This window comes from Macaca mulatta, chromosome 5 (assembly GCF_049350105.2).
Source record: "Macaca mulatta isolate MMU2019108-1 chromosome 5, T2T-MMU8v2.0, whole genome shotgun sequence".
NCBI lineage: Eukaryota > Metazoa > Chordata > Mammalia > Primates > Cercopithecidae > Macaca > Macaca mulatta.
Genome location: NC_133410.1, coordinates 42150971 through 42439328, shown reverse-complemented (window position 1 = coordinate 42439328; position 288358 = coordinate 42150971). Strand labels below are relative to the sequence as shown.

Sequence of the window (288358 nt, the reverse complement as noted above, 5' to 3'; positions counted from 1 at the left end):
TCTACTTCTATTGAGATAATCATGTGGTTTTTGTCATTATTTCTTTTTATGTGATTGATTACATTTATTAATTTGTGTGTGTTGAACCAGCCTTGCATCCCAGGGATGAAGCCCACTTGATCATGGTGGATAAGCTTTTTGATGTGCTGCTGGACTCGGTTGGGCAGTATTTTATTGAGGATTTTTGCATCAATATTAATCAGGGATATTGGTCTAAAATTTTCTTTTTTTGTTGAGTCTCTGCCAGGTTTTGGTATCAGGATGATGCTGGCCTCATAAAATGATTTAGGGAGTATTCCCTCTTTTTCTATTGATTGTAATAGTTTCAGAAGAAATGGTATCAGCTCCTACAAAAAGACTTAGACTCCCACGCAATAATAATGGAAGACTTTAACACCTCACTATCAATATTAGACAGATCAATGAGACAGAAGGTTAATAAGGATATCCAGGAGTTGAACTCATCTCTGGACCAAGTGGACCTAATGGACATCTGCAGAACTCTCCACCCCAAATCAACAAAATATCTTCTCAGCACCACATTGCACTTATTCTAAAATTGACCACAAAATTGGAAGTAAAACACTCCTCAGCAAATGTAAAAGAACATAAATCACAATAAACTGTCTCTCAGACCACAGTGCAATCAAATTAGAACTCAGGATTAAGAAACTCAATCAAAACTGCACAACTACATGGAAACTGTACAACCTGCTCCTGAATGACTACTGGGTAAATAATGAAATGAAGGCAGAAATAAAGATGTTATTTGATACCAATGAGAACAAAGACACATTATACCAGAATCTCTGGAACACTTTTAAAGCAATGTGTAGAGGGAAATTTATAGCACTAAATGCACACAAGAGAAAGCAGGAGAGATCTAAAATCTATACCCTAATATCACAATTAAAAGAACTAGAAAAGCAAGAGCAAACACATTCAAAAGCTAGCAGAAGGCAAGACATAACTAAGATCAGAGCAGAGCTGAAGGACATAGAGACATAAAAAACCCTTCAAAAAAAATCAATGAATCCAGGAGCTGGTTTTTTGAAAAGATCAACAAAAGAGACCACTAGCAAGACTAATAAAGAAGAAAAGAGAGAAGAATCTAACAGACGCAATAAAAAATGATAAAGGGGATATCACCACCGATCCCACAGAAATACAAATTACCATCATAGAATACTATAAACACCTCTACACAAATAAACTAGAAAATCTAGAAGAAATTGATAAATTCCTGGACATACACACACCCTCCCAAGACTAAACCAGGAAGATGTTGTATCTCTGAATAGACCAATAATAGGTTCTGAAATTGAGGCAATAATTAATAGCCTACTAATCAAAGAGAGTCCAGGACCAGACATACTCACAGCCAAATTCTACCAGAGGTATCAGTTCCTTACTATACTAACAAAAAGACATGGATCACCAGGGAGATCTTTTCTGGCTGGCTTCACAAACATTTTGTACCAGTAGCTTGCCCTCACTGCAAAAATACTAGACAGGATGGCAACAGTGTGATTGTCTACATGTGTGGCTTACATAATGAAACTTTTGCCTTCTGACGAATTGATGTATATAAACTTGGTTTCGTGCACTATATTATTTAAAACATTGTACAAAATTACTTTCAGGCTATGTATATGATATGGTTTGGATGTGTGTTCCCTCCAAATCTCATGTTGAATTGTAACCCCTAATATTGGAAGTGGGGCCTGGTGGGAGGTGATTGGATCATGGGAGAAGTTTCCCCCCTTTGGTGCTGTTCTCATAATAGAGTTCTCAGGAGATCTGGTTGTTTAAAGGTGTGTGGCACCTCCCCCGCCCACTTTCTTCCTCCTGCTCTGGCCATGTTAGATGTGCCTGCTTTTCTGTCACCTCCTGCCATGACTGAAATTTTTCTGAGGGCTCCTCAGAAGCACCATGCTTCCTGTACAGCCTGCAAAACCATGAGCCAACTAAATCTATTTTCTTTATAAATTACCCAGTCTCAGGTATTTTTATAGTAATGAGAGAACAAATTAATACAGTGTATAAGATGCATATAAATAATGAATAAATAAATTTTGTGTTTAGACTTGGGTATCCTCCCCAAGATACCTCATTACATATATGTAAATATTCCAAAATCCAAAGAAACCCAAAATCTGAAATACTTTTGGCCTCAAACATTTTGGAAAAGGATTACAGCCTGTATTTTAATCATAATGGCATCTCAAAGGAAAAAATTACAATGCTTTCATAATTTTTCTTTTAGATTATCAGACTTGAAAAATATGAATAACATCAGTAAAATCTGATATAATTTTTAAAATGGATATTATGGGGTGTCTGCCTGAGCCTGGACCTGAAATTTCAGAACTGTGAATTGTTTACTGCAGACTCAGAGGATTATTTCTTTTTCCTGGAAATATTTTTTGATTAATCCCTTTAGTTAAACACCACGCAAAGGTTCTTTTCTGAAATGGAAATACCTGAGACAATTTCATTCTAACCATGTGGGTTGGATCTGTAATGGGTTGCCAGACCTGACTATTGGTTGATCATCTCCCGTAACGAAATGTTTCTTTACTACACGTTTTCACTTCTCTATCTCTGCCTATTATCGCATGTTTCTGCAGAATTAAATGCTGTCTGTTTAAATAGTTGCTCAAGGGAGATGGAGTATAGAGATGGGTAAGGTGGCAGCAGACATATATAGGTCTTCCCTTGGTTTTGTACTGCAAGAGAGACTGCGCCAACGAGGGGGAGTAAGGTTGGTACAGCATGACTTTGGATTTCAATGGCCTTCACATGCTATAATGAGAGAAAATGCATAACCCAGACTTTAAGAATCATACTATGTTTAATCTAGACTTGATAAGGTGCCAAATAACAAAAGAAGATATTAGTAGACTAGTAAGGTTTCCCAAATAAAAATGAATATTCTGATAGTCTCTCAGCACATCCACATACAGTAATATGTATTATAAATTTTACATCGCTTCTGTTATTCTGAACATTCAGTGGAGTCAAGTTGCAAGTTAGAGCTTGGGCTTTGTGTTTTTGTGTGAAATTACAAATCAATCTCTCCTGAGTTTCTGATTAGTAGCAAAAAAAAAAAAAAAAAACAGAGCTGGGTCCCCTTGGGTCCCCTTCCTTAAAGCTACAGTGGTACTGACAAGAGCAGTCATTAGTGAAGGACAGCTGCACCCATCGGGGTGGTGACACCACCACAGCCAACCTCAGCAGAGCCAGTACAGTGGCAGCATGTCTGGGGGCTGCAGCAGAATCATGTAGGAGGCTTATTTCTGGGCACTCATGTGACAACTATCTGTGAAGCTCTTAGAAATAGCTAGAGGACATGTTGAGAGATGCTAATTTCTGTCATTCAAGTACATAGTGAGGATGCCTTTGTAATTTGGATATTTTGAGTTACTTATGTTGTGTGGTACTCAAGCTGGTCAGGCTAGAGAACATTTGTGTTACATAAGCCTTATTTGTTATGCAACACAAGCCATACAAACTTCTTTTCCATTTTTGTAACCCTTGTGCAGAGAGATGAAAACACTATTTTTGTGATTTCTTTTTCCCTAAAGGGGTCTCTCTGTTCTAGAAGAGGTTGCAGAAACTGCTACTTCACAAAAACATCTTTTCCCAAAGAAGTTACTTTGTACCCTAAATAAATTAGTATAAGATATGTATAGTCAATTTCTGTTTTATAAATGGAATCTCAGCTCATGGGTGGGTCAGTCAACAAAATGAAACATCAGTGCAAGAAATAAAATAAGAGAGGAAATTACCAGTCAATCCACTCAGAAAGTAGATTGGTTTCTTCTTGAAAACCACAGAGAATAAGATAGCTGGATTACACCAACCAGAGTACAATGTTCTTGCAAACAAAGAGATAAGTTGTTTTGATTCTATATATTGTATTATTCCACATTATCATGTAGTCAACTAAAGATCACAAAACTCTTTGTGGCATGGAGAACTGGGATAGTAGAGAGCCAGAATGAAAAAGAAAATTTAATGAATTAATAATACAGTAATTAGAAAGTCTTTAGATGAAAGAGGGAAAGTTAAATGAACTCATGGGAAATGCTATAGCTTTAACCAAGTCGCCAACACGTCCTGAATGCTACTGTCATGTATGTGTGTGTTCCTCTTAGTATTCTTTCAGTTACAGTGTTTTCCAATACTCAATAGAGAGATTAAGGTAGATGTGAAATGTGAATCCAAGCTCAAATATACTCCATCTCTTATTTTAGACCCTGCTCAGAGATGTGGCCTGAGTCAAATTAATAATTTTTAAAAAATCAAAGCAGCATGAGATTGAAAGTCACCTTCTCCTTTATCTTAGATAAAATATGTTTAACGAAGAATAGAGCAATAGATGAAGGTTTTTAATGATGTTAAACACCTCAAAAATGTTCATTAATACACTGAGAAAGAAATGACTGAGGAATAATGGGAAGGAAGAAAGAGCAGGAAAAAGAGAGGAAGGATGAGTATGAGATAAGGAAAAAAGAAGGAAAGAAGGTAAAAAAAAAAAAAAAGAAAGAAAGAAAAAATGGAAAGAAGGAACTAGAAGATGGAAGTTAGAAAATCAAGCCCAATCCCTGGCGATAATTCCCTTCTGAAGGCTGCAGTTACCCCATCTGTACTGAGAAAGCCTGGGGCCAGATGTTCCCTAGATCTATAGCAACTCAATTAAAGGTGAAATTACAATGGTTATTTCTGCACACTGATTTACCTCAGCTTTATACAGTGCAGAATTGCACAGGCATCATAATTGCCTTAAAAATCCTTCCTCCTCAAGCTGTTAGCTGTGGGATCCCAGTTCTATTAAAATCCGTGGTCCCACAGCCTTAGGTCTTCACAGACCCTCCAACTACTTCCTTGCCCTAAAACAAACATCCCACCCTCAAGGCCTCACTTCCTTAGACTCTTCCACAAAACAGATCACTCTTCACAGAATTGAGAGATATGTCAGAATGTGTTTTGATTCCTAATTCCATTTCCAATCCACTACTTTTCCACCCTCTGGTGAAATTCTGTCTTCTAATTTTACATCAGCCTCCTCTCACAGCCAATCTCTGCAATCCTTCACCGTCTCACTTTCCTTCAGCCTGACTTCTTCAACTATCTTCAACAACTGCTTTTGGTCTCTTAGACCATACACACAAGTTCAATGCTGTCAGCAATTAGAAATCTCTTCCTTGGCCTTATAACCCCATTGTCACTTCTCATTCTCTCTTTTTTCTCAACCAAAATTCTTAAAACACGTTCAGCACACTGTCTTTACTTACTTTCACTCCGTAATATACTACAGTCCCATATCTGCCCCTACGATGTTGGTGGGAGTCCCCACTCACCTGCCAATTGTCAAGTGAAAATAGCACTTATATTACTTAGCCTTTCTGCAGTATTTGATGTTATTACATCATGGACAGTCTCTCCCCCACCCCCTTGCTTACCCAACACCTGATCTCGCGGTTTTTCTTCTCTCTCATCACTGCATCTCAGTCTCTTTTGCTTGACCCTAAGTCTTTCAGTGGTTTCTTTACCTTTTTTCTCCGGGTTTCTTTATCTTTTTTCCTTTACAATGCTCTCTCTTTTTAGTCAAGCACATACATTCTTAAGTATTTAAATTTCACCTGTAGCTGCATGATAGAAGAAGTTTTCTTAAACATGAAATTCCTACTACACAGACCTCCCTGAAGATGGGACATGAATAGGCACACAAAATGTTTAACACCATGCCTGGCACATAGGATAGACTCAAAAGCTTGCATTCATTATTTCTAAATATAAAGAAAATTTTTCATACATTAGTGATTGCCTATATAACTCCATAACAGATCTCTGTAGTGAACTTTAGCTTAAATACATTACTATACATTGCACCTATATATCTGACAAAGATCTCCAAAACATGTCTAAAACTAAAGTCTTATTCTCTTTACCTCCCCTTCATCCCCCTTCCCAAAAAATTGTAAGCCTACTGTTCTTCCTTATTTATTCCCAATTTTTGGTTGAGGAAAACTTGTCTCTCAAATCTGCAATGTAAGTAATTCTAAACCCCTTCTTCCAGATTGTATCGACAATGCGTTTTCCTGACTTTCCCCATTCCCAATCCAGTGCATTCTACCTCGCTAACATCTGGGATCTATTTTCTCCTCTTCATCTGACCCTATGCTACTTCAAGTGCCTGTAATCTTATTCCTGAACTGCCTTTTCATTAGCCTTCTAGTCTTCGCCTCACTAGTCTGGAGTCTAGACGGGCAAAGAAAGACAGTACTTAGGCAAAATAGAGCATACATTTGCCACTGATGGAAATAAATCCTTTTTCACAAATCCCTCATTTCAAGATGATAAGAACAGGATATACAGCTCTTCAATTTCCTAATTCTACCTATATCCATGGTCTCACCTTTTGTCAGTCTCTTTTCTGAACTTAAATCCAGCAATATGAACCCCTTAATATTTTGGATACACCTTGCTGTCTCATGTTCTCATAAACATCCTATTTCTTCTGCTGGACTGTGCTGACACTTCTCATTGACCTGAAAATTAGCTATCTTTCAAATCCAAAATTATTAGTCTTTTCTCCTACAGTGCTTTAATTCTCATCATCCCAGAAAAAAATTCATCACTGTTGGATTCAAACATGAAAGGGTCAAATTCAAATCTGTGCTTAGGCTTTTTGTAACTATATGAACTTGGATAAGTCACTTAGCTTTTCCTTGTCTCATTTTCCCAAACTGCAAAATAGGCACAGCACTTGTGAGGCTTAGGAGTTATGAATAGCCAACAAAGAGCAAATGCTAAATGAACTGTAGTTATTATGTGCATATAGAGAATTATACAGATGCTATTAGGCAGTATATTATCATCAGTTGTGTTGCAATCATTTGTCTTCCCCATTGAATTGTGGAGATCTTTGAGGAAAGAGACTGTGCTATCTGAATATCTGTATCTCCAGAACCTAATGCTGAACCTAGCATTTAGTAGCTCTTCAATGAACATTTGTTGAATAAATGCATACAATAATGAATATTCACTATTGTTTTAGAGAAATTAGTGTTGGAAAATAATGAGGACTTTGTAGGCTTCCACGCCACAGAGGGTCCTTTATTAAAGGCCTTTAGCTGATTTCCAGTCGCAATAACAGTGCATTTTATAAATCAATATTCTTGGATTCTATAAAATAACTCTGTCATGGTTAGGGAGTGAGAATTAATGGAGACAAGAATATTTTTAAATCTGTAATCAAATATACAAAGTGAAGAAATTCCAGTTTTGTACCTCTTGAATCTTCTCACTTAGGAACATCTATCTCCATCTACACATATCAGTCTTGCTTCCAGGACAAATTATACTATCTCCCATTTATAGCCCTACTGCTTTACAATTAGACCCCTTAGCCAGGAATTTTCTCTTTCTGGACACTATGAACTCTGGTTTACCTGCTTCTCCGGTCAGTCTCTGATGAGCTACCTCTGAGTACATTCTAGCTTCAAGCTCCTACTGATTATTATTCCTAGTGGCTTCTTAAATACGCATGCATTAAAGTAGTGCTTCCAGGTTACTGTTCTATTGACTATTAATTACATTCAGCAAACAAGAAAAACACAATGGGTAATAACACTAATCAGGCCCCCATTTGGCCCCAGTCACTGTGCTAGGTAAGTAACGCATGCTGCCTCGTTTAATTCTTACAACACAGAATTATAAGAGACATACAAAGATTAGGTAACTTGTCACAGGAGGAGTAATTAATAAAGTTAATTCATTAATTAATAAAGCTGATCACTTTGCCTCTTAAGATAAAGCCACACTGCTTTTCTTCACCTTAAAAATTAAACATGTACCCAAGAAAGTGTCAAATAATTATTCATGATTATGATATACTGCCTTCAAACTAGAGTACAGTTAGATGAAAAGCTAGGTGCTTGGTAAGATTGAGCTAATCACTAGACATAAATGTAGTAAGAATATTTCCCAGTCTCACTGGAGAGCCTGCTAGAGAACCCAACAGAGCTATAGTTAGTGATTGCATAAAGTTCTTGTTCTTTTGTATTTTTATGGAAATAGTTAGAGAACACATAAAGATGAAAATATAACCAAGTACAGTTTAACCAAGAACGTACATTTGTGCCCTTGGGTCTTTTTTGCTAAGTGCTTTGCCTTACGATCCACCTAGTGACCCCCACAAAGTGAAAACTAAAAGAAGTCATTCACACTATCTTGAATTTAAAGAAGAAATCTTTGTTCTTAAGCCCAATTACTATTCAATTCAGATTTGATTCCTTATAGAATTAGAAAGCTCTGTTATTTACATTGTCTAGGTGCCTTTAAAGTTGAGTGGAATCAAGCAAATTGAAGGGGAAACTGAAAATAATATATATATTTTAAGTGGACTAACAGGAGTTGACCAGAATAATATAATTTTACCCTATAAAAATGAAGAAACATGCTTTAGCTCTTGGATTATTGCCTATAATATGAGTCATGTATCAGACACTAAAGAACATTGAATGGACAGAAATGAAGCTGGCCACTGAGCTGAGGATTATGAAAATTGTCTCTTTACAGAGCATGCTGAATAGATATTAGAATGTAAATGACTTATGATTACTTACATATAATTTCATCTCTCATATTTTCAAGGAAGAAGAATACAAGTCTTGCAATAATATCCTTTATGGAAACATCTTTGGGAATCAACCCGCTGTTTTCCTCTGAAAACAAATGCAGTATAAGTAATTCTTACTATTCTAGGAAATAAAATGTATGATCTGATTCTAGAGAAACTGCAAATAGACAATATTTCTCCACTGATTCTAAAGGCTACACAGTAATGCATTCATTATTGCACAGACCTCAAGCTTGGGTTGATTTTATTACCCATGCCTAAGTCAGGAACTAAATTTTTCTGTACGTTTAGCAATGTTTTTCCATGCCATTTCTATAAATAAAGTTATAGAAAAACCAAACATTTTTGCAAAATGCTACAACCTTTAAGTTACCCAGAAGAGTAGTAAATCTGCTGGTTATTCTCCATTTACCTCAAAGTCTCTGACCCCATTCATTCGTGACCATTTTCCTCCTGTGTGTACCCTAGGAGGATGCTCTATATGAACTGAATTGATGGATTTCCTTGACAGTTGGTTTCCATCAGAGTGGTCATCTTCAAGAGATTGGAGGTCTGGAGGAGAGACGGTCAGGATTCTATTTTTTTACATTTATTTTATTTTATTTTAAGTTCCAGGGCATACGTGCAGGGCATGCAGGTTTGTTAGATAGGTAAACACGCGCCACAGTGGTTCCCTGCACCTATCAACCCATCACCTAGGTATTAAGCCTAGCATGCATTAGCTATTTTTCCTGATGCCCTCCCTCCACTGCCCTCCCGTAACAGGCCCCAGTGTGTGTTGTTTCCCTCCCTACGTCCATGTGCTCTCACTGATCGGCTCCCACTTATAAATGAGAACATATGGTATTTGGTTTTCTGTTTCTGTGTTAGTTTGCTGAGGATAATAGCTTCCAGCTTCATCCATGTCCCTGCAAATGACATGATCTCATTCCTTTTTATGACTACATAGTATTTCATGGTGTATATGTAGCACATTTTCTTTATCCAGTCTATCATTGATGGGCATTCAGATTGATATCATGTCTGTGTTATTGTGGATAGTGCTGCAATGAACATACATGTGCATGTATGTTTATAATAGAATGATTTATATTCCTCTGGGCATGTCCCCAGTAATGGGATTGCTGGGTAAAATTGTATTTCTGTTCTAAATCTTTGAGGAATCTCCACACTGTCTTCCAAAATGATTGACACCCAAATTGTAAAAGTGTTCCCACCCACAGTGTAACAGTGTTCCTCTTTCTCTGAAACCTCATCAGCATCTGTTGTTTCTTGACTTTTTAATAATCGCCATTCTGACTGGTGTGAGATAGTATCTCATTGTGGTTTTTATTTGCATCTCTCTAATGATCAGTGATGTTGAGCTTTTTTTTATATGTTTGTTGGCCACATATATGTCTCTTTTTTGAGAAGTGCCTGCTCATGTCATCTGCCCACTTTTTAATGGGATTGTTTGCTTTCTTTCCTGTAAATTTGCTTAACCTCCTTGTAGATTCTGGATATTAGACTTTGGTCAGCTCAATAGATTGGAATAATTTTCTCCCATTCTGTAAGTTGTCTGCTGGCTCTGATGGTAGTTTCTTTTGCTGTGCAGAAGCTCTAATTTTTGCTTTTGTTGCAATTGCTTTTGGTGATTTCATCATAAAATCTTTGCCCATGGCTATGTCCTCAATGGTATTGCTAGATTTTCTTCTAGCACATGTATGTTCATTGAAGCACTATCCACAATAACACAGACATGAAATCAACCCGAATGCCCATCAATGATAGACTGGATAAAGAAAATGTGCTACATATACACCATGAAGATTTTATGGTTTTGTGTTTTACATTTAAGTCTTTAATCTATCTTGAGTTAATTTTTGTACATAGGGTAAGGAAGGGGTCCAGTTTCAATCGGCTAGCCAGTTTTCCCAGCACTATTTATTAAACAGGAAATCCTTTCCCCATTGCTTGTTTTTGTCAAGTTTGCTGACGATCAGATGGTTGTAGATGTGCAAGTTTTATTTCTGAGTTCTCTATTCTGTTCCATTGGTCTATGCGCCTGTTTTTCTACCAGTACCATGCTGTTTCGGATTACTGTAGCCTTGTAGTATAGTATGACGTTGGGTAATATGATGCCTCCAACTTTTTTCTTTTTGCTTAGAATTGTTCTGGCTACACAAGCTCTTTTTTGGTTCCATATAGCTTTTAAAAAATTTTTTTCTAATTCTGTGGAGAATGTCAATGGTAGTTTAATGAGAATAGGATTCTTCCTATCATGAGCATGGAATATTTTTCCATCTGTTTGTGTCCTCTGTGATTTCCTTGAGCAGTGGTTTGTAGCTCCCCTTGAAGAGGTCCTTCACTTCCTTTATTAGCTCTATTCCTAGGTATTTTATTCTCTTTGTAGCAAGTGTGAAAAGGAGTTCATTCATGAGTTGGCTCTTTACTTGTCTGTTGTTGCTGTATAGGAATGCTTGTGATTTCTACACATTGATTTTGTATCCTGAGAGTGCTGAAGTTGACTATCAGCTTAAGAAGCTTTTGAACTGAGTCAGTGTGGTTGGATAATGTGATCTGCAAGCAGAGACAGTTGACTTCCTCTCTTCCTATTTGAATATGCTTTATTTTTTTCTTTTGTATAATTGCCCTGGCCAGAACTTCTATATTGAATAAGAGTGGTGAGAGAGGGCATCCTTGTCTTGTGCCAGTTTTCAAGGGGAGTCCTTCCAGCTTTTGCCCATTCAGTATGATATTTGCTGTGGTTTTTCATAAATGGCTCTTATTATTTTTAAGTATGTTCCATCAATACCTATTTATTGAGATTTTTTTAACATGAAATGATTTTGGATTTTATTGAAGGCCTTTTCTGCACCTATGGAGATAATCATATGATTTTTGTCTTTAGTTCTCTTTATGTGATGAATTACATTTATTGATTTGCATATGTAGAACCAGCCTTGTATCCCAGAGATGAAGCCAGAAAATGCCCACATCAAAAACCGAAAAAGATCTCAAGTCAACTCCCTAACATCACAAGTAAAAGAACTAGAGAACCAAGAGCAAACAAACTTCAGAGCTAGCAGAAGACAAGACCAAGCTCAGAGTGTTAGTGAAGGACATAGAGACACAAAAACCCTTCAAAAAATCAGTGAATCCAGGAGTTGTTTAAAAAAAAAAAAATCAATAAAATAGACTTCTAGTAGACTAATAAGGAAGAAGAGAGAGAAGAATCAAGTAAACACAATCAGAAATGATAAGGGGGATACCACCACTCACCCCACAGAAATGCAAACAACCATCAGAGAATACTATAAATACCTCTATACAAATAAACTAGAAAATCTAGGCAAAATGGATAAATTCCTGGACACATACACCCTCCTAAGACTGAACCAGGAAGAAGTTGAATCTCTGAGTAGGCCAATAACAAATTCTAAAATTAAGATAGTAATAAATAGCCTACCAACCAAAAAAGAAAGCCCAGGACCAGATTGATTTACAGCTGAATCCTACCAGAGGTACAAAGAGGAGCTAATACCATTTCTCTGAAACTCTCCTAAACAATTGAAAAAGAGAGACTCCTCCCTAACTCATTCTATGAGGCCAGCTGTAACCTGACACCAAAACCTGGCAGAGATACACCAAAAAAAGAAAACTTCAGGCCACTCTCACTGATGAACATCAATGCAAAAATCCTCAAGAAAATATTGGCAAACTGAATCCAGTGCACATCAAAAAGGATTCCTTTCTTTACTTGTGTCTTGCTTTAGTACTGCATTTCTTTCAGCTCAGGACCCTTTTAGGATTAAATCTCCTGCAAAAAGTCCTTCTCTATGGCTTCAAATGTTACAGGGCTCCCAGAAATTATTTCTCCCTTTGGTATCTGCATTCCTAGGAGTTATAATGGCTTCCTACTCTTGTTAGTCTCTGGGTCCCTCATCATCCCTTGCTGGTTCCACTAACCATGCCTACACCTGTATAAATTATCCCCTTGTTAAGATGTCTTTTCCTGAAAAAAAAATCAAAGTTGGAGACATTGTAATACCTGACTTCAAAATATACTACAAAGCTATAGTAATCAAAACAGCATGGTATTGTTATAAAAGTAGACACATAGACCAGAGAAACAGAATAGAGGACCCAGAAATAAATTTACACATTTAGAGCCAACTGGTCTTCAACAGAGACCAAGAACAAACATTGGGGAAAAAACACCTTCTTCACCAAATCATGCTAGGTAAACTGGATATCCATATGCAGAAGAATGAAACTAGACCTCTATCTCTCACCATATATGAAGATCAACTCAAACTAGATTAAAAACTTAAACATAAGACCCAAAACTCTAAAACTATTAAAAGAAAACATAGGGAAATGTTTAGGACATTGGCTGAGGCAAAAATTTTATAGCTGAGACTTTAAAAGTACAGGCAACAAAAACAAAAATAGACAAATGTGACATATGAAACTGCAAAGCTTTTTAATGCTAAAGAAAACAATCAACAGGGTGAAGAAATAACCTGTAGAATCATTTGCAAACTATTCATCTGACAAGAGGCTGATATCCAACATATACAAAGAAACTCAACAGATAAAAACCAACCAAACAAATAAATAATCTAATAAAAATTGGGCACAGGATCAGAATAGACATTTCTCAAAAGAAGACATACAAAGAAACAAGTATATTAAAAATGTTCAACATCACCAATCAGGGAAATGCAAACAAAAGCCACAATAAGATATCATCTCATATCAGTTAGAAGAGCTTTTATCAAGAAGATAAAAAATAATAAATACTAGTAAGAATGCAGAGAAAAGGGAATTTTTAGACCCTGTTGGTGAAAATGTAAATTAGACAACCATTATGGAAAACAGTATAGAGATATCTCAAAAAGCTAAAAAATAGAACTACCATATGATCCAACAATCCCGTTACTGGGTATTTATCCAAAGGGAAAGAGAGAAGTGTGTTGAAGAGATACATGCACCCTCATGCTTATTGTAGCAGTATTCACAATAGTCCTGACATAGAATCATTCTAAATGTCCCTCAACAGGTAAATGGTGATATAGTCTGGGTATGTGTCCCTGCCTATATTTCATGTTGAATTTTAATCCCCAGTGTTGGATGAGGAGCCTGGTGGGAGGTGACTGGATCATGAAGGTGGAAGTCCCTCCTGCTGTTCTTATGATAGTGAGTTCTTAGGAGATCTGCTTGTTTAAAAGTGCATAGCACCTCCGCATATTCTCTCTTCCTCCTGCTCCAGCTATGTGGGATGTGCCTGCTTCCCCTTCCCCTTCCATCATGACTATAAGTTTCCTGAGGCCTCCCCAATCACGCCTCCTGTGCAGCCTGAGGAACCATGAACCAATTAAACTTCTTTATCTTATAAAACTTTATAAAGAAAGTTTATAAGTTTCTTTTACTTAGAGTCAGTCTCCGGTAGTTCTTTATAGCAATCTGAGAATAGACTAATACAAATGGATAAAGGAAATGTGGCATAACTACACAATGGATTACTACTCAGTCGTAAGAAAGAATAAAATTCTGTCATTCTTGGCAACATGGATGAGCCTGGAGAACACTATGTTAAGTGAAATAGGTTAAGCATAGAAATATAAATATTGCATGTTCTCACTCATACGGGGGCTAAAAAATTAAGCTCAAAGAAGTACACAGTATAATTTTGGTTATTAGAAGCTGGTAAGGGTAGGGGACAGTGGAGGATTGGGAGAGGCTAGTTGGCAGAAACAAAGTTACAACTAGATGGGAGGAATAAGTTCTAGTGTTCTGTATCACTGAAGGGTAAATATAGTTAATAATCTAGTGTATATTTTCAAAAAGCTAGAAAAGAGGATTGCAAATGTTTATAACACAAAGAAATAATAAATGTTTGAGGTGATATGCTGATTATTCTGATTTATTACATATTGTGTGTGTGTGTATATATATATATCAAAATATCACTTTGTATCCCACAAAGATGTACAATTATTATAAGTCAACTAAAAATAAAAGAATTACCTGACCAATCTGAGGGGAATCCTGCTTTCTATCCATACCCTGACTTCTACAGTGAGGTTATATGTAACATATGTATTAAGCAAATAAAAATATATGAAATACATCCATATTCACTTTCCAGGGTTAGAAGGGGAAGGGGAAGGGGAGGGGGAAGGGGAAGGGGAAGGGGAAGGGAAAGGGAAGGGAAGGGAAGGGAAGGGAAGGGAAGGGAAGGGAAGGGAAGGGAAGGGAAGGGAAGGGAAGGGAAGGGAAGGGAAGGGAAGGGAAACAGAGGAAAGAAAAGAAAAAGTGAGTTAGACAAACCCACAAAACTTAACCCAGTGATTTCTAGACAGAGAGGTCCCTATTATCAATGAAGGGCTGAATTCAACATTTCAAATAAGCCAAAGCTAGTCTTAGGTAAAACCCCACAGGTTAAGCAAAACAATGAATTTTACTGTCTTTTGTCTTGCTTTGGCTAAAATGCTGACAGCTCAGTGTGATGTCACTAGTTATCTTAGAATAATCAGAAGTTCTTAATTGTGATTTTATATACCTGAATAATAACCATGTGACAGTTAATTATTTGCACATGATAAGAGCAATGTGGCAAATAGTCTAATCTTAATGTTTATAGGAAAAAATCAATAAAAAGGAGTTATTGGGGTTGAAAGTTAGGTAATGACTGGCTTCATACTGTAACATTGGAAAAGGAGGCTCTGCTTAAATCTGGGGCCTCTTGCTGCAAACTCTGCCACATGCCTCAAGGACACTTCACAATGTAGGGCAGCCACCTCCCCATGGACACTTAATCCTCAAAGACCCAAGGAATCAGTCACAATTGCCTTCCATTTGAATGCACACCATTGCTTGCTTCAGTCCCATGAATAAGAGGTCTATGATAAGGAAGACTGAAATAGTGAGACCAAAACTCTATACTTATCAAGCATAAATTTGAGAATCTAGTTCATAGACCAACCCTGCTGTGTGACTCAATGTGTTGAATTTTCCCTTCTGGGCTCCCCACATCAACATTTCACCACCTATAACTGAACGTGACTAAATTCTCCATGAAGGTGCTACCTTGTGTACCTTGGTTGTGAAATTAGCTTCACTCTCTTAATAATTCTCGTTTTATTTGAGTAACATTTGATACAGGACTGCTGTGCATCACCAGTTGATAATGTCTGCAAGTGTCAGAGGTAAGATTTCACTCGCAGTCCCACTGGGGGCTAATACATGCCATTATTGTTGGTATCAATAAAAGACACAGGTTCTGAAAACCTCTAATACTGACCACTGTTTCCCAGGGCTGTTTTCCATGAAGGTCACAATATAGGTGTCTTAGGTATAGCCTATGATTTCTAATTTGAGTACATCCCTGATGCCAGGCAGAACTTTAGTAACAGGCCCTGGCTAAATAGGTTAAATTCTACATAGTTTATATATATTAATTGATCTATCATTGATCTATCTAACTAGATGTAGATAGATGGATAGATTATAGATAATAGATAGAAAAAGCTATATCATATATACATGACTATGGTACAAAGATACACTTTATCATGGCATTCTTAAGTATTTCACTTACTTTTAATGCCTTTTCCTCAGGGAAAAGGTTTCTTTTACTTTTTTTAATATACACATGTTTATAGTGCTACATATATCTGAGAAAAATAGTTGCTGAGTTTTAAAACCAGTTAGACTATCTGAAAATACTAATTTCCAAAAAATCAGGTAAAAATCCTGTGTGTCAGAGTGAAGGGACATAGGTTCTGGTGTTGGCCCATCTTTATTTACCTAAGTGATCTTCACCAGCAATTAAGGTGTCAAGATTTCAGTTTTCTAATTGGCAAAGCAAGGAGACTGAGAGCCCTTCTCAGACCACCCTGCTTCCTTTCCACCTCCAATTCATAGTCTGTATCAACAACCCACTCCCTCCACTGACCTTTCATATTTATGATTATCACAACTTGTAATTACTTATTTACTCACTAGATTTTATAACTTATGCATGAATTTGTATAGCAGGAGCTCAGGAAATACGTGTTGGCTGAATGGGAGAATTAAGTTGATTCCAGTTTTAATATCTTATGCATCTAGTAGGTAAGGTCAGGATCCAAGTGAGGCTCTCACTGAGCCAATAATCCCACTGAGCATTGAGTTGGAGCTTGTGGTGACAACCACAGTAATGACTGCATTCCAAAGCCATAGGCAGTTTTAGCAGGAAAGGGGAGTGTTTCCTGATGGAAGTGCTGTCAAATGAAGCCTTTGAGTGAGAATGGCAGATATTTCCTTTAGGACATCTTGGGAACCACATAATCTCGAATCCTACTTAGGGATTTAAACTTGACATCCTCCTGAAGCTGACTCCCAGACTTTATGGTCAAAGTCTCTTTTGTGGCTTTAAAAACAGTACTGGATTTGGAACAATGAGGCCTGGGCTTGGAATCTCTCTCTGCTGCTTTTAAGTTGTATAGCTGTGAAAAATACCGGAACTAACATTTCCAATCTAATTCTTCATTTGTGAAAGTCAGACAGCAGCTGCCTAACTATGTACCCTATGACTCAAAATTGCTTTGGGGCATAAGGAAGTTAGCGTTACCAAATAATATAGCATGTATGAAACACACTAAATGCCGTTGAATTTGAATATTTAGATTCACCTTTAGGAGAATTCATCTTTAGAAAACTTCAGCAAGTCATAGTTTTTTTAAGGTTAACATAAAAATGCAAGAGATGATTACTGCTTTTGTAAGAAAAACTGCAGAAATTATTAGTAATGACAATTATCCAAAATATTAAAACTATTTACAGAATCACCTAAAGAGTTACGGTAATTAGTCAGTTAATATGACTTCATTTTAAAAGAGGAATAAATCTTTGTCAAAGGCTAAAATGACTATAGGAAAAATGTGATTTTAAAACAAGGCTGAAACAGTTAAACTGCACTAATAGTTCATAATTAAGAGTTGATTTCGAGTATCAATACGATCCCAAAGTAACAACAATCAAAAAGTTCAGAAAATAAACCAGAGTCCATTTCTGCAATGCAGCAATAACTGCTGATAATAATAATGGCAAGTGCAATACTAGCAGCCAACATGTGTTCATAAGTTACCAAATGCCAAAACCGTGTTCCCATGTATTATATCTCGTTTAAAATTTCCTCAACAACCCTAGAAAGTTAAGCTCTGATAATACTTGGATTTTGTAGATGAAGAAACTGAGTTTCAGAAAAGCTGAGTAACTTGTCCAAGCCACAGTTATTAAACCTCAGAGCTGGAATAAGACCTTAGGCAGTGGGATTCCAAAGCGCTAAGAAAGGAGATATAAATTACTCAAATAACTGAACATTGCAGCACTTCCTAGAAGCCTAAGCATCCTGCTTCAATTTACCTGCATGTCTGAGATGCCATTTATTGAAACTACTCACTTGCTCAACATTCAAGCGTTAATTACAAAGATGATAAATACCCAATCCAATAAAACTGCTGTTAGTCAGTGTTCTACTGCTGAGACACATATGGACAAACGGTATGTGGTGGAAACTTTTACTCAGGTCAAACAGGAAACCAGGTATCAACTATAAGGAAGATGTGATTTAAGGAAAAGGGTCTTCGTTAGCCCAGGATAGCTTCACCTCACTGATGCTCGTAGACAGTCAGCAAGCCACTTTTAGCTGATCACTACATTCCCATTGGGATATTAATTTATTATTAGAGTCACACAATTAAAAATGACTTACAATTATTTTCTCATTTCTTTCTGGGGTGTTATTTTAAAATCATAATTACAAAATTAAGTAATTTGCATTTTTTCTCATTCTTTCAATGAAGTATTTCTACCCAATTTTTAGGCTTGCTATCAATTCTCTCATTTACATACCTTGCATTCCTATTCACTTATGTTTTAAGGATCTCTTTAAGGTTAAAAGTCAATACAGAAACTAAAATCTGAAATAAGTAAACTTTTCACATTTAGCCAATAATTTTTGTGTGTCAATCATTTTCTAATATGTTCAAGTCAATATGCTCAATTGGTTTTCTGAATATTTACAAAATATAACTGAATGTTTCCTTTGGAAGATAATTCAGCATCTTATAAGACCCTAAAATTATTGCTATAAATAAAAAGAAGAGATACTACTTTATTTTTTCTATTTCATTATTAGAGATAAACTGACTTCACCAAGGTCACATACTTGTTAAGGAAAATTACCAGGGATGGAAGGTAGATCTGATATAAATGTCCCCACAGCCTTGCTTCTCAGCGTAATATGAAAACTTACAGCATTGCTATCATCAGGGAGCTTGTTAGGAATGCAGAATCTCAGGTCCCACTCAGGTGTACTCAATTAAAACCCACCTTTTACAACATCCTTAAGTGACTTGCATATTGTCGAAGTTCAAGAAGAACTGCCACTGCTCTATAGTATACTGCCAATTATCTTAATTATCCACCTACAAAATAATGTGGCCCTTGGCAGATGTACTCATATAGAATTTAAGAGAAATTCAGGAAAAACTGAGGACTAGCTTTATTTTATTTTTTTATTTTTTTTTATTTTTTTTTTTGAGACGGTGTCTCGCTCTGTTGCCCAAGCTAGAGTGCAGTGGCATAATCTTCACCTCCTGGGTTCAAGTAATTATCCTTCCTCAGCCTCCTGAGTAGCTGGGATTACAGACGCACACCACCAGGCCTGGCTAATTTTTGTATTTTTAGTAGAGACGGGGTTTCACCAACTTGGTCAGGCTGGTCTCAAACTCCTGACCTTGTGATCGGCCCACCTCCACCTCCCAAAGTGCTGGGATTACAGGCTTGAGCCACCACACCCGGCCAGGACTAGACATTTTTTAAAACTTACGTTGAATAATTTCAAATAAATCTTTTCATTATCAGGCATTTTTCTTTAGAAATAAGCCATGAATATGTTTGTAATTGCTAATATAAATTGATAGCTACATAGGCATCTGTTTAATACATATATACTAAAAGAATGACATATTTCAGATCTTTATTGAACTGCACGTTTTTTCATCCCTAGAGCCCTGGAGAGGAGAGCAGTACATCAGCATAACCCATCAAACTCAACTTTTACCATGCACGTTATTACCTATTAGAAGCTCACCAGCGCCACCTGCTGAAGCTGCCATAGAAAAAGCTAGCAAAGTGTTTTGCACTTCTGTTTTCTTATCAAGGTAGTTTCATTATAATTTTGCTGTTTAGCATTGACATTTTTCCCCAATCCTTGAATTTTCTTCATTCCATCCAATATTTCTCCTTTGTTTATGAGTCCCTAATAGAGTATCTATACTTTAGCCTACACAACCACACTCAAAATATTTTAAAAGCAGCTTCAGAATACATGAAGTAGTTTATATTACTGTATTCTATGCATAGATTTATAATTGCCAGAACAAATGTTCTAATTTATGACTTAAAAAGTAATATCAATGTATTGGGCTCAGCCTAGTGATCCATGCAGAAGGCCTTATACTTGTGTTCAAAGAACAAATATTCAAGACCCATTAGTTATGGGAAATTCCTCTATTCTCCTTCATTGGTTGCCTGTGTATGTTTGTATGAAATGGCTCCTCTCTCTTTTGCCTTTAATAAAAGTAAACATCACCATACATGAGTATCTATCCATCTCACAAAGCAAATTTTCTTTAACCCCTATTTTCTTTCCTCACCCTGATTAATTTACTCCCAGAAAAATCTCTGTTCCCTTTCTCATATTATGAAAAATAAAACCAATCAGCTCTCTGTAAAATGGACCAATCAGCAAGATGTGGGTGGGGCCAGATAAGGGAATAAAGTCAGGCTGCCCCAGCCAGCCAGCAGCAACTTGATGCGGTCCATTTCCACCCTGTGGGAGCTTTGTTCTTTCATTCTTTATAATAAATCTTGTTGCTGCTAGCACTTTGGGTCCAGGCTGCCTTTAAGAGCTGTAATACTCACTGCGAAGATCTGCAGCTTCACTCCTGAAGTCAGCAAGACCACGAACCCACCAGAAGAAAGAAACTGGGCACAGCTGAACATCTGAAGGAACAAACTCGGGACACACCATCTTTACGAACTATAATACTCGACGAGGCACGGTGACTCAAGCCTGTAATCCCTGCACTTTGGAAGGCTGAGACGGGCAGATCATGAGGTCAGGAGATCAAGACCATCCTGGCTAACACAGTGAAACCCCGTCTCTATTAAAAAACACAAAAAACTAGCCAGGGGAGGTGGTGGGCGCCTGTAGTCCCAGCTACTTGGGAGGCTGAGGCAGGAGAATGGCGTAAACTCGGGAGGCGGAGTTTGTAGTGATCTGAGATCCGGCCACTGCACTCCAGCCTGGGCGACAGAGCAAGACTCCGTCTCCAAAAAAAAAAAAAAAAAAAACTGTAATACTCACCACGAGGGTCCACGGCTTCATTCTTGAAGTCAGAGAGACCAAGAAACCACCAATTCTGGACACACTGGGATTACAGGCATCTGCTGTTATGCCCAGCTAATTTTTGTATTTTTGTGGGGACAGGTTTCACCATGTTGGCCAGGCTGGTTTCGAACTTCTGACCCGAGGTAATCCACCCACCTCTTTTCCCCGGCAGGAAATTGGCTTTTAAGAGATTCCTATATACGAATTTACATGAAATCACTTCCACTGTGCTTATGTTGAATTTAGTTACAATAATAATAATAATAATAAAAAGGCATGCCACCTGGATTTGATCTATTTTGAAAAAAGTGCTTTACATTATTTCACATTTTCAAAGAATAATTACACCAGAGTTCGACAGGCAAGGAAGACATAAGACTATTGCAAAAGGGGAGAGAGATTAAATTCTACTCCACTGAAACAAAAGATGGGTGGATTTTTAATCATGGGGGGTTGCCGGCCGGTGGCAAAGTGCTGGAGGACATTAGCGGAGAGGTTGCTTAAAGTCATTAGGCTCAAAGTGTTTGTTTATGAAGCTCTTACCCACCTACAGAGACTGGAAGATAGGGAAGCTGTTCCTCTCAGTGACTACATCTCAATGGGATAGATTCCAGATCTTTGAGAAAGGTTAATTTCTGGGTTGTAAAACAGGCAATAGGCTAGAAGACAATTCACGTACATTTCAAAGGGACAAAGAAAGAATTTACAATTGCAAGTTTTCTAAAATAAATGCTTTAAGCAAAAGGAGGTCAGGTGCCCACAGTCAGGAAGAAACCTGTGCAAAGTCTAGTCAAGGTAAGAGGATTAAGGCTGCCTTGGTTAGCATCCAATTATATCAGAAGGGTGTTATTTTCTGAATTCACTGGATGTGAAAATGAACTCAAAAATCTAGATTTTCTTTACTGATTTATAAACTATATCTAAAACTAATCTGCAAAGAGAAATTCTTAACCTATAACTACTTTATTAAAATAATTGAATAACCTCACAATAAGAGGACTTTGAAAGGCAACACTCATTTGAATACGTTTCTGTTGGTTAGTCAAAGTCTATTCACCTAGTGTTATAGGAGATTCTATCCTTTGCCATTGCGTAACTCATTTTTTTTCTTAAATTTCAGAGATTCCATTTTATTTCTTTACTTTTAAGAAATTCATTTTGAAATTGTGTGAGGTATTGCCATAAAATAATTGCGCTACAACCATTGCCATACTATTTTCCGTAAAGTGTGGCTGAGCCATTTTACGTTTCCACCAACGGTGTACAGAGGTTCACTTTCCTCCACATTCTCACCAATATTTATCTCTGTGACCCTCCTAGCAGGTGCAAGGTGACATCTCATTGCAGTTTTGATTTGCATTCCCTTATGATTAGTGATGTCAAGCACCTTTCATAAACCTGTTGGCCATTTGTATGTCTCTTTTAGAGACTTACTTGTTCATGTATTTGGCCCATTTTTAATCAAGTTATTTGTTGGGTTGTGGGGTTTTCTTGTTTTTTGTTTGTTTTTTGTTTTTGCTATTGAGTTCCTTACATTTTTTGAATATTAACTTTTCATCAGATACTTTGTTTGGAAATATTTTCTCTCCATGTATACCTATGTAACAAACCTGTACGTTCTGCACATGTATCCCAAAATTAAAAGTATAATTTTTTTAAAAAAAGACAATATAAACATATCTATTAAGTTTGTAACACTTTTCTTATCCCATGTTTTAAAAGGCAACTGTATAAGGCAATAATTAAAAGCCGTGTTTATTCACAATAGCAAAGGATGTGGAATCAACCCGAATGCCCATCAATGACAGATTGAATGAAGAAAATGTGGTACATATACACTATGGAATATTATTCAGTCATAAAAAATAATGAGACCATGTCTTTTGTAAGAACATGGGCAGAGCTGAAGGCTAACTGATACAGGAACAGAAAACCAAATACCACATGTTCTCACATATAAGTGGGTGCTAAGTAATAACTTATGAACACAAAAAAGAAAACAACAGACACTGGGGTCTATTTGAGAGAAGAGAGTGGGAAGGGGGAGAGGAGCAGAAAATATAACTATTGGGTACTGGGCTTAATAAGTGGGTAATGAAGTAATATGTATAACAAACCATCATAACACATGTTTACCTGCTTAACAAACCTTCACATGTACCTTCAAACCTAAAATAAAAGTTAAAAGAAATTTAAAAACAGAAATATTTTCTCTCATTCCATAGGTTGTCTCTTCATTCTGTTTATTGTTCCCTTTGCTGTATAGTTGTTTAGGTTAATGTTGTATCACATTTATTTTTGCTTCTGTTGCCTGTGTGTTGATGTCATATCCAAGAAAACGTTGCCAATATCAATGTCAAGAAGGGTTTCCCCTATATTTTCAGAAAGCAGTATAGAGGCCGCTCAAAAAATTGTAAACAGAATTCCCATGTGATCCAGCAGTCCCACTTGTGGGTGTACATCCAAAATAACTGAAAGCAAAATCTCAAAGAGACATCTGCACTTTCATGTTCTTTGCAGAATTATTAACAATAACCAAGATACAGAAACAACTTAGAATGTCTATTGACAGATAAATGGATAAAGAAAACACACAATGGCATATTATTCAGCCTTATAAAAAAAAAATCCTACCATATGTGACAGAAAATATTAATGACCCTAGAAGACATTATGATATTATGTGAAATAAGCTAGTCACAGGACAATACTGTATAATTTCACTTATATAAAGTATCTAAAATAGCCAAGCTCATAGGAGCTGAGAGTAAATGGTGGTTGTGAGGGACTGAAGAGGGAGGAAAATATGCAGTTATTGTTCAATGATATAAAACTTCACTTATTAAAGACGAATAAGTTGTAGAAATCTCCTGTACAACATAGTATTTATCATTAACAATGTTGTATTTTACACTTCAAAATTTGTTAAGAGAGTAAATCTTAACACAAACAAATAAACAGGAAAACAAAGGAACACATGGCAACTTTCAGAGGTGATGGATATGTTTATTATCTTGATTGTGGTGATGGTTTCATGGGTATGTGCGTATGTCTAAATTCATCAAATTGTATGCATGAAATGTGTACAGTTTTTTGTATAACAATTATACCTCAATAAACAGTTTTTTTTAAAAAGGAACTGAAAACAGATTTTTTAAGCAGTATTAAGGAGGAGATGATAATCTCCTTATTAAAGAATGTTATTTAATTAGTCCTGTTTTTATATTGGAGATTATGTATCAAATATCTTTTAGATGAACTTATTTACATTCAAAAATAAAATAAAATAATTGCCATAAAATCATTGCAAACAATCATCATACTTCCATGGCATACAATAGTAAGTGTTTATTTCTCATGCTTTGCAGGTTCAGTTGATCTATGCTGAGTCCCCTGGCATGACTCAAAGTTTATCATCCTTTTCCTAAGATTGGCAGGCAACCCCAGGCATGTCCTTCTTCAGAGGATGACAGAAGAAAGAAGCAATCAGAAATAGACAAGACCTCTTAAGCACTACACATACCATTGCTTCTTCCTAACATTGACTAAAGAAAATCACATGGAAGAGCACAGTGTCAGAGAGGGCACTACAAGTTACATGACAGGGATACAAGGAGGAGTGAAGAATTGGGGATATTAATGCAATCTACCGTAGATTTAATTATTAATTATTCATTGAAAACTTGCTGTATTCACTGAGTAATGTTGAAGAATACTTCCTTTTTCTCTTAAGGAATGCATAGTCTAAGAGAAAGCTTTTGAGCAAGTTCAAAGAATTTCAAGGGAAGTATTTTCAATGAGTATTAAAAAAGACACTCTTCATTGAATAGAAATGTACAAAAAGCATTCCTGGGAGCATCATGAACAGAAGCATGTAAGTTAGAAAATATGGGCATATTTACAAAGGTCCAATTTGAGTGGAATAATGAATACATCAAAAGCAAGAATTTGAAATGCTGTTGGAAGAAAAAACATTGACTCAGTATCCCTTACTAAATCATCACCTTCATCTCACTCCTTAAATGTTAAAGGACCCTCATACCAGTTAGAATGGCAATCATTAAAAAATCAGGAAACAACAGGTGCTGGAGAGGATGTGGAGAAATAGGAACACGTTTACACTGTTGGTGGGACTATAAACTAGTTCAACCATTGTGGAAAACAGTGTGGCGATTCCTCAAGGATCTAGAACTAAAAATACATTTGACCTAGCCATCCCATTACTGGGGATATACCCAAAGGATTTTAAGTCATGCTGCTATAAAGACACATGCACACGTATGTTTATTGCAGCACTATTCACAATAGCAAAGACTTGGAATCAACCCAAATGTCCATCAGTGACAGACTGGATTAAGTAAATGTGGCACATATACACCATAGAATACTATGCAGCCATAAAAAAGGATGAGTTCGTGTCCTTTGTAGGGACATGGATGCAGTTGGAAACCATCATTCTCAGCAAACTATCGCAAGAACAGAAAACCAAATACCGCATGTTCTCACTCATAGGTGGGAACTGAACAATGAGATCACTTGGACTCGGGAAGGGGAGCATCACACACCAGGTCCTATTGTGGGGAGGCGGTAGGGGGAAGGGATAGCATTAGGAGATATACCTAATGTAAATGATAAGGTAATGAGTCCAGCACGCCAACTCGGCACATGTATACATATGTAACAAACCTGCATGTTGTGCACATGTACCCTAGAACTTAAAGTATAATAATAAAAAAAAAAGTTAAAGGACCCTAGGACTTGGTATTTGCTTTCTCTCTACGCTACTAGATTGATCTGATTTTCACACCCATATTTAAGTAAATGACTCATAAAACTGAATCTCCAGTCATAACCATTCTCCTTTTACATACAGAACCTCTTGTTCCAACTGACTTCTAAATATCTCTAACTGAATGCTTTAGAAATATTTCGAAGAGGATGTTTCTAAATGAGTTTCTCTAGTGTTGAAGTGAAGGAAACTCATTTAGAAACATCCTCTTTAAAATATTTTAGAACAACCAAGTCTCCTTAGCTAAAAAATCCTAACTCATTTCCTAACTTCCATCTGCTCACAACTCAGCTACATCTAATCATTCATTGACTCACATGAATTCTGCTTCATAAGCATTCCATGTATCTACCCACTCCTTTCCATTTCCGCCTTATTACCTTAACTAAGACCATCTACATTTCTTGACTGCAAAATTACAATATTCTCCAAACGTAATTCCCATTTCTAATCCTTTCATTATCAGAATAACCTATCAAAACTGAATTCTTTGATCATATTATCTCTTTGTGCAAAAAAATTTAAAGGCTTCCTCTTATTGCCATAATTATCTTATTTGGTCATTTATCCATTCCAAAAATATAGCTTTTTAAAACATGTATTATGGACACATAATACTTGTACATATTTATGGGGTGCACGTGATATTTTGATACAAGCTTATAATGTGTAATGATCAAATCGGGGTAATTGAGGTATCCATCACCTCAAACAATTGTCATTTATTTGTGTTAGGAACATTCCAATTCCAGTCTTTTAGTGATTTTGAATATACAATAAATTACTGTAACCACAGTAGCCCTACTGTGTCATTGGACACTAGATCTTATTCCTTTTATCTAACTGCATTTTTCCACTCATTATCCCCTTTTAATCCCCCCTACCCTTCCCAGCCTCTGGTAACCATCATTCTACTCTCTATCTCCATGAGTTCAATTTTTTCAGCTCCCACTTGTACATCTTGATTTCCTACGATGTGTCAGCCCTGTTTTTGTTAACAAGAGTACAGCCCTGAAAAGCACAGAAAGGCCTCTGCTCTCATAGATCTAACATTCTAATGGGACAAGAATAATACAACAAGTAGAGAAGAAAAACACATAACATGACATACTCTAAGAGAATAAAAAGCGGCACTATAAAGGATGTAGCAAAATTTATAAGGTAATGGGATAAAGAGGAACCTGGTATGAAGTGTCTGTTTTAGAGTCTAATTAGGAAAAAAATACTGCTAAGAGTTGATGGTGACAGATTTTGGCTGGTAGCAGGGAGGAGGTGACTAAAGATATACTGAGATCCAAGGTACATTTTGACATAGAAATGACAGGCTTAAATCATGGATTGGGTGTGAGTGATGAAGAAGAGGGGAATCAAAGATTGGTTTCTTGTATTGGAACAGGAAACTCAGTGAATGGCAGCACCATAAGCTTAGGTGGGTAATATATCTGGAAAGCAGTGGTTAAGAATAGAGGAGTCAAGATTTCTAGTTTTGCCATGTCTAGTCCGAGATGCCAAAAGTAGGCATGGAATAACTGCTTCAAATTACAGAAATTAAATCAATTAATTAACAATTAATGACTTCTGAAAATTCAAAGTACTATAAATAATTTTTAACACATAAATTATAATGGGAACTTTAAAAAATATGTTAACATGCTTGCCTCTTGCATTTTCACACACATCCTTTTCATCAGTCAGTAGGATGGGGATTACTTTTGACCTGTTATTATTTAAATGTCCTTCACATTTTGACTAAAAAATTTATGGTTATTTAATTAAATCAATAGTACTTAAAACCATTACAATAGCATGTCTATAATATATAATGAGGAATAATATTCTACAGGTTATGTTAATGTAGAGATTAGATTATCTTTTCATGGATTCAAGCAATCATTCAACAAATATTTCATAAGGAGTTCCAATGCCCCAGGTTCTGTTTAGTTCTATGAAAGCTAGCCTATGAGCCTTACTGCTCAAAGCTAGAATAATGGCGGAGGTAAGCAGAGGAATGGGAAAACACTAAGTCCACTTTTTCCATCCCAGAAATTGTGGAAGAGGGATAATAGAAATGATCAGACCTCAAGTGTTCTTACCACTTCACTCCGCATTTCAGGCTCTCCTTTAACTGTTTTTTTAACCTCTGGATATGTATAGGAATAAGCTGAAAGACAGAGCAGGAGTCCTGTTCTCCTGGCATAATAAAAGTAAGGAATGTGAAGGCCATTAGAAGGCCTAATCTGGGCTCAAGATCACATCCAATGTGGTGTGAGGGTGGCTTGTGGAAGAAGCAACAAGGATCAGATAGGTAAGTGAGTCTGTGCTGGGGCCCTTGGCATTTCTTATCCTGTACTTGGAGTGCTTCGTGAAAAACCCTAGAGAACTAAGTTGACCCACAGACCAGGAAAGTCATGGCTCAGAACAGAAGCTAATTCAACAGTGACTTCAGGCTTGGAAACAAATGTCAAGAACCACAGAGTCCAGCAATGGGGCCAATACATCAGTGGTGCTCAAACTAAGACACATGTAACTTTCTAACAGATTCAGATGTTTTTAAGGAAATCAGTTTCCAGATTCTCAACTTTCATAATTTGTCTTTATAAAAACGTACTAACTGGGAGCATTCCTGCATTCACAATACCTGTTTTTCACTTTTACAGAAAAGATATAGCCCTCACCCATACAAATAAACATATAGTTGAAAATATGTATTTTATATATCTCTTTTTTAGTTGTTAATTAATCAAAATGTAATAGATGCACAAGGTTTCTTTTTTCTTATTTTTATATGTTTTTGTTAAGGTGGACACATAATACTATAATGGAACACTCTGTCATGAGTTGGAATCTTCTGAGTTCAAATGTGTTATAGAGTGGGTGATGACAATTTTTGTTTGACAACTTTTTCTCTTTCATTTCAGGCTATTGTCAAAGAAGGTGTAAAGTCTGAGGCAAAATCTCATAAAAATAAAGCAGAGCATTGGAAATAGATACTGAATCCTAAAAATGTTTTTCTTTGATAATTTGCTTTGTATATTCTAAATACTCATCTCCAGAATTTGTCATTAACTATTTTTTTAAAAAGCAACTTAAAATCAGATGTAGTAGCAAAGGCTTATGATATTGGTTCTCCAAATATAGCAAATGTTTTGAAAGACTACCGTGGCTTTCCTGACACACTGAATACAATTCACAGGTAAAATTTTCATATAATTACGATCACAATGGTTATTTAGAATTCAATATGATAACTAAAACCAATACTCTCAAATGACATCATGAAACATCTACTGCTTTTATTTTAAATTATCTTTTTTTTTTTTTTTTTTTTTTTTGAGACGGAGTCTCGCTCTGTCGCCCAGGCTGGAGTACAGTGGCCGGATCTCAGCTCACTGCAAGCTCCGCCTCCCGGGTTCATGCCATTCTCCTGCCTCAGCCTCCAGAATAGCTGGGACTACAGGCGCCCGCCACCTCGCCCGGCTAGTTTTTTGTATTTTTTAGTAGAGACGGGGTTTCACCGTGTTAGCCAGGATGGTCTCGATCTCCTGACCTCATGATCCACCCGTCTCGGCCTCCCAAAGTGCTGGGATTACAGGCTTGAGCCACCGCGCCCGGCCTAAATTATCTTACAATATACTTACCTGTTTCTTATTATTAAGAAAAAATAGGGGGGGCGGAGCAAGATGGCCAAATAGGAACAGATCCAGTCTCCAGCTCCCCGCACGAGTGACATAGAACACAGGTGATTTCTGCATTTTCAACTAAGGTACTGGGTTCATCTCACTAGGGAGTGCCGGACAATCGGTGCTGGTCAGCTGCTGCAGCCCGACAAGCGAGAGCTGAAGCAGGGCGAGGCATCGCCTCACCTGGGAAGCGCAACGGGGAAGGGAATCCCTTTTCCTAGCCAGGGGAACTGAGACAAACAACACCTGGAAAATCGGATAACTCCCACCCCAATACTGCGCTTTACCAAGGGTCTTAGCAAACGGCACACCAGGAAATTATATCCCACACCTGGCCGGGAGGGTCCCATGCCCACGGAGCCTCCCTCATTGTTAGCACAGCAGTCTGCAATCTAAAGGCAAGGCAAAGCGGCAGTGAGGCTGGGGGAGGGGTGCCCGCCATTGCTGAGGCTTAAGTAGGTAAACAAAGCTGCTGGGAAGCTCGAACTGGGTGGACCTCACAGCAGCTCAAGGAGACCTGCCTGTCTCTGTAGACTCCACCTCTGGGGACAGGGCACAGCTAAACAAAAACAACAACAACAAACAACAAAAGCAGCTAAAACCTCTGCAGACGCAAATGACTCTGTCTGACAGCTTTGAAGAGACCAGTGGATCTCCCAACACGGAGGTTGAGATCTGAGAATGGACAGACTGCCTGCTCAAGTGGGTCCCTGACCCCTGAGTAGCCTAACTGAGAGACATCCCCCACTAGGGGCAGACCGACACCCCACACCTCACACGGTGGAGTATACCCCTGAGGGGAAGCTTCCAAAGCAAGAATCAGACAGGTACACTCTCTGTTCAGCAATATTCTATCTTCTTCAGCCTCTACTGCTGATACTCAGGCAAACACGGTACGGAGTGGACCTCAAGCAATCTCCAACAGACCTACAGCTGAGGGTCCTGACAGTTAGAAGGAAAACTAACAAACAGGAAGGACACTCACACCAAAACTCCATCAGTATGTCCCCATCATCAAAGACCAGAGGCAGATAAAACCACAAAGACAGGGAAAAAGCAGGGCAGAAAAGCTGGAAATTCAAAAAATAAGAGCGCATCTCCCCCTGCAAAGGAGCGCAGCTCATCGCCAGCAACGGATCAAAGCTGGACGGAGAATGACTTTGACGAGATGAGAAAAGAAGACTTCAGTACATCAAAATTCTCAGAGCTAAAGGAGGAATTACGTACCCAGTGCAAAGAAACTAAAAATCTTGAAAAAAGAGTAGAAGAATTGATAACTAGAATAATTAATGCAGAGAAAGCCATAAACGAACTGACAGAGATGAAAAACACGACACGAGAAATACGTGACAAATGCACAAGCTTCAGTAACCTACTCAATCAACTGGAAGAAAGAGTATCAGCGATTGAGGATCAAATGAATGAAATGAAGCGAGAAGAGAAATCTAAAGAAAAAAGAAGAAAAAGAAATCAGCAAAGCCTGCAAGAAGTATGGGATTATGTAAAAAGACCAAAGCTACATCTGATTGGGGTGCCTGAAAGTGAGGGGAAAATAGAACCAAGTTGGAAAACACTCTTCAGGAAATCATCCAGGAGAACTTCCCCAACCTAGTAGGGCAGGCCAACATTCAAATCCAGGAAATACAGAGAACGCCACAAAGATACTCCTCGAGAAGAGCAACTCCAAGACACATAATTGCCAGATTCACCAAAGTTGAAATGAAGGAAAACATCTTAAGGGCAGCCAGAGAGAAAGGTCGGGTTACCCACAAAGGGAAGTCCATCACACTAACAGCAGATCTCTTGACAGAAACTCTACAAGCCAGAAGAGAGTGGGGGTCAATATTCAACATTCTTAAAAGAATTTTAAACCCAGAATTTCATTTCCAGCCACACTAAGTTTCATAAGTGAAAGAGAAATAAAATCCTTTACAGATAAGCAAATGCTTAGAGATTTTGTCACCACCAGGCCTGCCTTACAAGAGACCCTGAAGGAAGCACTACACATGGAAAGGAACAACCGGTACCAGACATTGCAAAAACATGACAAAATGTAAAGACCATCGAGGCTAGGAAGAAACTGCTGCATCAACTAATGAGCAAAATAATCAGTAATATCATAATGGCAGGATCATGTTCACACATAACAATATTAACCTTATGTAAATGGACTAAATGCTCCAATTAAAAGACACAAACTGGCAAACTGGATAAAGAGTCAAGACCATCAGTTTGCTGTATTCAGGAGACCCATCTCACATGCAGAGACATACATAGGCTCAAAATAAAGGAATGGAGGAAGATCTACCAAGCAAATGGAGAACAAAATAGGAGGGGTTGCAATCCTAGTCTCTGATAAAACAGACTTTAAACCATCAAAGATCAAAAGAGACAAAGAAGGCCATTACATAATGGTAAAGGGATCAATTCAACAGGAAGAGCTAACTATCCTAAATATATATGCAGCCAATACATTAGATGAGGTAGCTCTATGGTTCCAAGAGTTTGGTGAATTTATTCAAAATGTATTGTAAGATAGAAGTATTTTGTCAAAATATACTGTAATTCCACTGTATTGGGAATATATAATAAATAAATATATAATAATATAATATATAATAAAAATAACTGTGTATTAATATTCTCAACTCTTTGTGACTAAAATAACCTTTTAATATAACTTATTTTTGTAATTTTACATAATTCATCTTTTTAATATAGGTGTGTTTGCTGGCTCAGATACTTCCTAAAATTAAAACAATTTTTTTCTCACAAGCTAGTATGAACTGGCTTCAGCACACCACTGGGTGAGACCTAAGTACCAATTAAGAAGAACTTATATATTTTCCCAATTCTAACAAGATCCTACATATGTGGAGTGGCTCACCAGAAGACGCACACACAAGTGAGTTAACGTTTCTGGAAAGTTGAGCCAAGAAATGCTTATCAATTGCATTTCTCCAACTCACCCTTGTTAATTTTCTGGATCTTTGGTCCAGTAAATCAATAACTTCTATCAGGTGCATGTAAGTGTGATCTCTTTTCACCAACAGGTTACTCATTAAAATGCTACAGAGTGGGTGAAACAAGAGTAAAAGTGTGCAAACTCCAACACAAAATAATTAACCCTAGATATAATTTAAAGTATCCTAATAACATTACTCAAAATAAGACCAGGTTAAACTGTGAAAAGTGGTCCAAAAGAGACAAATATTGCTAATTTATCTTTATATTTTCAGTTCCTGACTCAGTACATGACATATACTAGGTTCTCAAAGAATAATCTCTTTATCAATGACCAAAATACATTAAATGCTTTTTTCCTATTATTGTATCAATTTATTTTTTTATGTTATTTTATTTTTTTTGAGACAGAGTCTTGCTCTGTCACCCAGGCTGGAGTGCAGTGGTATAATCTCGGCTTACTGCAAGTTCCACCACTCAGGTTCATACCATTGTCCTGCCTCAGCCTCCCAAGTAGCTGGGACTACAGGTGCCTGCCACCATGCGCAGCTAATTTTTTGTATTTTTAGTAGAGACTGGGTTTCACCGTGTTAGCCAGGATGGTCTTGATCTCCTGACCTCATGATCCGCCCACCTCAGCCTCCCAAAGTGCTGGGATTACAGGTGTGAGGCACCACGCCTGGCTATTGCACCAATTTTTTAAGAAAAAGTAAAGGATATAAAGTGGAAATGAAGGAGTTCCTCCCAAGTTCTAAACCTGCTGTCCTTGTGTCCTCTTGAGTTAGGTATACTTCGTGGGCCTAATATATGCCTCAAGGATAAAATAAAATGGTTGCCATAGTAATCTTTAACTCTATAACTCAAAATGTATAATATATAAAACCATTAGAAAAAAATATAATACTTAATAAAGTATAGATAATTGGAGCAATAGAATATGTTTAAAATAATCTATCAGGTGTTCCTAAAATTCTATAAAGTCTACCTAAAGTGCTTAAATAAAGTGTTTAAATTATTGTATCATGGTCAATTCTACCTGTGAATTTAAGCATAAAGTGCTTAAATTATTGTACCGTGGTCAATTCTACCAAACCTTTTGATAATCTATCTCCATTGCTATTTGAAAGAAAAAAATAGAGCTTTCAAATGATATAGACCCTATGTATTGATTCTTAGTAGTGTGTTTTAATCAACATGTGTTTTATTTTATATTGTTTTCATACACAGAAATGTCACTTGTGAAAAAAAATCTACCTACTGTTGTATACACAAGGAAGCATCAATCTTCAAAACAGTATGTTAGCCTGCGAGACTGCCTTAACAAAATACCACAAATTGGGTGGCTTAAACAACAGAGGTTTATTTTCTCACAGATCTGGAGTTTAGAAGTCCATGATCAAGGTGGAAGCAAATCGGTTTCTGTAAGGGACTGTCTTCTTGGCTTGTAGACAGCTATATTCTCACTGTGTCCTCACACGGACTTTCCTCTGTGCATGTGCAGAGAGAGGCATCTCTGATGTCTCCTCCTCTTCTTATGAGGACACTAATCTGATGGAATTAGGACTCCACCCTAATGACCTCATTTAACCTTCCTTACCTTACTAAAGGCCCTATCTTGGAATACAATCACATTGGGAGTTAAGGCTTCAACATAAGAATTTGGGGGAGGGCAAGGGACATAGTTCAGTCCATAACAAACGATGTTTTAAGAATAAATGAAAACAATAATTAAAACAACAACTACAAACACTTATAAAAGACTGTACGTCAAATATTTTATACAAGACTATATGTCAAATACTGTTCTGAAAGCTTAATATTTATCTATATATTTAATCCTTCTAACAAGTCTTCAGGTTAGATAATATTATCCCCAATATTTTACAAATGAGATAACTTAGGCACAGAAATGGAAACTTGCCCAAGTTTTCACAGCTAATAAGATAGGATCATGGTAATAGAGCAAGGGTACAAAATCATACAGGCCCCAGAGGGTACACTCAGTGAAACTACTAAAACCATCAAGTCAATTTAGGGATGGATCACTGAGTCCCAACTTGTTTCTCAGCTTTATGAAGAGAACAGTCAATATAAACTACTATTTCATACTTGGGCTCATTAGCTTTTATGTAGGGGCATTCTCATTCATCTGTTTGAATTTTAAGATGAACATTAAGTCTTTCCGGAGAAAACTGTCAATTCAAGGTGTTTCCTCTGACTGCCATCGGTTCTGCTAATATGCATATACTGCAGATATATTTGCCATTTGAACAATTTAGTTATTCTTACAAGAGAGGCTTATGTCAGCATTCTGTGTGCAAGAATGTGTAAATGGAATAAGAGAATCTGCAATTATAAAGTGCATCACTTTATTGAGTGGGCTTGGATATTTGGTGTCTAAACAGCCTGTTAAGGAACTCATCTGAATAATTCACTAAATATATTATGAATATTATACAGAGGCACTTGAAAGATGGTGTAAATGGTCTGTAGTAATATTTTCCAAATCAGATAATAGCAATTTATGAAGAAGGAAAAAGTTGCCATTACTGTCATTTATTTTCCAAAACTTGATCTATTCAGAAACTAAACAGACAGAAGAGTTGTATCAGATGATTTAATCAAACAAAATTTGTTTTGAAAGGTCATTTGCATCATTTTCTTTGAAAATTAATTCTCAATATTAAATCCTAACTAATAAGACAGTTAAATAGTTTCAGTTCTTTCCAACTATCTGTGCCATTGAGCTGGAATTACCATTAAAGCTAAAACACAGAATCAATTTTTTCACCTTGAAAACTTGCCTTCATCTCAACTGAACCAATCTAAATATTTCTTTATTTCTTTAACTGAGCATAAACAGCCCCATTCACCTCACCAATCAGTGTTTTCAGGATAAAAGTTGGCAAAATTTTTAAGAACTAATATTACTTATATTTTATAGTTATTCTCATTTTAATTTGAAAATCATGTTTAATATATATTTTAACAATTGTATTCTACTTTTAACAATTATACTGTTTTCCTCAACAGTAGTATAATAGTTTCCTTTTTAATAAAATTTGAGTTAAAAAAGGTTGATTTTAAAAATTGATATTTAGTAAATAACAGTGGATTGCATGCATATAGCAGAAATCGTGACAATGGTTTATAAATGACTGAGAATTAGACATCATTACATTATTCTAGTATATTCTTTTAAAATTAAATATTTTAATTACTCATCTGCATGGAAAAGTTAAAAAATAATAACCACATACAATAAATCTGACAATTATATAAACAAGATTAAAATTTAAGAAAGTACAGGCCAGGCTCTGCGGCTCACGCCTGTAATCCCAGCACTTTGGAAGGGCAAGGCGGGTGGATCACCTGCAGTCAGGAGTTCAAGACCAGTCTGGCCAGCATGGTGAAACTCCGTCTCTACTAAAAATACAAAAACTAGCTGGGTGTGGTGGTGCACACCCGTAATCCCAGCTACTCAGAGGACTGAGGCCTGAGAATCACTTGACCCTGGAAGGTGGAGGTTGCAGTGAGCCTAGATAGGACCACTGCACTCCAGCCTGGGCAACAAGAGCGAAACTCTGTCTCAAAAAAAAAAAAAAAAAGTTAAGAGGGTATAACATGTTTATCAGTTATTGCTGTTTACAGGAAAGGAGATCCAAATTCACCATGATCTTGTCTAGCCTGTACAGAGTCAGATTCTTGTCTTTCCTTTTTTAAAACATTTTCTTTTCTCCCTTTTTTTCCTTCTTTTCTTTCTTTCTTTTTTTTTTTTTTTTTTGTGGATTGAAATGCTATGAAAAATATCAATTTTCTATTTAAGCAGTTCATTACATCTTGAAATTTCACAATCACCTAGACCAACACTATAAGTAAAACCAATCTATACCTTCCAATCTCTTCCAACTCCTACTTATTATATGTGTGAAAGAAAGAAAGAGGTCAGTTAGATCAGTGATGGTAACAATAGTGACTATTTTGTTACGACATTCTTCTATCTCATGCCTTCAGTTATTCCTCGGGAGCTCTGCAACATAACCTCAATCTATTTATGTGACTTTTCTCCCACTCTTCTACAATTGAGAGATACCTATCTCCGTATTGTCCCCCAAACACACCTGGTTCAGGTTTATCCCTAATCCTGTTCTGTTCTGTTTTCTCTACTTAAATGCATTTTTCTTTTTTCCCTATCTAACCAAATGATTTCTATCCTTCCACCATGGAGGGTTTCATTTTCCAGAAAATCTTAGATTTAATGTATCTGGCCCTCTTGTAATCATCTGTATAATTTATTGCCTACGCATTAATTGCCGTATTGCCATAGTTGCTTATCTATGGGTTAGTTACTGAACTGGTTTATATCTATTTTCCCCCACTAGGATTTTAAGGTATTGGAATCAGGAATTATCTGTTGCAGTCATTTTTCCCCTGGAACTGAGCTATGCATATAGAGTTATTTAGTAAATACCAAATAAATTAGCACTAGGTTATTTTATTTATGCCTCACCTTAATCAATAAATTTTACATGGCTCCATGAATTACATGCAGTAAAACAGCAAAATGTGTGTGTGTGTGTGTGTGTGTGTGTATATATATATATGAACATCAATATTTTATATATAAAGATTATATTTATATATCCAGAAAAAATATATAAAATAGCTACTAATTATTATTTTATTATATAAATTACATATTATATTTGTATTTTATACATATAAAAATTAAGAAAAAGCAAAATACAAATTAAATAAGAAAGTAAAACAAACACATATATGTATATAAATGTATGTCTCACAAGAATTCACCCAGATTCAAAATAAGGGCTAAAATTTTGTTCTAAGATTTCTGACCACTAAAGGAAAATAAGTCCAGACACATTGCACATAGTTTTCATGTTTTATAAGAAAATACTCCCAATTTCTTAGAGAAAACAAAGCTATTTCTAGAATAAATTTCTTTTAAAAAGTTTCATAATGTCCAAGTGAAGAATAAAACCCTGAAAGGTGATAGATAAAATGGTCAACAGTCCTCTAGAATATGGCCTTTTATCACAGATCCTCAATTAAAACTAATGCCATAAATGTAAACTCCATCTTAGTGAACTTCAGGTTTTAAACATAACCGCTTGCCAAACTGAATAGATTGAAGAATATCATTATAAATTATAAACTCTATTTGTCTGATCTGTGGAGCTACCAGGACACATATCAAATTAATGAAAATAATTTAATAGCATATATAATGCCATTCTAATTCATTAAAACAAACCTATATCATAAGCATTTTTCTGTGTTTTCTCTATATCAGAAGAAACGTATCCAAATTGTACCAAGATGGCTATAATTTTATGCTATTTAGTATTGTGATATAATCTGTCTTCTCTGCCCCTTGCAGTCCTGCTATACTGCATACCTTGGTAATGGACTTTTAGCTCATGCAGATTAACCTCCATTATTCCTGTCCATAGTTTGAAGACTGAAAAAATTCAACAACATTTACAAACAATTATATTACTCTTTTTTAAAAAAACCTTTATTTTAGGTTCAAGGGTGCATATGCAGGTTTGTTATATGGGTAAGCATGTGTCACAGGGGCTTGTTGTACAGATTATTTTGTCACCCAGGTACTAAGCCTGGTACCTAGTAGTTATTTTTTCTTATCCTCTCACTTCTCCCATCCTCCACCCTCAAGCAAGCCGCAGTGTGTATTTCCTCTTTGTGTCCATGTGTTCTAATCATTTAGATCCCACTTATAAGTAAGAACATGTGGTATTTGGTTTTCTGTTCCTCCATTAGTCTGAATTACTAAGTATATTATATTACTTTTAATAGGTATCTCAACACATTGGTAAAGTGGTTGGTAGTAGAACAGCCATGTATAAAACCCACTGTATCCTTGTTTAATAGAAAACCTCAGACCTGGAGATGTTTAAGGAGGAAACAGTCATGAGGTCTAGTCGGACTGTGTAACAGACTGACTGACCTCAAATTTGAAAGGAGAAAAGCATCTCTCCTCAGCAAAAAGAGCACATAATTTGGGGCTTATCCAGGTAGGAATCTACCCGTGGAGTTGGTTAAAGCAATCAATTGGTGGAAACGGAGCCCACCAGTCAGACCAGAACTGATTCAAGTTCTGGACACAAAATGTCCTTGCTTATAACTTGACCATGGGTGGGGATACAAGTGAAGTCTCCAACAGATACTTCATTTACCTATCTGTTAATAATACCAGATTTTGGTCTTAATGCATTTGGAGAGATCTTATTCTTATTAAATTGGCACAGTTCTCTCCACATAAAAGAAAAAAGAGCACATCGTCGTTCCAAGATGGCATTTAAATCTCAAAAGATGCTTGTCTGTATGTTAGGGAAGGTACTTGCAGAACCCCACACCCACCCTTTAGGCAGGTGACAACTGATAAGGCCTTATCTCAATGAGCATGAATTGCTGTATATTCATAAACAAAAAGTAGTTTTAAAATAAGTGAAGATATAAAACACAAGGGAGCCACATTATGCGTACAAATGCCTAAACTCCCGCCCACTTCTCAGAGTTTATTGTATTTCAAATATAAAATGTTTTGAAATATAATATCTATGAGAAACATTAACATATTAGAGCCAACATATGGGTACATCATATAAGGACAATCTTAGTGAAGAATAGTATTTAAAAAGACAATGTGACAGATATTAATTAAGTCATTATCCTTATTAAGATTAAAGTAAAACACAATTTTGTGATTGTCCTGACCCCTAGCTAGTTCAGGGATTTTTAAGTTTCTCTGATTCCAACATTCTTCTCAGGGAAGTCTTCTCAGGAAAGCATTTTACACATGGCCCAATATGCCACATATGTACATGTGCATTTGTGTTTTTTAGAGCTGTCATAACAAAATACCACAGACTGAGTGGCTTAAGTCACAGAAATTTATTTTCTCACAGTTCACGAGGTTAGATGTCCCAGATAAAGGCGTCAGCAGGTTTGTTTTCTCCTGAGGCCTCTCCCCTTGGCTTGCAGATGGCTGGCTTTTTACTGTGTCCTTGCATGGCCTTTACTTTGTGTGCATACATCTCTAGTGTCTCTTCCTCTAATTACAAGAACATCAGTCCTATTTGATTAGTGCCCTATCCTTATGACATCATTTAATGTTAATTACCTCTTTAAAAGCCCTGTCTCCAAATACAGTAACATTCTAAGGTATTGAGTGTTAGGGCCTGTATTAGCCCGTTTTCACGCTGCTGATAAAGACATACCCAAGACAGAGTAATTGATAAAGAAAAGGAGATTTAATGGACTCACAGTTCCATGTGGCAGGGACACCTTACAATCATAGTGGAAGGCGAAAGGTAACGTCTTACATGGCAGCAGACGAGAGAGTGAGAGAGGCAAGCAAAGAGGGAAACCCCCTATAAAATCATCAGATCTCCGTGAGACTTATTCACTGCCATGAGAACAGTACGGCGGAAACCGCACCCATGATTCAGTTATCTCCCACCAGCTCCCTCCCACAACATGTGGTAATCAGGGGAGCTACATTTCAACACGAGATTTGGGTGGGGACACAGCCAATCCATATTAAGGCCACAACATATGGATTTTGGGAAGGTGGAGGGGGCAAAATTCAGCCCATAACAATGTGTGTGTGTTTATTATGTGATTGCAATATAGATTCACAAGGCAGTGCTTACTCATGTTCTATACTATGTGACCTGATATTGTCTTTCTATTCTAATACATTGTATTCTTCAAACAAAGAAATCTTGGTTGTGACCCACTAGTTTGATTTTGTGACGCACTAATGAGTTGCAAACTGAAATTTGACAACGTTGACCAAGTATATCTGGACAAGTATATGGTCCACTTAGTTCTTGGAGTAGGAGAAACTGTGGGGATATTGGATGAGATCGTATACATGGAGTAGTAATCACTAGAGAGTCAGCCAATTGAAAAATAATAGTAACAGTATGTTAAACGTTATTTCAAAGTAGACTATGATACTGATAAAAAAAAAATCTAGACTTCTGAATCACTGAGTCAAGAATAGAAAGGTAATTGCATTTGGGGAATTTCTAAGCTTTCTTGCTGCTGACTTAAAGAGGGATCACCAGTGTGACTTCGCAAATGCTCTTCGAAGATACAGGAGACTCTGCCAACCCAGTGAAAGGAGGCTGCTCAGCATGAGTACTAGATGTAGAGGAAGAGACCATGGGAGAAAAATGTATTCAAGAGACGTTTCACCATAATCTAACCATAAAGTCTTATTAAATCTTCCTTCAGAGAAACTAGCCTTTCCATCTGTGGAAATATTATATTCTTCTAGGCACAGTGAGGACTACAGAGGCAACACTCCATATGAAAGTATCCTGTCTGGGTTTCCTCGTGGTCTCTAGATTGTAGTACAATTTAGTAGTGGCAGCTTCTGATGTCCTAAATATGTCATTTCTCCTTTACCCTTCATAAGTTCATTGTTATTTCATAAACCATTGACAAGCGAGCATTCTCTCTCCTTAACATCTGCTCCTCAACTATTCTCTTTCATATAGTGCTTCAAATACTCTTATAGATCTCTAGTGCAGGCATTGGGCTCTCTCTGAGAATAACACTTTAGAGAAAAGAAAAAAAAAATTTTTTAATGGCAGAAAGAATCATAATGTGTCACACTCTAAGACATCTACATTTGGGTAGGAGAGTCATGGCACATATTTCCAAACTTCAGCTTGGTCTGTATTCCCTCCCACAAGGGTCCTGGTACAAGTAACTAAAAACTTGTCATAAACCCTAGACTCGTCATATTCCCAAAGGCAATCTGGTGCCTGGCTTTTTCCTTTAGATAAACACACAAATGTGTGTATGTGTGTCTGTATATTTGTATGCATTTGTGTATTTTTGGTGTATATACCAACACACACACCCACACACACACTCACACACACGTATAGGTATATATACATACACATGTGCATATACATATATACATACACATATACACATATATATACATACACATGTGCATACACATACATACTTATGTTTATTCTGTAAAGATTTTAACATAAATATCAAAGAGCCATTCCAATGTTAATTTTCTTAAACCGACTCTCCAGTGAAGAAGGAGGAGATATTTCTTTCATTTTTATAAATAGACAACATATAGAACATAACTTTGATATCTCCCTCTTTATTTTAAAAGGTTAAAAATAGATCAGAACGGGCGGGACGCAGTGGTTCACGCCTGTAATCCCAGCACTTTGGGAGGCCGAGGCGGGCGTATCACAAGGTCGAGACCATCCTGGCTAACACGGTGAAACCCCATCTCTACTAAAAATAACAAAAATTTGCCGGGCGTGGTGGCGGATGCCTGTAGTCCCAGCTACTCGGGAGGCTGAGGCAGGAGAATGGCATGAACCTGGGAGGTGGAGTTTGCAGTGAGCCAATATCCCGCCACTGCACTCCAGCCTGGGCAACAGGGCAAGACTCTGTCTAAAAAAAAAAAAAAAAAAAAAAAAAAAATAGATCAGAACAAATCTCATCCCTTTTATTCTTTTCCTATAACAATAATTTCATTATTTTGTTAACTCTGAATATCTACCAGACATTTTTACTAAATTCAATTTTTAATACTACGAAAGCAACCCAAGAAAAACACTTTAGCGGAATTATCACAGTTTCTGGGATTAAAATCACTCAGTTTTTGCTGTCTAGTTCATCCCTGAAGTTTCTTAAGAAGCTACAATGTATATTGTGACACAAAAGCCAAGTTCTATTATGTCTTCCTTCACAGCAGAGTTGACTAAATGCTTTCGTTTTCCCATATGGAGGTTTCAAGGCAATAACTTTGCATAGTAAGGAAAGTTGCCATCACGTCATTTTCAGGAAAGTCAAACACACATAGTAATGAAGCTGTTGACAGAAATATAAGTGAATTATGGCTTGGCAAAGCATGAAGCCATTAAAGGAAATATGTCCTCCAAGTCATCCCTAAGGATCAGCAGATTTTATACATGACAGCTTTTCTTTGCTTAATGGAGTTTCAATGGGAATTATAGTAGCACAGTTTGCATTACACTATTCGTTATTTAACATGTTGAAATATGGCTCCTAGTCAGAGTAAGTTCTAGAGAGAGTCGGGAAATAAGGACCCTAGAGACTTGCCTAGAAATGGGGATTGAAATTCCATTTAAAATCCCACGTTCACACTTAGTGTAAGTGATATTTTAGGGAGAAATACTTCCCTAAATGAGTGATAGACTGGATGTTTCGATGGATTTTTTTTTCAACCTAAGTTTTCTGAGTTTTTTATAATTTTACATTAGACATTGTTAGATCTTTAAACTGAAGTTTACGGATCCTCAAAATTTAATACCGACTTGACTCAATCGACTTAACTCATAATTAGGACTAGTTGTTGTCTGCTTCATATCCAAAACATTTATTTGCAGAATCCAGCTAATAGTACTGGGTTCCAAAGAATGAGGATTCAAAATACTAAATTATAAAAGGTAACAAAATTTATTTATTTATTTATTGTGCACCTTGTTTTGGCCATATGCTGTGTGAAAGGTTTATTTCACAATTTAGCTTTTCAATTGCCCTGAGGCAGCTGATCTTCTTTTTTCCCCTGGTACCAGAAACAAACCATTTTTAAAAATTATGTGAAGACTATGAAAGCTGTTATTTTGTGTCTTAGAGTTAATAGGGTGAGTGTTTATCATAGTGTTCTAATTTTATTTGAACTTTTCTTACTCAGTTTATTCCAAACACCTTTCCTTTCTGTAAAGTAGTTCAGAAAATCTCCATGTCCTGGTTGAATTTACTCAATCAAACCAAGAGGAGAAAATGCTGTTTAAATGCTGTTTAATACGTGTGTGTGTGAGAGAGAGTGTGTGTTTGTGTGTGTACAATGAGTAACATATATATGTTTTATATATAAATAAAAGTTTATATATAAATATTTTATATAATATATATCAAATATATGCTTGTATTTTATATATACAATTTTTTTTTTTCTTTTTGAGACAGAGTCTCACTCTGTTGCTCAGGCTGGAGTGCAGTGGCACAATCTCGGCTCAAGGCAACCTCCACCTCTTGGATTCAAGCGATTGTCATGCCTCAGCCTCCCAAGTAGCTGGGATTACAGGCACCTGCCACCACACCCAGCTAATTTTTGTATTTTTAGTAGAGACGGAGTTTCACCATGTTAGCCAGGCTGGTCTCGAACTCCTGACCTCAAGTGATCCATTCACCTTGGCTTCCCAAAGTGCTGAGATTACAGGCATGAGCCACCATGCCTGGCCAAATTGTTTTATATATATATATAATTTTATTTATATATAAAAAGTTGTATATATATATGTTACTTATTAGACATTATACTCGTTAAACATTATGTTCATTCAACATTGTACATTATACTATGCTTGACCAACTATGTCACACCTAAAAGCTACTCATTTTTATATATATATAAATGTGTATATATATATAATTCAAGCATAGTTTCTATTAAGAATGTGTCAGTGTGTTTGTGTTTATTTTAGAGTGTAAATACCTTTCTAAGGTCACCTGGATGATGCTTCTGCCATGAGCTCTAAGTTCTTTGTGATATCTTAGGTGTCCAGCATCATGTACAATCATGCACAGATCCGGTTGAATAGAGCATCACTGTATTTCTATGACTAAAAGCAATCAAGGGGTAATCATAGATTCCTCGGTAGAAGATAGCAAACCAGTTTGACTGAATGGACATGGGTAAAACTCTTACTTGAAATACGGGAATAAGTAGTAGTATTTATCTGGAAAACTAAAAGTTAACATTCAGGAGAGTCTAGAAAGATTCGGTATTGGCATAGAAAGTAAATTGAAATGAGAATGAGAGGATTTGGTTGTTAGGGGACTAGGCTCCCAATCCTGGCTCTCTCTACCTGGCTTTGTGTCATTGGGCACATACTGGGTCTTTGTTTTACCTATAAAATGGGTTGTTGGATTAGATTTTTTTTACATCTTCAATTGCCCTTTTTTTCTTCCATTTTAAATCTTTTTGGAAGCTCCAAAAATGTACTAAATTGAATACCTGACTACATGGACAGTTCTACTGTTCATTTATTTTACCCAATTCTTCAATTAAAGCTGATTATGTTACAATTGATTTCATTGCAGAGATCATTGGGCAGGTAAAAACACAAATTGAGTCAATTTAGCTTATTAGCATAAGTTAATATATGGGAGATCTTGGCCATTTGTGAATTGTCTTATTCTTTCTTCTATGCACCTACCACATTATATATAAAATATATATATATATGTGTGTGTGTGTGTATATATACATATATATACCAATTACATGGATTTTAGCAACTGATATGTTGTATTGTCCTGTTTTATACCCAGGAAGCCTGTAATTCTCACTGCCTGGATAATGTGGATAAATTTTTTAGTGTCTTGGATTGACATTTGGCTGTATTTCTTTATTCATAACTTTGTAGACTACAGTTAATGAAATGAAAGTTTGCTACTGATTTATGAGTAATTGGTGCTAAAATAAAGTATTACTTCATATTTTATTCATGAATATGTTTAAATATACCTATTAGGTTAAGTAAATCTGTACCATGGAAACTAAATATCTGTAAAATAAAGTTGAAATTGATAAGATCAGCAAATATAACTATAGCTCTTTCTACACACCAGACATTATTTTAAGTGCTTTAGAGATATAATCTCATAATTTCCACAACAACCCTTTAAGGTCAGCACCATCCTGAACCTCATTTCTTGGAGAGATTAAGTAACTTTCCACAGCTGACAAATGGCAGAGTTGGGGGTTGAACTAAAGTAGTCTGAAACCAGAGTCCACATCAGCCTGAACATGAGAAATATTTTCCTGTCTTTGAGTTAACCAGGAAAAATGAAAATAGATAATTTTTTAATAAGATTAATTTTTCTAGAGCAGTATCAGCAAACTAGTACATGAGCGAATTCTAGCCTTCTGTTTTCGAAATAAAGTTTTGTTGGAACACAACCATATGCATCCATTACATCTTGTCTATGACTGATTTCACATTACAATGTCAAAGCTGAGTAGTTACCACAGAGACTATATGGCCCACAAAACTTAAAATATTTACTATGCTACCTATTATAGAAAACGTTTGCAGACTTGTGATCTAGAGGAATCCTACTCAAGTTTCTTCTCTTTGAATAATCAGTCTTCTTCCAACCTTCCTCTTGTAAATCCATAATGAGAAGTTGTCACCGATAACATGAATTCACATTCATTCTGCCCATGCCAGGATTCAAAACATGGCATTCTTTTTACCTTTTTTTTTAACCATTCAAGCGAACTTTCTTATCTATTTCATTTTCTTTCAATCATTTTACAAAATTTTAAATCTTTGTTAGCATTTATTTTATTTTCATATCTATAATATTAAAGTCTAGATTTGACTCTGATTAAAATATCTTTCATCTCATATTTATTAACGTATGTAGTAGGTAAATGACTTTCTTTTTTTCTTCTTGTGCTGATCTCGAATCAGTCTGCTCTCAGATCCATTCTTTCCCCTTCTTGTGCTTTGCTCTCTATCGCAGGGGACCTGATCCCTGCAACCTATATTTAAGAGATTCCTCAAACAGATGGCATCCAGCTGAGTTCAACAACAGGAAGCCTCTGGAAGATGGGGAGGTAGGGAAAAGTCAAAGTATTTCTTGCCCTCCTTGCACCTACTCCATGGTTTATTGTGGTTCCAGATTACTAGATGATGGAGTAGTAGACAGGGCTACAGCTCACAGATTCTAATAACATCCTCTCCCCGCTCTGGTCCAAGCCTCTTGATATGGCTAATTTCTGGACTGTCTCATCACTCCATTTGGCTTTGTTGACTTTCCATCTCTTATATAACCATTCCCCTGCATTTAATTACTTTGGGTTCTTGAAATGTGTTCTTTACTTTGGTTTGACATTAACCATTATAATCCTATTTTGTATAATATTTAGAGATAGACTATCCTCTTAACATTTGGTTGTCAAGCATGACTTTACAAAAAAAAAATAGGCCTGTGAGAGTTAATTACCCAAGTCTTTTACATGAAGTATATGTTTCCAAAAATATACTACTAGTGGAACAATCTTATAAATTGAATTTGTAAGGCACACACACACACACACACACACACACACACGACTTTCCACTTACTTTGAACCCTGTTCAAGCACAACAGATTGCCAAATTCCATAGAAAAAATAATAAACCCAACCTTCCTTTTAAAGCATTATACATTTCATCTTAACCAAACATATTTCAAAATTTTAGCCTTTAGATGCAAAGAATTACTGGAAAATTCAAAATTAAATATGATACATGAAAATTAAAGAAAAAAGCCTCTTTCTGCCATTTCCTCATTCTGAAGCTAAACACTCAGTAAGAACTCAGCATGAAGACAATATGAATGCCTCCCTTAGGATTCTTGCCTTTCCCAAAGATAGAAACCAAATGTGACTTGTAATGTGATGCTGAAGTGAAAAAGAATAATAGTCAATAGGAATTTTCAGATTTAGAATCTAACATGCCTTATTCTGTAAAAAAGGGTTTCATGTATATATATCACATTTTATACATGACACAGTTTTATATGTTATCTACAAAATATGTTTTTCATTTTAAAAAACTGCAGAAATTTGAGATAAAATGCATCATAGGTCATGTATATAAACTTTAGGAATATTTATACAAATACACAGTGCCTTTTTTATTTTCAAAAACAGCAATCAATGTTAGGAAATACATTTTAGTATCTCTTCATGCTGAAAGCAGGATGGCATTAAGGATGTTTTTTATTGGCTGAAAATTTCCTGAATTTCTTCTTATTCTTTCCTTCCTCCTCTCTCATTTTTTCCAACTTCTCTTTACTCTCATTTTAAGTATGCTTTGTAATGTTATGGCAAGAGTAGGGATTTTGGAGTCAGGGACATTCAGATGCAAATCTCAGATTCTCCACTTCTTATCTGGGACAATTACATACCTCTTTGAAAGTTTATTTCCTCCCTTGCAAAATATGTGTAATGCTATCTCTTCCACAGAATTTTTTAGAAAAAATATATAAATTCCTTTCAATATGTGCACTCTGTATATCTTAGTACCCTCGACTTCGTACCCTTTTCTCCCTGCTACCTTCAATATTTAACATAAAAGCCAACAAGTTCCATACACACCATTATCTGTGTTAATTTTCCCTCTTGTAAGCTTGGATTGCCTTTTTATAAATATATCCATTTGATGAATTAGAGGAAAATACGAAGTAATATGCAAATTTGCAATTCTAATTTATTTCCGTTTATTCTGTTAACTGTATCTCTATCTCCACCTAATTTTAATGCAAACAACTATTTAGAAGGTCTATAGAATTCTCCCTCTTTGTGTGTGTGTGTGTGTGTGTGTGTGTGTGTGTGTGTGTATGTGTGGGACGGAGTCTCGCTCTGTTGCCCAGGCTGCAGTGCAGTGGCCAGATCTGGGCTCACGGCAAGCTCCGCCTCCTGGGTTCACGCCATTCTCCTGCCTCAGCCTCCTAAGTAGCTGGGACTATAGGCGCCTGCCACCACACTCGGTTAATTTTTTGTGTTTTTAGTATAGACGAGGTTTTACCGTGTTAGCCAGGATGGTCTGGATCTCCTGACCTCGTGATCTGCCTGCCTTGGCCTCTCAAAGTGCTGGGATTACAGGCGTGAGCCACTGCGCCTGGCCTCCCTCTTTTACTTACTCCTCCAGTCCATGCATAGTAAGCCTCTCTTGCCCTCATCACCATCCACACAACTTAGGAGGAAATGCACAGCCAGACATGGGAAGGTAAAAAAGAGAGATAGATAAGGGAATTTGTAAGCCTGACAGGACAGTCAAGGCTTTTGTTCCAAAAGACCTGTAGGATGAGCCACTAATTAGAAAGGCCATTTACTTGTAGCAAGTAACAAGTTGTCATAGGTGAAATTCTGGTAATTCTATTAGAATAAGATGCATGTTGGTAATTATAGACAGCAAACTTCCTGGAGATGCTGAATCCTGAAAACAAGAGGCAAATTATAAATGTTCGGCCGTGACTATTGCTCAGGAGATGAAAGCCGATATTTGAAGGACATGTTCTCCTTTTACTGACTTTTGTTCCACTGTGATAGAAAAATCCTACTCTAGACTGATTATTTATGTAAGTCCCTAAACTTCAATGAAACGTAAGCAGGATATATTTCCACATGCCTATACCATCCAAAGCTCTAAGTTCCTAAGTTATCTCAAAAGGGATGGTTTAACCAATTGCCAATTGCCATACATTACTTATTTTTGTTGCACAGGTATAACTTAGAATCCTACTTTTTATACCACTTCGATATTGTGGGGTGCTTTCTAATAAACATTTTAACTGGGCAGAATTGGATTAGCTGGCGTTGGGACAGCTAGACTAGAAGATACCAAGTGCAGTGGAGAACTGAGGAATTCCAGGGCTTTTTCCTGCAGGAAAGGGAAGTCACATGGATCTCCCTTTTGGATTGTATAAGCCCCTTGAGATCTTCATCATTACAGAATGGGGAGCCAGGAGAGGGCGATACTTCTTGCCAAACAGATAAGGACACAGAGTTGATTCTAGCTTAATGTGAAAATAAAAAGGATCATTGAAACATTACCAGTACCCTGATTGTCATGGAATATTGTATATCTGTTTTTAATTAACCTCAGTGGCCATTGGTTAATTTTTTCAGCTTTCACCAGAGTAGTAAATAAAAAATCTCTTTTGATCTATAATATCACTGGTGCTGTCAAACTGCATAGTGATGGGGAAGGTACAGTAAATTTGAATTATCACTCAAGCGGCTGTTTCTAAATTACCCAACTTTCTTCACTATATTATATATCTCAGCTCTATTTCCACTCCATTTGCAAAACTACGTAATTGTTTGAGGTTTGTGAATGAATTACTACATAATACCACAGAAAAATCATGTGTTGTCCTCATGGCTGTACTAATTGCAATTATGCTTTAATCTATCTTGATTCCTTGCTATCTGATCAAAGTGTGACCTTCTGATCAAAGTGTGACCTTGCCATCCAAATGGCTGGATAGTTCTTGGCAGAACCATGAGAGGTAAAATACAGAAGTGTAGATATAAAGCATATTTTATATATATATATATATATACACACACAAACACATATATATACACATACATGTGCACACACATATCTATATACTATACAAACATATACATCTATATGTTTCTACCTTTCTGCTGAGTCTTATGTAGGTTTTCAGTTTTAAAACTAATATAACTAATACAATGAATTAGCAAGTTATCTGGAAAACATTCAGAAAACAATACTATTCTTTATATTAAATTGTCCATTCAAGCTTGGCAGTTTCTTTCTCTGAGTCTGGGAGAAATTTTAGTCAGATTTCCTATAATCTCTAACAGCTTTGAAAAATGATGGGCCTACAGTAGACTGCATATATTTAAAGCACATAATGTGATAAGTTGTGACATCAAATATATAAGTATGTACTTTCAAACCCATTATTTCAATGAAGGTGGTAAATCTCCACCAAACGTTTTTTCATGACCCATTTTAATTTTTCTCACCCACCCTTTTCATTCTCCATCCCTAAGCAATCACTGATCTGCTTCTCTCACTATGTTAAGTTTTCTAGAACAGTATGTAAATGAAATCATACAACATGTAATTTTGTTTGTCGTACATCTTTCATTCCACACAATGATTCTGCAATTCATCCATATTGTAGTGTGTATTCGTATTTCATTCCTTTTTATTGTTGAGTAGTATTTCATTTTAAGAATATACTATAATTTTGTAAAACCAGTTACCTGTTGACGGGCATTTGTGCTGTTTCCAGATTTTCACTAAAATTACTATGAATATTCAAGTACAATATTTTATATGCACATATATTTTATAGCTTTGGGTAAGACAAAGTTTTTCACTTATAAAACTAAAAACACAATCTACAAAAGAATGAATTAAAAATGTTTGCTTTTAAAAAGAAACACTGTAAAGAACATGTAAAAGCAAGACAAAGACTGGGAGAAACATCTGCAAATCATATACATGATAAATGGCTTATTTGCAGAATATATTTTTTAAATCTCAAAACTCAATAATAAGAAAACAAAATTAAAATTGGGAAAAGATTTGAACAGACACATTTTCAAAGAGGGCTTAAGGGTGGCAAATAAGCATATGAAAATTTGGTAAACACTATTAGTTATTAGGGAAATTCAAAGCAAAACCTCAGAGAGATACCACTGCATACTTACTAGCATGACTAAAATTAAAGACGGATCATACCAAGTATTGGAGAGATTGTAGAATGAGAACTCTCATATACTGCTGGAGGGAATTTAACATTGTTATAATCACTTTGGAAAACAATTAGATCGTTTCTTAAAATGTATCATTCCTACAATTTCACTCCTGATATTTACTCAAGAGAAATGAAATAATAAGTCTGTAACATTTTTTATCACTCTCAGGTAGTAAAAGTTCATCTAGCCATATTTAGTCATCAAAAGTTTTTATCACTCTCAGGTAATAAAAGTTCCTCTAGCCATATTTAGTCATCAAAATAGTCTTTATGCTGTGTAAAATTTCCATTTTCACAGAGTAATGGAAACTCTAAACTCAGTCAAAGTCCAAGCTTCTTCTCTCCCCAAGCTCAGCCTTGCTTAAAGTTGGTGGCCTGAAGAGGAAAAGGGTTGCGTGACTGACTTCTTCTTAGTCCCTCTTCAGCCATCAAATCCTTAATCCCTACATCACTAGCTGAGAGTTCTGTTCCTTCTAAGAGACTGGCCCAGGAGAAAAACATACCAGGATCTCATGTGACAGTATCAGAATAATCTGGTTTCCTCTGATATAGGTCAAACTGACTTTTTCTTTTTTTAAGAGATTATTTGTGGGCTTCAGGGAGGTATTCCTTCCATACCATTTCCAGTTGCTGAAATGTCTTGTTGCAGACCGCTGACATCTCTGGCAGGATACTTGTGACTCCTCATCAGCTTTGGGAACCCAGATACTATGCGCCTATACATAGACCTCATGGACTAGCTCTCTCGTCTATGGGGCTCATATCTTGTCCTCAGAAAGTGCTAATGAATGGTTCAGCTTAAGTAACTCTGGGAGCCCAGATTATTGCCAAAATGACAACCTCTTCTCAGAACTAGACACAGTGTCTCAAGAGGATGGCTCACAGAAAAGTTTTCTGTAACCCCTGACCTCCAGGGACATAGTTCAAGCTCTCCAAGGCCTGGTGAATGGAATATACCACTAATTTTTCTTCCATGGGAATTGGCATCAGGGCTCTCAGTGCCCTTTTTATATGTGTTGATGCTAGAGTGTGAAGAAATACTTCTATTTTCCAAACAACAATAACTTCAGCAACTTGAACTCTTTTGACCTTAAAAGGACATGCAGAACTATTTATCACAAAATTAATTTTTGAACATGTCTTTATAAACTTATTTCATTACACCCACTCCTTTAGAATGCAAAAGTGTTTGCTATATATACATATGCATATATTCATACCCGTATTCATATATACACATATATGAAAAATTATATATATACACACATACATATATACATGTATACACACATACCTATATCTATGTATGTATATATATACATATATATATATGAAAATAAATTCTCTTGGGACCAGAAATGGAGATGCAGTCCTAAAAGAAAGAAGCCAACCAGAGGTACAGCTATAAACAAAAGTAATCTCCATGGATCTGAAGCTAACTCTGCACTAAAGCAGTGAGGAGATCTTTTCTTTAAAAAGAAGGATAATGAAGACATAAAGCACTTGAGAATCCCAAAATATGTGAGAAAATTCAACACCAGCACATTCCCAGCTGAGGTGGAACAAGGTGACACACTCTGACTTCTTGTTTCAGTTCTCATACCATGAACAAGTGTCATGGTCTATACAGTACCATGTTTTTCACACTTTTGTACTTTTTGTTGGTGATTCCCTTGCTTAAAATGGCCCCTAAGCATAATGCTGAAGTGTTGGCTAGTGTTCCTAAGAACAAGAGGACTGTGATGTGCCTTTCAGAGAAAATAAGTGTGCTACATACAATTCTTTCAGGCATAAATTATAATACTGTTGGCTCTGAGTTCAATGTGAATTAATTAATAAGACATCTTAAGTAATGTTTGCTTGAACAGAAATATACATAAAACAAGTTTGAGTATTGATCAGTTGATGAAAATGCTGTGACTAGAGGCTTACAGGCATGTAACTTTGTATTTCTCCTAAAAGCAATGGTTCAATAACTGTTAATTCAGTGTGCATGGTACCATTATAGAATACAATTGCTGTGAATAACAAGATTCAGCTGTAAATAAGTAAATAAATAGCAACCATATTAGAAAGAAAAACATGAAACTCCTTATTCACAGACACATCAGCTCCACCTAGAAAATCCTACAAAAATGGTACTAGAATGTATTAGTATGTTTAGAGTTCACAAGATAGTTAATACACAAAAATTAATTGCATTTTCACATAAAAAATCTAGCAATCAGAAATTGAAATTTTTGGAAAAAAAAACGCAAAAATTTGTACAATGCTTACGGTTGATCTAACAGAAGAAGTGAAACACTTGTACACAAATACAAAATATTACTGAGAGAAATTAAAGGCCTAAATAACTACAGAGACATATGTGTTTATGGAATAGAAAATACAATATAGTAAAGAAATCAGTTATCTCCAGACTTATCTAAAGTATCAGTGTAATCTCAACCAAAATCCTCTCAGAGACTTTTGTAGAACTGACCAGATGGCTCAAAGTCACAAGGGAATCTGTTAGAACTTAAAATAGCCAAAACTATCTTTAAATATCTGCGACAAAAACTTTGGTTCTCAGAACCTCATTTTTCTTATCTGTAGAATGGTAATACAATACATTCCCCACGGGAGATGTTAGTTGAAGATTCAATGAGAGAGGTACACAGAAACAATTTTCTACAAGAAAACCAGTTTTGATCTATAATCATGAGTACAACAATAACAAGCTGTGAGAGTTCATCCTTTAAACGTAAAAAAGAGTACTCCTGAGATGCACATGTGCTCATATCATTTTCATTTCTAACCAAATTACAGAATGTTTAAAAAAGAATAAAAGGTGACTTTTACCTGAGAGAGATCTGTAACAAAGCAAATTGTGATATGTAAACTTCAGAGTCATTTTAAGTATAATGAGCAGAATAGACAAAAAGAAGATACGTTGTTGGTTGTTACACTATGGGGGAAAAATGTTCTTGAGCAAAATGTCACAGAGATACAGAATCTCACTAATTAGAATGAATTAGTATTGGTAAGGCTCCCATGAAATAGATTGAAGACTGGCTGACATGTAATCAACAAAGAGTAATGATAAATGATGGTGTGCTGAGCTGGGGTGATGTGATTAATAGAATCTACAGAAGTCCAGGCTGCCTTTTATTTGGCTTAATATTTTCCTGAGTGAATTCAAGAAGGAGTTTTTCAATCACATCAATTTAAATGAAGAAGAAATAGTGGAGATGATGGAGGTTTTAAACCCAAGGGAAGTCAAGCAAAAGATAATATTACTTCCTCAAGCTCTTACAGGGCTATTTACAAAGGGCTCCCACATTCTATTATTTAACCCTCTTACTGACATAATGAGTTAGGCAAAACAGGTATTAACACCCATTATATAGTTGAAGAACCTAAATCCAGAAAGCCTGGGCTGCCTGTCCAAGTTCATATCACTAGTAAATTTCAGAACTGGGACTATAGTGAGCATCTGCAATATTTTCATCTGCTCAGAATTTACTATTTATTCTGAAAATATTACTCTTATTTTTGGGGGTAGCTACCATCCCTCTCTCTTCCATCCTCTTTTCTTTACTCAACAGTCATGTAATTTTATTTTAGCAAATTAAAATAGAAGATTAATAAAAAGAGGCAATGTGTTTATAGCTAAAAAATTTACCTCCATAACAAAACTACACTTATACCCCCTCAATCCATCGTGTGGTTTCAATGTTACAAATACCATTCACAGGTCTCAGCGCATGTGTTAGAACTCCTACTAGATTTATTAGGGGAAACAAACATATATTTTTTTAATATATCTAGAAATATGTCTAACCAAGGAGGTGAAAGATATCAACAAAGAGAACTACAAAATAATGCCGAAAGGAATCATAGATGACACAAACGATAAAACATTCTGTGGTCATGTTGGAAGAATCAATATCAATAAAATGGCCACACTTCCCAAAGCAATCTGTAGATTCAATGCTATTTCTATCAAACTACCAATGTCATTTTATACAGGATTAGAAAAGAACTATTCCAAATTTCATCTGAAACCAAAAAGAGCCTGAAAGGCCAAGGAAATCCTAAGCAAAAAGAATACAGCTGGAGGCATCACATTACCTGATTTCAAACTATACTATAAGGCTAGAGTAAAACCAAAATGGCATGGCACTGGTACAAAAACAGACACATAGACAAATAGAACAGAATAGAAACCTCAGAAATAAAGTCACACACTTATGGCCATTTGATCTTCAACAAAAATTAGGAATGAGGGAAAGACTCCCTTGTCAATAAATGGTGCTGAGATAACTGGCTAGCCACATGCAGATGATTGAAACTGGACCCCTACTTTTCACAATACACAGAAATTAACTCAAGTGGATTAACAATTTAGATCTAAGACCTAAATCTATAAGAATCCTGGAAGAAAACTCAGGAAACACCATTCTGGATATTAGCCTTGGCAAATAATTTATGGCTGAGTCCTCAAAAGCAATTGCAACAAAAAAATTGATAAAGGGTTCCTGATTAGACTAAAAAGCTTCTGCACAGCAAAGTAAACTATCAACAAATAGACAACCTACAGAAAGGGAGAAATATTTGCAAATTATGCATCTGTAAAGGTCTAATATCCAAAATCTATAAGAAACTTAACAATTCAACAAGCATAAAACAAATAATTCCATTAAAAAGTTGGCAAAAGACCAGACACTTCTCAAAAGAAGACATACCAGCAGCCAACAAACATATGAAGAAAAAGCTCAGTATCACTAATCATCAGAGAAATGCGAATCAAAATCATGATGAGACACTATCTCACACCAGTCAGAATGGCTATTATTAAAAAGTCAAAAAACAACAAATATTGGTAAGGCTACAGAGAAAAGGGAATGCTTATACACTGTTGTTGGGAATATAAACTGATTTCCTCACTATAGAAAACAGCTTGGAGGTTTCTCAAAGAACTTAAAACAGAGCTACCATTAGACCCAACAATCTCATTACTGAGTATATATCCTGCCTTTACTTCAAGTTGTCCTGCCTTTCCAGACCGAGCCAATGTACTTCTTGCATATATTAATTGATGTCTCATGTCTCCCTAAATGTATAAAACCAACCGGTGCCCTGACCACCTTGGGCAAGTATTGTCAGGACCTCCTGTGGCTGTGTCATGTGTGCGTCCTCAACCTTGGCAAACTTTCTTTATTAACTGAAACCTGTCTCAGATTTCCTGGGTTCACATTTTGGTAACCAGGGGGGATTCTGAGTGGAGATGCCCTTGACCTTTGACAGATCTCCTGTTTGTTTCACGAGTCCGTGTGAAGAGATCACCAAACAGGCTTTGTGTGAGCAACATGGCTATTTATTTCACTTGGGTGCAGGCGGGCTGAGTCTGAAAAAGGAGTCAGCAAAGGGTGATGGGATTATCATTGGTTCTTATAGGTTTTGGGATAGGCGATGGAGTTAAGAGCAATGCTTTGGGGGCAGGGGGTGAAGTTCACCAAGTACATTCTCAAGGGTGGGGAGAATTACAAAGAAACTTCTTAAGGGTTGGGGAGATTATGAGGAAACTTCTTAAGGGTGGGGGAGATTACAAAGTACATCTATCAGTCAGGGTTGGGCAGAAACAAATCACAATGGTGGGATGTCCTCAGTTAAGCTATTTTCACTTCTGTGGATCTTCAGTTGCTTCAGGCCATCTGGATGTATAGGTGCAGGTCGCTGGGGATATGATGGCTTAGCTTGGGCCCAGAGGCCTGACACTGTTGGTGCTTGATACCAGCATGAGCTAACTTTATGACTCAAACCAATAGGACAATTTACTGAGGTCTGAGAGTACCCCCTCCAAAGAATCCCTCATCTCCCAAAATTTGGTAGAGATCTAAAGTTTATTTTACTGTACAACTCCTCTTTTTTTTTTTTTTTTTTGGAGTTTTACTTGAAGTCTTCCATTGTCATGGAAGGCAGGTAACTCCTTCAGGGAGTTTGAGCTCGTTTCGAACAGAGAAAATGAGTTTCCTTTTTCTTTTATCTGTTTCTAGTGTCGTACCTGAGCGAGTTAGAGAGAAACACCACATTTTGAGACAAATTCAGGAGTCCTTTATTAGCCGGCGATGGAGAGACAGCTAACAATCGAAATTCCCTCGGCCCTGAAGCAGCAGCTTGATTTTCTTTTATACTTTGGTTTAGAGAGGGGAGAGGGGGTGCTTAATTGTAGCAATTCTACAGAAGTAAAAACATGCAAAAAAGTTAAAAAGGCAAATGGTTACAGAAAAGCGAACAGTTCCAGGTGCAGGGGCTTTAAATTTATCACAAGGCTACAGGTATGGGAGTTCTGCTGGACAGCAACAAGGGGGCTTTTTGGTGCTACCTCTTGAGCAAATTCCTGGGAACTACGGACATTGCTTGCCACAGTACTTTATCAGTTAATTGGACCCTTTGACATGCTGAGAGTCAGTTTAGATGGGCTAACTCCTTGAGGAGGGGTTGGGTAAGGAGTCCTTGATGTCTTTTAAATGAAGGAGCCAAATGGAGTTCGTCCAGTTTTCTCAACTAAGGGAGAGCCTATTCATATTGAAACAAGGTTAGTAAGCTAAGGGAGTCTAGAAACAAGGTTAGGTATTACACTAGGATGGTAGAAATCTGTCTACAGCTTGAGACCCATCACTAGGTGACAAACTGGTTTGGGATTCTGTCTTGCAAATTCCTTTTAAATGGCTGGTTAACATTTAACAACCAGTTGGTATTAATTCCAGGTTACACAAAGCGCTCAGAAATCATATAATTTGTGTGATCATTGTTACCTTAGCATTTTGTCCTAGCTGAAATATGATAATAAGATTAAAAAAATGTTTTTTAAGGAGTTCAGTGGTTAAAAGTCAGCTTAATTAAAAGGCTGACATCCAAGATATGTGTGTGTGTGTGTTTGTATGTGTGTGTGTGTGCATACGTGCATGTTTGTATTTAAAAGGCCTTCATGTTTTGGGGTTTTGTTTCTTTGTTTGTTTTTCTCCCCTAAGAGCCTTTTTTTTAAGCAAAACATTTTTTTTTCTTTTTCTTCTCAGTTGACTGAATTCTGTTTTCACTTTTTTTTTTTTTTACTAAGTTACTGCAACAGAGGCTGCTCTTAGGTTTTTAAGGAAGAGGTAGTTTAATTTTACGATTAACTTGGCTCAAAGAAAAATCAAATTGTCTCCCTCTAGCACCACCAGACTTTATCCTCTCTTCTCTGTACTTTATGATGTAAATTTTGCTATTTGATTTTCACTTGAGTTGTTTCCTTTAATGTGCAAATTTAAGGCTATTTAGCTGATAACTGCCTAGGGTTGTGAAACAAGTTATCAAGAATCTAAGATAGGAAAAAAAAAGTGGGGGGAGGTCTTTATAAATCTATAAAATGTACTTCCATTGGCATGCCTAACATGCTTTTATATGTATTTATGTGTTGTGTACAGAATGTTTCACTACTAAAAAAATCTATAAAAGAGCTATAATTAATTGGCTAAAAAAAGTGCTTAAATTGACACAAAAAAAGAAAAGACTAGTAAAATGCTTTTTCAAGTTTATGTAACTTAAGTTAAATCTTTAAAAAATAAGATAGCTTTACAATTATTGGTAAAATAGTATTAGAAATGTCTTAAGAATTGCCCAGCATACATTTTTGTTTGTGTTTATTAATCGAGCAATTTCATACTTATCCCTGCCAAATACTGTAAGGTGTCAAAATTTGGCATAGGGGTTATGAAACTATAAACCAAGCCCAAAACACAATAATCTTTGCTTGTGTAATTTTTAGCAAATAAGACACTGATATGAGCTTAATGAAAATAGCTATATCTTGAATTTAGTAAGATTACCATAACTTGGAATCCTGTGGCTCTAAGCAGCCTGCTCCACAAACAATAAGGAGGTTTCTTTTGGAAAAGGACAGTTATCGTCTTTGTTTCAAAGCCAAACTGTAAACTAGTTTCTCCCAAAGTTAGTTCGGCCTATGCCTAGGAATGAACAAGGACAGCTTGGAGGTTAACAGCAATATGGAGTCAGTTAGGTCAAATCTTGTCCAGTTATAATTTTGCAATGGCAGTTTTATAACTTTAAATCATGACTATCATGGTTTTCATAAATAGGTAAACAATTAAAACATTTAGGAAAATGTAATGGAATAAATACTTGTAGACAAACTGGTCATAATTTTGAATATAAAGTAATATTAAATCAAATAATAGATATTTCATTATTTGAGTATTTTCCAATAAACATACACTGCAGGAAAGCATTTTTGCTAAAGAAAAATCCAAGTGTGTCCTTTCTTAAAAATAAATTTGAAAAGGTAAACAAGTTTTGTCTAATTCAAAGCTTTTTTAAAAGTTATGTATAAAATAAGGTGAAAACCCCAGGAATTTAAAAAAAGATGTAAAGAAAGTTATAAAAAGAAACAGGGTTTTTTGAGGTAAAAAAGCTTAAAGAGAAATAATTTTATATAAGAAAGAATCTTGTATAGTAAATTTAGTCCTAAAATAAAATAACTCGTGGTTTAAAAAGGAGGGATGTTCAGAACAAATCAGAAAGTCTGACCATCTCATGGTCAGTGTAAGTCACAATAAGAGGATTTATATGTATATATTTAGAATTTTTATATAATCAAGTTGTCATATTATTATTGAGTTTTATTTTGCTTAGAAAAAACCTGAGATAAAATTTTAAAAAATTAAGGTTATTACATCCACATATCTTTCTATATGTTAAAGTCCTTGTAACATTGAGTTACAGGGTTTTAACTCCTGGGTCTGAAAAGGACACCAAGTCCTGCTAAATCTTAGACACTGACAGCAATTAAAGTCTTATCTTCAGGCCCCATAGAAGATGCCAATCAAAACAAACTGCATTCCTTGAGACACAGCAAGGAATTAAAGCTATTCAACTCCTCAAGATCCAGAGATGATCACAGAGGAGGTGGGTGTGTAAGATTGTAAGATAAAATAAGTTCAGTTTCTCTATAAATTATTAATGTCAAAGGCATACTGATGCAAAACCAGTATATGGACCCCTGTGTCAGATTAACAAGGTTCTCCAGAAGCACATTAACCAACCTTTTTTTTTTTTTTTAAGATGGAGTCTCACTCTGTCACCCAGGCTGAAGTGCAGTTGCATATCAGCTCACTGCCACCTCCACCTCCTGAGTTCAAGCGATTTTCCTGCCTCAGCCTCCTGAGTAGTTGGGATTACAGGCATGCACCACCATAGCCTGCTAATTTTTGTATTTTTAATAGAGACAGAGTTTCACCATGTTGGTCAGGCTGGTCTTGAACTTCTTACCTCGTGATCTGCCTGCCTTGGCCTCCCAAAATGCTGGGATTACAGGCATGAGCCACTGCATCCACCCACATTAACCAACTTCTTAATGAAAGTTATAAAGCTTATACAAGGCTTATGGAGGTTATATTTTATAATCAAGATTAAATTTTATAGATGGCTTACAAAATTTTGAAAAACAAATGTAATTGGCTTTATGCTGCTTTTATTAGGGTTTCTTGTTTAGAAAGTTAAGTCTCCTTTCTCAAAGAATGAAGGTTTTTGCATTTTTTTGAAGTGCTTGAATTATCACTTTGATTAAATAAATGACTTTACAATGATCTGTAATCCTATTCTGTAATCTCAAGTGTTTTGAACCTTTCATATTTGGCAAACTTCCCAAAATCCAATTATAAATTATGTCTTTTTCTAACCTAATTAATCCTCTAAGACATTAGGTTCCCTAAAGTCCAAAAGTGACATAATTTGGCTTATTTTATATAAAAGTTATACACAAAGTATTGTCAAATATGTAATTGTGTTTGGTTTTCTTTGGACTGTATTAGTTTAAATATGCTATTGGTATGTGTTCCAAAATTATTAGAAACTCCTGCAATTCTGATATAACCTAGTGTACATTGTCAGTAATAATCATAATTTTTATGTTAAAATTATTGTGTGCCACAGAGGTAACAAACTTCTTTGTCAATTGTGTCTTTTAACTATGGCTGTTTTAAAACTTTTTTTATCCACAGACAATTGTCTTGTTTTAGACCCTCTTTAAAAGGTGGGTTTATAATCAGCCTTAGGATTCTAACAGGTGCAGTTAAATGCAGGTTTTCTGATAACTTCAGAACTTGTGACATTGGAATAAAGGAAAAAACTTTCAGAACTCTCATGGAGAGCTGAAATGTTCATGACTATCAAACAAAACAGGAGTTAACTGAATTAACTGAACCAATATAAAACTAAAGTAATCTTTTTTACTTTTTGCTTAAAATGTTTGCTGATCTTTTGCTTTGTTTTTCAGAGTCTCAAAACATTTCTTTTGAGCTATCGACAACCTTTAATAATTTAGTAATCTCCTATGAACACAATTCAAAGCATATTTGTTTCTCTCTACCTGATTTCTCAAGAATTTGAAAACTATTTGTGAGTATTCTTAACTTATGGCAATACAGCTATTTGCTTCAGTTCAATAAGAATCTGTTTTCACTTGTAACAGGACACAACTGGAGAAATTGGTTACCTTACCAAGGCTTTGATTGGAATGGTGTGCTTTCCTTTAAGGAATCAAACTTAACTTATGGAGGCAAAACAGCCCTTTGGAAAAACTGGCCTCATATATTTGTGTACATAGTCCCTGTACAGGGTTTCTCACCTGTGATAAGTAAAGAATGTCACTTTCTGACAGACACAGAAGCCCCAAGTTTATCTTGGAACCTCAAGAGGAGAGGAAATTCACCCAACTCATTTGATGGCACAAATCCATGACTGGACTCAGCTGTAAAAAAGTCTTATCTGAGATTCCTTCTATGGAACAAAGTTCCATAAAAGTCAATGTAAAAGCCTATATAAAAAGTAATTATTTTTGCTGTACTGTATATAAATAATGAGGCCAAGTATAATAAAGCAAACTAGTCCTACCATAATTTGTCTTCAGTAAAAATGGGAAACTGGAGAGAGAAAAATTATGTTTCAAAACTACAGTAGACCTGTTACTAGATTCTAGTCTTGCCTAATGTTTTTTTTTTTTTTTTCTTTTTCAATTTTCATTATTTTCTACAGTTTGGACCAAATTCTAATTTTTCCTGGATCTTCAAAATAATGTTTTCAATTTTTTTCCTGCTTTTTTGCATTTTTCCTAATTTGGAGTCACTGAAAACTAAGCTGTGCTTTCTTGAAACCGTGCAAACTGAAGCCAGACAAATTAAACTTCAGAAGAAAATAACAGCAACCTATTTACATACATAAGCCACTTTCATACCTGCCTACTGATGTATGGAACTCAGAATAATGTGGCCTATATCAAATCTTCCAGGATTATTCTTTTGTTTGTTGTTGTTTCTCCCTCCCCCTCTGCTATTTTCTCCTCAGAGGACATGAGACTTCACAACCTTCTAAAAATGAGCTTTTTGGACCTATCCATCTAGAAATAAACTACCCTAGCCATGAGAGATCAGACAAAACCTGGAACCAGAGACTCATTTTCTTGTAAAATGCTTTCTCCAAAAGATTTTTTAAAAGAAAAGGGAGGAAATGTGAAAGGAAAATATCTTGGGCCCCTAGAATCACTATGGAAAACTCAAACTGGGAACTGCTTAGGGCAAACCTGCCTCCCATTCTATTCAAAGGCACTCCTCTGCTCACTGAGATGATGTATATCTAATTTGCCTCCTTTGGAAAGTTTAATCAGAAATTCAAAAGAATGCAACCATTTGTGTATCACTTATCTATCTGTGACCTGGAAGCTCCCTCCTGGCTTCGAGTCTTCCTGCCTTTGCTTCAAATTGTCCCACCTCTCTGGACCAAACCAAGGTACTTCCTGCATATATTGATTGATGTCTCATGTCTCCCTAAATGTATAAAATCAAGCTGTGCCCTGACCACCATGGGCACGTCAGGACCTCCAAAGGCTGTGTCATGGGTGCAACCTCAACCTTGCCAAAATAAACTTTCTAAATTAACTGAGACGTGTCTCAGATATTCTGTGTTCACAATGTAAACACAGATCTACCAAAAGTCACCACATGTCATCTGGGAAACACCAAAACTCATATCTTGAAGCCTAATCCCCATGTGATGATATTGGAGGTGGGGGCTTTGGGAAGTGTTTAGGCCAAGAGGTCATGAGCCCTCCTGAGTAGGATTAGTTCTGTATAAAGGAAACCCCAGAGAGCCCCCCCTACACTTCTATTATGTAAAGACTCATCAAGAGGACAGCTCTACACAAACCAGGAAGCTGGCCCTCAATAGACACTGAATGTACTAGCAACTTAATCTTAGACATTCCACCTTCCAAAATTGTAAGAAATAAATTTCTGTTGGTTATAAACCACCCAGTTCATAATATTTTGTTATAGCAGCCCAAATGGACTAAAACAGATATATTTATATGTTCTTGTACATCCCGCTATATCTTCATTCATTTAAGTAGTAGACAACTTGTTCTGTATGACTTTGCTTAAGGGATATGGTGTAGCAGCACTGAAAGCAAAAGTTTTATCTGAAAGATATCTCCCTTCTTAGCTCTTGTTTCCCAAAACCAAATCCACTTGCTAGGAATAATGCTAAAAATCCTAAAGAAATTGAGCACTCAAACAAACGGTTCTTAGCAAAGCAATTTTACTTCTGCACAGAGGGTTGCCTCCTCGGCCAGTCTCCATGAGAGCACACCTGAAAAAAAGACACAAGAGCCTTTATTCCTGATGTGAGTCCTGCCCCTGTACCCTTTCCCCATTGACCGGGTTTGGGTAGTACAATCTAAACTAATCCCAGTTGATTAACCATTTGAATTTTTTTCGATAAGGTGGGCACGTAAAAGAAAGTGAAGAAGAAGTGGAAGGAGTATCTGTAATGAGCTAGAAAGTTAGTCTTCTTTCCAAATAAGGAAAGGAATGTGAGCTGGTACTGATAACGCCTGGTACTGTGGAGTACCTGGGCATGTAACAAAGGCAGAAAGGAAAAAAAAAGGAAGGGGGGGAAGGAAAAAAGGGAGGGGGTAGTATCAATTAAAGAATAAAAGATTGATCAGATTATTTGAAGAGAAACCTCATCATATCCCACAGTTTCCCTCTTTTCCTTTTGTTATAACTGTTTCTCTTCAAATCTTTTTAGCATAATTTGGCTCCGTTGTTCTACTTGGTTTTCAAGGAGGAAAATCTTATTTGAATCCTGGGGAAGAGGATCCTAAGACGTTTTAGTGAGAGCTCTTTCAATAATTCTTTGTATTAATCCCAAGGCACAAGGTATGATGCAGCATCCTATGAGAATAAGCAACCCTATTCCAATGGCCAGAGAGATGAGGATTAAGGACATAAGTCCCTTCTATCTACCGAACCAATTTCCCATTAAATTTGTGAAGGGATCATTTAGTCCAGAATTTTGGACTAGCTCATTTGATAGGGCGGTAACACCCTGTAATGCTTTAGTTAAGGTCCCACTGGGAGCAGTGTTATTACGGATATAAGTACAGCATTGGGTCCTGATCATGACACAAACTCCACCTTCTTTTGCTAGTATCATGTCTAATGCAATCCTGTTTTCCCAGGCCATTTGACTGGCAGGTCCTAATTATTCAGATATTCCTTTAATAACATCTCTAGTATAATTAATAAATCATTGCCGATTGTAATAAATGTCATTTATCAAATTCACATTTTTATTTACAGTTAACCACCAGAAGAACATAGATTCAAATCTGGCGGTTATTTGGTTTCAGGCCTTAAATTCATTTGTCACTCCTCTTGGGACCCCAATGGCATCTACACAAATATGAGAATTGAAAGACCCATGGGGGGCCTCTCTTCTTTGATGATGTTTGGTTCCTACCCTCTCTGGCTGATGAAATGCCAAGGTGAAAGGGATGGCCAATTGAATTACAGCACAAATTCCACTCCAGTTACTTGGCTGAGTGTCCAGTATTGGTCCACCACAATACCACCACACATCCACTCAAGGATGGCTAAGGGCAGACTGATGGGTAAGCTCTTGGAAGGGCATAAGCTCACTGCATCCCATTAAGGCTCCAAGGAAGGCCAAGTTCTCTCCTTGTCACGAGAGACATGAAGTAAAATTGGCATTGGGAGATGGACACTGAATGGCCCTTGGGGGCTGACCCACAGGGTGTTTAACTTCAAGGGACAGCAGAGAAAGAGCTTGGCATGATTTTTTGCCCCAGGCTGAGGGGATTTGGAAGAAAGCTACCATACAGCTCATGCCTGGTGGCCTGGAAGACCATCCAAGTGGAAAGGGGACAATCTGGGCCTATGGTCTACTGTGTGCACAAGCGTAACATTCACTTTTGTTTAAAGTGTGGACGGAATATTTAATCCATTCCAGACAAGCATTTGCACCTTGATACCCTGTCTCTAGAGCTATAGTTTGCCTTAAGTTTTCTACCTTCACAACCGTTACCTTGGTTGGGTCATTTTGGAGATGGGAGGAGGATGTTGGACTTGCTATACTTGGGGAGGGTGTTGGGTTCCACGTTTCTCCCGAACTTTGGATCTGAACTCCTTTATTATTGTTAACCAGTGGTTTAATTAACCTTAGGGAGAAGATTCCTATAGGGTCCTGTCCTTCAACATCTGCACCTAATCAATACTATTCAAATATAGAGGGCTCTTGGGCCATTGTCCAGGGGTTATTTATAATCACCAACAAGGGGTTACAGTGTTATGGCTTACATTTTGGTGAGGTGGGACCACAGACTAGTCAGAGTTTTTGTTTCAGTCCCTGTAACTTATTTGAAACAGGGGTCTTGGCTGTCCTTCCTTTGTACTTAGTAGTCCACCAAACATCTGCCCAGCCACCACAGGGCCTTTTTAAGGCTCCATACTTATACTTGCTTGATTCTTTGCAGTATGGGCACAGAAACTTATCAGCACAGGATAGTTTCCTTTGAGCTTGCTTGTCTCCACAAGGGATGACTAAACAGGCATTGAACTGAAGGGTTAAAGGATGACTAGCCTCAGTTACGTTGATGACAAGATGACCTTCTGTTGAAAAGAAAAAAGAGAATAAACAAGTGATTATTAAGCTCTTTTTAGAGTTAGTTTGGTGGGGGTGGGCCCTGGAGTAACACTCCATGATTCTGGAGGTGGTGGCGCCTTCTTGACTCAGGTGTGATGAGTCCATCCTCTTTCTGCTGTCCGGACTGCAGTCTCAGTAGTTAGGAGCACTAGGTAGGGTCCTTCCCAGGTTAGTTCGAGCTTCCCTTCCTTCAACCCTTTGATGAGAACATGGTCTCCAGGCTGATGCTGATGTGCTGGAAACTCCAGGGGCAGTGCCTGTGCTAGGAGGCCTTTAGTCTTAAGGGAAGAGAAGGTAGAGGATAGACCAAGTATATAATTTTTGAGGAACTGATCCTTTGTTTCAAACATAGGCATATTAGCAGTGGAGTGTGTCAGTGACACAGGACCTGGACGCCAGTCATGTAAAATACACAGTGTGTTGTGTTTCCCTGGAGAGAGGGTGCTGCAGCAATGATGCATTGGATTTCTTGCCCACCCAATAACAGGGAAAGGGAAGCTCAAAGGTGAATTGACTTTAAAAAGCCAATGAGTGTGCTATTTATATTAGTTTTCAAACAAAGATTCTTACCTGGTTCTAACTCTCTTCTACCCTTTTTCTAGAACATGTTTTGTTAACAACATATTGAATAAATTGCCTGAAAACACTACTTCCTGATCATTGTTATATTGTATGTACAGCACCTAACTCCCTACCCACCCCCAGAGAAGGAATCAAACTCAGTTGCTACTTTGTTATCTGTTATCTAGCAGTAACACTTTCTTGAATCTACTCCTTCTATAAGGTCACCAAAGAACTTCCTGGCTTGTGGATTCAACCACAACCTCTACAAGATGATAACGCTGAGCTTTCAACTGTGGTAATTTTGTTATATTAAATATACAGCTCCTACTCTATCCACCCCCGGCAAAGAAATCATGTCATATATGGTACAGAGAACCCAGATTGCAGGAAGGAAAGATAAAATGAATGACTGAGAAAATGTACTTCTGTCTACAGGCATGGTGATGAGGAGTACCTTTTACACCAGAGCGGGAAACTTGTCTATATATTATTCTATTGTAACCATACAGTTTTGCCTGAAAAATACATTTTAAATCTTAATTTTCTTTCTTCTCTTTTTTGACTAGTCTCAAGATGTAACCTTGAAGCTTACTGCAAAAACCTTTTTTTTTCCTCTCCTTAGTGTTAAATTATAGCCTTGAAATGTACTTTCTTTGAAATATCATGTCCCTCTTTTCTCACCATATACTCCCTTACATCATGCACATTTATCGAACTGTATGCTAATCATTTGCTTACTTAGAAGTTCCAGGTGCTAATCTTAAAACAGACCAAGCATAGAGACCCAGTCGTGAAATTCCAGAGATTATCTCAAGGCAGTTATTCCGCCACCGCTGCTCAAACCCCTTACAGGAGGGGGAGCACACAGATGAACAGGTGCAGGAGCCCAGGTGGCCATGTGTTACAGTGCACTCTTTTAGCCTTGCTGTCCATGGATGGCTTAAGTGTTAGCCAGCTCAGTGGACTGTGAGTCTTTTTGCAAGGGTCTTGTCCAGTGTCCCAGAAGAATCGGGTCACACACAGACTTGAAGAGTGACTGTGGGGGTTTTATTGAGTGGTGGAGGTGGCGCTTAGTGAGATGGATGGAGAGCTGGACAGGGGATAGAGTGAGAAGATGATCTTCCCCTGAAGTTTCGCCGTCCAGTGGCTGATTCTCTGACCGCACCCAGCTGAACTGCTCCTGACGTTCAGATGCTCCTTCTCTTCTCTAGTACTCTGCCGTGCTGTTCTGCTATTCGTCTGCCCCTCTGTTCCTTTGTGGAGCCTGGGGTTCAGGGTTTATATGAGTAAATGATAGGGGGCATCATGGGCCAAAAGGCAACTTTTTGGGCATGAAAACAGGAATGCCTGTTCTCACTTAGGGTTCCAGGTATCCAGGCTTGGTGGCGGAGGGGGCCTTTGCTGGGGAACCACCCTCTTCTACCAGTATTTCCCCGCCTCCTGTCTGTATCACTTGCTCCTGGTGGACCATGGCTTCAGATAGCCACCAGAACAAAACATGGACATCCTTTACTCAGCACCCCTCCCTCATGTCTCCCATTTCTAGCTCCCCTTTTTAGCCCTATTCCCCAGCCTAAAGTTTGAAGTGATTCCTAGAGGCATAAGCCAGCTGCCTCCCCCGGTGCTAGCTTTGGAAAATAAACTAACTTTCCTTTCACTGCACTTTGTCCTTGTCACTGATTTTGCAACTGGTGGGCAGCCAGGCCTGCACTCATACTACCCCTAAAGTTGGCTTAGTGATAGAAATTGCTTATTTTATAAATAATATCAAGAAAGAAAAAGAAGTATCTTGAGTATCTTTGAAATTGAATGATTCAAAAATAAGGGGTCCAGTGATTTCTATTTTGTCATAGTTGATCCTGAGCTCTCTTACTAAGAAGGGAGGCTTCAGGGACATTATATTTTATGGTCAATCCTAGTTTGTGATTTACAACAAAAAGCTTGTTATTTGCATATTGGAGCCTACTAAATGTTCTTGTGTCTTGATGCGTGTGAAGCAGACTGGAAAAAACTGTAGGAAAGATGTGCAGCAAAGTGGCAATGACAAAAAAAATCAATGCTTTCTATGCGCTAAGTACTTTTTTAAGACTTTATATGTATTATCTGATTTAATTTAACTGATCAAAAGTTTTAGCAAGAACTTACGTTAGAAACAAGGAGACTTGTTTCTAACATAAGAAACAGGTAAGCTCAACTTTTTTATTTATGAGTAACATAAAACTATTGCTATTATAGCAACCTTATTTCTTTGTACATATTTACCTTATAAATTGGTAATATTTTAATAATACCTCACATCAATGAAACATGAATTTTATTGCACATATAGCTATTAAACTTTAATTTCTTTAGATTTTTACTTAAATAATTAGAAACATTAAATACTATGAACAGACACACATTTATAGATAGTGCTCAAAGTCCAAAAGAACAAGACCTATATTTTTCCTTTTATTCTGGTACATAATATTTAAATACAATACCTCTTTCTTTTCAGGTTAATTCTCAGTGACATTTTGAGATCTGAATCTGCACATAATTATTCTTTTTTTAAAACCCCTGAAATGAAAGCTGAGCTCACAAAAGAATATTTAAATCTAAGAACTTTTGAAGAATTTTCTCTAAGTCAGCTAGAACAAACTTTATTTTATTAATATTTTAATTGTTTTTAATTGTTGACTTCTCAAGGTGAATAGAAGGTCTCTGATATAGAGGAAACAGCTGTAGGATGGTACTGAGAAAATCTGTGGTTTAAACAATCAAACTAAGGTTTTCTAGAATGTTTGGAACTAAAGAATATTACAATCCAGATCCTTTCCAGTTCCTTAAAAGCACACAGAGATTTTTGCCACCTAAGAGTTTTCCCATAAGCTGCCTCCTCTCCTTAGAGTGCCTGCCCCACCGGCAGCCACACCCAATTATTTAACTGCCTGATTTCCATTTACTCTTTTTTTTTTTTGAGATGGAGTCTTGCCCTGTCACCAGGCTGGAGTACAGTTGCGCTATCTCAGCTCACTGCAACCTCTGCCTCCCAGGTTCAAGAAATTCTCCTGCCTTCACCTCCCGAATAGCTGGGACTACAGGCGCACACCATCACGCCCAGCTAATTTTTTGTATTTTAGTAAATGTGGGGTTTCACCGTGTTAGCCAGGATGGTCACAAGCTCCTGACCTCTGCCTGCATCAGCCTCCCAAAGTGCTGGGATTACAGGCGTGAGCCACCACGCCCAGTCAATTTCCACTTATTCTTTAAGTCAGCTCAAAAGGCACTTCCTCAGGCAAATCTTCCAGATCTCTTCCTGGTAGATGCTCTAATATAACCATACACTTTCACGGTTTATAATTATACCTTTAGCTATGTACGTTTTGTTTATCTCTCTTAACAAAATTGTAAGCTCTACTCCATGAAGTCAAAAGCTGGGTTTTTACTGTTCCCTGCTCTATATCTAACAATCATTAGAATGTCTAAAATATATATGCACCATAAATATTTGATAAGAAAATGAGAAAGATAACAGGGATCTTTTGAAAAACCTCAAAAGATTATTTTTTTAAAAAAATTATTTAATTTATTTTTTTATTTTTTTGAGACGAAATTTCACTTTTGTTGCCCAAGCTGGAATGCAATGGCCCGATCTCAACTCACTGCAACCTCCACCTCCCAGATTCAAGAGATTCTCTGCCTCAGCCTCCCCGGTAGCTGGGATTACAGGCGCCCACCACCATGCCCAGCTAATTCTTGTATTTTTAGTAGAGACAGGGTTTCACCATGTTGGCCAGGCTGGTCTCAAATTCCAAAAGTCAGGTGCTCCACCCGCCTCAGCCTCCCAAAGTGTTGGGATTACAGGTGTGAGCCACCACACCCAGTCAAAAGATTATTGTTAATAAGGCAATAATGCAAAGAATATTTTTATTTTCTACAGTCCTGTATTAATTGGTAAATAATATCAAATTTATTAACTTCACAAATACTGAGAACATGCTACATGCTACACACTGTGTTAAATGATGGTGCACAAGACATGATCTCTGCACTTAAGATACTGCAAGTCTATGGGGAAAACATGCAGTAAGAAACAATGATGAGGCACTGTGACAAGTATGACAACAGGATAAGGACAGAGTACAGTGTAAACATTATAGGAGGGGCAATAATTCTAGATTCTGGGTCACAAATTATCCCAAAACATAGTGGCTAGAATAATGTGTTAATGTTGATGCATTAGAAGCCTACCATTAAGACACTGTAATCTTCAGAGATTGGGAAAATATTAGAGATTTCAGATAAGAAGCAATATGCCACTGGACGTAATGGCCCACACCTGTAATCCCAGGACTTTGGGAGGCCAAGGCAGTCAGATCACCTGAGGTCAGGAGTTCAAGACCAGCCTGGCCAACATGGTGAAACCCCATCTCTACCAAAAATACAAAAATTAGCCAGGTGTGGTGGTGCACACCGGTAATCCCAGCTACTCGGGAGACTGAGGCAAGAGAATCACTTGAACCCAGGAGGTTGCAGTGAGCCAAGATTGTGCCATTGCACTCCAGCCTGGGTGACAGAGTGAGACTCCATCTCAAAAAAAATAAATAAATAAATAAATAAAATGAAGCAATATGCCAGTATCCACTCCACATTGTCAAAGATCTAAACAGACCATTTGTAGGTAATATGCATAAGCTACAATTGTTTACTCACCCTCAGGAAGCTATGAAGGTGTTTTACTGGCCAGAGAGAGATTTTCTGACTGGAAAGAACCAAAATCACAAAGCAAGCAAGGAAAAACAGTAAGGATTTAAATAGTAAGATTAATTAATATAGTACTAAAATCTTTTTCAATTTTTTCCTGTTTTATTAAGGGATATTAACATGGGGGAAATGGGCAGAAAGCTATTCTGGTACAATCAGCAATGGCAGCATACAAATTATTGTTCAGCAATAGCCATTGGTGAAGAATTAAACATTTCTGATTTTAAAGTAACAAGTAAAATAGATCTATGTATAAGGATCATAAGCCATGTTAATAAAGAGCCAAATGCCTAAATAGACTCTGGTGATTTGTTTTCAGTCTTTGGGAAAATTCTTCATGAACTTCTGGTTTCAACTACTTCATCTCATATTAGGAGCATTTCCCACCTAGTCCTTTTTAAAGGCATCAAAGTTAACTGTTAATCATTTGCGGCAAAAATATTTATTGAACTCTTTGTAGTCACAGAGCCTGAAGCTTAATTCAAGTGATTCAGTTTTGAAAAGACAGGAACCTACATTCAGTGAGTATAATAATTAAGCAATTAATCAAAAGTAAGCAAGTCATCACAACACAGTGCAGTAAGAATTTCAATATGGGATAATTACTGATCTAACTCCACAAACACTTATTAAGCAACTTCTATGTGCCAACCAATATTCTAAATACTGATAAGGATACAAAATAAACTAGCACTATTGCTAGCAGGATGTAATGCAGTGCCAATATGTAACACTGTGTATTGGTGAATCAGAGTATGTCCTAGGGTGTGGACAGATACCTAGAGATTTAGCTCACAAGTAGACACAGGTAACTCCAACTATTCTTCAAACACAATGCAACTACAGAAGGGGTTATCTTTGTATAGTGTCCGTATCAGAAAGGATTTCTCTGCAATAATTGTTATTTATGCTTTTTTTAAGTCTATAAAAATATTTTTTATATTATAACTAGTCATAAATTCAATTTACTTTATTAACATGGTTATAATTTGAAAGAATTGTTGCTGTTTATAGCTTATGATGTTTTACTAATATTGGAAGTTATATGAAGTTTGTTTTTACAAAAGAGCATTCACAATATGATACTTCACAATGGTAAATGTAAGGTATAGTTTGGTCCCAGCTACCAGGCCTTGTGAGGGAAAAATAAACTGGGTTTTAAATGCTTCTCCAAAGATTTCTTGAATTTACCATGCTCTTATCCCATTTCAGTTACCTTGGAGACTCTATTTCAGAATTTTGAAGCTTAAGCAATTCATTATAATGTAAGGTTTCTGATTTTTTAACTAAGTAGCAGAACACATGATTGTGGATCCTCAAATGCCCTGATATATGAAGTTTTTTATTATTAATGGTAAGTCAAAAGGATTCACCTTTGGTATTTTAGTCATGAAGCCAAGCATAACATGAGCCAAGTGCTAATGCTACTGTAGACCTTATAATCTCTACTAATGCTGTAAGAGCATAGCATAAGTGAAAAACATCAGTTAAATGGTGTAAATATTTGTTAAATATATGGCTTTAGTTAGAGTAATTTATTTATCTACTATTAGCATGACACAAAGTTACTAATGAGTAGGTGGTTGGGAAGTCCTAGACTATTAGTTTGCATGTGCAAAAGAGGTGAAAGAAAATTTGGCTAACATTCAGACAGTCCACATGCTGGTGGCCAGGTGAGCTATAATGTCCTATGGGTGACTCATAATTTCTCAAAGATTCACCACACTCCTAAGATCCAAAAATCAGTCAATGTCTGATCCTTGTATAATCATGTGTCATTAATGACAGGGACAGGTTCTGAGAAATATTTCATTAGATGATTTTGTGTTGTGTCCTCTACGATGTGTACTTACACAGACCTAAATGATACAGCTTACTATATACCTAGGTTACATGGTATAGTGTATGGTTCCTAGGCTACAAACCTGTATAGCATGTTACTATACTGAATGTTATAGGCAATTGTAACACAATGGTAAGTATTTGTATATCTGAACATATCTAAACATAGAAAAGGTTTAGTAAAAATACAGAATAAAAGATTTAAAATGGTAGACCTGTATCGGGTACTTACTTACAGGACTGGAAATTGTTCTGGGTGAATCAGTGAGTGATGGGTGAATGTTAAGGCCTAGGAAATTACTGTAGCACTACTAATAGATTTTATAAATAATGTACACTTAGACTACACTAACAATTTAATTTTTTCTTTAATCTTATACTAACTTTAGTTGACTATAATATTTTTACCTTGGCTGGGCACGGTGGCTCACGCCTGTAATCCCAGCACTTTGGGAGGCCGAGGCGGGCAGGTCACGAGGTCAGGAGATCGAGACCATCCTGGCTAACATGGTGAAACACTGTCTCTACTAAAAATACAAAAAAAAAATAGCTAGGCATGGTGGTGGGCGCCTGTAGTCCCAGCTACTCAGGAGGCTGAGGCAGGAGAATGGCCAGAAGCCAGGAGGCAGAGCTTGCAGTGAGCCAAGATCACGCCACTGCACTCCAGGCTGGATGACAGAGCAAGACTCTGTGTCAAAAAAAAAATTTTTTTTACTTCATAAACGTTTACGTTTGATTTTAATTCTGTTTTGATATAACAGTTAGCTTAAAACACAAACACATTGTATAAAAATATTTTCTTTATATTCCTATTCTATAAGCTTTTCTTTCTGTTATTATTTATTTGTTTGTTTATTTTTGAGACAGGGCCTCACTCTGTCATCCAGACTGCAGTGCAGTGGTGCCGTCACGGCTCACCACAGAGTCAAACTCCTGGGCTCAAGCAATCCTTCCACCTCAGGCTCCTGAGTAGCTGGGACTACAGGCACACGTACCTCCATGCCAGGCTAACTTTTTTTTTTTTTTTTTTCTGTAGAGACAAAATCTTGCTGTGTTTTTTGTTAAAAACTAAAACATAAATGCAAACATTAGCCTCGATATACAGAGGGTCAGGAAGATCTTTAGTAATGTGTTGCACTACAGCTACGATGTCCCAAGGGGCGAGAAATTTTCAGCTGCATTATCATCTTATGGGACCATTGTTGTCTATATAGTCTGTCATTGACCAAAAGGTCTTTATGCGGCACATGACTGTATCTGGTAAACTTCAGTCAAGGTTGGCCACTAAAGAGATAATCATATAAGAAAAAATTGTTTTGACTAAAGGAGAGACATGCTAAGATTGAATTACACCTAGGTAAAAAGTTATTGAATCAATAGCAACAGGTCAAAAACACTGGCCCCAACATCTGGCATGCGGTCAATTTATGAACAAATAATTCTATTTAGTCTTCCTTAACTTATTCTTCAATTTCTCTGATGTTAATTAAGGCATCAAAAAGCAAATTTTACACTTAAACACTTGTTAAATTTTGTACTTTTGCTAACGACAAAATCAGCGAGCTTGAGAACTATTCAAGACTTCCCAGGACAAAGCCTGCTCTTGGAGAATGTATTGACCTCAGGACACCCATGCTGTAGCCGTAATTTAGTTATGAAGGCTTAGGCACAATCAAGACAATATTGTGTAAGGAATATTAGCCCTGTGGTTGTTGATGAAGATAAAATATAATAGAAATCAGAAACTCTACTTGATAGTAATTCTTCATGATGAGATGTAGAAAAACTTTATTGTTTTTGCTGCCTCACTTCAATCTTCTTACAGAACAGTACTTTTAATTTCCTATGGAAAGCTACTTTGTACCTACTTTACTGCCATGCTGTCATATTTGGGGGGATTTGTATTCAGCAGATTTACCTGGTTGCAGTAACTAGTAGAGGGATGGACACATCAGCCACTGAACCACTGGGGCATTTGCTAGGATTTCTAGGGGAAAAAACACCATCTCAAACTCGGTTGAATGTAGACAGTAGCTCTTACAACCAACTTGCCCTTCATTGAGTCTGAGATAAAGAACATTCTAAGAACAAGTGAAAAAGAAAAAATAAATAACATGGAACAAGGCCCTAGCTTGGCAATGTGGCTTCATCAAGCTGCAGCGGAAATGAGATTCATCAATTGTATAAACCAAGAAATCCTCACTTTTATGAAGCAATTTAATTAGTACTAACTGATGCATGGACCTCTACCCAAAATATAAAGAGGCTCTCTAGCATAGTATAGGAGATTTAGAATCCAACACCTCTGGATTTGAATCCTAATTCTGTCACTATCTAAAGATATGACCCCGAGTAAGTAACTTAATCTTTGTGCCATTAATTTTCTTACTGTAACACACAAACAGTAAAATCTGAAAGATCCATGACAAATCTGTGAAAGGCTTTGAATACAGTATGTGTTGGGCTGGGTGCACTGGCTCACAACTGTAGTCCCGGCACTTTGGGAGGCTGAGGCAGGCAGATAACCTGAGGTCGGGAGTTCGAGACCAGCCTGACCAACATGGAGAAACCCCATCACTACTAAAAATACAAAATTAGCCAGGTGTGGTGGCACATGCCTGTAGTCCCAGCTACCCAGGAGGCTGAGGCAGGAGACTCACTTGAACCCAGGAGGCAGGGGCCACAGTGAGCCGATATTATGCCATTGCACTCCAGCCTGAGCAACAAGAGCAAAACTCTCTGTCTCTCAAAACTAACTATATAAATAAAAAAATGCAAAAACAATGGTGATTGTTGTTATTATTTTCTACACAACAGAAATGATGAACCATTCAGAAAATCCTTATTGGTGTTCATAAGAAACTAAATAGAAATTGTGAGAAAAAAACAAAAATATAGAACTTTTTTTGTGGTTTTGTTAAATAAATTCAAATATTCCAATGCTACCAATTGTATAGCTTTGGAAAAGTCATCTCACTTCCTATTACTTCAGCTCTAAAATGGTTTGTTTGGAAGATGAATGTCAATCAGCATCTCTTCTATTTCTAAACCTCTGATTCATTCATTCATATAACTGAACAGTTCCAGATGAATTTGTATCAAATCTTGTAAATATATTAATCAACACGCTCCTTACAGGAAAAATGAAAAAGTCATAGCTCATTCTTTTGACCTGGTTAGCTATCTTAAAGGAGTAATTTGGGAAAATAGTTTTTACCAAAGAAAAGCCTCTTGGAGATAATAATTGTTTTAATTATAATAGCAGCTGCTTGCTTGCCTTCTTTCCTTTCTTCCTTTCTCCCTGAATAATTTGTCCATTAGGAGGGATCAAGAAAGGTAGCTGTCAGTCAGGGCTAGGGGAGGTGGCAGCCATTTGATATGAGATGTTGTAGCCAGAACAAAATGAGGACCGTGTCCTTGCACTGGTATCTAGTACTGAAGGTCGTTGACAGAGCCTAAGTAGGGTGAAAAGAACAGGCACAAAAGGGGTAAGAGGGTACTGAGAGTGGCAAACAGAGATGGGTAACATAATGGGAGAATGAATTTACTAAGTAATATATTGAAGATTATGGGATATATGTTTCTCCAGAGAAGAGTTACCAATATGGAAAAGGAAAAAATTCAAATAAATACTTCCTTACTGAATTAAAATTAGAAGTATCAGATGAGGCCAGATGCAGTGGTTTGTGCTTGTAATCGCAGCAGTTTGGGAAGCTGTAGTTGAAGAAGGATCACTTGAGCCCAGGAGTTCAACAGCAGCTTGGGGAAAATGGTGAGTCTCTGTCTCTACTAAAAAATGTAAAAACAAATTTAAAAAATGTTTTAAAACTAGCCAAACATGATGGTGCATGCCTGTAGTTACAGCTACTCAGGAGGCAGAGGCAGGAGAATTGTTGGAGCCCAGGTATTTGAGGGTGCAGTGAGCTACGATTGTGCAACTGCACTCCAGCCTGAGAAACAGAGCAAGACCTTGTCTCTAAAAACAAAAGTATCAGCTGAACTCAAGTTTATATAGATATAATGTTATATTACATATAACATATATATAATTAAATGTGCATATACATACGTATACTACCTAATTCTGCCCACTGAAAAGATGCCAGAAGCAGTGACACCTAAGGGTAATAAACACATCTAGGGTCGGATCTTGGTTTCTAAATACTTCTGTCCACTAAAAGGACCCAAGAGTCTTTGGTGAGATCAGGGTAATACTGGCCTTGTAAAGTGAGTTTGGATGTATTGCCTTCTCCTCTATTTTTCAGAATAGTTTGAGGAGGATTCATGTTAGTTTTTCTTTAAATGTTTGGTAGAATTCAGCTGTGAAGCCGTCAGATCCCGGGATTTTCTTTACTAGAAGATTGTTCATTACAGCTTTGATCTTGTTACTTGTTATTGGTCTGTTCAGGTTTTAGATTTCTTCTTGGTTCAATCTTGATAGGTTGTATGTATCAAGGAATTTGTCCTTTTCTTCTAGATTTTTCAGTTTATTGGCATATAGTTGCTCACAGTAGCCACTAATGATCCTTTGAATTTCTGTAGTATCAGTTGTAATGCCTTCTTTTTCATTTTTGTTTCTATTTATTTGGATCTTCTCTCTTTTTTTCTTAGTGTGGCTAAAGGTTTAACTTTTCAAAAAAACATCTTTTTGCTTTATTGATCTTTTGTATTTTTTTAAATTTCAATTTCATTTCTTCCCACTCCAATATTTATTATTTTTATTCTATTAATTTTGGGTTTGTTTGCTCTTGTTTTTCTAGTTCTTTAAGACGCATCATTGGATTATTTAAAGATTTTCCTCTTTATAATGTAGGCACTTATAGTTATAAAATTCCCTCTTAGTACTGTTTTTGATCTATCCCATAGGTTTTGGTATGTTGTGTTTCCATTATCATTTGTTTCAAGAAATTGTTCATCTTCCTTCTGAATTTCTTCATTGACCCACTGGTCGTTCAGGAGCATATTGTTCAATTTCCAGGTGTTTGTATAGTTTCCTAAATTTCTCTTGTAATTAAATCTAGTTTTGCTCCATTGTGGTCAGAGAAGATGCCTGATATTTCAATTTTTTTTAATGTTTTAAGACTTGTTTTCTAACCTGACATATGATCTATCCTTGAAAATGATCCATGTGCTGAGGAAAAGAATGTGTATTCTGCAGCTCTTGGATGAAATGTTCTTTAAATATCTATTCGATCTATAGTGCAGATTAAGTCTGAGGTTTCATTGTTTATTTTATGTCTGGAAGATCTGTCCAATGCTGACAGTGGGGTGTTGAAGCCTCCATCTATTATTGTATTGGGGCCTCTCTCTCTCTTTAGCTCTAATAATATTTTCTTTGTATATTTGAGTGCTCCAGTGTTGGGTGCATATATATTTGAAACTGTTATATCCTATTGATGCATTGACTCCTTTAACATCACATAGTGAACTTCTTTGTCTCTTCTTACAATTTTTGTCTTGGAATCTATTTTGTCTGATATTTAAAGCATATTTAACCCAAAGAAGACTACCTCAAGGCATTTCATGATCAAACTCCCAAAGATCAAGGATAAAGAAAGGCTCCTAAAAGCAGCAACGGAAAAGAAATAACATACAATGATGCTCCTTTCTCTTTTTTAGTGCTCCTTGCTCTTTTATAGTGACTCTTGCTTTTTTTTTGGTTTCCATTGTCATCAAATCTATTTTTCCATTCATTTATTTTCAGTCTTTGTGTCTTTATAGGTAAAGTGTGATTTGTATAGGAAACACATCAACAGATCTTGCTTTTCATCTATTCAGTCACTCTATATCTTAGTTGGAGAGTTTAGTCCATTTATATTCAAGCTATTATTGATGAGTAGGACTTATTCCTGCCATTTTACTTGTTTTCTAGTTGTTTTGTGGTCTTCTCTTCGTTCTTACTTTCATTTCTGTTTTCTTCTAGAGAAGATTATTTTCTCTGGTGATATTATTTAGTTTCTTGCTTTTGTTTTGTATCCATTGTATGTTTTTTGTTTGTTTGTTTGAAGTTACCGCGAGGCTTGCAAATACTCTTATAATCAATTATTTTAACCTACAACTTAAAACTATTTACATAAACAAACAAGTAAAAAGAAAACTAATAAAGACTTGCCTTAACTTCATCCCCTTGGTTTTTAATTTTTTGTTTTTCAATTTATATCTTATGTATTGATTATGTCTTAAAAAATTGTAATTATTATTTTTATTGGTTCACTGGTTAGTTTTTCTACTTAGGATAAGAGTGGCTTACACACCCCAGTCACAGTGTGATAATACTCTGTATTTTTCTGTGTAGTTACTATTACCCATGAGTTTTGCACCTTCACATGATTACTTGTTGCTCGTAAACATCCTTTACTTTCTGATGGAAGTACTGCCTTTAGCATTTCTTTTAGGTCAGGTCTGGTATTGATGAAATCCCTCAGCTTTTGTTTGTCTCAGAAAGTCTTTATTTCTCCTACATGTTTAAAGTATATTTTAGCCAGATATACTACTCTAGGGTAAAAGTTTTTTTCCTTCAGCACTTTAAGTATGTCACGCTGGTCTCTCCTAGCCTGTAAGGTTTCTAGTAAAAAATCTACCTTCAGGCATATTGGAGCACCATTGTGTGTTATTTCTTTTCCCTTGCTGCTTTTCGGGGCCTTTCTTTATCCTTGACCTTTGGGAGTTTGATCATGAAATGCCTTGAGGTAGTCTTCTTTGGGTTAAATATGCTTAATGTTCTAGAACCTTCTTATACTTTGATATTGCTATCTTAATCTAGGTTTGAGAAATTCCCTGTTATTATCCCTTTAAATACTCTTCCCACCCCTATCTTTTTCTCTACCTTCTCTTTAACGTCAATGACTATTAGATTTGCCCTTTTGCTTCTTGGTTTTCTATTCTGTTTTCTTTTGTCTCTTTTGACTCTGTATTTTCAAATAGTCTGTCTTCAAGCTCACTAATTCTTTCTTCTGGTTGGTCCAATCTGCTATTAATGAACTCTGATGTATTCTTCAGTATGCCAAGTGCATTTTTCACTTGTTTTCTGATTCACAGAATTTCTGCTTGATTCATTGTAATTATTTCAATCTGTTTATTAAACGTATCTGATAAAATTCTGAATTCCTTCTATGTGTTATCTTGAATTTCTTTCAGTTTCCTCAGCACAGCTCTTTTGCGTTCTGTATCTGAAATGTCACATACCTCTATTTCAACAAGATTGGTCTCTGGTCCCTTATTTAGTTCACTTGGTGAGGTCAAGTTTTCCTGAATGGTCTTGATGCTAGTAAGTGTTCTTTGGTGTCTGGGCATTGAAGAGTTAGGTATTTATTACAGTCTTCACTGTCTGCGCTTGTTTGTAGCCAGCCTTCTTGTGAAGACTTTCCAGATACCTGACAGCACTTGAGTGTTTGGACATAAACTGTTTCTGCTTTAAGGGGCAGCCCAAGCTCAGTAATGCTGTGGTTCTTGCAGACTCATAGAGGTACCACCTCGATGGTCTTGGACAAGATCCAGGAGAGTTATCTGGATTACCAAGCAGAGACTCTTCTTTTACTTTCTCTCAAACATACAGAGTCTCTGTCTCTGTTCTGAGCCACCTAACATTGGGTTTGGGGTGACATAAGCACCCCTGTGGCTACCACCACTATGACTGTGCTAGGTCAGACCTGAAACCATCACAGTACTGGGTCTTGCTTATCACCTGCTGTAACCACTCCCTGGCTATTGCTTGTGTTCATTCAAGGCCCTGGGTCTCTATAGTCAGCACATGGCAAAGCCAGCCACATCTGTGTCCTTCCCTTCAGGATGGCAAGGTCCCCCAAGCCCTGGGTCCAGAATTGCTGTTCAGGAGTCAAGGACTAGCGTCAAAAACCTTAGAAGTCTAGTTGGTATTCTATTTTATCGCACCTAAGCTGGCAAACCACAAGACACAGTCCTTCCCACTCTTTCCTCCTCTTTCCAAAGGCAGAGGGGCCTCACGCTATAGCCAACACCACCCATGGCCACACAGGAGTACTACCAGATTACCACCACTAGGTATATATGGGACAAGGCCCAAGGTCTCTTAATTCAGCTTGTGGTGAATGCTGCCTGGCCTGAGATTCGTCCTTCAGGACAGTGGGCTCCCTACCCAGGGCAGGTCCAGAAATGCCAACCAAGAGTCAAGCCCTGGAATCAGGGACTCTAAGAACCCACTTGGTGTTCTACCCGCCTGTGGTAGTGCTGCTACCTAAGGTGCAAGACAAAGTCCCTTTTACTTATTCCCCTGTTTTTCTCAAGCAGAAGGAATTTTGCCCTGTAGCCACCACACCTGGTAATGTGCTGAGTCTCACCTGAAGCTGGTAAGTTTCAGAGGCTCGCCCAAAGCCCTTAATTTAGTATCTGCATGTCACTGTGTACAGAATTGGTGGGTTCTTGGTCCCGCTGACTTCAAGAATGAAGCCATGCACCCTTGCTGTGAGTGTCACAGTTCTTAAAGATGGTGTGTCTGGAGTTTGTTCCTTCAGATGTTCAGAAGCTTCCAGAGTTTCTCCCTTCTGATGAATTCGTGGTCTCGCTTGCTTCAGGAGTGAAGCTGCAGACCTTCACCATGAGTGTTACAGCTCAAAAGCAGTGCGAACCCAGAAAGTGAGCAGCAACAAGATTTATTGCAAACAGCAAAAGAACAAAGCTTCCACAGTGTGGAAGGAGACCCAAAGGGGTTATCACTGCTGACTCAGGTAGCCTACTTTTATTCCCTTATCTGATCCCACCCACATCCTGCTGATTGGTCCATTTTACAGAGAGCTGATTGGCCCATTTTACAGAGAGCTGATTGGTCTGTTTTGACAGAGTGCTGTTTGGTGCCTTTGCAATCCCTGAGTGAGACACAGAGTGCTGATTGGTGCATTTACAATCCTCTAGCTAGACATAAAAGTTCTGCAAGTCCCCACCAGATTAGCTAGATACAGAGTGCTGATTGGTGCATCCACAATGTGTATATTGGTGCATATACAATCCTCCAGCTAGACATCAAAGTTTTCAAAGTCCCCACCTGACTCAGGAGCCCAGTTGACTTCACCTAGTGGATCCTGCCCTGGGGCCATGGGCAGAACTGCCCGCCAGTCCCAGCCACAGGCCCGCGCTCCTCAGCCCTTGGGCCATTGATGGGACTGGGCACCATGGAGCAGCGAGCAGTGCCTCTTGGGGAGGCTGGGGCCACATAGGAGCCTACAGCAGGTGGGGGCAGTTGGGCATGGCGGGCTGCAGGTCCAGAGCCCTGCCCAGTGGGGAGGTGGCTGAGGCCTGGTGAGAATTCGAGCATGGCACGGGCAGGCTGGCAGTGCTGGGGGACCCGGTGCACCCTCTGCAGCTGCTGGCCCAGGTGTTAAGCCCCTCACTGCCTGGAGCCAGCAGCACCAGCCAGCCACTCCTAGGGCGGGCCCACCGAGCCCCTCCTAGTTGGGGCCCACCAAACCTGCGCCCACCTGGAACTTGCACTGGCCCACCATCTCCACCGCGCATTCCCCGGTTCCTGCCTGCACCTCTCCCTCTACACCTCCCGGGAAGCAGAGGGAGCCAGCTCTGGCCTCAGTCAGCCCAAAGAGGGGCTCCCACAGTGCAGCGGCAGACTGAAGGGCTCCTCAAGCATGATGCTGAGGCCAAGGAGGTGCCGAGAGCAAGCAAGGGCTGCTAGCATGTTGTCACCTCTCATCACTGCTGGTTATTCAGGGCCCAGGGGCTCTTCAGTTAGCAAGTAGTGAATGCTGCCAGGACTGGGTCCTTTGTCTCAAGACAGCAGCTTCCATTCTGGTCCAGGGTGTGTCTAGAAATGTCATCTGGGAGCAAGGACCCAGAATGGGGATCTCACAATTCTGATTGGTGCCCTATCCTGCTATGGCTGAGCTGGTATGTAAGATACAAGACAAAGTCCTTCTCACTATTCTCTCTCTTTTCCTCAAGTGAAGGAAGGGGGTCTCTTTTGGATCCATGGGCTGTGCAGCCTAGGACAAAAGAGTGGTGATGCCAGCACCCTCTTGGCTGCTTCAGCTGGTCTCAGTATGTCACATGTCCTTCACCCCTACCCCAGTCTATTGTCTCAGGGCCTAGTTCAGCCCCAAGACTCGCCTGAGAGTTGCAGTCCTTATGACCTAGGCTGCCTTTTGGTTTCTACATGTACTTAGAAACCAAGAGTACTTTGGCCCTTGGTGACAAGGTTTGTGAGCACTCAAGCTCAGACAGCTGGGATAGGAGATTCCCCTCTGTGTAGGCTGGTTTAAGTTCTCCATCTGTGGGTGGGTTTTGGCTGAGTTTGGTCAGGTTTTCTTTTCTTCTTTAACTGGACAGCACTGAGTTCAATGCCTCACAATTGCTGTGTTCTCCTTCCCTCAGTGCCCAGAGATGCTCTCCACATCATGGAGCCAACACTGCAGGGGATCGAGGAGGAGTGGTGTTGGTGATTTAGGACTGTTTTTCTATTTCTTCAGTGCCTCTTTCAGAAATATGAATTAAAACCAGGTACTGTGAGCATTCATCTGATTTTTATTCTCATAAGGTGTTTTTTTTTTCTCTGTAGATAGTTGTTAACTTGGTGTCCTTGCCTGGGGGATGATCCATGGAGCTTTCTGTTCTGCCATTTTGTTTCACCCCAAGACTCATTGGTGAAATGACTGATTTCTGGTTTTAGAGCAGGAACAAGAAAAATTCAAAATAAGCGTAGAAAATATTTTAGCATAAAGAAAAAGGTACTCAAAAATAATAAAGACATGTTAAAGAACAAAAAGACCAACTTAAAGGGGCTCTTAACTGAGTAGATTAGGACAATTTACCAGTCAAAATTCACTTAAACATTAAGAATCCATGAATCCATACTAATATAAATAAACAAAAAAATAGGTGCAGGTAAGAGAACATATTTGCTTTTGGCATAAAGTCAACTAATAAATGTAAAATGAAAGCTAGAATTAGAAAAATCACAATTTGGCACAGTAATATTCATTTAGCCAAAACATATCAGGGAATGCTAAAATGAGTAGATTAAATTTTGATGAGCAATGGGAATTTACACAGTCTCAAAGTAACTCCCTACAAAATACTTATTAATCACAAAAGGTCACATGAGTAATTTTACAGTGGAAAAGCATAGCAGATGCCACCTTAATCAAGTGATCAAAATTAACATCACCAGTAATGGACAAATTAAAATTGTTTAGTAACTGATAGGATACAATGACAAGAAAGGAATATCACTTCTCTTATATACTTGCCAAAAATATGTAACTTTAATCATGGAAAAACATTAAGTAAATCCCAATTGAGGAACATTCTACCAAGTAATTGGTTGTAATTCCAAAAACATTAAGATCATGAAAGGCAAAGAAAGGCTGAGGAACACTGACTGAAGGGCATTAAAGAGATTGCAACATGCAGTCATGGTTTGAATCCTTGGGACAACTAATGAAATTTAAATGAGATCTGTAGATTCAATGATGATAATGTATCAGCATTCATTTTGATGGTCATATTGTGGGTTTGTAAGGGAATGTCCTTGTTTACAGGAATTACACATCAAAGTATTTGGGGTAATGAAGCATCATATTATTGACTGATGATTAAGGGAAAATTAAATTATTTGCACTATTATTGTAACTTTTATGTAAATTGGATATAATTTCAGAATTGAAATCATCTTAAGATAACATAAATATCACAAAAACCCAAAGTTGGAAAGAACAGAAATGTTCATCAAAAGGTGAATAGATAAAGAACAACTTATAGTGTATTCATACAGCATAATACTACTTGGTAAATAAATGGAACAAACCACTAATGCATACAATTACATTGATAAATTTCACACGTACAATGCTTAATAAAATAAGGCAGATACAAAAAATAATTACTGTATGATTTTGTGTATAAGAAATTCTAGAACAAACAAAATTAACCTATAATCAAAGAAATCAGATTTGTAGTTGCTTGACTCTGGAGGATGGGGAGTCACAGGGAACAGGCAGCAAAAGGACACAAAAGAAGCTTCTGGGTGATGGAAATGTGCTCTGTCTTTATGGAGACGGTCACTAAGCAGGTGTATACTGCTGTCAAAAGTCATCAATCTACACTTTTAATGTGAAAATTGTTTTATGTAAATTACACCTCATTAAAACCTATTTTAAAATAAAATATTGCTCATCATAAAAAGTAATAACAAAGGAAATAAAACAGAAAGTAAAATAATAAAAACAAATTTTAAAAACCAGGTGCAACTGTTCTCTATGGATATATTTTTAATGAACAGTCATGAAATTGTGAATTACCTGTTTATTTACTGAAACTTAATCAGCTAGTAATTTTAAGGGGCTCGTAAGTATTTAATTTACTTATCTCTCTTCATTTTAATGCTACATGTTTAATAAAATCTTATTATAAAATTGAAATTTCAAAACCAAACCACTTCATTATGTAAATTTGTTTATTTAATGTGTTCCTTATCATCATAGCTTAAATTTATTTTAATTATTCTTTGTTAAAAACAGTGTGGTGTGTTTTAAAACTAAACAATTCAATTAGCATAAATATGCAAGCAAATGCCTTTCTTGGCTTGGTCAAGGAGAGTTGCTTAATCTATTTGTGCTACTATAACAAAATACCACAGTCTAGGTGATTTATAATGAATAGCAATTTGTATTGTTTATGATTCTGGAAGCTGGAAAGTCCAAGATTAAGGTGATGCACCTGGTTAGGGCCTTCTTGCTGTATCATTACATGATGGAAGACATCACCACACAGCAAGAGAGAGCAATAAAAGGCCATACTCAATTTTATAACAAACCTGCTCTCCCAATAATGATCTCATGCTCATGATAATGACATTAATCTATTCCTTAGGCAGAGCCCCTGTGACCTAATCATCTCTTAAAAGTCCCACCTCTCAACACTGTTGCATTGGGGATTAAGTTTCTAACACATGAACTTTGGGGAACACATTCATCCCCCCAATCCACATTCTTCTCACATGCAAAATACATTTCATCCCAATACCCCCAAAGTCTTAACTTATTCCAGCGTCAACTCAAAATTTCAAAACTCAAGAGTCTCATCTAAATCATATATGGGTGAGACTCAAGACACGATTCATTCTGAGGCAAATTCTCCCTTAGCTCTGAGCTTGTAAAAGTAAGTTATCTACTTCCAAAATACAGCGGTGGGATAGACATATGATAGATGTTTATTTTCCATGAAAGAGAATACTGACAATAAAAAGAGGGTATCTGGTCTCTGGTAAGTCTGAAGCCCAAGAAGAAAAACAATATAAAATTTTAAGATGCCTTAATAATCTCCTTTGACTGTGTCCCATATCTTGGACACACTGAGGCAGGGCTTGGGTCCCTAAGGCCTCGGGCAGTCCTGTCTCTGTGTTGCTACTGGGCTCACTCCACCAGCTACTGTCTTGGATTGGAGACTCATGCTTGCAGCTCTCCCAGGCTATAGCTGCATACTGATAGCCTTACAGTTCTGATATCTCAGGGACTGCCCTACTTCCATGGTTCCACTATGTATTGACCTAGTGGGCACTTTCTGCAATGGCTCAGCCCTTTGACAAGTCTGTGCCTGGGCCCCTCAGGTTGTTTGTAACATCCTTCAAAATCTAGATGGAGGTGTCCCTGCCCCCACAGTTTTTGCAGTTTGCATGGCTACAGGATTAGCACCACATGGACATCACCAAGATTTAAGGCTCATACCTTCCAGAGCAGCTGGTCAAGGCACACCTGGGCCTATCTGATTTATGACTGGGGCAGATAAGGATTGCTGTGTCAGAATTCAGGGAGCAAAGACCAGAAGTCAGTGCAGGGTAATGAATGCTGAGATTCTCCAGGCACCTCTCTGGAAATTCTTAGTGTTCTAGGTTGACTCAAAGATCTCTGAAATGCCTTCGAGTCATTTTTCCATTGTCTTGGTCAATAGAACCTGGCTTTCTTCTTTTAATATTAATTTCTTTAGTAAACAGTATCCTGGATACAACCTTAGTTTGTTCTCCTAAACACCTCTTTTTATTCTTTACATGGCAGGTTGAACATTTTCAAACTTTTTACTTTCTACTTTCTTTTTAATTACAAATTCCATCTTTAAATCATTTTTCTCTTCTCTCATTTTACTCTAAGTGGTCAAAAGAAGCCATGCGGCATTTTGAACATTTTGCTGTTTAGATATTTCTTCTGCCAGATGTTCTAGTTCATCACTCCTAAATTCTGCTTCCATAAAACCCTAGGAAATTGACACAATTCTTCCAAGTTCTTTGCAACTGTAAACAAGGATGACCTTTGCTCCAGTTTCCAATACTTTATTCCACAGTTCCATCTGAGACCTCATTAGATGGCCTTTACTATCCAGATTTCTACATGTTGAATACAACCATGTGAAGTCATCTCTAAGAAGTTCTCGACATTCCCTACAGTTCTCATCTTCTGAGCCCTCATCAAAATCATCCTTAATGCTCTACATATGGTAACTGAGGCTTTTTCTAATTTGCCCCTCAACTCTTTCAACCTCTACTCATTGCTTAGTTCTAAAGCCACTTCCACATTTTCAGATACAGATGCTTCTCAACTTCTGATGGGGTTATGTCTGGATAAACTCATCATAAATTGTAAATATTATAAGCCAAAAAATTTATTAAATGAACCTAACTGGTCAGGCATCGGGATTCACATCTATAATCCCAGCACTTCAGAAGGTCAAGGTGGGAGGATTGCTTGAGTCCAGGAGTTCAAGAGCAGCCTGGGCAACACAGGGAGACCCTGTCTCTACAAAAATTAAAAATATTAGCCAGGCGTGGTGGCACATGCCTGTGGTCCCAGCTACTTGGGAGGCTGAGGTGGGAGGATTCCCTGAGCCTAGGAGGTTGAGGCTGCAGCGAGCCCCATTGCACTCCAGCCTGTACAACAGAGCCAGATCCTGTCTTTAGAAAAATAAAAATTAATAAAAATTAAATTAAGTTTAATTTTAAAAATAAACCTAACTTACTGAACATCATAGCTTAGACCAGCCTATCTCAAATCCGCTCAGAATACTCACATAAGCCTATAGTCAGGCAAAATCATCTAATGCAAAGTGTATTTTATAATAAAGTGTTTAATACCTCATGAATTTATTGAATATTGTACTGAAACTGAAAAACAGAATGGTCGTCTGGGTACTCAAAGAACAGTTTCTACTGAATATTTATTATTTTTACACCATCATTAAGTCAAAAACTCCTAAGTTGAACCACTGTAAGTGGGCACCATCTGTATTTGTTTACAGTAACAGCCCCACTTCTCAGTACCAATTTTCCATCTTATGCAATTTTGTGCTGCTACAACAGACTACCACAGACTGGGTAATTTGTGATGAACAAAAATTTATTTGGCTGTGGCTCTGGAGTTTGGAAATTTCAAGATTAAGAGGGCACATCTGATGAGGACCTTTATAACATGGGAGAAGGCATCAGATGGCAAGAGAGAGCAAGAGAAGGCCCAACTCCCCTTTATAACAAACCCTTTCTCACACTAATGAATCTATTCCTGGTATAATGACATTAATCCATTCATGAGGGGTTGGCCATCATGATCTAAGCACCTCTCAAAACTGTTGCACTGGGCATAAGTTTCCAACACATGAACGTTAGGGAACATATTCAAACTATAGCAGAGAGAAACCCTGTGAGTTTGTTATCCAAAAATATTTTATATTATTTGAAATGTTTACTACAAGAACATTTTGTCATGACTCTAGTTCACCTGCGCACAACTTAATCTATTCTCCTTTTTGATATACAGTATCAAAAAGACGAAAATGACTTACGTGACCTGAGCATTGCAGGAAAAGAATAACAAGGCTTTATTCCAGCTGAGCCTTAGATTGGGCTATAATCGTTTAGGTCATTGCAGAGGACTCTGCCCAAGTGACACCAATGAGCTGCTAAGAGCTGATGTTTTAAAATTCTACACATAACCCATTCCTTTTAAAACAATTCTTTTTCAGATTCATTATTCTGGAATAAAAGCCGAAAGAACTCTAGATTTAAATATCAAGAATTATACACCATAATTTTGCTAGTCAATTCATGGGTGGATTGATTATTCAGTGCCCTTAAGTGCCACCCCTAAATTATTTAAAGGAAACTAAGCAATCTAAATTCTTCTGCTGCCTGAATTATTTAGGTCATAAATGTTTCCTGTTGAATGCTTTTGTGGTCACGTTTTATGTTTTGGTCTAAGTGAATAAAATTAGCTTTAATGCAATAATACAAAAGCAATGGCTAGAAATAATACATGAAGTGAGTTACTGTTTTTTTTCTTATGAAACTGATGAAGCAGATATCGGCAATAATATGCATTTTTAACGTTTTAGTAAAGCCTTGCACCAACAGAAATCATTCCTCTTTTTCTCTCTCTCTGTGTGTGTGTGTGTGTGTGCTTGCATGTGCATGTGTCTTTTATCTTCTATGAAAGCCAATTGCAATAAATGTTCCTCTGCCAAATTTTTAACTTACTTGCTAAATCTGCTGTTGCTAGCTCAGGTTTCCATACCTATTACAATATTTTATGTTGGCAATAATATACTTACCAGTGTGGCCAATTACCTTGCTGAAGAGAAAGTGGCAGTCTGTCATTTTATGTGAAATCTCATGCATTCTCTCTGGAGTGTAGCTTTGATTATATTGCTAAAAGATAACATTGTGGTTCATTTGCCCCTCAGGTTTAGGAACAGACTACTTTGAAGCCTTACTAGAGCCTCATTTTTGTCATTAAATTTAATTGCCTCTCATTTAATGGTGTTTTTAGCAAGTCCAGGCCACATGATTTGAATTTCAGATTTTATTTCTCTTCTCATTTGCTTGTTAGGGAGGTGGGAATAGGAGAAGGAAAGTCAGTTAAAAGTTATGAAAATGAAAAAATGAATCAGAAATAGAATAAGCAATAACAAAATTATTTTGTTCAAGAGAGACACTCAAATTAAATTGAATCAAAAATATTTTAAATGTAATGACAGTCCTTTGTTAGAGATTTACGGTTGCAAGTAACAGAAGCCAACTCAAGACATTTTAAGGAAAAAGAAAAAAAAGAACCCTAGATGGGCTGCGAAGATAAATCTGTTACATGGACAAAGGGATTTCTCGTAGAATCCAAAGGAAGCAATTCCAAGTCTCCCAAAGAGACTGCAATAGGAAGCTGGAAAGTTGTAGCACTCTTACTACACTTCCTAAGTCTGATTCTCTCTGGACTTTCTCTTTATTTTCCTCTCTCAGTAGATGGCCTTTCCTTTTTGCATAGCATGCAGAACTTGGCTAGCCCAGAGTTCTCAAGGTTAGATTTGGAAGTGTCAAGAGAAGCCCAGACTCATCTAAAATTTCAGAGAGAAGAATCTTATCAACTTAGCTTGAGCCAAATGCCTTTTCATGGTCAAATCAACTGTGAACAAGGATTTCATAAATATTATGTGGCTTGAGGGACTGGGGTTATAATAAAGCTGCAGAGGAAAGGAGACTTTATTGTTTTATGAGCTGGACAGAAACTCAAAATATGCCCATCACAGAAATTTGCAGCTAATTCCTTTTAAAGTTAATTGTCCTTTTAAGTCAGTTCCTTTAGTAACTTGCATCCTTAAAATAATGTGCTAAATACTAAGAAGTTAGACTTCTAGAATTCTACGTTTTGTCTACACAAGTCCAAAAACTAAACTTTCATTTTATAAAGTGTTGTATACTTTGTAAATTGATTGTTTTTCTGCCTCCAGTATCTACTTTGACAGTAGTTTTCATGTTTGTCTATCTGAAACACAATTTCCTGTACTTCCCTGAAATTCCCTTTAATAACTGGCAAGTTCACCGTCAATTTACCATGTCCTCTCCCCACTTCTAAGGCTGAATTCAGGAGCACAAGTAAGATTATAAAGGCAGGCTACAGTTCCTACAATCTTCTTTCTTGTATGGTTCCAGGTTAGAGTTTGCCAACAAGAGGTCTTCACATGAGATTTGTCATATAAAAAAGGAGAAGCCATTGTGTTTTCAAGGCAGTTGCAGTCTGAAGTGTGGACAAACGTGGAACCCAGTGACTTCCTACTAAGCTCTAGAACAACAAGCCTTGCCACTGTAGACTATGTCGATGAATACTTCCTGGAGATGCCTGAGAAATACAGCACCTCCTGGTGAGGTCTTCAGAACTATCAAGTATTTTATAATTTCAGGTTGAGGTTTTCCATGTTAGCTCCCTTGATATCAGCTCTTCCAAGAATTATGTACCTCCTTGACTCATATATTAAACCTTATATACCCAGAATACATGGGAGACCTCTGTATTCCTGATTGACCGATGTCAGATAAAAAGATTATTAAAATTTATCATCAGATTTGATTCTTTATCCTATGCTATCAAATGTAACTGACCTCCAGAGTCTATGCTCTTAATCACTCTAAAATTAAGTTCAAAGGACTCTGTTGTTTTATTTCCATCTCAAACAGTACTTTTACTTGTTTGTTGTGGAGTTTGATTAACTAACTTATGGTGACCGAAGTTTTAACTTTTTTGAGATGGGGTTTCGCTCTGTTGCCCAGGCTGGAGTGCAGTAGGGTGATCTCAACTCACTGCAAGCTCCGCCTCCCGGGTTCACGCCATTCTTCTGCCTCAGCCTCCCCAGTAGCTGGGACTACAGGCTCCCGCCACCATGCCCAGCTAACTTTTGTGTTTTTACTAGAGACGGTGTTTCACCATGTTAGCCAGGATGGTCTCGATCTCCTGACCTTGTGATCCGCCCGCCTCGGCCTCCCAAAGTGCTGAGATTACAGGCGTGAGCCACCGCGCCTGGCCTGAACTTTTAATTCTTAAAGTAATTTGCCAAACACCCAGAAATTACACTTCTAGAATTCTACATTTTGTCTACACAAGTGTAAAAATGAAGCTTTCATTTTATAAAGTAGCGTATACTTTGTAAATTGAGTGGCTAATTTTCCCCCTCCCATGTCCAATTTGCCAGTAGTTTTCATATTTTTATATCTGCAACAAAGTTTCAGAAAAAAACAACGTTTCAGATATACTCAGAATTCTCACAATTCATTGTTTTTATTTCTTTTCAGAAGGTTCTAATATTATCACTTTTTTAAATACCCAGAATTTTGGGGGAATGAACCTTGGTGATTGTTATGTTAGTCTTAATGACTAACTATCTAGTTATCATCCAATAACCGCCTTCAAAATTGCTACCTTTCTCTCTTATGTAGTACTTTGGATATAACTGCCAACCCAGTTGTGTTCTCTAAAAATTTCAGAGGTAAATGTAGTTTTACTTTTGGAACACCTTTGAAACACTCATTGCTTCCTGCTGATAGGGTCCTGAGAGCAGAAAGCATAATCATCTGCCCATACATTCCTTGTAAGTTTCTGCTTGCATTAAATCCAGTTTTGGCTGCTAGATTTGCCTTGGATATTGAATTTTTATTAAGTTCACATGAGAGTACTGGGAGAAATAGGTGCAGTATAAATAAATCAAATCAAATGAATAAAGCATTAGGTGGGCTGTGCAATGGGGCAGAAGTGTCTGTATGTTTGCAGGAAATTCGATACGAGATGAATGGCTTTGAAGAGCACGTGCACAGCTAGGGAACGGCTCCAAATGAGCAAGCCAAGGGCAGTTAAGTCTTGCATTCACAGTTCAGTTGCCCATAAGACTCAAATTTGCATGGTCTTTGAAACCCAGCTGTTGAAACTCTCTTTTTCATTTTGAAACCAAAGGCATTGGATTCTACTATGAATTTCACACAATGAAATAAACATCTCCATTGATAGTTTATTATTCTCTTCCCTAGAATTTGTGAAAGTGATGAGATGAAGTTTACAGTTAATTGGAAGATGTTGATGAGGGTAGATTCATAATTATCAGTGGCTTTCTTTACTCTAGCAGTTGCTTGTGTTATATGGTTACAGTCCTACTGAAGTTTCAAGTGAAAATTTGTTTTTCAAAAGGCAGTAATTTTCTGAACTTGCTTTCTACATTAAAACAAAACATACTTCTAGGATGTGGTATGTTAAGCTGTGAAAAAGCAGTAGCATATATTTCACCAACATCCACAACCTTCTTTTAGACCATGAAAAATGTCCCTACCTTTCACTTTTGAGTTGGCAAGAGTTTGAGAAATGTCACTAAGGCTGAAAAAACAGAAAACTGACTGTGTTTTTTTCACTTACATTTCATTTTCAATGTGTTGATTGACCTTCCCTGTTCACTACTTGTTGATAAAAGTTATGAACCTAATTATATGTTTTGATTTTTAATTATATTTTCTCAGTAACTCTATATAGATATTTTATTACAAATTGTAGGGCATTCTCATTTATCAAAAATCTAGATTTTGACTTTTTAGTAACCTGATTTATCTTTTAAACCACAGGAAAATGTTTAGTACATTTTCTGAACATTGCTAAACAACATTTTTACCAACCACTCTAGCTCATCGCTTGGATTTTCTTAAGACAGCAGCTTGAGGAGGGAGAAGACATGAAGGAAAATGTAAGGTTTCTGTGCCCATTCTCTGAACTAATCTTCAAAGTAGAGGAAACAGCAAAAATTCAGAGCAATGCAGGGTGCTTGCAGGGGGCTGTTACTGCTCAGAAAAAAAGTTAGTAAAACTGAGAGTCCTTTAAGAAGAGCTAGTGTCATCCCTCTCGGTCTGTATACAAGAAGCAACAAGAATTTTAAAAGAAAGCCTATTTTGCTAAAAACTTGCCATTAATTTCCCTGGCAAAATTACCTAATCATGTGATTTTTGTTCAGATCTCAGACTGTCAAGTCTCTCATTCTATGTTTTAGCTCATAATCTATGCTGCAGCACCCCACCACACACACACACACACATACACACACAAATCTAGAAATACTAGTATCCTTTGTGTTAAGACTTCCTAGGCAAGGGAGAATTGGGATAATTATTTGGAGCAATATTATACCAATTCAGTCAGGGAAATTATATGGAGGGGGAGAATATTTACACATGTGGATTCCTCCTTTATATATGTGTTTTCACTGGATCATTATCCCTACAAAAATTTCACCCATAAAAATTACTAAATAATGCAGTTTAAAGCCTCTTTTGAAGTTGTCTGGTTTCACCAGATTGAATGTCAACACTAATACAATCTACCAAGTAATACTTGAATCCTATATCACTTTTCCTTAATAAGGACAGGTAGATATTAGAAAATGCACAAAGGAATAACATTTCAGTTCTTTATTTTTAAGATGTGTCTAGTTAATTCAAATAACAGTAACTGTCTTTTATTCTTTATTTTTTGCTTGTTTGCTTTTTGAGTATCTTCTGTATTATCTGCACTGTCTCCCTGGATTTCAGATTGAAAGATTGCTGGTATAAGACAAGCATCATAGTGTACTTAGAACTAATGAGAAAAATATTAACACCCTTGTGCAACAATAAACTCCAAAGATAATTTTGATATTCTAAAATTCAACCTTTTATTTATTACATGTTTATCACATGCCAATTTTGAGCATGTCAGAAAGTGAGAATTCTAAAGAGCATTTCCAACACCTGGATAGAAAAATGGAGGAACTAGAATATTGATCAATATGTTTGACTACAAAGAAGTAGCCCAGGGTATCAGAAGCTGCAAGATATGTGTCAAAATTTTACTTCTGGTGCTACTTAAAGACACAAAGGTCTTGGAGATTGTTTCTTTTGTTTTGTAATCTAAATGCTTCTAATTCTGTTCTATAATTTTAAAATAATTTTCCCAGATGAGTATTGCAATGAGTTGCATCCATATGCCCCCTTTTAGCATCTCAGTGGGGTTTAGAATGTACGTTCTGTTTTTTCCATACAAGGAACCAGGAATGAGCTGGCAAACAAAAGGGAGAATTCTCTCTAAGGAACAACAAAAACTCAGTTGACAACTTATACCCTTGTGTGGGAAATTCTAGGTAATGTCAGAAAACCTTTCATTTGTAATCTGAATTGGGATTTTTCTATCTCTACTTAGAAAAGTAATAATTTTTCCAATTCAATAAGTAAAATTTAAGAGTGAATAATTCTATTGCACTTTTTAACTCTTGTTGTTATAGCTGCACTCCAGGCTATAAAATATTTTTGTTGTTCCGAGGAAGGTAATATATACCAAACATTATTGGCAGACATTTCAGCTATTCTGAAGTACAACGAAAGTGGAGTTTAGCCGAGGGCTTTAAAAGGGTTAGAAGATTGCAGCCTTGAATCTACTTTTTTCTTATATTGAATGCATCAGTGGGTGCAGTTTGAGTGGTTAAAAGATTCCTTTAATACTTTGCACTCAGTGGTAGATCTTGAGAAGCATTGTCACCACTACCAACCTATCCTTTGAAAAATGTTTGAAAAGTATTCAAACACAATGTATATTTTACAGTGGATTTCCTGGCCACTATACCTATTGAGGGGTGACTGCATTTGAATAAGAAGTTAGATAAATTCTGCTGACTTCATGAGTATAGTTTATACTGCTCTTTCAAAGTCACTAAACACTGCTCAGAATGGAACTGGGGAGAATAAAGAGAACAGGAGCCTGAAGTTCCTCAATCTGACAACAAATGTAGTTATTTGCACAGCGAGGGCACATATGAGGTAACTAACTTCTGTATTTACTCTTTCTCTTCCACCTACTCCATAGGAGGATTTGAATGGGACCAAACATATGGAAATTGTCAATTTACGGACTTCAACCGGTTGTCAGAGCCCGACTCCGTGTCTCTTCTTTCTTGTGCTATATTTCCATACTTGATAGGATTTGGTTAGCAAGAGATGTAAAGATGTGTGGGCAATCAAATAGTCATTCAACAAATCTTACTCAGAAATACAGCATGAGTCAAGTATCATCTTGTCGTTTCTGATATAAAGGTTAAAAAATATTACCGGCCGAGATTTGTAATCTGAATCTGAAATCCAAAATGCTTCAAAGTCTGAAAATTTTTGAACAACAACATGATGCCACAAGTGAAGAATCCCATCACCTAACCTCATGTGACAGGTCATAGTAAAAATGCAGTCAAAACTTTGCTTCATGTACAAAATTATTTAAAATATTGTATAAAATTAAGTCTAGGCTGTATGTATAAGGTGTATATAAAATATAAACGAATTTAGTGTTTAAATATGGTTCTCATCCCCAAGATATCTCATTATGTATAGGCAAATATAACAAAATCAAAAAATTAAATTTCAAAACACTTCTGTTCCCAAGCGTTTCAGATAAGAGAAATTCAACCTGTATTAATATCAACAAGAAAGTTATAACGTATTCAGAAGACTCCATGAGCTTACCAATCAATCATTTTCAACACCCAACATACTAATACTACTACATATCTACAAAGTTCAGTATATTTTTAGATATTAAATATCTATTTTAGAATATTATTTTTAGAATTACTACTAAGAATTGCAAAAATTGGTCAGATACAAAGTAATTTTACAAATCAACTTTTAAAAAGCAAACTATAAATCACTCAGAAATACAATTGGGAAACAAAATTATTCATCATAATAAGTTTAACAAAATAAAGGAGTAGGACACATAAAATTAATTCCACCATAATAACAATAACCAAAAAAGCAGACTACATAGCAATATATTAACAAAATATTTGAATTACCTACATCCATAAAATTAATAAAGTTTTATTGAATTATATAAATAAACATTTGAATAAATTTATTCAACAAATATTTACTGAGTTTTTATTGCATAACTGTTATGGTTCTAGTATCAAAGGATAAGGCAGTGAATGTTTACCCCTGCCACGATAAACAACTAAATATAGACTACAAGAAGCTCTCTGGCTAAGATGACATTTGAGCCCCACTTAAAAAAGTGTTGAAGAAGAGACAGTTTGTTTCTTGATTTGAATAATAAAAATGGGTAAGAAGAAATAATCCAAATTTATACTGCTCATGCAAATGTAGGCAAATGTCTCGTGTCAATCTGTTTTTGCATCACAATATAGAAATACTTGAGACTCAGTTATTTATCAAGAAAACATTTAATTGCTCTCAGTTCTGCAAGCTATACAGGAACATGGTGTCAGGATCTGCTTCAGCAAGAGCCTCAGGAAACTTACAATCATGGCAAAAGGTCAAGCAGGAGCAGGCACAACACATGGTGGGAGTGGAAGTGAGAGAGAGACAGGAGGAGGAGCCAGTCCCTTTAAACAACCAGCTGTCATGTGAATGAACAGAGTGAGAACTCACTTGTTAGAATGAGAAGGGCACCAAGTCATTCATGAGGGATGTGCTGCATGATTCAATACCTTCCACTAGGCCCTACCTCCAACATTAGAAGTCACATTTCAACATGAGATTTGGAGTGGAGAAACATCCAGATCATATTGTGTCCTGAAGGAAATAATTTCAAGGACTGCATTTGTGCTGGGTTTGGGGTTTCTTTTTTCTGTATTTCTTTATTTTACAAGAAAAAAGATACGACGATGATGTTTTAGTTTAATATTCAGAAATAAGTAATTTTATGCATCAAAAATTACTCCTATTTCTCAGATATGCAAAGAAAATGTTCTGCATATGCCTGCTTTAACTTTATTTTGGTTTATCCAATCAATTGCTCAAATCTCCATTTTTCTTATTAGCAGGGAGCAAATCTCTCACATGTAAGCGTTTCTTCAGTCACATAGATTTTTTCAAAATCCTAAGAGGATCCTGCTTCCCTGAACTAGTATATGATCATTCCACTAGTGGTATATTTTTTGCCACAACATGAGGTCACTGTTGAAGACACATCCTGTACAGTTTGATAACTGATGCTTATCACTTCCTACTAGGTTAACTTGCTATTCCAGATTCCCATCCAGGCCAGAAAAAAAAGGAACCAAACATATACCTATTTTTAGCTTACACTCCAATCCCCAGACAGTATTCTCCAAAGCACAACACTACACCAATGTTTAAAAAATTTTCTCATCAGCTACATCACGTGCTGAAAATATCCCCCTCAATAGTAAAAAAACATACATCTTTCATTTTAACCCAGATTTTCCCTGGATTCAAAATGAAATTGTGACTGAACTACAGAAGGATGAAGCTGACACAGAGATAGAGACAATGGCTGACAATAATTGATGGGGCTTTGATTGGAATTTCCTGTTAAATATGGACTCAATTATCAAGTTAATTACCAACTCTATATTCCATAAAACAAATAGTGGAAAGTGAGAGGGGAAAAGTAGGGATATTGGTTGATACGTATATATATATATCAAGATAATTGAGAAAGTTATAATATGCCTAAGTATTCTCATCTGCATTTCCACACCTGATCATCACATTTGGTTTGTATTTATAAACTTCTTTTTTATGTTTTTCCATGTTAAGCCTGCACCTCAGTGGAATGGGTTCTTCTCCTAGTAGGATAATCTAAAATCTAAAACTTTCCTTCTAGACACTCTTACCTTCTGGTTGTCCTGCTTTTGTTGCAGTGCTATAATCTCTTATTAGCTTTATCTCTAGATGTCGTAGCACTAGGTGGTGTCTAAGAAACAGTCTGGGATCTAGACATCCTTCTTCCTGCACACATTGTATACCAGCAATACATCTTGCATTGATAAATAGGATCAATCATTCTGCCAAACAGTAGCTTTTTTTCTGTGTGAATGATAGCATCTGAAACTAAAAATGGCCTTCTGAAAGAATCATTGTCAACAGAACCATTGCTTTTGCCTTTACTAGAAGAAATTTTCCTTTGAATACTAAGATAGCTATATCAATAGTCTGATATAATGGGGGTGGGAAACAAAAATATTTTGAGCAAAAATATTAACAGTAATATTTAGAGCATCCATTCCCATTTCTAACTTTTGGTTCCCAGACTCAAATATTCTGACTATGCAAAAATAGTGCCATAGATTGTCATTGGTTAAGAGTACATATTGCACTCCAAATCTCAACTTATTTTTTCCCAGCCCCCTCAATTCTTTTAAAATATAATACTTTCTTTTTCTAAACCAACATTTCATGGAATAAATACTTTGACTGAAAATGCCTTGATTGCCTACAGGATAAATATAAATGCCTGCACCTTCAAAGCTAGTCACTATCTAGGCCCAGATTATCTCTACCTGTATATGGCAGGTATTGAATTAAAGAATTCATCCATAATAACCTAATCATTGAAGAAACCCTTTTAATTAGATACTAGTATTATTTTCATTTAACAAATAAGAAAATTGAGGCACAGAAAGTATAAGTTACTTGCTTAAAGACATACAGCTAGTAAATGGCAGAACTGGGATTAAAAACCAGAAAGTCAGGATCCAGAGCCTAACCATAGGGATACACTGTCTATGACCATCATCTTTGGGGTCATTTGAAGCATGCAATGAATGCTTGCCATCTCCCAGGCTAAGTACTTTGCTCTAAGCATTTTGTTTTCCACTTGTCTGAATCCATAGCTGAGCTATGACATTCCACCCATATCTTTGCTGTAGAAATCCTAGCTGTTATCACATACACTGCTGTAAGCTCATTCCACCAACAAAGGCTCTCATGTTTATATATTCTGCTCCTTTGAGCATTCTGTAATGTTTATAGTCTCTAGCAGTCGTCTGATAATCAATAACCTGCATAATACAGTTTGTGTTCTACTTATCTTTAAGATGACTTACTTCCCAATCATGATAGGGGCAAAACCATGTCAGATTATATATATTCATCTCCCTCACAATGCCTAATATATTTTTGAAGTGAATGTCATGGCTATCATTGATTCCAGAAACTCTGGGAGTTTTCTATAATTACATATCACCTTAGCATTACTAACAAATTCAAATATTTAATTTAGAGACAAAAGTACTCCTAACTCGTAAATAGAGTCAAAATTCATCCCCAGTTCCTATTTTTTGCAAACAGGGAAGGAGAGGAAAATGGGAAGAGGCACACATGGGGTGGGGATTACAGCTACTGGGAGCTCTTGACATATTTATAACAGCAAAAGAATGTACAGCAACTACTGAAAAAACACAAAGATTGTAGCAGTTTTACCTTAGGGAAGAATGTTCTATAAAACAGTTTGTATTTCTTTTTACTAAAAATAAAGCTTGCTATGATATTTCCTTCCCAAAATACAAAAATGTAATGGAAAATATTTTGACAATTCTGTCACTAGGTAAAATCTACAGCAAACAGGTAACTCAGAACAGACATTTAAAGGTCAACGGGTACATGTAAACTTCACAGCAATAAAGTGGCATCTGGTATTCCAGGAAACAACACCTTAGATTTTGTACCAGTGCTTCTTCTAGGGTCTTCAGGTTTCACAATGTCTTTATTCATCCAATGAAATGTTCAAAATAGGAATGAAAGCAATCAGCAATTCAGAAGAACGAAAATTAAAAGATTACTGTTTTCCATTAGTTTTAACTTCATTTACTGCAACAAATCAGCACTGCACCATAGCACCATTTTCTAGATTATGCAAACATTTTGCTTTCTAACTGATCTATGACTTCTATTCTGGGTACTCAGATAACATTTATATTTATATTCCTCTAACAAGGTGGTGCAAAGTAAAGGATTAAGACCACAGAAAATATAAAGAAAGAAAGGTAACAACTTTGGGGCACAGAATGCTAAATGAGGCATGTGCAGTGCAGAGAATCAATATGGATTTTCCAGATATTGGTTAAAAGTAGGCTCCAGTTTTACTACCTATGACCAATGCTTTTAGGACATCTTATATTCTTCTATGAAAGCTTTGTTCCAACTCAAAGTCACCTTGCCGCCAAATCATACATTTAAAATTTTTCAATATATTCTGTGCTAGGTTTAATGGAAGAATTCAAAAACTTCAAAATAGAACCAGAACAAAAGTTTCCATCAGAATGAGTACTCCTTCTTTTCCTAGAGGAATTGTGCTTTAAGACATGGATACTTATACATGAAAAATATTTTTATCTCTATTGACTAGAATTATTATAGCCTGTCAAAGAATGCCCAATGTAGAAGGTGCTTCTTCATGGGAATCCACTGCAATCATTTTCAGTAAAGCATGAGTCTGCTGCTGCTGCAGCAGCATCCTCAATGAGACTGTCTTTCTAAGTGAAGAAAGTGCACAAAGAGCAACATGTCTTCCAAAGTGATTGAGCCTCCCATCAAGCATGGTCGGCGTTAGAAATGCTGGTACCTAAGTGATGCCAGTTGCCGATGAGCCTGAAGGGAGGTCAGAAATGCAATGATGAATAACCTTGAACATATCATCAATAATGCCCTTGGTTACTGTCATGGCCACATAAGTTATCTAAAGCTTTCTTAGCCAACTTAGACTTCACATACTTTCAAGGTTGGTCGACTTTCCCCATTCCCTCTGTGATACGTTCCTTCTGATGCCTCCTGTTTCCTGAATGTTCTCCAACCCATAGAACCACTCTTGTCTGCTGGTTCACTTCCGCTAACAGCAGACATATTAATATCCTAACAGTCAGTTTCGTTTCTTCCTAAGTTCGATAGCTGTATAATTGTGTTTATAATTATACATATATATAATTATACATATAATTGTATAACCTAATAACATTAATCTTAAATGTAATAGTTAAGAAAAGAAAGAAAGCTGTGTTTTCTATGAAAAATAACTTTAATACCTTGTAAATAACTACCTAAGTCAAATACTAAGAAAAAGTACTGTTAAATTAGTTGTGGATAACGAAACTGTAAAAGTTCAGAAGAAATAATCACAAAAATCCAAAACGGTATTATATTCTGATTGCTTTCTACAAGAGTCTTAAAATTTTCACTCCACTTTGAAGGAGCTCAGAGTAGCTCTTTACATGTGTGAGGTTTGTGCATGAAAGATCAGATAAAGCTTTAATCAATATACTAATACTTTATCTTTTTAAAAAAGACCTTATCATGACAGATTATAAAATAGACGTGCATTTCTATTACTTAGGTGTATGTCATTTTTTAATATCTCTTCCTTAATCTTTCTTTAAAATTTATGAACAAATTCCAGTCCTGATTGCATTACTATATGTCCTTTGCAAACAACTAGCAAATTGACTTTTGACTTTTGAAATCAATTAAGAATTGCCAGGAGGAATGTACGAAGTTGTAAAAGCATAGAAGCTCAGGACAGACTTTTCGTTTCAACTTTATTGCTTATGTCAGGTTTATTTTTGAGCAAGTTTATTGTTTGCTTGACTGCTTTCCCACTTTATACCAGACATAAAGGCAACTCACATGGACACAGAAGATACAACAAATTAACATAAATTTCCAGACTTTCAGAGAATTAATTAACACTCTGAATCACAGTTTCCTCATCTATGAAATTATGGGATACTGTGAAGAATAAATGAGGTATCTTCTAAAAAAACCCAGCAATCAGAAGAAAGTTCAACAACTATTAGTTCTTTTTTCTAATGTGGCCAATAAAAAGATGTATTGCTAATGCATAATTTTTGTGTTAATTATGAAATTATTCTATGCCTCAATAGTATGCTTTGTCTTTTTTAAAGTACTTTCCTATATATTTGAATTAATCCCACACTAAGACAGTGTGAGGTTATTATTATTTGCCATATATATATCATAGAACTGAAATAGATAGATGTGAAGTGTCTAAAGCAAGTTATCTCAGAAAGTTAACATAAATTTATGTTTAAATAAGCCTATTCTAAGCTCGTTCTGAGCTGATTACTCTCATTAACTTCTGAAATTCTAGGAGGTATCTGAGTTTATTTTTTTCGTTTAATTATTCTTTCATAATGTTATTCCTTAGAGGCTTACTAATAATCAACAGAAAACACAACACTTTAATCTCATAGCAATGCATACAATAAAGGAATAAAAGATAGAAATAATTTTTTAACATAATTGAGAGTCGAGAAGCTTTTACCCTCAGAGCCCACGGTTTAGGATAGGGCGTAAAAATTAGATTCCATTGTACTATTCTAATTCTCCAACTTGATTATTATTAGCTCAGACAAGGAGGACATTGAGACTATGTTTGGATTTTCAGAAACAGAGCCAGGGCTCAAGTAGTGAGAAAATTTTGAGATTCTACTTAGAATCTCACAACCATGTTGGAACAGTGATAAGAAATTCTCCCTGTTACAAGCAACTCTTTCCCTTGGTAGTAGCCCATTTTTCCCCTGCTGATAAAGACATACCCAAGACTGGGCAATTTACAAAACAAATAGGTTTATTGGACTTACAGTTCCACGCGGCTGGGGAGGCCTCACAATCATTCCAGGAGTCACGGAGCAGCAAGTCACATCTTACCTGGATGGCAGTGGGCAAAGAGAGAGCTTGTGCAAAGAAACACCTGTTTTTAAAACCATCAAATGTCATATGACCCATTCACTATCACAAGAACAGCACGGGAAAGACCTGTCCCCATGATTCAGTCATCCCCCATTGGGTCCCTCCTACAAAGTGTGGGAATTATGAGACCTACAAGATGAGACTTGGGTGGGGACAAAGAGCAAAACCATATCATTCTGCCCTTGGACTCTCCATAATCTCATATCTTCACATTTCAAAACCAATCAGGCCTTCCCAACAGTCCCCCACAGTCTCAACTCATTTCAATATTAACTCAAAAGTCCAAAGTTCAAAGTCTCATCTGAGACAAGACAAGTAAGTCCGTTCTGCCTATGAGCCTGTACAATCAAATGCAAGTTAGTTACTTCCTAGATATAATGGGGGTACAGGCATTGGGTAAATACAGCCATTCCAAATGGGAGAAGTTGGCCACAATGAAGGGGCTACAGGCCCCATGCAAGTCTGAAATCCAAAAGGGCAGTCAAATCTTAAAGGTCCAAAATAATCTCTGACTCCTTGTCTTACATCTAGGTCACACTGATGCAAGAGGTAGGTTCCCATGGTTTTGGGCAGCTGCACCCCTGTGACTTTGCAGAGTGCAGCCTCCCTCCTGACTGCCTTCACCAGCTGGTATTGAGTGTCTGTGGCTTTTCCAGGTGCACAGTGCAAAGCTGTCAGTGGATCCACCATTCTGGGGTCTGGAGGATGGTGGCCCTTTTCTCACAGCTCCAGCAAGTGGTGTGCCAGAAGGGACTTTGTGTGGGGGCTCCAACACCACATTTCCTTCTGCACTGCCCTAGCAGAGGTTCTCCATGAGGGCCCCGCCCCTGCAGCAAACTGCCTGGGCATCCAGGCATTTCCATACATCCTCTGAAATCTAGGCAGAGGTCCCAAACCTCAGTTCTTGACTTCTGTGCACCTGCAGGTTCAATACTATGTAGAAGCTGCACAGGTTTGGGGCTTCCACACTCTGAAGCAACATCCTGAGCTGTACCTTGCCCTTTTAGTTATGACTGGAGCAGCTGGGACACAGGGCACCAAGTTTCTAGACTGCATACAGCAGAGAGACCCTGGGCCCAGCCCACAAAACCATTTTTTACTCCTAAACCTCGAGGCCTGTGATGGAAGGGGATGCTGCAAAGGTTTCTGATATGCTCTGGATACATTTTCCCCATTGTCTTGGTGATTAACATTTGGCTCCTCGTTACTTAAGTAAATTTCTGCAGACAGCTTGAATTTTCTCCTCAGAAAATGTGATTTTTCTTTTCTATTCAATTGTCAAGCTGCAAATTTTCCAAACTTTTATGCTCTGTTTTCCTTTTAAAACTGAATGCCTTTAACAGCACCCAAATAACCTCTTGAATGCTTTGCTACATATAAATTTTATCCACCAAACACCCTAAATCATCTGTCTCAAGTTCAAAGCTCCACAAATCTTAGGGCAGGGGCAAAATGCTGCCAGTCTCTTTGCTAAAACATAACAAGAATCACCTTTGCTCCAGTTTCCAACAACTTACTCATCTCCATCTGATACCACCTCAACCTGGACCTTATTGTTCATATCACTATCAGCATATTGGTCAAAAACTTTCTACAAGTTTCTAGGAAGTTCCAGACTTTCCCACATTCACCTGTCTTATTCTGAGCCCTGCAAACTGTTCCAATCTCTGCCTGTTACCCAGTTCCAAAGTCGCTTCCACATTTTTGTTTATCTTTTCAGTAATGCCCCACTCTACTGGTACCAATTTACCGTATTCATTATTTTCATGCTGATGATAAAGACATACCTGAAACTGGGAAATATACAAAAGAAAGAAGTTTATTGTAGTTACAGTTCCACATGGCTGAGGAGGCCTCATGATCATGGCAGAAAGCAATGAGGAGTAAGTAACATCTTACATGGATGGCAACAGACAAAGAGAGAGCTTGTGCAGAGAAACTCCTGTTTTTAAAACCATCAGATCACGTGAGACAGATTCACTATCATGAGAACAGCATGAAAAAGACCTGCTCTCATGATTCAGTTATCTCCCACTGGATCCCTCCCACAACACATGGGGATTATGGGAGCTACAAGATGAGATTTGGATGGAGATACAGAGCCAGATCATATCATCCTGTTTCTTGATAAAGAAGAAATCAACTTTCAACTAACTGTATTATGTTCTACTGTCTTACCTCTGGTCATATTTAATTTCTTACCACTTTCTTCCCCCCATCCCTGTAGGCCAATCATTCTATAGATTAATTTTGCCTATCCTATAGCTTCATATAAATGGAATCATATAGGGCATACCTTTTGTGCCTGATTTAGTTTATTCAACATACTATCTTTGAGTCATCCATGTTATTGCTAGAATCAAAAGCTTGTTCCTTTTTATCACTAGTTAGTGTGCCCCTTTATTAGGTTAGGGCCATGATCCTGAAAGACACAATCTCAAACTCCACAATACTAAATTCTGAAATCCTGAAAGATCAAAACCTGAGAAATATAATTCTGGAAAAAATAATTTTAAAAACATTTAAAAGACAGTTATCTGCATCTTTAAAGGGGACTTATTTGACAAATACATAAAAACACAAAAGAAAACTTCATAGGCCACTTTACACAATACAATATCCAATAATGACACAAGCATTTCTGTAAGCATGAACACTAATGACAGTTGCAGAGGTATGACAGTTATGAACAGACAACTATATTCATAAAGAAGTAGCTTATATAACTTGAGTTACCTGAAATACCATGGCAGACAACCTAAGTCTTCTGACAGAATCCATCAAAAACCATGATGGGTCACCGCTGCATATGAGTCACCCAAAGAGCCAAGATTTCAAGAAATTTTATCTTTCACAAATGCAAATGTACAAAAAGAACATTTCTTCATTTATTAAATTTCAATGTTTTTATGTTCCCACACAATGTTTACACACAGAGTCAATACTGTGACTTAACTTTTGTGAAGTCAAATTTGCAAAAAAAAAGTATACAATCAGTTTATAAAACTGTTTACATTATTATAACTCCAGGATTGGAAATGATGCAAAGATAAAATACATAGCATAGTGAAATTTTTAAAAAGTACTGACAATTTAAAATACTGGGAATAAAACAATAAAAAGAAAAAAAAAACCTTTGAAAAAAAATCTAATTTTTTTTTTCAATATAAGAAAGTGTATTACAGAGTTAGATTATGGGCAATTGCATGGAGGTAATCCATAATAACTGGTGGACTTTCATGATTGTTAATCTTGAAATCTTGTCTTAGGATGAATAGCTGCTTTTTTTTTTTCTATTAGGGCATGGCTCATGTTGGAGAATATGTCTACATTTATTTTCCACATAGTGTTGCTCTTTTGAATTCTTCCTTGATTTGATATACAACAACATGAGCATTCCCTATTACATTTTCCCACTTTCTGTGCCATTCCTCTATATTTTTAGGGGTACACAGAAACCCATTCTGCAGGCACTCACATTCAAACTACAAATTTGGCAGAAACAATACTGATGACGGTTCAACAACACCAATGCGTGTTTTCTTATCCTACCATACACATAATTATTTTCAAGCCAGTCAGTGACTTTGCAGGCATCTTCAAAGAAATTCAGCTTTAATGTATTAAACCTGTCTACAGCTTCATGAGATGGAAGGAATGCCAATGCAGACAAATGACGCATTTTTAAACTGAAGTTTTTGTTATTGCCATATGACATAGTCAATTCACTCAACAAAATTTTCCACTCAATGCATTGGGCTGAGTAGAAAAAGCAAACTTTATTGGTAACAATTTGAAATTCATTTTTAGAAGCCATGTTCATCACTGAATTCCACACCTGTCTTTATGGTTTGGGGATTGAATTAGATGTTAGGGATTATAGACTTCAGGGATTTAGACTTTAAGAATATTGATCTTTCAAAATTTCAACAATTAGAATTGTGGCATTAGGAATTGTATCTTTGGGATTTTAATCAGCATCACTCTTTATTAATATACCACAAGTTGTTTCTCAATTCTCCTGTCAATGAACATTTGAGATACCTCTACTTTTGGCTATTACGAGTACAGCTTCCACAAAATGCTTGTACAGTGTGGACATATGTTCTTTCTTTCTTTCTTTCTTTCTTTCTTTCTCTTTCTTTCTTTCTTTCTTTCTTTCTTTCTTTCTTTCTTTCTTTCTTTCTTTCTTTCTTTCTTTCTTTCTTTTTTTTTTTTTTTTGACAGAGTCTTGCTCTGCTGCCCAGGCTGGAATACAGTGCTGCAATCTCAGCTCCCTGCAACCTCCCTCTCTCTGGCTCCAGCAATTCTCCTGCCTCAGACTCCCGAGTAGCTGGGACTACAGGTGCATGTCACCAGGCCCTGTTGATTTTTGTATTTTTTAGTAGAGATGGAGTTTCACCATATTGGCCAGACTGGTCACGAATTCCCGACCCCATGATCCTCCCACCTCAGCCTCCCAAAGTGCTGGTATTACAGGCACGAGCCATTGTACCTAGCCATATATTCTTATCTCTATTGAGTAAGTAACTAGGAGTAAACTGGTGTTTGGTGTATATTTACCTCATCAGAAACTGTCAGAGGTTTTCCCAAGCGGTCGTACCATTTAACATTCACATTAGCAATGCAGGAGAGTTCTAGTTACTCCACCTCCACACCAACACTTAGTATTTTCAATCTTTTTAAACAAATTTTAGTCATTCTAAATATTGTGCAGTAATATAACATTGCGGCTTTAATTTGCATTTCTCTAATGACTAATGATGTCATATTTTACTAAATGTTTTTGGCCAGCCATAGCCTCTTTTGCAGGCACTTGTGACCCATTTCTTCATTAGATTGTCTTTAGGTTGTCTTTTAATTTTTGATTTTTCAGAGTTCTTTACATATTCTACATATTTTGGTCCTTTGGTAGACAATTAGATTGTGAATATTTTCTCCCTGTTATGGCTTCCTTTTTCATTTTCTTACACGTCTTTTGTGAGAACATTTTAATCTTAAAGTTCAATTTGTTAAAATGTGAAGTCTTCCATTACATAAACATTATATATTTATCCATGTATTATGGTCTTCTATAATTTCTCAGCAAAATCTGCATTTTAGTTTTTGATGTTGAAATCTTACACATCTTTGGAAAAATGTATTCCACTTATTTGATGTTTTCTGATAGTGCTTTATATTGGACATTCAATATCCAATTGGATATTAAATTGGAAATTTCATATTTAATTGTGTGTTTCTTATACATCACATTTCAAATTTTATATAATGTCCTTGAATCCAATAATTTTGCTAATTTCAGTTTTTAGTTCAGTAGTTTATAACTTTTTAAAGATTTTCTACATCCCAATCATGTTGTATACAAATAGTGAGCTTTATTTTTTCCAATTTTTATGACTTTTTTCCTTGCTTTATTTGTCTAGCGAGGACCTCCATCACAATATTGAATAGAAGTGATGAAAATGCATATTCATTCACTGTTTCTGATCTTAAGGAGAAGGCATCCAATATTTTACCATTATGTATGATATTAGCTCTAGCGTTTCATATTCAAGGAGTTCCTTTCTATACCCAATTTGCATGTTGAGTTTTGTTCTAGCATTTAGTCAAATACCAAAGGTACCATAAAACCATGGAGGTTTGGTTTCAAGAATTCTACAGGCAGCAGCTGATCTCTCTGCCCAACTTTCTGGCCTCTTGGCTGTATCTTTCCTCCGCCTGTGTAGGTTAGGAATCAGCCCAGGATTCGGGTGAAATTAATGAGCAGATGGGGCTCCCTTCTGTTTGATCCCCTCCTTTCTTGGAATTTCCCCCTCACTTCCAGATACTCTAGCATCTCCAGATTCCAACCTCTATCTTTTTCACCCAGTAAGACTACAATTTCTTTATGAGGCATATTTTATGAAAACTGGGAAGTACCTGCAGAGGAAACGCTGGATAAATGTGAGGTTCATTGTGTTTCCAATCTTTCAGTGAATGAGTCCTCTCCTGTTTCTTTTTGATTGGGGTTGTTTTCTAGTACCTTCAACAATTGTGTTTGTTTTTTATTATTTTGTTCTGTGTATATACGTTATTAGCAGGAGGCTTATTCTGCTATAAACTGCTCCACTATTACGAGGCAATCACTCCTATATTGGATTTCTTACAGTTCTTCGAATACACACCTTTCCTCTGACCTGGGGTCACCACATATGCTATTTCTCTACCTGAAGCACTATCCCCTTGCTTGTTGACTAACTGGTTTCCAATTTCCCTCATGTCTCAGTTAAAATATCAGTTGCTAAGCAGTCTTTCTAATCATTTTCTACCTTATGTTGATACTTTCCCATAACACATTGTACTCCTTTTGCAGTTTTCTTTTCTTTTTTTTTTTTTTTTTTTGAGACAGAGTGGTGTGATCTTGACTCACTGCAGTCTCAGCTTCCCAGGTTCAACCGATTCTCCTGCCTCAGCCTCCCAAGTAGCTGAGACTACAGGCGCTGCCATCAGACCCGACTAATTTTTTGTATTTTTAGTAGAGACGGGGTTTCACCATGTTAGCCAGGATGGTCTTGATATCCTGACCTCGTGATCCACCTGCCTAGGCTTCCCAAAGTGCTGGGATTATAGGCGTGAGCCACCATGCCCCACCCTTTTGTAGTATTATAGGACTCATCTGCTCATATTTATCCGCTGAATACTCCTTACTTCTTAAAATGTAAGCTCCATGAAAGCAGAAACCATCGCTTACAGTGGGCCTAGCTAATTAAAAAGTACTCTGTAAATATTTGTTGCTTTTCAGAAAACCAAGGAGCAAAATATTTTGATTACCTTATCACAAATACTGTGAAGGCAACTTCTAAAAATCATTGATAAGCAAATCCATCCGAGTACAGACATGTGTATAAAGGTAGTCATCAGTCAATAATTACAGCAAATTTTCTTTTTTGCACATTCATGCCTAGAATGTGTTCAAACAGTAGAGCACTCTGGTGTCCCGCTAAGAGGACGATAAGGAGCCACCTTTTTGAATGGCTTTCAAGTGACAGTGGTACAAAGCAATTCTATGTAACAAACCTTCACATGTACCCCCAAATATTAAATAAATAAATGAATGTCCAGATAAGTCTTCTGGTAGCTTTTGTATCGACACAAAGAAATCCACCTGATAACATTATTGGTTTATCATTAAGATCATCAGCTTTGAGACTATTCTGCAGCTTAAAAAAAAAAAAACAAAAAACAAAAAACTATTCTACAGCTTAAAAAAAATTACTGCCTAAGTATAAATGTGATCATATTTTTTCCACTCTCCAGAGCTTTCTTCTTCCTTGTAGCATGCCTAGAAATATGTTATGCTTCTAGGTACTTGCATTAACTCATACTAGTCAACAGGGTGATGTTGCAATAGGCACCATTATCTAGATTTTGTTCTTTTCTTTAGACAAGTAAATACATTTAGGGAATCAGACTTTGGATATCTTCGAGTGGTTTGGAGTATTCTGTTAATTCCAATTCGAAACCAGGGTCTAACACAGGGTTTGGCACATAATAGTTGTTAAATAAACATTTATTTAATACATCAATGAAAATGATTGCAGCAAAAATTCACCACAAAGACAATTATAATCAAGTTTATTGGTTAATCCATAAATGTAAGCACTTAAAAAATATATATAAACCAAAGTATTGCCTTTGATTAATAAAATGAGACTTTTCCTGGGTAGAAGCTCCAATTAACCAACACAGTTCTTACAACGCTGAAGACCGTTTTCATTGCAAGCCGTACACTTCAGGGCTTTGAAAGAGTCTGTGAAGCAATTTCGAAACACGGACATCTTGCTCCCATGGCACATAGAGCATGGAAGAAACCCAAAGCCTCCACAAGAGGGACACTCATGTGGATGCTGCACTCTCTGTATAAGGTGGCAGGGGAACAAGAGAAAACAGAAGATGTGTTAGCAGGAACAACTCAATCAGCCTCCTGGTCTTTCTGTACTGTGAGTGGTCATAAAACAATATTGGCATAATATGGCTATACACTTGAATTCACCTACCATTAATACACATTACACCCAGGGAAGTAATTAGTTGAAGTTCTCCTTCATTCCCCAGCCAATGGCCATCTATACCACAGGTTTGGTTTGTAAAGTGGGTAAATTTTAGGTTGAAGGGCATATAACTTCAAGAAATACATCATATGAAAACGTCTATTTACAAACCAAATAATTCAGAAGCTGTTTTTTTTGTATTAAGGGAAAATACTTTAACTTTCCCATTAGTATCATTTAACAGTTTCATGTCTTTGTTTATAGAATAGTATATTAATAACAAGTCTGAAAAAATCAGAAAGCTAAAAGCTGAAGTGTGCAAAGCCACTATCAACTGAAGATTACTAATTATATTATAAATTTAGACTAATGCTTCTTTTTTCAAAGCACTTTCAAATGCATTTTTGTATAGCATCTTCACCCATACTAACCAGTACACATACAGATACCTTTTTCAGTAAAGATTTAATTTGAGCATCATTATCCTCATTTTCTTTTTAAGAAAACAAGCACAGAAATCTTGAGACATTTCTCTAAGTCTATTTAGTTTCCCACAGTAGCTATCAACCTTTCTATCTCAAGCAAAGGTAAAGTATCTCTGATAATACAATGAAAATAACCAGATAGTGTGTTGAGAGTAATATTTTTAAAATCATTTACATGCATTTCTCTTTGCTTTTCTGAGCATATAACCTTTACTGGTGTCCTCTAGAGGCATCCATCAGTTTAGGGGAGATTAGGTGCCATTACAAAATGAATACAAAGAGAAAATAAGTAAATTGATACTAAGCTTCCAACTTGCAAAAAAGGAATTTGCAGCAGTTTTGGAAACCCTGGCTTTGTGAAGTGAATAATTGCTACAATGAGCTCAGGAAATGTGGATACACACGTACACAGGCAAACACATACTCAGACAAACATGCTTAACATACTGACACATACATACAGCTTTTCTCCAAAGATTTATAATTGCACATATTAAAACCTCAAAAATATTCAACTTAAAAGAAACCTGATAAACTGGGTTTAACCCAGGATTGCTCCAGCACATACAACTGTGAGAATTTTTAGAGTCAATAATATAATTATGTCATAATTAGTAACCTGTGGGATGTACTTTGGTAATCAAACATTAGGATCGAATTGGTATTTATAAAATATCAACCTAACATTGACATTTTAAGGCAATATAAATGGGCATTTTCTGTATATAGCAGGATTCACTTGCAATTATAGTTTGACTTGACTATTATATCAAGATGGCTGAACTCATATAATATCTCATTTCTAATGGCACCGAATCATAGAAAGTTGTTGTTGTCAATCTCAATAATACGAACAGTGAACTTCGTCCAGACTGTAGAAATTTAAAGCTCTTCCAAAAAGATAGATTGAATATGCACAGCCATTTGGTCACTTTGTTGATGGATTTTTGTCATTTCTTTGTGCAAGAATTGACCTAAAAAAAGGATGCACTGCACTTAAATTTTGCATAATATTAAAATAGAAAAAAGAAAAACTCTGAGTAAAAACAAACCCAGTGATGGAAAAACAGTGTACTTTATAAGCCAAATATGAGAAAATTTCTAAGTAATGGAGTTCTTATCAAATATTAGAAAGAATATAATGTAGATAAATCCTTGTCATTCACTATTGCTATGACAGGAGATTAAACTAAAAATATTTAATGACTTGTACAATAAGTGCACCAAGTCAGAATAAATGCTGGACTGGCCAAGGTCCTTGAGCAAGGACCTGCAGGGACCCTGAGTCCAGCCTTTTACTCATTACTGCTAGATTGTAAATAGATCTGAGTTCCTAGTAAAATAGAGTTGTCAGATTTTGCAAATAAAAATATGGGAAGCTCAGTTAAATTTGAATTTCAGATAGAACAGAAATTTTTTTTAAGTATGTACTAAATATTGTATGAGATATACTTAAGCCAAAAAATTATTTATAATTTATCTAGTATTTAAATGTAAGTGGGCATCCTGCATTTTATCTGGCAAAGTTTATAGGTTAGAGTTTACAGAGAAGAAAAGACATATTAATCCATCTTGGGCAATGGCTATTTACCAACCAATATAAATCATTTCAATATCTTTTTTTTTTTTCTTTTTTGAGACAGAGTCTCGCTCTGTTGCCCAGGCTGGAGTGCAGTGGCGCGACCTCGGCAGCTCACTGCAACCTCCGCCTCCTGGGTTCAATCGATTCTACTGCCTCAGCCTCCCAAGTAGCTGGGATTACAGGTGCATGTCACCACACCTGGCTCATTTTTGTATTTTTAGTAGAGACGAAGTTTCACCATGTTGGTCAGGCTGGTCACAAACTCCTGACTCAAGTGATCTGTCTGCCTCGGCTTCCCAAAATGCTATTACGGCATGAGCTACCACGCCTGGCCCAATTATTTCGATATCTTAATGAGTACAAACACAGTTCAATATTTTCAGCAACCACGACCTCTGTACCAGTGCATATTAGGTGAATATGAATTCCTGCTATGACCCAAGACACTTGTGAATGACCAGATTCTTGAATGGTCGTATGGTTTTCTCATGAAATGTATTTGTGACTACAAGCAAAGAACAACAAAGCTGAAATGAAATGTTAGTGCTATGCAGCTTCTTGAGTTCATTTTCTATCTGTGGCACTTCAGACACCAGGCTCTGAGCACACAACATTCAAAATAGTAACTCAACACAATTAAAAATTGTTTTATGTAATGGACCGACAACATGACTTACAAATATTACTTTCAAAGGCTAAAATACCAAATGTTAAGTTCACTAATACCAAGAGTCTACTGTTTCTTCATAATTTATCCCCTTGTCAGAACAAATAAATTACCTAAAATAAACTTAATACATAAATACCAAAGCTACATTTTTATTTCTAAATATAATCACAAATACAACAAAGCCATTCTAAAATAGCGTCCTCAGAGTCCGTGCAATTCTGTGATGAGACCTCTCTTTCATTCAAAGGATTGTTGAGAGGGTTCAATGAACTAATTCATGGGAAGTGAACAGAATATTGCCTGGCACATAGTAGGCACTCAATACAGTTAGTCATTACTGGCCATTATTTTATTAATAAATTCCATTTGAAATGATTTTTTTAACTGCTACCTCAAGCTAAACTGCTTGTGGTCACATGATATAACCATTTTCTACACTTCTCAGAGTCGTTCAGTTTAAACACTTGTTCAATACTTCGCTTTCTGGTTTAAAGTTTTGCCACTGTAAGAAGGGGAGAGTAAATGTGTTTCAATTCATGCACTATTTCTGTTGTCCAAGATAGTGGAAGAATACTTCCACTACTTCCATTCTCAGGAAAAATTAGCTATTTCAGCCATAAACGTAGGAGAGGAAAGGGATGGCTTACATCTCTTGTGGAGTCTTTGCTCCCTTCTCATACCAGCCTGACGTGATAGACACTACCATTTTACAAATGAGGAAACACAGCCTCTAAGCTGGTTTTTAAAAACTAATTATCAAGTTATAACTAGAAAGTTGAATATTGAAGAGGTCTCTCTATGAGCAAAATCCATGGTCTTCCCTCTATGATAGTAGTTTTCAATGTTTATTTGCATCCATTTTTCCCCAAATAATCTAAACATGAGATCCCCAAATGTAAAGCAGTTGAAAGGATAAATGCTACGACTAAAACCAAAGTGGTAGTGAGGTGGAGTGGGTCTCAAGGCAACCCACTAAAGCTCCCCAGTGCCCCCTCGGCACCCAGGAATCTCATTCTTGCTGCATCATCCAGCACAATTTACACCATTTGTTATTCTAATAAGAATAAATAATTTAGTCATGCCTAGCCACGTCTTTCAAAGCGCACTTTTGTTATACTGGAAGTCTGGTCCTAATTTAGAGGGTTCTGTACAAAGAAAACCCAGTTGGGTTATATTAGATGCTCTTATATTAGTGTTGCTCTAAAGTCTAACCCCTCTGTAGACAGTTTTGCCCACAGATCAAGATGGAAAAAGAGCTAGGAATTTCCTGAAGAACATGGACAAAGTTTCAAGTTGGAGGAAGAAAGAATAATGGAAGTTAATGAAACAGACTTCCACTTTACTTATAGCATTACTAATTACTATTAGTAACATTACTAACTAGTAACAAAACAGGCTTCACTACTATTAGTAAAAAAAAACTGACTTCCACTTTCAATGAAGAGACTGACTGTGGAAACTTTGACCTGCAAGCAATTAAGAATCCAGGCAGACCTGGTTGAGAATAGCACGCAGAGTACTGAATCTACTGACTGTCTCCTCTCTTCTGAATAGTGGTTTGGGTTGAGACAAGTCACTTTGGGGTGGAATTCAAGAAAAAAAGAATGAGAATTCACCCTCCACTTTACTTCTTTCTGTTCATTTATTCCTGTTGAGTGAGTTTTAAAAAACAGATACTCAGTGAGTGAGACCTTCTACTTATTCATTTCATTCCACAAATATATATTGAGTATTCACTAGCCAGGCACTGTGTAAGGCAATGGGAATATAGCCATGAACCAGACACTTCTCTGTTGTCCTAACAGTTCATCTCAGCCTCACCCTTGAGTCGTGGATAGGTCTGCTCCTTATTGCAGTCACCTCAACTAAAGCACACAAAATGTCTTGTGTCTCTAACAAAGGACAAAAGCGACAAACGACAAAGATAATGGCAAGTTTATGAATGACTGTGAAATGGACTTCCTTTGTAGCAAAGGAAATTTGAAACTCAAATTTCAAGAATGTAGGTTTACCCCCAGTTATGCAATATAAAAACAGGACGCTAAGATCAAGAGTCTTCATGTCTTCTTCAAGATCAGGAAATGAAGCTCTTATTGTTTTTAACCTCAGATCATCAAATCCTATTCCAATAGAGCTTGAAAGTCCCTTAAGAATCTGACCAAAGAGGAAGCAACTTATTTGAGCCTCTCTGACAATACACCTCATCATCCAGATTGTCTATGAAGTAGTATTACCCATAAAACAAATTGTCAGAGAGTACACGCTTGGCATTATAATCATTTCTGGATGATTCATCTTGGTCTATGTATTTTATTTTAAACTAGATTCAAAAATTTAATTCAGCAAACGCTTAAATGCCTACAAACACCCCTCTGCCTGACCAAGCTGCTAAAAAAATAAATAGAATCTTTTCTGATCATCAGTGTTTCCGGCATCCTTAATTTGCAGAGTTGAGAAAGAAGCCACTGAACAAAATGCAGACACAGGGGAAATTTGTAGCTCATAATTCAAAATGTATGAGCCTGGATATAGGAGCCTGATTCTTAAACCAGATGGGATGGACTGCCATAAACCTACTTAAATAGATGTTTTGATTTCAGAGACAGGCAGATGACATGGCCTGATTCCCCAGGTGAGCAGGTAGGTGGTATCTGTGGCTGTAGCCTCAGAACAGGGTGTTGCCACCCCCTTTCCCCTAGGAAGGACCATCACACAGAGCTATACTTCTCCAGGGAGTCTCAGGAGAGTCTCTGACAGCTCCAATGCCTTGCACAGATAGCCTGTGCCATTTTTGACATCCTAAGTGTGTATTTGGGAATCTTTGCTCAGTTCTTCAAGAACAAATAAGCAGTCGCCAGTCCTCAGGGGAGAATCAGATTAAGTAATTGTTATCAGCTTTACCAAAAAAAAAAAAAAAAAAAAAAAAAAAAAAGGACAGAAAATGGACACTATGTTGGCAATCTCAGTACAAATGGCAACAAAACTATTTACTCATATCTTCAAAAAAATAACAAGGCAAAGCTTACTTAGAGCTTCTCTGCCATCTGAGATCTTTAATTCAGTGTCTGCCAGAACCACTGGTATGATAATAAATCTCAGCACTCCCCTGGCTCTCCCTGCATGGACACCAGCAGGATTAGCTATCCATCTTGGTTATTGTTTTTTGAGGACTTCTTAGACACCTCATTCCTTCTCATTTTTAGCCTATTTATTAACATAAATAAATATCATTTACCAAAAAATAGTGGTTTCATTGATCCTTTCAGCCACATATTCTTTTATATAAAATAATAATTTTCTCTTTCTTTTCATCTCTTAAATGCGTTGCCTCCTCCAAAAAAAGCTTCGGATGAAAGAGAAGTCATTTATTTATTCCCTCAGTAAATATTTATGTGTCCCTGGGATATGCCAATCCCTGTTCTAGGCACTAGAGGTAAATAATAAAAATAAATGAACGCCTCTGTTCACATGGAGTTCACATCTTAGTGGGAGGATTACCTGCAAACTGTCAATTCAGGAACACAGTCCCCATTGGCACAACCGGCTCTACTGAGACCAGATCTCCATACCAACTATCATATGTGTTACTAGCTTCTGCTGCCTTTGGTCAGCTCCTCACGTTTGAGGCTACAAATAATCTTCATCAACAAATCAGATCCACTCAGCTTCCACAGCAGTTTTCAGTTGGGTGGGATGTGTGATAAGATTCTTGGTGCAGAAAAAAATTGAAATTATTTTCTGACTCCATTTCTGATGGTCCAACCACAGCTGCTAAGCGTCTCTCTTTAGCATCACTTGAAATAACTGCTAGAAACTGAAACCTGAATTATGAGGACCAGCAGTGGTCATAGACTACCATGTAGTGACCCAAGTAATAGCAAACTAGATCTTGCCAGGATCTGTCTAGTGTCAGAGCCCTGTGTCAAAATCCAGCCTATTCCCTGAACCTAACACCTTTACCAGCTTACCTCTTAGGAAACTACTAACCCAGGTTTTGTGTCCTGCCACAATATAGTCAGATTTCCTAGATACCTACAGGCCACTTAATTTGAGAGTCATGGAAGCACAGGTTCATAGTTAATTAACATTATGGGTTTGGAGTCAGACTGATTAGAATCATAAATCAAATACTGACTACCTAAACACTCTTGAGCAAGTGATTTTTGTCTTTCTGTACCTCCATTCCCTTGCCAGTAAAATGGGGATAATAAGAGAACTCATTTAGCAGAGTTGTGAGCTTTCAATGATTTAATACATATAAAAAATGGGGATAATAAGAGAACTCATTTAGCAGAGTTGTGAGCTTTCAATGATTTAATATGTATAAAGTGCCAGGAATATATCTTGCTATCTAGTAAGGACTGAAATGTTTCCTTCATCATGAATATTTAACTCCTACTCTACTGTCAAAAGCCAACCAGAAAAATGGGATGGGTTTGGATCTGCATTTTGTATCCCTTATCCTCTTTGCATGGCTTTCCCAGTGCTTCTTTTCACCTGGTCTCTTTACTTCCTCTTAAACTCCAGCTACCTCTCAGGCAGAGTTCTGGGTTTTCTTGATTGGCTACAAATTCTCCACCAGTTTTACTATATGGCTAAAGCAGCCAAACATAGTGATGGCATCGCAGAGTTCCTATAACATTAGAAAGCCAATGTCATACCCTTATTTTGAACATTAAAAATAGCTTAAAGTATTTGTGCCCTATTTATGTCATGTGTAGAATGGAGACAGACTTGAAGAAGAGAAAAACATCTTATTTTCCAAAATTTTCGAGCTGATGGAGAGAGAGAGAGATTATCTAACATGGTACTGTTGATCAAGTTGTAGAATTGAATAATTATAGACTCAATGGAATAAAAGTCCAGAATAACTAAATCAGTCGTCAACCTGTACAAAGAAAAGCAATGAAAGATATTCATCCTGTAAGATCCTAAAAGATGCTCTTAAGCCATAGAATTAAAATGGTACGATATTGATGCAACAAGAATTAAATAGATCAATGATACTGCATAATACCATTTAAGTAAGTTTAAAATGTGCACAGAGAATAATACACATAAACCAAATTGTTTAAATAGAAAGATACATAATAATGTAAGTGAATGACTTCACAGGATTGGAGTAGTATATAAGAACAGAAAGAAATAAATAGATCCATTCATACAGCTTTTTTAGCTAAGAAGAGCTTTAAGAGGAGCAAGTACACACCCTGATTTAATAGCTAAAGAAATCAAGATACTGACAGGTGAAAGGTTATGCCCAAAGGCGCACAGCCAGAAGCAGAGCTGAGGAAGGAGCTAAAAATCCTCTGATTTCCAAATCGTAATACTTCAGAAATTATAAATTATGGAAAAAAAGGAAATTTAAAACATTTTACAAAAACAAGTTTACTCTCTGTATATATCGCATGGCTTTTGAATTTAGAATCAGACCATAGTAAGTTATCTTGTTAAAGCCCAAGCGTTCTCCTCCTTTATAAGCACTATATTTCTGGCCATCATCCTCATTGAACTACAATGTCTAAACATACTCTATTGTTTGTATTATGACACAAACTGACAAAAAATTATTTCGAGTTATTGCTATAGGTCTGCAGTACATTGAGAGGACGTCGTTGTCTCCCTTAGCAAAGTACCTGTAAACAGTAGATACTCAATAAATATTTGTTGAATGAATGAATCCATTGTTTTCCTTCTGGGAAAGGTCACAATATGAATAAAACATGAATCCTTCAATCAAGGAGCATATAGTTCATTTGGGACATGAGTCAAATACCCAAAGAAAGCTAATACAAAAAACTTTTATAAGCCCCCTAAAAACAGGGTTATAGGAATTCAAAGGTGGGGGAGATCAGAAACGACTATTGGAAGAACTGATACTGAAGACGGGCCTTTAAAATGGTGGAGGGAAATTAGGAATTGGAACAGCATCATTCTAGGCAGACAGAAATGCCTGCACAAAGGGATAGTAGTAAGAAAGCACAAGACGTCACATAGTCCTTTCCTTTATCTACAGTGGAAGGAATGGTAGAGAATCAGAAATTAGGTTACCAAAGACTAGAACAATAATAACCAGTAATGACATATGGACACTGGATAACCATATGACCTATTTCTCCTGGCAAAGTCCTGTTTCACATTTGCCGTCCCGGAACAATTATTAATGCATACTTTCCACTCTCAAAGTGTCCCAATCAGGACAATAAAGTATATAATCTTCTTACAAATAGGGAGAAAGAGTCTGATAAAATAATTTAGCAGTGAGGTAATAAGGGCTTTCCGGTTGCATGTAAATTTTATAAGTATTTGAATAAGTATTTCTCTGATGCTATATGTATAAGCACAGGAATACAAATTAAAACATGCTTTTTGGAGAAATAACTTGTTATTTAATCTTTATAAATGACGTAGGAAGATCTTCTATATGTAGGAAGATCCATGGGAAAAATAAAGTTGTTTCAATGAAAAATTTTAATGTGCTTCAAGATTATTTCCTGACTTGAAACACCTCATCAATGCCCATATTACAGAGAGTTGGGCTCAAATAAAGCTGACCATAACATTCACCTAATAGTATGAGATCATTAGAAGTTAACATTAAAGACACTCTAGATGCAACAAACCTAATAACAGAAGATATCAAATTAAAACTGCCACATGTATCCTATTGCATATTTGTAAGAGCATGGGGAGAGATGTTTCAGTTAGGAAAACTCAATTATAATCAGAATGTGTTTAACATTTTGATTACTAAAAATAAGTTGCTGAAAGCACATTTACCTCAATTTTGGTTAGGAGGTCTTGCAGTTCTCCTGATTCATTCATTGACAAAATTTTCTCAGCACCCTATTAACAAGAGAGGGTAGGGGGAAAAATCCATTTTTGTTAGTATTTGAGAAAATAAAGTTCTGGCCAGGAAAGCTTAACCCACAAAATACTGAACACAATTCTTCCCTTTGGAGCTGAGTAAATGTACAACTAGGATACCAAAGAGGAGAAGACATTTTTCCTTACTGCCCCATAGTCTTGCATCTAGTAAGTCTTACCTCAGATAAGGGGAAGGCTGCCTACAGGAGGCAAGCTCCAGGAAACCCACAGCTGTCAGGTTTAAGTCCAAATACAGAAAGGGCCAGCATACTCTTCAGGGTTGTTTAGGGAGCCTGGAGCCAGTCTACCATCTGGGAAAGGAATTCCCACCCTCAGTTATCTCTACCCTACACCAAGCAGTACTAGACATGGCCCTCCTTAACAGCCATGCATGTAAAGATAACAGCAGCTGACAATAACAACAACAACAATAATGATAATAACTACCAACACAACTTAAGCAGATATTTTGAGTTTGGCACAAATATCATCTCCTTTGCTGTAGCAGACTCCATTATTTGCAGAAGTTGAGCCTCAGTGAGATTAAATAACAATTCCAAGGCCACCCAGAGAAGACACAGAGAGAAAATGTAAACACAGGTTGGGCATGAACTCCAGAGCTGATGCTTTCAACTTCTAAAACATTACTATGAAAGTGAGAAAGGGGACAATGTGTGTTTCTTCAAACTACTCCATTTTTCTCTCCTGTCCAGCTGCTTCCTACATTCTACCACTCTACTTCCCAATGTAAAACCATAGAGAAGGAAGAAGGAAAAACTGGAGTAATTATTTTTAATCAAAGACGGAGACCATGTCTGCCTTGTTGACACTGCGTCCTAGGCGCTCAGCACAGTTGCTGGCTCAGAATAGACATTGGATCAATTTTTGATTAATGAGCAAGACAGGGAGAAATATAATCACACACTAAACATTTTTTATTCCTACTTGTGCTAAGCAGGGTGCCAAGCAGGACTCATTTAAAAAATAAAAACGTTCTAGTTCTTAGGGAGGTTACTATATACATTTATGTAAAAGTATTTTTTTTGTAAATGTACAAAAAACTAACCCACAGTGTAGAATGAAAAATCAGTGCCAAATGAATGATGAATAAAAAAGATAAGCCAGGAAATCACAACAGGAGGAAAGCTGTGCTTTTTGAGGGTAGAGAAGGCTTTCTGAGGTTGGTGGCATTTGATCTGGACCTCAAAGACTGGATGAGGTTTCTAAAATAGGTTAAACAATCCTATAGTGATGTATAGGAGTATTTAGTTCTTGGTTTCGTTTTATTTCAGTTTATCTTGTATAATTTATGTCATCACAATCACGATAAAAAACGTCAAATTGATACATTCAAAAGCAGTATGAACGAACACACAGGGCTACAGAGAATATATATTGCTCTGTGAGGTAAGTTATATCTCTTTATTTGTTGCTGGTTGGGCCACGAATACAGACGTGAAACCTCTAAAGTAAGAACAAAGGTAATGAAAGCACCATGACAACACATTAAAGTCTAAATGTAGTAATAACTGGTAATATTTTACTTTTGCTATATTCTATTTCTTTTAAGAGATAGCTAAGTTAAAATGGGAAAGAACTCTGGGGAATTTGATACATGAACTAAAGCAGTAAAGAGAATACATGCCTCATTTTTCTCAAATGAAAGAAAATGCCCCACAAGGACTCCAAACAAAATGAATGGACCAGAAAAGCTGTCCACATCTCCCACCTGGCTCTTCTCTTATGGAAACATTGTGTCTTAGTCAGTTGTTTAGAGTACAACGCATATGCCAAGAAAGGACCTGTCTCAATATTCTTAGATATATGAAATTTGCTCTGTCTCAGCCAAATAACTCTTGCAGCATTACTACCACAGGAGGAGATTCCACATTGCAGGAGAAATGCAGGCTTTGCTTATGTTAAGCAAAGTACTTAAAGGTATAATGGTCACTGATTTTCAGGACACCTGGGTGTCTAGTATAGAGGTGGTATAATGAGTGCTTAAGGTTGGAAAAAAGCTGCTCCATAACAGAGGACAAGCAGCTGAATACCTACTTCCCTCATCCGACCACTGCTACACAACACAGCCTCCACGACCCTACCTGCCCTGTCCTCAGGTCTTTCCCTTGGAACCAGCCCTTTGGTCCCTGTGCCACATGCTGAGCATTGACAGTAGTCAAAGCCTCCTGTTCCCTACTGGGTCCCATGTCTCTGCCCTCCACATGAGCCTGTCATAACCAAGCCTAAGAGCAGGATCCTACAGGTGACAGGGAAATCAGATGATCGCCTTCTCTGATCCTAAGTGCAGCAGCAGCAATAGCAAAATAGAGATTTTAGCCTGCTTGGCACATGTCAGGGAAACATTACAGATCACTCCCACACAGAGGTTTGGAGCATTTATCAGGGTAAATCTCAATCTGCCCTGCTTTCCCTGCATTTGCGTATTCCAAAGGTCTCATTGCCACCCTTTTTCTTATCAAAGACATTCTAAGTATTAATTGATCTATAAAGAAACCTCTGTGTCCACAAAAGAGAGTGCATTTCCTTACACATTGACATTCTTAGGAAATTATCTTTCCCTGGTTGGTATTTGGCTAAGAATGTCAGACATGTTTGTTTTTATATACACTCCACCACTCAATTCTATGCTAGTGGAAATTATTTACTCTATTACTCAGCATAGTTTATCAAGACCTCCAGGACACCTATGGAAATATTTCTTCCATATTTCAATTGGTTCAGAATCTATTTTTTCTTAAAATTAATATAATCCTGAAAATAATGATAATAGTAATGTGTTAAGTGCTTTACAAACATGAACACTTCTAAACATTGGCACAAAATAAGCATTTTTTTAAATAAAGGAACTATCTCAATTTTTTACATAAAGAAACTAAAGTCTAAAGAGAATAAAGAGCATGCCCAGAGTCTTTCAATTAATCAGTACAAGGCTTGGGTTGATCTTGAATTCAGGTTGAGCTGACTCCAAAACCTACCCTCTTTCCATTGCACCCTGCAAGCTGCCTGCTCACTGATAGAGCACAATTGTATTAGTGAAAAACGGTACATACAGAGAACTCCAAGTCTGGGGAATATGAGAGTCTGTAGTTCGAACTCACTGTTGACCAGGTACTCAGAAGCGCAAGTGAATTGAAGGCTTTTACTGCAGTGACTCCACGTCCAGAATGAACGTGCTAGAGAAGCTATGAAATGTCCAAGTTCTGTTTTTGTAAATCTCAGCATTGCATCTTAATCAGTTATTTAGAATAATTGCATATGCCAGGAAAGAACCTATCTCATTACGCTTTAATACATGAAAAATCTCTACCTCGCTCAAATACTTTACAACTTAAAATTCAGAGCAGTGAGCTGGAACGTGTGAACAAGACACTTTGTTTTACATTGTTGTAACAAACTTCACAGATGAAGATAAGATAATCTATTTAATTTTTCCTTATCTGTGAATCACCAAGGAAGAAACACATACCTTCAAGGAATAAGAAAAAGGTAGGAAAAGAAATCAAGCCTCTGCCAGCTAAGATTGCCAAAAAAAAAAACCAGTTACCATACGACCTATGAATGTGTAAAAGTGTGCTACCATACTCATTCATGCATTTATCCATTCATTCAACACTATTATGAGTCTCCATTAGGGATTAGGCACTGTGCTGCATTAGAGCTACACAATAAGCAAAAAAGCCACACACACACACAAACACACAACAGCTTCCCGTTACCGAGGAAATGTACCTTTGGGGGAGACAGACTTTACACAAAGATTACACAAATAAATGTAAACTTATTTATAACTGTTGAAAAGCGTACAAAAGGGGCATGCTACAAGATGCTAAGAACACAAAGAGTAAGGCAAATTTAACAAAATTGAGGCTAAGGAAGGCTCTCTCCACAAAACAATCATTAAGTTTTTATCTTTAGGAAGAATAGTAGTTGACCGAGCACACAGACAGAATGAGGGAGGGTAATTAATAGGGATAGTAACGCTACCAATATTATTATATGTACGTGCCCTTTTGTAGTCACCATTTCCCTTCATTCAAGATCAGAGGAAAAGCTACGTTCAATAAAACATCCTAGCAGAGTCTCTACATAGCATTGTGGGTTGATACCCTGGAGGGAATATAGGTGAGACACCATGCCACGGCATAAGCAACCTATTTTACACAATAAGCTAAAGAAAACAATAAAGTGATATACAGCAGTTTATATTTAGCATACTCTGTTAGGTCTCAGGGAAGAGTAGCTAAGTCACGAGTTTCTAAACACTATTATCAAAAAAGAAAACAATCGAACATTTAAGTAATTTTTCTCAAAAGTTTTTAAAGCCACACAGATCTTAGTTATCTCTATACGGATATCCAGGCTCTGGAATTCCACATGGGACATCAACTTTTGAAACTATTAACTTAAACATTTCTGAGGAGCCCAGAAGGACTAAAAATAAAGTTCACATTAACCAAAAACAAATACAAATTTTAATGTATATATACATACATATATTTATATGTGAATGCACATATATACATATATAATATATAGTTTTATTTTATTTTAATTTATATTTAGTCATAAACCACCTCATCTTATTAAGAAAGTAGCTTGCAATAAAATATCTATACTATAGTATAATAAAATGGAAATTTAATGGGAATTTATAGGAAATATTCTAAATAAATCTCAAAATGGTAGCTATGGGTGAGCCTTAAATTTGATTCTGAGTTAGCTTTTTAGATGAAACAGTTTTCTAAGCACAGTAGTCTAAACAATATCTTGCATAAGACTTTGGATGGACTGGTTGATATAATAAATAGTATTCTTGCTTTTTTGATAACCGTAAAAATATTGTTTTCAAACAAATGCTATTACAGAAATGGCTCCTACATCCAACCAGTACCAGTTTTTATTCCTTCTTCTAACTTAAATCAGGCTCCTTTTCTCTCTCACTTAACTGCCTCCCTGTCATTTATTTATCTTCTGTAAAGATAAATAAATATTATTGTTTACCTGACACTACTTGTTAGAGTACCTTCTAGTGATTATGGTAAAACCCAAACTCTTTTTAGCATGGCCTACAAATGTCTTCACTATCTGATTGCACCAATATTCCTAGCCTTGTCTTTTGATATAATAAGCTTCTCACACCCTGGATTTCTCTCCTTCTCCTGGATATCCTAGGTCCTTGCATGAGATTTTATGCCTTTACACATGCTCCATTTTTTGCCTGATATTTCTTCTATCTTTCTGCCACCACCTCTTGGGAAACTCCTATGCATCCTTTCAAACCCAATTGAAATGTCACCTTCTCAATAAAGCTTTCTTGATTGAGAAGTGACAAAATCAGTCATTTCCTTCTTTGTGCTCTCAGATCACATTTTGCTCCACTGCACAGCTAGTCCAGTGGTGATTTCAGGGGTTATGACTTCTTCAGGCACACAGCATTTTGTGTAGTGCACCATAGAAAATCAATCAGTAAGTATTTGCTGTATTAATTTATTCAGCATTTTTGGAGTAAACACAGCATTCAATTCCAAACAGGTGTTTCTTTTAGTGATTGATGATTTCAAATAGAAAAAAAACAAGCCAAGGCACATATCAAAACGCACCTTTGTAAAGTGGTAGGGACCAAGCTGATGTGATGTGACAGGAAAAGGCTAGATACATAGACTGAGAAGGTTGAATACTATATAAATGACTTCTATCACTTCTTTCAGCAGGGCATTTGATGGAAACTGAAGAGCAAACCACTGGAGGTTGCACTCTCAGATGAGGACCAAGAGCATAAGACTCTTTAGTACTGGCTGATAAAGAATCCTTCTGCTATGTAATCAGGAGAGCAGATGGCAGGGCTGGCATTGAAGGAGTTCAACCCGCACCTAGCATGATGCCCGCCAAAAGATGTGCTCGGTAAATGTTTGTTGCTGTGACTACCATGCCCATCGAAAACGGAAGGTTACATCAACTCTGCTTGGAGATAGGCCACCTGAGCCCCGCTAAAAAAGAATTTACTTCGGAAATCAGCTCTGGATCTTCTCCAGTGCATGAACAGACCCCATTGAGTCCCTGGAGCTCTATGCCAAACACTTAGGCCTGGAAAATGTTCAAGGCAGGTGTAACAATATCCCACCAGTGTCTTTAAAAATGCAGTAAAGGCTCCTGTGGATAATCTTATCCTAAAGAGCATGGTTTTTCTGTATCCCTGGCAGGAAAAATTAACTTCAATATTAACTAAACTAGTTGACTTGTTTTTTGCAATTATGGAATACAGACCTTTGGGTGTCAGAAAATGCCTGCCAAAGACAGTGATTTTAGTTTTGTATAATTAGTGCTGAGGCACTTTTTTCCGCAGAATTGTAAAGAACAATTTCCCATAGAGGCCAATCCTGATTTTTTACAATAAAGCCATATTATCACACTAGATGATCGCAAGGATGTATTATTTGCTTCTCTATGGCAGAAAGTCATCTTTCCCATTCCTTCGGAATTAATATCAAATTATATAAAAGTAATATCAAGTCATTAGGCTAGAAAACAGGTAGTGCTGGGAGTTGGCTAGATAAAACCAGAAGACTGTTCTATTTAAAAGATTAAGATTGTTGTCTGCTGTGTCCCCAGAGTCTCTTTGCATAAACCGATTTTCATTTTTATTTTTTACTTTTTTTTTTTGTAATTTAACTTGTATTTTTGATTCAGGGGTACATGTGCAGGTTTGTTACCTGGGTATAATGCATGATGCTGGAGTTTGGGGTATAACTGATCATACCACCCAGGTAGAGAGCATGACATCCAATAGTTTTTCAACCCTTGCTCCCCTCCATCCCTCCCCGCTCTAAGAGGCCCCAGTGTCTATTGTTGCCATCTTTATGTCCATGAGTACCCACAGTTTAGCTCCCCCTTATAAATGAGAACATGCAGTATTTGATTTTCTGTTCCTGCATTAATTCACTTAGGATAATGGCCCCCAGCAGCATCTATGTTGCTAACAAGGGACATGATTTTCTTCTTTAGAGCTGAGTTATGGTTTTTCTTGGCTGCTGATGGGCATCTATGTTGATTTCATGTCTTTGCTATTGTGAATAGTGCTGTGATGAACATACAAGTGCATGTGTCTTTTTGGTAGAATGATTTATTTTTATTTTACTAAATACCCAGTAATAGGAATCTTGGGCCAAATGGAAGATCTGTTTTAAATTCTTTGAGAACTCTCCCAAACTGCCTGAACTAATTTACCTTCCCATCAACGGTAATACAAGCATTCTGTTTTCTCTGCAACCTCACTAGCGTCTGTTTTTTTTTTTTTTTCCTTATACTAGCCATTCTGACTGATGTAAGATGTTATCTCATTGTGCTCTGATAATTAGTGATGTTGAGCATTTTTTCATGTTTGTTGGCTGCTTGTATGTCTTGTTTTGAGAAGTGTGTGTTCATGTCTTTTGCACATTTTTAATGGGGTTATTTGTTTTTTGCTAGTTCAATTGATAAACTGATTTTTAGAATGTGGTGATTAGGCTTACCAAGGTTTTTTAAAAAAAAAATAAAATAAAATTCAGGATTAAATCTTAGCTCCTCCGTTTACAAGTTAACTTGGACAAATAACTTCAACTATTAAAGACTCAATTTCCTCATTTGTAAAATAGGTATTATAATGTCTACAGGGTTGTTGTAAGGATTACATGTGATAGTATACGAGAGTTTAGAACATTGCATGACACATAATATGAACTCAGTAATTAGCAGCTGTTAATTAGAAGCAGTAGTAATAAATTCCCAAAGAGCAACTAAGCACACAAAATGTGGTCCACAAACATTTCCTGTCTAGAGTCAACAAATAATGAAAGATTAATAGAGTTTGACAAAAGTCTTACATTGTCTTTGGATGATGTCACAATAAAGTAAAAAAGAATGTAATAGAAAAAATAATGGGGAGTGGAGTAGTTGGGCTTAATATATGATTATTTATCATGCAAGATATTGAGAAGAAAGACCTAATTTTATGGCTTGTTAAAAAGAAAAGGTAGCATGAAATTTGAGGATGTTCCAGTCATATAATTCCACAGCCAAATTGTAGAATACCTAAGGTATTCTTTAGCCTAGCTACATCTCTCATGCTAAAAAGCCGCATTCTAGCTAGGCTCTCTAAAGAGTCAAAAGACCGAGGACAGTTAGTGAACAATATTGTCAAGGAAAATTGAGTCAATTGTTTTTCTGGGACGATATGGATATTTAATCACTCGGCAGGAAAAATATTTGAAGAAGATTCACATAGTGAGAATAATTGAGAAATATAATTAGTTGATCAAACTGTCAGTTAAAATTCCATTCATAGGAGGGAGTTCCAACTTGAATGGGCTCTCATCCCAGGTGGGAACCAAGGATGTTTAGGCATGAGCGTGTTACTGAAGATCCATCATTGCAGCTTTTCCCTTAAGTAAAACATTCCTTTATTATTCATCCTACTATCTTAGTAAAATGACCAAGGAATCAAATACATCATCCCCAGTTGTCATCAAGAAAGACCTCCCTACAATGTGCTGAAGCTTATGGGCAAGAAATGAAACAGGCATCCCATTTTTATAAGGCACTACAACACTGACAAGTCATATGTTGCTCAATAATTGCTCATTTTAAACTCATGATGATAACCCGGTTTATCTTTTAGGATCCTAGCAGGAAACAGATGGCATACTCAAATAATTTTATTAAAAATTGTTTAATGAAGAGCGCCACAGTACAAGTGTGAACAAGGTTAAATAAAGAAGCTTGATGAAGCACCCAGGAGCTGTCAACAATGAGAAGCTCTAACCACCCCTAGGTCTAAGGGTCATGGCAAAGGTACGGTATTACAGAACCAAACAAGACCTGTAGCTCTGGGAAGAGGACTAGGAGGTACTCAACAACTGCCAAAACTCTGCCTCAGGAGGAAGGGAGCAGAGGCAATGCCCCAGCCTCTCTATCCTGCTCCAGCTTCCGTCTTACCAAACCCATCTGGAACTCAAAGGGCAAAGGCCCCTGTGTGATTCAGTCTGTAAAGTTTTCCTTTGTGAAACTATAAGTCAGTCAGAGAAAGGGAGAAAATGGGCCTGGAAGGGAAAACAGAAATTAACCAGCACAATCGATAATGAATTAAATGATTTCACTCTTTTGTGGTAGATGCCTGTTTGAGTCTATTTATTATGTGTTTTCAAAACAAGAGAATAAGGCTAATGAGAATCTTCCTGTAATCCTGGAGGGAAGAAAAGTGATAGGCAAGAGGATGTGTTGGGAAGCTGCAACATTCAGGTTAACATTGTGGGCTCACCCACATATGAAATCCTGTCTCCTCTACTTATTAGCTGTGTGAGCTTTGGAAAGATATTTAACCCCTCAAAACCTCACTTTTCAAAGATAAAAACATTTCTATCATGTAGCGTTTTAAGAAATAAATGAGATAATGTATGTTGAGTATTTAGCATAGTGCTTGGCACACATAGCACCTTAGTAACTTGTTGTTTTTAGAAGACTAGTGGAAGTAATACTAGTCTTAATTTTTAGACTATTTCAAAGAGCTTTTTAAAAAACCATGCTGTCAACTTCTTTCTTTTTTAAATCAACTGCAGTGATCTCTTATTGGAACTATACTCCTGCTATTAATAATTAAGAGAGAATAGTAATTACCTCCACCCCCCCCACCCATTCTTCATTCTTTCTTTTAGTTAGAGAATCCTCTAAAATTCATTTGGTTGTAACGTTTAGTGAAAGGTGATATTCCTCAGTCTCCCATTTGGTTAGGTATAGCTATGTGATAAAGTCCTCGCAAGTAAGAAAGTAAGATGTCAGCAAAAGTAATGCGTACAACTTCCAGGCCACACTTTTTTTTTTTTTTTTTTTTTGAAATGCAGTTTCTCTCTTGTCACCCAGGCTAGAGTGCAATGGTGCAATCTCGGCTCACTGCAACCTCCGCCTCCCAGGTTCAAGCAATTCTCCTGCCTCAGCCTCCCAAGTAGCTGGGATTACAGGTGCTCACCACCACATCTGGCTAAGTTTTTGTATTTTTAGTAGAGGCAGGGTTTCACCATGTTGGCCAAGCTGGTCTCAAACTTCTGACCTCAGGTGATCCACCCACCTTGGCCTCCCAAAGTGCTGGGATTACAGGCTATCTACTCTTAAAAGCAAGCTGCTCACTTCCTCTTTTTACCTTCCAGAAAATATGTGATGGAGTTGAACTATTTTTAACCATGAAGTGAGGGTGTAACCTAAAGGGAGGTACAACAATATAGAAGAGTCACTCCTGAAGCAGAGAAATTGTATACCCTGGATTCTCCCAACCCAGATTTATTTGAAAGACAAATAAATGCATAACTTATTTGAATCACTAGCTTGTGATTCATGTGGATAATATATAGACACATAGATACATAGACAGATATATAGAAAAATATATAGAGAGAAATGTATTGCTGTAGGCTGAATGTCTATAGCAAAATTCATATGTTCAAATCCTAACCCTTAATGTGACAGTAGAAGAGGTGGAGTCTTTGGGGGGTGATTAGGTCATGAAGGCAGAGCCCTGAGGAATAGGATTGATGCCCTTATGAAAGAGAACTCAGAGAGCTGCTTTGTCCCTTCTACCATGTGATGACACAGGGAAAAGATGGCCATCTATGAACCAGGAAGTGGGCTCTCACCAGACACCAAATCTTCTGGCACCTTGATCTTGGACTCCTCAGCCTCAGAATTGACAGAAATGAATTTCTGTTGTTTGTAAGCCAACCAGTTTATGATTTTTATAGCAGCCTTAATGGACTAATACATATAGATCTATGTGTAGATATATGTATAAATAGAGATTTAAATACAAGTAGATAGAGATAGGATGAAGATGACATTAGAGAGAGTTGGAGGACAGCATAAACTCTTATACCTAAAATTTAAAAATTTATATTAGCTACAATGTTTATGAAAAGAAGTAAAACAGAGTATCAATAATAACCTTGTCTAGAAAGATTTCCTGTACATAATTCTAGACTCTTTTTCTTTATTTCTCCAGGGAGTCTACCTGCCAGATCTGTCTCTCATTTGGAGAGCCAAATCAAGGAGTTAATTATCCATGGAGGATTAATAAACCCAGGTCTCTAAATCTGGATTGAGAATAAAGCCTGGTATTCCTTCATAATCTTGGTCTTGGCCTCTGTGGCCTCCATAGAAGGCAAGCTTGAGATTTTCTGAAAGATACAGGGTTTCTGTGATTGATCTTTTCAGGACCTTTGATATTTCCATGGATAGGACAATGCCAGGAAGATGTCATAACAGGTGCAGGAGGAGGAAGGTTGAGCAATGACAAAGTAACAAGACTCTAAAGAGAAAACTCTAATAATTTAATAAGATGCTTTTCAAGCAGTATTTATTTAATCTTCACTGTGTCCCTGCAAGTTGTCTTTTAAGATTTTAAGTCTTAAAAATAGGGAAACAAACACAAAGATATAAAAGTACAAGTGTTACAGGAATATTTGTTCAAGATCACACAACTAACAGTTGGCAGGATCAGAATTCACATCTAGGTCTAACTAGCTTTAAGGATCATGCTTTTCTTCATTTAATTTCACTTTATTTATTTATAAGAATATTGAAAATTGTATCTACCTCTTAGGAATACTATGAGAATAAGCCTGATACTAGTAATGTCAAACCACAGTCCAATATAGAACATAGTAAATGCTGAATAAATTACGTTTACTATTATTGTAATCACACACTATGATAGTAATATATTAAATTCATCAAATGCACACTGATGTATGATATGTTAAGAACATAGATTTTAAATCTGGTCATAGATCTTGTGCCTCATAGACACTTCCAGCACTTTGCTTTTGCCACTTGTAAAGGCAAACTTGTGCTGTAAAGAAATTCTGACCTTTGCATCTCCTATTTCCTTTCTCATGAAACACAGGAGCAAATTACAGGTTGTTTGTTAAAAGATATAGGCAGGTCTGTATTGGGACCATCCAGAAAGTAAATATACGGTCCTCTTGTTTAAGGGATGGGCTAATAGAAAACCTATCCATGCAATGACCATTTATCTTGCTAGCCACTTACTGAGGTAAAATACAGTCATAGATAAAAATTAGCATACTAAATACTAAAAAGATGAAAAAATGAAAAGAAATTAAAATATACTTAAAGAAGCAAAAACTAAAATTTTAAAAAGATTTTATTCCAAGAATGAAAAGAAATTTAATATAATCAATGAAAACTAGATAAAACTAACCAAATAAAAACTAGGAAAAATATGTTAGTGAATAAGGTATTATAACCAGAGTCACAGAAAACTACAAAGTTAAGATAAAGAGAGCCTTGGAAACATTGTAAAAATGAAACAAAATGGGCAAAACACTTTAAAATATAAAATTAGCCAGTTAAGATACTATGAGGTGTGAGAGTAAAAGCCAAAGAAATTTATTAGAATGAGGCAGCCTCAAAGATCCAAAACAAAAACTCTCATATGGAAGTGATTTGGGCTTTTAAGCTAATGCACATAACTATTAAATGATAAATGGCACTACCGAATATTCTCTTACTCAAATCAATGTTCTAGCCATTGACCTTGACTCCTCGTTTTTCATCATCCCACATTCAATTCATCAGTAAGTCCTGTTGGTTTATTTTAAATGTGTCCATTTCTTATCACTTTTACTGCTAACACACTATTTCTGGGGTCCACCATCTCCCTAGTTGTATTCTTGCTTGCCTCCAACCTCCTCTCTATGTAGACGCCAGAATGATCTTTTAGAAACTCAACAATGATCACTTCACTTGTCATTATCCTGATTAAAAGCATTGAATACCTTTCGTTTCCATTCATCTCAGATGCCAAAGTTTTTACCCTGATCTACAGGATCCTGTGCAGCATAGCCCTGTCTCTCTAACCCAACCCTACCTCACAACCCCATCTCTGTTTGATGCTCATGAATGTCTCACTGGGCTTCCTTTCCATTTTCTTCCAGCTCCTGCAATAAGCTCAGCTTCTTCTTGCATTAAAGCATCAGCACATGCTTGAATGTACTAAATCTCCAATGCCAGAAGGTCTGACTCCCAGGATCACTTTATGGGGGTCTCATTGGAATGCTTTAAGTTTCAGATGCTCAAGTAAATCTTCTCTGATAACCAAACTAATTAACTTATTTTCCTAATTGCTGTCAATCCCAGAATCCATTAGTTAACCCCATTTCAGTTTTCAATCTGTAAAGGAGTGTGTATATATTTACCTGCTCCTCCACTGCTCCCCTTTCCCAACACACAATAGGATGTAAGCTCCATGACAACAGAATATTTAATTCAACACTGTATAACTGGTGCCTAGCATGGGACCAGATTCATATTCATTTCTCATAAACATTTGCTTCATGAAGACCATGCCGTAGGTCCCTTTCCAAACTTTGGCCTCCCCAGTGGACAAAAATTCTCAAGATTGAACACCAAGAAACAGATGCTGGATGCTTGTTATCCATGTCCTTCACCCACATCTGGAGTCTCACTTTCCAAGGAGTACGTCCCACTTTGGATGTTAGTGTTAGAATAACTCAGTACAGCAAGGCAAAATTTTGTGGCTTGAACCCTTGGTGTTTATAGTTTCCAATCTGGCCACAGTCTGTCATCTTGCAGTGGTAATCTGTTCTTGAGCAACATAGAGTTTGATGATACAGCATTACCCTCATTGTCAAAACTGATCCAACATTGGGAAAAAGAACCTAATCAATTTACAGGAGTCCATTAAAAAGTAAGCATAGAATTAAAGCTGAAGATTGTGCTACAATAATAGAATTATTTCAACCAGTTTCTCAAAGGCTACCACAACAAACAGGTATATTTTGCAATTAAAAAATGCTAGAAACTAAAAAATGCCAGAAACTAAACTTGTTTCTGTTAGTCTGTTCTCAAACTGCTATAAAGGTTTTATAAAGACTACCTGAGACTCGGTAATTGATGAAGAAAAAAGGTTTAATTGACTCACAATTTCACGAGATTAACAGGAAACATGACTGGGAGGCCTCAGGAAACTTACAATCATGGCAGAAAGTGAAGGGGAAGCAAGGACCTTCTTCACATGGTGTCAGGAAAAAGAGAATGAGGGGGGAACTGCCAAACACATTTAAACCACCAGATCTCATGAGAACTCACTCACTTTCATGAGAACAGCATCAGGGAAACTGCCCCCATGATCCAATCAGTTCCCACCAGGTTCCTCCCCCGATATGTGAGGATTACAATTTGATATGAGATTTGGGTGGGGACACAGAGCCAAACCATGTCATTCCACCCCTGGACCCTCCCAAATCTCATGTCCTTCTCACATTTCAAAATCAATCATGCCTTCCCAACAATCCCTCAAAGTCTTAACTCATTCCAGCATTAACTCAAATGTCCATGTCTAAAATCTCATCTGAGACAAGGCAAGTCCTTTCCATCTATGAGCCTGTAAAATCAAAAACAAATTAGTTACTTCCAAAATACAATGTTCTCATGATAGTGAGTGAGTGCTCAAGAGATATGATGGTTTAAAAGTGTGTGACATTCCAATACAACTTCCAAAATAAATGCTCCCTTGCATTTACCCAATCCAAGGGTAGAATGGAGAAATTGGGCAAAACAAAAGAGCTATAGGCCCCATGCAAGTCCAAAACCCAGCAGGGCAGTTATTAAATCTTAAAGCTCCAAAATAATCTCCTCTGACTACATGTCTCCAGGGCACAGTGATGCAAAGGGTGAGCTCCCAAGGTCTTGAGCAGTTCCGCCCCTGTGACTCTGCAGGGTTACCCCCCACCGCTGATTTCATGGGCTGTTGTTGAGTGCCTGTGGCTTTTCCAGGTGCATGGTGCATGCTGTCAGTAGATCTACCATTCTGAGGTCTGGAAGATGGTGGCCTTCTACTCACAGCTCCACTGGGCAGTGCCCCAGTAGTGACTCTGTGTGGGAGCTCCAACCCTACATTTCCCTTCTGCAGTGCCCTAGTAGAGGTTCTCCATGGGGGCTCCACCCCTCCAGCAGACTTCTTCCTGGACATCCAGGTGTTTCCATACTTCCTCTGAAATCTAGGCAGAAGCTCACAAGGCTTAACTCTCATCTCTTGCACACTGACAGGGCCAACATCATGTGGAGGCCACCAAGGCTTGAGGCTTGCACCCTCTGAAGCAATGGTCAAAGCTGTACCTTGTCCCCTTATAGTTGTGGCTGGAGCTGGAGTGGTTGGGATGCAGGATGCCATGTCCCAAGGCTGCACAGAGCAGTGGGGTCCTGGGTCTGACCCACAAAAGCAATTTTCTCTCCTAGGTTTCCAGGCCTGTGATATGAGGGGTAGTCAGTAAAGTCTCTGGCATGCCCTCAATGCATTTTCCCCATTGCCTTTGCTATTAACATTCAGCTTCTCTTTACTTATGTAAATTTCTGCAGCCATCTTGAATTTTCCCCCAGAAAATGTTTTCTTCTTTTCTACCACATGGTCAGGCTGCAAATTTTCCAAACTTTTATACTCTGCTTCCCTTTTAAACATAAGTACCAATTTCAGACCCTCTCTTTGTGAATGCATATGATTATATGCTCTTAGGAGCAGCCAGGCAATTTCTTGAATGCTTTGCTGCTTAGAAATTTCTTCTGCCAGATGCCCTAAATCATATTTTTGAAGTTCAAAGTTCCACAGCTCCCTAGAACAGGGGCACAATGTCACTAGTCTCTTTGCTAAAGCATAACAATAATGACCTTTGCCCCAGTTCTCAAGAAGTTTCTCATCTCCACCTGAGACCACTCAACCTGAAATTCATTGTCCATATCACTATCAGCATTTTGATCATAACCATTCAACAAGTCTCTATGAAGCTCCAAACTTTCCCTAATCTTCCTGTCTTCTGAGCCCTTCAAACTGTTCCAACCTCTACTTGTACCTAGTTCCAAAGTTGCTTCCACTTTTTCCGGTATCTTTATAGCAATGCCCCATTTTCCTGTTGCCAATTTTCTGTATTAGTCCATTCTCACACTTCTATAGAGAACTACTTGAGAATGGGTAATATATGAAGAAAAGAAGTTTAAGTGACTCACAGTTCTACAGGCTTAACAGGAAGCATGACTAGGAGGCCTCAAAAAGCTTACAATCATGACAGAAGGCAAAGGGGGAAGCAAGGACCTTCTTCATGTGGTGCCAGGAGAGACAGGGGGAGGGCTGGAATGCCACACACTTTTAAACCATCATATCTCTTAAGCACTCACTCACTATCATGAGAACAGCATGGGGGAAACCTCTCCCCATGATCCAATCAGCTCCCACCAGGTTTCTTCCTTGACACATGGGGATTACAATTTGATATGAGATTTGGGTGAGGACACAGAGTCGAACCATATCATCATTCAACACAGGTCTTGTCTACATCATTCGTAAGTTTCAATACCTACTTTTTCTAGGATATCAAGATAAATTATCAACTTTTTGTCCCTGGAAATTTTAAGCTGGATAAAAAGGAAGCAGGAAAAAGCATAGCATTGATACATGTAGCCCAGTATTCAGGGATAAATCACCTAAAATATAATGAGGTATCACACACAATTACAAAAATGCCATTTGGAAGCGTCCAATGAGACACACACACCAAGGACAGGTGTTTCTATGAGTACAAATAAAAACATTTCTTCTCCAGGAAAACACCACATAAATTTAGAAATCCTTCCTTACAGTGCAGAATACATAACTATCACTGATTCCTGAATTCAGCATTTTAAATTGGATACTTTCCAAGAGGCAAAAACTCAAATAAGAGAGCAAACTTGACCCTCTGCAAAGTCTAGCATCAAGCCCTATGCCAAATTATCTACTGAGGCATGATGGAACTTAGCTCCTGCCCAAGGTGAATTTAAAAATTGTTGGGGTCTGCGTGTTTCCTAAACAAAGGAATGAACACACAAGACAATACAAGACAAGACAAACATGGTGGCTGCCACGAATGGCGCGCTCTGCTTTATTTTATACAGTCGTTTGTGGAATGTTGCCAAGTCACAAGACACATTGCTGTTTTTCTGACCTTTCCCTGACTTTCTGGATTTTCAAGATGTTTACACATAAACAAGCCCCCAACGCCCTGCTTGGTTTGCAAGAGCAGGACTTATGGGGAATGCCCTGCTTCGTTTGCGAGAGCAGGACTTATGGGGAACACCCCGTTTGCGAGCACGTAGTCCTCTACAAAAAATAATAAGATAATCATATTGAAGACAAGAAAAGAGTAGAGACTCACTAAAAGTATATTTTACTGCATATATAGCCAATTGTACACCAGGAGGGAAAAATTGACAGTGTTACAAAGGCATCCTATCATCTTTAAAAGATAGAAGTTGACATGGTGAAACCCTGTCTCTCCAAAAAAAACAATACAAAAATTAGCTGGGCATGATGGGGGGATGCCTGTAATCCCAGCTACTTGGGAGGTTGAGGCAGGAGAATGACTTGAATCCGGGAGGTAGGGGTTGCAGTGAGCCGAGATAGCACCATTGCACTCCAGCTTGAGCAACAGAGTGAGGCTCCTTCTCAAGAAAAAAGTAAAAAAAAAAAAAGAGAGAAGTTGAAGAAAGAGAAAAACACCTATAGCTATATATATAGTCCAAGTATATGGCTAAAAATATACAAATTGGTAATATAGTCATCACTACTTTTCCCCATATATTTTAGTAACGACACAATCAGAGTAGGCTTATACAGTAGTGCTCCCTTCTCTGTGGAGGATACATTCCAAGACCCCCCTGTGGATGTCTGAAACCAAAGATGGTACTGAAGCCTATGTATACTGAAGTTTTTTCTGTATATACATACCTCAAATAATTTATAAATTAGGCACAGTAAGAGATATCAACAATTAATAGTAAAATAGACTAATTTTAAGAATATTCCAGCATCACAACTCTCGCATTTCAGGGCCATTGTGAAGTAGAATAGGATTACTTGACCATATGCACTGCTGTACAATGACACTTAGATGTCTTCTTCTTTTTTTTTTTTTTAAAGATCGAGCCTTGCTCTATTGCCAGGCTGGAGTGCAATGGCATATTCTTGGCTCACTGCAACCTCTGACTCCCTGGTTCAAGTGATTCTCTTGCCTCAGCCTCCTGAGTAGCTGGGATTACAGGTGTGCGCCAGCATGCCCAGCTAATTTTTGTATTTTTAGTAGAGACAGAGTTACACCATGTTGACCAGGACGGTCTCAGTCTCTTGACCTTGTGATCCACCTGCCTCAGCCTCCCAAAGTGCTGAGATTACAGGTGTGAGCCACTGTGCCCAGCCCCTTAGATGCCTTCGAAGTGAGTAACAGGCAGAAAGCACGTACAGTGTGGAAACACTGGACAAAGAGATGATTCATATCCCAAGGGAAAAAGCAAGATAGTGCAAGATTTCATCATGCTACTCAGAATGGTGCACAACTTAAGATTTATGAATTGCTTATTTCTGGAATTTTCCATTTAATATTTTCAAACTGCAGTTGACTGTGGGTAACTGAAACCATGGAAATCAAAACTTTTGCATTGTTTGGGGACTACTGTATATCACAAAGGGTGAACAAAGACACATTAACCAGAAGCTAAATTCCAGCAACCATCTGACAGCAAACAGTCTTAGGAATTTAGTAGGCTTATTGTCTTTTACTGATGCATACAAACAATTGAGTCAACCATGTACTTTAGGCTGCATCAATTTGTCTGCTTTTTAGAAACTGTTAGTAAATTAAAGTGGTTTTCTTAATTTAGTGTGCAATAAACTTTAAATGAGTTTTTAAAAATTCCTAATAGTTGCACCAAGCAATCAGCCTTTAAGGGAAAAACCTGAGTCATGGAGAATTGCCTGATCTTGGGATATCTTGAGGGAAAAAGTGGACCTGAGGATGGGAGAGGCATAGGAGCCAAAGATAGAAAAGGAGAATGGCCTCACTGTTCTATAGGAAATCAAGAAAGATGTTTTGTTTTTACTTCCAAAGACAGGGGAGAGGATGGAAGAGACTTGGCAAGGTGGGGATGAGGTGACAGTATGTGCAGTGATAAGATAGGAACAACTAAGGCTGTGTGATGAAGGAACCTGAAAGGCTGTGCAGTCAAAGGACCTTGAAGAAGCTCATGTTTAAGTGGAAGCTGTCTTTTTTAGCACAAAGCAAGTCCCTCCTTTGTCTCTTGTCACACCCACCTCTGAGCATTGAGTAAATTCTAAATACACATGCTTTGTAGGTATGATGTGCGGAGAAACCAGAAATGAGCTGAATTTAACATCAAGGTTGACTGTAGTGCAGGCAGGACAGAGGATGTACAAAGAAGAAATACACCCGAGGCAGAAAGGATCATAAGAATGCAAGCCCACCTGCCCTCATCACTCCCTCATTCTCAACAGTTCATGAAAATCTTGGTGAGAATTTTGAACATGCACCAAGAATGCAGTTTTGCAGCTTTTAATATTTCCTATATCCTGAGTGGTCAGGGACCTCAGTTGTTATCTGGGTTGTGCACCTATTAAGTCATTTCTTCCTAAGTTCTATTGATTTAAAATACTTTTTGACAGCCGAGAAGGATCTAATATAGGTACCGGACCTCAAGTCAACAATGTTAGCTGTATTGTATGCCTGGGAAAGCCAAATCTACCAATTTGCCAATCATTTTTTAAAGTAAACTCTCAAAACTTATCTCTGATACACGAAATTCCGACTATTGACCATAGTCAAGAAGAATGATCAAAAAGGTGAAAAACATTTCTTCTGTTTAAATGTCCATTTTCAGAGGTAATTATTCCTTGAAACAAGACCTTCTGCCTTATGGAAAAGTCAGAACACATGAAATGTTTGGGACAGATGATTTCCTGTCAGGAAACACCACAAATATGAAATTCGAGCATGTTGGCCCAAATGCAAACCTGCTGTGTTTTCTTTACTTTTTTATGAAGAACCACAGACATTTTTCCTTATAAGCCTGGCCATTTTAATGATGGTTAGTCAATCATTAACATTTTTACAATGTATCTTTCACTTGCATTTTTGTGATATTGTCTTCAGAGACTGTCATTTCCATATTTTCTATTATTTTCCAGATGTGTGGAGGTAGTATTTATACTCTACTTAATTACATGTGCATGGAACATTGTACATGAATAAAAATGTGGCACTCTCTATTTATAGGGTAGAAGTTTTAGTGTATTCTTTTCAAGTTTATCTTTATTAAGAAACGGATCAGCCAACAGAAGAAAAGTAAGAATGGAAAGGAAGTGGATGAATTTGCTGATGTTTTTCAACAGAGCAGAGTTAAGTGATAGGAAGCATATTTTTATGGACTCAAGTTCAGAAGGCCCCGTTTTAAACTTTGCTCCATCATTTCCTGGCTGTGAAATAAGGCTCACCTAGCCTCAGTCCCTTTATCTGGAAAATGGGGATAATAATTGCATTTACCTCATCAAGCTGGAAGGACTTAATGAGAGATCCTGTGTGTAAAGCATTTACCATTGTGCCTGACACAAAGTAATAAATATACGCTTTTAAAAAGTATTATTCTCTTCTACTTTAAAATGTAGGTTTTATTATTACTCAGGTATGGTGAGGCCAACAGATGAGAAAACAATTGACATGGAAAAGAGAGTTTGTACTCACAGTTCCCAAGAGGAGACAGGAGGTGCGCCATGACACGCAGGAGCCACACAGGGAAGCACTAGGGTCATTAGGAGGCAGAGAGAGAAGGGGGGAAATGAGGGCAAGGGCCTTTACTGCGTTTTCCATGGAAAAAGCAAGGCAGGGTGAGCAGGCTTAGGATTGGCTGTTTTAAATAAATTCAGTGGGCTCTGGGACAGAAAGGCCGTCCCTAGTTTTCCGATTCCAGGCCCTGGGGTGATTAAGACAGGGAGATATTGGCACCCTAAGTGTGAGAATCCCATAGGGGAGGTGACTGTGGGTAGGAGCTCTGATGGGTTTGTTTGCATTCAAAACTCATTTGCAATCAAGACTCATTCTTGAGCAAGTCCTTTGCTATCTCTAGGAATTAGATGACTCTGGAGGGGCAGTCTCTCCAGTGTTAGCAAGGCCCCAGATGTTAAAGCATCAGAAGATACAGAAAATTAAAAAACACGGTTGATACATTTTCAGCTACATATTTTTAGTATGATTATTCCCTTCTGCTATAGATTTTAGTTACAGTTTGAATAGTAGCCAGGACACTGCCTATGTAAATAGACACACTACATTTCTGCTCATTAAAATCACAATTGGCTAATCTACTCTGTGATCAATAATAACCTTCACTAAATATTTGAAGTGTCCTACAGATGACAAAAATAAAGGAAAAAAAGGTAAACCAAATTTCAACTTTCAATGATCTATTTTAAGACATCATCTACTCAAAATGTACCTTACCTATGGGTAATAACCTATTAATATGGAATATTTGCAAATATATGTATATATATACACATTAAAATACATATAAATGACATCAAAGAATAAAATTTATTTTCTCAATCAATTGTCAAAATGGCTACCAACTAAATATAAGAGCCTGGACTGATATAGTGGGAATTAAGGAAAAGGAAGAGACGTAAACAATATCCTGGAAGTAGAACATAGTGTACTTGATGGCCAAGAGATTGCAACCAAGAGAGCCCATCCCATTGTGAAGGATGAGACAGAGATGCATACACATACGTATTATAAGACTTATATAATTCACTAATGTATCTTTTACTAATATAAAATTTTAACATAAAATTTAAAATATTTATTAGACTTTATATTTTATATTGTCAGTATGTTATTTAATCTTCCTTTATAGATGGAATTTTGCATGTTCACTACAGAGTCATCTTCAGATAATTAAGGATGATAGCTGTCTGCAATAAACCTACACTTGTAGGATTTACAGTTTTGCTGTATAAATTCACAATAATTGGAATAGACTATTTGAAAAAAAACTTGATCACAGACAAAGCTGTTGTTTTACTAGAATTACATAATACACCTTCAGAATGCATAGATTATTGGTTAAGACTTTTTTGTTGTGCAAACTAAAAGGCCACATATCAGAAAGCACAAGTTGCAAAAACTAGGCTGATTTATTCTCCAAGTAACTTTAGGTCAAAGTTAAAGATGACTTATTAAGGTCATAAAATATCACTGGCTGGAGTAAATTTATGTCTTTGCTTTGTTCCCTGTCATTTTGTATCCAAAGTTATTTCTACCCTACCATAATGTGTATTTTTAATCAGACGGTATTAGCCACAGCAGAGCAAACCACAAGTCACAAGGACAGATGATCGTAACTTTATTTATGTTCAAGATAGATTTCTGTAGCACTACATATAAAGCAGGATTTATAGACAAAATTAAATCTCCACTTCACTTCCATAATAATTTTGCTTCTAATAAAATCATTTTGACCTCTAAATTTCATCTTTAAAACATACTTGAAGAAATACATAATTTTTTCTGCACGCTTCTAAAGTAACACTAGTCTGAAAAAAATAATAACCACTCTATTGATTAAATGCTGCCTATGATAAAGTAGCATAATGAAGAAACCTGAAAACTCAAGGATGCTTATATTTGAGGTGTTCTCCTGTAGGAACCATAGTAGTAGATAAAGCCTTTCGCATGGCATCAGTCCTGAGCAAGTACACAGCAGAGTTGCCGTAAACAACTTCTAAGTCCTCGGACTCAATCAGACCTTGTCCAGAACTGGCTGGGTACCTCAGTTCTTCAAACCCAATACTTTGTCATGGACAAAACCATCCACACTTTTGTGACACGCTGCTTCTTGTGTTAGAAGATAAAAAACATTGAAAATTTTAAATGTCATTGCCTGATTCCCCAATTTATTTTATTGATCGGAATAGTGGCATACATTTACTTCATTTTCTTTCTAAGGCAGCAAATGTGCTGGCATTTTAATAAGATTTACACCACACGTGGCTTTTCTCAATGCCATTCAATTCAGCTTTGTGTAGAGGGGCATAGGATTGTAGGTACAAGCTCTTGCGGTGAGGATGTGGTAAACTAGTGACTCCTAGTGGTTGGTACACAATTGTGCAATTATCTATTTCTAGCAAAGGAGATAGGGAAAATATTTGCTGCTTCTTTTCCTTTTAAATAAAAATGTTTTTTTCCACCAAAAAAAAATTTTAATGGATAATTTTTACAAGTGCAAATAAAATACATACAAATAAACAGGTTTAAAACTCTTTATAGTAAAAGGTTCATGGCAAATTCTCCAAAGCAGGAATACCAAAATGTATTGATGAATATTGCTGAGATAAAACTATAATTCAGTGCTCCCATCTATAGGATTTTTGTCTTAGTAACATAATTCAACAGGAACAAAAATCTATATACAGTGAACCCCAACACTGGAAACGTTTATTTCCAGCAAGAGGGAAATATCTTAACAAACTCAAAAGTGTCACCGTGATGATATATAGTAAAGTAATTCGCAAGTTTATATATATAGACTAGGGGAAAAATGAAAAATGCTTTTGATAAATATTCAGTTTAATAAGCAGAGTAAAAATTGTCCATTTATTGTGAATGTCACCATAAAAATGTGTATGCATGTATATACAAATTAGAAGGCAATACAGAAAATTGAACATGGTTGTATTTAAGACAGTAATATTAGGCATTTTTGATGTTTAAAATATCATTCACCTACCCAATAAAAAATTAAAGAAAATAAAATATCTAGATTGCAAGTTTATTTTAAAGTAACATGTAAGGATAAACTAACAGTGAACTTTCAAAATTCAAATCTAATCATGTCCTCTTCTCCAATGTCTATTCACTTTCAAAGCACACCTCCTGTCACTTCCTCAGGAAAGTCTTCCTTCACTCCCTAGTTTGGATAAAGGTACGTTACTGGGTGTTCTCAGAGACCCTATTCCTATTCTTCACAATATATCTCTCACTTTGTGTTACATGCTTATTAGCATGATTAGTAAGGTTTGTTTCTTTCACTAAATTATGACAGAAAGACTGTGTCCATTGGAAGAACTCAGTAACGTTTGTGGGGTAAGTTTGAATAACAGCACACACTCAATGGGATAACTAACTTGTACAACTTCCTGTCTTTACTCCTCTAGAAGCTGCAGCAGAGTAAGGCATGGGTGTTGCCTTCAAACATTCTGGCAATTTTCACCAATCTGCATGAAAGTGTTGATGTTCTTAGGATTACCTTGCACTCTGTGACAAAGTTAAGTAGAATCTCCAATTCTTGATTTCCTCACATTTATCAATTCTTCATAATTATCTTCAATGAGAGACTTTGAAAGACTAATAACTTTTCACTTAGGACCTCCCTTGTCCTTGTTCCCTGCAGCTGTTTGCCCCCATCTCCTCTTGCACATGACTTGTAGTCCTCTCCACCTTTCTTGATACAACACGAATTGATTAACAGTAGTTGCTAATCTGCAAGAACAGTACATCCTCTTTCAAGAACCATCTTTGGCCAATAAATTTCTCAAACCTGATGAACTTCTGCTGACCTACTCTTGCTACAGTCCTATAAAACATTTCTTCCTTTCCTAAATAAGAAAGCTCCTTCAAAACCTCCTTGTGCTGGCGTTATCAAATAAATACTTACGATCACAGTGCTCGGGTCGATTTTCTTCCACACTCGTTTATTTATGAAAGAGATAGAGAAGGAAAAATATGTCCGTTCCACTCTTCAGGTACACAGCATCCAGCACAATTGCTGATACTTATTTGGATCCTAATAAGTAACTTATTAGCTGAAAGTAAATACAGATAGTTCCTGACTTAATTTACGATGGTTCAACTTACAATTTTGTGACTTTTCCATGGTGTGGAAATGATACACATTCAGTAGAAACCATACTTCAAGTACTCATACAACCTCATTATGCTTTTCACTTTCAGTACAGTATTCAATAAATTGTATGAGATATTCAAGAGTTTATTATAAAATAGGGTTTGTGTCAAGTTTGCCCAACTGCAGGCCAATGTAAGTGTTCTGAGCATGTTTGAGGTAAGCTAGGCTAAGCTATAATGTTCAGTAGATTAGGTATATTAAATGCATTTTTATTTATGATATTTTCCACTTATGATGAGTTTACCGAGACATAACCCCATTCCAATTCTAAGAGCATCTGCAGTTAAAAACTAGAAAGTATAGTTTAAAGATTGACACAAGAACTAAAGCTAAAATTCTAGTTCCTCATTATATTTTACCATTTTTTCAGCTCAGGGCAGAGATGCATCAAGAAATTAATATCCCCATGTCCAGAAAAAGCAAAAAGAGGACTGATAATGAAGAATAAAGGGAGCGTTTTTCAGATGTTACAGATGTGAATAACTCCCATCTGGCCAGGAACACATTTTCAGCTGATCTTTTTATTTCACTTACAGTTTACTTGTCACAGATAAAATACAGTTTACTTGAATGGAAGGAAGAAATAAAAAAGAAAGAAAGAAAGAAAAAAGGAATAGAGGGAGAATGCAGGGACATAGCAAGGGAGAAATCCCACCACTTATTAAAGCAGCATTTGCCATTTCAGATCTGAAATAAAATGAGGTATGTGTGGTGTTTGCTAAAGAAGGAAGGGAGGGAAAAAAGCCTTCAGGAAAAACTAGATTTTTTTTTTCTCCCCAAATTGATTAGTGTAAACAATGAAATGTAAGAAATAGAAAAGCATAAGTAAACTAAAGGAATTATAAACTTTTTAACATTTTTATAAACATTTTAAACCATTTTAAGAAATGCACTTAATTATATTTAAGTACATCATACCAAAATATGTTAATTTTATCCTCACTCACAATTGCCTCACCTTAGTATTTTGAATGTACTGGCAGCTGTGAACAATGAAAAGTTCCTTTTCTCACCATGTCATATGCTTGAATCAAGCTACTAAGCATTATGGGTTTCTAATGGCTTTGAGGTTCCTGACGCAATAGTATGGCCCACTATAAGTATATGAAACATAATGTAAACAAATCTGATTATCACTCTTTTCCACACTTACACTGGAGTTCTAAGCAAGACAACTGTGATTCAAAAATTAAAGTTCTGTGGATCATTAAATGATGGCAATCTTCAAGGCAGAAAAAAATAGCTCTCCACATTATACATAACATATAAGGCATAAAATCACATTAAATTATCATCTGTGTTCTAATTAACATGAATAGTGACTTTGGTGTGCAGAGAAAGTAGCATTCGCACAGAATGATTATCCCAGGTTTGACATATAGCATTACTATTTCTCCTATGAATTGTCAACCATACTAAGTTATCTAGTTTTCTAAAGAAAAACATTTGCTGCTTTTCATTTTAATGCCATTCCTATGGTTGTATTCTATAATCTTCTTAAGAAACAGCCACAAGGATTTCTGGGTAAGGTGGTGGTATAAGTCTATAAGTATAGCCCCTCTTTGCATCACCACTAGATTCCCCCTGAAAAGAAAAAGGAATACAGGAGAGGAGGGAAATTTGATTTAGTGATTAAAAATTAGAAAAGGATTAAAAACTAGAAAACCATCCACATGTCAGAAGTTTTAAGAAAATGCTGCAAAAGGAAGGGCAGCCAGGACTGAAAGTTCCATCAAATCTGCCATATAGAGAAGCCACATGCCTATAGGAAAAAATAAAAAAATACCTTCAAAACAACACTTGTTCTTGTAGAAGTGGCTGGCAGTAATGAAACCCCTCTGTGAAGCATTCTCAATGACGGCAATATTGTCTCCAAGGGATTGAAAATTGATTCTTCTGGTGGGGAGGAGTGAAAAAAACTTACTTTTTAACTGTATAAATCACAGATACACATATAGTATATAAACAGATAGAGGATGATAATGAAAAAAAAAGACTGAGAAATATGTTGTACAATACCAACTACACAGAGAAAGTCTTCTAACACAAGAAATACTTAGCCATAACAGTGGCATTTACACTTGGTACACAATGTTTCAAAGAACTCCTCACTGCCTCACTGAAAGAGGCAGTTTATTGTTGCAATTACCTCACATGATCTTTCCCACCTTGTTCCCTTAAACTGCAAAGAAAGCACAGTACATTTAATGAATGACAGATACATATATATATATATATATATATATATATATGTAGAGAGAGAGAGGTATATTTAGATATATATGTATACATGTATAATAAAAAATAAAATTTAAAAAACTGGAAATACACAAAGCATAAAATAGCCTAAGAATGGTAAGAAAAAAAATTTTAGGACAATAAATGTAAATGGGTTAAGTTCCATTTATTAAAACATAAAGATTCACAGATGTTGCCAAATATATAAAATCCAATTATGGGCCGGGCACGGTGCCTCAAGCCTGTAATCCCAGCACTTTGGGAGGCCAAGGTGGGCGGATCACAAGGTCAAGAGATTGAGAGCATCCTGATGAACACAGTGAAACCCCGTCTCTACTAAAAATACAAAAAAATTAGCCAGGCGTGGTGGTGGGCGCCTGTAGTCCCAGCTTCTAGGGAGGCTGAGGCAGGAGAATGGTGTGAACCCGGGAGGTGGCGGAGCTTGCAGTGAGCGGAGATCGCACCACTGCACTCCAGCCTGGGCAACAAAGCGAGACTCCGTCTCAAAACAAAACAAAAAAAAATCCAATTATGTTTTTGTTTAGAAAAGAGACAAATCAAAATTAACAAGAAAAGAAAAACAATTTAACACATGAACAAAGAAATATAAGGCAAAATAAAACAAAATGCATAAATAAAATACTGGCAGCTGTGAAGCTGGCCATCTGAGTATTCATTTACAACTAGGAAGAATCCAAGTCAAATGCATTAACTAAATAAAGATAATTATATTACAAGAATAAAAGATTAAATCATAATGTAGACCTTCCACAAATATCTCTCTCATATTTAAATATATGAAGACAAATTGATAAAAACTAAAATATAATAGATTACTAATAGCTTCCCATATGTATTTTACGAAAAAGTAGATTAAAATACAAAATATTTGAATGGCATAATTATGATGTAATTTAACAACTGTGTGGCATTTATGTATGCTTATATGCATATATATATGTAAAAAGGAGACTACATATTCTTTCCAAAGAGCTATGAACATTTTACAAAAATTATCATATATTAGACTACAAAAAAATCAATAAATTCCAATTAATAAGCATATTATGGGTCATATTGTCTAATGACAATGCAATAAAAGTAGAAATAAATAGCAAAATATAAAACAAAAACATTGAGTTTCTTGAAAATTGATAAAATCTCCAAAGAAGTATTAGGTCAATGAAGGAAAACTTAAAATTACCAACTCTAACTATAATAAAAATTAGGATGTTACAAATTAAATTTACACATACTATGAAAATAATTTTTAGAGACAAATTCAAGCCTAGTTTTGATTCCTTTGGAAAAAATAAAAATAAATAAACTAATAATTCAATTCAAGAAAATGCACAATGAACATCAAAAGTATTCAACAAAAGCAAGAAGAACAAATAAAGATCAAAACAGAATTGATTCCTAAAACAAAAAAGGCAGAAAAATCTTAGAACTGCTATATACTATGCTCAACTGGAAGCTATTGAAGTTTTTCAAGCAACTTTCTTCAATTATTAAATGAAAACTTTCCACAATCTTGGAAATACTTATAAATCACACATATAAATATGGAAAATTATAATATATTAATCCTTTCCTTCAGAGTTTAAGAAGAATCCTATATTTAGCAGAAAAAAATTACTTCAAAGGTGCTTGCAGATAACAGATAATACCATAACAGACTTAGGTATTGGTGGAACTTTTCTAAGAGAAAGAAAAAACACTTGTTTATTGCTCTAGAGATAGAAAGTGAGATTGGAATGGAATGGGGATTGCATCTTCAAGAAGAAATAAAGCTAAGTAGTACATAATGTGACCCTTCTGTGTATAATGAAACCCTGATATGCTTGATGTAAGTGTATTGATAGTGAAAGACAATGAAGTTCTACACCCAGTTATTGTAGGATAAGATAGGGGTAACCCATAGAAGCTCAACAGCATACAGGTAGAAGTAAATTTATGGAAATTATATGGAAGATTTTGCATTGTTATAAGCTGGTATGAATTAAAGTAAAATAAATTTAAATAAATTAAAATTCTTATGCTTAAGCCCTAATACTCAGTGTAACTATATTTGAAAATAGGGCTTTTAAGGAGGTAATTAAGGCTAAATGAGGCCAGAATAGTGAGGACCTAATCCAATAGGATTAGGGTCCTTATTAGATGAAGAAGAGACAATAGGAACAGAGAAGAGGCCACGTGAGGATACACCAAGAAGGCAGCCACCTGCAAGCCAGGGAGAGAGGCCTCAGGAGAAACCAAATCTTCCAACACTTTGATCTTGGACTTTCAGCCTCCAGAACTATTGTTTAAGCCATGCAGTCTATGGTATTTTGTTACGCCAGTCCTAGCTGAGTAATATATAAGCGATATAAAAGAGGAAATTATAGAAAGTGTGTTTCCTGATACCTTCTTCCACCACAGTCTAGCTCTAGAAGCCCATAAGCAAAGGCAATTAGCTTCGTGTAACAGAGAACAGCCTATGGGTGACCCCCTTTTATAGATGTGAAAAATTGAAGTGTTTAAGGTCACCCAGTCAGAAAGTTTTTGCCTGTGATATATGGAGAGATGATTATAATATAGTAAAATTTTACTTGCTCCAATAAGCCTTTCTTGATAACTCTCTTATTGATCTTTTTATCCTCTGATAATATATGACTTATAGTCTGAAAAAAACTATATTGCATACAGGAATTCCATATATACACTTGCCTCATTTTCTCAGTCTCAGTACAATTTTGTGGTAGCAAAGACCACAGTTTATATGGCTACAAAATTTTCCACAGGGCCCAGCCAGCACACCATATTATAGGTTCTCATTCATTTATTAATTATCCACTTCATAAATACTAAATTATTTAAAAATAAAAAGTTCAAGAAAATTCACCAAGTTTTCTTCTACAAAGGAAAAATATACTTATAACTGAACATTTAATTCTATTTTTATTCCAATTTTCTAATAATATAGTATGAATTATAGTGTGTTCTGAAATATGTGTTTTTGAACCTAGGAAAAAGGAGACCTTGAAAGGTTATTTTTTGTGAATAATTTCCCTTTAATCTGACTTCTGCCCTACCCAAAGAGAAAGAGTAAGCTGAACTTGGCAGTCTTCAGAATATATTATATTTTTATTTTTATTATGTCTTTTGCCTGAGAAATGACTGAAATGTGGTGTCATTCTGCATCAGTGCTCTCAGATGGTGACAGAAGAAGACTGATTTATTCCTCATTTTGCATTATAAAAATCTGAAAATGTAGGTCTTGCCTATTTTCTCCAGGGAGAAAACACAATAGACAGAGTGAAACCAGGATTCTCAGCAAGTATGATTGCTGCCAAGATAGCACTCTGCACTACCCAGCCCCTTCAGAGTACCTTCTCATAACTTCTCTTGAATCACTCAAGAGAAAATCAGAAGAATGAAGCTCGGGATCAGGTTATTTTTAGCTCTACTGCACAGGATGCTCCAGAAGCTGTGTGACATCTGAGGACCCCAGTGAAAAGAGCAAGGAGGGATTCTCCTGCCCTTAGGAGACTCTAATGCCATTTAGTCTTTGATTCGGCAGTCACAGTAGAAGGTAGATAGCAAGGAAATTGGTCTAATGCCATTTAGTCTTTGATTTGGCAGTCACAGTAGAAGGTAGATAGCAAGGAAATTGGTTACAATCTGCTTTGAGTTGAGTTCTGTGTCATAGAAGCCTAATAAAAATGTCTTCCCTAGTCTCGATATTTTGTGGAGATCTAAATTGATCTGGAATTCCTTTAGAAAACTTCACTGAATCCCTAGAATTATTTTACCTAGAATTTTATCACCTAGATCTTTCCCAGAACTGAACTGAACCACACCTCACATGTTTGATAGGAAATCAAACATGGTTATATGTCAGGTATAGCAAAGGTTTGTTCTCTCCAGAAATCTTTCATGCTAGGAACACACGTGGCATGGAATTAAGGGTACATTTTCACCACTTCTTATTGAAATCTTCTCATTGTTTAGGCCAGGTGGTGGATTCCAACACTTTGGGAGGTCAAGGTGGGAGAATCATTTGAGGCCAAGATTTTAAGACCAGCCTGGGCAACATAGTGAGACCCCTGTCTCTACAAAAATTAAAATTAGCTGAGCATGATAATGCATACTTTTGTGGTCCTAGCTACTCAGGAGGCTGAGGCAGGAGGATCACTTGATCTCAGGAGATTGAAGTTACCCTAAGCTATGATCACACCACCACACTTCAGCCTGGGTGACAGAGCAAGACTCCCTCTCTCTCTCTCTCTCTCTCTATATATATATATATACACACACACACACACACACACACGCATACACACATATGTAAATGAAAAATATGAAATCATACTCATTTTTCAAAGCACAGTTCAAACTATGTCTCTGTCTCCTCTTCCTTCTAAATAAATCTTTTTTCACCATTAACTTAGCATTTAGCACAACTAGCATTGTATGACACCCACAACCCCCACCCCCCAAACACACACACATACACGTACACATATCTCTAAAATTTTGAGTCTAGATGGCAGGGACTGTGTTTAAAAATCTTTGACCCTCTAGAACATTGCACAGAAGGTGCTCCATGTTTGTTCAGTGACTGTTCGACTTGTTCCTTACGGGCTTAGGGTGACTAATTTTAAGATACCCTGGAGGCTCTACAAGGAGACATATCTAGACTTGCCCCACCTGATAGAGGAATACCAAACTCCACCCTGGGTTAGAAATATGACCTGAGTTCCAGAGAATCTCAAATAAGACAAAATTCCTGAAAATAACATTAGACATTTGTTTCAGAGTTCCCCTAAGTTATTAAATGAAACCTTTCTGTTTATTATAAGTCATTCAAGAGAAACCATACATGGAGTACAATAAAATGTATATAGTGAAAAGTATAGATCAGTATTCAGCAGAGAGCTTGAAATTCCTCTCACCATCACTACCCTTCAGATACTCCCTAAAGAAAGATTGAAGAAATCAATAGGGCACCACAGAGATTAATTTGAAACCACAAATTCTAATCCAGCCCTCCAGTACTTCAGATGAGAAACATGAGTCAGAGAGAGGTGCTGAAAGTCAAAGGAAATGGACGAGCATTGACTTGCCCCTGGGACCACTAAACCTTGTTGATTTCCTGCAAGTCAGACATAGGTTACACTCAGAGAAAAAGCCCACAATGAGCCCCTCACTTCAGTATTTCAAGTCTTATTGCTGGAGAGATGGTTTGTTTCATTTCATTCATTTTATTCATTCTTTGAATCTAATACAGAAAATAAGCACCATCAGGACCAAACATATGGTTAGGTCTTTAGCTTAATTTTTGTGTTTTGGAAAGAGAGGCATCTTGGGCTATGTTCAACCAAACTGGGAGTCTAAGAAGTGATTAAAAACAAAACAAAACCACAACACACTGTATTATAAACCTACCTGAGCATAAGGAAGCCTGCGACTTGGCTCAGGAGCTATTTACATTCTCAAATCCCTGGGTGAGATATTTGCTCAGTTGTAATCATATATAACATCATGGTAATAACTAGATGTTTATGGAAAATAAATCCTCACGGTTAGAAACTCAGAGAAAATATATGCACTTTCCTTTTATTTTTTTCAAGTCAAGCTGTAAATGAATAAGATAAATGTTTGCTTCAGGATTAGGCAACAAATAGCAAAATAGTTACTGTATTTGTTTTAAGTTTTTGATAATCAATTTAAAATTGGCTCTCCCAATTCTTTCTTTTCTAAAAAGGAAATCTAGATTTGAATCTTTGTTTATAACCCACATATTTAAGACACTTTTAAATTGCACTCTAAAAAATGTACATCACAAAAGATTTCTTCTATTTTTATTTTTCATATATTTAATATAGTTTTTCTATTGTGAAAGCTATCTGGTAGTTGAGAGAATACAAAATCTCTATGCTCATCAAAACAGAAATAGTGTTTATTGTCAACTAAAGCTCTTCTTTACTGAGATACTGACTGCAAGTTCCATTAGAAATAGATGCTTATTAAAATTTTTATTAACTTTCACCTAACTACAGAATAGCAGATTGATTTACTTTTATGTATTTTCTAGAAAAAATCCTTGAAAACACATGTTACAGGTTATATCTTTAAATTCATATTTAGAAAAAATGAAGAAAGAGTTTATATTATCCATGTCACCCCTCCTTGAACCCCAGCCGACAGAGTGCAGAGTGAGGTATCATCCACTTAGGATAAAGGAAGGGAAGTGATCATAAGACTTTGCCTTAGAACCCAACTTCAGGCCCATCACACGAAATCTTAGAACCACAAAGCTTCCCTCAGTCTCAGACTCCAGGCTGGTACATGTGCACTGAACCTACAGACCCACTTCAGCGCCAGGCAGAGTCCCACGGTTGCAAGCTTTAGGCTTATGAGGCAGAATTGATATCCAGTCCACACCACTGTCAGACCAACTTCAGCAGCCCCAGATTCTGGACAGCCCTCATCAACAGGCAGGCCTCAGCAGTTCTGAGCTTCTGGTCTGCCCCAGTGCTGCACCAACTACAGCAATCCCAGGCTTCAGGTCCACCCCAGGGCCAAACCAGTCCCAGCCGCCCCAGGCTTCTAGCCTGTCCCAGAACTGTGCCAGCCCCAGTGAACCAAGGCTTCAGGACTCTGCCAGACTACCTGCCAAGAATCTCTGAAGGGGCTGACTGTTGAAGGGCTAACTCAGACAAGTCCAGTGTAGAAGACTAGAATAGGTATCTACTTTTTGAAGTGCACAGACATTGGCACATGTCCACAAAGATCAAGAACAGTCAGAAAAAAACATGACATTACCAAAGAGCTAAAATAAAGTGCCAGTGACTGACCCTAAAGAAATGAAGATGTATGAACTGCTTGATGAAAATTCAAAATAACTGTTTTAAGGAATGTCAATGAACTTTAAGAAAATACACGTAAACAATTTAATGAAATGAGAAAAATAAAAAGTGTCAAGAAAGAAATTTGAAAGAGAGATTAAATGTTTTTATATCAAACAGAAACCCTGGTGCTGAAAAATACAATGAACAAAATGAAAAATGCAATAGAAGCATTGACAGCAGAATAGAGCAAGTTTAAAACAGTATCTGTGGGCTGGGCATGGTGGCTCATGCCTATAATCCCAGCACTTTGGGAGACCGAGGCAGGAGGATCACCTGAGGTCAGGAGTTTGAGACCAGCTTAGCCAACATGGCAAAAACCCATCTCTACTAAAAGTACGAAAATTATTCAGGCATGATGGTGGGCGCCTATAATCCTAGCTACTCAGGAGGCTGAGGCAGGAGAATTGCTTGAACCTGGGAGGTGAAAGTTCCAGTGAGCCGAGATCACACCACTGTACTGCAGGCCATGTGACAAAGTGAGACTCTGCCTAAAAAAAAAAAAAGAAGAAAAAATCTGTGAACATAAAGACAGATTACCTGAAAATATACACTTAGAGGAAAAAAAAGAAAAAAGAATAAAAAAGAATTTTAAAAAGTTAACAGGATTTACGGTAGAGCATTAAAACAGGAAATATTTGAGTCTTCTCCTTTAAGAAGGAGAAAGAAAGATGAAAGGGTGGAAAGCCTCTTTAAAGCAATAATAGCAGAACACTTTCCAAATATGAAGACAGATATAAACATCTAGAAACAGAGAGGTCAAAGATCTTCTCAGCATTCATACATTACATAATCCAAACAAGATTATTCCAAAACATAATATAATCAAACTATCAAAAATCAAAGATAAAGAGAATATCCTGAAAGCAAAAGAAAATAAGCAAAGAACACATAAGGAAGTTTCAAGATGGCTAGCAGCAGATTTCCTAGCAGAAACCATAAGACAAGGAGAGAGTGGGGATGATATATGGAAAATACTGAAGAGAAAAAATAAAACTGTCATCCAAGAATACTATAGCCAGCAAAACTGTCCTTCAGAAATGAAGACAGGTTTTCCCAGATGCACAAAAGCTGAGAAAGTTCATCACCACCAGATCTGTCTTACAAGAAATGACGAAGAAAATTCTTCAAGCTAAAAGAAAAGAACACTAATGAATAACACAGGAACATCTGAAAGTATAAAACTCATTGGTAAAAGTACACACGAAATTCAGATATTCTAATACTGTAATGGTGGTGTGTACATCACTTATATCTTTCATATGAAGGTTAAAAGTCAAAACTATTAAAATTCATAAAAGCAACCATAATTTTTAAGGAACATGCAATATAAAAAGACAAATTGAAACATCGAAAATTCAAAATATTGGGGGGCACATTGCGGAGTAAAATTTGAGAGGGTTTCTGTAACCAAGTAAAATTGTTTTCAGTTTAAAATAACTTGTTATAAAAATAAGACTTTTTAACTTATGGCTAGCCAATTTTCCCAGCACCATTTATTAATTAGGGAATCCTTTCCCCATTTCTTGTTTCTCTCAGGTTTGTTAAAGATCAGATGGCTGTAGATGTGTGGTATTATTTCTGAGGACTCTGTTCTGTTCCATTGGTCTATATCTCTGTTTTGGTACCAGTACCATGCTGTTTTGATTACTATAACCTTGTAGTATAGTTTGAAGTCAGGTAGCGTGATGCTTCCAGCTTTGTTCTTTTGGCTTAGGATTGTCTTGGCAATGCAGGCTCTTTTTTGGTTCCATATGAACTTTAAAGCAGTTTATTCCAATTCTGTGAAGAAACTCATTGGTAGCTTGATGGGGATGGCATTGAATCTATAAATAACCTTGGGCAGTATGGCCATTTTCACGATATTGATTCTTCCTATCCATGAGCATGGTATGTTCTTCCATTTGTTTGTGTCCTCTTTTATTTCACTGAGCAGTGGTTTGTAGTTCTCCTTGAAGAGGTCCTTTACATCCCTTGTCAGTTGGATTCCTAGGTATTTTATTCTCTTTGAAGCAATTGTGAATGGAAGTTCATTCATGACTTGGCTCTCTGTTTGTCTGTTACTGGTGTATAAGAATGCTTGTGATTTTTGCACATTAATTTTGTATCCTGAGACTTTGCTGAAGTTGCTTATCAGCTTAAGGAGATTTTGGGCTGAGACAATGGGGTTTTCTAAATATACAATCATGTCATCTGGAAACAGGGGCAATTTGACTTCTTCTTTTCCTAACTGAATACCCTTGATTTCTTTCTCTTGCCTGATTGCCCTAGCCAGAACTTCCAACACTAGGTTGAATAGGAGTGGTGAGAGAGTGCATCCCTGTCTTGTGCCAGGTTTCAAAGGGAATTTTTCCAGTTTTTGCCCATTCAGTATGATATTGGCTGTGGGTTTGTCATAGATAGCTCTTATTATTTTGAGGTACGTTCCATCAATACCGAATTTATTGAGCGTTTTTAGCATGAAGGGCTGTTGAATTTTGTCAAAAGCCTTTTCTGCATCTATTGAGATAATCATGTGGTTCTTGTCTTTGGTTCTGTTTATATGCTGGATTACGTTTATTGATTTGCAAATATTGAACCAGCCTTGCATCCCAGGGATGAAGCCCACTTGATCATGGTGGATAAGCTTTTTGATGTGCTGCTGAATCCGGTTGGCCAGTATTTTATTGAGGATTTTTGCATCGATGTTCATCAGGGATATTGGTCTAAAATTCTCTTTTTTTGTTGTGTTTCTGCCAGGCTTTGTTATCAGGATGATGTTGGCCTCATAAAATGAGTTAGGGAGGATTCCCTCTTTTTCTATTGATTGGAATAGTTTCAGAAGGAATGGTACCAGCTCCTCCTTGTACCTCTGGTAGAATTCAGCTATGAATCCATCTGGTCCTGGACTTTTTTTGGTTGGTAGGCTATTAATTATTGCCTCAATTTCAGAGCCTGCTACTGGTCTATTCAGGGATTCAACTTCTTCCTGGTTTAGTCTTGGAAGAGTGTAAGTGTCCAGGAAATTATCCATTTCTTCTAGATTTTCTAGTTTATTTGCGTAGAGGTGTTTACAGTATTCTCTGATGGTAGTTTGTATTTCTGTGGGGTCGGTGGTGATATCCCCTTTATCATTTTTTATTGCATCTATTTGATTCTTCTCTCTTTTCTTCTTTATTAGTCTTGCTAGTGGTCTGCCAATTTTGTTGATCTTTTCAAAAAACCAGCTCCTAGATTCATTGATTTTTTGGAGGGTTTTTTGTGTCTCTATCTCCTTCAGTTCTGCTCTGATCTTAGTTATTTCTTGCCTTCTGCTAGCTTTTGAATGTGTTTGCTCTTGCTTCTCTAGTTCTTTTAATTGTGATGTTAGAGTGTCAATTTTAGATCTTTCCAGCTTTCTCTTGTGGGCATTTAGTGCTATAAATTTCCCTCTACACACTGCTTTAAATGTGTCCCAGAGATTCTGGTATGTTGTATCTTTGTTCTCATTGGTTTCAAAGAACATCTTTATTTCTGCCTTCATTTCGTTAGGTACCTAGTAGTCATTCAGGAGCAGGTTGTTCAGTTTCCATGTAGTTGAGCGGTTTTGATTGAGTTTCTTAGTCCTGAGTTCTAGTTTGATTGCACTGTGGTCTGAGAGACAGTTTGTTATAATTTCTGTTCTTGTACATTTGCTGAGGAGTGCTTTACTTCCAATTATGTGGTCAATTTTGGAATAAGTGCGATGTGGTGCTGAGAAGAATGTATATTCTGTTGATTTGGGGTGGAGAGTTCTATAGATGTCTATTAGGTCTGCTTGCTGCAGAGATGAGTTCAATTCCTGGATGTCCTTGTTAACTTTCTCCTTATACGAAAATTAATTCAAGATGGATTAGACACTTAAATGTTAGACCTAATACCATAAAAACCCTAGAATAAAACCTAGGTAGTACCATTCAAGACATAGGCATGGGCAAAGACTTCATGTCTAAAACACCAAAAGCAACGGCAGCAAAAGCCAAAATTGACAAATGGGATCTCATTAAACTAAAGAGCTTCTGCACAGCAAAAGAAACTACCATCAGAGTGAACAGGCAACCTACAAAATGGGAGAAACTTTTTGCAATCTACTCATCTGACAAAGGGCTAATATCCAGAACCTACAAAGAACTCAAACAAATTTACAAGAAAAAAACAAACAACCCCATCAAAAAGTGGGCAAAGGATATGAACAGACATTTCTCAAAAGAAGACATTCATACAGCCAACAGACACATGAAAAAATGCTCATCATCACTGGCCATCAGAGAAATGCAAATCAAAACCACAATGAGATACCATCTCACGCCAGTTAGAATGGCAATCATTAAAAAGTCAGGAAACAACAGGTGCTGGAGAGGATGTGGAGAAATAGGAACACTTTTACACTGGTGGGATTGTAAACTAGTTCAACCATTATGGAAAACAGTATGGCGATTCCTCAAGGATCTAGAACTAGATGTACCATATGACCCAGCCATCCCATTACTGGGTATATACCCAGAGGATTATAAATCATGCTGCTATAAAGACACATGCACACGTATGTTTATTGCAGCACTATTCACAATAGCAAAGACTTGGAATCAACCCAAATGTCCATCAGTGACAGATTGGATTAAGAAAATGTGGCATATATACACCATGGAATACTATGCAGCCATCAAAAAGGATGAGTTTGTGTCCTTTGTAGGGACATGGATGCAGCTGGAAACCATCATTCTTAGCAAACTATCACAAGAACAGAAAACCAAACACCGCATGTTCTCACTCATAGGTGGGAACTGAACAATGAGATCACTTGGACTCGGGAAGGGGAACATCACACACCGGGGCCTATCATGGGGAAGGGGGATGGGGGAGAGATTGCATTGGGAGTTATACCTGCTGTAAATGACGAGTTGATGGGTGCTGACGAGTTGATGGGTGCAGCACACCAACATGGCACAAGTATACATATGTAACAAGCCTGCATGTTATGCACATGTACCCTAGAACTTAAAGTATAATAATAATAAATAAATAAATAAAGACTTTTTAAATAAGTCTCATGATAATTACAAAGCATAGTATAGTAGATACATAAAAAAGTAAAAAGTAAAAAAAACCCACATACCACTAGAGAAAATCATTTAGCTACAAAGGAAGACAGCAAAAGAAAATGAAAGAGAAAAGATCTATAAAATAATTAGAAAATAACTAGCAAAATGGCAGTAGTATTACCTATCGATAGTTATCTTTAATGTAAATTGATTCAATTCTCCAATCAAAAGATACAGTAGCTGAATGGATACAAACACACGCACACATGCACAAAAATCTAGATCCAACTAAATGCTCCACACAAGGGTCTCATTTCACCTGTAAGGTGAATATAGACTGGTAAACGAAGAGATGTTAAAAGATTTTCCATGAAAATGGAAACCAAAAGATAGTAGGAGTAGCTATAATTATATCAGATAAAATAGACTTTAATTCAAAAACTGCAAAAAGAGACAAAGAGAATTATTATATAATAATAAATCAATTCAGTAAGATGATATAATGATTATAAATGTATATGCACACAACACTAGAGCACCTAAATATATAAGCAAATATTAATAGATTTGAAGGGAAATATGGATGTCAATGCAATAATAGTAGGAGACTTCACTATCCCACTTTTAACAACACAAAGATTATCCAGACAGAAAATCAATAAGAAAATATTGTATTTAAACTGCACACTAGACAAAATAGACGTAACAGACACATATAGAACATTAAAAAGCTGCAGAATACACATTCTTCATGCACATGGAACAGTCTTCAGGATAGATCTTATGTTAGGCCACAAAATAAGTTAAGAAATTTAAGAAGATTAAAATCATATCAAGTATCTTTCTTTACTACAAAGATATAAAATAGAAACCAATAACAGGAGAAACCTCAAAAAATTTACAAAAACACAAAAATTAAAAAATTATTCCTGAAAAATCAATGGTTGAATGAAGAAATTAAAACAAAATTTTAAAAATATCTTGAGGCAAACAAAAATGGAAACACAACATACCAAAGCGTAATGGAATACAGCAAAATCAAGTCCAAAAGGGGAATTTATAGCAATAAATACCTACATCAAATAAGAAGAAAGGTCTCAAACAACCGAATGTTACATTTCAAGAAACAAGATGTACAAGAACAAAGTAAACTCAAAGATAGTAGAATGAAGAAAATAATAAAGATGAGAACAGAAGTAAATGAAATAGAGACAAAAATAAATCAACAAAACTGAGTTGATTTATTGAAAAAATAAAATCAACAAACCTTCATCTAGACTAAAAAAAAGAAGAGGACTAAAATAAAATTAGGTATGAAAAAGGAGATGCTACAATTGATACAAGAGAAATACAAATGGTCATAAGAGATACTTATCAACAATTATATACCAACAAATTGGATAACTAAGAAGAAATGAATGAATTCCTGGACATACACAACTTGCCAAGATTAAATTATGAAGAAATAAAATATCTGAACAGACCAATAATGAGTAAGGAGATTGAATAAGTAATAGAAAGTATTTCATCAAACAAAAGCCCAAGACCTGACAGCTTTACTGCTGAATTCTACCTAACATTTAAATAACTAAAACTAATTCTACCTGCCCCACACACCAAAAAAAAACTCTTCCAATAAAGTCAAAATGAAGAAAATACTTTCAAACTCATTTTAGGCCAGTATTACCCTGATATCGAAGCCAAACTAGGACATTCCAAAAATAAAAATAAATAAATAAATAAACGATAGGTCAATATTTCTGATAAAAATACATGTAACAATCCTCAAAAATCCTCAATATACTAGCAAACCACATTCAACAGCATATTGAAAAATTCACCATGATTGAGATTCATCCCAAGGACAAATGTGATATATCACATTAACAGAATGAAAGAAAAAAAAATTATCATTTCAATAGATGCAGAAAATATTTGACCAAATTCAACATCTTTTCATAATAAAAACTCTCAATAAATTAGGTATAGAAGAAATGTATCTCAACACTAAAAGCCATGTATCACAAATTCATAGCTAAAATCATACTCAATGAGGAAAAGTTGAAGGCTGTCCCTCTAAGATCTAGAACAAGACAAGGATGCCTACTCTCACTACATCTAGACAACATAGTACTGGAAATCCTAGCCATAACAATTAGGTAAGAGAAACAAATAAATAAAAGGCATCCAAATCAGAAAGGAAGAAGTTAAATTGTCTGTATTAGTCCATTCTTACACTGCTATGAAGATACTGCCTAAGACAGAGTAGTTTATAGGAGAGAGGTTTGATTGATTCGCAGTTCAGTATGACCAGGGAGGCCTCAGAAAACTTATAATCATGGTAGAAGGTGAAAGGGAAGCAAGGCACCTTCTTCGCAAGGCAGCAGGAAAAAAAAAGTCCCAAGTGAAGAGGGAAGAGTCCCTTACAAAACCATCAGATCTCATGAGAACTCACTCACTATCACAAAAACAGTACGGGAGAAACTGCCCCCATGATTAAATTACCTCCACCTGGTCTCTTTCTTGACACATGGGGATTATAGGGATTATAAGGCTTACAATTCAAGATGATATTTGGGTAAGGACACAAAGTCTAGCCATATCATTGTCTCTGTTTGCAAGCAGTTTAATCTCACAAGCCGAAATTGCTGTTAAAAAACTCTAATAAAATGTGTTAGTACCAATAAATAATTTGATAAAATTATGAAATACAAAATCAACATACAAAAATTAGTCACATTTCTGTATATTAACACTAAACTATCTTAATAAGAAATCAAGAAAACAATCTCAATTATATGAATTACAAAAATAAAGTACCTGGAAATAAATTTAATGAAGGAAGTAAAAGATCTCCACACTGAAAATCATAGAACAATCACAAAAGAAATTGAAAACACAAATAAATAAGCATATATTCTGAGTTCACAGATTAGAGGAATTAATATTAATAAAATGTCCCTACTAATCAAAGCTAAATGCAAATTAAAGTCACCCTCTATCAAAATACCAATGATATTTTTCACAGAAATTAAAAAGTTATCCTAAAATTTATATGGAACGACAAAGGACCCCAAATAGCCAAATAAATCTTGAGCAAAAAGAAGAAAGCTAGAGGCATCACACTACCTGGCTTCAAGTTATACTACAAAGCTATAGTAGCCAAAGCAGCATGGTTCTGACACAAAAGTAAGTAAATTGCTACATAGACCAAAGGAACAGAATACAGAGGCCAGAAATAAATCCAAACATTTGCAGCCAACAGATTTTCAACAAAAGTGCCAAGAATAAACAATGGAGAAAGTACAGTTTCTTCAATAAACAATGTTAGGAAACCTGGATATCCATATGTAGAATAAAATTAAACCCTTTTCATATACCATATACAAAAATCAACTGAAAATGGATTAGAGACCTAAACATAGGACCCAAAACTATGAAGCTACTAGCAGAAAACATAAGGCAAATTCTCCACAGTAGTCTGGGCAATAATTTTTTGGATAAGACTCCGAAAGCACAGACAACAAAAGGAAAAATAGACAACTGGTGTTACATTGAATTAATAAACATCTGCACAAGACAAAAAGCTATCAATAGAGTGAGGGGACAACCTGTTGAATGGAAGAAAACATTTGCAAACTATCCATCTGACAAGGGATGAATTTCCAGAATATACAAGGAACCCAAACAACTCAACATTTTTTTAAAATTCCATTAAAAACTGAACAAAGGTCATGAACAGATATTTATCAAAAGAAGACATAAAAATGACTAATAGTTACATTTTTTAAATGTTCAACATCTTTGATTGCTAGGAAAATGCAAATTAAAACCACTTTAAGAGATCACCTCATGCCTGTTAGAATGGCTAATATTAATAAGGCAAAAGACAAGTGTTTGTGAGAATGTGGAGAAAAGGAACACTTGCACATTATTAGTGGAAATGTAAATTAACATAGCCATTATGGTAAATGGTATAAAGATTCCTCAAAAAATTAAAAATACAACTACCATATGATCCAGCAATCTTACTGCTGGGAATATAGCCAAAAAAAATAAAATCAGTAAGTCAAAGAGATATCTACACACCCTTGTTCAGTGCAGCATTGTTCATAACAGTCAACATACAGAATCAATCTAAGTGTCCATCAGTGGATAAATGGATAAAGAAAATGTGAAATATATATACACAATGGAATGCTATTCAGCCATTGAAAAGAAGAAAATCTTGTTATTTGTTACAACATGGATGTATCTGAAGAACATTATGTCAAGTGATATAATTCAGCCACAGAAAGGCAAATTGCACATGATCTCAGATATATGTGGAATCTAAAAAAGTTGAACTTACAGAAGTAGAGAGTAGAATCATGGTCACCAGGCACTGGCATAGTTGGGGATGGATAATTGTAGAGATGTTGGTCAAAGGTTACAAAATTTCACACAGAAGGAATAACTTCAAGAGATCTATTGCATCCAGTCTATTGGTGACTAGAGTTAAGAACCATATATTGCATTCTTGAAAAATGCTGAGTGGATATTAAATAGTCTCACCACAAAAATGATAACTATGTTAATAATAATAATACTATGCTAATTAGCTAGATTTAGCCATTCCACGGTGTATATATACTTCAAAACATCATGTGGTACATGATAAATGCATACAATTTTATCTGTCAATTTATAATGAAGTAAAATAAACCATTGAAAAACTACATACATGCAAAAGAATATTTGAGATTGGTTATCTATGGAAGGAAGATGAGGGTACCAAGAATGGGAGATTTTGTGCACAGTAAAGTTCTATTTATTAACCTAGGTGCTGGTTACATGGGTGTGATCATGTTGTGATAATTTGCTGACCTATACTCTTGTGATATATGCATTTTCTGTGTGTACATTATAGTTCAAAAATAAAGTTGGTTTTAAGAAAGATATAGATAACATCTTTTAAATATATAAAACATACAGAAAAATCTTTAAAGATTTCTTTAAACTCAGATAAATGACATGGAACCATTACTCAAATGAAGACCATAACTAACTAAATTAATAAATAAATGGCTACAGATATAGGTTAATTGGTTCTTCAAGTTCTTTACCAGGTGGCATGTTCTAAGTCTTCATTTAACTTGTGACCAAGTCACCAATAAACAGAACTGTTTGATACTTTTATAGTGCCCAGGTCCAAAGTGCTAAATTAAAGCCTCAGGTTTTGACACATAAGAATCATTAAACACAGGACCTGCTAGACCACTTTACAAGTGTCCTGCCACACAGAATTACAGCAGGCAAAACTCAAAGAGGTAAAGTCATGAGTCAATGTGACAATGAATTTAAATCTGTGAAATGATAAAGACAGAATATACATTAAGGAAAGACTGTGGGTGAAGCTGTTCCTTGGGTCTATAATTTAGGAATACTTAATGCCTGCATGCTTCAAAAGTTATTTCTCTTTAACTGACTAAGTTTTTGGAATGAAAATTGAATTGTGCATAAACAGATTTCAAAGTACTTACTGCTATACATTTCATACCAAATATGAGTTAAAGAAGCTGTGGTTGTAGTATTTCTGCATTTCTTCTGTGAGAATAAGACTTGAGGGAAAAGGAGACAGCCAAACAAATATAAAAAGTCAAAGGTAAAGATTTCACCAATGGACCAAGGATAAGATGTTACTGGTAATGCTATAGGATTACTGAAGGAACAAGATGATGGAGTGTGACTATGGAAATAGGAGGGGGATTCAGTTTCCAGTAAGACCATGGACTCTGGTATCATCGCCTCCAGCCTGATAATTACATATGCTGGAAGAGACATCTGTTAAAGGCCTCCCTCCAGCCCTTGGAAAGAATCCTTCATTAGGTGCTATTAAATAATAAAGGATGCATTATTAGGTGTTATCAACTAATCATTGTGCTGTTAAGTCTCGGGGTTTTGACTCCTAGGTACACATAACTGAAAAGGGCACTAATTCCTGCTAAATCTTGGACATTGACACCAATATCTGATGACAAACTCAAGTTAACCACAGCCTTGTCTCTAAACCCAGGAGGTGACAATAAATTGCTTTTATGAGACACAGAGCCAGAAATTAAAACTATTCAATCCCTCTAGGGCCAGGGACTATCATAGACTTATAGATGGGTCAGTTTTGCAACCTTAATTTTTGGCTTTTGGTTTTTGGCTCCTATAATGCTCAAAAGGTTTTTATGGAGTAATGAATGCCTGTCCACCTCCATTCCCATCTATCTTGGAAAAATTAAATGGCTATATGTCTTTTGGCTCTAAGTCCCTTGGCCATAGGGGCCCCACTGAGGTACAGGATGAATCCAGGGCAGGTAGTCATACCACCCTTTTGAAGTCTAAACACAACTGACCAGATTTAATGTTAAAACAGAGATCATAAGACAAACAGAACAGACTTGTGGCAATAAGATCTCATAGTTACCCCCCAAGGTTTTCAGTCTATTTTACAAGGACTTTTGTAAGTTGAGCTCACAATTCTGACAGTAAGGCTTGTAATGTATCTTATACTCTAGTGTGCAATTAAATGCTATGCTAAGCCAATGGACAGGAACACTAATGTGTTCATGCAGCAGCCCCAAGATACCCAACCAGGCATTCATGAGTGCTTAATGGTTACCGCCAGGCAGTTTCCGTCCTCTAATCCTGACTGTTACCCTGACTATGCCCCTTGCAAGCAGGAAGCAGTAAGAGTGCTCTTAGCTCTTGCTTCAGGATTGAGGTATGATCCAGCCCAGAGGGACAGAAACTGGCCCTATAAACTTTGTAAAATTAATCAGGAAAGACGGTGGGTGAAGAAATGAAATGAAACCAAGCTCACAGCACATTCAGCAGTAGTCATTAGATCAGCTTGCTGTCTGACCTTGCTCATCATAGTTGTTTGGTACCTATTGCCTCAGAATCACATAGACCCCTGTTACAAGATTATAGTTCCCATGAACTGCTCCATAGATAACCACTTAAACATTATGAAATCTTGTTCAGTTTTCCTTTTGAGGTTTTCTTTCAGATCCTTCACACCAATGAAACTACTGACTTTAGCAAGTCTAAAGGAACCCACAAGAAGACAACTCATCAAAGAATGCAGTTTCCACATTCTGATGATTTCATCCCTCCTACCCTGACCAATCAATCCCAATTTTCCAGCCCCTCACCCTCCATGATCCACTTAAAAACCCCTGCCCAGACTCCTCAAGGAGATGGATTTGAGAGTCTTTTTCCATCTCCTCATTTGGTACCTTGCAATCATCAAACTCTTTCTCTGCTGCAAACTCTGCTGTCTCAGTGTAATTGGTCTGTTTCTGTGCAGTGGGCATATGAACCTATTGGTTCTATAACAACTGTAGCATGTGCTTTGGTACATTGTTGTGGGGATAGCCACCAATTTGTTTGTGCTTTGTGGTGTGCACACCCCTACGACATGCTCTAGCCTTAGTAATATTTAATATTAGCAAATGTTTACTGAGTGTGCATCATGTTCTAGCCACTGTGAGTTTCTATGCTTCATCTCATTCCATCTTCACAATATCCAATGCTGTAAGTATTCTATTATCTTCACTGAAAGGGGATCAAATAACCTATCCATCAAATATAACCAGTAAGAAAAAGAGCTTTTCCTTGCATGCAAATATGTCTGCCTTTACTTTGATATACCCACTTAGCCGAGTTCTTAAAATGTGCAAAATAGAGATCCACATATACTACAACAAATCTTGGCAACTGACAAGATATGAGGCAAGAGAAAGTAGGTGGAGTCAAAGAAAACTGAGTACGTGGGGGAATTGTGGGACCATTAATAAAAAGCAGAGTATTGGAATAAGAAACTAATACTGGAGGGTGGTTCTGTGGTATTTTTTTAATGTCAAGAAAATAAAACATCTGCAAGGACCCCCAAAATGAAAAGACTTTACAAGATTAGAGCTGTGAAAGTGAGGAAACAGGAAATAGCAATGGAATTTCTGTTTAGGGAAATTAGAAAAGATATAGAGCAATTTTTTATGTGGATCACAATAGAAAACTAACAAGATATTAACAGGAATATGAAGTAATGGGGCTAGATAATACTGACAATACAACCCTGTTGTATACCTCTTTGTTATGGTTTGGGATCTTCTAAAATCATGCCCATGGCAATGTGCAGTAAGAAAGAAAAAACAACTGGAGGGGTTTACACAGAACTGGGAACTAGCAAACTTGGACAGTCTATAGAACCTCTGCAACAAGTGACTATAGATTTGCTATTATTATATTTCTGAATCTGATGAGATAAGGAGACAAGTGAAAACAAAATTGTGACTATAAGCTAAGATAAATTGTAAAGGAGTAAAAATTAAAAACTGCCAATGATGAGAAAGTTCAATAGGGGAAAAAATGGAAGAGAATAAAGGACAGAAAATTGTGACCAAAGCAGAACATTACTAAGTTCACAATTTTGAATATGGAATCATTTCAAGTGGTGAAGTAGTTCAGCATGTAAAAATGCTGCTAAAGAGTAGAACCGAAAGCCATTGACAATTGATTAGAACTTTGAGTCCTCAACTTTTAAAAACTCAAGCAATACACAGAAACACCTAAATTTGAATCATGGCTACACCAATTGTGATCTGAAGATATTTAAATAGTGTCTTAGCTTCCATAAGCTTACGTTTACTTCAAGTATAAAATTTCGGTTTTGAAAGATGATAACAGTGCCATTCGCAGTATTATTTTCAAAAGTAAGAGATAATGCATGTAACATGCTTAGCAGAGTATGACATTCAAATTAGCTTTTACTATCATTGTCATTGTTGTTCTTACGACTAAAAACTATCCTGAGTTATCCAGGAAAAAGGGACAGAGAAGTAATCACACAAGACACTGCTTAAATTCTAAAAGTCTGGCTTTAGTTCTAAATTTTAAATTTCTCTATCCCTGTACTATCTGAAGGTCAGAACAAACACTTCATGGCTTTAAACAACAAAGCTTGAAGACTTAACACTTATCTTGCCTATTACCAAATAAGATCCAAACAAAAAAGAAGATTTGAATGTTCATGAGACTCTCCTCCAACCCAATCTCTCGGTGGAATTTCTAATGATCAAACAAGTGAACAAAAAGAAATGAAGGTAACAAATAAAAAGGAAGAGTAATAAAAACCTAAAATTCATCAGTTCCATAGTTAAATAATGAAAAGTTAAAATTAGCTATGATAGTACATGTGATGAAATGGGTCACACGTTGCTAAATAAAATGCTCAAAGACAAGCCTGGGCAAGTGGTGAAACCCCACCTCTACAAAAAATTTAAAAATTAGCCAGACATGGTGGCTCACCCTTCTGGTCCCAGCTGTTTCAAGGGCTGAGGCGGGAAGATCGCTTGAGGTGGAGGCAGAGACAGGAGTAAGCCAAGATTGTGTAAGTGCCCTTCAGCCTGAGCAACAGGGCAAGAACCCTGTCTCAATATCAGATATTATTTTTTGAAAGTTATTCTTAGAAAACTAACTTCCCAGCTTAAAAAAGTACCTTAGACATGGTTCTTAGTGAAGTGTATCCTGCTTTCTAGCTGTCTGCGAGCATTTTTATATATTTTTTGAGACACGAGATTTGGAAAGGTACGAGAGTATAATGATATGGTTGGCCTTGTGTCCCCACCCAAATCTCATCTTAAATTGTAATTCCCATGGGTCAGGGGAGGGACCTGTTGGGAGATGATTGAATCATGGGAGTGGATTTTCCCCTTGTTGTTCTCATGATAGTGAGTGAGTTCTCATGAGATCTGGTTTTTTGAAAGTGGGTGGAACTTTTCCCTCTGCTCACTCTCTCTCTCCTGCTCTGCCATGGTAAAGACGTGCTTGGTTTCCCTTCACCTTCTGCCACAATTATTAGTTTCCTAAGGTCTTCCAACCATGCTTCCTGTTAAGCCTGTGGAACTGTGAATCAACTAAACCTCTTTTTTCACAAATTACCCAGTCTCAGGTAGTTCTTTATAGCAGTTTGAAAATGAACTAATACAGGAAATTCATACTGGGAGTGGGGCATTGCTATAAAGATATCTGAAAATGTGGAAAGCACTTTGGAACTGGGTAATGGGCAGAGGTTGGAGCAGTTTGGAGGACTCAGAAGAAAACAGAAAGATATGGGAGAGTTTGGAACTTCCTAGAAACTTATTGAATGGACTTGACCAAAATGTTGATAGTGATATGGACAATGATGTCCAGGCTGAAGTGGACTCAAATGAACAAAAGGAATTTATTGGGAACTGGAGTAAAAGTCACTCTTGCTATGCTTTAGCAAAGAGACTGGTGGCATCTTTCCCCTGCCCTAGAGATTTGCATAACTTTTAACTTGAAATTGTTGATTTAGGGTATCTAGGTAGAAGAAATATCTAAACAGCAAAGCATTCAAGATGTGACCCAGCTGTTTCTGAAAGCATACACTCATATGCATTCACAAAAAGATTGTCTGAAATTGGAACTTATGTTTAAAAGGGAAGAAGAGCATAACAGTTTGGAAAATTTGCAGCCTGACCATGTGGTAGAAAAGAAAAATGGACTTTCTGGAGAGAAATTCAAGCTGCTGGCTGAAGAAATTTGCATACATAAAAGGACCTGAATGTTAATAGTCAAGACAATGAGGAAAATGTCTCCAGGGCATTTCAGAGACTTTCAGAGCAGTCCCTCCCATCACAGACCCAGAGGTCTAGGAGGGAAAAATAATTTCATGGGCCATGCCCAGGGCCCCCACTGCTCTGTACAGTCTTGGGACATGTTGCTCTACATCCCAGCAACTCCAGTTCCAGCTGTGGCTAAAAGGGGACAAAGTATAGCTTGGGCCATGGCTTCAGAGGGTGCAAGCCCCAAGCCTTGGCAGCTTCCACAAGGTGTTGGGCCTGCAGGTGTGCAGAAGGAAAAATTCAGGTTTGGGAACCTCCACTTAGATTTCAGAGGATATAAGGAAATGCCTGGATGTCCAGGCAGAAGTCTGCTGGAGGGGTAGAGTCCTCATGGAGAACCTTTACTATAGCAGTGCTGAGGGGAAATGTGCAGTTGGAGCCCCCACATAGCTCCACTGCAGCACTGCCCAGTGGAGCTATGAAAAGAGTGCCATTGTTCTCCAGACCCCAGAATGATAGATCCACTGACAGCTTGCACCATGTGCCTGGAAAAGCTGCAGACACTCAACACCAGCCCATGAAAGCAGCTGCTGGGCCTGTACTCTGCAGAGCCACAGAGGCAGAACTGCCCAAGGCATTGGGAGCCCACCCCTTGCATTAGCATACCCTGGATGTGAGACATGGAGTCAAAGGAGATTATTTTGGAGTTTTAAGATTTAACAACTGCCCTGCTGGGTTTTGGACTTGCATGGGACCTGTAGTCCCTTGGTTTTGGCCAATTTCTCCCTTTTGGAATGGGAGCATTTATCAAATCCTTGTATCTTGGAAGTAACTAACTTGTTTTTGATTTTACAGGCTCATAGATTGAAAGGAGTTGCCTTGTCTCAGATGAGATTTTGAACTTGGACTTTTGGGTTAATTCTGGAATGAGTTAAGACTGTGGGGGACTGTTGGGAAGGCATGATTGTGTTTTAAAATGTGAGAAGGACATGAGATTTGGGAGATTCCAGGGTTGTAATGATATGGTTGGCTCTGTGTCTCCACCCAAATCTCATCTCAAATTGTAATCCCTGTGTGCCAGGGAGGGGCCTGATGGGAGGTGATTGAATCATAGAGGCAGACTTCCCCCTTGCTGTTCTCATGATGGCAGGTTCTCATGAGATCTGGTTGTTTGAAAGTGTGTGGCATTTCCCCACTTTGCTCTCTCAATCTCTCTCTCTCCCCTGCTCCACCATGGTAAAGACATGCTTGCTTTCCCTTCACCTTCTGCCATGATTGTAAGTTCTCTTTGTGAATGCATATGACTACGCTTTCAGAAACAGCCAGGTTACATTACAGAGGTCTTCCAACTGTGCTTCCTGTTAAGCCTGCAGAACTGTGAGTCAATTAAACCTCTTTTCTTCATAAATTACCCAGTCTCAGGTAGTTCTTTATAGCAGTGTAAAAACAGACTAAAACAGAAATATCAATATCTTTCAGCAGATATTCAAAGACTCCTATGATCCCAAAATTTAAAAATTACTTCTCACATGCATACGTTAAATACTTTCACATGGTTTAAAACAGAACAGTTTCAAAACATAACAAAGCACTTAACTTTCTGTTAATGGACACTAGTTATTATTTTATATAATTATAATAACACTCCCATACAGAAACAACAAATTTACCAAAGGCTCCCCACCACCTCTGCAGCCCTTATTAACAGAGTAGATACTAGGGAATCATTGACTACATGGAAATAACTAATGAGAAACACATACAGCTTGAAGGAATTGTTCTAATGAGAAACACATACAGCTTGAAAGTCGTTTTGAGTCAACCACTCAAAACGAGCTTTGATCACCTTGGCAGACACTAACTGCCTACCCAATATCTATGATCTCTCTTTTCTATGCAGTACTAAGAAAGACCTTATTTTTTCAGCCTATCAATGTAACATCTAGAATATTATATTTCTATCCTTCTTTGCTACTAAAGGTTAACAATAAAATGCAAGGGGAAGTTGGGTGAGATTTCTGAAAAAATAAAAAAACCCTTTTAAAAGGAACTTCCTTCTTTTAAGAAGGATGTACTTTTTTTCTTTTCTTTTTTATTCCCTTTCTGTCTGGAATACAGGTATGATGGCAAGAGTTTCAGTAATTACCTTATATTATTAGGAGAACTTGAGGATGGAAGTCCTGTGCTAAGAATGGCATAACTAAAAATTAGAAAGTGGTCCTAGATTGTATCATAAAACTTTATACTCTCTCCAGTGCACTTTTCTGTACATTATGCATATGAGAATAAAATACAAACCTCCTAGATTTTAAAGATTTAAGTTTCATTGTTGTTTAGTGTGTGTGTGTAAAAGAACCATTATTACTCAGAAATGAATGTAATTTATAACTGCTATACTCATGCAGCCTAAAAATTTTACTTTACTTTGTTATTTTGCCTGAAAGTAGACCAATTGTTTTATTTTGATACACAATAATAATTTTAACCTTTAGTTTTATAATATTAGACATCAGACAACAATGAATGATGATCTCGGAGACGTAGGAAATAGATGGTGAGCTCTATGGCTACCCAAGCTGACTGCCATGACAGCTTTTCCAAGCTGTGTACAGGAGGGCTGGGGGACTCCCTGAGTGGAGGAAACAGACTTGAGAGTCAGAAGACCAAGATGGCTGGAGTTGACAAGATAGAGTTTCAGAGAGTAAAGAACTTCACTGAGAACTCTGGATAGGAGTACAGGGCCCAGCCTGGCTGCTCAGCAGAGTGCTGATCAGTATCTTCATCTGAGAAAACCACTCAAGGCAAGCAAAATAACTATCTGAAAGAATTAAAGGAGACATTATCTAGGTAAAGGACCTAAAAGAGTACCTGTTCTCACCAGTAAGACTGGAAAACCTCATAATTTGTGGGGCATTGAGTAAAGTGCTCACAAGATCTTGATCAGTAATGGAAAATAGTTAGCTTTAGACCAAACACTACTCTGGCCCTGACTAGAAAACCTTAGGAAACAAAACCCAAAGGATCACACTCTTTCTAAGAAACTTAACTGTATCTCAGCAAAAAGTTGAAGAATGTGTATAGGTATAAAAAATTATCCCAATAATGAATAGTTTTACCTAACAAGGTAAAATTCACCATATGTAACATCTAAACAAAAATTACCAAGTAGGCATAAAAGTAGAAAAATATGACTAAAAATGAAGAGAAATATCAATCAATTGAAATCAACTAGAACTGACACAGATACAATTGTTGAATAACTAGGTTAAAACAGCTATTTTACCTGTATCTTATATACTCAAAAAGAAGAAATATAGAGCATATTGAGATATAAAAGAAATATTTCTAAAAAATTGGATTACATTAGTAAAAGAATAGATAAATGGCCAATAGAACAGTATAGAGAACCCAGAAATAGATCCATATAAACACAGTCAACTCATCTTTGACAAAGCAGCAAAGGCATCTCAATAAAGAAAAGATAGTCTTTTCAACAAATGGGCCTAGAACAACTGAGCATCCACATGCAAAATAAAATTAATCTAGACACAAATATTATTCCTTCACAAAAATGAACTCAATATAGATTAAAGGCTTAAATGTCACATGTTAACTATAACACTCCTAGAAGATAACTTAGGAGCAAATCTAGATGATCTAGGGTTTGGTGATGATTTTTTAGATACAACATCAAAAGTAGGATGCATGAAAGAAATTATGCATAAGGCGATAAAGTGAACTTCATTGATATTAAACATTTTTTGCTCTTAAGAGACATTGTCAAGAGAATGGAAAGACAAGCCACAGATTTAAGATAACACATGCAAAAGACATATCTAATAAGGAGCTGTTATCTAAACTATACAGAGAACTCTTAAAACTCAACAACAAGAAAACAAACAACTTGACTTGAAAATGAGCCAAAGATGTTAATAGACATCTAACAAAATAAGATATGCAAATGACCAATAAGCATATTAAAAAGATGTTCCACATCATATGTCATTAGGGAAAGGCAAATTAAAGCAACAGTGAGATATCTCTACACATCTACTAGAATGGCTAATATCCAGAAGACTGACAACACTAAATGCTGGCGAGGATGCAGAGCAACAGGTGAATCACAAAAAACGCAGTGAATTTCTGGAGCCAACTGCTTCTTGATTATGGCAGACGCTTCCTTGGGCACCAATGTCTGCTGAGAAATTTTGTGAGTATTCCTTAGAAATGTACCTAGAGTTTGTGTTTCTAGTTTGTAACCTAGCTATGCTCAATACTAGTGGTCTTTATTCTTAAATAGAATAATACAGTACTTTAAACACATATAGAATTATCAATCAGTCCCACCTCAATATCAGGTAGTTTAAGAAATCTGTCTGTATCAATGGCCCTTCTATTCCTCTCTCTGTCACCAGAGACCCCACTTAGGTTCATTCTATGTTTTATTGCTCCATTCCAATGTGGGTTTTGTGGATTTCTACCATGGAGGCTTATGATTGGTCCATATGGGCCACTATTTCTAATTTATATGCTACTGGCATTTCTAAGGTAATTTATGTTGTAACTATTTGAACACAATCTTTTTTGTGTAAAAAAATTTTCTAATGCAAAATAATGAAACAGTTGCCTTAAGCAAGTTCCAAACTGAATTTGCTCCCCTGCCCCCTACCATGGAGTATCCAAGGGCAGTGTAGATTTATCTTCTAAAGTACTTTTTTTCCTTGACTGTTTTATTGCTTCCATCTTCATTTTTCAGTTTGGTTGGGGAAGAGAGACATCAGGAAAAAAAGAGCTTAGTGTCCTTGTAATTCTTGTTGTCCATTAAACTCTGTTATTTTCACTTTAATGAAGATAACTAAATTCCTCTGGCACCACCCACCCTGGGTTGGGTAACACTGACAGTAATGCAAAGGGAGCTACAAAATGTTCTCTTGTTCTCCGTCCCATGTCCCCCAGTCTGCCTCCAGATGCCTCACTTTCTGTCTCTGTCTACCTCATTCTCTGGCTGTTTCTGTCTGTTTTTCTATTTTTCTGTCTCCTTCCTATAAAGAAATTGTATTGTGCAGATGATTCACAAATCTTGATTTTTCTCACCCATCTAAATTTAAACTAAATCAAATGGTTTCATGTGTCTGTTTAAAACACCACAGATGTTAAGGAAATTACCAACATCAGCTTCTTTTCCTCCCTTAAAATTACATTTCACCAGGTGTCAAAACCCAGCAGAGGGCATCCTTCCATTTCAGATGCATGCATAGTGCAGGAAAAGGGCCCTATAATTCAAGCAATGTATTCCATTTAAGTGCATTGCAATTTAAATAAGCAGGCTATTTTAATAGGAGGGGAATGTGTTGTTTTGGAGTGTTTGCCATTTTGAATTAAAGATTTAGAAGTAATTTTCCTTTCATAAGCGAAAAAAGAGGGGGAAAAAAGAGTCTGTTTCTGGACTCTAGGTTTGGAGCTTTAGCTTAAATTACAGAAACAGCAAGGTAGCACCTGTGTGATATTTCTTCCCCTAGGCTACCATGTGTGTAAATAAAGTGATCACAGAAAAAAGCAACTGGGAAAGAAGCATGCCCCCTATCTCATTTGTCTGTTTCACCCTTCCTGTGAGATTCCTCAAACTAAAGGGCAAATAGCCGGACGGGCATTACAGCCTCTCAGATTATCTCAGAAGTAGTGAGAAGATAAGCAGTTTGGCTTCTGAATAAGAACAGCCAACTTTATACCTGTGCATTGAAGGCAGTTGCCCACTAATTTTAACCGTGCAGTTGCACAGAAGTTGAAATTTCACAATGGGAAATGTCTTACGTTGTCAGACATTTTCCCAAGTTAAAAAAGGCAAATATTCATAGCCCTTACAAGTTATGTTTTCTCCCTAGTGTGGTTGAGTTTATCAGATCCCTTCTTTATTAAAGAATGTCTTAGAGAGAGAAGGAAAGAACATGATGAGGAAATATAGCATAATTCATCCATCCATTCAACATATGTTCACTTGAACACTTACTTTGCATTAAGCCCTGTTTGAGGTCCCAAAACTATACCAACAAACAGGCAAAGATCCCTTTCCTTGAGGTGATGTGCCAAAGAGCAAGGGTTTGGGGAGTCAGACAGACATAACTTTGAGTGCTGGCCTTGCCACTTAGCCAGCTCTGTCACTTGGAGCAAAGAAATGAATGTTTTCTTTTGCAAAACAGGGATAACTGTTCATATTTCCTAAAAACATACTTTGTTCCAGGTACAGGAACCAAGTGCTTAATATGTATTAGCTCAATACTCTCACAAATCAGCCTATGAGGTAAGTTGTATTCTCATTCTCATTTTACAAACGAGAAAGCCAAAGCACAGAGTCATAGGGTAAGTGTCAGGGCAGGGATTTAAAACAGGTCTGTCTGACCCCAGTGCTTGCTCTTAACCAGTACGCCATATGAAAGTTGATTTCTAAGACTACCCTGAGGATTATATGAAACGATAGATGCAAAGCTGTGAGTGCACTAGAGTGTTATTATTATATTATTATGTATTTTTTAACATGATTATTACTGCTGCTGTAATTTTCTGCAACCTAAGGGTATGTGTTGAAATACATCAAAAAAGGGATCAATACTTCAAATTAGCATTCCTCTACTACAGAATGTAGTGTGTGTCCAGCTCTGGTTAAAAGCACAATCACATAATGTCATCGCTATTTGATCACAGCTTCTCTGCATTTATCTTTTTTATAAAATGACAGGATATTAAAACACAGATTGATTCCCTGAAACAAAATGTGAGCATCTCCTGTTCTAGATTTTTATAACCTTCTCTGAGAAATGAAGGTTAAGACCAGATGCTAAATGAAACCAAGATCCAAGGATCCATCTGTGGTTTGACGGTCTCTATTCTGTGATAAGTGATCATGTAGTCAGCCCCTAAACTGGTTACCGGTGCCCCTTGGCTCTTTGCTCTCACCCTTTCCAAAGTGTACTCTCTGGAGCCCTCTCTGTAGGCTTCTTCCACAGGATGTTCACAGATCAATGGGAGTTAACTACACTAGCAGTATTATTCAAAGAGAAATGAAACAGGCATGTTCTGCTGCTGCTCTGGGAGTTCTCTCTGCTTTCCATAAGCCTGAATTTATGTCTCCAACTGCTGCATTACCCAAGTCAAAAATAATTTTAAACAAGTGGATCAAATCCTGGCTCCAGGCCCCATTTCTTATTGATTTCATTTCAGGACTATCATCTGAGGTTCATTAGGTAGGAAACTGATTGATAATGCCATATATGAGAATTTATAAATATATATCATATATATATATATATCCATTTTTCTTGCCTACACTAAAAATGCAGTCTTTATCTCACATGCTAAGCTTCACAATGCAAAACTGAAGTCAACTGAATATTTTTAAACATTTATTTATATTCAAAAATGCAGTTTCTTGCTGATTTTATCTCACTGTACTTCTTCAGGGAGGAGCACTGTGGCAGCTCATTGTCTGGGACAGAAATAAGTGCTCCAATCCCTTTGGTTTGAGCTCCAAAAAAGCCAGCAAGTGTTCCAGTAGTTATGCTGCAAATTTATAGATCGTTATAGATTTCTATCCGCCCTGATTGGGTTCTATGAAAAAGACTTTCCTGGGCAGCGTACTTACCCCAAGGTAATGGCCATCAATGAACACAACAGGGAGGGAAGGTGCTTCGGAAACTCGTCGGCATCGTTCATCTAACTCTTTTCCATATTCACCATTCAGGGCTATGTTTTTCTCTTCAAATTTTACGCGATGGTTTTGGAAAATCTTTCTAACCAGTTCACATCTTTCAAAGGTTGTCCGAACCACACGAAGGCAGGTGGTATAAATCACTACACGGTCAAATTCTAGGTCAGTTGATGGTTGCTGAAGGGAAAACATTGAGTTGTAAGAATGTTTACTTTTACTTTCTTGTGTCTTATGATTTTAAGACAATTAACAATTGCATTAAAGGCATGCAATAAAAGTTGAGTGAACTCATTTATCAATTCAAAGACTTATCCTTTTAAGTTACAACATCTGTAATTGGGATACAGATAACAATCAATATAATTTGTATGATATAATTTAATTTTTTCCTTTTCTCAGTAGCATATCAAGTAATGGCTAATGTTAAAATTGATGACGTCTCACATGGGATGCCATGTGGTAAAACAATAAATGACTGAAATATTTTTCTTATGCTTCGTAGACATTACTCAATCACTATATCTGTTTCATAAACCTAAAGTTTATGCCACAGAATAGTCAACATTAGCATTTAGCTAGTTAAAATTCTTCCACTTATCAATTTATCAAATTGTATCATCTTTGGAGCAACAATTTCCTGGGAATAACAAGACCTATATCATGGGATTTTTCTAAGGTTTAAGTAGCATAACATATGTTCAAGGGCTCTGTTGAATGACAGGGCTCCCACATGTAGTGAGAAAGCTCTGCCACAAGAAATAAAAAAAGTAAATATTCCAGAATGGGAGTCCACAGAAACCAACGCCAAAGTGAACGGTGGGTCAAAGCCAGGTATAAAAAGGAAACAAGGAATCAGACACAGGAGTGGAGGTAAGCAGCGCTCAAAAACAAGATGAAGACTGTCCTGTGTGAGAATCTTTTTCTACATTTCAGACATCAGTGACTGCTTTCCTGGGAAACCCTGCCCAGCACTGCTAATGTGTGCTGAAGAGCCATACCAAGTAGGTCCTGAAATCAATAAGAAAGCTTCTCTTCTTCCTTATCACAGTCCTAGTTGAAGGAAACTGAACAAAACACAACTATACTATGAGACCATGGGATACATGAGTCTTCACAAAGCTATAATTTTTTAGAGCACAACCACACGATTTGCAGAACTCCTGTGGAGTCAAACCTTTGGAAACAATTCTGGACAGCTAAATACTAAAGCAAGCCAGTAGGACACTAGTTCCACCACTTTGTATGCAGAGAAGTCAGACCACTCTGCCAAGATGCAAATTGGACTCCAAAGGTCCAATGTCATAAAGATGCCAATACAAAATTCTCCACCTCATGGAGAGAGGATTTTTTGGATGATAAAATTTAATAAAGATGCAAGAGTCATTTCTTTCCTCAATAGAGTGTAGAGGTTAAGTTGAAAACCTAGAGCCCTGGAGGGATTAAGCTGGTATCATAAATGCTGAAGCAGGTAAAGAGTAAAAGAAATACTAGGGAAAGATTAAGAATAGCATCTAAATAGAGAAATGTTACACAACTTAGGCAATTGTTGTCTTGCAGGCATGTGACTTCAGTGTGGTCACACATAATTATTTTATATAGAAACTTAAATTCTGGATTTTTATAGGAAATTTTCTGATTTATAAATGGTGACACCTAACTATAAATGCTTTTAAAGACCACGTGGACCAATATTTCTGAAGACTGGATTTGGTATATGCTGCCAATTTCCTACTAAGATAAAGAGAGCACAGCAGCACTATTGACAATAGCAAAGACATGAAATCAACCCAAATGCCCATGAATGATAGGCTGGTTAAAGAAAATGTGGTACATATGCACAATGGAATACTATGCAGCCATGAAAATGAATGAGATCATGTTCTTTGCAGGGACATGAATGGAGCTGAAAGACATTATCCTTAGCAAACTAACACAAGAACAGAAAACCAAACACCACATCTTCTCAAACACCACATCTTCTCACTTATAAGTGGGAAGTGAACAATGAGAGGATGTGGATACAGGGAGGGGAACAACACACACTGGGGCCTGTCAGAGGGTGTGGTGGGGAGAGCGAGAGCATTAGGAAAAACAGCTAATGCATGCTGGGCTTAATACCTGGGTGATGGGTAGATAGGTGCAGCAAACCACCATGGCACATGTTTACCTACATAACAAACCCACACATCCTGCACATGTACTCTAGAACTTAAAATAAAAATAAAAATTTTAAAATTTTAAAAAAGGAGAGCATAAACTTGAAAATCAGATATACCTGAGCTCTGCCACTGGCCACCTGTGTATCTTTGGGAAGCTAATGAACTATTGTCTCAGTGTTCTCATTTGTGATGACAGTGATGAGAATGTGATAATAACAATAGCTACCTAACAAGTTTGCTGAGACGATTAAGAAAGAAAAATGTGAAAAAAAAAAAAAACTAGTGTAGGACTTGCAACACACTCCTATTCTAAGTTAAGCAGAGAAAAATATTGCACTTCACATCATGGAATTTTTTAAGATTAAAAAAATATATAAGTCAGTGGAAAAAAATCAGTGCAATTGATGACAAAAAGGAAATTATTACTATGTTTTGATTTAGAAACACTGATCTTTAGAAGGAGTAACCAAATGCCCTAGGGTCTATAGCTCCTCTTCATATTAATAGGTATGGGCAAGCAAGGCACAGAAACCCACTACAGATGCTGCAGCTTTCAGAAGAGCACCGAAGTTTTCTTTTTTCTCATCATATTATCTGTGTAATTATGCATTTTCCTCTGAATACAAAAACTACTGTTACTGCATTAGTTTTCTACCAAAATGGTCCACTACTTCAAATAGGTGCATTTATTTTTGAATTATTTGTTATGAAATACTTTTCCCAGATGTGTCAAAGTGGAAAAATTTAAGATTGGACCAACCTGCTGCCATGTTAACCAACTGATGTAAGATTCTCTCTGATTACAGAACAAACCATGTATACCACCCTTCTGTGTCTCTAAGACACACGCATTTTCAAAATACTAATAAGATGACCCCTATCAGGTAGCCACATTGGATGTTACCTAATGTATGAGATCACATGGATATCCCTTTACATGTTGTTGAGGATGAGCTTTGTCTGGAATCAGTGGATCTCAAGAATGTTAAATGTTAGAATAAACTGGGGAGCCTTTGAAAATCCCCAAATCCTAGGCCAAGCCCATACCAATTAAGTAAGAATCACCAGGGTGGGGCCTCTGAATTGCGATTTTTTTTTTTAAGTTTTAATGTGATTCTAATGTAGAGCCAAGTTCTAGAGCTAGTTAGATACAGATTGGACATGCAGAATCACAGGCCTCACTCCAGATCTACTGACTCAGAATCTACATTTTAAAAAGCTTCCTGGAATTTGGAAATATATTATATATTTTTAAGTTGTACATACTTAAGATATATAATATAATGTTTTGATATACGGAGTTAAATAATTACTGCAGTCAAGTAAATTAATATATATATTATTCCACATAGTTACATTTTTTTGGGTAAAAGTGCCTAAAACCTATTATTTTAGCAAATTGTGAGTATGTAATACAATATTATTAACTATAATCCTCATGTGGTACATAGAACATCTCCCTATTATATCCCCCTCTCCCCTTCTACCCCAACCACTAACAGCCACCATTCAACTGTTGCTGTGTATTTGAGATTGCTTTTGTTTGTTTGTTTGTTTGCTTGTTTGTTTTTCAGATTCCACATATAAGTGAGATCATGCAGTATTTTTCTTTGTCTGCCTGGCTTATTTCACTTAGCATAATATTCCCTAGGTTCATCTATGTTATCACAAATAGCAATATCTGTTTCATTTTTAAGGCTGAATCATATTCATTGTTTATATATACACCACAATTTATTTATTCATTTATCCATTAAAGGATACTTAGGTTGTACCTATATCTTGGCAATTGTAAATAATGATGCAATAAACATAAGCCTGAGAGTGCAGATATATTTAAGAGTTGGTAATTTCATTTCCTTTGAGTATATACCCAGAATGAGGATTGCTGGGTTACATGATAGTTCTGTTTTTCATTTCTTTAGGAATATTCATAATGTCAATAATGGCTACAGTAATCTACTTCCCACCAACAGTGTACGATTGTTCCCTTTTCTTCACACATGTGCTACACTTGCTGTTTCTTGTCTTTTTAATAGCAGTCATTCTAAGAAGTGTAAGGGGATATCTTATTGTTTTGATTTGCACTTCCCATTGTGGTTTTGATATTATTGATGTTGAGCACTTGTATAGATCTTTCTTGGCTATTTGTGTGTCTTCTTCAGAGAAATATCTATTGTGGTCATTCGTCCATTTTTTAAATTGGATTATTTGGTTTTGGCTATGGAGTTAGTTATTTATGTTCCTAATTACTTGGGATACTAACCCCTTATCTATATATGGCTCACAAATATTGTCTTCCAATCAATTAACTGCATTTTCATTTTGTCGATAATCTTCCTTGCCGTACAGAAGCATTTTAGAGTTGTGTGGTCCCACTTGTTTATTTTTCCTTGTATTACTTGTCTTTGGGGGAAATATCCAAAACTCAAAAAATTTCTTGCCAGGGGTAATATCAAGGAGTTTTCCCCTATGTTTTCTAGGAGTTTTACAGTTTGGGGTCATATACTTAGATCTTTAATCCACTTTGAGTATGTGGTATAGGATAAGGGTCCAATTTCATTCTTTTGCATGTAGATATTCAGTATTCCCAACATCATTTATTGAAGAAACTAACACTTCCCCATTGCATCTTCTTAGTCCCTTTGTTTAAAATTGGTTTACCTTGTATAGTTGGGTTTATTTCTGTTATCAGGAAGTGCAGCAATCCTCATTTCTTATTTAACTTAGAAGAAAGAATTCAGCCCAGCCAAGAGACATATAGCAAGGGTTAAGCAGCAAAGTTTGCAAGAGTCACAGCATTCCTGGCATTGGTATGCTCTCTGATGCACATATGGCTACAGTGACCAAAGATTTAGATCACAGCACTCAATTCCCTTTGAATACTTGGAAAGCTTTCTCGGGATAGATGGGTACAAATAAGCCCATGCTGCAAAGGCTGGAATAAATACCTAACTCTTCAATGCTCACATATTGACACACATCTATAAGCATTAAAAGCATCTAGGAAAACATGTCATCAAATGAATTAAAATTAGTTACCAGTGACAAATTACAGAGTGACCTGTCAGACAAAGCATTCACAATAGCTGTTTTGAGGAAGCTCAACAAAATCTAAGATAACATAGAGAAGATATTCAGAATTCTATCAGATAAATTTAACCAAGAGTTTGAAATAATTTAAAAGAATCAAGCAGAAATTCTGAAGCTGAACAATTCAGTTGACAAACTAAAGAATGCAGCAGGGTCTCTCAGCGTCATTGATCAAGCAGAAGAAAGAATTAGTGAGCTTGAAGACAGGCTATTTGAAATACATAGTCAGAGGAGGCAAAAGAAAAAGAATAAAAAATAATGAAGCACACCTATAGGATCTACAATATAGCCTCAAAGAGCTAGCTCTAAGAGTTATTGGCCTTAAAGTGGAGGTGAAGAGAGAGGGATTGGGGTAGAAAGTTTACTCAAAGACATAATAACAGAGAACTTTCCAAACCTAAAGAAAGATAGCAATATTAGAGCACAAAATAACGGCTACTCATTCATTCAGTAATTAGAATAATTTGTTTGCCAAACACAGTATTAAGCACTAGGTATATAATGGTGAGCAAATAATATAATTCCATATCAACATGGAGTTCATAGTTAAAAGTAATAGAAAGCCAAAATGTCACATAAATATAGAATTACAAGCTACTAGGTACTATTAATGAAATGCAGAAGTAATTAGGAAAGCATAGTGCCTGGGTACCTTCTCTTCTTTTCTTAGAGATCAAGAACTATTTTCTGATATTTGAGGTTAATCTGGAAGAATAGAATTTAACAAAGAAATTAGGTAGAGAGTGGGGAAAAGTATTTCATGCAAGTACAAAGATCTTAAAATGGGAGGAAGATAACGTGTTTGACACTCTTCAAAGTTTGTTTCTTGATACACAAGAAGGGAAAAACAGAATGGTATTAAGTGATTCTAGATAGATATGAAGGGTTGATACCATGTTGTATTTTATAGGCATGTTGTATTTTAATGATCTTGGGTTTTTTACCCTAGACCAACGAGAAATCCCTAAAGGGTTTTAAGAAGGATAGAAGGAGTTGCACTAAACCTGGTTTACATTTCAAAATGATAAGTAAAGAAGGACCAGTGGGTGTAGTTGTACAAGATGCACACTGCACAAACTTAGGCAGGGCCGTTAGTAGCATATTCTAAACAAACAGTTCCCCCAGGGTTGTGTAGTCCACATTTTGAGCCATTATACTCAGTCTCATTGCCAGTTCCCTTGCTCAGGAGACTGAGGCTGAATATGGGGCAAATTCGGGGTAGAAAGTAGGTTATAAATTAAAATACATTATTCAGTAAAATGTTCTTAAAAAAGATTTTATTGTACAATTTTTGTATGATTTGGAAGTAGGTCTTTCTAGAGGTAGAGTGATAAGTTGAATGATTTCTCAAGGTCTTTTCCAGTTTTATATGAATTTTAAATGATATTGTCTTTGGCAAAAAAAAGAAAAAAAAAATCCTCCTCTCCTACATTTGCTACATTTTCCTTCCCTCAATAGATTTGTCAAAGCATCTGGCCAGAAGTCTAAAAATAGCCTCTAATGGCTGTCCCTCTTCTCCCTTCCTGAGGGTTACCATGGGAATAGCGTATGAAAGATGGAAGCATCTGAGACAGCACTGAGAAGCCTCTGGGGTCTGCAGCCTCCCAGCTCTGAGAGAGCCGACCTAGATGGTAATAAACATAGGCCATTTTTTCCTTTCTGTTTATTAAAAAGATGAATCTTAGGGATGCCTGGGAGCCTTACAACAACCTGCATCACACGCAGATGTGTTGGAAAGGGATGGAAATTACTGCAAATCAGACTAAGGAGTTACCAAATAGCTAACCTATGCCCTCAGCCTGCACGTCGCCCTGCAGTAGCCACAGCACAACAATGAGTACAGTCACCCCCTCATCTTGGGACGATTGTGGAGCTTCCACATCCACTGGAACTAACCCTGGAATTCAGGCCAAGAGTTATTATCCACCCATCCCCCACAGAAGATCAGTACGGAGCAGGCTCAGCTCCTCAGGCAGAAGCAAATTCAGTGGGTTATTTCAGGCTGAGCCTTTGTAGCTCTAGCCTCACACTGATTTAAAAAGGACTCCTGAAATGGCCTCCTAGCCTTGCCCCAGTGAGTCCACAAATCACTGAGGACTTAGAGGCCTCCAGACAGCTGCAAGAATTCAGGTCTTAAGCAATATTTTTTAATAAATAAAAAGTAACACATTTGAATATCAGTGGCAGACAATACTAATAACTTTACATTTATCAATTCCTCACAATAACTTACATAGTGTTGCTGTATCTACAGATCTAGAAACCTAGACTCAGAAAGAGTAAGTATCCTCATATCCTCGACAAGGAGACAGAGTTGATGTTCAGCAAAATTAGAAAATTGGAACTCAGATGTGCACCCTTCCAAAGTCCATGTGCTTTCCACTGAGCCAAGACGAAACACTGAACCACACGTTGTTTTGCTACCCACTCCTCAGGATAAAGTTGTTACTAAACCACAAACTGTTATGGGCCTAATTCATTGCTGGTGAGATAACAGTTGTGAATTGAAGAGGTTCGCCTCTTTACTAAATTATGGTCCCACATGTATCAGTCACTTACATCACACAGGGGGCATGTTAAAATTTTTTTTTCAGTCTAAAATGATTCCTTTGAGATGGGTAAGGGATAGATATTTTTCCTATACAAAAAGGCAAAGAGGCAAAGTGATTAGCTCAAAGCAATACAGCATGTCAGTAGGCAAACTGGGACTAGACCCAGATTTCTTGATTATCAGGCAGTGGGCCAACCTGGCTCTGGGAACAGCGATTTTAAATAGCAGGCACATGCGGCTGGAAGCAGGGCTGTGGGCCTTGTAAAGGGCAAGACATTTTACATATATTATGCTCTCTCTCCCTCTCCATGATATTCTGTAAACCTCTATAGTTAAATGTGCATTATGAGATGCTTCTTAATACTAAATCTGAGTAAATAAATCTCTGCCCACCTTGCTCTCAAATCACCTCTTGAATTTTTATTCTTGCACTTAATATGATTTGTCAATCCGCTTTATCCACACCAGAATTTACCCACACCAGGCTTCTCTCTTAGCTTATTTGCTAGATCTGTTTCCATTCTAACCATACTCCCTATTCAGTTCTGAAGGTGAGTGGTAATTTCTTACGTCAAATTCCCCTCCTCACAACTGGACCACAAAACATCAAAAGGAACTTCTCTATGTCCCTCTATAGGACACAAATTATAAAAAATAATTATTTATCACATGACTGTTGCATATTTATATGCAGTTCTAGAGACTGCAAAAGGAACTCTACATATGCACTTTTTCATTTATCATAGTGGTAAAGATTATGGCCCAGGTTTTATAGACACGGAAACTAAGATGTAGAAATAAAGTTAAGGTGCCCAAGTAAGTCAGGGGGGAAAAGGGAGCAAAACGAGAATTTGAACCTGAGTCTGCCTTCTAAGTCCTTACTCTCTCCTTAAGAAGATGTTATATAATCTTCTTAAATACAAATGACCAAAGGACCACCCTGTTCTAAAATAATGGCAAAATGTACCATGAAGAGGCTGTCACAGGGACAGTCCTAGAAATTCCATTACTCATCCCTGTGCTGTCTTCTAACCTCTGGTTAAATGTCACTTCTCAAACAGGCCTTCCCTCATTGCACTATGGGAAACAGCCCCTCTATCCTCTTACCCAGTTCTTTCCTAGTACTGCTGGATGTTATATTGTGTATGTTAAGTGGTTCACTATCTACACACATTAAGACATAAACTCACTGAAGCAAGGACTTAGTTTTTTCATTAGAACTAAGAACCCAGAATATAACCAAGTACATATAGATACTCCATAAATATTTTCTGGCCTCTTTTCCATACATTTAAGCCAGAACTTGGTTTGAATTTCCCCCTTAGTCACCAGAAAATCCTGGACAGTTTATTGACCGCTCTTAGTTTTCTTATCTTTCAATATAGACACTAGTGCCTACTTCATGGGGATTTGTGAGGTTTAAATGATTAAATGAATAGAAAAACTCTTACCAGGAAGACTAACGCATCATGAACTCTCAGTAAATGGTATATTTTTATCAATATTATTATTATTATAAAATGTTATTGACACATATCAGCACCATCACCATTATTGCTATGAACAAAAAGTCCAAATCCACAGATGTCATCAACCTCATAAGCTCAAATGGCAAACTTTAACCTCATAATTACACAATGATCAAAAAAGCCAATCTCTTATTGAGGTAAATTGTTCTTTTAAAAAAAAAAATCAACAACATTTATTTTTCTCATGAATCTGCAATTTGGCTATGGCTAGGTGAGGACAGCCCGTCTGTTCTATTCTTCCCACCAGCTGGGGAGCTAGAAGCCTGGGGCTGTAATCATCTGAAGAACCTTTCACTCACATGACTGGCAGCTGATGCTGGCTGGTGGCTAGGATTGTAGCTGAAGCTGTCTTCCAGAACACCTACTCATAGCCTTGTCCTGTACTTCCTTGTAACATGGTGCCAGGTTCAAAGGGTAAACATCCTAAAAGAACGAGGGCCAGGTGGAAGACTTATTGCTTTCTAGCCTTCACTTGGAATCACTTTTGCTGCCCTCTATTCATGAAAGCAGTCACGAAAACCCACACAGATTCAAGGGGAGAGGAAATAGACTCCCACTTCTTGATAGAGAAATGGCAAAGTTCTGGAGACCATGTGGAACCAGAGATCTTGCTGTGGCCATTGTTTTTGGTGGGGGAAAATATAATTTCCATACAACCTAGTAAATTTGCTATAGTCCAGAGTCTTGGCCCTCAGACATACAAGCTGGGAAATTCACCACTGGCTGGCTTTTTGAATCGAGATACTGATATGTAAGACTAGAATGCCTATTTATTATTTACAATGAAAAGAACATGTCATTGACGTAGGACCACTCAAATTCTCTATGCTTTCCATATTCTTGGTGAGCATAGAATCAGAACAAAGGAGTAAAGGATTTGAGTCAATGGCTTGAATAGCAGCAGGTCAAATTATGTCTGAATTTTTGATTTGTCAAAAGGATATGAGTTATTAGTATTCAGTGACTGAGACTTCTGGGGTTTCTCTCGATGCTTACCTCTGTGATTCCCCTTTGAGTAGCTTCCTTAGCTGATCAACTACTCCTTTGGAATGTTCTTTCTTTGAGTGTGCTGTTCCACTCAGCCTCATCAGTCTAGGTTTGCTGAGGGGAGCCATTCTGCTCCTGTAAGTATGACTTTCCACTTTCATTTTCTAATTTGTCTTGTCTTGATCTTATAGTCTACATCTCAGAAAGCAACCTTAATGCTTTTATTTCTTATTTCTTGTGGGAGGAAGAAGTACAACTACTGAGAAGAGAGTTCACAGTAGACAAGGTGGTAGCAGGTGGTTTGGACTAAGGTGATGTTGGTGAGGTAGGGGGTGGTCAAGTGAATGGGAAGGGGTTCAGGGTGGTATAGTCAGCTTTGTTGATGCTCCACGCAGGCCCCTTCACCAGGTCAGTGCCTCAATCCCCCACCTGGTGTGAGTGTTGTTTGCTAACCGCTCTCAGCTGCCTTCTTTGGAGAATTGGTCTCACTCGATGGAGCCCACTCAGCTAGAAAAGTGGTGGGAACATAAAGTTTATAACCAACAACTAACTGATACTGGGGTAATAAGGCCCTGAGCTCTTTTCTCAAAATGAGGCAACTCTGCTCTTCACATCTGTTTGGGATATGCTATCAATTCTGATAGTGAAAAAACAACAGAGTCAAGCATATATCAGCATATAGCAGATGTCATAAAAATCTCTCCAATTTCAATTGCCCACTTTGTGGCATAACAGAAATGCATAAGCATAATCTTTGCATGCAAAGATTTCTTCAGAGTGTTTTCTATTTTCTCAATGCTCTCAGATCATTCAAATAAGTGAATTTCAGTTATTTCCTCAGGAATTATCCATTTGTCCAAGTCAATTACTGAATGAGCCTAGATGTTAACTGAAAAGTCAATGAACCTAATAAATGTTCCACACCAAAAAAAAATGCTGATTATTAGGCAAATGCAAATCAAAACCACAATGAGATACCATCTCATGCCAGTAAGGATGGTGATTATTAAAAAGTCAAGAAACAACAGACGCTAGTGAGGATGTGGAGAAAACAGAATGCTTTTACACTGTTGGTGGGAATGTAAATTAACTCAACCATTGTGGAAGACAGTGTGATGATTCCTCAAAGATCTAGAAGCAGAAGTACCATTTGACCCAGAAATCCCATTACTGAGTGTATACCATAACGAATACAAATCATTCTATCATAAAGATACATGCACACTTTATTGTATCTTGTTTATTGTATATTGTTCATTGTAGCATTATGATGACTGGGATCTACCTCTTTAGCAACATGCATTAGAGGAAACTGAGACTCACTCAGTTGAATTATTTGAATCAAACTTTTCTTTAGGAACCAGTATGTTTCTATGTAAAGAAAACCAATCTGAAGGCATTGCTTTGACAGTTAGTAGCTGTGATGGTTAATATTACGTGTCAACTTGACTTGGCTAGGGGATGCTCAGATATCTGATTAAACATTATCTCTGGGTATGTCTGTGAGGGTGTTTCTGGAAGAGATGAGCATTTGCATTGTAATGAGCATTTAGAAGCAGATGGTTCTCCCTGATGTAGGTGGTCATCATACCATCTGTTGAGGGACTGAATAGAACAAAAAAGCAGAGGAAGGTTGGAGTTGCCTTCTCTCTACCTGGCTGCTTGAGCTGAGACATCAATTTTCTCCTGACCTTGGTGCTTCTGAATCGTATGCCTTCAGACGCAAATTTAAATCTACACCATCAGTTCTCTGGAAATCAGGTCTTCAAACTGCATCATTGGCTTTCCTGAATCTTCAGCTTGAAGACTACAGGTTGTGACACTTCTTAGCCTCCATAATCCCATGAGCCCATACCATGTAATAAATCTCTTCCTATGTATAGATATCTGGATACAGAGAGAGAGAGACACACATAGATATATAGACGTAGATATTATGCAAATATAGATATTGTATTGGTTCTGTTTCTCTGGAGAACACTGACTAATATAGTAGAGGCATGAATTTGAGGAAGTCCATTTACTTTTCCAGGACTAGGTTTTCTGTTCTCTAGTATGGGAATAGCTACAATCTCACACACAAAAGAGTTGTAGGATTTTATGTAAAATCCATATGAAGACACATTGCTAACTATAAATCTTCACAAACATGCCATCTATGACTATTACCCAAAATGTCATAGCCGGAAGAAAGAGGGATTCGAATCTAATTCAGAAATCTCTCCCGGTAACCACATTCCTACTAAATAAAAATGTCTATCTTCTAATATGAATATCTTGGCTTCTATACATATTGTCAAAAACACTGTGTATTGGCATTTTACATTTTGCTAATCTCTATAGATAAAACTGATATGAGGATGAACACCAAAATCACCATATTCAGGAGCCTCTAATCTCAAAATTATGAGCTTACAACAGTGAAAAGCCAGGCAGTAAATAAGTCAGGAACATCTCACAAATGGAGAAATTTCTAAAATATTTTTCCTCTTATTTCTTAAAATATTCAAGTTGCAAAACCAGAAGAAAAGGGACTACAATATTGAACAATGGCATCAGAGTATTAAGGGACTAGAGAGCCCTGCACTAACCATTGTCGTAACACCCTTCATCTTTGCTCCAAGAACCCCGGTGCTTTCTCTTAAAGGGAAAGGTGCCCTCTCCCTTCTACTTTATTTTGTATATTATATCTATAATATTATATAAGATTAAAGTGTTTCTCAATTTTCCAAATCAAGAAAAATACCTGAATAATCAGCTAAATGCAGCCAGTCCCTTTCAGTGTATTTGGATGCTGTAAGAATCTACTTTAGGGGTTGAAATACCTGTACTTCATCTCAGCCTGATTCTTTCATAAATGTCAGTGTGATGAAGACAAGTTATTTCAGTCCCTGTAGAATTCCCAGAATAGACTGAGAACTGAGGGCAAGAAAGCCAGTGAAAATTCAGAATTTGAGAAAATTGGACACAGCCTCAGGGAAATCCCCCATTTCCATTTCCTCCTCAGGCTTCCAGGCTTGGCTCTTATGTCTCTCTGACTGTACTAATGATCATGGTCCCAGTGTCACCTAAATACAGTGAACTCCAGGGACGTACCAGCTAGAGGCCATTTATGGAAGCTTGGTTGGTGCAGGAAGCTAATATTTTTTGTAAGTAGGGAGTCCTTTAACTCTATAAGTAAGTAGGTACTGTTATTATCTTAGCTTTACAAATGGAAAACCTGAGGCACAGAGAAGTATGTGACAGGACTAACGTCAGGCAACTAGCAAATGATGGAGCTAGTATTTGATTCAAGTAAATTATAGAACTCAAATATTTATATGACCTTATTAGCCATGTTCTGACTCTCTCTATATCCCAACTCATGTGATAAACAATAAAAAATTAAAGGGACTAATACAGGATTTATTAATTTTAAAGTCTCTCTTTCTTTTTTCTTTTTTTTTCCTTTTGAGATGGAGTCTTGGTCTATGGCCAGGCTGGAGTGCAGTGGTCTGATCTCAGCACACTGAAATCTCCACCCCAGGCTCAAGTGATTCTCCTGACTCAGCTTCCCAAATAGCTGGGATTACAGGCACGTGCCTCCACACCCGGCTATGTTGTTGTTGTTTTTTCTTTTTTTTTTTTTTCTTTTTTTGGTATTTTTTAGTGGAGATGGGGTTTCACCATATTGGCCAGGAGGATCTCGATCTCCTGACCTCATGATCCACCCACCTTGGCCTCCCAAAGTGCTGGGATTACAGGCATGAGCCACTGCACCCGGCCAAAAGTTTCTCAAATACATAGAGATTTAAAATAAATAATGTATTGGTTTCCTATTGCCACTGTAACAAATTACCACAAAGTTAGTAGCTTAAAACAACAAAAAATTTATCTTACAATTTCAGGGTTAGAAGTCTTATATGGGTTTCAATGGGCAGAAATCAAGGTGTCAGTAGACCCAAACTCCTTTTGAAGGCTCAGGGGAGAATTCCTAGTCTTGCCTTTACTGGCTTCTAGAGGTTCCCCCATTCTGTGGATCATGGTCCCTTCCTCCATTTCTGATTCTGACCTGCCTGCCTCCTTTTTATAAGGACCTTGTTATTTCACTGGGCCCATCCAGTAATCCAGGATAATATCCCTATCTCAAGATCCCTGATCCCTCACTTCATCACATCTACAAAGTCTCTTGAACTGTAAATTAACATATTCACGGGTTCCAGGGATTAGGAGAGGGACACCTTTCAGCAGGGTGCGGGTGGGGGCAGGCAGTATTATTCAGCAGCCTATCACAGACAGATGGATTTTAAATACCAAGTCACAGGCATAGGCCTAAAGGGCTTATTGGACTACATCTTTCTCATGTTTATCAACTTGCTCTAGAAACACAATCTGATGGTAATTCTAATAAGGTAACCATGAAACACATTGTTCTTCCAAGACCCTCGATACAATCACTTGCGTGTAGGACTTTTCTCCAGTTTGCTACTGAAGAAATAGAAAGGGCATAAAAAAGAAGCAAGTGCATTAAAGAGGGGGAGATGATTTGCATGTTTTTTATCTATCTTTTCTACTGGTTTCTCTCTCTTATCTTGCAGTATGCTTTCCCTTCAGGTATTTAAAAAAAGTCATAGAAATTGCTGTGAAAAGCAAACACAGAGCATGACCAAATGAGGGAAGTACTTTGCATTACATGAAAAGGAAGACACAAATGAAAATGTTTTAAATTTTTGCATAAAGCCAGGGGTTGAATTTGTCTATGTGTTCCACAAATGAATCTAGATAATTTTTCAGTTCAGCTTCAAAGAAACCGAATAATGACAAGATTTCAAAAGCAAGAAAACGTTACCTTCCCATCTATTCTGCAATTTCCCCAAATTAGGTTGCTTTAATTAAAGCACCTAAATTGTGAGGCACATGAAACATACACAAGTAGATGTGTGCAATAATGGTTAAAATTATAGAAGTCATCTTTTTTCACTACGTGTACTATACCATTTGGCATGACTGATGTAGTTTAGTAAAGGAAGTTTAACATTTATTATTGATTGTATATTCAAACTAAAAATAAATGCAGATTTTTAAAACAAGATTGATTGCTATATCATTATCAGAGGGAAGAAAACGAAATTATTTCTGGAAGTGTTGGGAATTGTTTCTGGAAATGTAAGCAGACTCTGCTTGGTTTGTCACCAGAGCTCCTCACTGGAGCTAATTGTTAGATTTTGGAGATTTAGCCATTAGGAAAGGGAATCTAACTAAATTATTGAACAAAATAATAAGTCTCATTAAGAGGCAGATTTCATCACGTACAATTTTATCAGTAACCCAATCAACATTGGGAAAAAACACTCGTTGAATGAAGTCTGCATTCCAAGCATTATGTCAATTGAATGTATTGCCATAATCTTCACAATATACTATGCAATAGATATTATTATTTCTTTTTCACTGGCAAGGAAAATGAGTTACAGGGACATTGCTAACTTGCTTAAGGTCACAAAATCATGGGGCTCTTTTCCCATTGGCAAATGCCACATCCCTCATCCCTAAGTTTTCTCTCACATGTCTGGTCACTCCTTCTCTGTGTTCAGCTAGGGTCACTCTTTCCCCTGAGTCTTCTGGTTCCCAGAAGCTCTCAGTTTTGTCCACTGACCACCTCATTCTCTCTGATGACCTCGTCCAAAATTTCAACAGTTAACTGAAGGCTGTCGAAGCCCCTAAATGTACATCCTCAGCTCAGACTCCTTTCCTACAACCCAGACTTGAAGTCCAGCTATCTACATAATATCTCTACTTGCAAACACTTCCTATACCTTGAATTCATGAAACCTACAAAAACCAGGTCAAGCAGCACTATCTCTAGGGAGTCCTTCAAAACTCTCCATTCAGTGGAATGTGTGCTGCCCATCTTCTGCACCCCCAGCACTACCTCCGCACCATTATGTACTTCCTGAGATCAAAACGTGTATGGTATGTAATTTTGCATCCTCTAGACTTAATAAAATATCTGAAACATGATCATAGACACTACTTTGGTCTAAATGACTGTGTCCCCTAAAAATTTCTATGTTGAAATTTAATCCTCAGTGCAATAGTATTAAGAGATGGAGCTTCTGAGAGGCGATTAGGTTATGAAGGAAGAATGCTCATGAATGGGATTAGTGCCTTTATAAAAGAGGCCAGAGGGAACTGGGTTTTTCCTTTCACCATGTGAGGATACAGCAAAAAGTTCCCATCTATGAGGAAAAAGCCCTCATCAGGGAAGCAATCTGCTGGCCCTGTGATCTTGAACTTTCTAGGCTCCAGAACTGTGAAAAACAAATTTTATTGTCTATAAATTGCCCAGTCGAGGGTATTTTGTTATAGCAGCCTGAATAAGCTAAGACAGACACTAAAGAACATATTCGTTGAATAAGAACAAACCAAAATTTGAATGTAAGGCTGTCTGATTCTAAAGTGAATACACTTTTCACACTAGGGTAATAACACAATGTGACATAATATAATTTTTTTAAAGAAGAAAAATACCAATAGTGTTTTAATTCAAAATAAACAAGCCAACAAAATCTCGCTAGTATAATATCAAATAATTGTCACTTAAGGAAGCATTTGCAGTGACCTTTTTCCTGTCTCATTAACAATTTTTAACATAACGATGATGACTAATTTGCTCCTAGCCAAATACTTGAGGTGGAAATTCAGGTTGTTGCTGTGGCATGGCTATTCCATTGAGTATATATCATTCTGAACAGTATAATTTTATAGCTCTTGCCTCTGATTAAATTGAAACTACATTGCCAGGCCAAAAGCTGCAGGCTGAGTGTTGCACAGCAGCCAACTGCCTACCCTGAACAACATGATACATTCAAACAAATCACCAGAAGGACTCTTTTGCTTGCCCTTATCTTGTCATTTTAACAACATATAGAGAAGGAAAAGGCTGAAAAACTTGCTTACAATTAAAATAAAATAATGCAGTAATTTAATTATTTTAAAACACTGGAGAGCAAGACAGTAAAGCGATGCTCAAAAATATATATTTGTGAGAGGAGGAAGGAGGAATAAAATAAGCTAACCACCTCTAAAATAAAACAGAGAGTATCATTATCCTCCTTTACTATGTGGCTAAATGCTGTGCAGATGTTAGCCATGGCTGAGGAAAGCCAAGCCTGTGTCCTTCACATCATCTACCTTCCACCCGGTAGCACTTACTGTAAAGGTACCCAAAAAGTCTGCAAGAAAATAACCACCCTCTGTAGAGTTCAACTTACAATCCAAACCTCTATGCCACAGCCAATTCTTCAGTCAGAACTGGGAGGGAGAAAGCATCTTTCTCTCTATTTTCAAAGCTGTGAGAATATAAGTATAGAAGATGCCAGACATGGTGTTACCACTCCCAAAGGTAAGGAAGAAAAGAAGGAAGGAAGAAGCAGAAAGGAAAAAAGAAAAGGGGACTTGACTGTGTTTCCACTTTCACTGTACATCTCCTCTGTCTTGCCATAGCCATGATTTACTTACACGAGTCCATAAATAAATTTCTCTTTCTTTTTCTTTTTTTCTTTTTTTTTTTTTTTTTTCTCTGTCACCCAGGCTGGAGTGCGGTGGCGCTATCTCCGCTTACTGCAAGCTCCGCCTCCCGGATTCACCCCATTCTCCTGCCTCAGCCTCCGGTGTAGCTGGGACCACAGGCCCCCTCCAACACCCCCGGCTAATTTTTTTGTTTTTCAGTGGAGAGGGGGTTTCACTGTGTTATCTAGGATGGTCTCGATCTCCTAACCTCGTGATCCACCCTCGGCCTCCCAAAGTGCTGAGATTACAGGCGTGAGCCACTGCGCCTGGCCCTCTTTCTTTCTTTTTATGAGTTTTTTTACATTTCTGTCATGAGCAACTGTCTGAATCCGCTTGGGTGGCTATAACAAAATATCCTAAACTGGGTGACTTATGAACAACAGAAATTTATTTCTCACAGTTCTGGAAGCTGGGAAGCCCTAAAGCAAGACATTAGCAGATTCTGTGTCTGCTGAAGGCCTATACCTTAGAAATGGCGTGTTCTCCGTGTGTCTTCACATGGTTGAAGGGGCAAGCAAGCTCCCCTTGGCCTCTTTTATAAGAGCAGTAATCGGATTCATAAGGGAAGACTGGAAGTGACCTAATCAGCTCCTAAAGGATTCACCTCCTTTACCATGACCTTGGGAGGTAGTTTTCAATATATGAATTTTGAAAGTGTACAAACATTCAGACTGTGACACCAACCAAGATACTGACTGATACAACCAAGGTTCCAGCAGATTTAGTGAGCTAGATTGATTAATTTTTTTGCTCTCCAAAAGTAAAAACCTTTCCCAAAACATCCTTTTTTGAGATAAAGGAGGTAGCATTTTTCACATGCTTTGGGCGTAAATTTATCTCATATAGCACCTGGACTTGAACAGAATTAATGCAGACCTTAGGCATGCCTGGCTGAGCTCCTTCCTCTTGACTTCTGGTACACATGGTATTAAGAATTCTGAATTTAGAGGTAGGAAACCTAAGTTTTAAATCTCATCTCTGGCAATCTGTAGTAAGAGGATTTATAACTGATTCCCATATTCATAAAATAGACAAAAACCTACCTATATATCCATGCCATGCAGCCCTTATGAGGATCAAAGAAAATGAATGGCAAGACTATACCTTGTATAAAGATGCTTAAGTGGCTGTTATTAATTACTGGCATTCCCCAAGGCACAGTCTTGGAACCTCTGATATCTTTTCTGTGAATTTCCTCCCATGGAGGTTCATCTATTTGATTGAATAAAACTATCACCTTGTTGCTTCTGGATCCAAGATTAATACTTCTTTTCTTTTTTTCTCGCTTGTGCTATAGTCTAACAGACACAGCACATTTAAAATCCTGATACTATCTCAAACTCAACAAGTCTAAAAGCAAACTTTTCCCCAGTTCCATGTTTTCTCTGATCTTCCCTTTGGTTGGTCCATCTTCTACCAGACCCTGTAGTCACCTTCCATCCAGTCTTCTCTCATCATGAGACTCAGTCATAGGCCAATTTATATTGGGGTGGTATCCTTATAAATGTTCTCTCTTATCTGTGTTGCTCTGTTCCTATTATTGCCTTCCTATTGCCAAACATGTTCCAATTATAAAAATACACATTTTGTTAGGATACAAATGTTATTTGTCTTCTTTGTCACTGATACCTGGAATACAGTTTCTCAACCTTAGCACCATTGATATTTTGGACCACATTTTTAATTTCTGGAGGGAAGGGGTGCCTTCCTATACACTGTAGAGTGTTTAGAAGTATACATGGCATCTACCCATTAGATAGCAGTAGCAACCCCCAGATGTAAAAACCAAAAATGTCTCTATATATTGATAAATGTCTTCTAAAAGGCAAATTTAACCCACTTGAGAGCCACTGACCTAGGGCAATATCTGGCACATAGCAGGTGACAAAAAAAAAATATTTATTGAATGAATAAGTAATAAATATGTACCTCTACTTTAGTAATGCTCATGCTCTTTTCCATAAATCTGCCGTCGTCGTCGTCGTCGTCGTCGTCGTCGTTGTTGTTGTTCTCATTTTTATAGCTTTGGTTTAGTTGTTTTCCATGCTGGAGATGCTCCCTGCCTGGTACCTTAACCTGAGACTCACATGAGGTGCTTATTAAGATTAAGTGTCCTGGACTGTGCCCTGGCGATTCTGATTCAGAAGCTCTAGAACTGGGCCCAGGGATCTTATTCGTTAGCAAGTGCTTCTAGTGATCTATAAAACTGTGTAAGTTTGGGAATGGACACTGAACTGGAAGTCAAGACATCAGAGTTCCTTTCCCAGGACCACTAAACTAACTGGGTGGGCACAGAGAACTTAACTTCAAGGTTTCACTTTCAGTATATTTCCCTCTAATTTATATACACAATTTTTCTTTCAAGGATAAAAAAAATAGCTATTTATTGAACAATTAACTATGCATCAGGCATTGTGCAAAGTGATTTCCCATGTTATTGAAAATTTACCTATTTGTGTTACTTTTTAGAAAGGTGGAAGCTGAGACTCAGAGATATAAAACAATTTGTCCTAGTTCACATAGCTATGATGTGGAAAACCAGGATTTAACTCTGGTACCTCTGTATCCCAAACCTGAGAATGCGATGCATTTATTAACTTGCCACATCCAGCCCTTCCATTAAGGGCTTTGTGACTTCCTCCTGCTCTAAAACATCCTCCCTTCTCTCCTTACTCTTCAATTCATGCTTTCCTATGTCATTTATTAATGGCATTACATCTACAAAGTAAATTGTGAGCACCATGAAGGCAAGATTCAGGTTTTCAAGGTCTTTTGAGTTATTATTATAGTTATCTATTTTTATTACTTTCCGCTCCTGAAATAAAACTTAGTATAAGGAAATAGAAAGAGAGAGCAAGGAAAGTTAAATATTCTGAAATTCCTATGAGACATAAGATGCTTTTACAGAATGTGGTCAACAGATCACCAGCATCAGCTCTCCTGTGATGCAGGTCCCAGACCCTGGTCCCATTAATTTTGTTATAGTAACCCTGTTGTTGCAGTAAGAAGCCCTCATGATTATTAGGCACACTACAGATTGCAAATCACAGAAACCTGAAGGCTTGCGGTGTTCTTACCATAAGACTGAATTTTTAAACTGCATATTCTATTTGTGCTCCATAGAGAGTAACCAAACATTCTGCAGAAAGTTTGCCTATTCTTATGACTGTCAAGGGATGAGACTGTCACTTTCTTTTTCTCATTTTCACTGAAAAAGCTCCTAATTAAAACCTCCCACTGAGCTAACAGTGAGTCAGTTTCAGGTAACTACTGTGTCTTATTTCCTTGATTTTGTGAGAGAAGATAGAGTGAAATCTTATTTAAAAATATAATTTATCTTTAAAAATACTCATTCGATTTTTAAATAAACCTCAACTCCCCCACCTTTTCTCAGTATATATGTTTCACAATGCATCCAGTTTACCATATCTGGAGTATTCAAAATTAATTATATCACATTTCTACCTCTTGCATTTTGTAGAAATGATTTCATTGTTGTTACCATGCCTACTATCAGAATAGTTTCCAATTACAATGCTCTAGTCCCACACAGATAATTTTAGCTTTACTCTCTCTTTTAAAGACAGGACAAGAACAAGCTGTGAATTGAAACTCTCAGAAACAAGTTTTGAAATTATGTGCTCAAGTTGCTGTGTTAGTTTCACATACATGTCAAATTAATAAGGAGGAGGAAAAAAGTTTCTTGATAGTTTCCTAAATTGACCTTTCTATATTATTTTTTTAAAAGAGGGAAAATGGATATTGCCACATACCTTAACTATGTTTGTTTGTTTTGATTTTCAATAGTGGGGATAATTTTGTCTTCTAAAACTTACACACTCATTGATATGAATCATAAGATGGCTGATCAACGTTAGGCCCTTCAGTTTATTTCCATTAAAGAGAAGCTTGATCTATGCAATGCCAGCTAAGGCCAACACCATGGTGTTATGAGAATAACATTGGTCTAGGAATCAGAAGTCCCAGATCTTATTTCTAGTTTGGTCACAACTCTGGAGCCTTTACATTATCCCTCTGGAACTCATTTGTCTCTCCATTAAATCAGAGGGGTGGATTAAATTAGGAGAATCAAATTTAAAAGTTTTTCAGGAGCTGGAAAACTGATGTGGGAAACAAATGTGGGAAGCCAAATAATTATGTAATTCAACAGGGAGTAGTGGGAACTATGAGGGACTGGATTTTCATTCCTCCTCAATAGGCATTCAAATTAAAAATAATTTTAAAACATGGTTATAAACAAACCTCTGAAAGTCAAACTTAGCCCTCACGTTACTTACGATTCCTGAACTAGAGAATTTTTCCAGTACCTTCTGGTTTTAACCATGTATTATTCTAAAATAACAAGTAATGGTAATTGAAACTACCAAAGATCTGCTCATCTGCAGCAGAAGTCACTGAAGCCATAAACTGGTAAGAATATTTACATGGTAATTTTGATAAGCTGCTGGAGGCGAAGTGGGCACTTGCATGAGAGGAAGAAAGGCCAAGAGGCCACTGTCTTAGGAGGACTCCCACACTTTAATTCCTGGGTTTTACCTCCAGGAATTCCAGCAGATTCTCACCATGAAGAATTCAGAAATATCCTCCCATGGATCTGGCAGGCAGAGGACAGAAGTAGAATAATCACTGTTCAGCGTGCCCAGAGCCTTCTCCACAACAGAGGCCTGCTTTCCATGGGTAAAGCCTTTGCCAGAGCGTTATCTCAATTAAGAAAAGGACATTGCTCCCACACTGGCCCTTCTAATACTTCTGTCTCAACCAAGGGGAAAAAACAGACAACAGGACTCCAAGGAACTAACTAGATCAGGAGCACTACAGATGTAGATGGTGGTGGTTGGGGAGGATATACCCTTGGGGAAACACTGCAAAGGTCACAGTGCAGAGACCCAGACTCATCAAAAGGCTGAGATGTAATCATAATATAATGGAATCTTCTCCCTCTCCTACATATTACCACCATACTATCTGGACTCCAGTACAATAATAAAGAATTGTAACTGAAAGAAATAAAAGATAAATATTCTTTCTGAGGATGGGTACTTAGGCAATTTCAAAGTTAAGAGGCAAGACAAAAACAAGAACATTAGAGGGAAATCTTTCCTCTAAGATATGAAACAAGACAAGGATGCCTTCTTTCACCATAGTTATTCAACATAGTACTGGAAGTCCTAGCTAAAGCAATCAGATAAGAGAAAAAAATAAAATTTATCCAAATTGGAAAAGAAGTCAAATTATCCTTGTCTGCAGATGATACGATCTTATATTTGGAAAATCCTAAAGATTCCACCAAAAACCTGTAAGAACTGATAAACAAATTCAGTAAAGTTGAAGGATAAAAATCAACATACAAAAATCTGTATTATTTCTATTTGCCAAGAGTGAACAATCTGAAAAAGAAATCAAGGAAGTAATCTCATTTACAATAGCTACAAATAAAATAACACCCTAGAAATAAACTTAACGAAAAAAGTGAAGGATCTCCACAATGAAAACCACAAAACATTGATGCAAGAAATTAAAGAGGACACACACAAAAATAAAAACATATTTTATGTTCATGGGTTGGAAGAATCAACATTGTTAAAATGTCTAGCCAAAGCAATCTACAGATGCAGTGCAATTCCTATCAAAATACTAATGACATTTTTTACAGAAGTAGAAAAAGCAATTCTAAAATTTATCTGGAACCACAAAAGACCCAGAATAGTCAAAGTCATCCTAAGCAAAAAGAATAAAACTGGAGGAATCACATCACATAATTTCAAATGATAATACAGAGCTATAGTACCCAAAACAGCATGGTACTGGCAAAAACACGGACACATAGACCAATGAATGGAACAGAATACAAAACCCAGAAATAAATCCATACATCTACAATAAGCTCATTTTCAACAAATGTGTGGAAAACACACACTGGAACAAAAATAGTCTCTTTAATTAATGGTGCCGAGAAAACTGAATATCCATAAGCAGAATAATAAAATTAAACCCGTATCTCTCACTCTGTATTTTAGTATATCATTTTATTTTAATATTGGATTTTATTTATACAAAAATAAAATACAAATGAATTAAAGACAAATCTAAGACCTCAAACTATGAAATTCTACAAGAAAATATAGGGGAAAATCTCTAGTACAAAATATTGGTCTAAGCAAAGACTTCTTGAGTAATACTACAAAGCAGAGGGAACCATTAGTGCAACCACTATAGAGAACAGTGTGGAGGTTCCCTAAAAGACTAAAACTGTTATGGAACTACCATATAGATGTAGCAATCTCTGTGCTAGGTGTATAAACAAAAGAAAGGAAATATGTATATCAAAGAGGTATCTGCACTCCCATATTCATTGTAGCGCTATTCACAATAGGAAAGATCTGGAAGCAACCTATTGTGTTCATCAACAGATGACTGGATAAAGAAAATGTTGCACATACACACAATGGAGTACTAGTCAGCCATAAAAAAGAATGAGATCCTGTCACTTACGACATGAATGGAACTGGAAAACATTTTGTTAACTGAAATAAGCTGACACAGAAAGATAAGCTTCACATATTATAACTCATTTATGGAAGCTAAATATTAAAACAATTGTACTCATGGAGACAGAGAGTATAATAATGGTTACCAGTGGCTGAAAAGAGTAGTAGGGGGTGGGGGAAATTTGGATGGTCAATAAGTACAAAAATATAGTTAGATGCAATGAATAAGATCTAATTTTTGACAGCACAATAGGGTGACTACAGTCAGCAATACTTTGTTATACATTTTACAATAACTTAGAGAATACAACTGAAATGTTTATAACACAAAGAAATGATAAATGCTTCAGGTGATGGACAACTCATTTACATTGATGTGATTATTACACATTTTATGCCTATATCAAAATATATCATATCTTAATATATACATACCTACTATGTATCCATAAACATTAAAAACTTTAAAAATGTAGGTTACAGTTGCTCTACGTGTATATGAGATTTGAAATATTAAGTAAACAGATGATGGATGATGGGAGCCAAGTTTCTTATTGTTGAGAGTGAGAATTTAGAAATAAGCAAGGGAAGGAGACTAGACTCATCCATGTGGTAATGGATTAGAGTCGTGGGCACCAGTATGAATTCATGTTTAGCTTGATTTAGATACAAATGGTTGCATATGGAAATATTTGTAGATGTGGAAATACACAGGGTAGCTTACCCACATATATTTCCTTGTTCTGTCAGCTGAGAGGTCCTAGAAACAATGACATCCCCAGAGCAGTGAACACACTTAGCTTTCTTGGCTCCCAGATATTGCTAATACCATTTTTCAATAAAATGAACCAGAGCTCCTTGGAGGAACAGCTAATTCTAGCACTGGGGCAGAAAAAAACACAAGGTGAGCTTGGATCACCTTACATTGCCAGAAAGTACTCAAAAACAGAAAAAAAAAAAAAAAAGACTTCCTCAATGACCGAAGCTGGAACAATTTGAGCAACAAAATAAAGTGGTATTAGATTATAAATCAAAGTATAAAATAAATACCTATGAGTCCACACTGATATAAATAAATGATTGAATATAAATAAGGACTAAGCAAAATCTTCCATGAGAAGAATTTCAAATGCTGTATGTAGACACTTCACTCTCAAGGCGGTAAAGCATAACTCTTCATGTGGTAAATGTGAGCTGAATGACTTCTTTCCAAAGAGTACAGTGTGAAAAGTACGGAAAAAGAGTAGCTATACAGTGGAGAAACCTAGCAAGCAGCACCTCATCCAAAGATCAAGTTGAACTTCAACAACGAAAAGTCATGTTGATAGCATGTACTCTTTATAGAATGATATAAAAATGAAGCATTACTTCTGTTATCTTCCTTTCCAAAACACATAACCATAATCTAATTGTGGAGAAAATATTGAACAAATTCCAATTGAACATTCTTTAAAAACCTGACCAGTACTCTCCATGACTATCAAGATCACCAAAACCAAGAAAATCCTGAGAAAATGAATGCAATATCTAACCTAGATGAGATCCAGGAACAGAAAAAAAGACAGTAGATGAATCCTAAGGAAATCTGAATAAAGTATGGACTTTAATTAATAATAATTTATCAATATTGGTTCATTAACTGTGACAAATGTACTACACTAATTTTAACATGTTAATATTAGGAAAAACTGGATGTTGGTTATATGGAAACTCCTTGTACTGTCTTTGCAATGTTTCTGTAAATCAAAAAGTATTCTCAAATATATAATTCTTTAAAATGCAAAAGGCCAGCATACACAAAAAATTCTAACACTAGTAATAGTAATAAAATTCTGCAAATTAATGTAAAAATCTTAATAGCTTACTATAACTCAGATTATTAATTAAAATTGGAGAATTGGATGTTGTTTTCTTCTTAAAGACTAATTTTCAACTTGGTATGTGGTCACAAATGTCAGCAAATTTTGGTCTACAGTAATTTGTATTGAACATCAGTTTCAATAAAAATTGACCATCTCATTTTCTAATATTTATATTATTTGACAAAGAAACAAAGTCACTCCAAAGAAGGATAATTCTCACCTGTTCCTCCCTGTTGCCCAAATTAACATAAGCCAGGACTACAAATGTGCAAAGAATAGCTGATAAATATCTAGTAGAGCATTTCCCAAATTAAATTCCAGAAAGTGACAAATGTCAACAAGTGTTTTTTCACAGAAACAAAAAAGTAGGATGGGAGTTCTTTAATGAAATATTACATTCCCCCCTTTTAAAAAGCAGTGTTGTTTAGTATAAAAGACTGGAACATTCCAGAGTAAAGAAACCTATTATCTCACTTCATATGGTCATTATACAACTTTTCAGGAGGCATATGTTAACATCTGAATGAACGCTAGACTTCCAAATAATAACACATTAAGATTATTCAAAAAGAAATTTAATCGAAATAATTTTAAATGACATTTTTAATCTTGCCGGATGCTTCTGCCTGGCACTCACACCCTTTTATTGTACAGCCTGTTTATCCTTCATTTTACATCCATCCCATATCTCAGAGGTTCTTCACCACAAACCCCCACTCTTACAGAGCTCCTTTGTATACCTGAATCTTAATTTTATTTCTGACTTGCCTGAGACATTGTGCCATCTGACTGTCTGAGACACCTTCTTCCTTCCCTCCTCTCCAAATTCTTACCCATTTTAAGACTAGCTTAAACCACATTTGTTGCACAAAACCCTCCCTGATTTCTCCAGGCCCAAATTATTTCTTTCCCCTCTTCCTTCCTATACTTCTGTCTGTAATACTAACTTTACCACTTAGAGCACAGCATCCAATTATTTCCCTCAGTAGTTCTCAAAAGGTGTTCCATGGACCACCAAGTTTTAATTTGGTTTTGTCTTTCCTACCTCTCAGTGCTAGGATTCTACATGCCTTATTGAGGAAAGTGCTAACTTTGCTACTGTTTTTGTCTCTGAGTACAGGCATGTGTGTATCATTCTCTTTAAGAGTCTGTAATTCTTTGAAAGTAGAAAATACATCTTTCACTTATATGTAACCTAGAAAATGTAATGTTTAACATATGGTACATGAAAAATACTTGTGGCCTTGAAATATTCCTGAGCAGTCAAAGTTTCAGGCATTCCAAAATACTCTGGTTATTCAAGGAACTTCTTAAAGAAACTTTCTGTCCTCACCAGAAGACAAGAGTTATGGAGCCCCCACTGTAATCTTCAACCAAAATCCCAATTCCAGACTCAAATAATGGTGAGGAAATGTTCATTGCATAGTTTACTAAACTTCAGAGAAAAGTGTCACTGACCATAAGCATAATTTCTGTCCTGGCTCCTAAGCTTTCTCTGAGCTCATTGACATGGCCTTGTCATCACCAATCAGCACTTATCAAGTTCCTATTCAGACATGAATCTGTATGAGTCACTAGTCTTAGCTGATATATATGTGGTTCTTATTATTGCAAAGTCTATTCACAGGGCAAGTTTAATACAAACATGGACAACAGATAAGTGAAAGTATTTTGTAGAAACACAAAATAGAAGTCAAGGTTTTAAAAGGCACTCTATTTCATGATAGAGCAAGTGCAGAACTGGAAAAACATGTAGTATTGTTAGCTAAGATGCAAAATGAATTTCTTCCTTTATGTGTGACCGAAAATCCTTTCTATAGGAAGTTCTTTCATGTAATTCACATGGAATTATATGAAAAGAAGTGTTAATCCATGTGTTCAAGCATAAAAGAAGAGAGAGAAACTCTGGGGGTGTGTGTGTGTGCGTGCGCGCGTGTGTGTGGTGCAGAGGCAAGATGTTAAATTGAATTTCTATTTTCTCATTACAAAATTGTTCAATGCATCCATTTCACACTTTCTACTGCTTAGTATCTCCAACATTCAAACAGAACTTTGGATATGCTAAACTGTGTGGATATCACATCATACATGTGTAACAGTTACATTATGAAGTCTCAACTCAACGTAAAACTTATGGTTTCTGTTAACTGTCTCTACCTGTGTTTTATGAGATCCCATAAAGAAGAAGAGGCCTCCTTAAAGTGTCCACAACTTGTCTGCTCCTTTCTGATTTAGAACTGCCTTATTTGGATATTTAAAATAGTACTAATAATTTTCAAACTTTGATCTTGAACATGAAGCTGAGTTTCCTCCTGCTCCATGTTCTGACTGCATCTCCCCTTGATTCATCTCACTTGGGGAAAGGAGGTGGAGCGGCGTGCCCTGCTCTTTACTTCCCCTTTCTGTTGTCTTCAGAACATCAGCTCCTCCTTCTTGGTGGAGAGTGTCTTACTGTGTTTAGGCTGCCATAACAGAATATCATCAACTGGTGGCTTTAAACAACAGTTCTGAAAGCTGGGATGTCTGAGATAAAAGTTCTACTAGATTTGATGTCTGGTGAGAGCCCATTTCCTGGTTCAGAGGTGGCATATTCTCTGCATCTTCACATGGTGAAAGGGAGGCAAGTGCTCCGGGGTCTGTTTTATAAAGGCACAAATCCCATTTATGAGGGCTCCATGCTCATGACCCAATCACCTCCAAAAACCAGCCTCCTAATATCGTCCCATTGGAGGTTAGGTATTAATGTATGAATTTGGGGAAGATATGAAGATATTGATTTAGTCAATAGCAGTGAGGAAGAAGAAGAGGGCAAACATCTCACTTCACTGACCAAGTAGTCATCCCCTTGATGAACATGACAGTTGTTGCTGCTACATGAGAGTTACGACGGTGTGGGTGCTGACTCTAACAGACCCAGGCAGCTCCCCTTGATGTTGGTAGTTCCTTGTAAGAGGTGACCACTTCTTCCAGCTGTTCTCCAGCTAGCGGGTTCAAGCAACATGCCTCTGACTCATGAGTCCCCTTTTCCCCCATAAAGCACTGGTTTTAGAAAAACTGTAGCCTCCTGTGTCACTACCCTCAATAGCCAGGCATAGGAGGTGGAAGTGTCTCTTTTATAACTTATTTAAACTGAGCGTTAGACACGGGATGTGTCCTGATTTCCTCTCTGCTTAGTAATTTGTCACCATGCCATCTCTGCCTAATTCTCTTTACTTATGTTTTAATAATAAATTGGCCAGTTAGAAGGTTTTCTCATGAAGCACAGGTCCAACAGTTGAGTAAAGTGGTAGTGCCTCCTTATCTGATGCTCCTTAGAATCGTATAGATGATTCTCTCATCATTCCCCGCACTGACCTCCTTCTTTCCTTAGCTTGAAAAAGAAAAAACACCAGATCCCCTTATTTCCTCTCCACCTCAAGGCGTAGGATGAGAGTCAATGGAGGAGTACATTATCCCAACCATTACCAACTCTCTCAAACTCAGGAACACTTAACCTCTTTTAAAGTTAGCCTTACTTTTGGCTATAATTCCAGGATGAAAGGGAGTAAATTATCTCCCAAAAAATAAACCGTAAACTCTCTGGAGATGGAGATGCTTCATATTTCTTAGAAGCCCTGCATAACACAGGGCCCTATACAGATTGCCACTATATATACACACACACACACACACATATATACGTATATATGTGTATACATAATACGTATATACACATATATACATATATATGTGTATTCTTTTATACTGATTTATTTCTTTATTCTTTATTTCTTTATTCTAGAGCCACCCATGTTTGATCCTTAACAATGCAGCATAGTCCTTGCATCCTTAAGATGCTCACCTAGTGATTTAGATAAGCAAACTTTCTCAGTATGTTTCACAGGCCAGACACAGATTTTGATCCATGATTAAATTTGCATTTATGAATTTCAAGATGCCCTTAACCACATTTCACACTTCTATGAGTGATACTGAATCAGGAAGGTCATTGGCTACCAGTTCTCCAATATTTGGTGCTGATATTCTAAAAAGGAGTGGAGCGTTAAAAGAATGTGCTAAAACCCTGTCTAAATATCCAAGCACAGAAGAATGCCTAGCTTCTAGAAAAGTTCTTGAATCAGAGTAGGCACACAGTAAATTTAACTGACAGACTGATAGAGAAGCTGGAAAAGAAACTTCATCCAATATGATAACATGCTTGAAGGCTTTCCTGACCATTGTCTTGCCAGTCAACATTTGATAGGACAGTGACATGAAACTCTTTCTGTCACAGTGACCTAAAAGTGGAAATAAATGAACAGGTACTAAAAGGCCCTCAGGTCTTAAAAGCATGTTTTCTTGAATAGAAAACCAATGTGTTGCATGGACCAGCAATAAGAGCATCACCTGGGAACTTGTTAGAAAGACACAATCTCAGGCTGCAACCCAAACCTACCAAATAAACCTTGCGTGGCAATAGCATCCCCAAGAGTGCTGGGTGCACAAAGCATGCAAAAGGGACAAAGGTAGTTTTATCTCTAACCTTACAAACCCAAAGTGAGTAAAAGGAGGAATCCAAAAATGGGCAGAGGTGGTGAATTTCCACAGAGCATGTTACTAGAAGACATTTGTTGTGGCATTTTCTCTGTCCTTTATCTAGTTGGAAGATGAGTGGAAGGGAGTTTTAAGAGAAACACTCAAAGAGAGTTTGGCCTGATCTATTTCTCTTGCAGCTGATGAAAAGGTCTACAGGCAAGAGGCTGCTAAGAGGCCATGGCTGCATGATAAAGAGATGGCATTGGAGAGCAAACTGTGGTGAAACAAACTCTGGAGGAGTAATGTGTTTTCTCCCTGGGACTAAATGTGTGTCGTGAAGCAGGGAGCAACCTGGAACTGTCGGGAATCCTTGTGTAAGAATACTGCTGTGGGAAATATACTCCAGGGACTGAACAGAAACAGCTGGATGCCAGGGGCCAAGGAAGGAATCTGCACAGGCATGGCAGGAGGACTGCAGTGCATACAGCAAGAGGAGGGCAGCGAGATGTTGGTCAAAAGACACAAAAATTTCAATAAGACAGGAGAAATAAGCTTAAGAGATATATTCTACAGCCTGTTGACTGATATGGTTTGTCTGTGTCTCCACCCAAATCTCATCTTGAATCGTAGCTCCCACAATTCCCACATGTCATGGGAGGGACCCAGTGGGAGGTAACCGAATCATGGGGGTGGGTCTTTTCCGTGCTGTTTGCGTGATAGCGAATAAGTCTCATGAGATGTGATGGTTTTATAAAGGGTAGTTTCCCTGCCTCTCTATTGCTGACCACCATGTAAGATGTCCCTTGCTCTTCCACCATGATTGTGAGGCCTCTGCAGCCATGTGGAACTGTGGGTCAATTAAACCTCTTTCCTTTATAAATTACCCAGGCTTGGGTATGTCTTTATTAGCAGCATGAGAACAGACTAATATAGAGAGTGTAGTTGATAACAATGTATCATATTCTTGGAAATTGTTAAGGGAATAAGTTTTAAATGTTCTCACTATACACACAAAATTGATAAGAAAGTGAGGGAGTACATATCTTAATGCCACTCGATTTAGCCACTTCACAACATATACATATTTCAAAACAATGCTGTACAGAATAAATATATATAATTTTTTGTCAATTAAAAATAAATTTGTTAACAAAAAAATTGAAAGGACCCAAAGAGCCTATCACAGACACAGAAGTATCTAATGAGATGAAGAATCAGGCTTGGAAAGGTGAAACTCCTGGAAGATACTATCACAAGGTTACATTTTATCAGCCATAGACTTCTTCTCTCCCACCAACAAAAAACTTAAAGAAGTCAGAGAAATTCTAATGGCAGGTGGCAAACAAGATGGGAAGTAGAAAAGTCCCTCATACCCCAATCCCTGCTGCAGGCCCACCAGAATGAAGATTACCCCAACTGGAGGGTGGAAGAAGTTAACTTTGAATGAAATTCAAAACTTTGATTATTATACTGCACATTTTACTTACTGATTGTACATTTTACTTATTGAAGTCACCCTGTAACCAGGACAGAAAACCTTTTAGTTTCTATTCAGCCTTACTGAAAGTTTTCCCAACATTTTGAAAAGAAATAATCCATAAATTTAAAGGACAGAAGACAAAAGGAGTATTTATACCCTTTTCCAGTTCCATTTCTAAAAAGAAAAAAAAAAAGCTTTTGTTTGTCTTCAGGAATGTTGGTTCAAACATGCAATATTATCCTTGCATATATTCCATGTCATCACTCAGATATAACTCTTGTTACTAACCCTACTGGCTGTTTGTTTTAGGGTTTGCACCTGATGTAAGCCATTTCTTACATTAGTAAGAAAATTTACTAGCTTGATCAATTTATAATTATTGTCGTAGTAAAAGAAAAGAAATAGAAGAATGGGGAGGAAGTGATTAGCATAACTGAGTGCTTTTCTATGTGTCAGGGACTATGCTAGGACTTTACACATGCATCATCTGATCACTATGTCTATCATTGATCTGAGGAATCCAAAGCTCAAAAAGGTAATAATTCATTTATTTGTGGGCGGCTAATAGACAGAGGAACTAAAATTTTAACCCAGATCTTGATGACTACACTATGTTCCAATCTAAGGAAACCAATTTTTTTAAAAAATGAATCTCTATTTTAGCCATTAGTCTCAGTAATCGATCAATGGGAATCAATATTAGCACTGTGATACAGATGCCAGAAGCTAGAGAACTACATAGATGGATAACAGAAGAGGAGAGAGAGGAAGCACAGAGATTTTGAATATAACCTAATGTACATCTTAAAATTCACATATCCTAAATAAACATCTGGATATTCAAAGACAGGCCCACTGCTTGATTTAGAAGTTAGAAGCTAATCTGTATAAGGAAGAATCTAAAGAAAGAGGGGAAAAGGACTGACTGAGATGGGGAAATGGTCTAGAGAAACTCCTCATGATAGAGAACAGCCAATGGAATTTTAGCACAGTGCTGTCTAATACTAAGTCTTAACTTGGTGCTTTTGCTGTGCTGGCATCCCTTCCCCTAGTCTCCCAACCTTTGGTAACACTCTCTGACACAGAACTGCCTTTTGATGTTAATAGCATTTTAAGAGAATGAAGAAATGTATAAGGGTGATAATAGCCAGGGTGTGGCAAAAAGGGCTGATCAACAGAAATTAGATCAAGAATGGACAGAGAGAATCTACTGAGAGCCAAAAGGCGGAGCATAGATGTTAAGGCTTGGCTTCAGCTCTCAGTCCTGCCATCAATCAACAGTGTGGTTTTAGAGATGTGCTCGACCTTTTTATTCTTCAGTTTCCTTACCCCTAAAATGGAAATAGTAATAGAACTGGCTCAAAGGAGTGATTGTGAGAATTTATGAGATAATGTATGCAGAGGGTATAAAAATGCTTAGAACAATTTTTATGGTGCTGGTGTTATAACTATTATTATTGCTATATGGAGGATTATTTTGAGGAATGGTGGGCCCCTCTCCATTCATTGGATGGGGAGGACTTGGGTCACTCTATTTGAATACTACATGAAATTAGACCCATTTTGCGAGGCTCAGGCAGCCTACCCTTGTGTGGCTTTAAGTAGCATTTCTCCATCTTCCACCTTCTCAACCCTACTCACTTCCCCCACCCACACAAACACAGACCCAACCTCTAAATCCTCCCCAAATAAATATAGGAGTTTCTAAGGGAACTCACATATGCTTATGAGTGGGATTCTCTCCACAGGCACTCTGAGGCTGCCATATTTCTGCTTCAACTCTGTCTCTCCTTTCTGATGACAAGATTTCTGCTGAGAAGCCTCCGTGACATCTTTGTTAATAAAGGCCCTAATGCTAGTGCCACTGAAAGTGATCTTTTCTTTCCAGATTTCTCTGATCCCTATGCATCCTATTATAGGCCACTGTGCAAACCTCCTTTGTGGGGACATTTGCCTGCTGGAATGAATCCTTAGAAGGCCTCACCATCCCATAGACAAATGGTGCCTCTTGTTCACAGACAGGTCATCATTTTTATACTTGCAAAGTGACTGCTCTTGTGTGACAGCTGGTCATCCTTACATAACCTATGCCCAATATAATAAGAGAGTGCTAAAGACATAGTAAGAAATTATATCCAGAACTCAGATGTTAAGTCCAGGTGTGCAATTTTTGCAACCAAATAAGGTAATATCTGGAGTTTCAGATGGTACTGTATATATAACTTTTTCTATATATAGTAATGTTTACACATCTTTTTAAAAATAAAGAAAAAATCTTTCTAGATGGGGAGAAAGTGCCTCTCCAGGGCTAGGCCAGTTCTTAGAGACAGCAAAAGACTAAGCCCAAATTATGCCTTTGATATGCAAACTAAACAATCCAGAGACACATCTCCTATGTCTGTGATAATGTTCTGCTCTAATTATCCAAGGGCCAGGGATCAAGCAACTAAGGACCACCCCTATAGCATTGAGCCCCAAATTCAAACTAGCCAATCCTAAATTGTTTACCCTCCCTTGCCTTTCCCATGGACACACCAGTAAAGGCTGTGGCCCAATCTCTCCCCTTGCTCCTATCTTCTGCCTCCTGAGCACTCTGGTGTGTTTCCATGTGCTTTTCCATGGCAGGCAGTGCCTCCTATCTCTAAAACCTGTGAGTATAACAAACTTTGTTTTCCTGAGCTTCTCTTCCATCTTCTTTTGTGGCCACACCAGACTGACTATCCCATAAAAAACACAGAACACAGAATAATGCAGTTACTCATATAAAAGTTATGATTAGCCCCTGCCAACAGGACCTTACTCTGGGGAGGTAGAAGACCACTGCCTCTAATACCTCTCTCAGGAGGAAATGGACAGACATAAGGAACCAAGCTTCCTAAACATCCTCAGGTCTGATATTTCCTCGTGTCATCTGCTGGATGAGTATTCTTTATACTTATTGTAGTGAATTCCAATTTCTAAAACATGTTAGTATCAGAGTGCTTTTAATGTCAAGCCTGGAAACCTGTGCAGGACTATGTCTCCATATGTGCTTCCAAGCGTAGAAGCACTGCTTAATACCCCAACGATTCATGCCATCCCAGGGTGTGTCACTAATCCTGCTGCACATGCCTGCAACTCTCTACCCATAGGCTTGCTCTCAGCTAGAATTCTGGAGAGTTAATGTCCCCATGAAGTAACCCTTAGCCAGATAAGTACTGGAGGATAAATATCCCAGATTCCTTGCCCCTCTGAAGAGTGTTCTATCAGGGGAAACCAGCCCCCAATATTTCAGGTAGGTTCTTTTCTATTTTCCTAAATGTTAGCCAGTCTGAGAAATAAAGGGAAAGAGTACAAAAGAGAGAAATTTTAAAGCTGGGTGTCCAGGGTAGACATCACATGTCAGCAGGTTCCGTGATGCCCCCCAAGTTGCAAAATCAGCAAGTTTTTTAGTGATTTTCAAAAGGGGAGGGAGAATACGAATAGGGGGTGGGTCACAGCGATCACATGCTTTAAGGGCAACAAAAGATCACAAGACAGGAGGTCAGGGTGAGATCACAAGGTCAGGAAGAAGCTAGAATCACTAAGGAACTTCCATGTCCTGCTGTGTACACATTGTCATTGATAAGCATTTTAACACGGTTCAAGAGAAAAGAACCAGTCTAACTAGAATTTGCCAGGCCACAATTTCCTAATCGTAGCAAGCCTGGGGGAGTTGCATGAGACTAGGGCATGTTTCATCCCTATCTACATCTGCATAAAGGCAGACACTCGTAGGGCGGCCACTTTAGACGCCCCACCCTGAGAATGCATTCTTTTCCCAGGGCTGTGAATTATTAATATTCCTTACTGGGGAAAAAATTCAGCGATATTTCTCTGACCCATTTTCAGTAATAAGAGAAATACGGCTCTGTCCTGCCCGGCCCAGAGGCAGCCAGACTTTAAGGTTATCTCCCTTGTTCCCTCAACATCACTGTTATCCTGTTCTTTTTTCAAGGTGCCCAGATTTCATATTGTTTAAACACATGCTCTACAAACAATTTGTGCAGCTAATGCGATCATCACAGGGTCCTGAGGCGACATACATCCTCAGTTTATGAAGATGATGGGATTAAGAGATTAAAGACGGGCATAGGAAATCACAAGAGTATTGATTGGAGAAGTGATAAATGTCCATGAAATCTTCACAATTTACGTTCAGAGATTGCAGTGAAGACAGGTGTAAGAAATTATAAAAGTATTAATTTGGGGAACTAATAAATGTCCATGAAATCTTCACAATTTATGTTCTTCTGCCATGGCTTCAGCCAGTCCCTCCGTTCAGGGTCCCTGACTTCCTGCAACAGTGTTCTATATAGGATTGAGCTCTAGCTGTCTAGAGCAGGAACTTGTTTAAGCTCGATCAAATTTGGTTTTCTTTTATTGATTTTCTTCCCTTCTCTGCTCAATCCCCACTCTCCTACAGGGGCTTCCTGAGATCACTTCCCAAATAAATTGCCCGCACACAAGTTCTGGTCTAGGGAACTCAACCTAAAACATTTACCCTTAATGGGGAAAATTTCTCTCCCCACTTTCCTACTCCCCACATTTTTACTCTATTTTCTGTTCTTGAATTTCAAATCAAGGTTATCTTGGGTCTCCAAGGCTTTCCAAAGATCTTAGCTGAATGACTTTTTTTTTTTTTTTTCTGTTTTCTTGCAGTTCTCTCTTTCTTAGGTCCAGACATTTAAATCATCTTATTCTATCGCTGTTGTTTCCCGTATGTTTATCTGTCTCTCCCAGGTAACAAGTAAAGAAGTTGGGTTAAAAAACTGAATTTTAAACACCGTTTTACTTCCCCAACATGCCTAGTGAAAAGTTTAGCATTTTAAACATCTACTAAAAATCTGTTCGTAAATTTATAGCAAATTTATAGTCTAGGTAACGCACTGTCAGGTGCCATTCTCAGAGGGATTTCTGTGAGGTCTCTAGAAGCATGGTTTCTGGCAGGGGAGTAAGCATGCTCTCTCCTTGAATTTGGCCTCGTTAACTAACTTTTGGTAGCATTATCTCCAGCATTTGTCTTCCATATTTGGTTTCCCCTTAGATATTTTAATCATGGTTCTCAGCCCCAGCCCCAGCATGCTGAAACAGTTTGTCACAATGTATTTCGTGCAAAACTACCAGCTGCTTTATCCCTTCCCTAGAAACTAAACTAGGCCATTCCTGAATCCTGTGGGATGGCGGAGAACTAACAAATGCTCTTTAAAAGGTCCCATTTGATCCTAGATAATGTCAATGGTGGCATATGGGCAAAGATAAATAAAAGGTCTCAGAATAATAATAATGATTTGGGTGATGGTTGGTTTTATTTTCTGTCTCCCTTGTAACTCCAAATCTCATAATCTACAACAATCAGTTTTTCATTCCCTGCACTGTAAGCTGTGTTGCACAACTTAGTAGATGCTCAATATGCATAAGTTGAATTCATGAATCAATGAAAAATAAGTAACTCCAGGAGAAATGAAAAGAAAACCATGGAAAACCAATATGCTATTTGGGAACTGATTTTTCTGATGGATGATTGAAAACATCTTCAACCACAATTTAAAAGTTCATTAATGAAAGACATCTTCAACCACAAGCTTAGCTATCATCCCCAATTAGAGCATAAATCAGCTACAGGTTTTGGTGTCAAATACGATCTGCAACTAACAGAAACTTACAATTTCATATAAAAATCCAATGTGAAATATGTGTAACGTCACTTTTGAAAAGTAAAATTGTACAGCACAATGCAACTAAGCATTCAAATGTAACAGGAAAGTCCACATTATCATGGAGTCAAGGGATTGCTTTTGAAAAGTTGGGAAAAAAACAGTATTCCCAAATCTGTGAATGGTAAGTTTTAAAATTATAAGCTGGGTGATACCAGCTCCATTGTTCATTTATTTAAGTCCAACTTAAATAAAGTTATTGTCCCTCTGCTATATGCCAGGCACCATTCTGTGCACTGGTGATACACAAGTAAATAAAACAGACCAAAAAATAATTTCTGCTCATATGGAGCCAAAATTCTCATTTACACTTTAAGTATTTTTACCTGTATTCACCCAGAGTTAAACAAAAAAAAGAAAAAGAAAAAGAAAGGAAGATCACAATAAGTTTGTCTCCTAGAACTACCAAATTCCACTTGGTACTGCTAGGATTGCTTGAGTTTATGAAATCCTACAACATAGCGCAGTCACTCAGAATCACTGTGCACTCACTAACAGCAATGTGACAGCTAGTAGGAAACATATGAGTCAAGTATCTTCAAGTGGAAAATGTCAAAAGGTTAGAACTCACTGGAAACAAACTTTTTTCTCAAGGAACTTAGAAATGTTCAGTAAAAGTAGTTTTTCCCATGGCAGTATTTAATGAAGTCATTAATGATCCAGAGTTATCTGAACTTCCCCCACCCAGACTCCTTCTACACTGAAGTTCTCACTCATTTACTTCCAGGAAGTGTCCAACTAGACCTTATGTCTGATCTATGGAGCTGGTAAAATGGCTGGTGCGATTAATTGAATCAGCTGTCTTTCAAGACAACATGATTTTCTCCATATTCTGCCCCTATCAGAGTAATTTCTCTCCATGTCACTCTATCTTTCCAGCTCATTAAGTCCCCTGCAAAGATGGTGGAAGGGTAAAAGTCCAAGTGATTCTGTTTCATCTGTAACTGTGAAGAAGGAAATAGACTGTAACATTTTTACATGGATTTAGTGTATTTTTTGAAGACAGTTATATCTGAGAATATCATTCTGAGAAGGTCATTAAGAAAATTGCTGAAATAAATGCAATGATAACCAAATTGCTGGAAAAAAAAGAGCAGGCAACTGAAATTAGCAATATTTGGTTAATTGGGCTGCTGCAATTTATTCTTAAAATGAACCTTTCATTCAGAATCCTGATGTACTTTGTAAAATACCTTACTTCTTATTTGCTTGTAGGATTGAATTATTTCAAGTTTCTTACATTCCTTGAGTAATACAAACATGAAGTGCCTTCAGTTGTTGGAACATCCTACTTCCATTGGTAATTTGCCCTTAATAATGCCCCCAACCAATTCCTCACCAACTCTCTCCTCTCCATTAAATTTCCTTCCACCTTGCAAACACATGTAATCTTGGTCCTAAAGGGGCATCCAACCTTTACACCCAAGGATCACAGGATCTGTACCTACTTGACATATAAGGACCTATGTGCTCTTTAAATGTACTCAGACATCTTCTCATGCTTCTAGAAACACCTCACAAGCTTTTCTTTTTTCTCTCTCTCTTTCATGCTTAGGGCCAATGCATACATTGGTATATAATATAACCATTATCTGCAAACAAATTGCAGAAAGCAACTAAAGGTTTCTGCTAACAAATGCATATTGTTTACAGGGAAATGGTAGAATTTAGATATTTCAATAAACCTGCCAAAGTCTTGGGAAGCCTGTCAGTTTTTAGACTTCCCTGACGCCAGATATAATATGGCACCTTACTCCTGCCCTTACCTGTTACCTCCATCCTGCATTCTCAATCTCCTTTCCTTTTGAAAGTTTGCTTTAGAGCATTTATTTACTTGATGGTATATTATGTATTTATTAATGATATTTGGTTGATTAGTATTTGCCTCTAATTAGGAAGTAAGCTCCAGGAGGGCAGGCAGGAACACTGGATAGTTTCCGCTGTATACACAGCACCCAGAAACATACCTGGCATTCATAGCGGGTCTTCCAAACATTTTTGTTAAGTAAAGGAAGGAAGTAAAGAAGAAAGGGAGAGAGGCAAATTGTGATTAGAAAATTGATTTTGGAATTAGAAAGTACTGAGCTGCAACACAGTTTCATTGCTTCTTAAATGTAGAACTTTGGGCAGATTAAGTAAATTTTCTGAGCCTCTGCTTTCTTATCTGTGAAATGAAATTAACTTTCCCTCTCCTGCACAGATACTTTGAGTGTAAGTGTGACAATATAGGTAAAATCATCAATCATCATTCCAGGTACCTTATACACACATCTACATGCATACAAACACACACAGACACGTGTGTTTATTATACAATCCAAGCATTGTTTCACATATATAAATCTGAAAGTATCATAACTATGTAAAAGTAAACCAGTAGTTAATGAGCGCTTGTCAAATTTGAAAGTGAATTGTAAGACCCAATTCTTGTACGTAGGGTCTACGATGAGTTAGGATTCCTCTCAGGCATCTCCCAAGCATCAAAGCCTCTCCCTCATTGTAGCATCTTGCTGTCTATTGCTTTTTCTACTTTAGATCAGCTAGGGAATTGCTTGTCAACTTTAGTATCACAATCAGTTGTGCAATTTGTGGCAGGCGATTTATTACCAGTAACTGAAATGATGTTAGTGAGTGCTTTACTTTTTAATATAAAATAGAGGGAATCCAAGGTTATCTCCATAATCACTTCCTGCTCCCTCACCAGCATCTTGAAACTTCCCCCTGAGTAAAAGGGAATGGAGTGAAAGTACCACCCCAGAAGCTATGCATCACCTTCAGTGCTACCCATGAAATGTTGCTTGGCAAGTGAGCAATATCTATCATGTGTGTCTCTGAAGAAAAAAAAAAAGAGGCATGCTGAAGCGTCCTTGGAGATTTTTTGAGGATCTGGTTTTTGTAGGAATACTGTGTGTGCTTCTCCTTACCCGGTGACAGATGGAGGCATAGAAGCATGGGGCGAGGCTAGGAAGAAAAGGAATTAAATTGTTAACTTGGATGCGGCCCAGGACACATTTTAAAGTCAAATTACAATTATGCTATTTGTGTAAGTGTGAGGTAAAAATAACATTTCTGTACACAAAAAGCAAAGATCAAGGTAAACATTTGGATAAATAGTCCATTTTTTAATTGGCAAAGTTACCTACTCTAATAGAAGATATATTTTTTTGCATGCATATTAGGATATTGAGAGATTTGCTTATTGGCCCTGGAATGGACTACTGAGATTGTAAGCCAAGAACATACGCACATAAGCTACCTAATAATTGTGGGTCAACAGCCTCTCTTGGGTTTATTAAGAAACAAATAAGCTCAGCTATCACATATCCTACTGCTATTATGCAGCTTACATGAGCAGAAGGTAAGGGGGACAGAGGACCATTGAGTAGGCAGTTGTTAGCCTATGAAGGCAGGGCTATCTCTTATCCACTCCTCCCTCCCTTATGGAGGGGTGAATAAGAAGACTCCTCTACTGAGCCCAAGCCAGGAGAAGTCCAAGAGAATCACTCATCAAGATTGAGAGATGTCTGTGAGAAAGCAGACTAATGTCAGGTTTGGGGTTGACGGTTCATTTATGCAATCATTGTGCTGATCTGATGTCAGTGACTATTTTGAACAAGGAAAACAGAAGTGGAGAGAGCTGGCAGAGTGACGGAAGGCACAGTGAAGTCCCCTACTTTTCTACTATTTAGCACTGTGAAGCCAGAGGAGGATCCCGTCGGTGAAGTGAGTACCACAGACGCGTCTTGCTGGCACCACATCCAAGAAGATTGGTCTTTAGGTAAGAAAATTCCAGCAGCAAGAGGCCATGAAGGGGTATCTAGCATGGAGGTTATAACTGATAACAAAAGACAGCAAGGTGGAATAGATTTCCCATATTTGCAAGCCATCTAGAAGGATGCCTCAAGATCTCACTGGTGCCACCATTGCTGCTCCCTCAAAACTGGGTAACAGGGGCCACTACCTTTAATCCACTCTCTAGAGGACTTCATTCTTACCCTCCTGGGAGACAAGGGGACATACATATCTGAAACCTGCATCTTCTTTTAAATCATGTGCTAAGTACCCAGCACTGCAGAATCATCTCTCCAGACAGCCCCAAGCCTGCTTCCAGATCCTCCCGGGCTTCTTCCTGGGTCTGTTCTCTTGAGAAGTGCAAATTTCATACTCAAAGAGTGGCCAAGTGATAGCTGTTTGCAGCTGATGGCAGGAGGTAAGAAGCTTGAAAATGTCAGCTAGGATGACCACACATAGGTGTATGAGGTCACTGTTAGTCTGAGACAGACCTAGGGCTAGAGAGAGAAGGACAGAAGGCCTTGGGCCACAGACAGACAAGGAAGCAGAGGCAGTGGCAGTGTATCCCATGCCACCATGCTAACATAACAAAATTCCAAGAAGTTCAAGAAGTCTAAACTCCAACTGACTTTGCAGATCATTATGAATATATATCTATCAAAATAAGGGCATGGAATATATTTTATTCAGTACTTTGTTACCTTGATTTATAACCTTTTTTTTTTTTTTTTTGAGACAGAGTCTGGCTCTGTCGCCCAGGCTGGAGTGCAGTGGTGCAATCTCGGTTCACTGCAAGCTAGGCCTCCTGGGTTCACACCATTCTCCTGCCTCAGCCTCCAGAGTAGCTGGGACTACAGGTGCCCGTAACCACACCCGGCTAATTTTTCTGTATTTTTAGTAGAGATGGGGTTTCACTGTGTTAGCCAGGACGGTCTCAATCTCCTGACCTTGTGATCTGCCCACCTTGATCTCCCAAAGTGCTGGGATTACAGGCGTGAGCCACTGCGCCCAGTTGATTTATAACTTCTTATATTTTGACAGAAGAAATCTAGACCTCCACTTGTACTCATACCCCAGGCCTAACAGGTGTTGGAGCAGGCAACAGAGAGAAATCTGTGGCCACCAACCAGTGCTAGACAAGTGATAAACAATAAACACTGTCACTTCCAATCGCTTTTCTCCTTTCTGCAACACAGGCGTGGGGACCTAGGAAGGGGAGGAGGATGAGGAAAAGGAAGGTAGGCAGCACGTTCCAGGAGCAAGGCACAGTCCCTCCTCTCTCTTAGTTCTTCCAGCCCTAAGTCAAAGGTTGAATGGTATCAGAGAATGAATGGGGGTTTTTTGTTTTGTTTTGTTTTGTTTGTTTGTTTGTTTTGAGATGGAGTCGTGCTCTGTCATCAGGCTGGAGTGCAGTGGCACGACCTCAACTCACTGCAACCTCCGCCTCCCGGGTTCAAGCGATTCTCCTGCCTCAGCCCCCAACTAGCTGGGACTAAAGGCATGCATCACGATGCCCAGCTAATTTTTTGGTATTTTTAGTAGAGACAGGGTTTCACCATATTGGCCAGAATGTTCTCGATCTCTTGACCTCATGATCTTCCCGCCTTGGGCTCCCAAAGTGCTGGGATTACAGGTGTGAACCACCATGTCCAGCAGGCCAAGAATAAATGTTTTAGAGGTAGAACATTCTGGTATCATTATGGAATTTGTCTGAGATGTTGACGACGTTTTTTAAAAAGAGATTGGATAAGACATATTTAAATATGGTGATCTGAAAAAAATAAAACCACTCATTTTTTAAATCTCACCAAATTCAAGCTACTTAATAAACTGTTTAGAGATGGACTGAGTGCATATACTCAGGTATATCTGTGATACCTGTACAGGGTGTATCCCATACTCAGTCCATGAATTCTAACTAGAGAATTATTCAACGTCTCCCATCATAGTATTTCCTGCAGTTGGATATTTAGTAAACAGAAGCATGATGCGTTCTGAATTTCCAAATTTAGAAAATTCTTAGAGAAAAAAGGAAAATCTGGAAATGGATGTGTCTTAGACCATTTGGGCTGCTATAACAAAATACCATAAATGGGGTGGCTTATAAATAACAGAAATTTATATCTCCAAGTTCTAGAGGCTGAGAAGTCCAAGATCAAGGTGCCAGCACATTCCATGTGTGGTGAGGGACTGTTCCTCATAGAGGTGCCTTCTCGCTGTATCCTCACATGGTAGAAGCTCCCTTGCTCCTATATAGTGAGAAAACAAATCCCATTTATGATGACTCCACCCTCAGGACCTTGTTACCTCCCAAAAGCCAACCCTAATGCCATCATCTTGGAGGTTAGGATTTCAACATATGAATTTTAAAGGGACACATTCAGACCATTGCAGAGTAAAAAGTGAGTGTAGGTACAAATAGAGCCTGTGTGGAAGGCTCACTGGAATTTGTTTTCCGTAATAGGGATTAAAGAGAAAACTATTGCAACCTTGAATGATAGCCCCATAGCAAAGTTGACTGGGAATAATGTATTGGCCTCTACTTACTAAAGAAGATCAAAGAAGAAAAATCAGAGGGAAGAACTATTAAGGGCACTATCATAAGGATTTAATCAGAATTAGTGTAATGGCTCAGTGTAGGAAATGAGAGAAGAATAAAATGTACATACTTGATGTCCCCAAAATTATTTTTAAGACATTTTATAAGAAATAAGTAAAATGAAAGGAAGGAAGGAAGCGAGGCAGGGAGGGAAAACTTAGACCCTGCGAGAGTTATCCAACTTGATAAGAGAAAAAGCCCCACTGACACGTACTGCCCAGACCTAGGATCTGCAGTAGAACCTCTGCACTTTTCTAATGGCTGCTTTGTACAAGCCGTGTCAACACATGCTCTAAGGTCCTTCTAGGCATGCTTACCATACACTACAATGCTATTTGCTATTTCTGTGTGACACATTTTCCCAACACATATATCATTATTTCATACTTGGCTTTGAGCACCATTCTTCCTGATGTTTGCATTTAATGTGGTGGCAAAGGTAGCAAATTAATTCTCTCATTGGGCCATTATAAGTTGTAAATAAAAGCCTTCTTGGTTGAATGAGCAGGCATATCATTAGAAATATTAAAACATTCCCTTTAGTTGAGGTAACTCCTTTCTGGTATATACTCACTGCCTATGCTCACTGCTCATCCCTCTTCCTTCATCCTTCACCTTGTCAATTGCTGACTCCAAGTAGGGCAGCCAGTTCTAGAAGTCATTTGTCATTTTTCTATTGTCCTTCAATAAACTCTGTCTGCCAGTGATGCTAAAAGAAGTTCTGCTAATGAATAGTCAGCAATGTCAGACCCCTTCCTGCTCTGCAGACACCAGCAAGACTTGTTGCTCCTCTCTAGGAGGTTTGGGTCCATTTCCTTTTACCACAAAGGCCATAATGCTTTGCACACAGCAGAAACTCCACAGGCATCCTGAAAACATACATAAGTCTATATTCCATTTCTCCCAGCGAACCACATAATAGGATGCATCAGACCTCTGAGAGATGAAGTCCACTGATAGATTTCCAAATCAATAATATAAATGGTGAAGAAATTTATATTATAGAAATTTACATCTCTAGAAATAAAAAATTTAATCTCAAAATATAAAATAAAGAGTGAGTTCTGGGAATTTATTCTTTTCCCCAGCATGTAACACATTTCCTGGAAATGGCCTTGTTCCCCTGAACCAGTGAAAGACACTGTGTTTTAAGGTGTCCAGTGAGAACATGAGGAAAACATGACCTGGTGAATTGAGTTTTGTATCATCCAAATGTATTTCTTTCACACTCTGTTGAGCCCTCAACTCTGAAGGCAGTAATCTGAAATGCCTTAATCTTTTTATCTCTGAAATCAAAACACCCCAGATTTATCCTGGCAAGGAATAAAGTTTTGTAGCACATCATTATAAAATGTAAAGCAAAAGTGAATGGCACACTTTTAAAATACCACATCCAAGAAGGTAGACTAAGAAGCTGCCCCATGTCCTCAAATTCAGATGCCCACAGGAGATAAGCAAGCAATGTATACATGAAGGACATGGGCCAGGTATAAAACAACAAAAGAGTAGATATGAGGATAACTAACAAGAACCCCTGGTCATGGATTTAGGGACATAATAAAGACGAGTAAAGACAGTGCTGAACTGAAAGGCATGGCATGACTGACAGGCCAGCTTCCACAGCTGCAGCTGATATTACCTGAAGAAATATAGGCCCTATTTTGCCATGTTGGTCAATTTTCTCAAAAGATGCCACTAATCCAGATTCTGGATAAAATATCTTGATTTTAAAGTATTAGCAACTAATACAGGGGTTTTTTTAACCCAAAGTATTATTAAATGGTTATGCTGGCTATTATTAACATGACAACTAGAAGAAGAGGTTATTCTGATTTCTGCTGCTTTGTATTATTTTTGTAATAAATTCTTGGTTTTGACCATCTCTCTTTTGATACATGACTTCTCTCCCAATAGGCATCTCAGTTAGCTCGCAAGAATAAAATTCTAGACTATACTCACTTTTTGATTTTCCAAACAGGAAGATCAAAGGAGCTCTTCTATCTATAGGATAGAGTGATGTTATCCTGTCCAGCTTGATCCTAGGATAGATTAACTCTAGAATTGAGCCTTTATGGAACGTCAAAAAGGGAGCATAGTCTAGAGTTTTATCCGTGTGAGTTAACTGAGATGCCTATTGAGGAAGAACTCATGTATCAAAAGAGAGATGGTCAAAGCACAGGAATTTGTTACAAAATTAATGGAAAGCAGCAGAGATCAGAATAAATATTCTAGATGTTGTCATCTGCTCCCTCAAGGCAAAGCACAAAGGACTTCAGCACAGAGCACAGCTCACCTGTGGAGGCAGCACTCATGTTCAGCAGAAGAAGTGGGTGTTCACAAGAATAAGCATCAGCCACAGTGGGAAGCAAAAAATGGAACTGGAACATAGAGGAGAAAATGGGGCATACCATGAAGCCAAACTCTATGGTTTGAGTGTTTGGCCCCTCCAAAACTCACATGTTGGAAACTTAATCACCAATGCAACAGTGCTAGTAAGTGTGGCCTCATGGTAGGTGTTTAGGTCATGAAGTCTTCACTCTCATTAATGGGTTCATGCCACAAATAAAAATGGCTTTCAGGAGTGAGTTTGCCTCTTTTTGCTCTTCTGCCTTGTAAGAAACAGTGTTCTTCCCCTCTAGGTGAGGTGCCATATTGGAAGAAGATACCAGACACTACCAGACACCAAACCTTCTGGCACATCGATCTTGGACTTCCCAGCCTCCAGAACTATGAGGAAGACCATTGACAATGCCAAGAGTATTTATTCTGATCTCTTCTGCTTTCCATTATTTTTGTAACAAATTCTTTTGTTTTGACGATCTCTCTTTTGATACATGAGTTCTTTCCCAATAGGCATCTCAGTTAACTTGCATGAATAAAACTCTAGACTACACTCCCTTTTTGATTTTCCATATAGGAAGATCAAAGGAATAGACAGGTCTAGTCCTCTCAAGCAGTGCTTCTCAAATTTTAATGTACAAAGGAACTACCCAGGTAAAATATAAATGCAGATTTTGATTCAGTAGATCCGGGTGAAGCCAGTAATTTTATGTTTCCAACAGACTTCCAGCAGCCAATATTGCTGCTCCTCAGCTGGCTTGTTGAAAAAAAAAAAAAAAAAAAAAAGCCTCTTTCTGAAAATTGTAGTGCTCCAAGAGAAAAAAAAAAATCTTTGTTCAATCTAGAATGGCTGCATAGTTTTTAGGAACAAAGCTCAGGAAATACCTGAGTGTAATCCTAGTCTTGACCTTTCCTGAAGCTGAGACAGGTAAAGCAAGAACATCACCCACCAGACCCACCAGAATAAGTTTTGGAGAAATATTACTTGCATATGAAATTGATTCTAAACCACTTTATACACAGACATCAGTAAGTGCTGACTTTTCTGGAATCCTAAAATGCCTATTCACCAGTTAGGTTTTGTATCATATCTCATAATATTGAAAAACTAAATGTTAAGGTGTTTGTTCATGGACTTCCTTCCCTCTTTCACTTTAATTGTCTAATTTTTATCTTGTCTTCTAATAGTCCTATTAGCACATTATGGTTTGTACTTAATAACCCCCGTTCATCCTGTTTCCCCTAGAAATACTAAGGTAGCCTTTCTGCCAGGAGAACTTCTTTTCCAGTAAAATTTATTCACCCTAAGAAACGCTTATCTCAGGAACTCTAAAAAGCCCTCTGTACCTCCATCCTGACTGGCCACCTGTTTCAGTGACTATTTAATTAAAACAGGTGTCAGTGGCTCCATTTGTCACTCTCCCTATGTAAGGGAGAGAGATAATAAAGTCATGAGTCGCTGCCAGTAAAGTCCTCTCTGGTGAGTCTCAGCTGAGCTGCAGATATACAGCATTTTCATTGGCAGTTTTTCCAACCTTTCATTTGGGATTAATTACTCTGCAGGAGCAGTCTGCCTAGCACAACAAAACAATTTCATTCATCAACTGAGGGTGTGAAATTAATGAAAGCCACAACCTCATTGGAATGAAACACTAAGCTTTCATTTGTGCCATCAACACCAGAGGAGATGGGATACTTTTTTTCTCTCTCATATATTTCTGCTTTCAGCAATAAAATCAGATTAGACTTTTGTAAATGCCAAGGATTCCACTAGATAGATAGATAGATAGATAGATAGATAGATAGATAGATAGATAGATAGATAAATGCCAAATGTATTGGGAAACCATCAGCAACCTCTGGAGACCATGAATAAAAGCAAATTACGTAAAGCATCTTCATATCAGTCTTCTTTTTAAGGGGGAAATTCTTGGTTTTGTTTCCTCTCAGATTGCCTTTGACCCTAAGCAATCACAGACCTTTATGGCAAAATAACAGTTTATTTGTCAATCTATTGATCCTCAGTGTGTATACTCAATATGTATGTATATACTTAAAATTACTGACTAATAACTATAGGGAAGAAATCATCATTTTGCAAACATCATTCTAAAAACTGATACGGGCAAAAGTAATCAATAGATACTTAACCTTGGATGTAGAACTTTGATGAGGAACATGTTATTTACATAGCCTAAAATATCTCCCAACAAATTATTTATTAATCACATTGGGGAAAATGGCTGTACAGTAGAGAAGTTGGATAATACCATAATAAAATGAAGAAAATTAATATTACTAGGAAGTAAATGGAAATTATGTACCTTCAGATATTATGCCCCCAGAAGAATGCAACATCACTCATATAATATTCCAGACAAGAATGTTTATTTGCCCTGAATCTAATTAGAAGGAAATATCAGATAAATCCAAATTAAAAGATATTCTATCAAATAATTAGCCTATGATTTTCACAATGTCAATGGCATGAAAAACAACAAAAGGTTAAGGCAATATTATCTCGAAAACTGACAGATATTCATTTGCTTCACATTTGAATCATGACTATTTTTTAGCTTGTGTAGTTTTACCTGGTGTTTATAATTTACTGTTTTCTTAGGTGGTCCTCTTTGTGCCCGAAAACTTCCCTTTTACTACCATTTAGCCTTTAATAAAGGCTAAATGAATTAATCCGGTCTGGACCAAATGTGCTCTAGGTCTGCTGAGGGCTTTCATCATGGTATCTTCCCTTACTGTTTTCCTGAGTTGGATATAATATTTCTTGAGTTCCAAATCTTATTTCTCTGCTTATAACTTTCTGTTTTACAAAAGCACATGCTTCGGTAATCTTATTTTTTCTGAAATGATGTAAGAAAGGTAAACTCTCTTGAATCTTTGAACATAAGGAATTTTTTGTTCTATTCTTATACTTGATTAGTAGTTTGGCTGGGAATAAAATTATCTGTTCAAAGTCATTTTTCCAAGAGATGTCCAGTCAAGATAGCATTGTAACTTTAAGTTTGGATATGCCTCCAACCCAAAGTTCCAAGTACCTAGAAATGGGAGGTAAAATAAAAAAGTAAAATCTTTAAAAATCCAAATATTACGTTCATGTTAGGGATTAGAAATGAAACAGAAACAAAGTAATAGGCAAGGATGAAGCCACATAAGCTCCACAGCAATGGACTGAAGCCAGACTCACTTCTTGAAATGGGACGGGGCTATGACTCATCATCTCATGACAGATACAAAAAAAATGATCTCACTGGATATATACGAATACATCTTATATGAGATGTGTCAAGATACAAGCAGAGCTTTGCAAATAGGACCCAAGCCAAGCTACTCCTTTGTTTTGTAACAGGATCTAAGACATGCCCTGTATCACCACAAAACAAAAGTTTTAAATCGCAATTTAAGATATGGTTCCAGACTTGGTAGAGATACTAAAAACTACTAAAAAAGGAGAAAAAAGAGACAAAGAGAAAAACATCTTTTCATTAAAGACAATCCTACACACCCTAATTGATTCCAAATCTGAGAAGAAAATGAGCTCTAGGAAAAACAGTCAGTGCAAGTGAAATGAAAATGCTGGTGCAATCTGAAGAAGACTTTGTGTCACATGCCTCTCACATACCACTTCAGATTTTCATGGCCTTGCATCTTTCCCATCCCATTCTCTGCTATGATGACAAGCTGTGCATTGGTTCCAACCAGATTTAAGTGGGTGGAAGTTAGCAAGATTTACCACAGGTTTACCCCACATTTTTACTGCTACCCAGGGAGTGCCCACTCAACACTAGACTGAGACTACAGGTTTGTTTCTCTGAACATAGCTAATTGTATTAGTTCATTCTCATGCTGCTTTGAAGAAATCCCCAAGACTGCATCATTTATAAAGAAAAGAGGTTTAATTGAATCACAGTTCTGCATGGCTGGCGAACTTACAAGGCCTCAGCAAACCTAAATCATGGCGGAAGACACTTCTTCAGAGGGTGACAGGGGAAAGAACGAGAGTTGAGCAAAGGGAGAAACCCCTTATAAAACCATCAGATCACATTAGAACTCACTCACTATCATGAGAACAGCATGTGAGAAACCACCCCCATGATTCAATTATCTCCACCTGGTCCCACCTTTGATGCATGGGGATTATTATATGTGCTGCCAAAGCAAGCACTACACATGGGGATTATTACAGTTCAAGGTGAGACTTGGGTGAAGACAAAGACCCAAGCCATATCATTACAACCCTAACCCCTCCCAATTCTCATGACCTCACATTTCAAAACACAATCCCACCCTCCCAACAGTCCACCAAAGTCTTAACTCATGCCAACATTAACTCAAAAGTCCAAGTCCAAAGTCCTATCTGAGATAAAGCAAGTCCCTTTCGCCTATAAGCCTGTAAAATCAAAAGCAAGTTAGTTACTTCCCAGATACAATGAAGGTACAGGTGTTGGGTAAATACAGCCATTCCAAATGGGAGAAGTTGGCCAAAACAAAGGGGATACAGGCTCCATGCAAGTTCAAAATTCAATAGGGCAGTTATTAAACTTTAAAGTTCCAAAATGATCTCCTTTGACTCCATGTTTCACATCCAGATCATGCTGATGCAAGAGGTGGGCTCCCATGGCCTTGGGCAGCTCCACCCATGTGGCTTTGTACAATACAGCCTCCCTCCCAGCTGCTTTCATAAGCTGGTGTTGAGTGTTTCCAGGTGCAGATTGTAAGCTGTAGGTGGATCTATTATTCTAGGGATTGGAGGATGGTGGCTGTCTTCTCACAGCTCCACTAGGCAGTGCCCCAGTGGGGACTCTCTGTGGGGGCTCCCATCCCACATTTCTCTTCCACACTACCCTAGCAGAGGTTCTCCATGAGGACTCTGCACCTGCATCAAACTTCTGCCTGGAAATCCAGGCATTTTCATACACCCTCTGAAATATAGGTAGAGATTCCCAAACCTCAATTCTTGATGTCTGTGCACCTGCAGGCCCAACACCACTGTAAGCCACCATGGCTTGGGGCTTTCATCCTCTGAAGCAATGGTCTAAGTTATACATTGGCCCCTTTTAACCTCATTGGAGCTGAAGCAGCTGGGATGCAGGGCACAATGTCCTGAGGCTGTATAGAGAAGGGGGCCCTGTGCCCAGCCCACGAAACCATTTTTCCCTCCTAGGTTTCTGCACCTGTGATGAGACAGGCTGCCATGAAGGTTTCTGACATGCCCTGGTGATATTTTCTCCATTGCCTTGGTTATTAACATTCAGACTTTTGGTTACTTATGCAAATTTCCACAGAAGTCTTGAATTTCTCCCCAGAAAATGGGTTTTTATTTTCTATAACTTCATCAGTCTGCAAATTTTCCAAACTTTCATGCTCCACTTCCTCTTGAATGCTTTGCCACTTAGAAATTTCTTCTGCCAGATAACCTAAATCTAAATCATTTCTCCTTAATTCAAAGTTTCACAGATCTCTCGAGTACATGCAAAATGCTGCCAGTCTCTTTGCTAAAGCATAACAAGAGTCACCTTTGCTCCAGTTCCCAAGAAGTTTCTCATCTCCATCTGAGACCCCCTCATCCTGGACTTCATCGTCCATATCACTATCAGCATTTTGGTCAAAACCGTTCAACAAGTTTCTAAGAAGTTCCAAACTTTCCTACATCTTCCTGTCTTCTTCTGAGCCCTCCAAAGTGTTCCAACCTGTTCCTGTTACTCAGTTCCAAAGTTGCTTCCACATTTGGGTATCTTTACAGCGGCGCCCACTCCTGGTACCAATTTATTGTATTAGTTCATCTTGCACTGCTGCGATGAAATACCTGAGACTGGGTAATTTATAAAGAAAACCAGGCTTAATTGACTCACAGTTCTGCATGTCTGGAGAGGCCTCAGGAAACTTACAATCAAGGTGGAAGACACCTCTTCACAGGGCAGCAGGACAGAGAATGAGTGCCAAGTGAAGAGGGAAGCCCCTTATGAAAGCATCACATCTTATTGGAACTCACTCACTGTCACCAGACACTATGGGGGAAACTGTTCCCATGCTTTAATTATCTACACGTGGTCCCACCCTTGACACATGGGGATTATTACAATTCAAGGTGCAATTTAGATGGGGACATAGAGCCAAACCATATCACTAATGATTTTAAATTTTTACTCATTAAAGTGATGAGATTTATATTTCATATCACTAGGATCAGCACTTTAGTTTCCCAATGTCCCAATACTGTTTATAAGATAATAAGGACAAAGTATAGAAAATGTTGCAATCACTGCACATACATAAATATATAATGGTGTTGTCATTGCTGAAACTAAACTATTGACAAATGAACAGAACTCCAAATCTGGCATATGAAAATTGTTCAGGGCTATCATTTAAATATGAAGTAAAAAACTCCCTGTACACATGAGCTGTGCTAGTTTATGTGCAATGAGCATTGACTTCCTCCCATGGTTGTTTTACTTCCATAAAGGGTGCAAGTTCACATACTTCTTTGAACATTTCCAGATATACTGAAAGCAAATCACAATGTGTCAGTATAAAAAATGAAGCATGAATTCCACCAGATTGTCTTCAGGTCCTTTTCAATACTAAGTCTTTGTAATTCTATGCAAACAAATACGATTTTAAATAAACGTGCAGTGGTTCCTTCCCAACCTACAAACTGCTCTCCTTCAGTGCATCTTACACATTTATGCCAGATAATCTCCTCAAATCCCCGTGACTCTTGTTTAAATACCCATTTTTTGAATATTTTTATCAAAACAAGACACTGGATAATGAAAGGAGCTCTGATAACTATACCTGGACAATTGACAATCATTAAATCTCAATTATCCAGGGAAAACCAAGATATATATTCACCCTATCTTTGTTTGCTCTTGTTACTGGCTCACTTTTTGAATCCTCACTAAGAATTCAAAACAGCTTTTCAACTTTATCTCCCATCATTTTCCCACATAAACCCTTTGCTACAAGTAAACTAATCCCCTCACTGGCTCTTAAACATACCTTATGTTTCTGCTAAAAGACTAACTTCCCCATTTTTAGTGTAAGTTATATCATATGTAATACAAGTGTTATATGCCAGGTACTATTCTAATCTATATACATGTGTTAATGAATTTAATCCTCACACTAACCACATGAATTAGTTATAATTACTAGCATCAATTTACATATGTGGTAACTAGATTTTGCCCAACATTTCACAGCTACTGGGTGTACATGATCTAGAAGTTTGAGCCTAGGGATTTTTTTTCCCCATAGTCACTGTTGTAAATCACTAACATACTGTTTAATTCAACTCCAATCTGCTGCTTGGAAACCTACTTGCCCTTCTATCACCAGAAAAATCTCAGAATCCTCTGATATCAGAGAATATATATTTTCTGCTACTTATTTTCCTGTTCACCTATACTATCTTGCAATCTTTCATATTGCAGTGTATTTCCCCCTCTTTTATTCTTATTCATCATTTGATATGTTTGTGTCTTATCTCTATTGAATTCTTGACAGCAGAAGTTGTATGTTCATTAGTATTGATTTATTGTTTGATTTTATACAGTTTTGCTGCTATTGCTTTCTTGATTATATGTATTAGAGGCATATTTGGAAACCTAGTCAACTTCTTTCAAAATATATTCATGCTTCAATTGCTTCAGAATGGCCTAAAATTAGATTGGATTTTCCTTTTTTGTAATATACCAGCTTAGCCATCCATTGCATATCAGAATGTATTCATTCATTTAGTCCACAAGTATTTATGGAACATTTATGATGTAGCCAAGTACTATGCTAGGCACTCAGGATATGAAAATAAAAACTACAGTCCTTCTCAGACACGTGGGAAGGCTGGGTAGTAAACAGATTTCTGTGTTAGAGTTACAGTATGTTGTAATAAGGACTTTTGTAGAACTATAATATGGGTGTTACAAGAGCTATAGAGGCACTTAACACTAAGAGGAGAACCATGGAAGCTTCCAGCAAAGAGTCACATCTGGAGTTAGTCTAAAAGATTAAACTAACCAAGAGAAAAAAAGTGGCAGCATTTCAAGAATCAAAATCAGCATGCACTCCCCTTCCAGAAAGAATCAGACAATATAAAACAGCAAAGTACAGTTAGGATATATTGGTATATGTGTGCTGTAAGGGAGAGTACATCTAGGGATAAGACCGAAGGAGTCAGAATGGAAAATCAAGGACAGCTTATATGCCACGTGGGTCAGCTGCATCTTTTGTTCCACCTCACACCCTCCAGGCCTCATGCTGAATTCCAGCCACAGCTTCAATAAACAGTTTTATGTGCAGTTTATACTAATAGAAACTTGCTGAGAGCTTATGACCTGAATCATTTATTTTCTATCCTGTGCTTTTTCTAACTCCTCCATGGGGCATTCACGGAAGCGCACTCAGCATATGTAGCCCAGGAGTATAAGTGGGTATAGATCTCTTGAGGCAGCTCTTTAGAGAAATGAGGGGAAGTCCATAAATGCAGCTCCCTGTTATTGCTGGGTGGTGTAGATTCTGAAAGTCATTCCAAATATTCCTCAGAAGGCCCTGGAGGGATCCAGGATCAAACCTGATACACCAGATTAAGAAGTTTGATTTTATATATAAATGCTACAGAGAAACAGTTTGTTCTTTAGTTTGGTTCACAGCAGTAATCAATACACATTTTGATATGGTTAGGTTTTGTGTCCTCACCCAAATCTCATCTTGAATTGTAATCCCCAGCTGTTGAGGGAGGAACCTGATGGGAGGTGATTGGATCTTGGGGGTGGTTTCCCCCATGCCGTTCTGGTTATAGTGAGTTCATCATGAGATCTGATGATTTTAAGTGTTTGGCAAGTTCTTCCTTCACACTCTTCTCTCTCCTGCCACCATGTAAGAGGCACTTGCTTCTCCTTCTGCCATGATTGTAAATTTCCTGAGGCCTCCCCAGCCATGTGGAACTATGAGTCAATTAAACCTCTTTCCTTTATAAATTACCCAGTCTTGGGGACTATCTTTATAGCAGTGTGAGAACAGACTAATACACATCTGTATTGGCTTTTCCTCCTTCCCTCTTGAAAACGCTTTCATCCCTCCCTCCTTCCCTACACAAGTCTTTATTCACACTTGGCTTTTGAGGGGGACTCAGGCTAATACACCGGATTAAGAAGTTTGATTTCATATATAAATGCGACAGAGAAACATAGTTTGTTTTTTAACAGGGGAGTAACATGATCAGAGTTATAATTGGATGATGAACAGATTAGCTGAGGGCAAGACTGGAGGCTGGAAAAGAAAATAGGAAGAGTTTCTTCATATTTCATACTGCAACATAGACATAAAGTTACTAACCAGGAGGTAAATGGATTTTTTAATGAGAAAATAACAATAATCATCCTAAAAATTGGCTAACCAGATGGCACTTTCTGATTGCATTTTAGAAAAAGGAAAATGTGCAGGGACGAGCTCTGGCTCCAGGATAAATTATTAACTATGTAGAGTTTGTTTTGTGTTTTGTTTTGTGTTTTCTGTTTGTTTTGCTCCTTTTTCTTTTTTGATATTGTCTTTAGAAACTTTCTAGTATCCTCACTTCCAGAGATGTGAGGGTAAACTAACTTCGGGGTGTGGTGGAGCCCTAATTTGTAGTCTTTGCTAATTTTTTATGACATATAAAACTGCTGCCATGGCCCATTCCAAACTGTCAAGGGTTTAATAACTCATTTTCTGTATGATAGACAAACCTGACAGCAATAATTTAAGCATTCCTTAAGAATGACCCTGTATGGCAGATGCACCTGCAGCAATAACTTAAGAAACGAGGGTTGCCACGTAGAGGTTACTGGGGAAAGGGTGCTAAGTGAAGACGCTAGATAAATAATTTGCTTTTTACAAGCAGTTGCGATTCTCCTGTTCATCTTGCAGCCACTGGGGCATCCCTGCATGTAAGTCGTCAATAAACTCTGTGTCTTGTTTACTGGCTCTGGATCTCTTCATAGGCTTCTTGAACCTGGTGCCATCTCCACTGGACTCAGTAGGGTTTGGGCACAACACTTGCCAAATTTCTTCATATTTAACACTCCTCTCTCCAGCACACCACTGCGAATTCCCACAGGAAAGGGCCCTGGCTACTTAGAATCTCTGGCAACCAATATTCTCCTTTCTCATTTCTATCAAAATGTGTCTGCCTTTCATTGCTTGTATTCATGCGGTGTGTTCAGACATCCCAGTATCCTAAACTGTGATCCTTCTCCACTCACCGCCATTCCTTCTTGTCTCCAGATAATCTAATTTTATGTTAACACCATGTAGTAGATGTTTTGATGTGCATCCCCCATCCCTCTTCAGGTTTTAGAAACCATTTATAAATAGGCATAAAAGATTGCTGGTTTTGAGTAAAACTAACAAATAGAAAGACTTTGCAACAGCTGCAGGCTAAAATACAAGAAAATCTGAAGCTTACTGCATACAATTCTGCAAATCCCATGTCACTAAAGTTATCTGTGGTAAAGAAGGTCACCGTGTGGAGTCTCTGGCCAGCTTCAACCGAAAAGTCACAACACCAACTCCTAGGGTTCTGGAGCAAGCTCAGGCAAGATGCAGGAGATACCTACACAGTATTTAAAAGCAGCTTCTGGCATGACCTTGGCCCTGGTAGAAACTCAGCATCTACCCTACCAGATCACTAGAACTACCTGTCAGTACCATAACATGTATACTGTCATACTCACAAGGTCATAGCAGCAATTCAGTGTGAAATAAAGGTGGTTTATCTAAGCTCAGGCTCAAGCAGGTTCAGAGAGCTAAAGTGAGCAACACAAACAGGAAGGAACACTGGCCCTGCCAGGCATCATGCCATGCAGACCTGCCACCCACTAGAGCTTTAGAGCAGCATCTTGAAGGTGTGGCTGATGCATCAGTTTGGGAGATGACCCCGCTGTGGGAAGGCAGCATCACTCTTCAGGATGCCACTTATACCTAAACCAATGGTTATTAGGTGGTGCTACATTGCCAATGGTTAGAATTCATGGATCCAGGAACCAATGGGAAGCTGCAGGAGCCCATTCACCATTACTCCCAATCACCCACCTGAAGGATTGTGATTTTCTCTGCAACATTAGGCATTCATAGTCCAAGTCCTTGATCCCAGAAGGGAGCTCTTCCCCCAAGCAATGCAGTAAGAGTTCCACTAAACTTAAACCTATAGTTGACATCTAGTCACTTTGGGATCATGATGATAGTAATCTAGGTAGCCTAAAAAGCAGTTACAATACCGGCAAGGTTAATTGACCCTGATTGTCATGAGGAAGTAGAACTGCTGCTACATATAAGAAGCAGGGAGAAATATGTTTGTTTGGCACTCAGGGCCTCTCTTGGTATTCATGGGTCTAGCAGTGAGTCAGCAAGTACAGCAGCTACTTCCTGAGAAGGGCATAATGCTCAGAACTCAGACTCTACAGGGACCCAAAATTTGGGGCAACCATGTGAGCCACTTAATTGAGTAGAAGTGCTAGCTAAGAGGAGAGGTGTCTAAAATGGATAGTGGAAGATTATCAGCTATCATTTCAAAACCAACAGCAGTGTGGGAACTGTAATTTATCCCACTAGCTCTCCCATTAACTGTGACAAGGCTGTGCTTGGATGCAATAAACTTAATGGCAGGAAGCAGATAAATCTGAACAGTGCAAGAGGTGAACTGCAGTGAATGTTCCCAGACCGCTTCGTAATGCTGGCTGACCTACCCGCACCCCACCCCCCGCCCCAGCTACTGAAATATTGGCTGCTAAAAGCTCACAGCCAGTGGTCAAAGACAGGTGAGGCCAAATCCGTGCTACAATTTGTATTCCAGACCATCTCCAGCGTCCGGGCTGATACTGGCTTCTAGCCAAGATGACTACCTTGTTTTGCTTTCTTCCTGCCTAATCTGCTTCCTTCACTCTCTTTCTTCTGAGATCCTCCCTTAATAAATCACATTTTACAAGAATCCAATTTCAGGTTCTGCTTCTAAGGAACTCAATTTAACACAAAGGAGATCTCTCGAGTATGGAAATAGGGAAAATAATAAAAAGAATTTCAGGTGGCGGATCAAAATGAAAGCCAAAATATTTGGAGACAAATGTTTTTTCATTGTCCTTTAAATTATTTTGGTTTGTTGTCAGTTTATCTCATGTAAAATGCATTAATATTTACCTTGTAAATTTGCCATGAGGATTAAAGAAACAGTATTATAGGAGAGGCACCTGAGATAATTTCCATCACATGTAGGCATTCAATGAAGGGTTGCTTGTATTGTTAATACTACTAGTATCCTTTTAAATAGTTCAAAAATAAAAATAAGCTTGCTGGTGACCAGTAAAATCAGGAAAGCTGGAGTTGCATGGCTGAAAGGCTTGCTGAGAGCGGGTCTGCCCTGCTCTGCATGCAGTGAGCTTTTCTAACATTATTCTCCTCAGATGTGAAATGAGTTCCAGCTCACTAACTGTGGAGCCCCTGAGGTGACTGGCATCCCAGGCGAAGAGTAAAGGAAAGAGCTGTGGGAATGACTGCTGTGGCTCTGTAGTCGTTGTGTTTTATACATTTTTTTGCTTTTGATGTAATGGAGCAAGCAGGAGAGAAAAATAAAGCCAAATGCATTGTGTTGGGAAGTTTCTTTCTGTTTTAGATTGCCCAGCTTGGGGGAAATATGGTGCAGATCTTTTAAAAATTGCACAGCATCCTACTATACAGAGAATAAATGACTACTATAGATAACAACAGGTAAAATAGATAAGTAATATACTAACACTTTTACTGCTGTTAATGAAAAACTGTTCACCAGCCCTATTGTCTTTTGAAGTTTCCAAAGTTGTTGTGTTAGAACAATTAAACCCAACAGGTGAACAGCTGTGGACTTGAGAAAATATGGATTTAAAAAAATAGAAAGATTAAAATCCTCGAGGACAGGCAGAGAAAATGTACACAGTTTATGAAATAAGATTACTATAAAATGCTTTTGTCATTCAAGAAGCATGACCCAATGTGAGCCAAATTACATACAACAAAAATTAACATCATAGCAAAGTTCCTGGATAATTTTGTGGCAGGCACTCTTGCTTGTTTGTTCACTAGCTATTTCCAACCCCATCCTCCCATGCTATCTTCTACCAAACAAGCAATGCCAGATACATTCCTGCCCTCTTACGATGACAAGGAATGGTCACATGAAACGTAAGACACTAAATATAAGAGAATGCATCAGTAATTTTCTGGAATTTTCTTTCCCTTTCTGATAAAAGAGTCATGCCTATAAGGAATGCTTTCTTTTGCCACACTCCCTTTCAGTTTTGACACTGGTCTGGCTGTAAGCTACGGCATCCATTTTGAATCCTTGAGAGGACATCAACCAACAAGCCAAGAATGGCCAAGCAGAACAACAGGAAACGTCCGGGTCCTTTATCATATATAAAGCCATGAAAAGACCTCAGTAACAGCCTCTTTTGAATGTCCTAAATGATGGAATACATGTCTGCACATTTTCAGCCATGTCTAGCAGTCCACCGTGTGGCTCATAGCAGAAGATATTCCATAGAGATACAAATTATTCCTTGCATTGGCGTGAAAGGTATTAAAAATCAATCCAGGCTATTACTAAAGAAGAGATTGATTCTGTTTTTACACAGAAGGCGAAAGCAAGGCTTTCAGGATGACAGGTGTTACCAAGGAATACTCAGACACAAGGCATGTGGGTGGTTGGCTGAGTTCACAGGTATAGAGCCAACTGCAGCAGAGCCAGGCTGGCAAATATTTGGCCAAGTAGACACGGTAGTTAGTATTAGGGGATCCAAGGCAAAGACCTAGGTAGGGGCCAAAGCCAAGACAGGATCTCCAAGAGAGGAACTGGCCTCAAGACAACAGGTTTGTGTGGCAGGGGTGGAGCCAAGTTTGGAGGCGGCAGCTGAGATTTTTCAAAGTGAAGTGATTTCTGCCAAAAAATCTTGTGGTACCAAGGTGCCTTTTACAGAGTGGCCCAGGACTTCCCACGCAGCCTTATTTTAAAAAATGTTACCTGAGAGGAACAGAATATCTATAAAATTTATAGAATTGGGTCAGATATCCCATCTCTGTTACCTAATAAGCTTTTGAGTTCTTGCCATATGTTACAGTAACTATGTGTTTGTGTATCTCATAAGCAAGAATTAGATTCTCTGAGGACAGAAATCATGCTTTATTCATCTTTGCACTCTCATTGACTAGCAGAATACTTAGTAGTACTTGATTCACAATTTGTTTGAGGAAGGACAATAAAAATAACAGTATTTATTGAGTACTTATAAGGTACCAGGCATCGAGAAACATGTTTTATACACAATAACTCATTTATTTCATAGAAATAGTCACAACCGTTATCCCCATTTGACCAATGAAGAAACTAGGATTTATAGAAGTTAAGTACATTTTGCCACATTACACAACTAGGAAAAGTTAGACTGCATCTGAAACCAGGTCATCTCCCTCCAGAGAATAGTGCTCTTCTGTATAAATGGAAGGAAAGCGAGCACAGTAATTATTTAAGACACTACTGGGGAACAAGGTATTCTTCTCTTCTTTCTCTCACAAAGAAAAGGTGGGCTTTGATTTCTAGAACTTAATTCTTCTCTTGCTCCTAAGAATAATTGTTAGAATAATGTTTTCAAGAGTCTAGACATAAAGGCAATGAAGGTAAGTAGTCCCAAGAGCTGGAAAGAGCAAAAGTTGGGCATCTTATGTGAAGGGCTTTGGGTGCTGCCTGCAGCATCAGTGTAGCACGTGGACTGAAGGAGCAGCAATGTAGATGGACACCAGGATCCATGGACCAAAATCATCTCTAGACATTCTGGCCCCTTGTGAACCCATGTATCTTGCTGATCACAATGTATGGGGAAAGAATCCTGAGTGATGACTAATACAGAACTCTCTGTCCATTCCTACATGGAGCATCCAAGAGCCACTTTTAATCTGCTTTAGAAACATCAAGGTGAATGATGTTCCCTGAAGTAGTTGGTTGCATATCACATTTAAGCCTCCAGCAGAAAGGAGGGAAGGAGAGAGGAAAAGACTCTTATGCAGGATGGGCAGGCAGCTACTTAATGTCCAACATAGGCTTTGGGTCTGCTTCAGTTCTCATAAGCTCTCAGCACCAACACCTTTTGGGAGGGGCGTGTACAATTTCATCTCCAGAAATTTTTCATGGAAATATAAAAAATATTCCCTGAAAAAAATCAGCTTGTAACTGAGTAGCTGAAGCAGGAAACATTGGCCTTGGAAAATGCTGAAGCAAGCACAAATTTAGGGGAAAAAAAGAAAAACGGGAAGGGGCATTTATAAATGTATGAAAAGGGAAATTCCATAATTAGAGGAAGAGCCCTGAAAGTTGTGATTAAGAAAATCTACAAAGCTGTGGCCCAAATTTTTATTATTTGGTTTTCTGTGTAGTTAGAAAGAGGTGGCATCCTTGGTAAGGATTATTGGTTTATTTGTGTTATTTTGTAGTAGATTTTCTAATATTATTTTAAATAAAACATTGTATAACTGTATTATAAGGCCTGCTATTTAAAGCACCAGGCACTGAGAGAGGCAAATCTTCAGTCTTCGGGCTCCAGTTGTAGCCTCTGGGTTTCACATGAAGCCTCCTGAGTTCTAGAGGTCCAGAGCTGGATTATTGATTCAATTGATTCAATAATGTTTATGCTCTGACAACAAGCTACACGCTTCTCTGAGATCATAGTTATTTCCATCAGACCATAGGAATTAAGATGACCCCTTGGGTACAAATGACTCCTTTTCTGAGCAAAGTTTCTGGCACTACAGGAATAATGTCTTAGAGTCACTCTTTATTTTTCTTCAACTTTTATTTTAAGTTCAGGGGTACACGTACAGGATGTGCAGGTTTGCTACATAGGTAAATATGTGCCATGGTGGTTTGCTGCACAGATCATCCCATCACCTAGGTGTTAATCCCAGTACAAGATTCTGTTAAGCCACAGAATCTTGGGACATTGGAGGGCAACCTTTCTGCCAGATGCGCCACAAGCATTGTGCATTTGACAGATGTCAAAGGAAGGTACACATGAGAGGGCATGTGAACCTGGCTCCTCACCAAAGGTGAGAACAGTTGCACTCACAAATAAGAACAGTTGCACTGTGGCATGGGTTAGTTCTGGGACCCTCATGAGCAGAGTTACCTAGTAGCTTCTCCCTGCTGACCCTGCTCTAAACCTTCCCCTCAATCTCTAGGCCCCGCACATGTTCCTGAAGTCACAGACCACCCAGCTCTTGTCCCCTTTTAAACTAAGATGACCCTCGTTAGTCTCCACCCATTTGGTACTCTAAGTTTCCCTATTCTCTTTCCACTGACCTATAGTAACAATTCCCCAGAGCCTTCTCTTCTGACAAAATCTATCTCTAGCAAATCAACACCTTTGGGTTTCACTACTCTACCCTCTTTTGGACTAGTCAAGCTTACACAGGGTTTTCATAGAAAAAGGATCTTAAATTTCATATAATTAATTACATAAAAAATACAAAAGAAGCAACTAATTCTTTCACAGCCTAACTGTGTTATTTAAGAATCAAAAAATAAGCAATACTCCTAGTATTTACTTTATTTGCTATGTAAAAGGGTCTATTACTTCACTCCTGATGCAATGTTCTAAGGCATAATTTATCAGCAATTAAATGAGATAATGAATTATTAGAAAAATAAAATTGAGCAAAGAGTTCTCAAATCTTAGTTGAGTAGATTTGTGCACATAAATAAAATGTCCTTAGCTGAAAATTTCTGCACAACATCTTATTCTGTTTATAATTTTGTAAATCCCTTCCAGGCGATAATTATTCAAGGACTGATACATTTATACACTGTGTCAGTTTATATAGACTATTAAATGTTTATATTACTTTTATACAAAATTTAAAACACTGGGTCTCAGAGAAAGTATCAGCATGGGCAATAGCTGCCAGCGCGAGCAAGCCACCAAAAGAATGTTTGCCTTGCTCAGCTGTTAAATTGCGTTTTTAAGTTTTAGAAACATCAGGTGCTAATTCCCTAATTATGTGGTAATCGTGGGCCACCCATAAGCGTTCATTAAGTAGTTTCAAGTCATATTGCAGAATCTGTGACTTTGCTCAGCAGGTTGTTCTAAAGCCAGAATTCAGACAGATTCTTAGGATTAAGCTCAGGCAATTACCAAAGTTCCACAAATTAAAATGTCATGATACAAGGATTCTGATGAACCAGGGAAAAAAATGTGATTTTTCCAACTTAGATATTAATTGAACTAACTTTAGAAGGAAAGTTTTGACATGATGAGTAGAACTTGGATAAGTCAGTGCTCATGGTCAGAGTCACTGTTATTCACTTCTAGAGACTTGTAGGATCATAATGAGTCATTATACAGATGAGCCTTCAGTTGTTGTCCTTGAGACAAAGCTCAACTAGAAAGAAAGCAAGAGCAAGCTAAAGAAAAAGATCCAAAATAAAATGCTGGTCAATAAGAGAAAGACTAAAAGGAGAAAAATATAAGCATTGGCCTAAAGAATGCGTAGAGGCTGGTAGGCCAACAAGAAAGCAGAAAGAGAGAATTTTCTGGGGATGAAAACAAAATCTTTTGTATCTGAGTTCCTCCAGGAATTGCTTTACACAATCATTCACAACACACTGCTGGATAGTCCATGAAGGCAGGAATTGGGTGTTAGTCCTCACATTATCTGACATATTTTTTGTTTCATGGTAGATATGCAACAAATAGTAATTAATGAATGATTGAAAATGATCAAAAGAAAGAATGGAATGAAGTAAGCCAACAACACTTCACCATGCAAACTCTAGTCCTGTCCAATATGGGAAATCTCCAAATCCAGAAGAGATGGAGAAGAGGGAAATAACCACTAAGAGGGTCCACTTAATTCATTAACTCAAGGAAAGAGCATTTATTGAAGTCCTACTCAGTATGTGTGCTAATACCACAAGCAAGAAGAGCCAAGGATGGTATGTGCAAGGTGATCACAGGACTCTAAGTTCTATCAGCTTAAAATTCTTTAATTGCACATAAATATTACTAGTTCCAACTCATCTTTGCTGCTTTTTCTTTCATGCTTTTTACATAAGTCACTTAATCTGTTAGTGTAGTTTCTCACATCATTTGGATTGTATCAAAAATCCTAGAGCTTCTTTACCTACTTAGTAACATCTAAAAAGATAATATTTCCATTAATACGTGATAGTCTTGACAGAACACTACATAAGAATTTCTCGGGATACATGACATTTTAAATCCTATAAATTAATGTTTCTGACACAGAGAAAAAGCTCAGATCATAATTTATAATTAATTGATTAATAGTAATATACCTCACAGGGTTGCTGTGAGGAATAAATATCAATGCACATAAATAATGTCAACAGTGTCTAATATTCAATAGGTACTTAATGCTAATTATTTTTCCAGAGTGGTCCAAATAAACCACTGGGACTAAGGAGTCATCAAGAATATCACCTTGTTTTTACTGAACTATTATTCTATTATCGGAGTTTGATTCAGTGAACCAGAGATGGATAATGAATACTGCTAGAAAGGTCTGTAAACACTACCCATCCTGAGATAGTGAACCACTGTAAGCACCAATATACTTGAGGTAAACAAGTCATCATCTTCCAGTGTCAATCCTTGCAGTCTCATGACACTTTAATCAAATGATGTTATAGAAATGATATAAACCTTTTTAAAATACAAGTCAAAGCTGAATTGCAGCTATTTAACTCTGCATAAAAAAACCTTTTCTAGATGAAAATCAAATGTTCGATAAATGATAAATTGTAAAACCTACTAACCAAATGTTGAAAATTCAAAAGGCCAGATTATATAATAATAAGATATGTTTAGTCTTATTGCATAATATATTTAGTCTTCATGTTTGTTATCATGACATTTCAAAACTTAAAGTTGGGAGTTTTTGCATACAGTATAACACTTTTGAAAACTGTGAACGCCAAAACGGCAAAAGGCAGAGTTATTGCATTACTAGCTTTGGACCAGAGACTGGAGTTCTCTGACACTTAGTTATCTAAAAACAGACATAATAATAATAATTTTTTTTTGCTCACTTTACAAATTTTGGGGTACAATTAATTAAAATAATATATGTGACATGCCTGTGTAAAATGCAAAATAACATTTTATTCCTCATTACTGGAAAATTTTGGAAAAATTATTTACTTTCTTTAAAGCTTAGCCATTGTTACTTCACGCTAAACAAATTACAAAATCACCGTATAGCTCATACCTCTCAGTACCCAGTTGACATCATTAGATTTGAGATATACTTTGTTCTCAGCAGCAAAATATTTCCAAAATCTCTCAGAGTGAGTCCTCAGGTTTTGCCACAAACATACTATTTTTATTTCATTTATCTTGAAATATTAGAATGCTTATAAATACAATCATACTAACCAGAAATATGCATGTACATGCATAGATGGGGGTTTTACGTTTAATTTGAGTTCTTAGAAAGGAAATGCCAAATTATAGTATGTGCTGTAATTATTTTCCTTCTTTGCACCTATTTATCTCTAAAACAGTAATTTTAAATTTGGAGAAGGAAAAGGAATTAAAATTCTGGAACTTACAGTAGAATATTCTAACATGTATACTCACACAGTTTGAGGATAAGGTCAAGAAAAAAATCGCTGTCTGTAATCTCATAAGAATAAATTAGCAAAAATAAGGAGCCTTAATTATGTGCATCATTGACCCACTCTAAGAGAATTTGGAAATATTTTGCTGCTAAGAGCAAAGTATATCTCAAATCTAATCATGTCAACTGTGTACTGAGAGGTATGAGCTATACGGTGATTTTGCAATTTGTTTAGCACTAAAAAACAATGGCTAATTTTTAAAGAAAGTAAACATTTTTAAAAATTTTCCAGTAATGAGGAATAAACTTATGTATCTAGATAGAGATATTCTAAGAGCAGAATTTCTTAGAGAGTATTAAAAAGAGAACAACTACATCAGAGTGTATTGGTAAGATTTCTGGACCTGTTCTCAAATGAACTGATAAATTTGAATATTCGTGGGCAACATGGCTGTCGGGATAACCTTTATTCATCTTTGGCTCAGAAAAATCTTTTTGGTAATCTAACATGATCAAAAGAATGAATAAGAAATCATTGTATATCTCATTCATTTTCTTTATTAAATATTGAAGAGAGAAGGAATGTTAATATTTTTATTTACCCTTAGGAACTGGATGAATTTCCCTTTTACACTCTAGGTCAATGATTCTCAAACTTCAGTGTATGTAAGAATAACCTAAAGAATTTCTAGTAAATGCCTATTTCCAAGCCACAGTCATGCCTAGATTCTAGGTTTTCAGATTTCCGAATTGGCCTCTCTCGAGCTCTGTATTCTTGTTATCTCTGGGAGAGTTGGCAAATTCAGCCACCTGGAGCTGAAGCACCATAATCTAGAACAGCTAGAGACATTTTGCTTCACCATTAACCACCCTCTACAACGCCCACCTGAGCAGCCAGGTGGCCTTCTGCTTTTTGCCTCCTGGTTCATCACTACCTTCAACAACCTTGATTAATATTGCACTTCCTCAAATACCCAGAATTATATAAGGTAAACTAATTGACAAATAAAATGGAAATTCATTCTGATTTTTCTTTAACAGACAACTTTCTAAGTAAGTGCTGCTACGAAGTAAAAGTATTTTAAGGCAAAATTGCAATGACTTTTTCTGTGCAGTTGAAATTTTTGCAGGACATATGCCAATGTTTTATGAGACAGGGATAAAAGAGTGGGAAACTAATACAGAAGAGGCAAGTGATTGACAGGGTCTTTGAAATATTTTATTTATATTTAGGGCTTTCTTTCACATTTAAGGTTAAGTGCTTTAAGGTTTTAAAACTTAAAACAAAAGAAAAGCCTCACCGTTTCTTCAATCACAGTTCCTTGATTCAATAAGATTGGCTGTGCATTGAAACCTTAATCAAATATCCAAGATACCGACTGCTCACTTTTTCCTCCCTGAGGGAGATGACTAAGTTACATCCAGTCAAGTTTACTGCTTACTTTGCAAGGGATATCGAAAATATATAGGGGGAAAAGTCATATCTGGTAGAGGGTATAGGAGTAACTGAATAATAACTTCTGCTTCTAGTCCCTGGGTCTTCTCTGTGGGATGCCTATGGGAATTACATACACTCTCATCCTAAGACATAAGACTAAGATGTAAATTACCCCAAATGACATAAATATCCCTTAAAAAATGTGGCAAGCATCCAAATCAGATCTCTACATATTGTTGAGTGGGGTGTACTGCACAACTTTAAGGAGTGTCATTCATGCAGACAATGGGCAATGGAGCTCCTTGGGCAATAATGCACTGGCAGCCCTGATCCAAGTGTAGTTGCTCCTTTAACTTATGTTTTGTCCTGGAGATGCCAGAGGACATTCACACAATGAAGATGCTGCTGATGACAATGAAACTAAAGATAATGACCAAAATTTGTGAATACCTACAATAGGCTGATGACTTTGCCAACATTTTAAAGAAAGGACCAGATTGGTGGGCAGTTGGGAGGGACAGATCTGATTAAGTACCAAATACCCTGAAGGACCTCTGCAAATAATCTTTATTGCTCTTTATTGCTCTAAAACAGAGAATACATGGAATGGGGCTAAATTATTAGAAAAAGGCAGTTGTATTGCTTTTCCTCAAAATGGGGCTATGGAACTATGCATAGAAAAATATACAAGTAAATATTGTAAACTAATCTAGTGTTAACATTTTGATTTTGGAATTTTTTCTACTTTTTTTGTGAGTTTAAAGCACTGTCAGCATAAACACATAGGGAGAAGAAAGTTTTTCTCTTTTAGGTTTTAAAGACTTAAGATATTTACTCATAAACAATAAATTGGGGGGGATATTTGAATAAACAGATGCAAATCAAAGTACTAAAATTTTAGTTTTGTAAACAACCCTCCAAATCATCAGGCAATTCAAATAATGACAAACTAATCATAATGAATGCAAACATTTTAAAATTTAATTGTTGCAAAAAATCTTGGTCTACTCCTCAGAAATAAAAATTTCTGCATTTGGTGAAACTCAGTGGCCACTAAGATTATCATAACCTAATAATCACATCTCTAGAAACTGATACTAGATTGTTTCCAACCTAGTAGAACATAATCATCAGTTTCTGATTTTCAGTCTCCAACCTCACCCCAATATGTAAAATTCTTTACCAGTAAGTGCCATATATTAAAAGAACCTTTGCTCTCCACTGCTTTTATCCTTTAACTAAAACTAATTTTTTAAATCCTCCCGATGTGATATTTTCAAATACTTTCTTTGAAATAAAAAATATTTAAGTACTTTCACTGAAATCCTCTCTCTTCACCACTCAGACATTCTTATATAATATAGAGACATTGAATCATCATGAGATCATTATATTTAAAAATTGAGAATAATATAAAAAGGAATTACAATGAAAAACATTGACTACCTTAATGATAGCAATCATGAATTCCATTCCTGACATGACATCTGTTTTTAACATAAAACAAATCACTTTACCAATGCTTTCAAAAACTTGTTAACATTAGATCATTGTCAAAAGCCCCAATACCTGAATAATATATTTCTATATTACTCTGCAGAATCTATCACATTTAAAGGCTAATTATGAACTATAAAATCTGAATCTCAGTTGGTACATTTATAGAGGAGCAATTTTTCCAAGCATCATCCTAGAATTTTTATGGGCAACTTAATAGAGAAATTGATATTGGATGAAGCCTGCAACCTCCTCAGGAATGCGAGGAAGTTTATTGCTGCACAACATTCCAGTTGAGCCCAACCTCATTGAATGCATGCACTCAACCTTTTCTGGTGTTAATATCTACATGAGTAACGATAAATGCTACACTGGTATTTCAAGGATAATAAACCAGAAGTTAACTTTTAATCTTTGCTCAAATGCTTTGAACAGCATCGTTTTTCTTTTTCCTTAGCAAAGAAGTAGACATATTATTTTAGTCATCACACACTGGAAGAAAAGACCACGTACGTGTTAGAAATTTGGCCTTGAGAAGTTAGTCTATTTCCCCAAGCATAATGATCCTATTTTTAATTGACAGCTGTTAGCACAGTATCTTAGGTGGAAGAGTGTCTCTTGAAGTATGTAGGAGTTGCAAATAAGAGAGGATTGCTTTAGCTGGAGAAATGAGAGGTGTTTAGATGGTGAGTTAGGAACAAAGAGCAGGAGAAGGAAACAGCAATGACTTACCTGTAATACTTTCGTCAAATTGTTAAATAGAGCCTGGCCAGCACTCACTTTGTATTTGACGCCTCTGACTGTGCCATTTTTGCTTAAAATGTTGACTCTTCTTGTACCAAAACCCTTCTCACTGGCAGCCCTTGCTAACACAAGCAAGCTATCCTGGTCATTCTCATTCTCATCACCTTCTGATTCTATGTGCCCATTCTGCTGTCCATCAGAATCACTTAATCCATCTATCCCACAGATACTGGCACATTCAGAATCCAGAGAGCCTGATGGTTGCCCATCTTCATACACTTCCTTCAGAACTCGCCCACTGTGAGAGGACGCGATCCGAAACCGGACTTTCCGTGGTCTGTCACTTTCTGGCTTCATCTCCCTTTTCAGCATGGTCACCTCCACCCACATGAACAGCTTAAAGCATTCTGGATCCGTTGTTATTGCACTAGTCCACTTGCAAGATGGCAATATCAGAGCCAATTCTAGTGATGGCAGCACTCCTGTGAAACTAACATAGAAGGAAAGAAGATTCCCAAGGACTTACAGTGCGTCTCTGCTATTAATAATGTATGTGTGTGTGTGCGCTATGGTTACCTTTAAACTAAAACCTGCAAAATGATCCCAGCCTTTAAATATTAAATAGCCATGGTGGACTCTTTCACAGGACAAGTGCAAGAAAGTGACATGCAGTGAATCCGAAAATATGTATGGGGCAAGAAAATGAAAGGCTTGAACTTTGAAGCCAATGGTGGGCATTGAAAAGGACCTGAGCAGTGGACATGTCTCTAATATTCATTGTCCAAACCAGAGGTCAGAGGTAAAATGTGGAACCAAGTTTGTAGGATAAGAGAAGTCACGGTTTTCTCACAGCACTTATTTCTTCTTTCACTCACACTGCACCATCTTTCAAAAGGGAAGTGAACATGCTACATGCCTGCACAGAGCTATCCATATTACTTCTTATTAAATCATCAATTAGATTTCATCTACATTGCATAAGATGAATATCCAACTTACATCTATCTTCATGTTCAAGTAGTTTTACATCTATCTTCATGTTCAAACTTGGTAATAAAAGTGCTATTTTTTAGCTTTTTTGAAAAGACAGAACTTTTGCTTTGTTGCTTTCCCCCTTCTGCTAGTAGAAAACCTTGTTCTCTTTGACAGAGGAAAGGTTTGAGAAAGAAAACATATGCAACAGTGAGGGAAGAATGGAAAAACCCTCCAGGCTAGCCAGATCAGCCAAAGCAATCCAGGTAATCAGCATTGATAAATATTATATCCAAATCACCCATGCATAGAGAAAGGTGCTCCTCATGCTGTGCTCAGCGTATTTTCTATCACTTTGGCAAGCATCTAAGGAACCTGTTACGATATAAGATCATATTGATATGTACACTATAGTGAGTGCCCCAAGCTGTCTGCACCTCCTGAGGGAGGATAAGCAGCTGACCTGCACAAAGTACTACACGTTTTTAATTTTTATAGTTTTAGTTTCATTATGAACTTAATTTACATTTATTTTAGAAAATTCAGAAAAATAATAGCATGAAGTTGAAAACAAAATCATGAAAAATCTCACTAGAGATGCTAATAATTTTGTGTATTTTCTTCCAGTATATACAGCAGAGATGCTCCATGGCTCACAAAAACAGATTGTCCAGACTCTTGCATTTAAGCGAAAAGCGAACAAGTGCCTAGCTTTTGACAATGATTGTGAGCAAAAGTGATGCATCATTTATGCACCAAGGCAGTTGAGACAGAGCCTGCCCTGTCTATGCTATTTTTCTTCCTGCCTCAACTGCTAGCTGCATGACCCCAGAGCAATCTGGAAGCACTATACTGAGCTTGTCAGAGTTACAGAGAAATTAATAACCACGACCACCCTGCATTAGATGATGTCATGGGAAAAAATAAGCCTTTATTGTGTTAAGCAATGAAGATTGAAATTTAAGAGTTGTTTGTTAGAGCAGATATCGTTACTGAATCTGATTAATATGCTCTCATATATAAAAGCATATTTCATTTATTTAGTATCTTAGTTTTTTCCAGTCAACCTTATAACGTGAATCATTTCCCATACCACTATTTCTGAGAAACATAAATTTAATGTGTGTATTAAGAAATCTCCTGATGGCCATGTTGTATTTTACTTTATTCTTTCTGGATTGCTAGATGTTCATTATTTAAAATGTTTAGTAAAATAATGCTATAATTAATATTCTTGCTTAAAAATCAGTGTACATATATATGGTTGTTTAACATAAATTTATTTGGGTAAAATTGATGAGGTAAGAATTTTTACAAATTTAAGTTCTTGATAAAAATTGCGATTTGCTTTTAAGACAAATTGTATGACTTACACTTCTACTAGTATATGAATGCCTGTTTTACTGCACTGTTGCCAGTGCCAACACTGAATACAGGCATACCTCAAAGATATCGTGAGTTTAGTTCAAGACTGCTGCAATAAAGCAAATATTACAATAAACAGTCACATGAATTTTTTGTTTCCCATTGCATATAAAGTTATGTTTACACTATACTATAGTCTATTAAATGTGCAGTACTATTATGTCTTTATAGAATGCACATATTTTTATTTAAAAATATTTTACTGCTAGAAAATGCTAACTATCTCCTTAGCCTTCAGAAAGTCATAATCTTTTTGTTTATAAGGGGTCTTCTCTCAATGTTGATGGCTGCTGACAGATCAGGGTGGTAGTTGCTGAAGGTTGGAGTGGCTGTGGCAATTTCTTAAAATAAGACAACAATAATCTTTCACAAAAGATTTCTCTGCTGTATGCAACGCTGTTTGATAGCATTTGATCCACAGTAGATCTTCTTTCAAAATTGGAGTTGATCCTCTTAAACCCTGCTGCCACTTTATCTACTAAGATTTTGTAATATTCTAAATTCTTTGTTTCCATTTTAACAATGTTCACAGCATCTTCACCAGGAATAGATTTCATCTCAAGAAACCGTTTGCTTATCCATAGGAAGCAACTTCTTATCCATTCAAGTATTATCATGAGATGGCAGCAATTCAGTCTCATCTTCAGGCTTCACTTGTAATTCTGTTTCTCTTGTATTTCCACCACATGGAAGTCACTTCCTCCACTGAAGTCTTGAACCCCTTGAGTTATCCAGAAGGGTTTAAATCAACTTCCAAACTCCTGTTAATGGTGATATTTGGTCCTCCTTCAATAAATCACAAATGTTCATAATGGCATCCAGAATAGCAAATCCTTTCCAAAAGGTTTTTAATTTACTTTGTGCAAAGCCACCAGAAGAATCACTATCTATGGCAGCTATAGCTTTACAAAATGTACTTCTACAATAATAAGACTTGAAAGCTCAAATTAGGCTGGGTGCAGCGGCTCACACTTGTAATCCCAGCGTTTTGGAAGGTCAAGGCATGCAGATTGCTTGAACTCAGGAGATAGAGACCAGCCTGAGCAACATGGCAAAACCCAAAATCCCCTCTCTACAAAACAAGACCAAAACAATTAGCCAGGTGTCGTGGCTTATGCCTGTAATCCCAGCTACTTGGGAACTGAGGCAGGAGGATCACTCGAGCCCAGGCAGTCAAGGCTGGGGTGAGCCAAGATCACGTCACTGCATTCCAGTCTGCATGATAACATGAGACCCTGTTTCCAAAAAAAAAAAAAAAAAGAGAAAGTTAAAATTATTTCTTGATTCATGAGCTGCAGAATAGATGTTGTGTTAGGAGGCATGCAAATATTGATACCCTTGTGTATCTCCATCAGAGATCTTGGTTGACCAGGTTCATTGTAAATGAGCAGTAATATTTTTAAAGAAATCTTTTTTTTTTTTTCCTGAGAAGTAGGTTCCAACAGTGGACTTAAAATATTTAGTAAACCATGCTCTAAACAGATGTGCTGTCATCCAGGCTTTGTTGTTCCATTTATAAAGCATGGGAAGGGTAGAATTCGCATAATTCTTAAGGGTCCTATGATTTTCCAAATAATAATTGAGCATTGGCTTCAAGTTAAAGTCATTAGATTCTAACAAGAGAGTCAGTCTGTCCTGTGAAGCTTCTCCTCCCTGGCTATGAAAGTTCTAGATGGTATTGTCTTCCAATAGATGGCTGTTTTATTCACATTGAAAAATCTGTTGATCAGTATAGCCATTTTCATCAATAATCTTAACCAGATCTTCTGGATAACTTGCTGCAGCTTCTACATTAGCACTTGCTGTTTCACCTTGCACTTTTATGTTATGAAGATAGCTTCTTAAGCCTACAAACTAACCCACTGCTGGCTTCAAACTTTTCTTCTGCAGCTTCCTCACCTCTCTCAGCCTTTATAGAGATGAAGAGCGAGGGCCTTGCTCTGGATTAGGCTTTGGTTTAATGGAATGTTGTGTCTGGTTTGATCTTCTATCCAAACCACTCAAACTTTCTTCATATCAGCAATTAGGTTGTTTTGCTTTCTTATCATTCACTATTCACTAGAGTAGCACTTTTAATTTCCTGAAGGAAATTTTCTTTTGTATTCTCAAATTGGCTGTTTGGTGCAAGACACTGCACTTTCAGCCTATCTCATCTTACATCCTGTCTTCTTCACTAATCCTAATCATTTTTAGGTTTGAATTTAAAATGAGATACATGTGACTCTTTGTTTCACTTGAACAGTTAGAGGCCACTGTAGGGCTTTTAGCCTAATTTCAATATTGTTGGGTCTCAGAGAATAGAGAGACCTGAGGAGAGGGGAAAAGACTTGGGAATTGCTGGTCAGTGGAGCAGTCAGAACACACATAATATTTATCATTAAGTTTGCTATCATATGGCTGCACTTTGTGCTGGCCCAAAACAATAATATTAACACCAAAGATCACTGAACACAGATCACCATAATGGACATAATAATAATGAAGTTGGAAATATTGAAAGGATTACCAAAATGTGACACAAAGACATGAAGAGAGCACATGCTGTTGAAAAATATGGCACCAATAAACACTGAACACAGGGTTGCCACAAACTTTCAATTTTTAAAAAGTGAAATATATATGAAGCACAACAAAGCAAAGTGCAATAAAAGGAGGTATGCCCACATTACCAATTTTCAATTCTTTTTATTTTGCCAAATTGAAGAGCAGTATTTCATTGATGTTATAGTTTCCCAACTTTGAACACTATTGATGACTTTCATTCTAAATATTGTTTTCATAAAGAACTCACAATGAAGAGAAAAATAGAAAAAAAGGAGAATCTCTCCCTCACAAATAAATTGGGAAGTAAAATGATAGAGAAATCTATGTAACACAGAAAGAAAGACAGACAGACAGAGAGAGAGAGAGAAGATAGGTTAATATTATTACCAAAGGAAGATATAACACACATACCTAAATGACAGTGTAAGTGGCTTTATCTTAGTAATGTAAAAGAGTATATAATCTTCTACAAAGTGTATAACAAGAGAACCTAAATGAGGAAACACTTATTGGGACAAAAGAAAAATAATGTAATTGTTTTTCCAAATGTCCAGATCTTTCAGAATATACAGCAGTATATTCTGAAAGGGGGACATCCTGGATATTGGCCTAATAAGGAAAAAAGTTAAAATTCTATGTTTGTCTCAATTTTTTTGTCTTAAGCCCCTATTTAATCTGCTCCAGGTCCATCTTTATAGTCTTTTGAGTTGGAAACAGTGTGTTTTATCACAGGCAAGATTTTGGAGTTAAAAACACCTAGGTTCATCTCCCAGCATACCTTAGTGAGAATGTTCTTTCTACCAGTTAAATTTTCCATTTTCCCGCTAAAATAATGGATACAATAATATACCTCAGAGATTGTGCTTGCAAAGTATCTGGAACATATAATCACTTAATTGTAATAACTCAATTAGCATGTACATATACTATGGCATGTACATATACCATATAATATGTGTCCTCAGGATAAAAATAACTAATTTTAGCCTGACTATGGTAAGACAAAGGCTTGCCACATGATCCAAGCTCACAGTCACAGATACAAGGGATAATAGATAAGCAATACAAAGAAATCAGAAAAACAATTCAAGATATGAATGATAAATTTACCAAAATGATCAATTTTTGTTAAAGAACCATATAGAAAATCTGGAACTGAAGAATTTACTGAAGGAAAAAGAAAATTCATTTGAAATATTTCACAATAGAATAAATAAAACAGAAGGACAAAACCTCAGAACGTGAAGACGAGTCTTTTGAAATAATTCAATCAGATGAAAGAAAAGAAAAAAGAATTCAAAAGAATAAATGATGTCTATGTGACTTATGAAACACCAAAAAGTGAGCAAATATTGGAATTTTGGGTGTCCCAGACACAAAGAATAAAATGAAAGGGAGAGAAAATCTTCTTAACTAAATAATAGCTAAAAACTTTCGAAGTCTAGCAAAAGATTAAACATCCAAATACGAAAAGCTCAGTTATCCCCAAATAGACACAATTCAAAAAGTCTTCTCCACAGCACATTATAGACAAACTGTGAAAAGTCAAAAACAATGAGATAATTCTAAAAACAGTGAGAAAAAAGCAACTAAACACTTATAAGCAAACCTCCATCAGACTAACAGCATAAACCTTACAAGCCAGAAGAGAATAGATACATCCAAAGTGCTGAAAGATAAAACACTGCCAGTCAAGGATACTATATACACACCAGAGTTATTCCTCATAACTGAAGGAGAAACAGTCTTTCCCCGGGAAGCAAAAACTGGGAATTCATTACCACTTGACCAGTCCTACAAGATGGGGAATTCATTACCAATAGACCAGCCCCACAAGAACTACTTAAGGGAGTCCTACATCTGAAAGCAAAAGGATGAGATCTACTGTTATGTAAGCACACAAATGTATATAACACCCACTGGTAGAACAAACACGTAAATAAAAAAGAGGAAGGTCTCAAATGTTAACTACAGAAAACCACCAAACCACAATTATAAACAATGAGAGAAATAAAAGAACAAAAGATATATTGTTTATAGCCTGAATCAATTAATAAAATGACAGGAATAAGTTCTTACATGTCAATAATTACCTTGAGTGTAAATGAATGAAAGTTTTGACTAAAAAGATATAGATCACCTGGATGGTTAAAACCACATGTTCCTACAAGAAACTCATCTCACTTGTAAAGAAACACAAAGACTGAAAGTAAAGCAATGGAAAAACAGATGGCAAGCAAACTGAAATGAAAAGTGAGCAGGAATACCTATACCTATATGAGTTAAAACAGATTTTATGTCCAAAACAGTAAAAATAAACAAAGAAGATCATTATATAATGATAAAGAGATCAATTCAGTAAGAGGATATAACAATCCTAAACATATGCACCCAACATTGGAGCACCAAGATATATAAAGTTGATATTATTAGATATAAAGGGAAAGATAAACTCTGATACAATAGTAGCTGGGAACTTCAACACCTTACTCAGCATTAAACAGCTCATCTAGAGAGAAAATTAGCCAAGAAACATTGCATTTAAACTTCACATTAAACAAAAGAGACCTATAGGCATTTACAAAACATTTTATCCAACTGCTACAGAATACACATTTTTCTCATCAGTACATAGAACATTCTCCAGGATAGACCATGTATTTGAACATAGAACAAGTCTCAAAAAAATTTTGAAAATCAAAATCTTACTGAGTATCTCAGATCATAGTGGAATAAAACTAAAAATAACAAGAGGATCTTTGGAAACAGTACAAATACATGAAAATTAATATGACCATTAGGTCAAGGAAGAAATTAAGACAGAAATTCAAAAATTTCTTGAAATAAATGAAAATTCATACACAACATACCAAAACCTATGGGATAAAGCAAAAGCAGTGTTTAGAGATGAATTTATAGTAATAAATGCCTACTTCAAAGTGTAAAAGTTTTCAAATGAACAATTTAACAATGAACCTCAAAAAAACAGAAAAGCAAGAACAAACTAACCCAATATTAGTAGAGGGATAAAACTAATAAAGATCAGAGTAGAAATAAACAAAAATAACGCTTAAAAATTACAAAGAATCAACAAAACACAAATTGGTTTTTGGAAAAGATAAATGAAAGCCAAGCACCATGGCTCATGCCTGTAATCCTAGCATTTTGGGAGGCTGAGATGAGAGGATTCTTGAGCCCAGGAATTCAAATCCAGCCTGGGAAACATAATGAGACCCTGTCTCTACAAAAAATTTAAAAATTAGACAAGTATGGTAGCATACACCTGTAGTCCTAGCCACTCTGGGGTCTGAGGTGAGAAGATCACTTGAGCCCAGGAGTTCAAGGTTGCAATAAGCTATGATCACCACCACTGCACTCCAGCCTGGATGAGAGCAAGACCCTGTCTCAAAAAGAAACAAAAAAAGAAACAGATAAACAAAATTAATAAAGCACTAGCTAGACTAACAAAAAAAACATGAGAGAAGGCCCTAATAAACAAAATCAGAAATGATAAAGGAAACATTACAACTGGTGCCATAGAAATATAAAGATTTTCAGAAACTATTATGAACAACTATTCACTAACAAACTGGAACACCTAGAGGAAATGTGTACATCTCTGGATCTACACAACCTACCAAGATTGAATCAGGAAGAAACAGAAACCCTGAACAGACCAATGGTAGGTAATGGATTGAATAAGTAATAAAAAGTCTCCCAACAAAGAAAAATCTGGGACTCACTGGCTTCACTGCCAAATTCTACCAAACTTACAAAGAAGAAACATCACTTCTCTCACACAATTTCAAAAAAAAAGTGAAGGGAGGAAATTCTCCCTAAGTTGTTCTATGAGGCCAGCATTACCCTGATACTAAAACTAGGTAAAAATGAAACAAAAAAGAAAACTATAGGCCAATATTCCTGATGAACATAGACACAAAATAACAAAATACTAGCAAACAAAATTTAACAACACATCGAAAAGATAATACACCACAATTATGTGGGGTTTATCCCATGAATGCAAGAACAGTTCAATGTGCAAATCAATAAACATGACATATCACATATATAGAATGAAGAACAAAGGTCATGTTCAATAGACACAGAAAAATTTAATAAAATTTAACATCCCTTCATGATTAAACTTCTCAACAATAGAGGCAAAGACAAAACATACCTCAACATAATAAAGGTCAGATATGACAATCCCACAGGTAATATCATATTGAATGAAGAAAAGCTGAAAGTCTTTTCTCTACAATCTGGAACAAGACAAGGATGCCCATATTCAACACTCCTATTTAACATAGTTGGAAGTCCTAGCCAGAGCAATCAGGCAAAAGAAAAAAACGAAAGTCATCTAAATTAGAAAAGAGAAAGTCAAACTGTCTCCCTCTTCAAGTGACATATTCTCATATCTATAACAACCTAAAGACTCCAACAAAAACTCTTAGATCTGATAAATTCAGTAAAGTTGCAGGATACAAAATCGACATACAAAGATCAGTAGGATTTCTACACACACTAACAAACTAGCTGAAGAATAAATCAAGATAAAAAGCCCATATACAATAGCTATAAAGAATATGAAATACCTAGAAATAAATTTAACCAAGAAGGTGAAAGACCTCTACAAGGAAAACTACAAAGCACTAATGAAAGAAATTGAAAAGGACACAAACAAATGGAAAGATATTCCATGCTCCTGGATCAGAAGAATTTAATATTGTTAAAATGTCCCAAAACAATCTACAGATCTAATGTAATCCCTATCAAAGTATCCATGTCATTTTTCACATAAATAGAAAATATAATCCTAAAATTTGTATTAAACAAAACAAGAGCCAGAATAGCCAAAGCAACCCTCAGCAAAAAGAACAAAGCTGGAGGCATCACACTACCTGACTTCAAAATATGACAATGCTTAATAACACAAACAGCATGGTATTTGGTATAAAAACAGACACAGACCAATGGAACACAATAGAGAACCCAGAAATAAATCCACATATTTACAGCCAACTGATTTTTGACCAGGTGCTAAGAGCATACATCAACGAAAGGACACCCTCTTCAGTAAATGATGCTGGGAAAACTGTGTGCAGAAGAATGAAATTGGACCCCTACCCTCACCATGCATAAAAATCAATTCAATTTGGATAAAGACTTAAATGTAAAACTTAAAACTTTAAAACTACCAGAAGAAAACATAAGAAACACTTCAGAACGTTGGTCTAAGCAAAGTTTTTGTTACTAACACCTCAAAAGCACAAGCAACAAAAGCAAAAATAGACAAATAGGACTATATTACCACAAAGTTTCTGCACAGCAAAGGAAATAATCAACAGAGTGAAGAGACAGCCTGTTAAATTGGAGAAAATATTTGCAAACTATTTGTCAGACAAGGGTGTAATATCCATACTAAGCATCAGAGAAATGCAAATGAAAACCATAGTAAGGGATCATCTTATCCCTGTTAGAATGGCTATTAATAAAAAGATAAAAATAAGAGATGCTGGTGAGCATTCAGAAAAAAAAGAAACTTATACACTGGTGGTGGGAATGTAAATTAGTATAACCACTATAGAAAACAATATGAAGATTTCTCAAAAAACTAAAACAGAAATACCATATGATCCAGCACTCCTGGGTATTTATCCAAAGGAGAGGAAATCAGATATCAAAGGGATGCCTGCACCCCCATGTTTACTACAGCAGTATTCACAATAGCAAAGATATGAACTCAACCTAAGTGTTAATTAACAGATAACAAATGGATAAAGAAAATGTGGTATATAGACACAATGGATACTATTTGGCTATAAAAAGAATAAAACCATGTCATTTGCAGCAACATGGATGGAACTAGGGGTCAGTATGTTAAGTAAAATAAGCCAGAAACAGAAAGACAAATATCAAACATTCTCATTCATATTAAGAACTAAAAAAGATAATCTCATGGAGGTATAGAGTAGAATGATAGATACCAGAGGCTAGGAAGGGTGGGTGGGTGGAAGGGGGAGAGGAAAAGACACTGGTTAACATATTCAAACATATAGTTAGATAAAAGGAGTAAGTTCTAATGTTTGATAGACTAGGGTGATTATAGTTAACAACAATGTTATGTATATTTTGAAAGAGCTAGAAGAAAGGATTTTAAATTTCCTACCACATAAGAATAATAAATATTTGAAGTACTGGACACCCTCAATACCTTCACTTGATCATTACACATTCTATGCATGTAACAAAATATCATATATATCCCAACATATATACAAACATTTGGATCATTAAAAAAAGAAATAAAGATAAAATAAAAATCATTACAAAAATTGTCAAGAAAACAGTGGATAAAATCAGAAAGGACAAAAGAAAAGAGCATACTTTAGACTAAGTAAACACAGTAAGCCTCTCCGAAGAGAAAACATTAAGCCGGAGTCTACCAAAATTATAAGAGATTGAACACGTAAAACTTTAAGAGATGGGCAGGAGTACTTGGACATAATTTCTTAGCTGCAAGAGTATATGCAAAGGTTCTGAAGCAGAAAGCCAGTAGATTTGTTCAAAGAACTAAAAAAAAAAAAAAAAAAAAAAAGGTAAGTGGCTAAAGACAAGTGTGACTCTCATTCTACAAAGCTCTTCTAAGACAGGAAAGCCAGAAAGATTTTTCCTTTCTAACATAATGCTTAATTTATATAACCCTTCAAAATATAAAACAAAAAAAACTGTAAGTTATATTACCAGTACAGAAACAGTTATAGGTAGTTTTGACATCAATGGGTATCTATTTATTTAAAATAGAATTCCAAAGGCTATATAGAGGGTAGGATGCTGTGTTAATCAAACTAGAACTACTTTGGAAAATACTATTAAAGATGAATTTAAAGATTACAAAGTATCTTTTCTTCCATTCTCAGTGTAAACAGTAACCTAACAGCTAAACCTAAACTTGGATATTTCTTGTTGGTGTCAATTTTCTAATTAGAATATCTAATTATTTATTTATTTGTAAAGAAGGTATGACATCAAAATATGATTATTTATCTCATCTCCAAAATATTGGCCCCCAGTGCTATTCTGTATGTGATCATATTGCATGATGAGAACTAGTTTTAACTGTATTCCTGGCTTTGGTGTATAATTTTTTAAATCCCTTGAGTTATACTAAATATATGCAACATTCCTCCATTTGCTACTACTTTATATGTATCACATTATTTTGTTTTTTACTCTTGAAAACATTAAGAACAGATTATTGAAAGAAAGTAAAGCAGAAACTCTGCCAGTTGGCAAAGCATTTGTCTTTTCTCCAGCAACACTTGTCACTGAAGAAGCAGTAATGACTCACTCCCCAAGTGCTGTTCTCACAACTTCTGTATGGATGGGGAGAACTCATAAATTTTTATTTTCTAACTACATTGGTCATTAGAGAAGAAAAAGATTTACTAGCCATCAGTAGACTAGGTAAAATAAGCTTTTCCTGAAACTTTGTGGCTTATAGAAGATTGAACCTTTCTTAATTAATATGCATTCATACATCAAAATTCATAGCTCAATTGTTAATCTAAAGTGCAGAGAATTTCTAATATGAAAAGAAGCTAAATACATTCAAGAAAGTATTCTTTGGAGACAGGCCCTTTGTTCATATGATAAGAAAGATGGACGAATTATTAGTTTATACATCTATAAACTAATAGATGTATTAGTTTATAGTGGTTAAGAATATGAGCTTTGTGTACACACAATACGGGGTTTTAATCTTAGATCTGCCACCCTTTGAGAGATCTTGAGCAAATCGCTTAATCTCCCTAAGCCTTAGTTTCCTCACCTATGCTATAGTAGTTCCCAGTGCATAGAGTTTGGAAGGATTAAATGTAATGATGTATATGAAGAGCTTAGTGTGGTGTTCAAGAGGCAATAGCTATAATTCTAATCAGTTACCTAAAGTAGCTAAATACACACACTCTTTGGAGGACAGTGAGAAGAACGGAGCTAGGTGAGCGTAATTAACTTCAACAGGGAATCAAGATACACTCCTGGCCGGGCACGGTGGCTCACGCCTGTAATTCCAGCACTTTGGGTTGCCATGGCAGGTGGATCACTTGAAGCCAAGAATTCAAGACCACTTTGGACAACATGGAAAAATCCCCTTTCTACTAAAAATACAAAAACTAGGTGGCATGGTAGTGTATGTCTGTAATCCCAGCTACTTGGGAGGTTGAGGCACGAGAATCTCTTGAACCCAGGAGGCGGAGCTTGCAGTGAGCCGAGATCGCGCCACTGCACTCCAGCCAGGGTGACAGAGCGAGTTTCTGTCTTAAAAAAACAAACAACAAAAAAAGATACACTCCTAACTGTTTTTAGGACTTCAAGGTTTAACCAGTCTGTCATCACGTATCACCTAGAGAAGTGCTCCAGCTAACCACAGCCTCGTTTACTCTGTGTATCTGTGTGCTGAGTGGTTACTATACATGAAATGCTTTGCTGGGGGCTGGGAATTTCAGTACTGGATTATAGGCTGTCACTGTGGAACCTGAGTGGGCATGGACTGCCGCAGAGTCCTGGGGCTGCTCCACTGTGAATTTAACATGCACACAGCAATTCTGTTAGCTGATTATCTAAATTCTCTAAAAATTAACAACCACAAATAAAGGAGGATTAATAAAGAGTCCCCTAAGCAACAGCTTCCCCAAAAATAGACTTTTACAGTTCATTTTCACCTTTCGATCCTACATTGTATCTTAGAGAGTGTTTTGCATATAAATAGTTAGAAAAACGTATTTCAATAGTTAGAAAAATGTTTTCTGAATTAAAATGAACTAAGTTAGGTTTTAATGTCAGAACCAAACTGATCCCACACTAAAGAGGGAGGGAAATAATCACATCCGTCTTTTTTTGTCTCGCTTCCAGTTTACTGGGTGAGAAATGCCATTTATTTACTTGTCAGGCAAAATAACTGAGTCATATAACATTGGTCCCATTAAAGTCACCACCTACACTCCTTTAGAAATTTTTGAATGCTCGAAAGCAAATAGTAAACTCTTCCTATAGATTCCAAGTTTCAGAAAATCAAAGAGCAGGGAGTCAAGTGTACCTAATTCAGTGCTGAAAACTTGACTTGGCTACCTATAATTTATATTATCCAAGTGGCTTAAATATCCATCCCTCTTAGCACCAAGTAGCTAAAAGCCCAAACATAATTCTCAGGCATGAAATAATTATCATGTATTGTGTGGCATAGATTCTTCAAACTGGAAGGAACAAAGAAATATATCTTTTATGTCCTTCTTAGACTATCACTATGTAGACATAAATATGTTTATTGTAAAAAGACCTTTAAAATAACTGCACTATTACTCCAGTATATTAGTATGCTGGCACTAGTATATGGGTTTCACATCCCTTAATTCCAAATAAAGAGATGATCAATGAATGGAATTATGTATATTTTCATACTACACATGGGAAGTTTGCCTCTCAAAATTCTGCTTGGAACCATACAAATAGTAAATACAACTGCCGTGGACTAGGACAAAGTTCATATATGGTGAATGAACAAGTCATAAAACAATAACGATTAATGAATAAAGCACCAGAAATATTGAGTTAGACCCAGAGATATTCAAGATATCCTACTATATATCATGAAGACTAGGGTTCATTCTTGAGTTTCTGCCAGAATCAATACAGAAATAAGAGAACAAGGGAGTAGAGTCGCATTATTAGAAATGTCAGCCTACGAAATGAAAAGCAGCTTTCAAATCAACAGCAGATTTCAAAAGAATGTCAGTACTGAATGTGGTAGCTTGAGAGTGTAAGTCCCTAGAGTGTCAAGTCAATTTCTTTCTCTATAGTGAAAATGTGATTGTAGAAAGTGTAAATATCCTTAAGAATTTTCACAGCTACTGAGATAAAATAGCAATACTCTCAAGGGCCGCCCTGCTGATAAGTTTTCTTAATCATAATTTTTAAATTGATGAAAAAGTAGAATGTTAAGAGAAACACACAAAGCTAACTGGAAAACACATGATAGAGAAATCCTTACCCTAAAACAAGCTTCCTGTTTTATTGCTGTGGCTGAATTTCTTTTCAAATCGCTGAGTTTAATGTATATTTTCCCAATAAGTGCCACAAATTTAAAATTAGTAGACACTATGCCTTTAAAGAATCACAGATTATATTTCATAATTGTGTTGTTTTTCTTTTCTTGAAAGAGCATAATGCTCAAATGGCGCCCTGGGATATTCTAATTCTATTATCCTATCATCATTGCCAAGGTAGTAGGGGACTTGATTCTGACATATGAGATGAAGATGAAAACTGGAGAGCAGAGGGAAAATAGGGACCGGCAAGCCAGAGAAAACCTGTGTTCGTTTAGAGATCAAGAGATGTCTTCCCCTTTTTGGTGGAATTGCAATTTTGAGTCTACAAATAAATGAGAAAGTTTTTTTGAGAGCATGCAAAAGAGACCAATGAGAGGTACCCAGACGAGGCCAGTGAGAGGAAAATTCCCCTGAAGAGAAAGCATGATGAAATATTATGAGCTCTGTGCCTGGAACAGCACATCACCCAAGAAACTACGGCTTTCAGTCAACTCTAGAAAGTTCCAATTACACACTGAAGAGAGGATTTTTGAAGAATATTAAGATATCTTTATCTCCCTGCAGCGCCTCTTGCAAAATAAGTTAGTACAAATTCCAAATCTTTGCATATGTAAACTTGGAATTATAAAATAATCTCACTGATTTGGTTTTTATTTTCTCTGTTTCCCAAAGTGCTGGGATCATGGGTGTGAGCTACTGTGCCTGGCCACAAATAGAACATTTTATAGTATGAATATATCAGTCATACTAGAAACTAAGTAAATTTCATTATGTTAACTGCCCACCATTAGAAAATATTCATAAAGGATATTTGAGACAATGTTTGCTGTTAAGTAGTTTATAATCTTAAATTCATTACAAAGAAGGGGAAGTGTGCACAAATTGAGCAAAAGTTCATTCCTGTTGGCTAAAAACAAGCATGAGAGGACATGAATCATTATACCTCCTCTGCCTCTTTGCTTTGCACAAATTACAACGTACGGGTATCACTCCTATTTGTGGCTAAAAGAAGTATTGGTAGAGGGATGGCAGAGACAGTATTATTGGGTCAGGCAGGGAAGCAAAAAGGGTATTGATGAGTTCAGATGGTGGGGTGCAAGTCAATAATGAAGATGATATTTTGTATCTGTCTCCCTCTTGGAACCTTGGAATGGTTTAAAGCCCTAAGATTGCAGCTGGAAATTTAGAGCCTCTTGGAAGACTCTATAAACTCTTGGAATAAGCCTTGATGCTTTGGGACCCAGAGAATAAAATAAGACAAGGAGTTGAGGAGGTGACTATTGCCCCCACTTCTGTATGAAAACTCCTATATCTCTGACACCCTGGGGATTAGCAATCCCTGGGAGCATTGGAAGACAGCACCCTTGGCATGGACATTGTAGCCTTGCAAGGGGCAGAGGCAGCAGTTGACATCCATAAGGCATCTCTAGGCAGCTCCAGGTGTGTTGGGTACTGCTAAGCATGAGCCAAATGCAGAAAGCCTGCCACATGGGACTGGGCTCAGAATATTATGTGGTTTCCCATATGAGACTCACTGCACTCTCCCTTTCCTGAAATCATGGAGGCTTTGGAGTAGGGGAACCTGAGGCTCTGCCATCTGTCAGTTGAAAGTTCAGAGCCATTTTAATTTAGGAATCATTTGGTCTACCAGGCTATGGAATCCTGCAACATATGTTCCCCAGCACATGCATGTGAAAAGCTCAATCTAGAATGCTATTCAGGTACTTAAAGGAGAATCCTGAGGATCCTAGCACTGTTGAGTATTTATTCCCATATTTTATCAGTTCTAAAGCACGCATTTTGTCTTCACAGTTTAACATCTCTGAAACTGGTGTGCACCTGATCCTCAGATCACTCAGTGACAGTCATGAAATAGTTGTTATTGCCTGCACATTAAAGCTTAGACTGGGTGTCACTGGCTTTGAAGAAGATTCCAGAGACAATGGCAAAGCACAATTTTAAGAAATGATACATCATCAATGCAGGAAGAACCAACAACATTGAGGGAAATAGCACACACATCAATAACTCTAAGTGGAAAAGTGATTCGGAAAACTCAGACTGAATATGAATACATTTAGGAACATTGAATCAATTTACTTTATGTTTATTTGCCTTTATATATAGGCTGAAGAGTGATAAATGAGGGAAATCTATGTATAAATACATTCAGAAGAGCTTTTTTGCATATGTTTAAAATAAAAATTTCAAGTGACAATAAAATACTGCCTCGTGGTTAAGTTAGTAGAGTTTTTTCTTTTCTCAGTGGTTCATTAAAAAAGGATGCATCTTTCAGCTGATGGCATCTTAGATTCACTGAAACATGGGCATATGCCACAATATTCATACACATGTAATCTTTATTTAGTGTCATGCAGCATCCAGATGAACCAGAAATAAATAATTTTATTTATTTCTGCACATTCTTAGCATATCATCAGGAACATACTGGGATCCAGATGCTGGGCCATTCCTTTCTTTGTGATCTCCATAGGGTCATCTTTCTCTCCAATAAAACCAGCCTTGGGAAAGCATTCAGGATTTCCTTCTCCCTGCTACCCTCTTCCTTCTCTGCCTCTCTGCCCTCCTGCCAGGGCTTAAGCTCCATTTTGTTGCTGCTCTGTGGGCCAAAGTCACTACATCAGGCTCCACTCACCCCTAAACAGGAACAGGCTCAAGTCTTGCCAATACTGACCACATCTCACAACATAAATACAATGTTTTATTGTGGGGGAAATCCCTTCTGGCAGGGGTGAGGATGGAGAAGAACAAATAGGTGAAATAGACAAAGAACAATGCCTGTCACTTTATTTAGCCTCATAATATTCCTGATAATAGCGAATTATGAAACACACATTTTATAGATGGGAAAACTGAGACTAAATGTTTGAGTCACATACTAACACCAACGTGGACTAACAGAATGAGGATCTCCAGGATCACATTAGCTGTGGACTTACAATGGGGGGACTAACCTTATATTTTACTTAAAATAGTAGTAAGTAATACGCAGAGAGAGCGTTAATAATGACCTTTCATATATGTTTACAAATATTTGTTTACAAAGAGTTTATGAAGGTTTACTTATAGGGGAACTGATTTAAAACAAAACAGCTATGATTATTTATATTCAGATTTACTCTACCCAATTCTAATATGGATTAAAAGAAGCCTACAAAAATGCATATGAGGTAGTTTATATAGCAATGTAAAAATAAATTATGTTATGAAACAACTAGAGGAAAGGAGACATAGGAAAAATAAAGATAGAAGATAAATATTAACATACTCATTTTCAAGATTGGTGAAAGTGAGGCACCACGAGATAAAATTAGTCCTAGTTATTATGGTATTCCTGCCAGTCTGTGTCCTATATAAATGGAGCATTTGACTTGAAGTTGAATGCCAGTAACCTTTCAAAAAGTTAGAAAATCAATCTTCATCTTTATTCTTTCACTTTTCCCTTTACAATCACAATTGTTTAATTTCTCAACCCATTCATTTATTCAGCAGACATGTTTTAAGCACATCTCATGTACATAGCATTGCCCTTGGCCCTGCCCATATGTATATGAACAAAGTCAATTCTCGCCCACCCAACAAGCGGCCTGCTCAGCTTTTTCCTCTTCAGGTCAGTGTGCAGTTCAAATACCAACACAGAACTATTTGAACTTGAATATTTTAACCTCCAAAAGTTTGTAAGCCTACCTTGAATCATTTGTGTGTAAAACGGTGGCATTCTAAAAATAGTGTTTCTTCAGAGAAAATAATTATCTTTGCTCCAAGTAACTACACAGTAAAAGAATGAGATATTTCCTAGTCTATAGTCTGCTTTCAGCTCCCTTCTTAAGGAATGTAATTGTCCCTCATAAATAAATTATATTATTCTGATGCAAAGCACAGTGCATAGCAAATTATATCCTATCATCAAAAAGTAATATTTTCATGGAAGTTTATTTCATCTTTTTCAGAAATTTCTCATCCCCCATAAAAGTCTACATTTCAAACAAGTGCAGAGAGTTACATTTTAGAAAGGAATTACAGTTAACACCATCATCTTGTTTGTTTTGTACACTTAAGTTTTTGGAATTCTTTTTATATATATCACTTTGTATTCAATATAATAGAAAATTTTGAAGTTAAATGTTAAAGACTCTTTTAAAGAACAAATCTTAATCTAAGCGTATGAATCTATTTAATTTGTATATGCTAAAATAAATCTTTCTTCATAGAGATATCTCGTTCAACATGTCAATATTGAATTCTCCAAAGTCATTTCTGGAAAATCATTGATGGTCTAAGAGTATCATCCTAGCCCTTAAAGCTTTGTATCAGAGATGGCATAAGAGAAGGTATGAATAACCAATATGTACATCAAACACCTAAAAATATTGAATCACTATGGAATGGAATGGAATGTGAATATTGGCTTAAGTCCCCTAAACTGCATAAGGAAACCTGCAGGGAGGTTTAGCGTATGAAAAGTAAGCGTATTGCTAAAACTGAAGGATTTTATTTTTACAATTCTATTCTAAGGTAATTCTGGCTAACGAGTCTTGGCATTTATGTTTGGTCTCCCACTGCATAAGAGACATGATATTCTTCACAGTTGTTTTTTAATTCCATTGACCAAATGTATGCACAGTAACATGACTGTCATAATACGTAATTGCTCTGGAAGTCAAGTTTTCATGTCCTGTCAGTTCATCATTTTATTTATTGAATCATTTATCCTACTTCATTCAACATTTCATTACTTTCTTCTAACTAAAGAGTTATACTTAGAAACACTCCAAGATTCGTGAAAAGTGGATCCCTATTCATGTCCAAGTATCAGTGAATTATTTAATTATTAATTTGATAATTACGCTGCTTTACTGTAGTCTTATCTGTGTCCTATATTAGAAGTATGTTTTACCTAAATATAACAAAAAGGATCTCAGTAAAACAAATGATGACAGTACAATAATGAATGTCTAGCCTTAAATATAGACATCAGAATGCTGTTTTAAAACATGAAGAAATGTCCATAGTAAAACAGCTTTAAAAGTAAATTATATAAAAGGAAAATTTCTATTTTAATACAGGGAAAGCTAATTAAATACCTAAGTGTCAGAGAATGGAGAATCTTCCCAAATTACTGATGGGCATGTACGCTGATGTAGACATTCTGGTTCCACAACCCAGCAATCCCACTCCTGGGTGTGTAACCCAAAGAAGTTGTCTCACAGAACCATGAGGGGACATGTATGAGGATACTTGTTTCAATATTGTGTGGGTTGTGGGAACCTGGCCAACAACATATTTGTAAAATGCTTTGTAGAAATGGGACTCAATAAACTAAATTTACACAAACCCAGATAAGTCCTTAATACTTAGTATTGAATAAAATGATTTCAAAATAGAATGGGTTCTATAGGTAATAACATATCATTTACATAGAATAAAAACAGATTCATGCATGAAGCAATGCCACATATTCTACAAGGGTAATGTAAGTCAAAGTATATCCAGTAGGTGTATGTAAAATAGAGGAGAGAAACAGGAGTGAGAAAAAAGAATGAAGGACAACAGGGGGATTCCCATGGACCAGAAATGATAGTTTTCCATAAACAGTAAAGTACAATTAATTCACCCCACTGTGCTCAGAAAATAAATATGTGATTACCTGTGGTTGCAGTGTTATGGGTAAGTTTTACTTTTTTGTACTTTTCTGTATTTTCAAATGAGCATGTATTCTTTTTATATTTAATGAACAAAACATAGTTGTTCCTTAGGGTTATCTAGTCACATAGGTATAATTTACATACAGTAAAATTCACCCTTTTAATGCCACAGATTGATGACTTTTAACAAACATGTACAAGATTGCTTAAATTGTTAAGTGACTTGCTTCAACCAAATTTTCTATACCCAAAGATAGTGTTCTTTCCACTCCATCAAAATACTTTGGAAGATCACTCAAAAACTTTCGTTCAGTTCTGTTTGTGTTTCATAATACATCACACTCTTTTTTGCCTTGAAAAATTAATTACTATAATAAATGCCTCTGTAGAACTGCATGTGGGAGGACATCATTAGACATGTCCTTTGTTAGATGAAACAATGGAATTGAGGGAAAATAATTTTCAGCAGTGAAAAGAGCAGAAGACCAGACAGGAAATCAGGACACACATAAGCCTGACATTTTCTTTAGTGTATTTTAATGCCTAGCCTTTTTTTCTGGATAGCATTTTACCTATCTTAAAAGTATAGAAAGCTAAGACTTATGTATTTAAAATCCTGCCATTCTAGCAGGAGTGACAATTTCCAATTCATTTATGTTTGTTTTTCTTTTCACTTGCCATGAATAGTTTTGGGGCTCCAGGGAAATTTTTGGAAAAGCTAGAAGCAGAGATAAGCAACTAGACAGGCACGTAAAATAAAAGTAACATTGAAGGGTAAGAAAAATGAGTTGCTCAGGTCCAACTGCCAGTGCATGGTTAATCTGGACACAGGAAGATGGATATGATATGAGGTCAGCCACCCAGATGACGCATGATATTCCTACAGCTGTTAGGACATTGTCCTCAACTACACTGGCAACAGCTTGTAGTCTAGCTTAGAAATCAGATCTCCCTCACCCAAAATAAATTAATTAACATCCACTCCTTTGAATTAAAGAACGCTGTCTGCCTGCCCAGCTTCTGTCAGCGTTCTTTCTTCCTTAATGCTTGTGCCTTCTCTGAGCTTTCCAATTGCTCTCAGAGCTGCCAAGCAGGCAGTTCCTGTTCTTTAATTCAGTTCTATCATGTCAGGAGATTGCAATCAAGCCCTAATAACATTCTACAGCCTGTGGAGACATTAGCTGTCCCTAAAGCCCAGCTAACTTTTTGTTACAGGCATCTGTTCAAAATAGATCAAAGACTGCCCAGGCTCAGCCTGCACAGGACGTACACTCCAAAGAAGTGTCAATGAGAGGTCACAGAAACTGGGCTGTCAACTTTAAGTTTATTCCTTCATTTGGGTTTCTTATTTCTGATAGAAATTTGCAAAGATCATCAAGCGATGTTCTACAGTCTAGAAGATGACTAAGCACAGTTGAGACAAAGATCTTAAGAAGCATTTTCTACTAAGTTATCCAGGTGGCATTCAACTCATTATAAAGTTATGATCATGAGATTTGGCATTCGTTTTCTGCTTTAGTTTCCAAATAGCTCTCATATGCTGTGTCTTACACATCAGGTGGTAAAAACAGAATATGAAAAAGTCAGTTTTGCAAAAGGATCACCCATAAAACTTCTTAATGAGAGAAAAAAATAATTTTCAAAGAGGTGATAATGTTGGCAGCCAAATACATTGGGGTAGGCTGTGATGATTCCTGAATGACCTCAGACACACCAGAAAAGAACAGAAGCTGAAAACAAAATCACTAGCTTCCCAATTTGGTTTAATACCAATTATAGCAAACATGTCAGTTTGCCTCCTGTACCAAGTCCCCGTCTGAGAGTATGTGCATATATCATCACCTGATACATAGCCAGAGGTCAGAGAACCTACCTCTGACCATATCATCAATTCGCTTGTCTCTCCAGGGAATTTCTAATTGAGATGCAATGATTTTCATCAGTCTTTGTGGGCAACTAGAATTCAGGGACTTTCCTGGAGTGATAATTTTCCACTATGTACATGGATAAACTGAGAAAGTTGTTTGTAAATAGAGGAAAAAGGAGATGCACACATCTAGAAGAAAAGAGAAGCAGTGTTTAAGGGGCGGTGGCAGCACAAAGAGAGATTTCTTAGTTCCTGGTCTCATTCCTATGACTGGTTCCAGTCCCATTCTAGTAAAAGGCAGTTTCCCAGCCTATTTATCTCTAGACGTCTTGGGAGACTTGGGATTTAATGAACCTTCATTGAGAAATAATGCTCAGCTTCAAGCAGACTTCTGTTTCACATCCAGACCACAGCATTGTCCTTGCAGTTCTTCTTATCCAGACCCTCATTTGACTATTTTGTTAATTTCCCTTCTTGATTCCCAAACTCACAGTGCTTTCTTAGTGTTCACAGTTTGGATGTTAGGGTCTCATCCTCTATTCCAGATATTCCAGCACTGGGTCAGTGTTTTACAGGATTACAGAATTTTAGAGGTTCTACGAAGCTCTCTGCTTCGTGTTTCTAGCCTGAAAGCTTTCCAAAGACAGAACCAATTAATCTACTTTATACAGCATCTAGTCTGTGAGGCACAGTGGAAGAACCGTGAACTCAGGAGCCAGATGTCTTGCATTAAAATACTGATTCTGAGTCCAGATGTTGGAATTTGAAAAGTTTCCCCCTGAACTTCCCTTTCTTTGCCTAAAAAATATTAGATCTAATTACAGAAAATTGTGATTTCTGTAAGTCAAAATGATAGACTCTAAGTAACTTCACACAGATCCACCTAATAGCATAGACCCATCTCACAGGTGGTAAATGCATGCCCCATGAATAATGACTATGAATCTGAAAATGTTGCTGTTTTTGTCACGTGCCACAATATCTTGTGCCCACAGGTGCTTTATGACGATGAAGAGGAGGAGGAGGAGGAGCCAAACTGCCAGGATCCCCAGCCTTCTACCTCCAGAGTGGGTTTCTTGATAAAACATGATCTTACTGGGCTGAGCAGGGTACGTGTAGAGCAGGAGGCAACAAGAAAGCAGCCATAGATTGCTCAATAACATGAATCATGACACCCAACAGCAGCAGGGTGAGCACCCAAAGCTGTTTGAGGGCACCTAGAAGCAGGAATTGGAACACCCAGAAAAGAGAGGCAGCAGCTATCCCACAGCAGCCATCATGATTTGGTCAAGCCAAGTCACCAGACAGAAAGTGATTCTCAAAATAGAGCCACAATTGAGCCCAGCCTTTTTAAAAGCAATCTCCTCATGAAGCCATCTCTTGCCGAATATAGTTTGGAAAGGCTGCCATTTGACCAGCAAGACTTCTACTCCTATAAACAATCACCTACATCAGTGGTCAGGCTCCAACAGGGCAGTCCAGACGGTCCTCATAAGACTCGTCCTTGAAGTGGCATTCCTAGAAAAGGCAGTGCCATGGAGACAACCTCTCCTTGTTTTAACAATTATAAAATTACAAATATCCAATGCCCAATCCAGGCAGAATGGTTCAAGCATTCCATCTTCCTGGACCACTTTGCCTCAGATAAATGCACCTCCTGCTCTCTGGTGTCTCCTGGTCCCTGCTCAAAAGCCACACTCTCTGGAGGGGGACCATGCATTACAGGTTGCCCATGGAAGTCCCAACTGATGCCTGTTATCCTAGAGATATTACTCAATAGTGCTTGCTTTCATACTCAAAGTATCCCCATTAGACAATAAATTATATCGTCACTCTACATATCACTACTGCCTTCCCCTGAAAATAGATAAAATCATATTCCTCTTTCATTATTTCCCTTAACCTGATTTATTATTCTTCATATTTCACATATCTTTGTCTCTTATGGTCTGCATTCCCCTACTGGAATGCAAGCTGCACTAGAACAAAGACTTAAACAACTCTGATAAATGCCACATCCCAGCAGTGACTGGCACCTGGAAGATGTTCTAAAAGTGTTTGCTGAATGAATTCTAAAAATGAAGGAATTAGACAAATTGCCTTTCTAAATATTAATATTTATTTTAATTATTCAATGAAATAATAATAATAAATTTAATTGACTAAGTCTATACCCAATCTTTTCTTAAAATGCTTTGATAATGCAACAAAGCACTATGTTGTCACCAATTTGTTGTCTTGATGTATTTCTGCCAACCTGCTCTGGACCAACCATCTTTCACATAGTCAATAGAATGACTCATCCATGGTATTTTTAACTGGCATATTTTTAATTGGCTTGCCTTAGTCATGCCTCTTCACAGATCAGTTCCAACAGCTCTACCAAGTGGTGTGTGGGTCATATAATCTTGCCCTTTGGGTGACCCATCAAATTACATGTAATTAGAACAGAAAACAAGATGGCGAAAACTACTGCTTCGATTCCTGGGATTTCTAGCTCTCGACTCCTTATGAGTCCTGGCATTATGTTCTGGCATTAGGTCCTGCCTTGTATACCCCTAGTTAATACTCCTCTTTACTTAACCTGGTTTGAATAGCTTTCTGTTGCTTACAACCAACAACTCCAACTGAGGAAAATTCACCAAAATTCACCCCTTTCTTAGTATAACGCACTATTGTGGCTTAAACTCCCTGGTGCTCCCTGTAAACAATCTCAGTTATGTCCTTTCTCTTTATTCTCAGAGTATCCACTTAAGCCCAATCTTCCTTGTAAAAGGAGAACTGCACTCACAATTGGTAGGTCTGGGTTTATTCCAAATTTCCTTACTCACTGGCTCTGGCTCCTATGTTGTTAAATGTAAAAATATAAGCCAGAGACTTGGAGTAGATGAACCAAGAGCAGCAAGCCCAACTAAAACAATTAAGTGGATTAACGACTGTTTCTTATTCAATAAATTCACCCTGCTTAATAAACTTCTAAGTGCATTTACCCATCAAAGTGTTTCCATATGGCTAGATTGTTTTTTCTCTTTTACCTTTTCATTTACCTCTTTCCCTATTTCCATTTTGTCTTTCTATTTGTGAAACATCTTGTTTCAGCTTTCTCCACTTCTGATTTTTGTTCCCTGGCACCTGGTGAGCATATGAACAAGTTCCAGTTTTAGAAGGTGGCACAGCTGGGCTTTTATGGAAAATGGAAAAGGACAAAACCTCCTTTTGACAATCTGCAGAGCTCATCTGGCTTTTTTGACTGTTGCTTTATGTTTCCTTTTTTTTTTTTTTTTTTTTTTCAGGGAACTAAATAACATTCTCATATCAACAAAGCACCAGTGGCCCTGAAAGCAATCCCTTATTGTAAAAGAAAGTAAAGATAAATAGCCCAACTTTTACATTTCTATATTTTACAAATGAGTTCTCGCCTCAGAGAACCATTTCAGACCCTAAGTCTAGGTCATAGCTCAGTCAATAATTCACTGCATATGGTAATTCAAAACTCTGAGTTTCTTCAATTGTATCAATGGTTCCTAACTGTATCACAACCAAAATCCTCTGTTACACCAAATATTTTAATATCTTTTTTTACTATTCTGAAAAGAACTGCCTAGACACTATATTCCATCTACACAATGATAATACTTTTTTTCACAGTTTCATCTTTGTAATTCTAAAACCCAATAAGCTCTGAAAACTGAAAACTTTTATCTAAGTTTGGTGCCAAACCTCACATGACTGCATCTCCTCAGCTGAACTGATGGGGACAATTTATTCTATTTATCTCACCTACTTGTAAATATTTGCTACAGCAAATTCATTGTGTTTGGTTACAGAGTGCTCCCATATTCCACTGAGTGTTACATTATCTTAGGTATTGTATTAGTCCATTCTCACACTGCTAATAAAGATACTCAATAATGGGTAACTTATAAAGGTTAGAGGTTTAATGGACACATAGTTCAGCATGGCTGGAGAGGCCTTAGGAAACTTACAATCATGGTGGAAGGGGAAACAAACAAGTCGTTCTTCACATGATGACAGGAAGAAGTGCCAAACGAAAGAGGAAAAGTCCCTTATAAAGCCATCAGACCTCATGAGAACTCACTATCACAAGAACAGCATGAAGGTAACCATCCCCATGATCAATTACCTCCCACCGGGAGGATTATGTGAGGATTATGAGAACTACAATTCAAGATGAGATTTAAGTGAGGACACAGCCAAACCATATCACATATATGCACTTCATTAGCTTTCTAAAATCTGAAAAAGAATGAAACCTATTTCTAGCAAAGAGATTCTGTAATGGAATCTTGGAATTATATAACCTACCTTCACACAAAAACACAATCTAGCACTCTAAGTTTACCATAAAGAAGAAATAAATGAATACTAATTTATAAGAAGCCATATATTTTTGGCTGAATTATGACACCTCCCCCACTAAAAAATGAATACGTTGAAGTTCTAACCCTAAGTATCCAGAGTGTGGCCACATTTGATGATAAGATCTTTAAAAAGGTATATTAAAATGGGGCATTTAAGGTGGGCCCTAACCCAATATGATGGGTATCCTTACAAAAACCGGGATTAGGACAGAGACAGAGAGACACTAGACAGGTGCATGCACAGAGACAGCCATGTGAACACACAATGAGAGGGTGGCCATCAATGAGCCAAGGAGAGAAGCCTTAGAGGAAATCAACCCTGCAGGCACCTTGATTTTGGACTTCCAGCTTCAAAAACTGTGAGAAATATAATTTTCTGTTTCAACCATCCAGACTGTAGTATTTTGTCATGGCAGCCCTAGCAAATAAATATATATTATATATTTCATTATGTAAGCACGTAGACTTGACTTACACTGGAAAATGTATTATAGTGAGCTGATGGCCTGCACCAGTACAAAGAACCACTCATCACCGGGTACGACAGGCAAACTGTCATGGTTTGCAAACTGGTACCCATGCAAATTAACAGGTGCGTCATGTCAACTGCTCAATTGCATGTCCAACATTGCAGTCTGCAATCAGTGACATGATTTTCTGAAATGACGACTAACTTTTGGTAAATTGCCGAACAAAACAAAATGCTGTGCTATTTAATTTGCATGTTGTAAACACTTTGTATTTATATGTCACATGGAGTTCTTTTCTAGGCTAACAGAGTTGTACAGGTTACAGCATATCTATTTACTCTTCAGGGCTCTTCCACACATGACAGAACATCTAAAATGCCTGGATCCTACTTTACTACCTAACAATCGTAACACACCCCTCCCACAATCACCTACCCAATCTTTTCACAACCAGAAAACATGCTGACAGTTTCCAGAATAACCTCCAGGGGGCAGTGCTTTCCTTACGGAGAACGGTTGAACTAATTTATCTTCTATTTCTCCCAGACCACTCCAGCCTTAGCAGAGTTTTGAAAATGGGTTAAGTTGGGCCTAAACCCTAACCCAGGCCATTTGGGGTACTTTAAGATTCTCAAATACCTACCTTCCCAGTACGTCTCATCCAAACGGAAATTCTGATCTCATGTCTGTTAACAGTATCCCACCAGGGACCTACATACTCCTCCTGCCTCTCCTCCAAGACGCTGGTTCTGTTCATTTTTGCAACTGTTCATTGAACTCATTATATGGAGCTCATGTCATGTTAAATAGGAGGGATTCGAAACTCCATAAGCTCCTGCCCTCCAGAAACTTCTAGTATAATTTGACAGACAGCATAACAGAGATCAATGAAGTAGAGAGGAACATGGAAGTTAGGTAGATAAGATGCCTAGCAGACATAGGTGGTCAGGGAGAGCATCTGCCAAAAATTAATCACATTTACTGCTGTTATAATTCCCCTGAACGTTGAAGAAAACCCTTTACTGAGGAAAAAATAAATCTAAATAGAAATGTCACTTGCACATTTAAAGAAAAATGATTTACTCCTTTTCTTAGTTCCATCATCAATGGAAACAAAACTGGATAGTAGTCCAATCACATAAAAACATGCTTTTTCAACATCTATAAATACGGATTTATTGCATATCTGTAAATAACTATAACATATTAAATAATTCTAAGTCATTTTTATTTTTTTCCCAAGCTAAGCAATAGATTAGAAAACAACCCAAGTATTTCCTTCTCAAGAGTTAATATTCCATATATGCTGCTGGGATTTCTCACTTTCTATAAAAGAAGGATATATAGCTACGACTTAGCATACGTGTATTCAAAAGCATCATTTGTCCAAATAGATGTTTTTACCAATTTTATTAATTATCTATTCCGTTTACAAATAAAAAGTAGGTGGGAGGGCAAATTAAAAGCTCAGTAGTGGCAACTTACTGTTCAATAACTAGGAGTTTTTTAGATAGAAATGTTCCTACTAATTTTTGTTGTTATTTTACAAAGAACATCATAGCTAGAGCATGCGACTGAGAAGTTGCTTCGCATACCGGAAAGATATAAAAGTATATTCCATTCTCAGAGCCTATTTAGATGGTTTAGCTGTTTACTACTTTGAATGTCAAAATATTCTTGTTCTTTACATTTATTTATTTATTTATTACTTATTTTATTTTTATTTTTATTTATTTATTTATTATTATTATTTTGAGACAGTCTTGCTCTGTCGCCAGGCTAGAGTGCAGTGGTGCGATCTCAGCTCACTGCAAGCTCCGCCTCCTAGGTTCAAGCAATTCTCCTGCCTCAGCCTCCAGAGTAGCTGGGATTACAGGCACACACCACCATGCCCAGCTAATTTTTGTATTTTTTTAGTAGAGATGGAGTTTCGCCATGTTGGCCGGGATGGTCTCGATCTCTTGACCTCGTGATCTGCCCACCTCAGCCTCTCAAAGTGCTGGGGTTACAGGCATGAGCCACTGTGCCTGGGCCCCTTTTATTTGTGAACCACATTTTTCTTAATTTCTCAGGAGTCAAATGTTATAATATTACATTTTGAAGTCTAATTGAAGATTAGAACCTGGATACTTCGTGTAAGTTGAAGTGAGGAACTCATTCCAGCCTGTATAGGTATAGACCTAAAATAAGCCCAGGTAATATGTAACATTGTCCTCATTTTATATATAAGAAAACTGAGGTTTAGAGCCATTAATACTTTACTCAAAATCATTAAAGCAGAGCTAGGATTCAAATGGTTGAAGCTTGCGTTTCAGCTTATAGACCTCATGGTGTCAGAACTGAAAGATCAACTCTTTAATGTTCCTTTCTCTCAAATGTCTGGCTGGAGTAAGGTTTTTGCTTCCATCACTAGAAAATGCCTCTTATTCTTAATGTTTCCTTTATCTATGACCAGCATCTTCCCATGACCTCTGTACAATAAAAAGATTTCATTCAAATATCTCTTAGGAACCTTTCAGAAGTATCACATGGAATAAAATTAAACTCCCCAGAATGGAGTACGGCAGCACAAATTCACTTGGTAGTGGTAGACCTTTCATAAGCTGGATGCCAAAATGTTGTGATATTTATGAAACCGAAAGTTAAATACTACAGAGCAATAACTACTATTTTACAATTTATGTGGCTGGTTTCATATACCATCATCCCCAACAACCATAATTTGTTTGCCATTTCTGAAACATTTGCACCTATAAAGCCTTTAAAAAAATCACTTGGCTAAACTGATATTGTACTGGCCCAGTTGTGAGAATGGGCTGTGAACAATGCTCATAACATATCAGAACTAGAAACGCACTTAGAGGTAAAATTTAGTCACATCCATTTTCAAAGGAAAAAAATCAGGGTGGTCACAAAAATAGCTAGCGACATCACCCAAACTAAGACTGGCTTTAGTGGAGACACTGTTCCATTACCACTGGTTCATGGTATCAATTCTCGATAGTGCCTATGAGATCATATTTACACTCTTAGGTTAAGTTTTAAGTTCACTTTATTGCACTACCCTGTTCATTGTTGAATATATAGTCACCTGAGGCTATCAGTATTGTTGTAGATCCTCTTTCCTATTAGTTTCTCCTGATAAATGCTGGTCACCTGTTTCTCTATTATTTTCCCTTCCATTCCACACCTGCTGGGCTCTACAGCATCTGGTTCTCCAAATTTACCTAGTCATTTGTCTTTCTCTCTTCTCCAATTACAATGCAAAGCTTTTATGTGCTTTTATTTGGCAAGACAAGAATGAAAGTAAAGCCTGATAGAGGCCAAGGAAAAGGTCAAGACCGAGGAAGAATGTCATTATTCAGGCTGGCTCAAACAAGGGACCTGTCGAGGAGAGGAGAGACGAAGGGATAAAAGAGACAAAACTAGGAATGGACAGCATCGGGGTTGGAGGAAACAGACCAGGAGGAGTAATCAGTCTCCAGAAGTGTGTGACAAATTCATCTGACATTCAATGATGCCTATATCCAATGAAGAGTGGAGCAGGCGGGCCCAGCAGCAGAAGAGTCCAGGCAGTGGTCATTTTAAATGCAAGGCTAGGGTGACGTAGGGGAGAGGACTGGGTCAGGATTCTGAATCATCATTCTTTAGTAACAGACTCCATCAGGTGCCCCAGAAAATGGGAGATTGTTTTCAGCCATAAATAGTAAAGAGAAAGCTAGCAAGTTGCAAAAGGTAGGCCCAAACTAGGCAGTTTCTGAGGCCCATCAGAGTACATAAGGATTCAGGACTAAGCTCCAGTACTAGCAGGGACCAATGTAATTAACTTGAGACAAGTAGAAACCCAATTGCCTGGAGAGAGCCAACAATGTAGAATAAAGCTACAATTCAGTGTCTAGTGGGGGCTTGTACAATGTTGTGGCTTTTAGCAGCAAAACTGTCTTGTCCTCCACTGTTTGCTGGACTAGAATCTCCAGCTTTAGTCTCTGCAATGCCATGTTGGCTCAGGAAATGAGTGGCATCTCAATGCCCAAAGCTGAGCTAGGGAAGGCTGAGGTTGTCCCAGGCCATGTGCAGCATACAAACCAATGTCAGAGGAGACAAATACATTGATAATAAAGAGAAACATGAGAACTGAATGAATATCACAATATTAAAATGGGAGCAGACCTGCTGCCCACAAAACGACTGGACTTTGAACTAAGGCAAAGTGTGCTTTGAGAGTTTTCTATACCCTTCTCCACCAAAGTCTAGCTTCATGGAATCTGACCCTTGCAGGACCCAGGCAGTCCATGCTTGTAAAATATAACCCCCTGCAGTATTCAGCACACCCTGATATCCTAAGAGGAAGACTCCCATGAGCCCACTTTGGAATGACTTCCTCCATCTATGTAAATCTAAGCCCCTCATCTTAAGCACCCTACAATGCGTGATTACTTCTGAGAGCAGCAGGCATCTTCCCACATATGCTGCAGATCACAGGCAAAGCCAACTTGTAAGTAGTGAGAACCACTTTGTGCCAGGATCATCTCACTCTCCATTCTCACATCATTCACACACAGAAAGAGATTATAACTTTCCTAAGGCAAAGACATTAAAGTAGAAACAAAATTAAAGGTGTGTTTTCAACCATCCTCCCTTTAAGAAGACACGCACAGGAACAAAAGGCAATTTGCCATAGTAAAGAAAAGTGATATCACTAAGGAATTGTGTTTATTTTATAAGAACTTTAAACTAATAATGTTGAAATTCCTTTTTTTTTTCCTTGTGACAAAGTCTCGCTCTGTCACACAGACTGGAGCACAGTGGCACGATCTCTGCTCACCGCAACCTCTGCCTCCCGGGTTCAAGCAATTCTCCTGCCTCAGCCTTGCAAGTAGCTGAGATTACAGGCATACGCCACCACACCTGACTAATTTTTGTATTTTTAGTAGAGATGGGATTTCGCCATATTGGCCCGGGCTGGTCTTGAGCTCCTGACCTCAGGTGATCCTCCCACCTCGGCCTCCCAAAGTGCTGGGATTACAGATGTGAGCCACTGTGCCTGGCCTAAAAAGCTTTTTAAAACATTATAACGTACAGGCAGACTCACAATCATCTGGAATCTATCCTTCAGATTCACAATTTCAGAAATGCTTTTTCATTCAATATACCTTTACTTAATTGAAATAGATATTAGTGATTCTGAAAAAACAAAAGTGCTATAGAAGAGGAAACTGAAGAGTTTTCCTCTAAACTAATTTCCTCTATTTTCTGTCAGCCCAGGAAAATACCCAAGTCTCTCCATCCTAAATTAAAAATGATGCTCCCCAGAGTTCTATCCTTGACTCTCTTCTTTTGCTTTTTACTTTATATATTTCTACATAGCAGACCACCATTCTTGGTGATGACTCCCAAATGTGTATCTTCATTTCTGATAGCTCCCAGCACATGGATCTGACTGCCTGCTAAACATTTCCTTTGTATTCTCATGGGAACCTGGCACTCAACATATCCAGCACTGAATTTAATCACATTTCTTCTGGCAAAACATACTCTTAATTCTATATTTTGAATTCTCATTAATGACACCACAAACAATCTAGCAATACAAGTCAAAAACATAATCATCACTCCAAATTTCCCTCACAATCTCATTACCCATAGACATGTCTAGTCATTTTCAGATGTTCTGATAATAAATATATAAAGAAAATCTGTGTAGCTACTAAAACTGAGTTTGCAAAGTTCCAGGATAAAAGATCAATGTTCAAAATATCAACTGTATTGCTATATACTAGCAACAGTTAGAAACAGCAACTTTTTTTTAAATACCATTATAATAACATAAAAATATTTGCTAAAGTATACACAAGACCTAATACTGAAAACTACTAAGTATTGAAGAGAGAAATTAAAGAAGCCCTAAGTAAATGGAGAGATACGACATCTCTGTAGGTCAGAAGACTAAATTTAGTTAACTTGGCATTCTTCCAAAATTGATGTAAAGATTCAGCACAATCAATCAAAATCCCAGCAGGTTTTTATGGAAGTTGATAAGCGATTCTAAAATTCACTTAGAAATGCAAAGGACCTAAAATAACAAAATAACTTTGAAAAGGAACAAAGTTTTTTACCTTACTTCAAGATTTTTTACAAAACTACCATAACTGAGACAAAACTGTTAACTCAAGGTAGATAAATGAATGAATGGAATAGAAAAGAGAGTCTAGAAACAAACCAATCCATATATAGTAAATTGATTTTTCACAAAGCTTCATACACAATTCAGTGGAGAAAGGATAGTCTTTTTAACAGATTTTATTAGAACAATTGTATATTTATACACCAAAAAAAAAAAATCTTCAATCCATACTTCACACCATATACAAAAGCTAACACTGGAATGGATCATATCTATAAATGTAAAATTTCAAACTGTAACATTTCTAAAATAAAACTTAGGACAAAATTTCTGTGCCTTGGGTTAGGTACATATTTTTTGGATAAGATATCAAGAGCACCATTCATAAAATAATAATAAATTAGACTTCAACAAAGTGAAGAATTTCTGCTCAGCAAAAGGTACTGTGAAAAGAATGAAAAGACAAAACCACACATTGGGAGGAAATATCTGGAAATTTCATACTGGATTAAGAACTTTTATCCAGAATGCATAAAGAGCTATAATAACATAAGAAGAAGAAAACAACCAGTTTTCAAAAATGGGTGGATGATTTGAACAGATACTTTGAAAAAGACAATTTACTGATAGTAGGTAAGCACGTGAACAATACTCAACATCATCCATCATTAGGAAAATGCAAATTAAAATCATAGTATGATACTACTAATCACCTCTTAGAATGTCTAAAATTAAAATCCATACCAAGTATTTGCAGGGGCATTGAGCAACTGAAAGTCTGTTGATAGAAATATAAGTTGTCAGAACTACTTTGAAAAACAGTAGGACAGTTTATTTTTTCTTTTTTTGAGACAGAGTCTCGCACTGCCACCCAGATTGGAGTGCAGTGGCACGATCTCAGCTCACGGCAACTCTGCCTCCTGGGTTCAAGCAATTCTCCTGACTCAGCATCCCAAGTAGCTGGGATTACAGGTGCCTGGCTAATTTTTTGTATTTTTAGTAGAGACGGAGTTTCACTCTGGTGTCCAGGCTGGTCTCAAACACTTGACCTCGTGATCCACCCTCCTTGGCCCCCCAAGGTGCTGAAATTACAGGCATGAGCCACCGCGCCTGGCCAGGACAGTTTCTTAAATTAAATATACACATGCCATGTAACCCAGTAATTCCAATACTGAATATATATTCAAAAGAAATAAAGGCATATGTTCACATAAATACTTGCACATAAATGCTTACAGCAGCTTTATTTGTTAGCCAAAAACTAGAAACAATCCAAATGTCCATCAACAGGGTATGAATATAATAATTGTGGTCTATCCTTACAGTGGAATACTATTCAGCAATAAAAAGAAATGAGCTACTGATACATGTATCGACTTCGATAAATCTCAAAATAACTATGCTGAGTACCTCATTTTTGTTTTAGCAAACACAAATGTAAATCTAACAGAATATTTTTTAACAAATAACTACTCAAAATTACTATATTCTGCACACATTGTACCTTGTGATTTCCTACCTTTCATCTAAAGGAATACGCCTACAGGGCAAATGAGTCTTATAGTATTATATACCTGAGGACCCCACCTGCCTCAATGTCAGCAAAATACTATCTTCAAGTCTTATTCCCAAGCAGAAGACCATTCCAGTTCTCGTTGTTTACCACCATTAATTTCTAATATATTAAAAACTATTGAGTTTCTTTAATAATAATATTTATGAGTGGATTAAGACATTCAAACTTCTGAATACAACCTGTGGTATGTGTTTTCGTGAGCAGAGGACTCTCGCCCTAAAATTGGACTCCACACAACTTTGCAACTTTCAAGTTTCCAAAGCTTTTCACATACAAGTCCCATCGGGTCCTTGTGAAAATCTCATATGTAAGATAAGTGAAAAAGGCATTAAAACAGTTATCGGCGCAAGGTAAACATTCCACAGATGATAGCTACTACTAGCTATTGTTATACAAATACTTAAATTACACTTCAAAAGATTTTTTCAGTTCTAGTTCAAATTACCCAAGAGTTCTTGGTTTCTTTCTTAGAATTACAGCAAATAGTCCTAATATTGTTCTGTATGTAGCAATTTCCTACTTAGACATAAGCCTTTATTGACAGTACTGAAATGGTAATTTTTACCAGCATGTAAATTTTCCAAAGAAGAAAATATATACGCATGGTTTTCTTGTGTGATAAGGAAAGTTAAAATACTTTCTTACTTCTGAAATTTCCCCTTTCTTATAGGATTAGTGAGAACCACTACTAGTGAGAAGCAGCCTACTTTTGATATCTACTTGGAGGAAACAAATCCAATCTCACATGAAAATCTAAATGTCAAGAGTCCAGGTAATTTTAATTCTAGACACTACTTTCAAGTTGATTATATTTTTATTATGATACCACAGGGGACATTTTAGATCAGGAGTGAAGCAATATGCCCATTTATACTTTTCGAAACGACAATAACCTTCCACTTCTGATTCGTCTTCCTTTATTGCCTCAGATTCCTTCAGTGAGAATTGCCTCCAAATGCTCCATTTCTAATCAAAACTTTTCATATCACTCCTAAGAGGCTAAATATATTTTTTAATTACTCTTAAAATTGATTTATAACATTATAGAATTTCTTACAGCTGGTCCAGTCATATTGAAATTTGTGGCCAAAGTTTCTACCATCTGGAAAGGTGATGTGTCATTAATTGGTCCCTGAGTGTATGCAGAGTATACATGATAGCATTATGTTCATTCTTTTTAATTTTTACTTTATCAATTTAGTATTCTTTATATGCTTTCTTTTTTTTTTTTTTTTTTTTTTTTTTTTTTTTTTTAGGCGAAGTCTCGCTCTGTCGCCCAGGCTGGAGTGCAGTGGCGCGATCTCGGCTCACTGCAAGCTCCGCTTCCCGGGTTCCCACCATTCTCCTGCCTCAGCCTCCCGAGTAGCTGGGACTACAGGCGCTGCCACCACGCCCGGCTAATTTTTTTGTATTTTTAGTGGAGACGGGGTTTCATTGTGTTAGCCAGGATGGTCTCGATCTCCTGACCTCGTGATCCGCCCGTCTCAGCCTCCCAAAGTGCTGGGATTACAGGCTTGAGCCACCCCGCCCGGCCCTTTATATGCTTTCAAAAAGTCCTATACTTGATATTAGTTTGCTCAGGCTGCCATAACAAAGTATCACAAATGTTGGCATAAACAACCAAACTCTATTGGCTCACAGTTCTGAAGGCTGGAAGTCTGAGATCGAAGCATCAGCAGGCTTGGTTCCTTCTGAAGGCTGTGAGAGACAGCCTGTTCCATGCCTCTCCCCTAGTTTCTGGTGGTTTTTGGTCATTTTTTGTGTTCCTCGACTTGTAGATATATCACCCCAATCTCTGCCTTTATTTCAGGTAGAGTTCTCTCTGTGTGCATGTCTGTGTCCATGTTTCCTTTTTTTAATGAGGACAACAGTCATATTGGATTAGGGTCCACCCTAATGACCTCATCTTAACTAATTAAATTGACAAAGACCCTGTTTTCAAATAAGCTCACATTATTAGCTATTAGGGGTTAAGACTTCAACATATGAATTTTGGCGAGACACAATTCAACCCATAAAACAAATTCTACATAAGAAAGTTTGTAGCATACTATTAGTACATTTATGTTTGCATTCTTCATGCCTTTTTTCATATGATGAAAGCTTAAAATTTTTCAAACCATAAACAATGTGGAACAATAAAATGGAAGGGCTAAGGTTAAGTTACTTCAGTGGGGCTAATGTTCAACTAATTCTTACAGATTATCGTGTCTGTTGAACTAGACTGTACAATCACACTGAAACAGGGACAGTCTCTGCCCACCCTCCCTTTCCTAGTACATTTTGTTGTTTGCCTGCTACTTTCTAACTATAGTCATACATAGACCGTCACTGTCTCCTAATAAATTCTATAAATATAAAATATCATTTATAGCCTGCAGCTATAATACTGCATACAGTACAGTGCACATGATTTTTACCATCAAGTTTTAAACAATAACAGCTTTGTGATATTGAATTAAATGAAACTATTTAAGTTAATTTCACAACTATTGACAAGCAGGGTAGCAAATCAGGTCCACTTTTCTCTTAGTGCCACTTCAGTCAATTGGGGAATTAAATTTTAAAGAGCTTAATTGAAGATACTTAGGTCCATGGGAATAGGAGGTGATTTTAGATTTTCAGTGTCTATCACTAGTTGGGATCAAAGTGGCTTAGTCATGCCATGAGTCACTCACCTGTCCCTAAGTCGCCCTAAAGCACCTAAACACAATTGAAGTCTCCAAAAGACAATTGTCACCTAGATCAGATCTGGGGTCTACATCATTCTGACCCCAGGTCCTGCTTCCCCCTAATTTATTCAGTTCCTGAATTATCTTCCTGACCCACACTAGATCTCTCTCTTTCCTACTTCACTGGTCCTGTGAAAATCAGCCCTGTGCTTCATTCTCTGCATTGCCTCTCTCAGATTTTGCACTAATTATCTTCCAGGTGCTGTAGTCTAAAAGCAAATTAAGGTAAGGCAGAGAAATTAAGGTAAGGCAGAGAAATTAAGGTAAGGCAGAGAAATTAAGGTAAGGCAGAGAAATTAAGGTAAGACAGACCACTACATTCCCGACTTTAGCTATCGTCGCTGGCAAGGAAGGTCATGGAATTATAAGACCTTCCTATGTCAGCATTCCAGTGTCCATTCTTCATTCCATGGATTAAGAGGCATGTTCAGTGACAGTGGAGGTTTCTCGTGAGGTAGTGGCTCCCCTAGTGAGGCAGCTGTGCATTTTCCCTCAAGACATTTCTAAAGGCCTAACTTAGACCTCTTTATTCAATCTCTCTAGTTATTCTTTTAAATATCCAATTATTTTCTAAGCTCCTCTTTTCTTGTATTAATCCTCTTTCTGTTTAAAATACATGAAGTAATAATCATAAGTATGGCAGATTTTACTGAAAATGAGGGAGGAGCAGAGTCAAAATGTGTATGGCACAGAAATGCAATTTCAAACCGAGCATTAGACATTAACTTCTATTATTGTCTTTGAAACAACCTCCTGTGGGAGTTTTTACTGGATACAAAACCAAGCTTCATACCATCCCGCCCTTCCTTTCCAGATTGTTTCTAACTTGCTAAATTCTCCCTACTTGCAAAGAAACTCATGCTCACATTTCCCAACCCCAAACCTAGATCTCAGGTCAAGTTTGTGTATATATCCAAATTCACAACAGTGCACAGCAGTTCAGAAGAATTCACCTAACAGGAGCCACTCTCCTTCTGTGGCAGTTTTACTTATATGTAACAACTTTTTCATCCACTAGATAATGATAGTTGATGCGGTAGCCAATGGAACAGGGCTGACATGTCACATGAAAAATTAAAGTGCAACCCAAGGGTGGTGTTATCAGGCGACATCAAAGTTTCTCCATCACATGACAAAAACACAATGTAATTTTTTAGAGTTAAGACTGTCAACAGAATGAAAAGCCTGTATCCATCAGCCTGTTTTGTCTCTTTCTCTCTCACCTCCAACACACAGTTATAACGATCAGTCCTGCCTGGGCACTTTCAATCTGCAATACACAAGTCTTTTTTTCAATCAAGTGTTATTTTTCCCATTCGTTTTTTGTTATCTTCCCTTCTATCTATTCCTTTTTCTCCTTTTGGAATCCCTATTATCCAGATTGTAGAACTCTTGATGCTGTCCTCCAAATCTCTTGTCTTTTTCCTCAAGATTTTATTCTCTTTGTATTTTTCTATGTTTTGAAATGTGTCTTGCACTTGACCCTCCAGGCTGCTAATTCTAATCTCTGTAGTGAATTATCTCTCCTTAATTCATCTGCTCAATTTATAAATTAAAAAATTATACTTTTTAAGTTTCAGGAGTCTCTGTCAATCTATAATAGAATCTCCCTGAGTCTTCCTTAAAAAGTATTTTGTTTCAGTGTGATTATTCTAGTAGTCATCAGTCTACTGTAACAGTTTTATTACACAAGAAGCTTTCCCATGGATGGTGCTCTCTTGCACTCTCTCTCTTTCTGTTTGTCTCTGTCTCCTCTCTCGTACTTTCTCTCTCTCTGTATGTCTATATATATGTGTGTGTGTGTGGTTTGTCTGTATATATAGATATGTGTGTGTGGTGTATACATATATACACACATATATGTGTGTGTATTTGTATATTCATGTGTGTGCATATATATATACACATATATATATATCTCACTCTCAGGTACTTTATTAACTCATCACCATCACTCTCGGGTACTTTATTAACTCAGTATGAGGATAGACTCACGGGTATGCAAAGGAAATCACAGCCTATCGGGATCCAGTAGAGCAGTTCCTTCAAAGGGACTCCTCTTCACAGCCCATAGGCTTTGATTTCCTTTGCATA

At 37.1% G+C, this 288358-nt stretch overlaps 1 protein-coding gene and 1 long non-coding RNA gene across 2 annotated transcripts; one reads left to right on the top strand and one right to left on the bottom strand.

The window, feature by feature from the left end:
• The first annotated feature begins 76467 nt into the window (after positions 1-76467).
• On the top strand, positions 76468-83745 carry LOC144340903 (uncharacterized). Its single transcript, XR_013417448.1, has 2 exons — positions 76468-76845; positions 83427-83745. It is a non-coding gene; the product is annotated as an uncharacterized LOC144340903 (long non-coding RNA).
• Positions 83746-110982: 27237 nt separating this feature from the next.
• On the bottom strand, positions 110983-248769 carry GRXCR1 (glutaredoxin and cysteine rich domain containing 1). The gene is given in 4 exon segments (NM_001194126.2): positions 110983-111275; positions 120928-120993; positions 178301-178543; positions 248386-248769. Coding segments are annotated over 4 exon segments (873 nt in total). The 3' UTR covers positions 110983-111095.
• Between the last annotated feature and the right edge of the window lie 39589 nt (positions 248770-288358).